The 288,358-nt window shown below is 37.8% G+C and overlaps 2 protein-coding genes across 5 annotated transcripts; one reads left to right on the top strand and one right to left on the bottom strand.

The window, feature by feature from the left end:
• Window positions 1-59,502: 59,502 nt before the first annotated feature.
• METTL15 (methyltransferase 15, mitochondrial 12S rRNA N4-cytidine) lies at window positions 59,503-130,294 on the bottom strand. Of its 4 annotated transcripts, XM_087877905.1 has the most exons (7): window positions 130,142-130,282; window positions 128,005-128,143; window positions 127,823-127,931; window positions 88,608-88,744; window positions 75,620-75,811; window positions 68,433-68,611; window positions 59,503-60,008 (listed from the first exon to the last, which is right to left on the bottom strand). In XM_087877905.1, exons 3-7 carry the CDS (start codon window positions 127,865-127,867, stop codon window positions 59,569-59,571), a joined length of 993 nt encoding a protein of 330 aa, XP_087734031.1. In that variant the 5' UTR covers window positions 127,868-127,931; window positions 128,005-128,143; window positions 130,142-130,282; the 3' UTR covers window positions 59,503-59,568. The 4 variants fall into 4 exon arrangements, with proteins under 4 accessions (XP_087734031.1, XP_034273102.1, XP_087734037.1 ...); XM_034417211.3 differs by having other exon boundaries at window positions 127,823-128,143; window positions 130,142-130,294; XM_087877911.1 differs by lacking the exon at window positions 127,823-127,931 and having other exon boundaries at window positions 130,142-130,274.
• Window positions 130,295-132,183: 1,889 nt separating this feature from the next.
• On the top strand, window positions 132,184-182,902 carry KIF18A (kinesin family member 18A). Its single transcript, XM_034417212.3, has 17 exons — window positions 132,184-132,539; window positions 134,910-135,287; window positions 136,475-136,632; window positions 137,712-137,816; window positions 142,441-142,551; window positions 143,766-143,963; window positions 147,283-147,459; window positions 148,126-148,200; window positions 148,437-148,546; window positions 151,393-151,561; window positions 154,845-155,009; window positions 159,051-159,172; window positions 160,967-161,199; window positions 174,368-174,842; window positions 176,054-176,158; window positions 178,706-178,815; window positions 181,935-182,902. The coding sequence occupies exons 2-17, from the start codon at window positions 134,960-134,962 to the stop codon at window positions 182,045-182,047; spliced, it is 2,754 nt and encodes a 917-aa protein (XP_034273103.2). The 5' UTR covers window positions 132,184-132,539; window positions 134,910-134,959; the 3' UTR covers window positions 182,048-182,902.
• The last annotated feature ends 105,456 nt before the right edge of the window (window positions 182,903-288,358 follow it).

Below are 288,358 nucleotides of genomic sequence, written 5' to 3'. Positions count from 1 at the left end.
CTTATTCACAATATGCTATGTTAATTAGGGGCACAATGAAATTAAACAGAGATCAAGAAAAAGGTTGGCACTGAAAAAGTGGCAATTGTAACCTTTCCAGTCCTTCTATTTTTCCCAAGAAAATCAAGGATTAAGCAGCATCTGTGTTAGCCTGGCTCCTGTTCATCCATAGTTGAGAGAGTTAAACTTGGCACAGTGATATAGAATTTAAAAATAAAGTTCAGCTGAAAAATGTAAACTGGACTGGTCAGTTGTGAGCTCTAAGGACAGAGCTGAATTCCTACTCGTGTTACTGGGACTAGCACAGAACTGTAACATTTGATTAGTACAAGAAAGAGCAAAGACAAGTTTACAATCAGCCATACTGAAGAAGCTGAAAGTGAATGCAAGTCTAAACCATGCCATTCCAAAAATATGTAACAGGCAGAAAGTAATAATGAGGTGGTAACATTCATTGGTTAGCTACTTAGATTTCATTCTATTGCCTTTTTACTCCAGTCCAAAGACACCCCTCTCATCTTTTGAGAACAACATGTTCTCATGGAGCCTCCATCTTATAGTCTGCCTGCTGCTGAGATAGGAGGAAGCCAATTCAAGGCTTGAAAATAGTGTTTTTCCTAGGAAAACAGAAGAAATTGTCCATGTGAACTTTCCATGGCTTTCTAGGAGACGTTTCTACAGATCAGCAACTTGTGGGTTGACATTGGCTTATTTCAGGACCATCCTATTTCATCTTACATTTACTATTATAAGAAAGAATTTTATCAAGGAGTAATAATGACCAGACTGAGATCTAGAGAGAGTTTTGTGCTTGGAGGCAATGACAGGACTGGGTGTTGGGATGCACTAAAGTAGGCTCTGAGGAGAACATTTTCTGTACCAACATGCTTTCTCTCTAACTCAAGATATGAAGGAAGCACACTGCATAGCTCTGTGAATAACTTCTCAGAAAACTCATCACAAAACACAACTTCCACAGAGTTGTCTAAGCCATTGTATATTGTCTGTAACGATCTCCAAAGCAGTTGTACAACAACGCTGAATCTGCAGTGTTTTTAAAAACTATGAGGAAATTTGAAATCATCTAGTTTAATTTGCTGTTTTGAAATTGGTCCTGGCACCCCAATTCAGAAATACTTTTTATGGAATGATTTGACTGAAGCTTTGTAAAATCAAACCACCTTTTCAATGTTTTGTCCAAACCTAGTGTATATACAGTATAGGCATAATGTACTGTATATATAAATAGTCCTTCATTGACAGCAGCAATTGGGACCAGGAACTCCATCAGGAAGGGATATGATCGTAAAGCGTGACATCATATTGGATGTTCACTTCCTTCTATCCAGGACATAGCATATAAGCGATGCTTGAGCAGGGTCTGCAGTATTGTCTGGAAAAGACAATAAAGGTAATCTTATTCTCTTCTCTTCTCTTCTCTTCTCTTCTCTTCTCTTCTCTTCTCTTCTCTTCTCTTCTCTTCTCTTCTCTTCTCTTCTCTTCTCTTCTCCTCTCCTCTCCTCTCCTCTCCTCTCCTCTCCTCTCCTCTCCTCTCCTCTCCTCTCCTCTCACCACACAGAATTACAATGGCAGATCCAGGAATTCAGGTTGCAGACAAATCACACACAGTTGTTAAGCATGATATCATGTGATTACTATTTGCAATCTCATGCCAGCTTTCCATTGATTTTGTTTGTTGGAAGATGGCAGTGACTATTACAAACGGTAACAACAAGATGCTGCAACCATAGTAATTATGAGCCAGTTGCCAAGTGTCCATTGTAAGTTTCCTCATTTAGCATTCATCAAATAGCTAGATGATTGTAGATGATAAATAATTAGATGATAGATGATAGTTAGACAGACAGATACCTAAATTGATCTCCATCCAACCTGGGATCATCCATATGTGTTCATTTACAACGCCTATTATTTCCAGCCACAATAACTGTGTATTCAAGTGTATTTGTAGGCACCTTTGTAAAGGTATCTGGTAATAATGAAGAACAGGTTTATTTCTTTAGCAATGGCCATCAATGCCACTCAAATCCAGAAGAAAGATCACATTGCAACAAACTTTAATTTATAATTTGATCCACTGAGCAAATAAAAATCCATCTCACATATTGATATTAATGATTTTATTGATTCATCAAATCTCAACAGAGGACAGGAGTAATGATGGGAGAAAAAAACTAAACTTAACTTTGATTGTAACTTTAATAATTTATTTTATGTTTCCTAGTTTTCATATGTAGCAGCCAAAATAATGTGTCAGGAAGCAGAAAGTGTCCCCTCCAGCAAAAGGATTTTTTAAACTGAAAATATTACAATTAAGAAACAATTGTTTGTTTCCTGCTATCACTCTTACAAAGCTATGAACATCATAATGGGTGTAATTGCCCATTTGTGCCATTAAATCTCTGACTGTAAATAAGTGCAGAAGTGAGAGAGGAAGAGGGAAAGGGGAAGGAGGTGATACAATAGCAAACTTGTCATTTTGGAGTCTATAGCAGAGCCTTCTTACTCAACAAAAGCAGCCCGGATGTCAAGGTAGCCAAAAATATGTTGTATTACAACACCCAGAACACTCAGTCAGCATTTCCCATGTGTTGTTGTTAATCTATGCAAGAGAGATCAACCTTTCATTTTCTCAATAACCATTTCTGCATGATTGATCCATCAATTTACAGTAATTGATAAAACAGTGCTTGCCCTAAGGAACTAAGAATTTCAAATTCAATACAGGACCAGTCAACAGGAAGAGCTGAGAAATATAAAGCTTCAATTTAGTAAAAGGTGAAGGCCAAGAGGTAATACCCAAAGCTACAAGGGATATCGTAAATATGAGATGATTGTCATAAATATTTTTTTTACAAAACTTTGAGGGAAGGAAGAAAAATGTGTAAATTAGCTGTCCCTCACCTAATGACCAGTTGTTATTGAATCAATTCCCCTACTTCTCAACCAGCATTACTTCCTTCTTCCTACTACTTCTTTCTGTCATCTGTCCTCTCCTGTCCTGCAGCCTAAATAGCCTGTTATTTGTGGGGAGGAGGGTTGAGAATTCGAAAGTAACCCCACATTTTATGGTTGCAATAACTCCCATCAGCTGAAATATAGAAGAAAGAAAGACTATATTAGAATGTTGGACTAGAACCATGAACTCAAGTTCAAGTACTCACTAGAGAGGTGATTTGCTGCCTGTTATAACTGCTCTGTTTCTGGCCTAGCACGAATTTTAAAATGGGTGTATGTGTGTTTTAATTCGCAGGCCAAATTTTATATTCGATTTTAATTGGTTTTAAATTTTATAAATCTATGTGCTTTAATATGGCTGTACACCGCCCTGAATCCTTCGGGAGAAGGGCGGTATAGAAATCTAATAAATTTGAAACTTGAAACTTGAAGTTCTCCACATGACTATTGCAGTGGTGAAATAACTGTATATAATATTATAGTAGAGTCTTGTCTCAATGCAATTTCTAAAGATCCCATTAAGCTGCCAGTAAACTAATCCTTTCTACCTACAGTAAGGTGAATAACTTTTCTGAAATTATATAGCAAGATAGGAATTAGCTGGAGGCCTTCATTCTTTGAATCTCAGAGGAGCAGCAAATGTTATGGGAGAGGAAAGAAAATATAAAGTAATCTGATCTTCCTCCCCAGGTTGAAGAATGAAATCTTCCTGAATGCAGGAACAAATATCCATGCAATCTTCTTGGTGCAATGAGTAACTACAAAGTGGCTATATGGTTTCATTTTAATCTGCATGTGTTCAAAGGAAGCCTGGTGTCCTTCAAAGGCAATTTCTCTGAGACCTAATTGTTATCTTAGATAGGCCTACCTTTGTTACCTTCTTTGTTTCATCTTTTGAAATCTTATTCTTTTGTTTAAACATCAATCATCCATGTCTTTTTCTGTTGTTGTGTGTACTAAATCATCCCTAAAGTAGTATTTTAAAAGTTTTTGGTAGCAATTTGGAGGAGGGAGGAGTTTAAGCAGCCTACGTCTATCAAGATTGGTTCCAAAGATTGGTTGAGATGCTTATATGTTTAACAGTTGAAGGATTTTCTATTTATTTTGGCCTTTCTCCTTTAACACAACAGAGAGGATAACTAGGTTGCAGCCAATCCCAGTTGTAGGCAGTTACTTCAAAGAGATTAGATCACATAGGTGTCATGCCAGATTGTCTTACTTAGGTTGAGCTACTTCAGTGATACAGCACCATTTTGAAGAAAGTGCTATAAGGAAGTAATTAAACATATTGACATACAAGTCATATAAGGAAGCTAGCAAAACTCAATTATATACTGATCCATACCACCTGTAACTTTCCCCAGCTCCTGCCCACCTAGCAATGTAAAAGGAAGTAGATTAATAGGTACCACATCGCTGGGAAAGTAACAGTGTTCTGGGCGCCTTTGGTGTTATAGCTGTGCTAGCCACATGACTATGGAAAATGTCTTCGGGCAAATGCTGGCTCCCTTGGCCAAGAAACAGAGATGAGCACCATGCCCTAAAGTTGGACACGACCAATAGGAAATCTTTACCTTTTACTATGGTCATAAAGTTGTGATTTGAAATGAGATCCCACAATTAAGAATGCCCTGATTATGAAACATCCTACCCAGTTATGGCTATCTGCAGGACCATTTCTTTTTCTTTAGGTCTTTTGTTAATCAGCGCAATAGTATATTATAATTGGCTTTAATTGCTTGAATACTGTTTATAATATGCGTAAAGTCTGCAAACATAACAAGAAAATATACTATCTGTTCCCAAGTATTGCTTGGAATGATATATTGCTAATCTGTAAAAAGATCCTTGAAGTAGATTTGGTCATTAACAACAACAACAACAAAAGTTAAGAAAATTACAGAGATGTATGTATGTATGAAAGGGATGCAGTGGCTCAGTGGCTATGACACTGAACTTGTCAAAAGAAAGGTCGGCAGTTCAGTGGTTCAAATCCCTAGTGCCGCATAACAGGGTGAGCTCCCATTACTTGTCCCAGCCTCTGCCAACCTAGCAGTTCGAAAGCATGTAAAAAATGCAAGTAGAAAAATAGGGACCACCTTTGGTGGGAAGGTAACAGCGTTCTGTTTGGCATTTAGTCATGCCGGCCATATGACCATGGAGACATCTTCAGACAGCGCTGGCTCTTTGGCTTTGAAACAGAGATGAGCACCATCCCCTTGAGTCAGGAATGACTAGCACATATGTGCGAGGAGAACCTTTACCGTTACCTTTATGTATGTATGAAGTCACTTGGAATTAATTCAAATGAGACTTTCAGCATCCTTTGTAATTCCTAATGTATTTGATTGGAGGAGAGCATGTTTATGGAAACTGTGCAGTGTATAGCTAAAAAAAACATAACCTATGCAACTTCACTACAATTGGTCATCTACAAAATCGGTCACCTACAAAAGAGTCTGAACTGATATTGGCAGTGATAAAAGTTTAGCTTGGCTATGTAAAACTAGCATTTTTAAGGCTTCAAATTTAATAACCAAATGACTTCAATTGGAGATCAACCCCTTCAACTTTTGTGAATAGCCTTACTCTGAAGATCCATGGCTAAGACTACATTAGTCAGTAAGGCAATATAGTAACCATTAAAATTAATTAGTCACCCAGATTTAAGCCACACTGATGAAAAGGGAACAGAACGTCTGGATTATTTTGTTTGAACAAGACAGAAAGATTCTTCTTTGAAACAAAAAACTTTCACCTTTATTTATTAGGTGCGTGATTTTCTAGTTATGATCATCCATTCGTCCTTCAAATTTCAGTTTTTTCCATGGCAACAGAACTTCTATGTTGTATTCTATACAACATGTAAGAATAAGATCAACAACAAACTGATGTTAATTTGGGGAAGGGAGGGGGAGAACATAGTTTTTTTTTACATTCATACAATCAAGATCTATCTATTTTATTAGGAACAAAGAAAAGAAACATAAAAGAGTTACAACAAGCGAAACCATAAATTAAGATTTATAAGCCTTTTTTTTATACCATCGTGATAAGAAATTGCTGGAATCTGCCTGAGAAGGCCCATCAAATCACTCTCAATGCTAGAATGTCACTAAGCAACATTTATCTGTTATAGTTTGATTGCTTCTGGCAAGACTGATGACTGTATACAGAAATATTGTCAAAACAAGGGTAATAATACTAAACTGGATAGTGGATTTAGAGAGTGTATAGCCTCTCATATTTCCCTTATTCTTTTTCACGGGAAGCCCTCCAATTATTTTGGATTTCAGTTCCTGGTTCAATTCTCCCCAGACAGAATGGCTTTCCTTCCTTCCTTCCTTCCTTCCTTCCTTCCTTCCTTCCTTCCTTCCTTCCTTCCTTCCTTCCTTCCTTCCTTCCATCCATCCATCCATCCATCCATCCATCCATCTTCTTTCATATATAAGAATCTTCTGTACCTCTTGCCTCCAAGCATTTTGAGCAACAAATCCTATTTTTTTTTCCTGTGACAGACTACACATATCATATGAGCATTTATAAAGTCTGTGGATACATGTCTGAGAGAATGAGACCTGTAGCACAATTAAAGGAGCTGTAGGCAGAAATTGCTGGCAAATTTTATAGCTTCACCTATGGTGCTAAGAAATCTCTTATAATGCTCAGGATGTATTTACTTATCCAAAGTGCCACAGAGCTCGAAGGACAAAATCTTACCTAGTTTTTAATTTACATAAACTGAAGACATTTCCTGTATAGATGACTGATTTTGGAAGTTATAAACAACCCTATTGTCAGAAAGACAAATATAAATTTAGCATTATTACTAATGGATGTAGATAGAGGGAGTTTAATTAACTTTTAGTACAAGATCAAAATCTCTGCCTACCAATAAATCCAAGTGTATGAAGGTCTTTTTCAAGATTGCAACATTTTTTTCTCTTCTCTCATTGATATATCTTCTATGAAGACAGATATTGTAAAAGTGAGACATGGATCTCACCGGCTTACAATGTGTAGTATTGTAAGCCAGTGAGATGTAAAAACAGTAGGGGTGAAGGCATTGTAAAGAGTTTTCTGAAAATGGAAAAACAGTACCAGCTTTTCTACTAAATGTATTTCTATTTATAGAAATACATTAATAGAAATACTATTTATTTATAGTATTTCTATTCCAGATTTAGAGTCCTTGGTCCAGGGGTGGGTTCCACTTACCTTTACTACTGGTTCGCAGCGGGATCGCGAGTGTGCATGTGCAGATCACCAATGATGATGTCGTGCCAGATGGGCGGAGCCTCCCACCGGTTTTACTACCGGTTCTGAAGAACCGGACAGAACCGGGAGCAACCCACCACTGCCTTGGTCCCTCTTGGTGATTTACTGAAACCTCCCAAGACTATTAGAATCAGGTTTTTTTTTTATCACTGAATTTTATTTCCCTTTATTTACATTAATGCTCATAAGTATCACTTAGGTTCAACATCAGCTTTTGGAAATTTAAAACATTAGCTGGAAGACATGCCATTCTTATGCTCTACTCCTTGTGCTTCTAACAATGTACTAAACAAGATAGAACTGAAACGTGCTGGTAGCAGCAACCATAGAGAGCTGTTTTCTTTTTACTGCAACATTTGTCAGTAGTGACAATTCCCCCTGACACTGAAGCAATCATCCAATATTCACAGAAGACATGGAGTTTTAAAGTAACATAATGTTCAATTATGCTAGAAATGTAATCTTGGGAATCCTACAAAATTTTTTATACAGGATTGAGTTAAGAAGGGGAAAAAAAATACTAAAGGCATCAGAAAGAAAAGCTTGAACAGCTAAGTTTAAAAGAACATTATTCAGTATAATGGAACTAACTTCTAAAGGGACTCATTGATTTATAGTTATTTATGTCTTACAATTGTTTACATTCTATTTTTAGGATACAAAAAAACTCAAACCTTCTAGGAATTGTGGAAGTAAAAATGAGGTTTTCAAATTGTCTTACTTTTCCTTTGTTATTTTCAAAGAAAGCATTGTTTACTTTTTATATATATTTGTTGCTTTTTAATATTGTAAATCACTCTGGGAGGAAGAATGGCAAACAAATTAACAAAAACTATCAGTATTGCTTTTAGGGACTTTCTGTGAGTAAATGTTTAATATTGTTGGTATATTTGGGCTGGAAAGAATTTTTTAAGATTTGTTAAGAACTTGCATAATGAAACAATAAATGAATTGTATACACCTAATATTCTTCTCATGAAACATCTTCCTTCAGTGGAACAAGGAGGGAATTTTTCTTTCCCCTTCAGCTTCTGGCATTCTTATTGTCAGCTTTGGAAGCCATATTAGCACCAGAAGCTTCCACGCTGCCACCTTCTTGTGTGTGGAAAGTAGGAGGGGGGAGACAAAATAGCATTCTTCTTTTCGGTCAAGGTCATGACAGTCCTGCATCTGGAGAAGGAGTGGTTGGAGTGATATCTCGAGATGGGACAGATGGTGATTGGACCATGTGATGGACTGATGGGTGTAGGGGATGGATTTGGGGGTTTTGATTCACTGAGAGAAAACCCAGAACTCTCAGATTCAGGTTTTCCCAGATGTGCCAGTATACCTACTCTAATAAATGGAATTTTGAGAAAATGCTTGTCTTGGAGGTTTTAATTGGAGTTGGGTTTTCTGGAATGTTGACACTTATATTTTACATTGGAAGACTATCTGGAAGACTTTATGATTTCAGAAGTGAGGCGATGGAGGTAAAGTCTCCTCACTCCTCAGAAGCGAAGAGATGGAGAAGCAATGTTGTATTTGAACTCTCATTTTGGTAAAGAAGAAATTTCAGAAATAAACTTGAATACATGAATTCTTTCAGTTTTGCATTATAGATCCGATCATCGATGGTCATCTATTACCAAGGATTGACGATATACCCCATCTTTCTGTACAGCAACTTCCATTTTCTGTAATATAATTAATGACATTCAGAATAAATTTTGAAAAAGAGGGGCTGTTGGCACATATATTTTATCTCATCACAATTATCGATTTCTTTGTGGGATAATTTATTTTATATCTTGGTCAGGTTTTGTCAAGAATTGACATAATCCAACATATGACATTAGAATTCTGAATTCAAAGTTTGCACTATAGATGGCAGTAGCACATACAACTAGTTCTTACAGTATAGTTGACAAATGAAAACTCTCATGCCACAGATAATTACAGGGTAGATAGATGTGCACTTTTTTTAAAAAAAAAATCTTCTAGACAGAAACATATTAATAATGTAAGAACTAAGGTAAAAGAGAGCTCTTGCTGGATACCAGAATCTAGGTCTAAATTGGAGAGAACCCATCTACTCCAGGATGCTATTTAATGATATCATGACAAAAATTGTGAAGTTTGATACTTTGACTTGTGATGTTGCATCCCAATTTTTCTATGTATAGCTTTAATTATGTACGTTTACTAATTTAAACAAGGTGCTTACATACAAAATGTATCTACATACATTTTGTATGTATTTTACATACAAAAGCAGGAGAACCTTTTGGCTTAAAAATAAACATGAAAAAGAGCCAGGTTATGTTTAATAAATTCACCAAAGAAAGAAAAAAGTTTATATCTGGAGAAGAACTAGAACTATAGTAGATCACTACATATACCTTGGCCAATGGATCTCAATGGAAGGTAATACAATAAAGGAAATAGAACAGCATGTTAAATGTGGTTGGCAGGCATTCGGCAAGCTAAGCATAATTTTCAAGAACAACCTATCCTATGCCTGAAGAGAAAAGTTTTTGATCAATGTGTGCTATCTGCTCTAACATATGCCAGTGAAACATGGACACTAACCTCACAATCTATACAAAAGCTATGAGTGGCACAAAGAGCCATGGAAAGATGCATGCTTGGCATCACAAGACAAGATAGAAAGACCTGAACATGGATTAGAGAACAAACAAAAGTTTACAATATCATTAAGCGTTGAAATGGAAGTGGGCTGGTCACATAGCAAGAAGAATTGATGGCAGGTGGACCAAAGTAGTTATAGAATGGGTCCCACTTGATAAAAAGTATCCACGAAAAAGACCTAAAACAAGATAGATCTATGACATCAGCAAATATTGCAGGCCGAATTGGCAAAAGAAAGCTCAGGACTATATTGGTTGGAAACATGCAGAAGAAGCCTTCATCCTGCAGTGGATAGACAATTGCTAAGATGAAGAAGAAGAAGAAGAAGAAGAAGAAGAAGAAGAAGAAGAAGAAGAAGAAGAAGAAGAAGAAGAAGAAGAAGAAGAAGAAGAAGAAGAAGAAGAAGAAGAAGAAGAAGAAGAAGAAGAAGAAGAAGAAGAAGAAGAAGAAGAAGAAGAAGAAATAAGGTACTTAGGGTTATTTGAAAACCATGCAATAATACCATAATGAAAAGCTGCATTCAAAAATCTTGAATTTAAAAAAATGTTTCCCAGTTCTTCGACCATGCTAGACATGTTAGCAATCTTCACATTTCAGGAGTGAATGCATGCCAAATCTCAGGTGTGGCAACTGAAAAGATTAGTTATAAGTTATTGTTAGTTATGGGGGCTGCAGTATTCTTGTGCTGACCTTAATAAGCAATGTGATCATGTAGAAAAAGGCAGGTTTTTTTGACTAATCACATTGGAAAATCTAGTAAAAGGTATAAGAGCATTCCAGTCTATGAACCTGATATTTCAAGAGATGGGCAACCATTTCTTGAAGAGACTGAATTTCATATTCAAAACTATACTTTCTACTAATGAATTTAATTTCTGGTTTCTTCATGTTCACCATGATCCACAACATTATTAATTCTAGGAAACCATTAGGATAGTAACAAGAAAGAGCAAAAAAAAATGAAGTTTTATTAATATTTTAGTCCAAAGACTTAAGTAGACTTTTGTGGCAGTTTTATATAAATATTAAATGTAGTTGGCTTTGGGATAATATCACGTGGGAAATCAGAGTCCAGAGATTATCATGTAAACCAAAGCATCTCCTAGAACAGTGATGGCAAACCAAGTGTCGAAAAGGTAATGCGGAAATGTCCTGAGCGCGTGCGCACACACTCGTCAGGGCTGCGCTCCAGAAAAGCCAAACTTCCGGGTACTAGTGCGCATGTGTGCCTAACAATCAGCTGGCTGGTGCGCATGTGTAGGCCAGATTTTGGCACTGCTGCATGCACGAAGGGATCGCTCTCCAGCAAAACTGAACTTCTGGGTTCTGGCACGCATGCGCACCTGACAATCAGCTGGCCAGCATGCATGCGCACACCGGTTTTCTGCACTGATGTGCGCATGCGCACCAGAAATCCAGAAGACAAACAGGCAAGACCGTGCGTGCTGAGTGACATGGCTTTATGTGCCACTTTGGGCACGTGTGCCATAGGTTCGCCATCACGGTCCTAGAACAAGATACAAAAAAATTATAAAAATTCTAGAATTCAATTCAGTGGCTTCAAAACCTACCTCCATCGTCTAGCCCTAAACAATACCATGATCAAGAAACTCCAGGGGAACCTCTACAGCTGCATTTTGCCATCCCAGTTCCTACCCTCAATTGTCCATCAAAGTTACTTAAGCATTGACAGAGGTTCTCAAAGACAATTTAAGAGCCTTTCCAATTGTATCATTCAGTGTTTTCCAAATTGAATAGTAGGTTCAGATCTGCTTTTTATAAAGTGAGCTTTATTTTAAATTAGCATTCAAAAATAAAAACTAATGAAAAGGACAAGCTTCTAAACTGTGATCTGGATTTTATTTATTTATTATTTATTACAAATGTTTGTATAACATCCATTCAGAAATCCTAGACAGCTTACAATATACAGTCTATTACAACCATAAATATTGTCTTACGGTTTGATATTTTCAGACCCAAGCATAAAATAATGTGTTATTAAATTATTCAGGCCATGTTCACCTTCCATGTACTGTATGTCTTGGCAGAAATCCTTCTGAGATATTTCTATAGTTTATAGATATACAGTTCATCCTGTAGTGTAAGGCCGGCCTCTCCCCCTTATTCAAGAAAGTAAAGACTCTCGAAACTTAGCATTTCAAAAGGAACCTTTTATTGAACAGGGATGATAGCAGGGCAAAAAGAAAGCAGGCTCTGAGGGCCCCTCAGGCCATACAGTTAGAATAAAGGAATTAAAAACCCCTCCCAACAATCCAATGTGGATCCAGCCAATCCGCAGGTGAGAAGAGTTTATTGTACCGGCAACTCTGAGAAAATGATAAGGGAACTTTCTCAGGGTCCTCCACCCCGGCTTTTGAGCAATGTAACCCACATGGCCCTCCCTCCCTTTACATTCCCCCAAAGGTACGAAAAATGCCAGGGTGCTTAGGTGCCAGGCTAAAGGCGTTATATGCTAAATTGCAAGATACAGGATACATAGGAAAAAAAGTAATAAATAAAGAAAGTAATTAAAAATCCTCCCTTCCCCTGAAGAATGGCAGATACACGGATCTGACATGTGGTTTCAACATTTGTTGCATCCCTAGTCAGCCAGCCAGTGGTGGGTTGCTACCGGTTCTCCCCGGTTCGGGTGAATTGGTAGCAGTGGCAGCGGGAGGCTCTACCTGCCTACTTGCCCGGACATCATCAAATACATGTGCAGAAGCTTCTGCACATGTGCAGAAGTGGTGCACGCGAGCGACCAAACCGGTAGCAAAGGTAAGAAAAACCCACCACTGTAGCCGGCATTATACATCTGAAAATAAAACTTTATTCTTTCTTTAAAATATAAGAAACCAAAGCAAAACATATTGTACAATAGCTACATTGCACAGCGATGTTGTAACTGCTTCGCCAAAACCCTGCAAAGAACCATAAGCAGTAAAAAAAAAAAACCTGTCTAATCTTCCTCCATGGCAATAAGGGGAAAATTACATGTTATGCCTGAAAGTTGTACTTTAGCACAGTAGGTAACTCTTATGTTGTGACAAGATAATGTGCATGTAAAGCAATCCTATAATTTAGCTGTCACATCCACCCAGCTTCTTGACTCTGTCTGCACTGAGCAATTTAGCTCTAAGTGGGTAAAATACACTCAGCCCTTTTTCAGCTCTTTGCAGTAAAACTGACTCAGCTTCATCGGAGCTATTTCCTCCAGTCATCTCAGTGTCTTCCAGTTGCACAAAGCTGCAGAGACAAGTCGCATTTACAGCTTTGGATTTTAATCTGATGTCCCCATAAATATACAATATCCCTGAGATATATATATATTTAATATTTGGAAGTTCTTTTCAGCCCCAAGAAAACCATGATCTGCTGATTAAATATTGTATAAAGTGTTCTCTGTGTGTGTATGTGTGATATGTTGTGTTTCCTTCACTTTCTCATGAGAAAGTATAGAAGGGATATATTGATCCAGTGCTAATAGGAAAGTATTAAGTTCATAACCTTGTCTCTTACTGTTGTCTGGTACAAGGATGAATGCTGTCAAGACTTCATTCTAGACTTGGCTAGGAAACTCTCTCTCAGCTCCACATTCCCAAGCAGATACAAGAAGGTTAGGTAAATACTTTTACTGCACTGAATTAGGGAACTCAATATACAGAGAGGTGCCGTACAGGTAGTCCTTGACTTACAGCAGTTCATTTAGTGACTGTTCGAAGTTACAATGGCCCTGTAAAAAACGACTTAGGACCATTTTTCATACTTTTTGAAAAGTGTGCAGCATTCCTCACGGTCATATGATTTACATTCAGTTGTCAGCTTGACAACTGACTCACATTTATGACAGTTGTGCAGTATCCCAGACTCGTGTGATCTTCTTTTGCAACCTTCTGACCAGCAAAGTCAATGGGGAAACCAGATTCATTTAACAACCGGGTTACTAATATGAGAACTGTAGTGATTCACTTAACAAATGAGGCAAGAAAAGTCATAAAAGCAGGCAAAACGTGACACTTAACAACATAAATTTTGGCCTCAATTGTGGTTGTAAATTGAAGGCTAGCTGTACATTGCAGCTCATAGGATACCTGTTGTATTATATTTCAATCCCTATGTTTGTTTGTATATTTGTATAATTTGTTATAACTGCTTCAGAGGACTCAAATCATGATTCTTTTCCTCCCCTCTTTTCAAATCAACAAACTTTGGGCAACTTTACTGTCACCCTTGATGCTATCTGTCTTGTATTCTTATCTATAAGAGACTAAGACTCGGAGGCTGTCACTTCACCAGCTTTTATCTTTACTCAACCTCCCTCTCTATGTAATGAGAGATGCTAGGATAGATCCATCTTCTTTTAATCATTAGAAAATGGAATCCTTCCATTTCTATTGTTTCATGACTTAAGCTGACAAAGCCTTCTCCTTTAATCCTTGTAACCCTTCTGTCCTCTTAATCATTGGAAGGATATCCATTTCTCCCTTGGTTAGAGTCAGAGAAGATTTCCTCACCATTTCTTCTCAGGTGCTTCCCCTATGGAAGAATTTTCCACCCTACCCTGCCATTGCCAGCAGAGGAGATCTGCAATGTCTCCCTCTTTATCCACAATCCTCCTTAGAATCACAATAGCTGAGAAGCACCAAATCCAAAACACATCACCAAATGGCTTTGGTTTATGAAGGTACCACAAATGGAACTGCTAAAAATGGTGAGCAGTAAGTATTCTGCGGCTTCCTATATTTCGATGGTTGATAGCCTTTCCGGAGAATTAAATTCATTCCACATTCAGTATTTCCAAATGTATTCCATCTCCAATTATTCCTATTTTCCCATTGAGAAAGGGAGGCAGTATTATAAAGGAGGATTTTCAGTGACTAGGAGAGAATGGTAGAAAATGTGGTGGAGAAAACAGATAGAAAGGCAGCTAGTATAATATAACGGTTAAGGAATTGGGTTGGGATCAGAAAATCCCTAGTTCAAGTCTATCCTAACCCATGCTAGTTTGGGCCAATTCACAGTCAGTCAAATCTTCCACATAGGATTCTTATTGTGGGGGAAAATATGAGGGCATTTTACAGAATACAGAATGACAGAAAGGGAAAGCAAGGTCTTCCAATCCAATCCCTTGCTCAAGCATTTCATACATATATCATTTCAGACAAATGGCTGTCCAAGCTCTTCTTAAAACCTGTGGGAGAACCCACAACTTCTGAAGACAGTTCAGTCATGAAATTTCTCCTTATTTCTAGGCTGGGTCTCTCTTTTATTTAGTTTCCATCAATTGCTTCCTGTTCTGCCTTACTATTATGCCCACAGCATTTTGCTGGTCCACTAATTTAGTCACAGAAAATTCAATTAGATTGTTTGGCATGATCAGTTTCTGACAAACCCATGTTGGCTTCTGGTATGCTTCCGTAAATTCTTGAAGAAAAGGCAGAATATAAATCTAATAAATAATCAGGATGCATTTTCAGTGTGAGGGGAAGCTGCATAGAAGAAAGAACAGAACAGGATGGATTTCTAAATGGTTTAATGTACTTGGGGCATGGTTGTGTGGCAGGAAGAAATTTTACAGAAAGCCAGAAGTGATCTCCAATAGTAATAACTGATTAATACAGTAACAGTAACAGAATTGGAAGGGACCTTGGAGGTCATTTAGTCCAACCCCCTGCTCACACAGGAGACCTGTATTAAGGATTTGAACCGCCAAACAAGATATTAAATACCCCAAAGAAAGTGGCAGTTCTCTCTAATTGGGGAAGACTAAGAAGCTCTTGGTGCTAGGTAGAGTGGCACTGAACATGAGCTGAAATTGTGGCATCTGAGTAATGGATTCATAGAAACATAGCAAACTGATGACAGAAAAAGATCTAGTGGTCAATTGAGTCTGCCCTTTGAGTTTATTTATTTATTGTTTATTTATTATTTATTTAATTCATTCATTTATATTTTATTAATGTTTAATTTTTGTCAAATGATGGGCATGTGTTTACCCCAAGCATGTGTTTAAATTCTGGATTCATGAAATGAAGTATTTGAACATAACAGTTAAGTAAAAACAAAATAGGTTTGTTGATTTGCTAGTACTTAACATAGCAACAAAGGAATTGCTCTAAGATGGCCTTTGTCTGTTGTCAAATAAATGTGGAAAATGAACAGAGGACAGATAGAATTTTACATTTGACCTAAGGAATTTTACATTCCTTAGGTCAAATAGAACTTTCCAAACCAGTGCCATAAATTATGCACTTTTATTTGGTCAAGCCAAGGTTCCAAAAAACTTGTTAAATAGCTGAGTATTTTCAAGAGCAGAGAGTAGGCCAAGACAGGAAATAAATTGAGCTTGATTAGAAAAATGTCAATTACCACTTGGTCCTTGTCATATGGTAAATCATTAATAAAGCACAAGGAGACTGTCTTAAAATGTCAATTCTTCTTGTAGCAACCTTGACCAGAAAATATTAATCCAAAGAAAGAGACACACACAGTGTTTTGACAGAAATAAAGAAAGAAAAAGAAGACAGGGAAGGGGAGGCGGGGGAGTCTACACTTTTCAGTTTAACAGTGAACATCCAAATCTACAAATTATTATTTTAGACTTATCAATGGAGAAGAGACACACACAGTGGCTTTGAACAAATGTTAAATTGCTTTGAATCATTTATTTTAATAAAATCAATCATGTTCTCTTTCATGCCAGTCAAGGGAAATAGATTCTATTTCATTGTCACCCATTATGGAGCTATTAAGATCTTACAGCAGGAATGAAAGAAAAAAAAATCAGTTTTAAATTGAAGAATAAAATAAACTAAATCAGGCTGAGGCAAGATACCAAGTCCTGTTCTTGAGAGGGTGAAACTGGGCAGGTGAATCATGGAGGGGAATGTAAAAAAAATAGCAGAAGGCTTTGAGCGTAGATCAAGATGTCAGAGTGTAAGGATGGTGGGTTGCCAGAAGAATTGAGAAATAAGTTAGGGGAAACCGTAATCTAATAAGAAAAATCTAAAGAGAAAAGCTGAAAATCCTATTCTACTTTGCTTCATATTAAGCAACCCTCTTCTATCTATAGATCATGATGTCTGTAAATATTCCCTCAGTTTCTGGCTGAAGTATTCCACCACTGTTCACACTTGTTTGCTGTTTTTGCCTCACGAGCATGTAGCAGCTAAGCTCCCACCTTCTTGTATTTTAAGTGCTAATGGAAAGCATTTAAAAGAGTTATTTTAGTGATATTTCTAGCATCCTGTATTAAAGAGCTGTCTTGGAAATCTTTCTCAAATTAACTTGGTCGAATGGTTTGAAATAGCAGCATTTAGAGTACATACCCATGAGGTGCACAAAAGAAGAGGTTGCCTGTTTTGTCCAGAGATTTTGCACAGAGTCGCTATCTTATATTTGTATGATATTTGCTTCTGCATTTAGTTGTAGGCTAAATTTTATACAGAAGAAAATGAGCGAGCAAAGCCAGAATGTGAGTAGGCAGCAACTTAAAACAGATTTGTCTTCAAATTACAAAAAAGAATAAAGCTCAAATGCTGTGTCTAATAAGGAGAATGGCTTTCCAAACCACATTCAAGAACCCAAGAGGTAGTAAATAAAGGTTTGAAGTAGCCCATTTAGACAAACATATGGGTCGAAAATATTTTCTTTGTGGTGATGCGGAAGAAACACAATCTTCTTTAGGTGGTGGCATGGAAAATTGGCTAAGCACATGTCTTTTTTGTGGTTACCACAATAATTTGCATTTGTTATTATGTGTGGAGAAATTTCCTTTGAGACCCGATGCCATAAAAAAGACAATAGACCCAAAATGTGGGCTTAAAAAAATTATACATTGAAATGTTACAAGAAGAACATTAGGGGTCAATAAATCCAATTTCCAGAGCCTCCCAAGCAGAGAGTTAAGAACATCTCATTATGTAGCTCCCTGTTGAGAAGCTGTTCTCCATCCACAGTCATTCATATAAGTTTTGAAGGAAGAAGAGTAACAAAATAAGCAGAAGAAAGTGCCTCAGCAACCAAGATTCCCTGAATGTGGCATGAGTTTGCCCCATTACTTCTGAAGCCAGAACAGCTGGTTAGGTTTTTTTTTTTTACTTTCCAAATATGTCTGGAGGCTAAAGAAAGGGATATTTCCATATATACCACTGTGGACTAGATTGCAAACTATGTTTAGTTGCAAACCATTATAATCAGAGAATAATTCCAACTCATTACTATTGTCATTGTCAGCCATTCAATCATGTCTTACCCTTGGCCACTCTATGGATCAGCACTCTCCATGCCGCCTCTGTCTCACACTGCCTCCTTCGGGTCTGTCATGGTCATCCCAGGGTCATCCTTTATAGTGTCCAGCAGCTGGTACTAGGGCAACCCCTTCTTTTTCCACTGATCACTCCCAGCAAGATTGACTTTTTGAATGATTCACTCTCATAATGTGACCAAAGTATGACAGCCTCTGCTTGGTTCTTGGCTTCAAGTCATATTTTTGGTGAGGTTCTGTCTAAGACTTCTGTGTTTGTTATTTTCCCAGTCCATGGGATGTGCAATAGTCACCTCCAACACCATAGTTCAAAGGCATCCACCTTTATCCATTTGCCTTTTTCAGAATTCAAGTTCTGCAAAGTAGCTATTGGAAAAATTATTGAATTAACTAATTTGCATTTGGTTGTGAGGCTGATGTCTTTACTTTTCTAAATGTTATTCATGCCAGACATTACAGATCTTCCAAGAATTTATATGCCTTCTGATCTCATGGCTGCAGGCACCACTTTGGTCATCTTTTAGGAAGATGAATTCCTTTACTGATTCAAGGGTCTCATTGTCGATCTGCACTCTGACATGTGTGTTTTCTACAGTTAACATTATCTTTATTTTCTTAATGTTACGGTGCAATCCATTTTTTTTTTCATTTTCATTTTCATCTTTGACTGACAGGATTAGCCACTCCAGAGCCTCCTTGCTTTCCACAAGCAATGTTGTATCATCTGCATATTGTTGATATTCCTATCATTGATTTTAATCCCAGTGGTAGATCCCTCCAAATGTGCATTTCTCATAACTATTTCTGTGTACATATTGAATAGTATAGGTGACAGGATGCAACCTTGTCAAGTGCCTTTTTCAATTGTGGACCAATTTCTGTCTCCATATTCTGTTCTCACAGTGCCTGCCTGATCAGAGTACAATGACTGAATGAGCTGGATGTGATGTGGTGATAGTCCCAGTTCTTTGAGGCAGTTCCAGAGCTTGTCATGGTCAACACAGTCAAAGGCTTTTCTATAGCCAATGAAGCACATGTAGTGGTCTTTTTGTTATTCCTTTGCTTTTTCCATCATCCAATGTAGATTGGCAATATGATCACACATTCATTTTCCTTTGTGAAATCCTTCTTGTATATCAGGCAGTTCTCTGTTGGTGACATCTGCTACTTAATTATGAAGATACTAAGGAGCACAGTGGCTCACAGGATTAGGACACTGGTTTGACAATTTGCAAACCCATATTTGAAGCCTGATTCCTGCTGTGTGACAGGATGAGTGCCTGTTAGTTGCCCCAGGTCCTGCCAACATAGCAGTTTGAAAGCATGCAAACACAAGTAGATAAATAGGTACCACTTCAGTGGGCTCCTTAATGGAGACATGAAAGGAGTCCCCAACTGGGTGTCCCCTGGGCAATAGTGCTGTCACTGCTTAAGTGCTTTGATGCTTCCAATATGGAAGTATAGTATAGCATGAAGATACTTCATAATTGAAACATGGGAATATAAGAGTATCCAGATCAAGTTTGCAGAAAAATAATGGTAAGATATGCTTCTGGAATGGGACTTCCGAGGCTCTTTGGGCTGTCAGAGAAAAATCCATTTTGTAATATCACCCCTGGATAAGTCCTAAGGGACCATGCAATTTTATTATAAACAAAGTTGAATTTGATTAGCAATTTTGGTCAATTTATGTATGTGTGATGTGCCCAGACATGAAATAAATAACAGTATTTCTGCAAGGTAATTCTTGGGTATTATGCGTCACTTTTTTTTTTTTAAAGAGATCAGGCTAAGAAAAAGCCAGTGTACAAGCATGTATTTTCAAAACCAGCTTCAAGAGCTAATAATCAGAAAAGACGTTCAAAGCATTTTATTTTCCAATACTACAATTGACAAATGACCCCTTTTCTCACAAGAAGACTGAAACACAATATTTATTTTATCTTTTCACAACCAGCTGTCATCAAAGCCTTTAATAAAACATTATAGACAGGATTTGATGGAAACAGAAAATTCAGGATATCCCATTTTTGCTACTTTCCTTATACCACATATCTCCTCAAATTCCCACATTCAAAACTACCTCTGAACATTGAAGACCTCTGCAAATATATCATGATGATAGTAGACAGGAAAATTCAGGGGTGAGGATGGAAATCTGCTAAGTGAAAGCCTAACTGAAATGCAAATGCTGATATTGAATGCTTTTCTTAGGAAGAACCCTGTTTGGGGGATATGATAACAAGTGAACCAAAGACTTGATCCAGTTAGTATCATTATCTATCAACTATCTATCAACTATCTATCTGTATCTATCTATCTGTCTATATCTAGATAGATAGCTATCATCTATCTATCAACTGTATTGCATGAGTAAAATGCAATACAGATGATCCCCCAGAGAGTGAGGCATGGAGTAACTACTTTTCATGACTAATTGAAAATTGCTTGGATTAAACAAATAAATTAAGCCAAAGCCCCATTCAATCCTACATTCTGTTCAGGTGTTTGTAGGAAGTCCATAAACAAGACTTATGTCTGTGCATAAGTCCAGAAATAAGTGCTAAGAGATATCCTTCCCTAATACTGGAAACAACATAGCTGCTATGGAAAATAACCAAGAACTTTATTCTAGTTGGTTTATCTAATATGTATTTAAGCTAAGAAAATTGGTGAGTATCACTACATCATGCAATAATGTGATCCATACTTTCACTAACCATTGTATAAAGCCAAACTTATGCTGCTGATATCCTGGTGGTCTAAAAGAAATAGGGAGTAGTGGAAAATTTATTTCATTGCTTTGGGTTTTGTTGTGGTTTTTATTTCTAAAGCCATGTGAAAATTAGGAAAATCTGCCACGTTATTCTGTATTCAATAATCACTTTAGAAAACAAGCTAGCATTTAACTCTGAATTGTAGCACCTGTTCTTCAGGACAGATCTGAACTTACTTTTTTAAAAATGAAATTTTCAAGAGATGCTCTGTTGCTCCTTTTCTGAAATTCTCCAAAATGTAAACTCAGCAGGTATCTACAGAATTATTCATGCGGCTGCCAGAAATTGAACTAGAGAGAGTTATTTATAGTATTTCAGTTATATAGACTCTATGAATAAACATGGACACTTAGATTAGCCCGGATTTTTGATGGTAAAAATGTAGATAATACAATTTATGCTGTGGATTTAATGGTATTTTTCCAAATTTACTTTAAATTTAAATTTACTGAAGTAATAAAAACCTTTCTTTGACTGAATTGTATCTTGTTCCTTCCATTCAAGCAGCAATCACAAAAAGGTCAAATAATGTGTTTTTCTGCCCATGGTGTCTGGTAAATCTGCTAATATACATATACAAATGCTCTGCAAGAGGATCAGTTTCCAAAATGTAGAAGTGTTGCTTCTACTCTTAGGGATAATGATGCAGCCATGACAGTTCTAGCATTTTTCTTCAGGCAGCACCTATTTACTCAGCTAAATTTTAATTCAGCATTTTTATTCTTGTTTGCATTGGTGCTATAAATGTATAATGACATTCTTTGGCAAACCAAAAACTTACAGAATAGAGTGGGAATATATTAAAAACATAACTGGAGAGAAATATGTTATAAAAAAATGTGCCTATCGGGACATTCCAAACTGACTTTCTGAGTGGTTCCAAGTAGCCATAAAAGTTGACTGCGGATTGCGCGCCAATGACATGCGGAAGCAAGCGGATACCAAGGAGAGAGGACAACCAGACCAGAGACCATCCAGCCAATGGGAGGCCACAGCAGCACAGCCAGCCCCAAGACCAACCCTCTCATGAAGCCCGTTGAAATGCTACAGATGCAGAGGGATGGGCCACATTATATCGGCATGCGTGGCCCCAGCTGATTAAACCTTTGCTTAGATAATATTATTATTTACTAAATTTATTTGCCACCTATCCCGATATGGGTCTATTCTAGGCAGCTTTCAACAATAAAAAAGCAGACATGAAAAGAGTATAAAAAGACCAGAAGTAAAATAATAGAATAAAATAAACCATGAAAGACAATGGGAATACATTGATGTGATAACCAAACAGATGGACAGGTGGAAAGTAGAGAGCAAGCAGAAGGGGAGGGGGAGTCTTCCAGCAATCCAGCAGCCACCTCCGGCATGGAACTCCCCAATTTGGTCCCCAGGGTAACCAGCAGAGACAGGTCTTCAGGCTTTTGTGGAAGGATGGGAGGATGATGGCAGGTCATACCCTAGAAGATAAGATGTTCCAAAGGGCGGATGCTGCTGGGCATAAAGATTAGAACCAGCTGCTAAAAATAGCAAGTACAAATTCAATAGGCATATACTCTGTGTCCTATAGCATAATTAATATGCAGCCTTGGCATAATGATTATGAATAAGCTGAATTTCTCATTCAAGAACTCATTCTTGAATGAGAAGTGAAACATCTTCAAGGAAAAACAAAGTCCAAAAGCACCTTTGGGACAACTATGACCTGGATGACTGAAAATCTCCATAGACATTTAGCCTTGGCATAACCTTACACATCACAACAACATAAATAATAACAATTGAATGCATTTATTATGTAAATAATCAGAAATCATAAGAAGCTCTTATTAGAAATTGGCTATTTCCTGAAAACTTTAATACACTTAGCTACTAACTTATTGTCTTAGTTTAAATTGCTTTACCTCCCCTGATGTGACTGGTCTTAGAAAGATAATATTTTTATCATTTTTATTGTGTTTCTGTGGCTAGCAGGCAAACCAGTTGGATTCTTTTTCTCTCTAAACATTGTCATCTCTTCAAACAGTTTTGATCTGACTCTATTGAGCTCAACCCTGCGTCATTCAGAAAAAAATAATTCATATAGCTATCATCTCAATGTGGCACTGACAAATCTTATTTTTCCTGTCACATAAAGGATGAAAACAGATATTTGATTAGCATAGTATCTAGACAATTTTTAACTATGTATTATGGATGCATTTTTACCTTTAGCATACAGCTTTTGAACATTGCAGTTGGAAATCTTTTTTCTTTCGGATAATATTATGCACTATGCAGTATTTGGGATGATAAATCAATAACAGCAAAAAGAAAATTAGATTTAAAAGAAACACAAACGTAAGTGTACGTTTCAGTTAAAAATATAAGGTTACAAAACTTAAGCATCAATGGTTCAAGTTTAACATATTATTAAATTACTAAATTTCACTTTTAATGCATATTGTTTGAGTAAAGATCTAACCTATCTCAAAATATACAAACAGCTATCAACAACATGAGCTGAACTAATAAAGGCAGGCAAGTATTCCAATGAGCTTCATTTTTTTATTTATAATTAAATGCATAAAACATCTATTAGCAGAAAATAGTAATACTTAAATTACTTATCAACTCTGTTAATATATTTAATATGATATTAAGTTTAGAAAGTCTTTAACTAATGAAAAGTGCTTTATGTTAAATGATCCGCTTTAACAGAAATAAGTGAAGGGGACCAGGGGTGGGTTCTACTTACCTTTACTACTGGTTCACAACGGGAGCATGCGCATATCGTCAATTATGACGTCTGGGCAGGTGGGCGGAGCCTCCCACTGCTTTTACTACTAGTTCTAAAGAACCGGACAGAAACGGGAGCAACCCACCACTGAAGAGGACCCCAAAGACCTTGAAAATATAATTTCTATAATGAGAAATGCAGAACAAATTGTACAAAATTATAATATTAAGGATCTGCAGTTTGGTCTACTTGAAAGTAAACTTCACCTACTCAATAGAATTTATTTCTTGATTAACATGTACAAAGTAGTTCAGGGGATACAGTAACACCACAAATACCATTTAGGGAAGTCAATTTATTTAAAAAAAATATTTTGATAAAAATAACTTTCAAACTATATGCCTTCCATTTTTCCCTGTGTCACTATGTTAGTAGATAAAGAATTAAAAAGAATAACAATTCACAATCCAGATAGGAATTCAAAAGCTGTCTGTTGATATTAATCCAAATCTCCAGGATTCTGTACTGTAGATGGAACAAAAAAATAAGTCAGAAGTAGAAACTATTTGAGGCAGAAAGGATTAATTTTGAAGCAGAAGACATAGAGACTTCCCCCCCCCCCGCCCCACTTGTCCCCAGCAGAGGAAAGATTTTCTTAATTTAGAGCAGAGTTTCTCAATTTCAACAACTTTAAGATGTCTGGATTTCAACTTCCAGAAAGTATGATGGTTTTCAAATTCTGGGATTTGAAGTCCACACATCTCAAAGTTGCTGAGGCTAAGAATTGTGAGATTTCCAAGGGAATTTAAATCTCATGACATTTAATTTCAGATATTGCAGTGGATTTTTAGTTTGCTAATACTTCTTTCTCTAACCAAAATTTCAAAAATGGAAGTTGGTGATTATTTTTTCCCATGCTTTATATGTACCGGATTTTTCAGTCTATAAGATGCACCCCCCCCTCAAGTGGGTGGAAATATCTGTCTTACAGAGTGAATGTTGCCAAAGCCCTGCCCACCCGCTAGCCCCCAACCTTCAGCCTCTGCCTCCCAGCAATTTGCGTCCTTGCAGCAAACAGCAAACAGCTTGATCAGCTTCAGCACAGCCTGATTTAACACGAACAGCTGACTGGCAGTTGGATCGGCCTCCTGGAATACCTTGTTTTCCTCCCCCAAAGCTAGGTGCGTTTTATAGTCCTGAGTGTCTTATAGTGAGAAAAATATGGTATTTCTCATTTTACAAATCTTCCTTATCAAAAGTGGCATCTTAAGAAACACTTTTTAAGTAAAAGGATTTGGTCAACCAGATGGATCCAGAGGAGAAAAGGATGTAGCCCTTAATTTTCTCACAATATAAGTAGTCCTTAAGTTACAAACACTCCTCGCCTGGGACTCTGGCTTTTTTCTGCTTAACAATCTGTGCAGCCCTGGGATTACAAGAGCAACTGGGAGTGCCACTATTACCATTGCTAAGAGATGTGGTCATGTGAAGTTAGTCTTTATAACCACACCACTTAGAGTTGTAAATTTCAGTTCCTATTGCCATTGTAACCCAAGGACTACTTGTAAATACTGGAATCTAATTGTGGATGCTGGTATGTAGAGAAGAAATAACAAGGATTTGCATTCTCTATAATGGGTGACAATGTGCCCAAGGATATCAAACTTGGAGCTCTGATTTAATTATGATGGTTTGACTCTCCTTTATTGACTCTTTGGCTTAACAGGTATTAATAAACTAATATTCAGAAAGTTCAAATAAATGCACAAACACTTTGGTCTATAAAAGCTTGAGCTGCAAAAATTGCAATAATACTCTGATTTAAGAATAACTATAAAAAAGAAACTCTTTGAAAAGTATTATAATAAATCCAGTAAACAAATAGGTTTTCATAGTCAAAGATCTGGTTTTTGCGCACACTGAGGAATTGTTTGGAAATATATCCAGAGTGGAAGGATTGTTTCCGACAAGTTTATTGTGTACTATATTCTTGATACTTTTATCAAGGTGACAATTATGCTAATGAGAGCCTCTAATCTCCCAATAATTCAGGCCAAATAAAAATAGAAACAATGAATCACCTTTCATTGGTAGAAAACTGAATCTACTTTAAAATTGGAGTCACAGCTTCATAGCTTGCTTCATGCAGGCAGCTCATAAAATTGATCAAACTCTTTTCTTCTGTTTGCGATTTCTTGTTTGCCAGGATAAAATTTGGGATCCAGTTAAAATGTCATCAGAATTGAAATGGAAGCGAAGAAGGAGGAAAATCAAAGGAGAATTATGACTAGGGTTAAAAGATTTAGATTTTCATCAATAGAAAGTGAGAGAAATGACATAGAATCATTACCATATAAAGAAACCTAGCAGATGCAGTCATTTTGAACATATCTTTTTCAAACAAACTATGAATCCACAGAGAATCAGACAAATAGTTCATCATGTCTTTTGGACATCTGCAGAAGTGTTTAATGGGAGGGGAAGTGATGACTTCCATGCTTGGCATAACACAAAAATGTTGATTGCCATTATACATATAGGCTAAACATGTCAACTGCCACTGTAGTATATGCAAAAGTAGGTTGGCTGCCATTTTTTGTTACTTACTTTGGGTGGGTAGATTTGCTATCATGCATATGAATCTTCACATTCGTCTTCTAGTTCTTTTCTTTTGGGGAAGAAGTCAGTAAAGTTCTTATCTAGTTTTGTGATTAGTGCTATCTTTGTACTATGAATGGGTAAGCTGCAGTTTCAGGGCCACGTGTGACCCTTGACATTCCTTTCTAATGCCTTTCGTGCACCCACTACATGCCTGCTGAAAACTGATGGCACAGTTTACTGCCATTTTGAGGTAAAAACTCTGGAAAACTCTAGTGTAAAATTTAAAATAGGAACATCACAATAAATAACATTCCCTAAGTCCATAATGGCGAACCTATGGCATACGTGCTACAGGTGGCATGCAGAACCCTGTCTGTGGGCACGTGAGCCATCGCCTCAGCTCAGGTTCACTGCGCATGTGCGCGCACCTCCCACTGGCCTGCTGATTTTTGGGTCTCTGCCGTGCATGTGCAGGAGACGCTTGCTGGAGATACACACACATGGAAGGGGACAAGGGGAGCGTGGGGGGGGTCAAGCGCATGCACAGGGTCCCACAGGGGGGTTGTGCGCACATTGCATTATGAGTTATAAGTGCAGGGAGGCCTACTAGGCCCAAAACGGGGCACAGGAGGAGCACTGGGGGTCACACGTGCATGCGCAGGGGGGTGGGGGGCATTGCATCATGGGTGCGGGTGCGCATGCACACTTTCAGCACGCAACAACAAAAAGGTTAGCCATCACTGCCCTAAGTCCTGCAGATACCCAGTCTCATGCAACACTCAGTCCCACTAAACATGTTCTGCATGTTCATGACCACTAAAAAGTTGGTCGCTCCTGCTTTAAACTTTAAATACTCTGGCCTCTAAACTTTAAAAAATCTGGCCTCTCATGATTTGAAAAACTTCAGCCTCATCTGTATGCTAGGGATGTGGGTTTTATTTCACAGTTCTGCTGCTCAGTTCTTTAAACATTGTAAAAAAGAAGAGCATATGGAAGAGCATTTGCTGCTGTTATATTCTTTTTATAAAACATAATAGGTGTAGTTAATAGATACTCGACTTGAAGCAGAGGTTCTCTGTATGATGGACTCGATTAGCAGAATAGAAATATATTATAATAACTAACTAAATAAATAAATAAATAACTTAAATTGTCATTGTATACCCATACTATTGTATGGGTATACAATGACAATTTAAGTTGTCATTGTATACCCATACAACAAAATTCACTTAACATCCAAAGACCAGGTCCAACACACAGAACAATCCCCAAACACACCCCTACCCACCACAAATTCCCCGCCCCTGAACCACTCAAACATTCACACAACAGACCAAGTAAGCTCACTGATGGTAGCCCTTTAGTTCATTGTTGAGTGCAATTATAGCTCTGGGATAAAAACTATTCAGAAAACGTGTGGTCCGAGTTAATTGTTCTGTATCTTCTGGTAGAAGACAACAATCCAAAAAGATTGTAAGCAGAATGGGAAGAGTCTCTGAGAATGTTATGCAACTTTTTCAAATAGCGAGATTCGAAGATGTTGTCCAGGGCTGGTAGCTGGAGTCCGATGATATTCTGGGCAGTTTTAATGATTCTCTGTAGAGCTTTTTTGTCCGCTACAGAGCTCTCCCATACCATAGTATATCCCATATCCCATATTATAGCGGGAACCCAGCTTGCATATTGCATATTCTCATGGTTCAATTTACAATTTATCTGGATACTGACAAATGCAAAGAGAAGAATACTATAACCTCATCTGGTTAAATTGTTTTAATCAACTGTTGACATGTTATACAAGCAATAGCACAACATTTAGGCACTTTCAGAGATTGTTTGGTTCCGAACAGATAGAAAAATGGATACATGACATTAATCTAACTGCCTGACATCTACATTTTTAAAAAGGCAATAACTGAATAACTCTATAGAGGCAGTGCATCTTACCCTCATCCATTCTGCATGGACAGATAATTCCTGTAAATAGAGTACTGCAGAATTTCCCCTCAAGGAAAGATGATAGCAAAACAATGAACTGTACCAATGTAAATGCCTTCTATTGTGCCTTCTATCAGATTAGAGAGATTGCTTGCAGCTGGAACATTTTCTTAGTTTTTCCTAAGACTAAGATAATTAGGAGCAACATACTAAATAAGCATTTCATTTTACCTCTGTGAAATACGAAAGACACTAAAAATCAAGAGAACAACCATTAAGGCTGAAGTTGGCCAATCTAGGAATGGGTGTAATTAGTACAAAATATAAAGTTGTAGAAAGATCTTCCTGGCCACACGTGCCACCTTTTCATTGACCAAATAGCCATCTCCAATGCATTTCTTTCAAAATAAATGTGAGGTGTTTGTAGTTGATGGCCTCTTCACCAATTTAGTGATGTCATTTTGCACTAACTGTAACCTCTCATCAGTTTTAAGGGCAACCCTCTATAGCGTGCATTGGAATATTCTAACCTTAAACCAGGGTCTAACATACTCTAGTCAAGGTATTCCGGTCAAGGAAAGTTTGCAGTTGGGGAAAAAAAGTCAGACATGAGAAAAGGCAATCCTAGCTACAGAAATCATTTGAACCATCAGTGGACTTGCTCCATCAAAGGGGGTACATCCTATCCCAGAGCAAACTCTCTAATTCCCAAGCAGGGAAAACCATATTGCCGTAGTGCCACCATTTTGTTAGTAGTTTACCACAGTTTATCATTAGTCATCCAGTTCACACTGCATTCAGGCCTGGCTTGCTTGCCTAGCCTCTCCTAGTATATTAAGAGATACAATCTTTACCTTCATTTGGGAACAAAAAATGCATAGTGGGAAAGTCATGTCAGACAAAGAAAATGTGAGATCATTTCACTAATCTTAGCAATACCTTTTCTGATCCTGAAATCAGTCAAGCTCCTAACCTAAAGAACATCCTGGGAGGCAATTAAAAAAAACCCGATTGTATTAGCCAGTGGATGGAGTGACTGCTGTAAAAGAACACCGCAGTTGTGACTCACACAACAGAATTAGTAATTCTTAACTTTGCACAACTATATTTCCTCTGCATTTGTTTCAGTCTGAGGATGATCATCACTCTCATTTCTTTTTCTTATATTATTATTATTATTATTTTAATGGGAATGGAAGTTAAAGAAAGGGGGGAAAGAGTTTTTAATCTCTAAATCACATCCCTGGTTTATATCTTATTGACAACAAATACATAATTGTTTGATTTATGCCCTCATGATCCTGCTATGTTTGCTTACAGAAGTTTACAATATCAAATAGCATGAAAGATAATCATTTAACATTACTAGCAGTATCTTATAAAATAATAGAAATTAAATTGCAGCAAGAAACATACCTAAATATCCAAAAGAGCCATCATATGTAATCCAAAGAGATATAGTTTTATGATTTAAGAAAGAATGTGTCTCTTATATAAAAACAGTTTTTCATCTTTCTCTTAAAGCCAGCCAAGGATTAGGGGTTTGCTTCTGCATCTAGACGAATACAGATTGTCCAAATGATGAAAACAGCATACATCATTGTGCCACAAGCTCTACCTCTTCCATGCATAATGAAATGTCATAATTTATACTAAAAAAGGAGGATGGTCAGGGGTGGTATTCATTTCCCTTCATTACTGTTTTGCAAATGTGAGTGCACGCGCCTCCTCCATGCACGCACAGAGGTCAAAAATGGGATGTGATGACATCTGGGTGGCTGGGCGGAGCGTCCTGCCACCGGGGCTACCGCGATCCGGATAAAGCCGGCTAAATTTCACCACTGGGAATGGTGCTTCTGATGGCATATGCTGCTTTTGATATAAGTTCCCTCTCAAAAGCAAATTCCATGTATTGGTGCTGCCACTGAAAAACCCCTGGTTCTAATTATTTTTCTAGCTGGACTTTCTTTTTTAGTATCACTCATAATAATTCCATAGAGAACAATGGAGCTCCTGTTTCTTTACATAATGGGATATAGGACTCAAGCTGTAAAATAATTTATGTATTAAGCACTATGAATCTGGTTCAAAAAAAACAGTGGGAAGTCAGGACAACCGAGCAGTGAGACATGCCAGACAGAAGCCCAACCACTGCATTCTGAATATAATGCAGTTTCTGGATTTTCTTCAAAGGCACCTAATAATTGGTTTGGATTTGGAAATTAACCAGTATATGGATCATAGATCCAGGTCAATGTTGTCCAGGAAGGGATGAAGCTGGTAAATCAAGTGCAAATGGAAGAAAACACCCCTTGTTACCACACTTAACTTTATCGCTGAAGGACAGCACAGGGTTATAAAGTATTCCAGACTGCAAATCTGTTGTTTCACGGAGAGTTTGACTTCATCCAGTGCTGTTAGAATTACTGCTAACTCCCAATTCCTCAGACTTGTTTCGTGTATGTTTTAGTCCTTTATGTTTCATTTAGATCCAAATTTGATCCAAAGATGGAACTGACATGCTTGAAGAAGAAGGTAGAAACAAACAAACAAAAAAAATAGAATTGGATATCATTCATGTAAAGATGGCATCCAGCCTCATACACCCTAATGATCATTTCTAATGGCTTCATTAAGTAGCTTGATGGTTGAATTTCCATTCCACAATTATTCATAGTTAACTATGGTTTATTCAGTCAATCCAATTTCTGTTTCATGTGGCACACTGATTTGTAAGTAGTCTCACAAGCCCAGGTTTTGGGTAGAAGGAATAGGCTTCCTTCTGATTCAGTAGCTTCTGCAAGCCCAGATGGGCTCCATCACATACTTTTTCACTCTGCACATCTGTATCTGTTGGTCCATACTGTAATATAACCATTCCAGAACTGTAAAATTTTTCCACTATTTTTGAAAAGAGAGGAACTATTATTTATGAGATTATAAAATCCATAGCAAAAGTAATGGGCTGTATTCATTTTTTTCCCCCATCAAATGAAGGACATTGCTATCAGGAGTAGTTCAGCCCATACTAACCTGCTTTGGCTTTGTTAACCAGATAATCCCTACTTATTGGATTGCCATTGATCATAGACATGAATATATATTTAGTTTTTCTTTCATTTTTCTTTCTCTGTAAATCACCCAGAATCATAGAGGAGTCATGTGTTTTCAATATTGGATAAAATTTATTTATTTAAGTAAAAGTTTATATCTCAGCATTTTATAGTATGCATGATGAGAATACAAAGAGACTTTGTGAATCTGTTCCTAGAAAACAATGGCTAAAATATCAGCAGGCAGCAGACTTTTGGGACATCATGAAAATACCATTACCATAAGTGAGCATAACTTCGTCAAGACTATTACACATCCAGAACTGTCATATTCTGGGTATATGGATATCTATAATTAAAAAAATACTAATACTACTAATACTACATTTAAAGAATTTACATGGCCACCTACCTCACATAGTGATCCCAACTGGAAAAACAAGAAAGAAAAATATTTGTAGCTTGTTCTCTGAGCTTGATTGCTTTTTTTGCAGATGTCTTGCAAACATTTGTTTGGGTAATGAAGCATATGCAAGAAAACAACCAAGCTCAGACAGCAAGGACCCCTCAAGACCCCTCAAGGATAAAACAAAACCAGCTTTCCCACCAGGCACTGGACCAGCCAGACTATTATTTATTTATTTATTTATTTATTTATTTATTTATTTATTTATTTATTTATTTATTTATTTAGGTTTTTTATACCATCCTTCTCCAACAGGACTCAGGGCGGTGAACAGCCGAGATAAAACATAACATATAAAATTTTTAAAAAACAGTTTAAAAGACATTAAATAGTTTCGGCCCTCAAGTTAAAACAACCCAGTTAAAACCAATTTCAAATTAAAACTGAAAAGGATGGAATCAAGCCAGCCCGGCTAGATGAAATAGATGTGTTTTCAGGGCCCGACGAAAAGTCCGGAGGTCTGGTATCGTGCGTATCTCTGGGGGGGTAGGTCGTTCCAGAGGGCAGGTGCCGCCACAGAGAAGGCTCTCCCCCTGGGGGTCACCAGCCGACATTGTCTGGCCGACGGCACCCTAATGAGGCCCTCTCTGTGTGAGCGAACTGGCCAGTGGGAGGCTATTGGCGGCAGAAGGTGGTCTCGTATTAGTCTACTGACTCAATATCACATTCCAGTTCAATGCTCTATAACCGTGATGGCGAACCTATGGCACACGTGCCACAGTTGGCATGCATAGCCATATCAGTAGACATACCAGCTTAGCTCTGGTGTGCATGTGGGCACCGGCCAGATGATTTTCGGGCTTCTGGGCCCACCAGAAGTAGGGAAACAGGCTGTTTCCTGCCTTCAGAGGGCCTGGGGGGGTGGGAGGGGGAAGGCCCGTTTTTCTTTCTTACTTGGCTCCAGATCCTCTCTGTGCATCTGGGAAGGGTGAAAACAGCCTTTCCCACTCCCTCAGAGGCCCTCCGGAGGTCTGAAAGGGCACATTTCCCAACTCCCATGGGATAGGAAGGGACGTTTTTGCTGTCCCTAGCCTCCAGAGACTCCAAGAGAGGCCTCTAGAGGCTGGAGACAGCAAAAAAGGTCACTTCCTGTCCCACCGGGAGTTGGGAAATGGGTCATTTCAGGCCTCCTGAGGGCCTCCGAGGGAGTTGGAAAGGCTGTTTTCACCTTTCCCAGATGCATAGAGAGGATCTGGAGCCAGGTAAGAAAGAAAAATGGGCCTACCGTGCCAGGAGTGTGCCAGGAGCGGGGGGAAGGGAGGGGGGTTGCGCGCGCAGGGCAGGGTGCATAGAATTATGGGTGTGGGCATGTGTACGCACAAACCTCCCCTGCCCCCCCAGCACATAACGGCAAAAGGGTTAGCCATCATTGCTCTATAATATTCCAGGTCAAGAAGATCAACAAGATTAATTGGTGAAAAGAAAACTGAAGCCTCATTAATTTCTCAACAACCTTTGTCCACCTCTAAACTCCCATCATCTCCTACTAACCTGTTGGCTGAAGGATCCACTTGTCAAGTGATAGAGCTCTCAGTACAAAAAAACAAAAACAATCATCTATATGTCTGGGATTGCACTGAAAATGTAATGGTTTTTGAGCATAAGAAATTTGAGTAGGAATAAAGCTGTGAGACAGGCATGCAAGTCTGTGGTTTTGCAATGTTCCATAAACACACACAATAATCTTTACCCACAAACATACATCCACAGCATTCCATCTTTGGGAAAGTGCCATGATTTATGATGCATGAGAACACAAGTGCAAAAAGCTTGAATTCCAGCTTTTTCTTTCCATGCTTCATTGTACATTTTATATTTTCAGTTAGGGAACATTTTTGCAGCTGCCTTATTAACACTTAATATTTGTAAACTGAGAAGTCCTTCCAGGAAACAAAGCACTTGTGGCTCAGCAGCAGTGTTCTCAGTAACTGCTTTTGGACACTGCCAGGAATAATGTCCTAAGATGTGGGTATTGATGCTGGCATAGCAATTCACTGCTCACAATAAAACACAACAAAAGGCTTCATTGGATGTATTTTTTGTGGTATTACTAAACCCTCCTGAAAGAAATAAGAGATCCTAAGATCATGCATATAAAACCCCTAAGGGAGATTTTTAAAAAAACTTTTTATTTTTTATTTTTATCCTACCTTTTTATTTTTGTAAATAACTCAAGGCGGTGAACGTGCCTAGTACTCCTTTCTCTTCCTATTTCCCCCACAACAAAGTCTGCTGGGTTGGGCTGAGAGAGTGACTGGCCTAAAGTCACCTAGCCAGCTTTCATGCCTAAGGCAGGACTAGAACTCACAGTCTCCTGGTTTTTAGCCTAGTGCTTTAATAACTAGACCAAACTAGGCCCTCAAATCTTTATTTTATTATATACATTTTTTTCTTTTGACCAAAGATAAATAATAAATAACTTCACTTATACTTGCGTGGCAATTATAAATTCTAATTATCAACAGTAGGTCAAACTGCACAGCTAAACAATGGAACTAAATTGTATTGAAGAATCAGCCATATAGATTGAGATAAGTGTCAATGTAAATCCAATTAGGAAAGGATGCAACCAAAGTTAAAAAACAGACAAACATGAAAACAGGCTTTAAAACATTCTTCTTTGACACATACCTATTGACTAACATCAAGATAAGCAGGAAGCAACACCAGATAAGCAAGACAATTTTTATAAAAAAAACTTTCCTAAAAGCAATCAAAAAGAAATAATATTCCAATCAAGTCCCCAAAGCTCCATTTCTGTTGGCAGAGGGCTATCAAAATAAACTAAAAACAAAACAAAAGGAGAAATGTTTCCCCTTTTGCATTTGAGCATGCAAGAAAGACAGGAAAGGAGAAAGGGAAAGAGGAAAGATAAAGAAAAGGAAGGAAAGATGGGAAGAGAGCAAGGAAGGAAAAATAAGGAAAGAGGGGAAGGAAGAAGAAAGGAGAATGAAGAGGGAAGGAAAAAGAAAAGGAAGGAAGGAAGGAAGGAAGGAAGGAAGGAAGGAAGGAAGGAAGGAAGGAAGGAAGGAAGGAAGGGTCTCAGGGAAGTCCTGCCTTGGCACTTGACTACCAGAGGTGCCCTCGACATGAGTCCAATGTCACGCCCACCATGGCCACACCCCTGGCCACAACCCATGAGCATGCTCTGACGCTCCCCCTCCAAGGTCAAACACAACCCTAATGCGGCCATCAGTGAAATTGAGTTTGACACCCCTGCTATGGAGGATCTGGACAGTAAAGCCTGTGGCAAATCTATTCTGTTTCTACAATTGTGTAGAATTGGTACTAGCCAAGCAAGTGAAGGTGTGAAGGTCTTGTCTTAGTGTTTGAAGGCTGTGAGAATTTAAATGGAAAGGTATAAGCTTTTAGCTCAACCCCACCAAGATTAAATACCTGTGGATTTTGTGGGCCACTACTAGCTTCCAAAACAAGAGAAATCCATTTTTGGAGATCTTAAACCTAGAACACAATTTGGAAATCCTGCCAGATTTAGGGATCTTCCTCAATGAAAAGGTGGCAGCTGTAACCAGGAAGATCTTTCTATAACTTTTATGTTTTGTACTAATTACACCTGTTCCTAGATTGGTAGGCCTTGCTTCCTGTCATTCATGCCATTGACACCTTTTGACTAACACCGCTACTTTGTAAGCAGCAATGGCTCTGAATAAACTCCCGCAGGCAATTCAAAGTGCTTGTTGTCACCTATAAAGCCCTACTTGGCATTATACTGTGCAATATGTGGGACCAGCTGTCTCCAATGACATCTGCCCATCCCACATGCTATAATGGATTAGGCAGGTTTTGGGATCCTTCTTTGGACATGTACATTTTTGTAATAAAGTCTTTCTTTATTTCTCTCTGTGTATATAGGTTGCATGAGGGATGCGGTGGCTCGGTGGCTAAGACACTGAGCTTGTCGATCGAAAGGTCGGCAGTTCAGCGGTCCGAATCCCTAGTGTCACGTAATGGGATGAGCTCCTGTTACTTGTCCCAGTTTCAAACGTAGCAGTTTGAAAGCATGTAAAAAATGCAAATAGAAAAATAGGGACCACCTTTGGTAGGAAGGTAATAGCATTCCGTGCGTCTTTGGCGTTTAGTCATGCCAGCCACATGACCACGGAGACGTCTTCAGACAGTGCTGGCTCTTTGGCTTTGAAATGGAGATGAGCCCCCTAGTCAGGAACAACTAGCACATATGTGCAAGGGGAACCTTTACCTTTTTATATAGGTTGCAAAAATCCACAGAAACATTAGATGGCAGCTAAAGTATTATTTTGCTGTGACCTAGCAATTTTCAAAGTTATTTTCAGCCCAGCTATGATATGACTGTAAAAGATGAAATATTTATATGATCCCTAACCCTGAAGAAGATCAAATCAATAATAAAAGACTGAATCAGGGACATTAATTATCCAAAGAATATCACCAGTGCCTCTGAATTCTATTGCCAAATGTTAGGTATCCTCAAGTACTCTGCTGAAGGGTATTTATACAGTCTAACAATGGGCCATTTTCAGAGTCCGCTTTGGTGTTCTCCTGAAAGCTCTGCTGGTGGGACTATCTCTTGGTACTACTTATTTGCAGAGACTTAGCTCTTTTGGATTCAGGGAGATAAAAACTCTTGCTCATATCTCATATGGTGCCCTTTCTATGAAATCCCAAGTCATGCTCTGATCTTCCCAATGATCATCACGAAATTTTCAGACAGATAAGTAGCTGCTACTGGGTAGGAGAGTGAGCAAAAGGACATGCAGGTGGCCAGGGAGGCACAGAACAAGCATGGTGGAGCTTGAAGTGGCTGCTGCTTGGTGGGGGGATGGGAAGGTAGGATGTACCAGTGTTAGAGAGTGAAGCAAAGGTGTGCGGGTGACTGGCATGATGTTAGTGCAGAACAGCTGGGGGAGGGTGCATGGTTGAGGAAGACCTAACTGAGCAATTTGTGACCTTCCCTGCCTGCTTCCTCATTGTTTTTGCTTATAGGAAGCAGTCACAAACCATGATCATGTGACTGTGGGGATCCAGGGATGGCCAGAATGTCAAGGACCAATCATAACCACCACTTTTTCAGTACCATCCTAACTTTGAACAGTTGCTGAATAAAATGAAATGAAATGTTAAATAAGGACTTACCTGTAGTAAAATATCATGCTAAACATCTGAAGTGTCTGTTCTAGGAAAATATTTTTTTGATAGATATGAAGGCACCTTTTAGTAATTGAAACAATGTCATAAATTGAATCTGTGCACTAAATTGAATAAATAAAATTCCCAAACCTTCCCTTCAGCATAGAACCAAATTAAAAAAACTCTAGTTCTATGTACAGACAAAAGTATGTGATCAAGTATACATAAAAGACTTATGCAAGGAATATGACTTCACTGGGTGATGAAAGTAAAAACTGCCATCAAACATGTGGCTGTTGATTTTGCAGCTTTGCTCCTCCTATGCCCCACTAATCAAACCATAGTATCTATAGTCACCAGTGGTGAGTTTTTAGCAGTTCGCCCCGGTTCAGGCGAACTGGTAGTGGCAGCGGTGGGAGGCTCCGCCCACCCACCTGGATGTCATCACGGACGTTCTGTGCATGTGCAGAAGTGCCGCGTGCGAGCTCACAGTTCTGAACTGATAGCGAAGGTAAGTGGAACCCACTACTGGTAGTCACCATTTCATCCAAACAAGGAAATGATAATTATGAGCTTCAGAAAAAGCCAAGATTTTCCATTTCCAAGTATAGTTGAATAATTTGGATTTCCCTCAAGCTGGTAACCTATATTTCCCTCTTTAAAGATGATTAGACTTCTTAATAAGCTGAGCTCTGATTGTCTGAACATAGCCCAAAGAACCAGATCTAACTCCTTAAAGTGATAGGTAGAAGATCCCCTTTTCTCCTCATAAAGTGTTTCCGTAGAATATGTAGTATGGTTTGCATATCCAATAACTCTCTATTTATACTGTGTGCATTCTTTTACAATAAGAAATTCTGAACTTTAAAAAATGTCTTCCATCTAAGAACATATTAGTTGAACAAAACTGATGTGCTCTTATTGGAGAGTTTCCCAACAGAGTTATTTGTATTGTCAAAGTCTATAAATATGCACCCTTGGGGTCTGTTATTTGTATTGTCAAAGTCTATAAATATGCACCCTTGGGGTCTGGATTAAATTTAATACTGAGTTTTTACTAATACATTCAAAAATTAAATTATAAAACATTTGTGATGGTGTCATCTATCTGAAAGGGAAACTGTTGTCATTGTCTCCACTTTGCAATTCCCTTGGTACTTAGTTCATAACTGAAACATCATCTCATTCACTCACTCTCTCACACACATATACACACTATGGATAGAGCAATTTACATTTTTTCCCTCTGGATGCTTCTCTTGCAAATTTACATCTTTTTTTGTCTCAGTCATTGCTCTGTATTATCAAAACATATTGCCTTACATTGAGGAAAGGAAAAGGCAACCTAGTCATTATATTTTGGCATTATTGGTCAAAACTTTTAAATCCTTGCCAAATAAATGGATGCACTACAGAGGTGGGTTTCAGCAGGTTCTGACCTTTTCTGGAGAACCAGTAGTGGAAATTTTGAGTAGTTCAGAGAACCGGTAGTAAAAATTCTGACTGGCCCCGCCCCCATCTATTCTCTGACTCCCAAATCCCAGCTGATCAGGAGGAAATGGAGATTTTACAGTATCCTTCCCCTGCCACGCCCACCAAGCCACACCCACAGAACCGGTAGTAAAAAAAAATTGAAACCCACCCCTGGTGCACTACCTCTCCAAATACTGATTAAAGTTGATGATTTCACTTTTTTTTTGTTTTTTGTTTTTATTTATATGCCGCCCTTCTTCGGAGACTCAGGATGGCTTACAAGGCGTTAAGCAATGATAATCAATACATCAAGGAAGATATTTTTCTATTTAAATATAAACCAGATTCATCTAATTATCTCTGTGGTGGGGGGAGATGGCCACAAACATCATAATCATTTCTCAAGACATATTCTTGTGGCATCATATAAATATTTCCCTACCTTAAAACAAATGATACTTTGATTTGTCATGGATGAATGCAGCCCACCACGCCCCCCTATTCTACCCCAGATGGGGAATTATGCACAAATGGAGATGCAGTGGTCACATATTTAGGATATGCAACATAACATGAAATATTAAACCAGCCCTAGTAGAAAAGTGTATTATGATGATGTTATCTAGGACTGATGATGTTATCTAGCTGGGTAATGAAATGTCTGCAAGCAAATAACCATGCTCAGAAAACACCTAAAATTCCACTATTAAACCAGCCCCCAAGTTCCAGTCTAAACAATTGAGGGTGACTAATTACAATTTTCAGCTGGAACTCTCTCTCTATAAATCAGATGGGCCGAAATAAACTTAGAGCACAATGCAACCTAGATAGAGGTCCTGCCAAACCACAATTCCCATCATCGATTTCTAGAATTGATATGAGATGCCAGAGGAATTATCGCAGTAGTAATGTCTCTTTGTGTTGTAGTGCGGGAATAATGAGAGGCACAAGCAAGCTTGTGACAACAGCTCTTTAATTCAGGGTGAGACTTCAGCAAAGGAACACAGGCAACAGCCCTCTTTATATACTGTTCAGGGACAGCCGTTAACCAATCACAAGTAACAGAGCATTTGAATTTCCCGCACAAAATAGATACATACATAACACTTTGTCTTCTAAAACATTTGTCTCCATTCTTATTTCACTGCACTGCATTCAGGTAAATAAATGAGAAGATATTTGAGCAGAACTGGTGGGACAGGAACAAGATTTTCCTTCTTACGCCAGACATAGATTCAAGTTTGGAACAAAATCTGGGGAGGGGGTCACCTGTGTCTGAAATAAAGTTTTCAATTCCTTTCTAAGCCAGGATTGGATCAACTTTCATCTCTACTACCGTTTGGGGGGGGGTGTTAAGTAAGTATGTATTAACTTCAACCTTAGGAATCAAGTCCAAATTATTATTTTGATATAGTTTCTACTTCTGGCTTCAGCTATGAACCACATTGTCCAATTATACTTTAAAGATTAACAGTGCTGTTGTGCCATAGACTTTCACAAATTGGATTATCCTCCTGAGGATTTAGTATGTAAATGCACTTATTACATATCATTTATGTGACTTAATCTCATTTAAGATTAATTGTAAATTCTAGAATTAATCCCTTAAGAGGAAAAACATAAAAAAGAGGAGTGCAAATACTAATTGTCCAGAATAACAATCTATTTGGCTACTTATAATAATGCTTTGTTCTAGTTTATTAATGTTATCGGATTTGGGAACAATAGTTCAAAATTGTTAATCTGTGGTTTTACTGATATTGTAGCAAAAGGTATTAATAGTCCTATAACAATCATCTTTAAACCTATTTCAGAAATGAGGATTCATATTTTCTTTCCTGTGGTTGATGGAGATGTGGATGAAAACTCCATTGAATGGTGATGTTTGCATGTCACTCTCTGACAGCTAATAAACATCATATGGAGTAACATTGCAATGTAATGTGGCACTGTTTTCTAAATTCTATCAAAATAAGATGTCAGTCTCATTAGAGCAAATGTCATATATGGAAGAACAGCATTTGCAATGCAATCACACAGCTCAAATCAGTAGATAATGTTAGGGGTGGGGAAGGGTAAAATAACAACTCTGCATTAGCATATGGTTGGGCCCTGAAGTTGTTTTAGTAGCACACACATATAAATATAAATACTAGTAACATATAATTAGCTTAATATGCACCCATCGGGCTGGTCTTTAAATAAGGATTTATTTTCTATGCAAATGTCATAGGGGGAGTATGTTTTCTAATTGCATACCTGATTATTTTTATGAATTGTATAATATATAATATATAATACTGAATCACTTTCAAGATATGGTAATAGGCACTTTGATGAGTCTGAACAATTTGATTATCTTTGGGTTTTGATGATTCAGAACTGGGTTCTTTGATATATTTTTTTATTATTATTTTTGTAATCTCTAAGGTCTTCTGTTCCAAATAAAATAGGAGCTATGTCTTCCACAAGGAAACAGACTTGCTTGCATAATGGGATTTCCTTTTTCTGACTTTCCAAATTTTCTTGGAAGAATTCCCCAACCTCCACAGCAGATTTTGGGCAGCAGAGGGGAAAGAAAATCTATTCTCTTAGTAATCTTGTTTTGACTGGTGGGTAGAAACACTTGGATACAATTCTATTTTCCTTCATTAATGGTTAAAACAGAGGCAAAATCAGTCAAGATGAATGTTCATGAATACAATTATTCTTTAATTTGATTTGGCACTGATGAGTTTCCAAGATAAGGTTACAGTGATTTAAATATCTCTAATCCAGAAGAATCTAGCAACATATCTTTATTAAATGTATGCTTAGTTTTCAAATAAAAATGAGCAGTATAAATTTATCCAGCATTATTAACCTTTAGGGTATTCAGAAACAGAATACATTTTCTTGTGGTTATTTTAAGTAGAAAACATCCAGTGGAATAAAAGTCAATAATAGTTTCCCGAGCCACAGAAAAATCAACAGAAGAAACACAGAATTCTTGCCATATTTCCTCAGCCTTATCCAGTATCGGTTTTAAGTTAAAAATTTTATGACTTGCTATTGTTGAGATTTCATTCAACATCCTGTCTATATGTGTGATCCAGGCTAATTTCATACAGGTTGGCACATATTCGGGTTGCAAAAAAATGACCATTAAGCAAGTCTGCTCACTATGTCCGTCTTTGGATCTGGCTCTACTCTTATATTAATTTGGTTCCAATTTTCCTTCTCTTAAATCTCAAAGTACTCTTCTTCTCTCAAAGTTTTTGGTGCAAAAGTTTTTAATACATAGTTATATTTAATTTGACTTAAGGGAGAAATTGTTAGCTACATGAGTACAGATTAATGAGAAAGATATTTATTATGAATAACTTTAAATGTAATTAAAATAAATTTGAATTTATTTTGATGCTCAACATACCAAATTTAACATTTACTGCAAATCATTCACATTCTCAGTGAGCAACATAGCTTCACTGACATACAAAAGTACATGCATATTCACGTCCCTAACCTATATATGTCTAACATCACCAGAAGCATTTCTTATATATTCCTCATAAATATAGCAATTAGCCCATAAACCATCCCAAATCCAAGCCTTTTACATTTGTCTTAGACTTTATCTAAAATAGCATATGCATCATAAATGTCATTTTTTCCCAAGCTTCAGAAGCAGATTTGATGAGGACAAAAATATTACTGGTGTTTTTTTTAACGTCATTGGCTACAAACCAGTCCATTTACTACCTTGTTTTACAAACAGTATATGAAAAGGCAACATAGAAATCAAAGATTAAAAAAAAAAAATTCCCAGAGGTGTTGAAAATGTATTTTGGAGAAGGAGGGAAGGGAGCCAAACAGAAATTTTGAGAAAAGTTCAAATATATGCAGTCCTTTTTATGTTGAGGGTCAGTTTGGTCTAGTGTTTAAGACATGATGCTAGAAACCAGGAAACCATGAGTTCTAATCTCATTTTAAGCATGAAACATGGGTTGAAAAATTTTGGACCAGTCACTCTCTCTTAGCCAACAGTGCAAGACTTGAGTGACAAGCTGGTTTGCTGATTCCAGTTGCAACCAATGGATCACTCAATTGATCTGAAAAATCAATTGAGGGGCCTAGTGGTTAAGACGCTGGACTTGTTGACCCAAGGTTGGCAGTTGAGACCCAAGTACCATGTGATGGGGTGAGCTCCTGTTTCTGCCCCATCTTCTGTCAACCTAGTAGTCCAAAAGCATGCACATGTAAATAAATAGATGCCACTTCGATGTGGTGGTAACAGCATTCTATGCACTTCAGCATATTGTCATGCTTACAACATGACAAGTATCTTTAGATAACACCAGCTCCCTGTTTTGCCCAGCTCCGAATTCCCAAGGGTTGTGACACACACCAATGATCCTTATCAAAGTTATAACGTACCAAGAATAAACAAAGTCCGGCAAAGGTTGGCAACCAGCCCAGAAAACAACATACGATAAGACACTCACTCTTCAAAAAATGCTCTGAAATAATTACATATTGTTTCCAGCAAGAAATTACTAACTGCGTGCAACTTAAATAGGCTAAGGGAATGGCCAATTATCCTCAAACCTTACTCTCGAGGAGACCTCCTCCTCCTGAGTCGCCACTCCTGCCTTTTGACAGCCCTGTGTGTTCGAGCACTGAGGAGAGGCTCCTCCACTTCACTCTCTCCACTTGAAGAAGCCTCTGGAGGTTCTGAAGGCCCAGGCTCAGTCTCTGCCTCTGGCACCACATCCTCTTCAGCCTCCTCGCTGTTTGACGTGAGCGCTGGCTGCGCAGGCTGCCGGCGCGACCCCACACCAGCCTCCTCATCATCGGGATTAGCCACGATCCGCGCAGGCCACTGGCGGGCCACAACACTCCCTCAGCTATGAAACAGAGATGAGCACACAATGGGACAGGGGAAACCTTTACCTTTGCATTTGCAGAAAAACAGTAGGAAGTGTTCTGATCTAGGTTTCGCCAGCAGCAGAGGTAGGATTGTAGGAAGTTAGCACCCATCCCTTTCCTGGAAGAGTGAAATATTTTGGGAAATATGAAAAAGGCAGAATATTATATTTCCCTGGATGAGAAATATGAGAAGCATATTTTACAGACAAAGCAGCTCCCACCTTCCTGCCCCCCACCCTTTGTCAATGGGCCATTAAGGCCTGGGCCAGTCTATTCTACATAAAAAAAAACTGCCTCCTTCAGGCAGAGCCATAGTAGGAATTGCCAAAGATAGGATTAGCCCTCTACACAATAGCAGCAGAAACTCACCACATGTGACCTGGGAAGCACATGTGACCATCAGCCAGCAAGGCCCCCACCCCCTGGGAGTCTGACAACCAATCAGGAAACTCTTTCTGGGCCCCAAGAAATGCAGAGCCAGAGAGAGCATAAAAACCCGAAGATTTACTGTATAAGCCCTTTTCTGTTCAGGAACTCAAGCCGTGTGATCCTGTCCACCATTAAACCATCTTTCCAAACAGTTTCCATGTTTCCAGTGTCTGTTTCCCCACTTGGAGCAGAACCTAGAAGGATGTTTCTTCCAACAGGATTCAAGTAATTTAATAACCAGTTCTCTGCCCTAATGATTTCTTCCAACAACCAGTTTGCCAAACTGCTCAGAATGTTAACAACTGGTTCTTCTGAAGTGGTGCAAACTGGCTGAATCCCACCACTGCCCAGCAGCACAAAGCCACGTCCTCATCCCGATAAACCCCTTCTATTTAATTTACAGTGAATTCCTGTCCAGGAAAGTCTTTTCTCTCCCACAGTCTTTCAAGATAGTTCACAATTACCGACTTTTATCAGGCTTGGAGAGTGGCCAAGCCAATATCTTTCAGACGCTATAATACTTGGCAAGAATGCAGGAATGAACTAATTGTCTCCTGCAAACACCTCTCCCCTTTCACTCCTCTTTTATTCCCTATGAGAGGGGCCCTTCATCATCCACCTGTGGCCTTACTCCCAAGTTGACCCTTGTTCCTTAGTTGTTCCCTTCATCTGGCAACTCTGCACATGCGCACAATGGGAACAGGCTCCAGCTGTTTGTCTGCCTCATTGATGTCTGACTCCGAAGGCAGCTGATACCTGTCATATGGCCCTGGCTCCCTCTCTGCCTCTGATGCAGAGTACTCGTCAGAGCCTTCCCCAGACTCCAGGACTGGCCCATGTTCCTCCTCAACCTCCTCACTGTCTGAATATACTGCCACTGGCAGGCCACAACAAGAAAGCAAAAAATACCATTCAGTGTATATATTTACAAATATAAATAAACTGATGTTGCTGCCAAAATTTATCATGTAGTGAAACCTGGACAGTGATCGGGTCAAATTCATTAAACTGTAGATAAAAAAAATCAACAATAAAAAGCAAGTCAATGAACAAATAATGAACCTATCCTTTATTAATTTGTCATACTCTGCCTTTCAGGTAAAGAAATGCATCTTTGTTCTTGCACCTGGAAGTTGCATTGTATTGTTTGCTGCTATGCCTATTCTCAGAAGATAATCAGAGACAAGAAACAGCCTTACATAAATTCTTACAAGCTTTTTCATGTTTTTTTTTCATTTCTCCCTGTCCCTTCATATCTCTATGTTAGACATGTCAATCATTACAGCAGCTGCAGTAATACTTCTGTATCTAGGAAGTTTTCTACACTGGAAGAAGCAAGGCAGAACTATATCTCTCAGGTAGAGGATCATCTTGTAGACACACAATAGGTCTAGAAAATATTCTTCATGTATAGGAATTTTCGAGCTGGATAAATATCTCCGCCACAGCTATGTGAATCATAACATAATCGATATATGCCTGCTTTATGTTTTCCAAAAAGAAATTTTCTAGGAGTCACTGACTCAAAATCCAACGTCCCCTCTCTGTTCCACTGAATGAAGAAATTCTATCTGGAAAAACACCCAGTTGGATTTCATACTTTATTTTCCTGGGCAATACTTTTTCTATATTCTATATACGCTGGTAATAAATGGCCCTATAAATGCCATCCAAAGATACACTGCAAAAGGAGGGCAGTGTACCAAAGACTCAGCATAAATCTTGATATACTAAGAGATCATGGAAGGCAGCACCTTGCCAGAGGTGAAAACTGGCTGCCATATATGAAGAATACTGTGGAGCCCTGAAGACATTATATGACTAAGATGCCTGATCATACCTAAATTCAGAAGAGTGGGAGAGAGAGAAACAGTAAGATCTATTTTACAAGATAATCATGGGTTCTAAACCATGCTTATTATTGTTCGTAATAATTTGTGGGTCTCCTGCCATACTGTAGCTAAGCTCCAATAGACTTTTTCAGCAATCAACCTTTAACAATCTGCTCAGTTATAACAGAAGGGAGATTTAGTCCAACTATTGCTAAATCATCACAACGTTTTGATACTTGTATTTACCTCACTAGACTTGTTTTAATCTCATAGCAATTGCATGGTATTTTAAGTTCTTGCTATTTCTCCTTCTCTCTGTCAAATGTAGACAACATAATGATTTACCTTAGATTAAGGATCTCCGAGATAATATCCTTAAACCATCAGTGATACTACAAAGCCTTCCCTGGTGACCACCAGCCCTCCTCTCTCATTCTACCATTTATAAAGTTATAAAGTTACAATTTCTGGGTTTCAAAAATCCAGACCATTAGATGACTGGAAAAAGACACAGAAAACTCAGTTTGCTGCCAATTAATACTTGCAGATTCATAACAGGTGGGCCACCCAACTCCTTCACAACTATGTCTGTATATATTTGCCAGCAAAAAAAGTATAAAAATAAGCTGACGATTAATAGGAGTTTAGCACGGAGGAAGCAAGCTCATTTGTTTTCCTTCAAATTGCCATTTTTCTTAAGTGCCCATACACAGTTTAAAGGCCTGTGCCTTGGATAATGCTGATTTTGAGAACAAAAACCTTACTTTTTCCTTCAGGATATTACAACAACTGAACCATTCATAATTGATGGATGGTGCAATTTCAACAACACATAGCCAATGACAGAATTAATTAGGCATTGATACTATCATATATATTAGTTCAAGATAATTTACATCTTCTAAACACAGTCTTTAAGCTTTACTCAGATAATCTGGTAGTAGCAAAACATGCATTTGTCCTGAGGCAAGACTGCAGAATGAATGAATACATGTCTGAATTTTGTTCTCTGTCAACATGACAGAAAGAACAGTGGCTTGGGTATAAAGACTGGCATAACCAGCCAAATTTCAGAGAAGGAAATTTCTTAGCAGGCAATGAAAGAAAACCATGGTCCGGCTTTAATATTTGAATGAACCACAAAGTTTTTGTTGTACTAAAATGTAAAAAGAACACACACACTACTTCAGAGAGAAGGAAACATGTTTCTAGAAAAGTGCATGCTATATGTGCATATATATGAGTTCACCGCTAACAATAGTATGCTTTTTTCTTTTTCTTTTGTTTTTAAAGTTTGACCACAGGTTGTTTTTTTAAATTGCTGCTCATTTGGCTTCAGTCTCATTCGCTGTGCAGACTTAAAAAGAAAAGGTTCTGCTCCAATTAAAACATGTAACTTGGAAAGTCTTCATTTAAATTGTAACATTCAAGTATTTTCAGTTGTTCAGGAGAGGGTAAATTGCTTATTATGAGATAAACAAATCTATGCCTGTCCAGATGTTTTTGCTTAGTGAGTATTATGCGTCCCCAGTTAATGAATCCACATGAAGGTCACAAAAAAACAACTACCACCTGGGAAGGACCTTTATCTGACCTATTCATATTTACTTGTGTAGCATAACCTGCTTCTTGTCACTCAAGCTTTCAAACTACATTAATAAAAGTTGAATCCCAATTGCCTGCCAGAGTCCTTCATGTCTTTAGCTAAGAGTTTGTGGGGAGAGACTCAGAAAATCATGTACAAAGGAAAGGGAACCTTCTTATGTAGCTGCTTAATAAAAACAAAACAAAACTTAAGGACAAATAAAATTTCTGTCAGCACAATTAGTTTTCAGGCCCTGTGGATGGACCTGGAGAGTTTTCATGCTGAAAAAACAAGAAAGGGAGGATATAAATGGAAATAATTTCCCCCCAAAGTATATAAAAGATTAATTGGGATGGCATGAAATTGCATTACTTGGTTTTATCATAGCTTTGTATATTCCAGTCAAACCGTTTTGTAGGAAGTTAGCACCCACCCATCTCCTAGAAGAATGAAATATTCTAGGAAATATTAAAAAGGCAGAATATTATATTTCCCTGGATGAGAAAAGGAGAAACATGTTTTTAAAGACAAAGCAGCTCCCTGTAGCTCCCTGCCCCCCATTTCAGCTCCAGGGTGATGGGATTAAGACCTTCACCCTCAGGACATGATAGGATTAACTTCATTACCTCATCACCCAGCAAGATTCAACCAAGCCTGGGACTCAAGACAACCTACAAAGCTACCCGTGGGTGACCCCATGGGAGTCTGACAACCCATGGGCAGTTACCTAGAAATTACGATAAGAAACTAGTTAGTAAAGCTAAATTAAATCTTTCAGAGGCAGCTCTATGTCTGAAAAGACTCTTGTAGAAGAAGCTGCCTTCATGGACATTCATTCATCCATTTATCAAATTTTAAAGCCATCCATCTCCCTCAAAGAGATGTGCGTACAGATATGCGTACAGATAAAATCATTGTAAAAAGATAAGGAACGGAGAAACATTACAAAGATATAGACATATGCATTCAACAGTTCATATAAGCATGATCTACATGATATCCAGCTAGTAATAATCCTCGGTATGTAGAAAAGACTTTGGGAAACAGGGTGAAAAGATGTTGCCTAGGGAATGGTCTGATAAGAGAGAGCAGAGCTTGATAATAAGGAATGGTAAGAAGCTCAGAAGGGACCCTCCCTAAAGTCTCAGGCTGTAAAAATGACAGTAGAAAATGTGTACTTTCAGATTTGTAACCTTTTGGGTATCATGGAAGTTTCATGGAAGACAATTTTCCCATGGTAGGTGGAATGGTTTCACATTCTATCTAGATCCTGCATATGCAGGATGAAGCTTTGCTTATTTGTGTGGCCCAGTTCTTAACAAACCGCAGACCGGTACCGGTCCACGGCCTGGGGGTTGGGACTCCTGGCCTAAATAGCTCTTCCCAATGATATGATCTTTACAGTATTGTATGGCATAATTGTGTTGTGTTTAATTGTGTTAAAGAAGAATGAGACTATAATGTGCACCCATGCTTTGATATGTAGCACGATAGAATCCGTGACAATGCAGAGGAATTAGACTGATTTTGGTTGTAAGCCCAGTGCCTGGGCTATGCCTGGGCTATGGATAACAAACCAGTGCCTGGGCTATGGATAAGAAACCAGTTTTATTTTACAGAATAATTGTTGTTACAGGTAATCCTTGTTCATTGACCACAAGCTGCCCTGGCAACTTGATCAGCCGCGGTGGCACAGTGGTTAGAGTGCAGTACTGCAGCCTAATTCTGCTGACTGCCAGCTGTTTGCAGTTCGAATCTCACCAGGCTCAAGGTTGACTCAGCCTTCCAGCCTTCCAGCCTTCCAAGGTGGGTAAAATGAAGACCCAAATTGTTGGGGGCAATATGCTGACTCTGTAAACTGCTTAGAGAGGGCTGTAAAGCACTTTGAAGTGGTATATAAGTCTACTGTAAGTGCTAAGTGCTAATGGTATCATTAACTGAAGCACTTAGACACTGCACTTTTTTACAGGATACTGTAAAATCTCCATCCCTCCCCAATCCAGGGGAAGGTTACTGCAAAATCCCCATTTCCTCCCAATCAGCTGGGACTTGGGAGGCAGAGAATAGAGGGGGGCAGGGCCAGTCAGAATTTTTACTAACGGTTCTCCAAACTACTCAAAATTTCCGCTACCGGTTCTCCAGAACTGGTCAGAACCTACTGAAACCCACCTCTGATCACCACCAATCAAATGAAATAATGCTTTAGATGAACCAAGCCTCTTTTCTTATCAAAGGTACATTTTTCTTCATGTCGCTCCTGTGAATCATTGCTTTGTTAAGTGCCAATAAAAGCATTTCCAACATAAGAAGGTTTAATCACATGTGTGCAGATTTAGCCCTGAATTACCCTAATTACATGAGTTGTTGATAGCAATTGAGCTTAAAAAGGTAATTAATATTTTTCTTTTAGAAAGCTAAACAGGAAAAGTAAACATGCTAATGTTAAAACACGGTTTTTAATATTATGCAATCAAATCTAGATCTAAAATTGATTCCATTCAATTGCTTAGGGACTTTTTAAAAAATGTATCTGATTACCTTAAGATATGGTGACTATGGAATATGGAAGGACATAAAAATGGATTTAAATAGATGGCAAAAATTAGATTTAACCTTAATAGGAAGAATTTCAGTAATTAAAATGAATGTACTACCTAGAATGTTATTTTTATTCAGATTATACCAATATTGATTAGAGATTCCACTTTCAAATAGTGGCAGAAAGATATATCTAAATTTATTTGGTAAAATAAAAAACCAAGAATTAAATACAAGCTGCTACAAGATTCTAAAGATAAGAGGAAGTCTGGGTTTGTGGGATCTTAGATTATATTATGATGCTTGTTGTCTGGTATGGTTAAAAGATTGGATAACTTTAAAAAATTCAAGGCTGTTAGACCTTGAAGGTTTTGATTTGAGATTTGGGTGGCATGCCTATCTGTGATATTACAAAGTAAAAGTTAACCCTGGCTTTAAGATTCATGCTATTAGGCACATGTATGGTGGAAGTATAAAAGAAGATTAGCTGATAAAGTGTCAATTTGGCTATCACCTCGTGAAGCACAGATGATTTCAGAATGTAAATGGATGACAGATCGAGACTTATTGATATTTGGAAAAAGGGGTTTAAGATAAAGACAAGAGAACTAGTAAGTAAAGGATTTGCTTGTGATTGGTTTAATTATTACAAAATTTCTGAAAGATTTAAACTTGATAAAAAAAATTGTTTTCACAGGAACTAAATCTGAATTGGATGTTAATTTATGTTCTGGAGATGACCACTTGATTTCTAAAGTATATAAAATGCTACTCAAGTTAAATCTAGAAGATAAATAAAGAATGTATGGTAAAATTATACCCAAACCTTTTTGGGTATAATATAATGCTAGATAAATGGGACAATGTATGGACGGGGCTAAAATTTACATTAAATTATAGTTTGAAAGAAAACTTTTGTAAAATGATGTATCGTTGGTACTTGACCCCAGATAGACTAGCGAACAGGTATAAAGGGATCTCTAATAAATGCTGGAAATGTAGTCAAAATCCAGGTTCATTTTATCATATGTGGTGGTCTTGCAAATATGTGAAAGTATACCGGATAAACATAACAATGACAATGCAAACAATAGTTAAGATACAAATATTAATGAAACCTGAAGCTTTTCTTTTAGGTATGATGGACAAGTCAATTGAAAAATAATTTGGGGTGTTATATGTTCACTCTGTAAAAAGCACTGTGAAATGGTATATAAATCTAAGTGCTATTGCTATTTGGACTAATAATAACAATAACACAATTATTACTGTTTTTCAGTGGCAGTGGGAGTTTTTCCTGTGGAGATCAAACTGCTTCCCTGCTTGATGACTTTTAAGGAGGCTGTTCTAGAGAAAATTCTAATTAACTAAAGAGCATTAGCGATCTTTTATCTATTTTTAATTATTGTCACTCCTTATTGTTATTTTTATCTTGATTTATTTGGACTTTATATGTTATCTTGTTTTAAATTGTTTACAGTATCTTAAGACTTATTGTGGATGTTTTAATGTTTTTATCTCATAGAAGCTCATAAGATTTCATTGGACTGTGGCAAAATAAAATGGAGTCAATGAATGAATAAATGTTCTTTATTAGAAAATCCCAGATCCTATAAATATTTAAATTAAAATAAAAAAAAAGGTTGGGATAATTTCAAGAAACGTCTTTGCATTTGTTGAATGATGAAAAATGTGACATCTACAGACACATAGATAGCACAATATACAAATGTGCAAGTGATTTTTTACATGGGGAAGCATCATTGGGTTTGCTACTGCTTCCTTTTTAGCAGGGTTATCAAACTCACAGCCCTGTCGGATGTGTCATGCGCTGGCTATGCCCACATGCAGTTTAGCGAAGGGAGAAAAAGTCTCCATACATTACGTGACGCCGCCGTGATGATGCGAGTTTAACATTCCTGCTTTTTAGCATCTAACGCAGAAACTCTGGGGGTGGGGGGTAACAACCATTGCTTTCACTGTACAAATTCAATAGAAAGAGTTATTGGATATAAGTCAAGCCAAGTTCATTCCTTATATTTTACTGCACTTCCTGATTTTTTTCTATATTGAAGAAGTCGTCTAATAATCCTTATTAACATTCTCTGATTTGCATGACCCTGTCTGATATTTGGTAAGAAAGTTATACAAAATTAGAGCTACAATTTCAGCAATATTATTAGTTCTTTCCCAAGTTAGCAAACTTCTTTACATAAATTAAAGCTTTCTTAAAACAAAGCTTTCCTAATGGGAATAGAATAGAAATCCTAAATTAAACAGAACTGAATGGTAGAAATCTTAAATTAAAATGAAAAGAATTCTATTAATGGAAAGGAAACTAGCAGTGAAGAAAAGCTTTTTAATCCAGATGTAGTAGCTCTCTATGAATATCTACAAAGATGTTATTTAACCTGAAGTGGTATTGTCTAAGGAAGGCCTTCTTGTATGCCTTTTTTTTTTCAATAAGACTGAGTCAGCTCTGAATCACATCTCAGACCTAGAATGAAGATATGTAACACCTAGAATATTTTAACATTACTGTCATAGGCGAAATTAATTGAGATGCACTGAATAAGTTTGAGTAAAGATACTATGAATCATATTAGTTCTTGCACTTTGAAAAAATGGATTAGTGGCAGCCAAATTAATACATTTTTAAAGGGTTGTGATATTTAATAACCTCTCTGACAGAAATGTTTCTTATATATTAATAGGGCAAATGTTAACTTACTTAAATGAGAAAATGATAGCCATAACCAAAAGGTCCATCAAAATAAAATATATTATTACTACTTTCTTTAATACTGAATGATTTATTATGCCATGACACTGAATCAATTGCTTATTTCTCTCATAATTCAATAAGGCAAACATTATTTAGTTGGTCTTCTCAAGTTCAATAATAATACAAATGTCATCTTCAACTTAAATTCATGTTAACCATTTGTTATAAAAGTGCCCTTAGTAAAGGGGAATAACTGGCAGCCATGTTTGCTAGTCTTCTCTAACAACCATTAGATGTGATGAACTCAAGCCATTTTGGTCTAGTGCAGTGATGGCTAACCTTTTCTGGACCGAGTGCCCAAAGCGTATGCATGCATGCACCAATGCGCATGCGTGCACCCGGACCCCCAAAATGCAATGCGTGTGCGGCAGTGGTGGGTTTCAAAAATTTTTACTACCGGTTCTGTGGGTGTGGCTTGGTGGCTGTGGCATGGCTTGGTGGGTGTGGCAGGGGAAGGATACTGTAAAAACTCCATTCCCACCCCAATCCAGGGGAAAGATACTGCAAAATCCCCATTTCCTCCCGATCAGCTGGGACTCGGGAGGCAGAGTATAGATGGGGGCGGGGCCAGTCAGAATTTTTACTACCAGTTCTCCAAACTACTCAAAATTTCCACTACTAGTTCTCCAGAACTGGTCAGAACCTGCTGGAACCCACCTTTGGTGTGCAGGCCCCGTACATGCACCCCACACCCTGTACATGTGTGTGCCCTCTGCACATGCCTCCCCCTGCACATGCATGCGTGGTTCCCTACACATGCCCCGCACATGTGCGGCAGAGACCCGAAGACAAGCTGGCCAGTGGGAGGCATGCGCGCATGCACAGCAGAGCTGAACTGGGGCGACGGCTCGTGTGCCATAAAAGAGGGCGCTGTGTGCCACCTCTAGCACATGTGCCATAGGTTCACCATCACATGTCTAGTGTTTAAGGCAACAGGCTATAAAGTAGGAGACAGTGAGTTCTAATCTTGCCTCAGGCATGAAAGCTGGCTGGGTGACTTTGGGCCAGTCACTCATTCTCAGCCCAACTCACCTCACCTTGCTGTGGGAAAAATAGGAGAGAGTCTTAGGTATGTTTTGCAGAGCCTGGATAGCTCTGCAGACAAAGGCACTGTAATTTAACACCAGCTGTCTGCAATTAAAGTAAGTTCGAATCTTGCCAGGCTCAAGGTTGACTCAGCCTTCCATCCTTTCTAAGGTAGGTAAATTGAGGGCCCAGTTTGTGGGGGCAATAAGCTGACTTTGTATAAAATATACAAAAGTATGAAGGCTATTGCTTAATGCACTGTAAGCCGCCCTAAGTCTCCGGAGAAGGACGGCATATAAATCAAAATAAAATAAATAAATAAATAATGTTTTATTCTTAAAAATACTAAAGATGAGATGCAAATAAATAAAATATACAAACTATGATTCTTATCATATGAAATCAGTCTGAAACAGTTGGCTTACAAAAAGCCCCAGACAGACTTTTGGAACCTTAAGATGTATTCATTCGCTGATCTCTTCGTACTGCGAGACTCCCCCCTCTCGCAGGCCTGGCCCTCCATGTTATCGAGGGCCTATCTTGATGACGGGTCTTGGAACCCCGAGAGATGGCATGCAGCGAAGAGGGGGTTGAGGGGTTTTCTACATAAATTTTTAATGAAATTTTTAAGGGGTGGGAATAATGATTTTTTAAGGGGAACCGGGAGGAAGACCAAGGGGTTTGGGGGGACGAACCCACTAGGGTCAGAGCCGAGCACGGCACAGGGGGATGGTTTGGAGGGTGCAGGTCGAGGGATTGGGGAGGGGCTGGAGGACTATCCGGAGGAGGAATTTTCCATCAGCACAGTGAATGGGAGGGGCAGATATGGCGGGAGCAGGGGACCATATCATGTGTCGGGGGCTCGCACTTGCTATCTGAGAGCAATTGCTTGCCCTGGTCCCCAAGGCTCCACTCGGACACTAGGTGACTTAGATACTCAGGATCTGGGCTTTCGGCTGATGCTGTGCAATGCCAGGTCCGTGGTAAATAAGGCCCCCCTCATTCACGACCTTATTCAAGAGGGAGGAGCGGACCTGGCGGGTATTACGGAGACCTGGTTGGGCCCGGAGGGCGGTGTCCCCCTGGTCAAAATGTGCCCACCAGGCTTCAGAGCATTCCATCAGCCGAGGGCCCAGGGGAGGGGCGGGGGGGTGGCGGTTATTATTAACGAAGATCTGGGTCCGAGGGAGACCACTGTGCCTCAGATAGCCGGATGTGAGTCCCTCCTTGTGAGGTGGGGTCATGGGGTTCAGATGGGCTTGTTGCTTACGTACCTGGCTCCCTGCCGTGTGGCAACAGCCCTACCCGAGCTACTCGACGTGATAGCCACGGTGGCAGTAGATACACCCAGGCTTTTAGTCATGGGTGATTTCAACTTGCCATCCGCTGGTGAAACGTCTGAGGTGGCTCGGGAGTTCATGGCTTCCATGATGGCCATGGACCTGACCCAGTTAGTTCATGGCCCTACTCACAGGGGAGGTCACACTCTGGACCTGATTTTTGTCTCTGGCCAGTGGTTGAGTGGTCTTGTTATTGGGGATATAGATATGGAACCCTTGTCATGGACAGACCACTCACTCCTTCGCCTGGATCTTTGAACCGCTGCCCCCCACCACAGGGAGGTGGATCCAATTAGATGGATCCGCCCCAGGCGCCTGATGGATCCTGAGAGGTCATTGGGCCATTTCCTGAGGTTCTAGCACATGACTCGGCCGAGGACCTGGTAGCTGCCTGGGATCGGGCGGCTGGTGGAGCCTTGGACCGAGTCATGCCTTTGCAGCCTCTGACCCAGTGCCGATCCCGTGCGGCTCCTTGGTTCACCGAGGAGCTGAGGGAAATGAAGCGCCGGAAAAGACGCCTGGAGAGCGGTTGGAGGGCCAGTCTCGCTAAGTCTGATCGAACACTGGTAAGGTCGCATATTAAGACCTACCTAGTGGTGATAAAGACGGCCAAGTTTAATTACTTTTCTGCCTCTATTGCGTCATCAGGGAATCGTCCGGCCGCCCTGTTTAGGGTGACCCGCTCCCTGCTCCATCCGGGAGTGCGGGAGGATCCCTTGGAAGGCAGGGCGGAGGATTTTGGACAATACCTGTATGACAAAATCGCTCAGATCCGGCGGGATTTGGACTCTGACTGGGTAGATCGGGGCAGAGTGACGAGGAATAGTCTTGAGAATGTTGTCTGGGAGGAGTTTGACGCTGTGACTCCTGATGATGTGGACAGGATTTTGGGGAGACTTAGTGCAGCCACATGTTTACTGGACGCGTGTCCCTCCTGGTTGGTACTGGCTTCCCGGGAGGTTACACGAGGCTGGCTCCAGGGTGTTATCAACGCTTTGCTGAGTGAGGGCCACTTTCCCGCCGCCTTGAAAGAGGCGGTGGTGAGGCCTCTCCTCAAGAAGCCGTCCCTGGATCCGGCAATATTGGCCAACTATCGTCCTGTCTCCAACCTTCGCTTTATGGCGAAGGTTGTTGAGAGTGTGGTCGCGCAACAGTTCCCACAATTCCTGGAGGAAACATCTTATCTAGATCCGTTCCAGTCAGGTTTCAGGTCTGGGCACAGCACGGAAACGGCATTGGTCGCGTTGGTTGATGATCTCTGGAGGGCTCGGGACAGGGGTTGCTCCTCTGTTCTGGTCCTGTTAGATCTCTCAGCGGCTTTTGATACCATCGACCATGGTATCATGCTGCACCGGCTGGAAGAGTTGGGGGTGGGAGGCACTGTGTTGCGGTGGTTCTCCTTCTCTCCGACCGGTCGCAGTTTGTGTTGGCAGGGGGGCAGAGGTCGACCTCGAGGCCTCTCATCTGTGGAGTGCCGCAGGGATCGGTCCTCTCGCCCCTTCTGTTCAACATTTATGTGAAGCCGCTGGGCGAGATCATCCGTGGCTTTGGGGTGAGATACCACCAGTACGCTGATGACACCCAGCTGTACATCTCCACCCCAGGCCACCCCAATGATGCCCTTGAAGTGATGTCCCAGTGCCTGGAGGCTGTGCGGATCTGGATGGGGAGGAACAGGCTCAAGCTCAACCCTTCCAAGACTGAGTGGCTGTGGCTCCCGGCATCCCGATATAGTCAGTTGACTCCATCACTGGCTATTGGGGGAGAGTCTTTGGCCCCCACAGAAGGGGCTCGCAATCTGGGAGTCCTCCTGGATAGGCAGCTGTCCTTGGAGGAACATCTGACAGCTGTAACCAGGGGGACCTTTTGTCAGGTTCGCCTGATTCGCCAGTTGCGGCCCTTTCTTGATCGGGATTCCCTGTGCACAGTCACTCATGCCCTCATCACCTCTCGCCTTGACTACTGCAACGCTCTCTACATGGGGCTCCCCTTGAAGAGCACCCGGAGGCTCCAACTGGTCCAGAATGCAGCAGCGCGGGTAGTGATGGGAGCAGCATGGCGCTCCCATGTAACACCGCTCCTGCGCGAGCTGCACTGGCTCCCTGTGGTCTTCCGGGTGCGCTTCAAGGTGCTGGTTATCACCTTTAAAGCGCTCCATGGCATCGGGCCTAGCTATCTTCGAGACCGCCTGCTGCTACCAACGACCTCCCATCGTCCCGTGCACTCCCACAGAGAGGGCCTCCTCAGGGTGCCATCAGCCAATCAATGCAGGCTAGTGACCCCCAGGGGGAGGGCCTTCTCTGTGGGGGCACCTACCCTCTGGAATCAGTTGCCCCCAGAGATAAGGAGAATCCAAGACCTTAGCGCCTTCCGCCGTGCCCTTAAAACCCACTTTTTCCAGCAAGCAGGGCTGGCTTAAGAAGAAATTTTAAATGTTTTAATTGGTTTGTATTTTTAATTTTGGGCCAAATTTATATATATTTTAATTGTTTTTAATATTTGTATTCCATGTTTTTTAATTCTGGCTGAACACCGCCCTGAGTCCTCAGGGAGAAGGGCGGTATATAAATTTAAAATAAAAAAAAAAGTGTCCTTATATTCCCAGGTCCATGACAGTCTTGTATACAAATCATCCCCTTTCTCTATTTTATCAGTAGGGAGGTACTTTTGTCAGTGGGTACAGACTTCCCATATTCTTGATATTTATGGAGATTTTCAGTCATCCAGGTCATGGTTGTCATAAAGGTGCTTTTTTTCAGAGATGAAGTAGCTTCTTGGATGATAAGCAAAATTCTTCCAAGAAAAACCAGAAAGTCTAGTTTTCTCTTGAAACAGCACTTTTGGGACATAACCTTGATATTTATGAGTTCACCTGCAGTCTAACTAGGAACAGTGGAGGATATATAAGGGAAAGATGTTACAGAAGATTGAAGCTTCTGCAGTCTTTAATATAAATGGTATGAGTGGCAATGCTAACTAGTAATAAAGGGGCAACCCTGTTATCTCTAGCTTATTAGAAACAACAGAAGCAAAGTGAAGATCCCAAAATCTTTGTAAACCTAGATCCACAATTGATCAGTTATGCCTGATTATGGATACAGCTTTGTGAATAACACACCATTACAAGATAGCACATCTGACTAATATGTACACAGGGGCCCATGATGGATTGTGAAGAAATTATGTAAGGAACAGTATGTTTAGGAGTTAACATATGATATGTTGACACTCTGACTCAATTTAGATCCACAATTGTTTTCACACTTTAGCTTGTGTAATGTAATGTTATGTATGAGGTAAATCATAATTGATTTTAAATTATTTCCAACACGACAGAAAACCAAGGATGTTTTCTTGTATGGGGGAGGAGGGGGGGGTTTAATACTTTAGCATATAGGATCACCCAAATATTTTTCCTGTTGAAGATAAATCAATCTGGCACCTAAAATCTTCTCACCACCTGCACTCTGAAACATCTCTCTGGAGATTTATACAGCTCTCCCTGATTGTTCAACATATTTTTTGGAAACTTGGATTAGCTCCTAGGCCTGGGGTCAGGTTGGTTGTTGAGCCTCTGCTACTGTTTTATATGGATATGTTGGGATGGGTTTTTTTTCTGCATGTGTCCCCCTTCATTTTATAGTTTCTTATTTTGAGATGTAAACTATCCAGGGTCATTTGGGAGCTGAGCAACCTTTAAATCTATTAAAATAAATAATCTTCAATAGCTGTCAAATCTAAATGGCCATAGGGAAAATCACAGTTAAAAAAACCATTTTTTAAAAAATTGTTTGAAATGTAAGACCAAAAAAAAAAAAAAAAAGGAAATAAGGTAGCAAGGATGGGGAATTGCTTCCATACCTCCAATTATGGCAGAATTTCCACAGTGAGTATCATGGCCAATTGACCTTATTGTTTAAATAAGAGCTGAGAGCTTGGTCTGTTGTATGGATGTTTGGGTGGTTTAGGGGTGGATTGTTATGTGTTGGACCTGGTCTTTGGGTGTTAAGTGAATTTTGTTGTATGGGTATACTGTGTATACACATACAATGAAGTTATTTATTTATTTATACTATACTAATACAGGTAGTCTCTGACTTGCCACCATTGAATTACAGTGACTGATTGAAGTTACAATGCCATTGAAAAAAATGTCTTTTGACCATTTTTCATACTTATGAACTTTATAGCATCCTCATAGTCATGTGATTAAAATGTGACCATTTGGCAACTGGCATATATTTATCACAGATGGACTGCCTTGGGGTCATGTGATAACTATTTATAACCTTCCTTCAATGGGGAAACTAGATTTGCTTAATGACTACAAGATTCACTTATATTCAATGATTCCCTTAATAACTCTGGCAAAAAGGTCATAAAATGGGCAAAGCTCACTTAACAACTGCCTTGCTTAACAACAGAAACTTTGGGCTCAATTGTGTTCGTAAGTCGAGGACTCCCTATCTATACTGCTGCCCTTTTGATAGACTGGGAAAGTTATCATTTTACGGACCACTTACACTTTATATATTTAAGACTACTCTTGCAGCCAGATTTGTTCTCTTCAAGAAAACTAAAAATATTTACTTCCTGAATCTGCACAGGTGAACCCTAATTTCTAGTAGTGATATAAAATACATTTAATTGCATCCTTACGTTCATAGGTTTGAGTTGGTTTCTTCATCTTTCCTCTTTCGTTAGAAATAATGTGTGCTATGCAAGAACAACAAACAGCAAAGAAGACATTTTTGTGTTCTCATCTTTAATGTAAAGAATTATTTTTTTCATACATTGTATAAAAGAACATATGATCATAGTTTGATAGCTCCTCTTAGTTTTGCTGAGCGTCCCCTGGGATTGTTTTTAATTTCTGTATCCTGGGGAGTGAGCACTTTCTTTTCTATAAGTTTCCATTTTGAACTACAATTTTCACCGAATGATTCGTCCTCCTCTTCTACTAAATCCATTCTTGCTCTCCTGATCTTCTGCCTTACACTAAGGTTGAACCTTTCTGAAATGTCTACCCCGTGCAGAAATCTTTTGACAATACGATCTTCTAAAGAATGGAAAGTAATTGCTACAAGTCTTCCCCCAGGTTTTAGAAAATGTTCAGCTATCTTCAAACCTTCATAGAGTTCATGTAGCTCATTGTTGACAAATATGCGCAAGGCTTGAAAAGTTTTGGTAGCTATATGTGCTGGTCTTGAAAGTTTGTCTTTTCGAGCATACAAAATGGTTTCTGGAAAAGCACCTATTTAAAAAAAAAGAAAAAATGAAAATGAAAATATTTTGAATATTTCGAACACCTCTGAATAAATTTACAGTCATTTTAACAGTTAACCATAGTAAATATCTGGATATTGATGCCATTTTAATTTTGGCTTTCGAAATTTTTAACAAGCTAGTGATAATGTCTCTGAATCTCTAGGTTATTCAAAACTTAATCTCATTTCTGGTAAGTGTTGACATTATGCTGGTTCAAGTTGGCAAGTCATAAAGAAATATTTTATATTATTTGAATTCATAATCAGCCAACACAACTTGTTTCAATAAACTGTAGCATCCAACTTCATATATTTTAGATACACTTGAAATAAAAATAATCTATTTTTACTTTTCTGGAAGTCTGCAGTCATTTATATTATTCACCTGTTTTATTTGGCACCATGAAATATAATGAACATTAACTGCTGCTGTTTTCCAACAAATGGATTAAAAATGTAGTTATTTTATTTCATTTTGTTTACAATCTTGCTATTTCTCCTATCAATCTGATTCTGACTTGATGCCAGAGTTTCTTACTAAAAGACTTACCAGTGGACAAACATTCCATTCTATTGCTTGAACCGCATTATTAAATAATGGAAATGAGAACCAATTTTGGTTGTCTGTTGAAAGGTTACAGTTGGGGATATGCCTCATTTCCATTTCACAAAATGCAGAATTTACAATGAATGCCTACATTTAGATGGAGAAAATGTTTTGGTGTCCACAGCAAGTCATAGCTTTTAAATATTTTTCATTTCATACTTTATAATTTAAAGTATCATATATATTTCATCTATATATGAAATTTTCCTTTGACTGGAGCTTCTTGGGAGCAATTAAAATCCTTATATAAGATGCATGCAATTCATATTTAGTTAGGCCATATAATGTAATTTCTATAAATTCTATGAATAGATAACAAATTATGAGTAGATGAAAAATGCATTCATCTAAGGAAGCCTAAGTTCATCATGGCATGGATTTATTTGCCTTAACTGGCATTTGCAGAAACTGGGAGCAATTTACAAATCCTTGATAAATTGTTCAGATTATATATTAAAATAATGCATTGTTACCATATAAATACAGATGTTCCAATAGAGCAAATCTTATAAAACATAATTACGTTTTCATTTAATCTATATACCATCAAAACCTAGGGTTAGCTAGAGTTCAGCAACATCTGGAGAATCATACAGTGCCTAGCTCTAACATTAAAAATGGCAGCATTGTACCATTACAACTCTGACTGAAAATGTTACTGCAACTAAAAATGCAGGCCTAAGAACTTGTGTACAATGTAATCAACAATTTTATTTTGACATAGCCATATTTTTTTTTGCAGATGTCTCCAAACTAGAAAATCAAATACAGCAAGACAAATATTCATTTAAAACTAAAGTGCAAAAAGTGAAACCCACAAGTATTTCTCTTGTGGCCCCTACACTATTCCGAAACTTGGTTCAAATTTTGGCTTCCTTCCAAATTTAGTCTTTTCTTGGCACTTTTTTTTTCTGAATTGGGATAAGGGGTAAAAAAACAGCTGCTACCATTTCATGGTTTAACTCCCCCACCACCAACCTCTTTTTTAGAATGGATTCTAGCACTGTCCATTTTTGAAGTACAGACCTTGCAATACAGCTTCCGAGTCTGACAAAGCCCTTCCACTGGTGGGAATTATGTCTCTTGCTTCCAAAAGACTACTGGAAAACTATATCTCGGTTTACTGTAGCAGGAGGGTTTGTAAAATATGTATGTATTTTATGCCTTGAGGACCTCATAGCCTGGGAACTATTTTTCCTGAATTTATAATACATTTTTTTAAAAGAAGTATCTCAATTATTTCCAAAAATATGAAGTATTGAAGGCAATTTCAGATGCTTAGCAAGCCTTCAATTATACCAACCTGAAACTGAAAAAAATAAAAAGAGAGAGATAACTAGCATAATAAATAGGACAATGTTGCATGAGGATATGCTGAGTGTCAGAGAGGAATACCCATTGTATGATTAAATTCATTACCACCCAGGAAGACAGGCATGCCTTTAAGGGGAATTAGAGGTTCTGTGGGCGTGGTTTAATTAGTGGGTGGGGCTTGGTAAAGTGACTGGGTGGGCGTGGCCAAGTCAATGTCACTTCTTTGCCCTTTTTTAACCTACAAAACAAACCCTCCTGCTACAGTAAACCGAGATATAGTTTTCCAGTAGTCTTTTGGAAGCAAGAGACATAATTCCCACCAGCGGAAGGGCTTTGTCAGACTCGGAAGCTGTATTGCAAGGTCTATACTTCAAAAATGGATATGCCATTTTTGAAATTCTGAAGTCCTCCAAATTCATCAATTGTTTTGATGTTAGTTTCTGGTGCTCTTTCATAAAGACCCTATTTGGCAACAATCTGCTTTTCAGATTCCCACCTTCTCAAAAAACCTCAAAGTCTTTTAGTTGGACCTTTCTGCAACTTCCAATTTTATTGACAGTTTTTGGGATATCTGTTAGAGGCTCATTTTGAGGATATAATCCTCATATGCTATGCCTATGAAATGACTGAAGAATTTAGTTTGAGGCAAGATAGGGTTTCTAATTTTAATTTAATTTAATTTAAAGGATTTGCATGACATATGAGTAGATAATGCTCAGTTTTTTTCCCTCTCTTTATGTCAATCTCTAAGCTTCAATTTAACCCTAAAACTCACTGGGGTTCTGAGTAACTGACTGAAAGAAAGTCACTGAATGGCTATGGATCAAGTGAGAAGACCAGCTGTATAGTGGTAAAACAAAGGAACAGAACTGATAATTCATAAATAAATAAGAATTGGATATGTGTTGAACAGATTCTTATTCACTTTAAAAAATGCAGCCTCACAACAGAGAGACCCTTTAATCACAAATATCAGCTGTGAACAGGAACACTTTCACCTTAATTTTCTAAATCAGCTACCTCCATTCCTTGAAAGAGAAGAGCTAGCCATGATAATTAGCTTTGTTACCATTTCAATGTGCAATACTCACTATAAATAAAATATTAATGAATCATACACTAATTACCTAGGTACAGTTATATATTAATTATGTATCTGCAACTTAATATATAAATTAATTATTTTGGCTTACATGCTGCTGTTATTTTGTCTTGTACATTATAAATATAGCTAGTCCTCAACTTATATTAAAGGGTCAGGCTCAAGGTTGACTCAGCCTTCCATCCTTCCGAGGTAGGTAAAATGAGGATCCAAATTGTTGGGGGCAATATGCTGACTCTGTAAACCGCTTAGAGAGGGCTATAAAACACTGTAAAGCGATATGTCTAAGTGCTATTGCTATATGACTATTTGGCGACTGTTTGAAGTTATGAAAAGGCTGAAAAAAGTGACTTATGACTGTTGCAGTGTACCCTGGTCATGTGATCTAAAAATCAGGCATTCAGCAACCATCTAAAATTATCCCAGTTACAGCATCTTATGGTCATGTGAGTGCCATTTACAATCTTCCCAGAGGGCTTCCAACAAGCAAATCAATGGGGGTGGCCAGATTCATTTAATGACTGTGTGGTTTGTTTAATGACCACAGGAAAAAAAGTGCAGTTACAAGGAAGTAAACACCAGAAACCAGCAAAAGCTGCTAAAAACCACAGTCACAAAAACCTGCAACAGTAGTAAATTTGAGCCAATTGTCAAGCACCCAAAATGTGACAATATCTGTGTGTTTTGTGTATGTGTGCCCAGCTGGAAACTTAGGAACTGGGTCATAAGGAGTTCTGGGGAGGTCTATTGTAAATTCAAACAGTCAACAAGCAACTGAACATTAACAAAGACTACCTCTAATAGTAAAAACCCTACAAACATTGCTAAATATATACCAGGGGTAAAATGCTCCTGGTTCGGACCGGCTCGGGTGAGTAGGTAGCGATGGCGGCGGGCAGTTCTGCCTTCCTTGTACCTTCTATTGCAGGGGTCTCCAACCTTGGCAACTTTAAGACTTGTGGACTTCAACTCCCAGAATTCCTCAGCCAGCTTTGCTGGGAGTTGAAGTCCACAAGTCTTAAAGTTGCCAAGGTTGGAGAGCCCTGTTCTATTGGGTAAGTTTTTTTTTCCCTTTGGGAGCTTTAAAAAAATAGTTAATTGGGTTTTTTTTAGTTGTTCTTTTTTTAGACCTAGCCATTTAAAGTTTAGGAAGTTTTAAATTTAGCTGCTTTTATATAAAAAGAAAAATAAAATAAAATAAAATAATATTTGTGCAGCTTTCTGAGATTTAGTGTGTTTCTGTAGTGTTTCACTCTAACTACACAAACACACAAAATCTCACAAAGCTGTATGTGGAATTTTGTGTGTTTAAAGTGTGAAAGTTGGTTTTTTGGGCTTTTTGTGGCTGTGTGAGGTTCCTGCTTGTTGCAGGGGCCATTTTGGGTCTAGCACAGTTGCTTTTACATTGTGGATGAGCAAGTTGTGTTGTGTTGTGTTTTGTAGGTTAAAAAAGGGCAAAGAAGTGACATTGACTTGGCCATGCCCACCCAGTCACTTTACCAAGCCCCGCCCACTAATTAAACCACGCCCACAGAACCGGTAACAAAATTTTTTTAGATTTCACCCCTGATATATACCTTAGTATTTTAGTTATACTATCTATTGCCATAGTTGGCTGTCTTTTAAGAAGCCTCTATGAACTTCAACAGATTAGAGTATGACATCTAGGCTAATAATTGAAAAGATAAATTTGGTCCTGGAGTGAATTGATGTACCCATTTCTAGTTTGTTTCTAAGTAGAGATCAAAGTAATGATGATTTGTGTTTAAGTGTTTTATATTTAGACTAGAATATCTGAAGAACATTGCCTTTTATTTAATGTCGCACTAAGTTTGATAAACAGAAAAATATTTTCATATTTACATAGTGATATTGTTCTTTGCTTTTGACTACTTTTAAAACAAATGAATATGGATACAAAGGTTGCAAAATAAAGAAATAAAAGACCAGGAGGAAGCCAGAGAAAAAGCAAAAGAAATAATTTGGTTATGTTTTCCCTCCTAATCTCAGTTTAAACAGATTGAGTCCAGTCAAGAAAATGAAAATGGATAGACAGAAAAATTTCATTCTTCACCACTGGTGGCTCAGGAAAAAAAAAATCTAATCTAGTTTACACCTTTGCAAAAAAAAAAAAAAAATGCTGGCAGTGGAAGAAAAATCTGCTTGGTAACAAGCTTTACTAGAGATAATAATAGAACAGAATAGATTTCATTCATAAAAATACCATGCTTCTGGAAGATAAATGATTTAAAATCCCAAGGAGAAAGAAAGTATCTGTTGTTTAGTTTTAGTTTGAGGATATTCTGATATTGCATAATGATAAAAAAACCTAATAGATGTGCATGTTAAAATGCACTAAATTGTTAAGTTTCTGAATTAAATTCACAAACACTGTGCTTGCCAGCATGCAAGACCTCTTTATGAGAGAGAGTATTATGACAGACTTTAGAAATTAATTCTTGTTAGAGGAATTTCCTGCTGAATCTGAAACATATTTAATAAGTTTCAATGACGCAGCTTATATCCTTTCATCGAGGAAGTGGTAACAAATTTTAATATCCAACTGAAATGCTATAAATTTTCAAATTATTAATTAAAATAACTGAATTTGGACCAACCTGAATAAAATTTGTTTATTGACTATGACTGTTTAAAGAGATAAATTAGCTTATACGTTTCAATTTCTTGACAAGTTAAATTCTCATAAGTCAATTACTACCTTATTATTAAATCAAATTAAGACAAAGAAAACTAAATTTTATTTTTGTTTTTTGATCAGACAGAAAGAACAAATAGGTATGTTTAGAAGCTGATTTTTTTTTTTGCATCATTACAATGGTTCCTTGATGAAACTATTATTTTAGATTTCATGATTGAACAGAAGAGTTGGATTCAGTGCCAAAAATGGCTCTTTTAACTCTATGATTCTTTCTGTGAATAAACACATTGTGTCATTCTAAGAGTTTAGCATAGATTGTCAAATGTTATATATTATACGAAAATATATTTACTTATATGAGTCATGTGAGACCCAGTTTGGTATAGTGGCTAACGGCACTAGGCTAGAAATGGGAGACTGTGAGTTCTAGCACTGCCTTAGGCATACAACACCAGCTAGGAGATTTTGGGACAGTCACTCTTTCTCAGCCTTAGGAAGAAAGCAAGAGCAAACAACTTCTAAAAAATGTTGCCAAAAACCTGCTTGGAATTCTTCAGGCAGCCATACACACCACCCATCACTGGAAAATCTGCCTTATTGTGGTTTTGGCAATATAAATTTTCCACCTGATCATGAAAAAATAAATTGATTAAAATTCAGTATTGCTATTGCTTATCTAATATTGTAAGGCACCTACCCATCCTATTAATTGAAAAATAAGAAATTATGAAAAATGACTACGTACAAATATTTTCAGTAATCCATAAGGAGAAAAGATGAAATAAAGGGTATTAGGAATATTTCCTTCATATGGAAATCAAGAGCTAAGTTAAATAGGTTTAAATAGTTTAAGGGACAAATATCACCTCTTATCCTGGGATATTTATTTGCCAGTAGATGGCAATGTCCATTCTCCAGTAGTTTTGAATGTCTGAGTACCTACACATGTTCAGCATCCTGAAGCTAGCAAAACATTCTCATTAACTACACAATTCTTGAACAACAATATTAAAAGGATCCATTGTAACAGGAGCACTAGTGGAGAAAGTGGAATCACCAAATAAGAGGAAAAAGAGGCATTTTGGGAGATAATCATAAGCCTTCTAAACATTGTCACATTTTTCAAGTGTTTTGCAAGTTTTGTCCCAAAAGCTGGTAAAAGGCTGAGGAGATATTTTACCAATTTGATTATAACTGTTACTGTATAATTCTTGGAAAGGCTGTGTCACCTGCCTCCTTCCTGACATTAACATAGTACTGAAAGAAAGATATGTCTAAATTCAGAATTATACATATTTTACTGTAGGTGTATGGCCACTGTTTAAATTATGTAAAGATATAGACATTTCCAAATCTTTGAATCTTTACTTAATGAAACAGCCATCATTACTATCTGAGCCTCTGGAACTCTGGAAAGATGTTAAAAGTCAGATTCAACCATGCTAATCTTTATGAATCAATCATCAGTCTCCACAATGGCAGGTTGATATTTGTTTTCTCAAATTTATATGGCCACTCATCTCATGTGAAGTGATTCTGGGCTTGCACAATAACACCTCCTATTAAAGTATACTACAAAACCACTTAAAAACAATTGAAACAGTAAAACAGATAAAAATGCTAGGAAACAAATAACAGAGAGAAAAAGGTGAATTAATTTGAAAAAAAAATTAGTATTTGTAAAAATATAAACTGTGGAAAACTGTCATAATTACAATCACTATACAAAAAGCATACTCCATGTTTTTGCTGAGCAGCTTTAACATCTATTGATTTTTAACAGGAGTTAAATCACACATCTAGAAGTCTTCTAAGACCACAGATGATGGCTTCCTATAGGAAATTGTGAAATGGTGATCCATCAATTATTTAATGATTAAAACCTGCTGTACAGCAAAATCTGCCTCTTTTTTTCAAGTTCTATATACCCATGGTATATAGGTAGATAATATGGGTAGATACTTATCTGAAGTACCCAGAGTAGGTTTTTTAAAAAAACAATAATTGCAACAATAGGATTATACTCAATAAAAACAATTAAAAATTAAGTCTGGGAGGGGGAGTGTATGATCCCTCTCTGCACAAGACAGTTTTCTTTTCAACTAGCTTTTGTAAAGAAAAAAGATCATATTCAATGAATCTCCCTGGGAAGGGACTTCAAAAGGAAAATCTCAGAATTCAAAGGACTCTATATCTGTTCACTAAATTCATTCAAGACTGGACCATTTTATAGGGGTGGGTGGGATTGTCACAAAGTCCTAAGCATTTCTCCAAACATGTAGTCATATGTTTTATTAAGTCCTCTTAATTTTATTAGTGTCAGTGATTGAAATATCTTACTAATCAGCCTGTCTTTACAGCCAATAGATAGCACAATGTATAAATAACCAACCTGCCTTATAACAAAATAAGATTGTGGAAATAAAGACAAATAAATGGTTTCATTCGGATAGGTAAAGGCTTCTTGCCTAACATTCCTTCTGTTCTTATCATCTCAGACTTCACCTTGATAGGCAAAATTATAAATGTCATCATGTAAAATCTATTATTAAACTAATCATCATTCGACAATATAAAAAGGCAGAGCATATGGGGAAAAAAATAGCTGACATCAGAGCAGGATAGACAGGATTAGATCCCGCACGATTTCAAGTACAAATAGATCCCTCTGGGACTTGTGGATTAATATTTTTTCCCTTTCGGACATTGCACAGAATTAATGAGGATACCTGCAATAATGCTGGCAAGCTGCCGCGTTCTGGTGATGGGATAGATGCTGCGTGCCTGAACAATTGTTGAAGCTATTTTTTTGGCATGCTTCTCCTCCCCATATGTTTTCAGGACGGACGCAAGTGCCTGTTGATCTAAAGCATTCACAACATCAGCAGCAGTGGGCGTGTCAGGATACCTACGCACAAGAACAGCCAATTAGTTCACTGACGTCAGCCTCCATTGACAAGGGGTGAAGCTTCACAGCATTAAGTCAAAGTCAAACACACACTTGCTGCATACAAGTACAGAGATTTTACAATAAGAAAACAGAAACTGCTTCTATCTTTAAAGTATCTTCTTAAACATACATATAGAGGTTCATTCCCATAATAACTTCAATATTATAAAGTTGACGAGTATAGCCATAGTTCAAATATAATTCAGAAAGACAAAATATTGCATAAAACTAGAAGGTGAATTCATTTCAGAAGCAGACTTTTTTTCCCCCCCCGAGACATCGCATTGCTTTTTCTGTTCCCTGATCAAAAAAGAGAACCTTAATCTCTCTGACCTTTTTCCTCAAATCTAATATTATGGAAAATAATCTACCATGAAGAAAATGTGATGTATTTAATGATCACTTAAAGGTCTCACCATTCAGAAATGGTATTAAAAGCAAAAGCAAAAAAGAACTGAAATCAATCAAGTTCAGTCATGTTCCTAAAATACCAGGGGGAGGAGGCAGGAAAGCAACATTTATTTTAATTTTCCTTTTAAAACTGAATACATATACATACCGTATATGTACGTACACAGTTTTGATTTAGAATGTTTTATGAAAGATGTTTCATAAAACACTGGGCATATTTGGCTACAATAAATATAAGCAGGGCAACTGAATACAGATGAACGAAGAAGAAAAAATATAGCTATTCCAATTTCTTTGAAAAGTAATTGGTCAGAGAAGCTGGTTTGCATCAATCTACCAATTTCAACAGTGTTCAAAACAATGAAAAAAAATCTTCAATTAGTTCTTCAGTAGGAAATCTTGAAGGAAACAACTCCTTCAAAATTACTTGTACTGCTTTTATTTTCAAGTTACTTCAGTCAATTTCAACTGGATGAAAGTTTTTTTTTTTTAACAGAAAAACAGATTATATTTTTAGAAATGTTATTATCCACAAAGACTGGTCCAGAGCAATCTTCTCAACATAGCCACTAAAAGCTAGGAAATTTTTAATTCTAGATAACAACAGACCAAAAGGACAAAAAGTAAATTAGAGGAATTTAGGCATTTTTCCTTTCTTTCTGAATTTTTCCCCAAATTACAGATTGACGTAGTATGTCACTTCCCATCTTGACTATTGCAACACGCTCTAAATGGGGCTGCCCTTAAAGAGCATCCGGAAATTCCAGTTGGTGCAAAATGCAGTGGCCGCATGGTTTTGTGCAGACCCCGGTGTGCACATGCATTACCTCTCCTGCAGGAGCTGCATTGGTTGCTGATTTGCTTCCAGGTGCAATTCAAGGTGCTGGTTAAAGCCCTTCATGGCTTGGGAACAGGTTTTCTGAGGGACCGTCTCTTGCCGGTCACATCTATCCGACCCATCAGAGCGGGGAGGCAGGGAATGTTGCGGGTCCCATCCCCGAAGGAGATACACCTGATGGGACCCAGAAGAAGGGCTTTCTCCGTGGTGGCTTCCTCTCTCTGGAACATCATTCCCCCAGAGATTAGAACGGCACCCACTCTAATACTCTTCTGGAAGGCACTAAGGACCTGGTTCTGTCAACGAGCCTGGGAAACCCAGAGCGAGATGGAGCCCATTAAATGGCTCATGTGATCTGCTGTCCCCGGGCGGTGGGTGGGTGTATATTGTACTATATTAATTTTATTTCATTCTTTTTATTAGTTTTATTGTTTTAAATGTGGTTTTATATTCTGTAATCTGCCTTGAGTCGCCATGGGTGAATAGGCGACAATATAAATTTAATCAATCAATCAATCAATCAATCAATCAATGTTATATAGTTTGATTGTTTCCACAATTGTCTAAATTTACCTTTAATCACAGCAGATAGCCAAGGGAATTTGGAATTTAGACAACTAAAAGCTGCTTCAAATCTTTCCCGTGTTAACCTTAATCACACTTTCATTTCAGTTATAACTCTCTTCATTCAAGTTGATGTAGAATTGCTACAAGATTCTTATAGTGATCTCTCTTTTGTTTAGTAATTTTATCTCTTCTGTTTAGTAATTTTATCTCTTCTGAAAATGCCTCTGCCAGCCAAAACAGAGCTTGGGAGGGCCGCGGGGAGCCCTTGCAAGCTCCCTTTTTGTAGGCAGAGGGTTGCAGGAGGCTGTCGCAGCTAAAACGGAGCTCAGGTGCCTGTTTCTGCTGGCAGAGCACTCAGGCCACCACAGATGCCCCCCCCCCGACACAAGTGACATCAAGCTGGTCACCCCCTCCCCCCGAAGTCAAACACAACCCTGATGCAGTCCTCGATGAAATTGTGTATGACACCCCTGATCTATCGTATCCTTCCCAAGGATCTGGGACATTGTCACAGGATGTAAGCTGTTCCCCGTAAAGCTGCCTTTTGCAATTAACTGATAGTTATTTTTGTCAATGTCAATGGTGTTCAAGTGGTGGTCCAGATGCTTTGGTATTGTTGATAGGCTCAAGAAGCTGATCACTATTGATACTATCTTTGCTTTCTTCTGCCACAGTTGTTCTACTTCTAATTACTATATTATTATGGTTCATTGCAAAGGCAGCTAAATGTTTAGAGTGTATTTCACTGTTTTATCTACCTATCAAGTCCTTCAAAGACCTTGGATACACAGATGTTGCTTGATAATGTTAAAGTTACCATTGTAGGACATAAGATGTTTCAAGTAAAACTGCCTTTTGAAATTAACTTATAGTGATTTTGTCAATGACAATGATATTTAGGTTGTACACCAGAAGTTTGGGGACGACACCCAAGGTGCTAATCACTTTTGGTACTATATTTGCTTTCTTTTGCTACAGTTGTTCTACTTCTATTTGCAGATCTTTGTATTTTGTGATGTTTTCCAGTTCTTTCTTTTATTTTGCTTTCTCCATATATTGCCTCATCCATTATCCTGACTTCTTTGTCTTTGTTAGTGACAATTGTTAAGTCTAGGGTGTTATGTGCCAGATGTTTGAATGCTTGAATTGAAGTTCCAAAGCATATTAGCTACTTTATTTTATTTTACTTTTCTATTTTATTCTCCAACCAGTTCTTGCTTGCAGGCAAATGGTATTTCTTGCAGCTCTTCCAATGTACCATTGTTGCTACTTTGTCATGCTTTATTATAATCACTCTGTGCAATCTTTTTGTAGTGCCTAATTAGGTAGTAACTGTTTCTCCAGCTTCATTGCAAAGATGACATTTGCTGTCTATTGCTGTCTTCTCAATTCTGGCTTATATGCATTTTTTCTTAAGCCCTGGTCTTGTGCAGGCAGAACTGTCCCTCTTTTCTTTCAACTTTCCTCCTCTTAACCATTGTCAGGTCTTGTTATCTGCTTTCCCTGCTAACTCTCTCCCTCTCTCTGTGTGTGTGTTCGTGTGTGTGTGTATAATGGCCAAGTAGTACTTTGCTTTGCCATGTCTCTTTTCTGTTCTTCATTTGGTCTTTCTTTAGGCAGGTTTGGTTTCTTTCACTCTGAATAAGTTTTCATGAGGTACTAGCTTCAGTGCATCTTCTTCATTATCCTTTAGGTATTCTTCAAATGCCTTTTTTTCTTCTGTTTGCCACAATCCCCACTAACTTATGCCCCTTGATAAATAAGAGTCTGTCAACATCTTTGCATGGATGAAGGGCATGATTCACTGTCATTATTTTTCTCATCTTCCTCTCAAGGACTGCTTGAGTTCAGTCCATTATTCCACCTGGGTATTTAATGACTGGAATCACTGAGGAGTTTACTGCCTTAATGGTAATTCTTCCACTGAGTTTGGACTTCTTCACTCTCATGATGTATTCACTACTAACCTTATCTTAACTACTCTGTACTTGATATTATCAGTTTGAAGGATGCCAAGGTATTATATGTCTTTTAATTTTTGATTGGGATATGTCCACGATTGGATGAAAGATGGACTGCTATATAAATCTATCTATCTATCTATCTATCTATCTATCTATCTATCTATCTATCTATCTATCTATCTATCTATCTATCTATCTATCTATCTTCTATCTATCCATCCATCTTCTTCACAAAGATTCTTGATGTTATTACCTTAGGGCATTTTGATTCATTTAGGGTGATAAGGGTGGCACATTTGTCTAATCCAAACACCATTGCAATGTCATGGTTGTATATATAGACAGGGTTGAGTAGTGATTCTACTTCAGATGTGTTTTTGGGGTTCGATATTCATGGCCTAATGCAGGGCTGTCAACTCGCGGCCCATAGGCCAGATGCGTCACGTGCTGGCCACGCCCGGTTTAGTGAAGGGGAAAAAAGTCCAGATACGTCATGTGATGCGGTCATGATGCCGTGAGTTTGATACCCCTGGCCTAATGTGTTCAGTGTTGTTGGCAGAGGAATTAATGCAATGACAAACAGTAGTGATGACAGTGAGTCTCCTCGAAAGATTCCTCTCCTGATGTTTAACTTCTCCCAGTCTATCACTATTGACCAACAACTGTGTCTTCTACTGTGCAATTGATCTTTCTGATGTTTCTAATGACTCCTGTTATTTCTAGGCCCATCACTGGCAGGGAGTCAAATACCTTGTTGTAATCAATCCAAGCTACATTCTAATTGGTCTTCCTTCTGCAATTTAAAAAAAAAAAAATCATTTTGTCAATTAGGAACTGGTCTATTCCTCTGCTATTTGGGCAGCTTCCTTTCTGCCTGGATGGGAAGAGCTTGTTTTCAACTTCATGTAATCAGCTACAACATTAATTAGCCATCTGAAAGTAGTTGGCAAGCAGGTAATTAGCCTGGAGTTGCTTTGTTTTGTCCCTTTTGTTGGATCTCTGATTATCAGATGCCAGATATTAACTAATCTTCAATTTCACCTCCTTGCAGTATATTGTTAAACTGCTTGGCAAAGAGTGTGTACAGTTTATCTTCACCTGGTGCTGATTTTCCTTCTCTTTCTCTCTCCCACTTTTGCTGTTATTAGAAGTTCTTTCATTTCAGCTTTTTAAAAATTCTTTTTTTTTTTTACAATTATCTAGTTCTTTTTTTTTATTGTTAAGGTTAGTAAATATGCTATATTTAGTTAAAACACTGATGCATAACAAAAAGAAACTGATCTATTGTCCAAACTTAAATGTACTGAAGCAAAGTCAGTAGTTTTGCTTTAATCTGCTATTTAGAACCCCTGTTGAATCAAGATACATAAAATTGCTATAAGGCTGCTGAGGATATTTCAAGAGTTTAACTTCCCACTGTTGATCATTCTGCTTTGATATAAATTACTAAAATACAATCCATATTTGGGCTTTGTAATTTACTGATATTTGTTTTTTCCAGATTCCTTTCTTTATATATATATATTTTTATTATTAAAATATAAACAAAAATACGACAATACAAAACAAACAAAACTCCCACCACCCACAACACCCACACAACATTCTACATATATACTTTTTGTCATCAACAGTATATATAGTATTTTTCTTTACAAATTAATGAGCAGTCCCTCCATTGATGGATTAATAAAAACATTTCTGATTTGACTAAAGCTGGAGGTTCTGCATATAGCGTACAATTCTAGTTTGGTATCTGCTGATTTTCTTGGCTATAGCTGTTATTTCATGCTTTATTATTTCCAGTGCTTTTTAAATCTTCCTTGTTTCTAGGAACATTCCCGGTCAGCTTGTTCACATCAGCTGTCAATTCAAGATCTCGTACATCAAGATCAGGGGTGAAACGCTCCCGGTTTGGACTGGATCGCCCGATCCGGTAGCAATGGCGGCGGATGGTTCGGAGAACCGGTAGCAAAAATCCCTGCCCAGCTGAGCCACATGATCATCTGAGCCTTTTTTTTTACTTTTAAAAGCATTTTTTTTACAACCTCTTCGGCTGAAGAGGTTGTAGAAAAAAATGCTTTTAAAAGCCTCTGACAATCCCAGCTGAGTTGCCTAATCGTCAGAGGCTTTTAAAAGCATTTTTTTCTGCAACCTCTTAAGGTTGTAGAAAAAATACTTTTAAAAGTAAAAAAAAAAAGTTGGCCACGTCCACCCAGTCACATTACCCTCCCAACCAAGCCACGCCCACAGAACCAGTAGTAACAAATTTTACATTTCACCACTGGTCAAGATCTTTCAAGACCCTACAATGTCATAATGTATTGGTGTAGTATATGTGTGAATTGAAGCAGTGTGGCCTTTGTAATTGACAAGTGGAAAAATTGTCAACACCCAGAGTTTCTCCATCTATCCAACATTTTTGGTCTGCTGTAGCCACCAGGACCCCATGGCAAGTTTAATTATTATTTATTTATATTTATATTGTTCGTATAATTTATTGAATCATTGTCTCTAGGACTATTTTTAACAATGCATATCTGTTTATTGTTGCATATACTTGGCAGACTATTCAAATATCATACACATATATGTATGTATAGGATTACATAAATGTAGTTCTCCAGTGAGCTACATAAATCCAAAGAAATTAAAATATTTATCACATTGATACTAATAAACAGCAGTTATTCAGATTAAGCAATTTTAAAGTAGATAATACCATCAATAATTGAACAAACCTAATACAGATTTATTGTGATTCCTGTAAAATAGCCTGGAATAAAATCATCATTGTCTAATTTGACTGGTCAGCAAGATATACACAAGGGAATGGCTTCCCCTATTTAATTCTATTGTATCCATTATAATCATTCAGGACTTGGTCAGGACTTGTTTCAATTTTAAAAGACAGATTTAGAACCAATACCTTTATTAACATTTATAACAATTTAACTGCTGGGGAGAGGGACAGGAGGGGGAAGTAGAAGAGATAAAAAAATCTGGCACTAAATCCTGAAAATACAGCATAGAATATTATTTTGTCAAAGGAAATAAAAACTGATTTATTATATACTGTATTATGCAGAGAGATATAGCAAGGCACTCTGAAAGGGAAATTAAATTCTGCCTGCTGTTGAGAAATTGATTACTTAAAAAAAAAAAAAAACTTTTATCAATAGATACCTGTCACCATCCATCCTCATGTCCAACGGGCCATCCTTTTTTAGGGAAAAACCTCTTTCTGGGGTATCTAACTGGAAAGAAGAGCAACCGGCATCCAAAAGAACACCATCTAAACTCGCTGGCTGTACTCCAGAAGATGTTAATAAGGCTTCTGCTTGACTAAACGATCCTAGAAGAGGCTGTATTTGTTGCCTATAAGAGCACAAAGGAAAAGATAAATATATGCATTTGTTATTAGTAAAGCTACATTTAACAATAATACTCTCCATATTTTATAGGAATATAGGTGTGTTTTATTGTTGTACTGTTTTCTTCTTCTTATGTTTTTAATCCTTGCTAGCTGCTTGGTTGAGTGGAAGGCTATATAAATTGAACAAATAATTAAACAGATAATAATTGACAGGCTGTTTATAAAGCAACATCACTGTGGTGTTTCTAATGTTAAAATTTAAGATTTTTAAGGAACTTGCACAATTTATTTTTTTTCTCAGTACAGCCTTTAATAATTCTATTTTTTGGGGGAAGTAAATATGAAGAAACAGAATAGCCAAAAGTGAGATTGAAGTGTTTTTATACATCTTTCTCATAGCCAGCAAACACAAAATAAATTAAAAAACCAACTCTATTATAATTACAATTTTTCAATGGATGTCTTTCTTAATTATACTACCATAAACTACATTTTTAGGTAGGTAATAACATATTGAATCCTATGAACCTTTACAGGGAAGATTCATTAACAAAATCATTGGGGAAAACGTAGAGGTTGGAAATTATGACAATTTTGGCCAAATTACTTTTATACTATTCAAGACAAGTTCATAACTTATACCAATTAAATGTTTATTTTTCAGCAGAATAAATAAAATGAGGCATAATATTGGCTCTATGCTATAAAAAATAAATATTGTCTAGGGAAGATACGTTTTAAAGTATTCTTGGTAAGTAAAATAAATTTAAAGTGCTATTACGACTTTGAAGTCTTCTCTGTTACTTTATTGAAAACATAGTCTGTACATCTGCCCAGTTATTCTAACATCAAAAGAAATGATGTGTGTCCCAAATGAGTAACAGTTCTTTGAACTAATGCAGACGTTTTGTCAAGATCATTGAGGTAAATAAAATAATCTTCAGAAGCTGACATAGCGTTAACTATCAACAGGCAACTCATGAATGACTAGTCTTGACATTATTGTCAGATCAATTCCTGAATGAGACTACATAGAGACATTTCTCAACTACTTATCTGAGAAGGGCAAGCATGAGAGGGAGGGGAGGCAAGGGAAAGGAAGGTGAGTAATTTAGAAAAAGGTTAGAACTAAGAATGAACAGACAAACAAATAATCTTGCACAGATAATATCTACTAGAAATATCTAATAACTTTCATCCACAATGTGTATCACTTATTATCTGAAGAATTTCCAGAGGTAATTCCAGAATTTTATAGGCCACTTGGTTCTTGTGGAATTCTAGAATAGCAGTTCTACAATCTTCCAGACAAGGGAAAACTGAAGTATTGTGCCAAAGTGTCCAATGCTACTTTTGTTTCAAAAATACATTGCTGTATAAAAGGGAACAAGCATCATAAATAATGCAAGTAAAAATAAAGAACAGAAAAAAATGAGAAAAAACATTAACAACTCTTTCTTTCTCACTTTCCACATTTCCAGTTACCATTTGACAGCTCATTGCAGCAACAGATAATTCCAAAATCAAAACATTCTATCAATGAAATTTAGAGATTAATATTAGCAACTTAGTGCTGCCTGCCAACACTCAAAACTTTCTGCAAATAATGTGCAGAAGATGTTAGGTTACCTGAGAACCTTGTTACCAAATTTCAAAAAGGAAGACAGGTCTAGAGACAATTCAACCCTCTCTCCAAGTGGAAATTTATGTGGACATTCAATTTGAACAAGACTTAAACAACTAATTTATATTAATTACTTCCAGTAATTTAGGATGGGTTCAAACAATGTTAAAACTTAGAATTCAATTTTTGACAGACCAACTGCAATTAGTACTTTGTTCAATAGGATCAAGATCCTGGAAATGTCTTTAATTAAATGGTTACCCTGGAAAAGGCAGACAACATCAGACAAGTTTCCAATTAAGAATGATAGTTTTATCATTTAGAAAGATTGGACTTCTTTTTGAAGGGTGAGGGTATGAACAACATTTATGTTTGCTTTCTAGAGGGAGAAGACATTGACATATATCTTTCTTGCTCCTAATCTTTTTCATCTTAAGAGGAAGTTCTGTAAAAATATCTTTGCAATATTTCCCTCCTTGGTGCTGTTCATTTTTGACTCCATTAACTTATCTTGAAAAGCTAAGAAAACCCAAGGGATAAGTATATCCTCATTGACACCATGCCCCATATATTGTAACTTCATGCACTTGTCCTTTTCCTTGGTAGAGACATAGTTTGTCGTTGCCTGCTTCCAGAATATTTTTAAATTTTCCAGTGTACCCCGTCACCCTGGTATTCCCCAAAGGTCTCCCTTGATACCACTAACCAGGCCTTATCAGCTTCTGAGCCCAGACAAAAGCAGCCAGACACACCAATACTAGGTTGGCACACAAATAATCCATTAATAATGATGATACCAGCCATCACCAAAAGTATATATTAGGCAGGTTTTTCCTTGCTGCAAGTGATAGGAGGAAAGGCAGGATATGGGGAAAAGGTATAAACTTTCCTTACTTTATATTTCTTTTTTTTCAGGCCCATGTTTTGAATTGTATGGAACAAAGGAAAAAGAGCAGGGTTAGGGGTTAGGGACAAAGAGAGAAGCCTTATTTATGCATTACATTTTAAATTTTTATTTTTTTATTGCTTTAAAATTTTTAAAATTGTTTTAACCATTTTAAATTTTTAGAATTTTAAGCTACCCAGTCACTTGGCTCAGCTGTATGGCTATAAACGTTGAATGAATGAATGAATGAATGAGTCCCTTTAAAGCCAGTTAATCATCAAATGCCTTTATTTACTTATACCTCTGCTCATTCCTGGTTCTTCTATTATCAGTAAGTGTAAGACAACTGTATCAATTTGCTGTTAATTACTTGAAAAATAGTGTTAGTAAAAGTGAGATGTTTACTAAGTCATTTTATGTGTCTTATTACTTGCATTAATGTTCAGTAGCATTCATTATTAGAAAATTATGAATGATTAAATGACTCCCACAAAATTTTAAATAAAGCACAAATCTCTGTTCCTTTTATACCATTTTTAGCAGTTGGCAATTGCTCTTTGTTCTGAAAGGAGATTAGACTTTCCTTAAAGCTCCAAGTTAGAATCTATTCAAACAGTTGAACAACTGAAGCATCATATTTTTATTTTCAACATTATTCTCACGTTAGAAGTTGAAATGAAAAAAAGTTTTTTTTTTGTTTGCAGTGAATCAGAATTTTAAAACCCTATAGTGCAGGGCTGTCAAACTCCTGGGCCATGGGCCGGATGCGTCATTTGCTGGCCACGCCCCCGCCCAGTTTAGCAAAGGGGGGGAAAGTCCCAATACGTCACATGACACCGCTGTGACAATATGAATTTGACACCCCTGCTATAATGGGCGCTAGCAAAATGTAGACTTTATGAAGGTCTAGAGGTTTTTTTCCCCTGTTGATTATGAGCACTTATAGCTCTCATATCTAAATAGAAATGGGGATTCCCATTTTTATTTTGTCATACTGCAAACTTCAAAAAAAAATTCTTTGTCCTTATTTTGCAATATACACATGATCAGTATAAATTCAGAAATATGAGTGTGGTCAATAAACTAGTATGAAGAAGAAACAAGCACAGAAGGAATTAAATAAATTTTGTAACAATGGATTTATACCAATTCTATTGCTGAGATGTACCATTTTTGAAACTGTATAGAAACCAGTTTTCCTTCTTTCTATATTGAGCAGGAACTCTAATTGGCCAGAAACAGTCATTAAAATTTAACTGGATTTTTGAAAACACAACTGCCAAGGGGTAATGCATCACTAATAGTTTCTAGTGGAATAAATAGCAGTTCTGACGTCAAAACTTCGTTATACTCCAATAACCTTCTCACCTGGGGTTTCAGGTACAGCAAGTTATATGTCAATTTTAGATAAAGATCTAAAAATAGAATGCATGGCAAATCACACTGTCATTATTCTATCTGACAATATAATTTGTGCTCCATAAATGTTTGGAAGTATAGAAATAACAGTGTTTGCTTCAGGAAGACTCTCTCCTATCCCCCTTTATAGTGCATTTAGAAATTTTAAATTAAACCCCCTTCCTACAAAACACTTCCCATTGCATTTTATATTCTCATGTGAACATAGCAAAACAAAAACAAGAAGCAGATGCTGGAAATATATGCAAATGACGTACCGATTGTGCTTCAACTTCCAGGGCTGAAAATTAATCATGCCTCTACTAACCTTGTTAGTGTGTCAAAAAGAGAAGCCACAATACTTTACACTGCACAAAACTGATAGGCTAATGAGAAAAATGGTTGCACATTCTCTTCTTTAGGAAGAAAGAGTTTAGTGCTGCCAAAATCTCTGTTCCAATATCCAAAAATACTTTAAAAAATGCTCTGGATTTCTCTACATAAATTTTTTAGAGAGTATTGTATTCAGGAGGGCGGGTAGAAGAAGAAAATCTTAGTGTAAGATGAAGCCCATTTGTTCCATGCTTTGTCCTTCAGAACCTTTCTTATATAACGTCAAAACACTTGATCGATTCCACTGAATTCATCAGTGGAAAAAAAATCAATAGTCATGATTACAGAGTCTTTGTAGAATTATTTTCCCCAATATCCAATGCATATATTTACAACTCCAAGTACCTACAGTTTTACTTAAATTTCCTAGTGTCCAAGCTAGACCCTTCAGGACTTCTAGTAATGCACCCATGATTGGGCTGTTCTCTTTCTTTCCACCTTTACTAGCATTATAGACTTCTCTAGAAAGCTAAGTCTTCACATGTGACATGATAATTTAAGTGTGATAATTTGTGCCTCAAATGAAAATTTGGGTTTGATTTGCTTGATTATCCATTTGCTTCTTGGCTATCAATGGTATTCCCAGATGTTTGCACCAAAACCAAAGTTCATTCATTTGGTCTTCATATTTAACCTTAGTCCCTTTTTATTTTTTACAGGTATCTTGTACTATCTGTATTCCTTGACTTTCATTATTAGACTTTGGAGATTATTTGTATCTTCCACTTACAAATTGCAGTTATATTTTCCTAAATACTGATTAAAAAACAGCCACCACCTTGAAGTCATTCTGAAATGCCATATAATTTGATTGTATATGATTATTTCATATTACCATATTTGTTTATATCACTGGGGGTTAATTGTGATTTTACAGACTTCACACTGGGAGTATTTTGTGAACCTAATTTGTTCAGCATTTCAGTGGCCATAATGTACTTCATTATCTAACTATTTTTTAACATTACAAATTATAAATTCATAATAGCATCTGCACTCATGCCAAAGAATTCTACCCAAAGTTAATAATTTTAAGTATTTTGAATACACTTTTTGCAGCTTGATACAAACTACCTGAATTTCTACTCTAACTAATGAAGTGAGCATAAACAGGTTAAAGGCACAAAAATAATGTGGAATTAATCTCAATATTTGAGATATTATAATTATTTTTATAATTATGCTACTTGACTGTTGCTGTAGGAACAAATGCATATTTGAAATTATTAAACTAATAATAAACTTAAACTAAGCCAGAATATTCTATAAATTTCTGAAAGGCACTGGTAGAAATGTCACAATGATGATATTCAAATACACACACACACACACACACACACACACACACACACAAACACACATACATATATATAACCATTCAGCAAATACTGCAACTAGGTAAATAATAAATCTTTTTTTATTTGCTTCTTCTAGGTTCTTCTGATTTTCTAATCATCACTATCAACTGCACCACAGGATCCCTTTGGTTATTTTCCTGATCGATTTCAAGCCCTTAGGTGACTTGTTAGCAAATTATTTGGAAAGGAAAAGTGACGCAAAAGATGTGTAAAAGCCTTATTAATCATTAACTAACTTCTACCTTCAAGCCACCTGCTGTAGCCTTTAAGTTGATTATGGAACAAAAAGACGTCAGAAGCTTGGGAATGTTGTTTTTATACCGGATGTATCATATGCCTTTTACTCCAAGATACTATTCAACTGTTATCCAGGTTTAAAATGTTCACATGATCTGATATTACAACTTAAAATGTGCATGTGGCCTGCAGAAGGATTGGAAAATAAAGGATCATAGTATATATATAGAAAGAGCAGGGAAATACTAAAACAAACAAACAAAAAAAGCAGAATTTTGATTTTTTAAAAAATATCAAATTCTAATCTGCACAAATTTTAAACACATAGAAAAACATTAAAATTACTAATATGTACTTTTTAAAATTTTCCCAATGTAGTTTTTTAGAACAAATGTTTCAATAAATTGTCATACACATGAAACATTTGGAGGTGGGGAGCTAGTGAATTTCCCTAGGACCTCTGAAAAATTAATCTTGCATAATGATATCCACATGCATGCACGAAGCTTAATGGGATATATAGAATAGAATAGAATAGAATAGAATAGAATAGAATAGAATAGAATAGAATAGAATAGAATAGAATAGAATAGAATAGAATAGAATAGAATAGAATTCTTTATTGGCCAAGTGTGATTGGACACACAAGGAATTTGTCTTGCTGCATACGCTCTCGGTGTACATAAAAGAAAAGACACATTCGTCAAGAATCATAAGGTACAACACTTAATGATAGTCATAGGGAACAAATAAGCAATCAAATCATATTAAGAAACAAGTCAATATAAATCTCAAGGATACCAGCAATAAGGTTACAGTCATACAGTCATAAGTGGGAGGAGATGGGTGATAGGAACGATGAGAAGATTAATAGTAATGCAGACTTAGTGATTAGTTTGACAGTGTTGAGAGAACTATCTGTTTAGCAGAGTGATGGCGTTCGGGAAAAAACTATTGTGTCTAGTTGTTCTGGTGTGCAGTGCTCTATAGCGTCGTTTTGAGGGTAGGAATTGAAACAGTTTATGTCCAGGATGTGAAGGGTCCGTAAATATTTTCACAGCCCTCTTTTTGACTCGTGCAGTATACAGGTTCTCAATGGAAGGCAGGTTGGTATTAATTGTTTTTTTTGCAGTTCTAATTATCGTCTGAAGTCTGTGTCTGTCTTGTTGGGTTGCAGAACCAAACCAGACTCAAACCTGACCAGATGACAGACGCAATAATCCCTTTGTATCAGCAGCTCCTTGGGCAGTTTGAGCTTTCTGAGTTGGCACAGAAAGAATATTCTTTGTTGTGCTTTTTTGATGACGTTTTTGATGTTAGGTGTCCATTTTAGGTCTTGAGATACGTAGAACCTAGAAATTTGAAGGTCTCTACTATTGATACTGTGTTGTCTAGTATTGTAAGAGGTGGTAGTATGGGAAGGTTTCTCCAAAAGTCCACCGCCATTTCTACGGTTTTGAGTGTGTTCAGTTCCAGATTGTTCTGGTCGCACCATGAGGCTAGTTGTTCAACCTCCCGTCTGTATGCGGATTCATCATTGTTTCGAATGAGACTGATCACTGTTGTGTCATCTGCAAACTTCAGTAGTTTAACAGATGGATTTCCCGACAGATGGGAGATTTTAGGCTTTCTGTCAATGATCAGAATAAGTTTGGATGTGTGCCCCCATATGTATATGAACTTCTGTAATGGTGGCATTAGACAAACCAAAAATCAAAACTCTAAGAGCACAATTGACTCATGAAATTTTATTTATGAATAGTATATCCAGAGTGCACAGAAGAACAAAAATCTTGTTGAAGAGCAATATAATCTTGTAAGATACCCAGAGTAATAAATAAATAAAAAATAGCAACAAATATGATAAGGGGATCCAAAGGTTAAACTGTATGATGAACAGCTAAGGGAATTAGATATAAGGGATCCTTGGGGATCTCTCTCTATATAAGTAACACAAGAAAAATAGAAAATAAATAATGAGTATGCCTTAGGCTGGCCAATGGTATGTTATCCCTTTATACTTATTTGCTTGATTAAAATTTGAAAATTAAACTGTTTGTACTGAATAGACTATCATTTCTGGGATTCTACACAGTGAGCTATGCTATGCAAACACCTCAAAGCCACAGGACATGATATTGACTTTAAAAAGACCAGAACTATCGCCAAAACTGAACACTTTAACAAGAGAATAATCAGAGAAGCCATCAAGATACGTCCACACAGCATGAATAAACGAGATGATACCTCCCGCCTACCAGCCATTTGGAAATCCGCCCTTATTGACAAACGAGTCCCTAACACAAAGAATGACACCAGACCCACACTCACGAGAGCCACACAGGATTTAACCACCACACATCCACGCAGAAAGCAGACTCAAACCCACACTGATGATGAGGCATGACCACGGACCAGAAGCCAGACCACAGCTGCATCATTAGCCACTTTAAACCCCTCCAATCCATACATGAAGCAGACTGACACCCACCATGAAGAGGTGGCATGGCCACGAACACGAAGCCAAACAACAGCAACACAGCTCACCAGCTCAAATCCCACTGCTACTCAGACTAACTCGAGCACAACCAAGCCCCCACCTAAACAGAACACACACCCATCCAATCAGAGCACAGCCAATCCCCCATCCAATTAGAGCACAGCCAAACCCCCACCCAATCAGAACACACCTCCACCCAATCAGAACACAGCCAAGCTCCCACCCAATCAGTTCACACCCCCACTGGCAGTTAAAAGGAAGAAACAGCTACGATCACACACATTGCTCCTAGAAGCACGAAGCCAAAAATACCAGCCTGAAGATGAAGAATGAGACTTCGTCGAAACATTGCCAAGACACCTCCAATTTTACGCGGGAGAAAACCTGAATAACCAAAAACCTACACACACACACACACACACACACACACACACAGACACATGTATATATAACTTAATTATATTTGTTTTCATATATTATAATATACTATATAATAATACTGTAAATAAATAAAATATTATGATTATGATTAATTAAATTTGTTATAGTTGCCTAAATCTAAAGCACTTTGGGCAGCATATAGAAGGGGGGGGAATCATAAAAACACATACAAAAACTGGGACTACACATAAATACATCTGTCTTTATCTGCAAGAATGGTTTGGCATCCTGTAAGAATTCCACAGGTTTTCTTACAAAGGTCAGTGCTTTGAAACTATGGAGTGATCAAGATCAGCAGGGATTATCAGGAATATCCTGCAGATAGAAAGCTACAGGTACAATAGTACCTGTAAGCATTCCAGTAAACTGTGCTTTGTAAACTGTTACTTATTGATGGGGTTCACTGCATTTATACACATTGCTTTTCATCCATGAGCTCAAGATATAAAAATAAGGAACAATTTTCAACTATTCTAACCCAACTCTGAAATAACTTGGACCAAGAAAAGAATAACTCGCTCAAAAGTATCCAGTAAAAATTAAAGTTGAGTAAGAATTTCAAAGCCATAACTGAATAGTATGTGATTTTGAGTGGAGAATCACCCCCAAGCACCATTTTTCAAGAGAAACCACAACTTCCCAACATTCAAATTAGGCCCACCAGCCCAAAACCTAGAATTGATTTTAGGTAGTTTGTGATCTGGGTATGGTGACCTTATTGTGTTCACAGAGGTGCTATCTACTGAACTGCCACAATATTCCTGTAGAATTTTGTCGGATTCACAAGGTGGTCAAAGTTGGGTTTTCACACTCATTAATGTTTTACTTAAATGTATAGTTATCTTAGAAATTTATACCCCCAGTTTCTAAATAAGAAGCTTTCACAAATTGTCATCTATTTCAGCTAAGCCACTACAAAATTAAGCACAATAAAACTTTATGGACAGACACAGAAACGTGTGCAGAATGAATGAAAACACATTTTTTCCCCTCAGTGAAATTACTAGGAAATCTTTGCAATGTGGGAAGTTAGAAATCTCTCATAACAATCCTAAACAGACAGCTAGCTATTTTCATCAGATTTTCACTGAACAATTTAAGCAGTTGTATACTTCAATTGTAATATTCTTCAACTTACATAAACATCAGCTTCAATGACACAATAAATGTGTGTGTCTCTCCATGTTTGCATGTGTATTTGCATATGTGTGTGGGTATGTATATTACTACATCTGCCCAGACAACATACATAGTAATCAAGACAAGGCAACTGAGAAATGAAAAAGTTGTCTCTTGATGCAGTAAAGTTTAATACCTGATTGTAACTGTTAAAATAATAAAAATTAAAATTGGCACTGGATACCTGAGAAATAAATTTATTTTAAAAATGTACAAATGGTGATAAAAGCTGCAATTAAAATTAATAATAAAATTAAAATTATGGATTTCAATTCCGAAAATTTCCAAACTGACTTTAAATCACAAAGTTGAATAGTGCCAAAGTTGAGAAATACTGTTCCAAAAGGTCATTCCTGATGGAATCAGTCCTACTGTTGGATGCATGATTTTGAGGTGGAGATAGACTGGATTGGAAAGAGGAAGACAGGAAATTGTACAACTGAGAAACTGAAAACCACTTTACCTGAAGTTGAAGAAGAGAATCCTGTACTGGGAGATCAGTTGAAAAAAAAAATAAGGACATGGAAATCTAGTGTCTTCCTAATAGGTTTGTTGTTGGGTGTGAGGAGTAGAAATAGCAGAAATGGAAGTTAGAAATGGATATACGTAATCCTTCAAAGCAAAAGGAAGGAAGAATAGAACATCTAAGGAAACAATAATCTTCAGCTGACAAAATAGAAGGAAAGAGGGAGAAATACAGGCCCTCCTAGTTTTATATGACTAAGAAGAATGAAGACAACTTTGTTGTATCTCCAAACTTTTAAGATAAAGGGAAATTAAAGAGGGAAAGCGATGTTAGTCTTGATGCCATCAAGATTAGAGGTAATACTTTTGAGATCAGACAAGGATATTATCAAAACAAGTCCCCTCAACAACCAATGCTGAGAAACTGATGGAAAATAATCTCATGTAAGGACAAGAAACAGCAATAGGGCTTAAAGTCCAGAATTGGTATATGGTATTAATTTGTGTACAGTTGTAGATTCCAAAGGAGCTGATGATCATAATAAGAGTTTCAATCACATCTGTAAAACAAATAACAACATAAAGGCTTGTCCTTGAATATTCTGCTGTTAGGTTCATGAGTGTACTGCATAGTTGTGTTACTAGAGAAATCTATTGATAGGTCCAGGGTGAAACTCTGACACACTCTGATTTACATTCTTGTTTTGGTTGCCTTTCATTTTCAAGAAGTAAAACAAATGGCCTTGGCTACATAGGAGGCTATGTACCAAAACAAGCACTGTACAGGACAGAACTGGAACCCTGATTGATTCTATATGGTTCCTAAATAAAAGTCACCACTATGATTATCAAACCAAAATAAGGAAAATATAGTGTATGTGTGTGCGCATGTGTATACATCAGATTTTAATAATTTAGATTTAATTTATCTCTGGCCACACCACCAATATACCAGTTATAAAGCATTGATTCTATTTTTTTTTCTATGTTAAAATACATACTACAACCAGATCTCTAAAATCAATAGAATAATATTTTTTTGAAAACCTAACATGGAAAGAGGGAGGAACATCATCTGCTGTGCATCATTCAGAGTTGTCTTTGGTGAGATGGACAGCTATATAAATTTGTTTAATACATACATACATACATACATACATACATACATACATACATACATACATACATTTTATAGTGAATTCCCAAATTTCCACTTCTGAAGGCAATCGATTTCTAATCCTGGAATCAACAAAGGTCATAGCCATGTTTTGTGGAGACCACAGAAATTAGTTTGTTAACTATGCATTTCTGCTGGCTTTATTTTACCAGTGCAACTTTTCAATTAGTCTTTATTTCGCTAGAGCAAATTTTCATATACCATTCATTTTTAAGTGTGAATATGAATACATTTTATCTATTTATTAAATGTAAAATTAATATATTTGTGTGCTTTGAGCATCATTATACCACTAGAAAAGTAAGATAAACTATACATAATTGTAATGTATCAGTGTTGATATATATAAATACTTATCATACATACAACATACAAAAGTAGCTCTTTTGACACTAGTAATAGCCAAAAATGTGAAGGAACTGCAGCCTCTTGTAATAAAATCACGGAGCATAGTGAAAAAATTAGACTAAATTTAAAATTAAAAAGATCAAATTAATGAAAATAGAAACAATAAGCTCCAGCCTTAGAATTGACAGTACAACTACTAAAGTAGTGGATAGCTTCTGCCTTTAGGTTCATCATTGACAGTAAAGGAACAAGAAATAAAAAAAAAATACCATAGATCAGCACTTAGTAGAACCGCTAAGGCCCTGAAAATGTTCAGATGTTATTGAAATAATTTAAGCAGTGGTATTGTGACACTCCATAGAAATGAAAGTTGGACTGAAGAAGGAGGATAGAAAATGCACTAAAACTTCAAAATCTGGTGCTTGGAGAAGACTCCTGAGAACACCATGGACAGCCAAGAAAATAAACAAATATATTATCACGCATGTCATCCCAGAGTTCTCACTCAAGGTACAAACAGGCTTTATTTATCTTACTTTCAACATATTATGAAAAGAGCCAACCCTCTGGAAAAGGATCTAATGACGGGGAAAACTGCAAGGAAAGAGAAAGGAACAACCAGCAATGAGGTGAATGAACTCAATTAAAGTACTGATATGTGTAACATTGCAAGATTTGAAGGATCAAGTGAGGGACAGATCATCATAAAAAAATGTTTCTGTTGGTCACGAGGAGTCAACACAATAATTGTACATAATCCCCCATCAAACAAAAAATAAAAACTATACTCACAGATAAGATTCAGAAAGTTGTTGAGCTAATTCATAAGCTGTGGGGTCTCTGTCGAGTGCGTATATTTTAATACCCTTTGCCTTTTGTAAAATTGCCTTTGTGTGACCGCCTGCTCCAAAGGTCATATCAAGAATATGCTGATAAGGGAAAAAAAGTCTTGTTATTTATGAATAAAAACATATAAATGTTGACATCCACTTCAGTTACTTGTTTATTTATTCTATTTAACAAGCAAAAACTTTTTATCTTTCAGTTGCAGTCAACTTCCACATCGATCCCTATTGACAAACTTCATTACTCAATAAAATTTGCAATTAAATATAGCTTCATATTTTGTATTAACTTCCAAAACCATCTGAAAGACATTTTCTAAGTAATAAAAAGTAGATATATAAAGGAGTTTCAAGTAGCCCCCTAGATGACATCTTCGAAAATTTAAATTTTTACAGCCACATAAATGAAGTCAAAATTTCCTAACAATTATTTATACATTTGGTATAATTAAAAGTGAGCTGATCTGGTGAAACAAGCATGTAATCAAATCATTCAGAAGGCTAGAATGTAGAAGCTCGTGTTACATGTTCCATGATGTATGCTGTATTTTTAAAGCTTTAATAAATAACAGTAATACAACAGGATATTCTGTGATCATTTCATATATTATATATCCGGGCTGGGGCGATGGCACACCAGCTGTTGCGCCAGCCCAGCTTCACTATTTATGCGCGAGTGCTTCCCACCAGCCAGCTGGTCTTCGGGTTTCTGCACAGGGGGTGGGGATCATGTGGGGAACGCACGTGTGCATGCACGGGGTGGGTGGGGTATATGCACAGGAGAGTGCAGGTGGCTTTCTAGGCCAAAACAGGGCATGGGGGGCCTCACACTGTGCCCCCACACCTTGTTTTGGGCCTGGAAAGCTGCCTGCACCAACCTGGTAGCCAAAATGGAGCACGGGGGGCTGGGGCGCATGCGCAGGGGTGGCGGGACACACGCATGGGGAATCCACATGGGGCCGGGGTGCATGCACGGGGAATGTGCTCGCATTGCATTTTGGAGGTTCGGGCATGTGCATGTGCATTTGCATGCGTGCATGCTTTGGGCACTTAGCACCAAAAATGTTAACCATCACTGTTATATATGAACATTTTTTTACTTTACAGGTCTTATGATTTAAAAGGTTTAATAAGTTATAATGGGCAGAAGAAATGAAAAATCTACTAACACTATATTACAAGTGTGGCATTTAGACTACAGGATGCTGCAAGTTAGACTTCATCTCTCTTTTAACACTTAAGAAGACTTCAAAAGTTTACTCATTCACCTGGGGCAAAATGCTATCAGTATAATAATGATACTCATATCAATCTCTACATTCAATAGATAAAAGTGATTGATGCAGGTTGAAGTCTGTCAGTAGCAATGTATGAGGGCCTACAATGAGACTGAATCCTGATAAGATTGGGGTGCTACTGAAGAATAGTTCTTGGATCTATCTGTTGAGAAGACATCCAGGATCGTATTGGGTTGAGCTGATACTATAGCAGTAAGCATTTAAGATGGAGAGTGGGTACATTAGAAACCAGATTTCTCTACCAGTAGAAGTTCAGCAAGCACATATTGTATAATTGTTCTCTTAAAAAAAGATTCTTGGAAAAATTCCTGAATTGATACTGATTCACTAGGCTTTTTACCCCCTGGCATGTTTGCTTTTGACTGCTGTAAACAGCTCAATCATTTTAATTGTTTATTGCTGTATTTTTCATTTTGTTGCAATACAATTTGCCATGTTTAGGTTAGAGTAATATATAAATTAATAAATTTAAATATAGGACTTGTCAAATGATGAAAGTGAAGGAGGGAATTATGCAAGCAGATTATGCAAACATTTTGGGGGGTTTTTTTTCCTCTAAAAAAAGTCAGTCATTAAAAATATTGAAGCAAAACAAAGGTAAAATATTCTTCAAAAACAGGAAGAAACTACAGATCTGTCAGCTTATTATTGATGCTCATCAAGCCCTGCAAGGCTAACAAAATTAGGAAACAAGATCCATTTTTTAGAAGGATCTTTATGAATTGTCAGCCAGTGAAATAGGCTGTCATGTGACATTGCAAGTTGTCTGTGCCAAAATTCCAGGGTTTGGGGCTAAAAGAATTGAATGAAAATTGTCTTGACTCCATAACTTTAGTTTAAATGGGGTTATTTTAATAAATGAAACAGGGGGAAAAAAACCATGACATGGTTAGCTGGGTTTTTTTTCATCACCATTTGCCACACACTTTTCCCAATGATGGACAAGCTTCTTAAAGTCAACGGAAAAGAACACCACATTGTGTCTCTTCAATCAGATCCTGACCTTCCACCTGTTTGATTCAAACAAATGCCCACAAAGTTGTTCTTTCCATTTTGGGAAAATCAGAGGTTGCATGGCTGGACTAATATGTGAATGGGGTAAAGATAGTGATATCTAGTTTAATAACTGCCTTGAAAAGCTCATGAAGGGTGAGCATTGTTGCAGCAAAAAATCTTTCTTGTGCTTCTAAACTTGCTTAATCACTTTTTCAAAGTTTTGAGTGTTGCAATGTAATGCTATGAGTTAATAATGGTGACAGGTTTCAAGGAAATCCAAGCAAAAAATACCACCTACATCCCCCAAAATCCATAACTGGGAAAGCCTAGATTTTGTTTTTATTTGTTTTTTCAGGTGAAAAATAATGGTGCGAGCCCATATTTCATTGACTGTCATCATGTTGTGAAGAAATTCTTTACCTTCATTCTCATAGTATGACAACTGCTAGCAACTATCAGTTCTTGAAGCTTTCATCTCTGTTGTCAGTGTGCAAAGAACCTATCTTGCACAAGCCTTCTGATATTGAAGAACATCAATATGACCCACATGCTCCTGTGAAATAGCAAGCTTGACAGCAATTTCCATTGGAGTGATCTGTCAATAGTCTTTAATGCGTTCATCAACCTTTCTTATGTGAAACTCATCAGTTGCTGTCAGAGGTTGCCTACTCATTCTTGATCACACAAATCAGTGCTTCCCAATTCACCATCTTTATATATATATTTTAGTCCAAAGATGAACATTATTCATGTCAATATACTTATCATCATATGCATATGCAATTCGGTGGTGAATTTTAGCTGAAGAGACTTCTTCAGTAGTCTAATATTCAAACAAAATGTATTGCTTAAATCATGCCAACGTGTAGTCACCGCAGGCTTCTATTTTTTTTACTTTCAAGTCACTTCCACCCACCGCAGGGAGACGGAACCAACCAAATGGTTCCGTCCCAGGCGCCTGATGGACCCCGAAAGGTTCCTGATGGAGCTTGGGCCATTTCCTGAGACTCTGGCTCACAACTCGACTGAGGACCTAGTGGTCGCCTGGGACAGGGCGGCTACTGGGGCCTTGGACCGCGTTGTGCCTTTGCGGCCTCTGACCCGATGCCGATCTCGTCTAGCTCCTTGGTTTTCTGAGGAGCTGAGAGAGATGAAGCATCGGAAAAGACGCCTGGACAGCGATTGGAGGACAAGCCGATCTGAATCTGACCGAACACAGGTGAGATCTTATATTAAGACCTACCTAGTGGCGATAAGAGCGGCGAAGTCTAGCTACTTCTCCGCTCTTATTGCATCTGCAGAGAACCGACTAGCTGCACTGTTTAGGGTGACCCGCTCCCTACTTCAGGTGGGGGTACGGGAAGATCCCTTAAAGGGTCAAGCTGAGGATTTTGTACAATTCCTGCATGATAAAGTCGCTCAGATTCGGGAAGGCCTGGACTCCGATTGGATAGATCCAGGGGAGGAGACGGGGGCAGGTCTTGAGAGCGTTATCTGGGAAGAGTTTGACTCTGTGACTCCTGAGGACGTGGACAGGATTCTGGGCAAGCTTAACGCTGCCACATGTTTATTGGACCCGTGTCCCTCCTGGTTGGTACTGGCCTCCCGGGAGGTTACACGAGGCTGGCTCCAGGGGATTATAAATGCTTCTCTGAGTGAGGGTGTCTTTCCCGCCGCCTTGAAAGAGGCGGTTGTGAAGCCCCTCCTCAAGAAGCCTTTCCTGGACCCGGCTATATTATCAAATTATCGTCCAGTCTCCAATCTTCACTTTGTTGCGAAGGTTGTTGAGAGTGTGGTGGCGCAACAACTACCCCAATACCTGGATGAAGTTGTCTATCTGGATCCGTTCCAGTCGGGCTTCAGGTCACGATACAGCACGGAAACGGCATTGGTCGCATTGGTAGATGATCTCTGGAGGGCTCGGGACAGAGGTTGCTCCTCTATCCTGGTCTTATTAGATCTCTCAGCGGCTTTTGATACCATCGACCATGGTATCTTACTGCACCGGCTGGAGGGGTTAGGAATAGGGGGCACCGTGCTTCGGTGGTTCTCCTCCTTCCTCTCTGACCGTTCGCAGTTTGTGTTGGCAGGGGGGCAGAGGTCGACCTCGAGGCACCTTATTTGTGGGGTGCCGCAAGGGTCAGTCCTCTCACCCCTTCTGTTCAACATTTATGTAAAACCGCTAGGCGAGATCATCCGTGGTTTTGGGGTGAGTGTTCATCAGTATGCTGATGACACACAGCTATACATCTCCACCCCCGACCACCCCAATGATGCCCTTGCTGTGATGTCCCATTGCCTGGAGGCCGTGCGGATCTGGATGGGGAGAAACAAGCTCAGACTCAACCCCTCCAAGACCGAGTGGCTGTGGCTTCCGGCATCCCGGTATAGTCAGCTAGTACCATCACTGACAATAGGGGATGAGATCTTGCTCCCCACAGAGAGGGCCCGCAACTTGGGTGTCCTCCTGGATTCATGGTTATCTTTAGAAGATCATTTGACGGCCGTGGCCAGGGGTGCCTTTTATCAGGTTCGCCTGATCCGCCAGTTGCGTCCCTTTCTGGATCTGGACGCCTTGCGCACGGTCACTCATGCCCTAGTTACCTCCCGTATGGACTACTGTAATGCTCTCTACATGGGGCTCCCCTTGAAAAGCACCCGGAGGCTCCAACTGGTCCAGAACGTAGCCGCGCGGGTGATTATGGGCGCAGCTCGTTACACCCATGTAACACCTCTCCTACGTGAGCTGCACTGGCTCCCGGTGGTCTTCCGGGTGCGATTCAAGGTGTTAGTTATCACCTTTAAAGCGCTCCATGGCTTAGGACCTGGGTACCTACAAGACCATCTTTTGCCACCAATAGCCTCCCACCGACCAGTTCGTTCTCACAGGGAGGGACTACTCAGGGTACCGTCAGTCAAATTATGTCGACTGGCGACTCCCAGGTGGAGGGCCTTCTCTGTGGGGGCTCCAACCCTTTGGAATGAACTGCCCCCAGAGATACGGAATATCCCTGATCTCCGTGCTTTCCGCCGTGCCCTCAAGACCCTGATGTTCCAACAGGCAGGGCTAAACATACGAACATGTGAATGATTTTTTAAATGTTATCTAATTCTGGGTTTTATTTAATTGACCAAACTAAGTAATAATTTTAATTAGCAATTTTATGATGTTTGTGTGTCTATATTTTTCTTGACTGTACACCGCCTTGAGTCCTACGGGAGAAAGGCGATATAGAAATATAATAAATAAATAAATATTTTTTAAACAGTAACGCAAACCTTTTCACACTGCAACCTCCTGTCAATTTAAGTGGAACAGCAGATGCTAAAGAACATATGAAAGGTTCTACTGCATCAGCTCTTGCCTTTCTTTTGGTGGCACTGCAGGTATTACTTTTCATTCAACTTTCATAAATTACCTCTGGGAGCCCTGGCAATTGAACTAATTTATAAAATCAGTTGTTGCACACATTCATTCATTCACCAGGTGTGTAGGAAAAGAGAATGTAGGCTGTGCTTTCATTGATAATACTAGCACGATCAATGAAAGATAAGTTCAGCATAAATGATGTATATATTTAGATGTTTGGGATATATTTAGATGTTTGGGAATTTAAGTCAGGAATAATATACTCAGTTTCCTGGTAGGAAAGAACCACTACATTCAGTTAAAATTAATGGAGTATAGGTAGAACTGTATGTCAAAGTACAGTTTAAGTATTGTAATATGTAGAACTGTATGCCAACATACTAGTTTAAATATTGTAATGTATCTCTGCACAACATACTAATTACAAGTCATATTCAACACAGGAACAAGATATCAATTTTTTATTTCCATTGTACTTAGAATTTATTTTTCCGCCTTTTAAAGCCTGTACAACTAAATGACATTTTATTCCCATGGTCCCATAAATTCTAGAACAGATTATTATATGAACATTTCCTGCAATGAGTCACAGTTCTATAGTTATGATATCCTCTCATCTTCTCAAAGGAATGTTATAATTAGTGTGTGACTGTACATTTTAGTTTCTCATTATGTCTATAGAAAAATAAATAATACTTTGCAATCCCTTATTCCTCTAATTTAGGATAGGCCTATGGATTTTTGTCTTAATTATCCAGCTTCAAGAAAACATAGCTACAGTATTGAAAGTAGATGGTAGCAGTTATCCACTTATATTGGTTTCAAAAAGCTAAGTAGGATTGGACTTGGACTGGATATCACTAGAAAGGTGACAGTCTAGATGAGAAGCTCCCCTTGTTTCCAAAAAAGACAATTGAAAGCCACTCCTATAGTGCATAGGCGATATGGACATCTCCATGAAACTGTCAAATCATTGATTTGAAAGAAACTTTTCATCATGACATGACATAGTACGTCTGAAGACTACTTCATTTTATAGAAATACATTGTATTTAAAAATGTATGATTTTTAAATAACTTCTGCATTTTTAACTATTTTTCCATCTCTGAACAATTTTTGTTTCCCAAAAGTTTTGTTTTATAGTACTTCTAATATAAATTCATACTAGATCATTTTTTTCATTTTTATTTCAAATTTGTAATTCAAAATTGATTTTCATATGTCTTCAAATATACCTGCAACAAGGACTTAGCTACCTTTCATCTGTCAAGCTTTAGGACAAACAGGCTAGCCTTAGGTTCTCTAAAGTGATGATAACAGGTACAATTATGATCTTTGAGACTTTTTCAGTGCTGTTCTCTTTGCTCAACTGGCTTTTTAAAAATTGTATTACATTCTTGCAGCCTCACAATATATGTTTTATCACTTGATATTCCTCCTGCTCCCCAAGATGCTTATGGAAGTATCTTCAAATTCAGGGCTGAAGAATATGATGGCTTGCATATTAATCAGTTTGCTTGCTAGTAAATGTGTATTTCATGAGCAATTCCCCTCATTACCAAGGCAGCTATTTTGTGAGGCAATTTTTTAATTGGTCTAGGTAGCCTATATCTACTGCCTTCCTAGGAATTGGTTTGTCCAGCTAACAAAATGTAAGGTATTTGGCTACAAATTTCTACAAACATATCTGTAACTTACTAAACATAGAGATAACTCAAATAATGTGGACCAAATTGTTTTGGCATTTAATATTCTGCCTATGAGGTTCATGGAACAAGGGCCTGGTAACAAGCTTTTAATGATAGTTTGTATTTTATGCAATACTCTCTCTGTGAGTACGGATGGACCCTCTTATGTAAGTATCATGAAAGCAAGCCAAAGCAACATTGTTTTAGGAGGCATTTGGCCCTTGGAAGGACTGTTGCCTTTGAAATATTGTATTTTTTTTAAATACCTTGGTTTATTCCACCTTGTCCAGAATTATTTGAATTAGGACAAGCTATCAATATTACAAAATAGATAAAGGTTTACCTTTCTAAACCTGAACTCTTCCTAATACACTGTAGTCAGAATTATGTTTTAATTTTAATATCCTATCTTTTGCCTTCAAAAGCAGACCTCATGGCATCATTCCACCCTCAAAATTAAGTACAGTAGTACTTAAAACTTACGTATTTTCCATGGAAATTGAATCTTACTTCACAAGCAGCAGGAATTACATTGGGTTTTTAAATACAATTCCAGGTGGTGGTTACGGCATATAAAATCCTTGAGAGCTCAGGCCCTGGTTAGTTGCAGCATCACATGTGACTGATTACTTTTGGCCATTTGTTAAGATCTGATTGAGTAGATGTATTCTGCATCCGATCATTAAAGTAATGTCATCTTGTGGGACCTAAAAGACATTACTTATTTGTTGTTGCAACTGTACTGTGTAACACTACCCCTCCTCCTCCATCACAACTACAACAGCCACCACCACCACCACCCTGCCCAATATTTGGATGGCACTAACTCTTCCTGTTGTTTGGAAAACTCTAAAGATATGGTTTTCCCTCTTCCCCATTTGAGTATCAGAAGCATAGATGAGCCGAGAAGTCTTATTTATATGACACATTAATATCATACAACATCATATGTAACAAATGTTATCTACTCCAAGATCTTTTGAAACTTTTCTTGAATTTTATCTGGATTGTCCTATTGCTTATTTCCTCTGACTTTATCTTTTACATCTAACAGATCAGAAAATGTCAAGGTCAATAGTAAGATAAGACAATAAAAAATGCAGAACTATCAACATGGTCCATATCCCAGCATACAGGAAAGCAGAATGAACAAGTATTATGCTGCCAGACAATGTTACATAGTTCTCAACAAAGAACTCGTTATATATATATATATACCTACTCCACAGGTTTACGTAATGACAGACACCCTAGGAAGAGAAAGACTATAAATATAAAAGAAATTTAATAAATTCATTGCTAATATTTCATTTTCTCTCCATTTTATAGCATTGGTGTTACAAGAATGAATCATTCTATATCAACTGTGCAAATACTTTGTCTGTTATTGACTTTCACTGTTCAAAAATCTGTCCTTCAGAGTCAAAAATTCCTTTTGCTGGAAAAAAATATCTTATTTTTAAAAACATATACAAAAACTATCAGAAAAAAATAACAAACATAAATACATATAAGTTGGTGTGCAATTTTTACATATGCTGTCAGTATATGTACATCTATATCATTACTGTGTGTGTGTGTGTGTGTGTGTGTGTGTGTGTGTGTGTGTATAAAATGGTGGCTTAACAACCATTTTTATGGTCAGTACTTGGCACCTCAACCAACATTTTCCAATACATTCAACAATCTAATCCCCAGGCTCCAATCCTATTTTTGGGGAGAATTTATGGGGATGCTCCTGTGTAATTTCAGCTTTTCTCAGCTAAGAACCTTATAATACAATAAGCCAGGGGAAATGATTGGAGATATGTATGACTTGGATCTATCAAAATAACATTCCTTAATGATATTTCTTTACCAATGAAAAAGCAGCTCTTACATATTTGGAGTATTTTAGGACTAGAAATAGTGTATCAGACATCTGGCTGCCTAACAGTCCCTGAGCTATGGAAATGATTTTGAGAGTCCCCAAGCTAATGATACTAATATCCAGTTTGGTATTTGCTTGCAAAAAAGGGGTTCAAGAGTTTACGTAATGGGGTAAAAGAATAATCTTGAGGAACTGGAAAAACAGTTGAAATCAAGAAAATGAGCAGATAAAAGAAGTCCGAGTCTAAAGCAGGAATGTAGTTTGAGAAAGCATCTACATTTTATTCTCTTTTGCATAAAGGTAGGGAAGGACAGGCATATTCAGACTTGCAAGGTTATCTTATTATAACCTTATAATAAAAGTAGTCTTAGTTTTCATAACTCTGATTTCTTGGTTTAGACTATCTTAAAGGGTTGATAGTTCATAATACTTATAACAATGATGGACCTCTCCCATGGTTGCAGATCCAATAAATAATGCAGAATATACATTTGATTTGAACCACTATTCTGATCTGGGAGATATAACTGAAATGTTAATATCTGTGAAATATTTTCTAAGTATGAACATCTCTGAACAATGATGGTCAAACTTGATACTATGGATGAATCATATGAAAAGGTGAGTACATTGAAATTTTTAATTTTTCTATATTTGATCTTGATTTCCATACAATTGATAAAAGGAGTATGTAATTTAAATAATACAAATTTTGCATGATGAAAAAGTAATTATACTCCTACATTGATTACCTCAATTATCTAAAATTAGAATCAGATGCACTAGATCAGGTGCAAATGATTAAAATATCAGTAGAGATGAAATGGGACGAATTTTTCTTATTTAAACATTAGATATTTCATTTGATTTCCTTTGTTGTTGAAATATGTGGCACTACATTGCCTAGATTGAAAGAGCTCTATGAGGCCTGTTATACATGCCTATGAGTCTGAGAAGGATTTAGAAAGCTCACCGAACAGTCAGGCATCAATCGATTCACCATCCAGAAGATCATCTACAAACAGATATTTCAAACAACTGCCAATTTGCCCAGGCCAGTTCAGCTTGGGAAGAAAACGTAAGATGCAGAAAGAAGTGATTGAACCCCAAAATTTCATCAAGTGACCTACAGATAGCTCTCGCCACTACTGAGTGCATGAGTCTAACATTAGAAGAAGCCCAAATTACATCTAAATGGGTTGGATAGTAAGTATGTCAAGAACTTTTGCTTTCCATAAAAATCATTAGAGCAAAGTTTGGTCATGAACACTTAGACAAAGACTAGGCGTTCTGGATCTATGTGCTCAGGACAGGCAAAGCAAATATAATTATTTGACAATTGTAATGGAAAACAGGTACAAAAACACTAAGGACACCATTTCATCAGAAGAACCTAATACCAGCTATAAAGCATAATGGTAAAAATGTGATGATTTGTGGCTGCTTTGTTGCATCAGAGCCTAGGCAGTTCACTATTATAAAATCTACTATGAATTCTTCATAACGTCAAAGGATGGTTGTGGATGTGAGAATCTGTCAGAAGATTGAAGCCTGAAGCTGGCTACATGAGAATGACACTAAACATTCCAGTAAATCTACCAAGGAATGGTTGGGAAAAAATAAAATAAAATAAGGGTGCTGGAATGGCCAAGTCAAATTCTGGATCTAATTCCGTCATTGGATCAAAATGCAGTGGGGTTATTTGACATGGGCTCTGCATGGGAAAAAAAACCAGCTCAAAACTTGCACAGCTGTTTGTGTTAAACAAACAGTTGCAAAGCCATGTTTTCATAGTTTTTGTTAGATTACGTCACCTTTATCTTTATATATTATATGAAAGAAAATAAAAGATTGACATGTCCACTTATGTTAAAAAGGAAGAACTTTATGTACAGTGTACTTGTTTTTACATGACTTTAGCTGTTACAAGAAAGTAGAGGGGCTGTCTTATCTCATTTTACAATGTTGCTTTTTATCCATATTGGTTAGAACTTTACCAAAGGAACCCTCAGAAATCCTTTTTAATTAGCTCAGGATATATCTGGATTGCCCATAAAGAGCAAGGAAAAGAAAGTACTGCAACCGTTAATCCATAAAAAGCCTTCCTTTCTAATCCCAAATTCCTTTTAATAGATACAAATCTGTTTCAAAAGTGTCTCCCTTTTTTTAACCTGCAAACCTAGGCTTCAAGACAGCATTTGACAATTAAGATTGTAGATGTCATTTAAAAGTAAATTATAATCACATTTAAAACCATGCCACCATACCAGCTCAGGAATCATTTTGCTCCTCTTTGTGTATCCTGCCAACTGCCAAACATATTCCTCTTCTCCCTCCCCTTATTCTGCTTGAATTGGCTTGTGTAGAAGCAAAATTATATGGTAGAAAGAGCAGAGTAAACAGTAATTCATATCTCTCATGTCTATGAATTCCTGTGTTGTGCTCATTCATAATTGCATGCAGGCTCAGGGGGCTAACAGAAGTGGCAGCTGGTACAAGGATCCTGCAGGTGCTCTTATAAGAACTGACACTCTTATTATCCCCTGAGTGTGTAGCAAGTACAACAGGGAGATGGATAATGGAGAGATGGCATACCCTTGTTCTGATTGTTTTCCCATAAGCTTTTGCTCCGTGGGCATGCTACTGCTAAAATAAAGAAATGAGCATATTTACAAAGTGCTAGCTTAAGCAAAAGATAGATATCAACTCTTCTCTGGTGCTGGCCAAATCTTAAACAAGCTATTTCATTAAAAGGCTTAATCTTCGTTACATCTAAAGTAACTCTATACTGGAAAAGTATGTAAAATGCAAAAAACCAGCAACAATGAGCACTAGCAAAAATATATCCAGATGATACTGAAGACCAACCACTGACAGAACACAAGCTGAGTTAACTAAATTTTACTTTGAAAGTCACAATTACAGAACTTTTTTGACTAGGACTTATGGATACTCAATTAGAAAAGAGTCACAATGCTTGGTTTTTATATATGGCAATTGCAGAAAACTAGTATATGCACAGAGATGGAAAAATACAGAGATATCAACAATGAAGAAGGGGCTTATGAAGATGACAGAACTTGCTGAAATGGCCAAATTGACCTGTCTGATAAGGGAAGAAACAATATCTAGTTTTATAAAAGAGTGGAACCTGTTTATAGACCTTTTGTTGAACATGGACAAAAATGAACTAATGAACTTGGGATTTATTGATTGAAAAGGGTTGTTTTAGAAGAAGGGAGCAATGATACATCATTTGGGATATTGGAATAATTATGTTTCAAATTGCTGTAAAAGAAAATTGGAAGGCACTTTTTTATTAATTTCTCAAATTTCAAATTAATACAAGGTAATTATTTGAAATATGTATAAAGAGTGCAGCAAACAGAATCAAAATATGATTAATTAATAACATTGCCACAACAATCCATTTATTAAAAGACAATATAAACGGGCCTTCTTGATGAAAAGTGCATATAGTCTTATTCTTATTCTACAAATTGTTTCAGTAGATTATTTTCAAACTTTGACAGAGAAGCTTATTTCATCCCAATGTCATTTAACAATTGATAACTGCAATCTATACAAAGCAAATAAATGGAAGCAGTATCATTTTTCATCTGGGACATATATGGAATCTTTTTCCTGTAAACTCAAGTTCAACTCTGGACTCAATTTACAGCTCATCTGAGTTTAACATATATAAAACTATTGTAAGAAAAATCTCACACTCAAACAACATGTCATAGAAGAATTACTGTAGATCATGATTGCAAATAATAATCTGTGTACTGAATGATAAAATTAATTTAAAGAGAACAGGCCAAAGCAAATAATTCTGGGTCGTAAATCTGTTCTTTAGAATAACATCACATCAGTTATATGAATATAATTTCATATTAAAATTTCATTTTTAAAGAAAAGATTTAAATCACAAGTTAGAATAAAATAATAACATACAGCCTCAACTTTTTACTTTTTACATACTTTACATGTACTAGCCGTTTCTATAACAACAAACTTATCTAATCCTGAAATATATTTTTATATGGTCAATGAACACAATTTTTTTAAAGTAGATAAAAGTCTATTCAACATGGTACCTTAACTTCATTGAGTAGAAAGTAAAAGGAAATAGGTACTGTAACCGCATTATCTATATTGGTTGAATAACATATTAATAGCTCTCCACCACAATGAAATAATTAATACATACATGGTTTACTTCTTCTCATAACACCCTCTTATCTGTTCAAAAATCCAAAACTCATTGTCATATCTATTCAAATCTTGGCAAAATAACTATAAAGGACACTTCCAGAATTTTATAAAAATATTTTATTTTAATCCTGATCAAACAAGTCAACTTTATATTCCTTTTTCTTTTTCTTATGACAATCTTAATCTTTCATTTCAAGTTGCTGATGTAGGATTGCATTTCCATTCAAACTATGTCCCATTTTAAGATTTTTTGTATATCCAAAAGTTGGTCCTTACCCATGACCTTTATTTTAATCTCTTCGTTCATTATTTGTATTTTTTTTTGTATGATTTGTATATTTGTATTTCCACACTGTCATCTGTTTTATAATCTTCAATTTCTTTATATTGCAATGTTTTTCAGCTAGGAGAAGGATACAAATCACCTAGGATTTTTATCCTCTCTTAATCCTGTCTATTCATTAATGGTCCCATATTGTTGTCTGTCATTTCTTCTTTATAATCTTTTTCAAAAAATACACTCATATGTACAGAGATTTTTGGTGTCAAATTAGTTCTATGTTTTTATCCCAGTTTTTCAAAAATCCTTTGACATGTCTCAAGCGTAATACCTTTACTGTCATTTTGAAAATTTCACATTTCTTTTTTCTGCCTGGAACTTTATTCCCCTCTAGTGGCTCATTTTTATATTCATGAACTCTTGGGATTCTTTTGTTACTTTGTTTTTAATTTTTAGGCAAGATAAACAATTTGTGTCCCATGGAAATCTTGTTTTGTTTATTTAATTTTTCAGCAATCTTAGCAAAACTCATAATGTTCCAAATTTGTCTGGTCTCATAACCTGTTTATAACTTTCTTAAATTCTTATTTAGCTTTTTGCCATTTATTTTATTTTTTAAGCTGCTAATTAACTTTTATTCTATTTTGAGATGAAGTTTTACTCACCAAGTAATTTTTCAAATTTGTTGTTTGGAAGACCTCTTTTAGCTGTAAAATAATTGTACATCCAAAGGTGAGATGGCTGAACCTTGATGCCTAGAGAGGCTCTGGAGGCTGGGGACAGCAAAAAACGTCACTTCCTGTCCCACCGGGAGTTGGGAAATGGGCCCTTTCAGGCCTCCGGAGGGTCTCCAAGGGAGTGGAAAGGCTGTTTTCACCCTCCACAGATGCATAGAGAGGATCTGGAGCCAGGTAAGAAAGAAAAATGGGCCTCCCCCCCCAGGCCCTCCAAAGGCAGGATACAGCCTGTTTCCCTACTTCTGGTGGGCCCAGAAGGCCCGAAAATCAGCTGGCCGGTGTGCGCATGCGCGCCAGAGCTGAGCTGGCGTGCCCAGTGATATGGCTATGTATGCCACCTGTGGCACACGTTCCATAGGTTCACCATCACGGGTATAGAATATGAATCAGTACTTGGATTAAATGCTTATTCCTTTTTTGAAGTTTAGTGTAGATTTCACCTTCGAAAATATTTAAATATTAGTCTATTTCTATATTGCACTTACATGATCTCATAAATTCAAACAGTCTGCTAATAAAGCAAAAAGAATCAGAGTTCAGAATACTGAAATTATTCCTTGATTTTTTCACAGCATGATACAAATGACACTCCTACTTTGAGCTCAGAAAAAATTTGGTCCAGTGCATAAAAACTGAATCTTCCATACATAGGACCCAGCACAGTTTTATAGGCCTTTTTCATAGTTTCAATTTTATTTTATTGTATGTGCAAATCAATCAATAAATATTGCAATTTAGACTATGTATGCAGAAGAAGGTAAACTGTTTTGTTACTGCTCTTGAGGAACAATTTAGGAGTCAGAAATCCTTGCTTGCTCAAAATCTACTGGCGTATTCAGATTTATTTGCTCATCTTGCTTTTTAATAAGCAGCACTATGACACTATAGAGCTGTGATGGCTAACCTTTTTGCCATCGCATGCCAAAAGCATGGGAGTGTGTGGGGGGGTCACACGTGCATGTGCCCACACCCATAAATGCACCACCCCCCACTTTTGGCACGTGAAGACATGATGAGTCCAGTAGGCCCGTTTTTTGCTGTCCCCAGGCTCCAGAGGCTTTCTAGGAGCCTGGGGAGGGTGAAAACGGCCTTCCCCCACCCCGGAGGCCCTCTAGAGGCCGGAAACAGCCTGTTTCCTGACCTCCGGTGGGCCCAGAAGGCCTGAAAACCAGCTGGCCAGAGCACACATGTGCGCTGTAGCTGAGGTAGGGCAACACTCGTGTGCCCACCAATATGGCTCCGTGTGCCACCTGTGGCACGTGTGCCTTAGGTTCACCATCACGGCTATAGAGGAAATCAGCAGAATTGTGGACGGAACCAGTTACAATGGCAATGGGTGCACCTTTGGAAGACCTCAAGGATCAGAGAGAAAATCCACGTGGTTGCTAAGAGTTGATATTGACTTGATAGCACATAATCAATCAACAAAATAAGTTTCTATTCTAATTAATATGTGAAAAGATGACATGAGGGGACACAAAGGTAACCTCCAACATTAAGAAAATGCTTTGAAAATTTGATATAAGTAGTATGATTTGTAACCAAGACAATGTTGTAAGATCAGGCATGTAAACTAATCTTTCAAAAGATCTGCTTCTCAGAATTAATATATCAGTTCAAAAGCAGGTAGGCTAAACATATGTATATGTATTGATATAAAGAAATGACAATCTGTTTTCAAAGCTAAAATGGAAGGGGAAAGGAGAACAATAATTTTTAGTTGAATAGGCAGCACTTTGTTAAGGTCAATACTATAGTCAATTATTGAAGGACTGTAATGGTCAAGATAACACTCTGGCAAAGATAAACTAATATTTTTCAAGGACACCCTTCAATGGTGTAGGAGTATAAAAATATTTCAGGGGGAAAACAAGCAGACTACAGGATTCAGGTGACCCTGAAGGCACAGATATACCTCTAAGTGGCCTCATCAATTCTCAGAAAAGCCACATGACTGCAAGGAATATAAATCCTTCCATTTTCCACCATTCAGTATAGTGGAAAATGCCTTTTGAAAGAAAGCATCTTTGGGACAACCATGACCTGGAAGACTGAGAATCTCCACAGACATTTAACATTCTCAAATAACACTATTCACAAAGTAATCTGTATAAATCTTTTTAAAATACACGTCAGTTACTAAAATACAGACCACAAATTCATTAAAAAGAGAATCAATTGCACAGAGATCATTTTCATAAGTGTACACATGACTATAAAGATGCATTTTATGAGGAAAAGAATTATTTTTACTTTTAAGACCTAGCTGGAGAAGTTCCAGAAAATTAATAGTTTTGAGAATCCTTCATATAGAATATACAGTCCATTTTACTTTCAAGTCTAAAGGTTTGAATAATCAAACCAGTCAATAAAACAGCAATGTGAAAAACACAACTGACGGATTAAGGTGATATTACCATTCAATTCTGTTTAAGCATGAGCACATAAGAGGGAGACAGGATGATGGAAAACAATAGGAAGATCAGATAAGTTCTTAAGTATAATGAAGAATGTGTTCATAAGTATCGCACATTTGATAGAAAACCATAAATGAGTTTAAAATAGCAAGATGTCACTATTCATTCATTCATTGATTCATTCATTCTCATTCCCACTTGTTTTCCAAGGTATTAGAAAAGTAGCTACACATTTAAAAATAAGCAATCATGGCAGTAGAGCAAATAAAGCTCCAAAAAAACTGAACAGTACATGTATAGTACATTTTTTTCAGTTGTTAGAAATATAATGCTTCCAAACACCAAGAAAAGAAGATTTAATGATCTCCGGTACACTGTAATTCAAGATGCTCATATTCTCATCTTGAATGCAGATACAATACACTGATACATAATTAAAGAGCAGAACTTATTGTGATTTATATTTATGTAAGGACATTTGTACAAAAAGAACAGTATTCCAAACTTCTAAGAAAAAATAAGATTTTAAATTTTTTGCCACAGATTATTGTATATCTGTGGAAGTTAAACTTCCTTTATCAATATATGGTAACTTAATAATAAGAAGGAATCTAACGAAAATACTGAAATCCCAAAGGACAATGAAAAATGAGGCAATGCAGTTTTTACAATACAGTAGGCAAAAAAAAAAAAAAAAAAATAGAGGTCCTATGCTATAAAGTATACATATTTTCAAATCCATAAATTGGATTTAAAAAAAAAAACATTCCCAAATGAACAGAGGTTTCTAAGCAGACAAAAAGAATACACCACATAATTCTTTTGGTGACAGCTATTACAGAAACTCTTAAAAGACATATTAAGGAATCAGCTTTGCTTTGAAGCTAACTGCCTTAGTTTTATCATCAAAATGCAACTATATTTCTTTTTAACAAAGCAGCTTTATTTCAATCATAGCTGCCTGTGTAAATAGCAACAATTGGACATTAAATTTCCTTTATGAAAAAAAAATGTTTCTAAAGTGTATATAATAATATTTTTATGTGGTATAAAGATGCTGTCCTATCTTAAAAACCAGAAAACAGGAGGGAACCTACCTAGTCTTTCAATTTTATGAGGTAAGTTCTACTTCCAATATCTTATTTCACACAGCTGAGATCATTTTACGTTTCTTTGTTAGGACTTGCTGGTTTGGATTAAAGGCTACAATATCTAAGGTTGGTTTAATTAAGCAAATTAAATATTCAACTGCTACACAGTAATCATTATTCAGTGTTTAGCCCACATATACAGTATTCTACTATTTATATATTAATATATTCTTCTCAATGATAAACATAAACTCAACTGCTTCAATGCATTATAAAATACACAATTGAGAATTTCTGAAAAGTTTAGTTGCAAACATTTGAATAGAATGTTCTCTAGCTCAAAGAAAATAAACATACAGAGCATTAAAAATGTCATATATGTTTCAAAGTCTAAATTAAAAGTGAGGATAGTCATAAAATTTATCAACATGATGTATACCAGAAAGATGCAGCCATACAATCACTAGTTTTCTAGCATTATTTCTAATTTATTCCATGCAGACTTTTTCACACATTATGTTGGGGCAAAACCAAATAAAATTCAGTATATCATGACTACTGCTAATTAACAGTCTTGCTACTTTTCAACAAGTTATTGCTACAGCTTACTTGCATTTAGATCTAACCCATACATTTTAAATGTAAGGTATGCAATCCTTTGTATTTTGTATATGCGGGACAAAAAAAGTTGCAGTCTTAAGTCATAGAACCATAAAAAATTCTTGCAAAAACATCACTGCAAACAACTTCTGTAAAAATAATAGAAACTTATGGTTTTGATTTTAAATATTATTTTTATCAAGCTCCTTATTTATGTGATTATATAAAAATTTAGAAATGAACAGTTTCACTCACTACCACCATAGAAAAATCATATTGCACTATTATACTGCTGATTCGATTAGAAATACTTTAAATGTGAAACACTATGTTAAATATTTAAACTTTTAAAAGTATTTCCCAAAATGAAATGCAAATTTCTACAATACTGCTATTATAAATAGGATTTAGATATAAATTCATCTCATACTAAGATTGCTTATTAATTGCTGCTTATGCCAGTAAATAGTTATCTAATAAACTATTTGTATATAACAAGCTTATTTTCCCTTAGATATTATTTAATTGTAATTTGCATTAAAATGATTTTACATATTAATACCTTTATGACAAAGATTAGTGCCAATGAAAGAAATACACTTATTATTCTGTTTTGTTCAACATTAAAATAAAACTTAAGTTATAGAAATAGTGCTACACTGTTCAAACACTCTTATTACCTTCTACTTAGTTCTGTATGGCAAGTTAGTTCCGTCTTAATCTACACATAAAAAGTAGGATTACAAAGATAGATTTGATTTAGTCATATCAAATGGAAACTTTATTTTATATCATTTGGAATTCAAATTACATTCAAAGGAAACAAGCTCAATTTGCACTGAGTTAAGTGAAAATCATGGGTTGTTAAGCGAGGACCTCATATGATTGCAACTTGCAACTTCCTGCTGGCTTCCCAAAAGTCAATGGGGCTGGCTGGAAGTTGCAAATCCAGGACTGTATATTACAAACCTAACACATTTTGGTCAAAAGTCCCCTAACTCTTAGATTATATAATAGCACACTATCATCTTATACAGAAAAAAGAAACAACCATTGTGATAGACCTGCAGAAAATGTGCAGTCATAGCTATAACTTCTCACAGCATTAACTAAATTAATTGTATAAATGATAAAAATGAGAGGCCGCATTCATAGAGCTGTGCTAATCCTCTGAAAGACATATTCGAGAATGAAAATAGTTCATATTTATCTCAGCCAAGCAAAGCTTGGATACATACACAAAGACTAGTCAAAAGTCATGGCTGCTTTAACAATACAAAAAGAGGTGCTTTATACAAATGCTAGCATATAAAGGACATATTTTGCAGGATTTACATTACAGTTTTTCACTATTTTAAAATCAATTTAAACATTGTAACATAAAATTGATATATCCTCTGAGGAAAATTTCCTGCATTCTTGATACATCTAAACAGACTGATTTTATCTTTTTATCTTTTTAATAAGCCATCTAAAGTATTTCCAGTTTTCTTCCTAAATAAAATTATATTTCTATTTTTGTGTTACTTCACTGAATTGACCCATCATTCCTAAGTCTAGAGAAAGGTAGGAAGACTATCTTAACTAAACCAAAGATAAGCTATTGACGCTTGCCAAGACAAGAAGTACCTCGAGAATCTGTGAATGGAAAATTGCTTAATTCTGAAATCTTTTGGTGTCCAAGACCACAATGAGAATTTAAAGAGGCAAGAAAAAAGTAAATAGCATACAAATATTATTTAACTCTGTGACCTTAAGGAGGTAATTATTGTAGTTCTGGTAGGGTTTTGGTTTTTTTGTTTTGGACAATTGTTGCTTGATCTGTATTGATATTGTAATATAAACCAATAAAATTATATTTTGAGACAAAGATATGAGATGAGATAAGATAATCTTTATTGTCACTTTTTTACTGTGAATACACTGGCACACATTCTGTTGCCTGTTCTCAAAAGTAAGTATATATTTACCCATAAACATACATAACACATACATAAGGGGACTTCCGGGTGCGCTTCAAGGTGTTGGTGACCACCTTTAAAGCGCTCCATGGCTTAGGGCCGGGGTACTTACGGGACCGCCTTCTGCCACCAATTGCCTCCCACCGGCCAGTTCGCTCCCACAGAGAGGGCCTCCTCAGGGTGCCGTCGGCTAGACAATGCCGGCTGGCGACCCCCAGGAGGAGAGCCTTCTCTGTGGTGGCACCTACCCTTTGGAACAATCTACCCCCAGAGATACGAGTGATCTCCGACCTCCGGACCTTTCGTCGGGCCCTAAAAACTCATCTCTTTCAGTTAGCTGGTCTCTCTTGATTTTATGATTTTATGGTTGGTTTTAAATTTTGATATGGATTTTAAATTGATAAATTTTAAACTATGGGCCAAATTTAATTATTTTAAATCTATTTTTAATCGTATTTATGTATAAATGTTTTTATTTTGGCTGTTCACCGCCCTGAGTCCGAAAGGAGAAGGGCGGTATAGAAATTCGAATAATAAATAATAATAAATAAATAAATAAGATATAACATAGAGCAGAGGTTTTTTATTACGAATGAAACCAGACAAAATAACTAAGGAAAAATGGTACTTGATCCTCCACATCACTACTGCAGCTAGGATACTATACGTGCAAGAATGGAAAAACGAATTAATACCCACAGAAAATAAATTGATTTGGAAAATTACAGAATGCGCAGAGGCAGACCGGTTAACAAAATTACTTAGGAACCAAAAAGATTCTGATTATTACAAAGGACGTTGGTCTTACCGTGATACATTCCTTCTCGTAGTGTAAAATGGGAGGTGCCAGGCTGGGATATTCTATGCTCTAGCTCTATGTCCTGAGTTGAAAACTTCTGAAGATCCGCCTCCCTGGTGACGTCTCTTCAGTTTTGCCAACGAAGCCAAGCGAATAGTACACAGGCTGAAAGACAGAAAACAGATACGCCCCACCAACTGGAGCCAGTCCAGGTAGACACAGACAGGGAGGGCTGGCACCTCCCATTTTACACTACGAGAAGGAACGTATCATGGTAAGACCAACATCCCTTCTCCAGAGTGTAGAAATGGGAGGTGCCAGGCTGGGATATACCAAAGACTGGCCAGCCCTACGGGTGGGAACTGTCCTGGGCCGACGACCCCGGATCTTCATGAACCCTTTGCAACACTCTTCTCCCAAAAGCCGCCTCCGCCGAAGCGTGGGAATCGAGTCTATAGTGGCGGATGAAGGGAGAGGGAGAAGTCCATGTGGCCGCCCTACAGATGTCTTCGATTGATGCCTGAGTAGCCCAGGCCGCAGTTGTGGCAGCACTGCGGGTGGAATGAGCCGTTATCCCTGAGGCACCAGGAGAGCCTGAAGCTCATAAGCAGACGAGATACAAGTCCGAAGTCACCGTCCCACTGTGGAAGAGGTCACCTTGTGGCCAAGAGTTGACGGCTGGAAGGAGACAGAGAGTGCCTCCGTCTTTTGGAAAGAAGAGGTCCGAGATATGTAAATACAGAGGGCCCTCCTCACATCCAAAGTATGTCAGGTCTGCTCCAAGGCGTGCTGGGGCCTAGGGCAGAAGTCTGGCAGGACCAACTCCTGTGCTCGGTGAAACAAGGAGTTGACCTTAGGAAGGAAGGTAGGGTCCAGCCATAGGACCACCCTGTTAGAGTGAAAAATACACAGGTTTTTCCGCACCGATAAGGCCACCAACTCCGAGATCCGTCAGGCAGACGTGATGGCCACAAGGAAAGCAACCTTACATGAGAGGAGACGCAAACTAGCCTTCCTCAAGGGTTCAAAAGCTGCCTTAGTCAAAGCCTGTAAAACCTAGAAAGGTCCCATGTGGGATAACAATGAAGCGGAGGGGGTGTTAAATTAGCCGCTCCACGCAGTCTTAACCCTAGGATGATTAGCGAGAGAACCCCACTCCCCAAAGGTCAAGACAGATCCCAGCGCAGCCACCTGTCGCCGTAAAGTGTTGGTGGAAAGTCCCATGTCCATTCCCTCCTGTAAAAATTCCAGCACCTCCACCACTGATGCTGAAGTTGGACTCAAATGTCTGGAGGCACACCATACCGCAAACCTGTTCCATATGGCCTCGTATATGCGCATGGAGGGCCGCCTAGCCGCCTGCATAGTCCGGATGACCCTGGCCGGAAAGATCTCCCTCAAGAGCCCCTGCTCAACCTCCAAACGGCTAACTGCAGTCTCTGTGGGTCCGGGTGCTGCATCGGCCCCTGACTGAGGGAGACTCTGTCCAGGGGGATCCGCCAGGGCCTGGAGACAGACAGGTTGACCAGGTCGGCGAACCACAGCCGTCTGGGCCAGTGAGGGGCCACAAACACTATCTCCGCCCCCTCCAACAAGACCTTCCGGATGACAGCTGGGATAAGGGGTAGGGGAGGGAAGGCGTATAAGAGGCCCCTGGGCCACGGGGTCCGCAGAGTGTCCACCCCCGCCGCTCCCGGGCAGGGAAATGGGAGAGGAAATGGGAAGTTGGGTGTTTGTTGGAGAGGCAAAGAGGTCCATCACCGGGTGACTGAACCGGTTGACTATGTCCGCAAACAGGCTGGGATGGAGCCTCCATTCCGATGGGTCCACAGTGGCCCGACTCAGCCAGTCGGCCTCGATGTTGTCCATCCCGGCGATGTGGTCCGCTGTCAGGGACAAAAGGTGAATCTCTGCCCAGTGGCAAAGAGTCTCCGCCTCTCGCATTACAGGCCGGGAACGAGTCCCCCCTTGCCTGTTTATATGGGCCTTCATTGTTGTGTTGTCTGTGAGAAGGAGCACATGCTGCCCTCTCACCTGTGGGAGAAAGGCCTGTAGAGACAGACGGGCTGCTCGCAGATCCAACCAGTTGATCTGCTGGGATAGTTCTAGATGGAACCAGTGTCCCTGGGCCACCTGAGACCCGCCTCCCCAGCCTGACAAACTGGCATCCAATGTTACTACCACCCTGTGGGGTTCCCTGAAGTAACACCCCTTCTGGATGGCCTCTGATGTCCACCAAGCCAGGGAGCGCAACACCGATGGCGGTACCCGAACCCTGATCTTGGAAGACCTCGTGCCCGCCCGCTGAAACGGGAGCAAGAACCACTGTAGTGGCCTCACATGGTACCTGGCCCAGGGAACTACCTTCAGACAAGAAATTATTTTCCCCAACAGTTGGGACAACTGGTCTACTTGCACCGTCTCATTCCCTAGGAGCCACTAAATCAGTGCCTTTATATTGTCTTGCCTGTCCTGGTACAAGACCTGCCCGGCCTGAGTGTCTATCAGAGCCCCCAACTGAACTAGCCTCGTTGACAGCAGAAGTTGACACTTTGCCAGATTCACTGAGAAACCATTGTCCCTCAGTGCCCGAATTGTCGTGGCCAAGTCCTGTTCCGCTCGCCGCTGAGAAGACGCCTGTAGGAGCAGATCATCGAGATAGCCCTGGATCCTGATGGGGAAAGATCTGAGGTATGCCGCCAAGTCCGAGAGAATCTTGGTAAACGTCCGGGGGGTGGAAGCCAGTCCAAACGGCAGGGCAAGAAATTGGTAGTGGTGACCCAAATAACAAAACCTCAGATACTGACGATGCTCTAGTCGAATAGGGACGTGGAGGTATGCTTCGGTCAAATCTATGGAGGTTAAGAAATCTCCCTCCCTGATCCCAGCTAAGATCGAATGCAGGGAGTGCATTTTGAATCTCCTGTACACGATGTATTGGTTTAGTCCCTTTAAATTTAGAATTGCCCTCCCCCCTCCAAGGCTTTTGGGATGACAATAGGACAGAGTAGAATCCGTGTCCCCTTTGCCCCGGTGGAACCGGCTGAATGGCCGAATATCCAGCAAATGCTGGATAGCCGACTCCATGAGCCCCCACCTGGACGGGTCTCCAGAAATGTGGCAACGGAGGGAACGCCCCAGAGGAGGTGAAAAGAATTCGAGGGAGAGCCCTGTTCTTACTGTCTCCCTCACCCAATTGTCTGATGTCAGGTCGTCCCAGCGGTCCGTGAACAGGCCCCCAATAGGAGCCTGAGACAGACAGTCACTTCGATCTCCTAGCCCCTCTGCCGCCAGAGCCCCTGAAGGACTTGTTGGGCGGCTGCTGACGACCACGGGAGAAGGTCGGTCTATCGGCTTGAAAGCTAGGCCTAGAGTACTGGAAGGGCCGCTGCTGACGGGGAAAGCTTGGCCCAGCTCCCCCGACGGAAGGAGGGCCGCCTGTAATAAGGGGAAGGACGGAAGTCAGTCCATCTGCCCTGGGACAGGAGAACCTTTCTCTTATCCCTAGTCTCTATAAGTAAAGGATCTAGGGCCCGCCCAAACAGATAACCTCCCTCAGATGGGGCTGAAGCTAGCTTCCACTTGTTCTTTCCATCCATGCGCCAAAGATTCAGCCAAAGCATACGTCTAGCAGTCACGGAGGAGACTATGGCCCTGGCAGAGAACCTGGCGGCCGCCAAGGTAGCATCCACCGTATACTCAGCCGCAGCTAGAATCTTAGAGAGGTGTTGATGGGCACGAACATCATCCAGTGCCAAATGGCTCTGCAGCTGGCGAAGCCATTGAACTGACGCTCTGGTGAGGAAGGATGCTGATGAAGAAGCTCTGATAGCCCACGCATCCGCCAGGTGTGCTCGACGAAGCGCCGTCTCCTTTTGTCGATCCTCCGCCTTCAAGGCGTCCTCCGCGTCAGGTGGTAAAACCGAAGATGAGATGAGCGCCGCCACCGGAGCGTCTACTTTGGGAACCTCCAACAGGTTAAGCATGTCCGAATCAACAGTGAACAATTGATTGTCCATACCCGAAGCCCAGGGAGCTACAGCTGGGGCAGCCCACTGTCTATGTATCATATCCAAAAACATTCCCAGAATGGGAATTGTGTCTGCCTCCACCGCCTGTTCTGTGAACAGGAAATCATCCTGTTCTCCACACCCACCTTGGCATCTGAGAGCGATGGGTCTGGACCCAAACGCGCTGTAGCTCTAGCCTTAATCAGCAGTGGCTTCAAAAGGGCCGGATTAAACAACCCTTTAAATGAGGGCCTAGGGATCAGGTCCTGATCCACATCAGAGAAATCTCCCTCCCCGTGAAAATCCTCAGTATAATCTGCCAATTCAGATGGAGAAGGGGAATCCTGGTCCCGGTATTCCTCAGGAGCCTCTATATATGTCTGAGGCTGTATCTCTGGACGGAAGGCATACAGCTGGGCAAACACCTGTGACTGTAACTGCACACCCTCTGCAATGCCCCGTCTAATTGCCTTCTCCACCCAGGATTTCATAAAGTTGGGGACATCCTGCTCCCCCCCCTCACCCTGGCGGAGACCCGATGCCGTGGGGGTAAAGGTGGCCTCTGGCAGTCCACTCGGTGCCCCAGCAGGACCTGGGAGAGGTTGAGAGTCTGCACAAACATCTGGAGACCACGGCCTAGAAGACCCTGCCACGGCAGGCGCGGGCAAATTCTGTGGAACCGCTACTTCCGCACTCTGTGCAGGCAGATGGTGGGTAGATACAGGAACCGGAGGGGGTTCTTGAGCCAGATTAGTGGCAGAGGCTTTTGCAAATTCTCTGTCCAAGGCCCGTTGTCTGACTTGAGCGGTCTTCTCCTCAGCCTTGGAAAGGCCAGTACGAGCCTTAGCCCTGGCCTTAATCTTATTGGCTGCCGCAATGCTAGCAGCTCGTTGCCTGGAAGGAGCCCTGCCTCTGTCATGCTGAGACGACCAAGATCCCTCAGCTGAAAAGGATGCCTGCCTGTCAGCATCCCCCATGTCTCCAATCAAGCCCCCCAGGCAAATTTAAACCACAAGTTCCCTGAAAGGGGCAGAAAGGTCCCAAGAGAAAGCTGTGAATATAAGAAAGTCAGATATACTGGCCTGAAATGCAGACAAAATGGCCACTGTGATCTTCAAAATGGCCTCTCGTAACTGTCACAGTTTAAATAAAGGTACAAGCTGAGGACCCCAAGAAGGTCAGGTCAGGCCACCAAGCAAGCCCACAGACACTGGTAATGCTGGCCAGTAGTCCAGGCTCCCATCCGCTCCAGCGGAGCGCCTACCAGCCCATACCACAGAAAATGCTGGGGGAATCTAAGCCGCCCGGACTTAATGACCGCCCAAAATTGCGAGGGAACAATGGCCGCCGTGACTAACGAAAACAACCAAGGGCCCGCACTGCAAAAAATAGTCCTTTTGGCGTGACCCTGGCAGCTGGCACAGCTCTCTTCGGACCCCACAGGCTCCTCTGTCAACTTTAGCAGAAACAGCCAGCGCCCAGGCTGCTCAAGGCTGGCGCGGCTGCTGCAGTCACAAAAGCAGCAAAAAAACCCGCTCCGCCGAACAGCTGATATTCGGGGATCAAAGGGACACCGCGGCAAGGTGAATTACAGCCTGCGTGGCTCCCGCGGCTGCCACGAAGCTCCTCACACCTTCCTGCTGAAATTTGGGGAAACCGGGGCGAAAGCCTGCCAGCTAATACCCCGCAGCCGCTGAGAAAACTGGGGAGGTTGGGGGAAGTGTTCCAACCAGCCCCCCCCCCAGCTCAATCTGCGAACGGAGAGCCCTCCCCAGCCAGTACCTGCAAGCAATCAGCCAGATAAACGCAGAAAAGGAAAGGAAAAATTAAAAGCAAAGAGAAATTCTAAAAATAAAATAAAATAAAGAGAAAAAATTCCAGGGGAATATCACTAAGCTCAATTCACAGCTCAGGAGCTACAAGGATTGCAACCATGAGCTAGGCTGAGTTGAAAAAAAACTGAAGAGACGTCACCAGGGAGGCGGATCTTCAGAAGTTTTCAACTCAGGACATAGAGCTAGAGCATAGAATATCCCAGCCTGGCACCTCCCATTTCTACACTATGGAGAATGTTGGAATTCATGGTATAATTGGGTGAAAGAAAAGAGAGAAAAATGAAAGGGATTGTATTAGTGGTGTAGGCGCATATTTGTGTACGTTAGTTGCAATAACCTTGTATGTATATATGTAAAGTATTGTATTTTTAAAAATGAAAATAAACTTTGTAAATAAAAAAAAACATACATAACACATATATACCTACACCCATACATATTTATACATACATACATATTAATCACTGTCAATTTTGAATACACAGAGGACAGAGGAATCTTGAGAGTTCGTAAGATTGCTACTATATGGAATAAAATTGACTGAATCTAGATGTTCTGCTTCAGATACCATGAAGCTTCCTCTCAAAAGGTAACAAGGAAAAGTAGGTCGTGAACAGGATGTGTAGTGCCCCAGACAATTCTGTGGACCCTGTTTAAGCATTGCTTATATGCTATGTCCTGCATAGAAGGAAGTGAACTATCAATAATCTTTTCTGCCATACTCACCAGTGATGGGTTTCAACCGGTGTTACCACCGGTTCGCTTTGCGCACACGCTTTGCATGCTCTGTTGGGCCACCTGGATCATGTTATAATTCCAGGTGAGGTCTTCGCTGAAATGGACTCCCAGGAATTTAAAGGAGGAAACTCTCTCTACACAGCCCCCCTCGATGTAAAGTGGGGCAGGTTCCACTCTATTCCTCCGGAAGTCCAACATCATCTCCTTGGTCTTGCTGATGTTCAGGTGCAAGTTGTTTTTTAAGCACCACGTGGATAGTTTTTGAACCTCCACCCTGTATACTGTACATAAGTTCAATGGGCTTGCTTTGCTCTTTTTATGGCACTTTTCAAATTAGCTCTAGCTGTCCTAAGTGCCAGGATATCACTGGATTTAAGTCACATTCTATGCTTTCAACATCTTGCGAACCTCATGTCATCCATGCTTTTTCATTATCCCTCACAACAATGTTTTTAAGGACACAGACATCCTCAGAGTCATTTTTATTCATTTGTTTACAATGTTTGTTGCAGTCATGAAACTCTGGGTGGTATACAATAAAGAGGTAACAAAAATAATGTAATATGAAATATAAAAGCTAGGTTTAGATAACTGAAAATATTTCCAAAGTACATACAATTCATGAGCTACTAAGTTTCATTTTGAACAAGTTCAAGTATCAGCTATAAGCAAAATTCTTTATAAAAATTATTGTTAAAGTGAAGTATTTACTTTTTAGTAACAACAAAGTCATGTTTCTGCAATTATTCTGACAAAAAAAATGTGTGAATTAAGTGGGGGAGAGAAAGTCATTGCACATTTCTGATAATTGAAATTTAGTGGAAAGGTCTGAGAAAGCAGGTCAGTGAACCTGCTTTTCTTTTGATCTTTTATCCTTGTGGGTGCCTGGATATTTCTTTGGTAAGAAAAGTTTTGTTGGGTGACTCAGCACACTGAGTCATAGGCAGTTTGAAGCCTGTAGTGCTATAGACTAATTGGTAACAGTCTCAAATTTAATTAAAATACAGTTGTCAGTTCAGATTACTGATTGACAATCCCATGGAAGTATTTCTTTAGATATTTTGTTTTAATTGTTCTGTTATATTAATGGTGTTATTGTTTTCAGATCCAAACCTTGTTAAATAAGAAAAATGCTGCCATACTTTTCCTTTTTCATGCATTTCAGTACTTCCAATTTATTTCCTAACATTTTCCAGTGCTACAAGAACCACAATCCTTTTACCCATGGTTGGTTTTGTAATATTGTCTTATGGTTTCTTAACTTTTTGTTTGACCAACATTTCTCTTTGCCTTTGCTTCAACATGATTACTGAATTTTTATGGCTTCAGGGATAAAAGAATATGGCCTTATACATTCTAGACAATACTATGTTGATGTTTTATCATATATTATCTCTTTTTTTTAAAAAAAAACAAAATATAGGGTCAAACATTATGTTTAAAGAATTAGAGTTAAGTTAGTGCGATGGGCATTGATAAGCAAAATAGGAAAATAGACTGAAAATGTTAATCCCATACATTTCAGAGAAGGGAGAATTTGAAGCCTCTTCAAACATTTTAAGGTGCAAACAAATGTAAGCATGTTTGTATGTAAAGTATTTGTGTATGTATGCATTACAAAGAAAAAAACTGTGAAAATATACAGAACATGTATTTTCCACCATAGCCATGGTGGGAGGAGACAACATAAAAGCAAAATGGTCATACTGATCTTTCCCCCAGAACCTAGCATTCAAATATCATAATAATACTGAGTCTGGAAATTACATATAATCAAAATAATCAATAGTCTTTGCTGGACATATTTTGCTTGAATTTGCCTACTTCTGTTCAATCCCATCATAAAATAGTCATGCTGAGTACCCAATGTATGAATTGGTTATTCAAGAATAGAAGGGGAAAAAATACATCTGGACCCAATAGAACTAGGCACTATCAGGACCTTGGAGAGTTCACCACATGCTATTTACAGGATGGGTTAATTTGCAGCAAAAGAATTACTGACATATAATCCCTGTTTAGTCAATTAAATCTTTAAAAGGGATGGGAAAAGACAAACAATCCTTTCATTCTCTTACCATGACCCCTCCCATCTCCACACTACCGCCTTAAAACAGCCAATAAAGGAGAAAACAGCCCTTAGCTTTTCCAGATGCCTCACATTTCTGCTTAACTGAGAATCTGAAAAGATGATATAATAGACTATATCCGGAGGTTGGATGGCACAGAAGATTTAATGCAGGAGTGAGATTTCTTGGTTCATCCCACCCAAAATCCTTTTCTGAATCTGCTGAATTCAGGTCTATATGGTATGCTGAGCCACTATCACATTCTTGATAGAAAAAAATCTGCCATGAATATCTAACTCATTTCATTCCCAAGTTCTATTTTGTTACCAAAAATAGCCACTGAGGCTCAAAAAAACCCCACCCTCCTGCATCTTTATCATATGAGACTAGAATACATGAAGAATTTTGAAAAATGTGTATTTGTGTGTGTGTGTACATATAAATGTACACACCAGGGGTGAAATCTAATTTTTTTTGCTACCGGTTCTGTGGGCGTGTCTTAATTAGTGGGGGTGGCTTGGTGGTAAGGTGACTGGGTGTGCGTGGCCAAGTCAATGTCACTTCTTTGCCCTTTTTTAACCTACAAAACACAACACAACACAACTGGCTCACTCACAATGTAAAAGCAACTGTGCTAGACCCAAAATGGCCCCGCAACAAGCAGGAACCTCACACAGCCACAAAAAGCCCAAAAAAACAACTTTCTCACTTAACACACATACAACACAACACAACTGGCTCACCCACAGTGTAAAAGCAGCTGTGCTAGACCCAAAATGGCCCCTGCAACAAGCAGGAACCTCACAAGCCACAAAAAGCCTAAATAACCAACTTTCACACTTTACACACACAAAATTCCACATACAGCTTCATGAGATTTTGTGTTTGTGTAGTTAGAGTGAAACCCTACAGAAACACACTAAATCTCAGAAAGCTGCACAAATATTATTTTATTTTTATTTATTTTTATTTTTATATAAAAACAGCTAAATTTAAAACTTCCTAAACTTTAAATGGCTAGGTCTAAAAAAAGAACTACTAAAAAAAAACCTCAATTAACTATTTTTTTTTAAAGCTCCCAAAGGAGAAAAAAACTTACCCAATAGAACAGGGATCTCCAATCTTGGCAACTTTAAGACTTGTGGACTTCAACTCCCAGAATTCCTCAGCCAGCTTTGCTGGGAGTTGAAGTCCACAAGTCTTAAAGTTGCAGATAGAGCTGCTCACTGATGATTGCAGTCAGGGAGATTCAGTTGCTTGCTGATGCAATAGATGGTAGGTATTACAGCAAGCGTGTTGCGACCAGCAGCTAAGGTAAGCAAGCTGGAGGCTTGATGGGCGGGGGGGGGGGAATAAACTTTTTTTCTTTTACATGGCTCTGGCGATCCAAGCTGAGTTGCCTGATTAGCAAGCAACTCAGCTGGGATCGTCAGAGCTTGGCTGGTCAGAGCCATTTAAAAGAAAAAAAAAGGCTCTGATGATCGCACGGCTCAGCTGGGCATGGGGGGTGGGGCAGGGATTTTTGCTACCGGTTCTCCGAACTGCCCACCACCATCACTACCTATTCACCCGAGCCGGTCCGAACTGGGAGCATTTCACCCCTGGTACACACATATATACACACACAGAGCTCTATGCAAACTGGGCTAATGACTGCAGCAAAGATTAAGGAACTAATGGGTAGGCTGGTTCCTTAGAACCAGTCCATATAAGAACAGCTATTCCTTGCAAGAATGAAAGACAATTGTTTTCCATGGGTTTGAGAACTGGGAGACTACAGGATCACCCATCTTGCTTGCAACTGCGGCAGAGACTTTTAAAGAATATTAAGTTTGCAAACTTCACTTCAGAAATGGCTTTAACTTTGTTAAAAGTATTAGAGACTTTGGACCAACAGGTTTGAAAGTCTTTATCATGCGAGTTTATTTTCAATTCTGAGCAATAGAAAAATTAATTATATAAACATCAAAAAGCTTTAAAGTCTGATCTAAGAAAGTTATAGAAAGATCAAAGGTCCGTTTCTGCATATTCTAGCATGCAAAAATGGACAAATTAACGATGGAATTAAGGGACAGAGAGGAAACAGTGTATTATGAGATGTGGAACAGGTGATATAACTGGCTTGAAAAGAAGTCTAAAATTAATGTATAGTGAATGTACAAAAAAGATAAATAAATGGATAAAATGTATATTTTAGAGTAGTAGACAAGTAAATATTGTATATAGTATAAAAATAAGTAACTATGAAATAAGAATGTATATGTATGAAACAATAGGCCTATAGATAAGTTGAAATTAAGAAAAAAATCCGATAACCGAAAGCTGTAACAGTGTAATTGTGATTTTAAAGGTTAAAAATGTTGAATAAAAATATTTTTTTAAAAAAAAGAGATCAAAGGTCCAAATTGATCAATTGACTTTTAATATAAGATTTTGGAATTAACTACCATATAAAAATAAGTAACTTCTTGTGGGAAATGTGGCTATGGTCAGTCATAACAAGGAACACTTACTTTATGATTTAGAACCGGGATTAAAGATACTAAGCAAAGAAAAATAAAAAATGCAAACCTGACCTTGATGTCAGGATTTACAAAATGATACATAATAAGACTGTAAACATTACAGGAGATTTTTAAAGAATGGAATTAGAAATTAGTTATTAAAATATCAACAATGATATAATGATGTTTAATTCCATGGATAGAGTACATCTAAAATATGTTTATCAAGGAATGGCAGATGTGGAACAAATTTTATTTGACAATATAGAGAAAGAATAAAAAATTGAATTACAAATGACAGGCTAAAAAGTAATTTGAGAAAGGATACTTCATTGTGTATACAAAAGAAACTCAATGAAGTTTTAAGAATTAAAAGGAAAATACAAATGATAAACCAAGAGAGTGACTTGGAAAATTGTTTTCTTATTGGATCTAAAAATGAGGCTTCTTATGTGTTGAAGAAGTCTGTGTGATGGGATAAATAAAATTGAAATCAAATCCCACGACAATATCTGATTGAAGCAGATCAAGATTAAAATAAGATTTTTATTTGCTTTTTTTGCAAAGATTGTTCCGTCAATCTTTATGGACTTCTCCTGAAACCAGGATTGAAAAATTAATGTTTGTAGCATTTGTTCACACCACTATATTTTGAAGAATTATTGAATGAAGTGAGGACTACAAAAGCTCAAAGCACTGATGATGAATTGTGCTATTTAATACTGAAGCTGAATAGCTGCATTAACCTCTAATGCTGAGAGTGATGTTGTAGGATCCTGTAATATTGCTACAAAAATAATAATGGGAAAACAGAATAGATTTCTGGGTCTGTTTCAAAAAGATGTGTATATGTGAAAGTGTATTGTTATTGTTTCAACAAATGTTTTAGGTCCATGATGACAAAACTATGGCATGCGTGCCAGAGGTATCATGCAGCGCCCTCTCTGTGGGCACGTGAGCTATCGCCCCAGTTCAGCTCTGCCGTGCATGCATGCCGGCCAGCTGGTCTTCGGGTCTCTGGTGTGCATGCGTGGGGGCAGGGTGCATGTGGAGGTGGGGCGCACATGGGGGGCCCACACATGCATGTGCAGAGGCGGGGCGTACACGGGGGGTCCACACACATGTGCGGACGGTGAAGCATGTGCAGGGACACACATGCATGTATGGGGCAAAGCGCACACACACATGTGCACCGCGCATGCACAGGGCCACACACGCATTGAATTTTGGGGATTTGAACATGCACACACTCAGTCCCGAAAAGGTTAGCCATCACTGTTTTAAGTGGACTAGATGTTTATAAGTGGCTTCAGGCTTGTAAAACTACTTGTAAAAGTTAGTTATATGTAATATTGTTGGTGATATATGCTTTTATTCATAAGTGATAAATTGTTTACAGCTTTCTTTTCTACATCTTTCTTATATTCCTAGTTACCAATTTGGCCTTTATTGATCAATAAAGTTTATAAAACTTTATAGTTTATAAAACTACAAACCATAAAATTATAAACTTAAAATTAAAACTAAAATATCCAGCACTCCTATGCATCTCCTAAATTTGCCCAACAACCATCTATAGGTTCCCTTCACTCTATCCTGGAGCTAAAAGATAAGGGCCTGCTACACTGGGCGGGGTGGGTGGGTGAGTACTCCACATAATAGGGGCACTCACCGAAAGGACACATTATATCCCATTTTTCTCTGGAAGCCCAGGTCTATATGCACTACTACCATCTTCAATTTATCCCATAACTATAAGTCTGAGCAGTAGATTGAGCTAAAAGACAGGGATTGACTCAAGAGTTTAGTTGATAGTAGACCTGAATTGAGATCTCCTGGTCTTAGTTTAATATCTCAGCCACTACACCATTTGGCAAGGGAACACAACCTTCACATTGTTGTTGAGAAAACGTCATGGACTGGAATTTAAGATGGACTGAACTCAAGCTAGATTTCATCCTAATAATGTTTTCAGTCAAGTCAATTAAGAAAAAAATATTGACAACTTTACAGCATTAAATTACCAAGTTTCAAAGAAACAGAAGACAATTGGGATACAAAAATTGATCAGGTTGTCTCCAGAGTTGGTCTTCCATGAATTTAAACATTCTTTTCTGTGATAAGGGGAAGTTTGAGATGACAAATAGTGCTTTTTAACTGATTCCTCTTTTATTATTTGTCAAATGTTCATTTACTCATTGTTCCATAAAAATGTCAAACTACCAAGATTTTCAGCAATGCAGATAAAAGTGTAAAGAAGAGTAATCTATAAAAATGTGTTCACCTTCTTAAATTTGCAATCATTCAATTCTCAAGTTGTACTCCACACAATTCAGGATCCAATCCTATCAGTTTGTTGTGGATTAAGGCCTTTCCATAATTTGAAAAGTTGAATTTTCTTTATTTGGTTTCCCACTGCAGGCTACTAAGTTTAAGAAACATGTTACATCATACTTATGTTATGATCACACAAATAACTTTGTATGTTGTATGAATGTATCAGTGGTGGGTTGCTACTGGTTCACCCCGGGTTGGGCGAACTAGTAGCGGTGGCAGCGGGAGGTTCTGCCCACCCATCCAGACGTCTCTGTGCATGCGCAGAAGCATTGCATGTGCACACCCACGAGCGAACCGGTAGTGATGGGATTTGAATCCCACTAGTAGAATGTGTGTATAATTAATATGTCCTTTCAATTCAGGATTAGCCTTCAGCATAGTGCAATATGTAGGCCCGGGATATTTGGCGAACCATCTGCAGCCAGCAACAGCTTCCCATCGCCCTGTGCGTTCCCACAGGGAGGGCCTACTCAGGGTGCCGTCGGCCAGTGTCGGCTGTTTAACCCCAGGGAGAGAGCCTTCTCTGTGGGCGCACCCACCCTTTGGAATCAACTCCCTCTGGCCCCCACCCTTCGCTCTTTCCGCCGTGGCCTGAAAATGTGGCTATTTCACCTGGCTGCCCTGGACTGATGAGGGTTTTAATAGAATTTTAACTGGGTTTTATTGAATTTTTGTTAATTTTAACTTGGATTTTTGTTTTAATGGTTTGTTTGCTTTGTTTTAATTGTTGTGAGCCACCCTGAGTCCATTAGAGATAGGGCGGCATACAAGTTCCATTAATAAATATGTTCAATTGGTTATATTTTCCTACTCTTGAATTAATTCTGCTATTGTTTCACATAAACTACTAAACTAAAGTGGCATATATCTCAGTTACTTTTATTCAACTGATTTTGTTCTACTTGGTGTAGCAGGAAATTGAAAATCTGAATCACACTGTATAACCCAATATTCAAATATTTATAAAGTTGGTCAATACCAGGAAGAGTATATAACTATTTATATCTATCACTACTTCTGGGATCAGTGTTTCATTCAAATGTGTTAGATTATTTTCTTGTGACTACTTTTGCCCAAAAAAAATTGCAAAGACTAATGCTTTACCACAAAAAGAAAGTGTACACAAAGTCATTTACAAGCTGAGTCACCCTAAAGCACTGCATATTAAAATATAGGATTATAAACAAGCTCTTGAAATACTATAATTTGTTATGTGATACAATGTAATACCAGCAAACTAACTTAGTATCATTAAAAAGAGAGTCCTGGTCCTTAGATTAGATGCTTTACAATACTCCTCTTGATAAAAGCTGCACACCTTCCTTAAGTAAAAATGTACAACCTAAGCTGTGGGACATAAAAGAAATTGGGAAGTGAGAAAGATGCCATGAAGAAGAATGTCTGCTGAAATTAAGCTACAGAAATCACTACAAATCACAACATTTTAGAATAGGAATGTAGTTGTCCAAAGATTTTATACATTGATTCTTTTCACTCAGTGCTGCAGAAGGAAACAACACAGAGATTCAACATTTTTACTTTCCTCCCACTTTTCCTCTAATCTTCCAAAAACTGGATATTTTGTCAGTCTGGAGTTTCTAATGTTCACAAAAATATTAAAATCAATTTTTAGTTTGGTACCAGATAAACTAAATATTCGATTATCATCAATATTGAAACTGAAATAAAGGTTATATGATTTCAATACAAGTATCTCCCTTAACAGGCTCTATGTGTTAAGATCAGCGTTGCCAGTCTTTTTTCAGTACCAGCATGTCTACACATCATCATTTCCTGCATTTACTTGTTTCTCCCATCAAGAAAGAAGAAATCTTCTTCCATCAAGAAAGTAGAAGACATTTCCCTCCATCCCCATGACTTCGTATGAGGGAGAGATATAATTATAGGTACGGTATAGACACAAAACATTAACACAACTACAGCACCTTATATTGACAAAGTTTATAGATACACTAGAACAGAACTCTTGAATGAACTAAGAAACCTTAAAATGCTTTTTAAAAAAAGAATCCTTAGATAATATGGCATAGTTGTGCTGTTTTCAGAAATTAAATTTCTTCAAATTTATTGCAGCAGGAACTTCACTGAAAATAAAAACAATCAATGTGACTCATTCTTACAACACACTTCAAAGAATACTACACAAAAGGAAATGGAAAGTGGAAAATATTCTAAAGTAATGGAAAAATACATAAGAGCTAACTGGAAATTCATGTTTGCTAATACAGTTTTCCTACACATAAAATCAAGAAGAATTGGATATGATTCAAAATATTTCATAGGCAGATGCTCTTTCATCATTCAAGCAATCCAATAAGCTTTCTGGTTATTTTTTGAAAAACAAACAATAAATCTATTGTCAAATCCATTAACAATTATTCAAAAGTTATTCTGAAATTATTTTAAGAATTATATGGTAGCTAAAATTCCTGCCATTCTCTTCTTCATTTTTATCCTGGTGTTGAACTTTCAGGTTCAAATGTCTGAACATCATCAAGAATTTATATAAACTTTTCCTGAAAGGCTCTATCATCTCCATCAATGCACACAAAGCTTCACCAAAGGTTGATTTATTAAAAATTCCATAGCATTTACAAAATTACTACAGCCATCAGTGGCTTTGAAATGCATGCCTATGTGGCTTTCTACAATACTACTTGCTATTTCATCCTGTGTATGCTAATGCTATATGAATATTGCTGAAGATACCATTTCATCACTACTTCAAATCAAATTATGTTTCCTATTTTCCTTTGTTTCCTTGCTATATAATACTGGTACATTACCATACTTCTTTATACTTCTTCATTTTCATTTATGGCTGGAACATCTGATGTAGTTTACTTCAAACCATGTTCAAACCATGTTCTTGACATATTTCTAATACTATGTTCTTGACAAACATATGCAATGGACATTTTAATTTTTCAAACAAATCTAAGGTTTTATGCTCAAATTTACACTTTTTGTACTTACCTTTAAATACATAGAACTATAAATTAAGGTACAAAAATGCTATTCAACATTTTGAAGCAGCAATGTCCCTAATCAAAAGACTGAACACATATTAAAAATAATTAATTTTTTTCATAAAGGAAATTTTAACTTAAACCGATGGTTGTTTATCCTGGAATTCTAATTTAAAAGATTATTTCCCATTTCTTTTCAGACAGAAACATTACCTGAACATACATTTGCATTTGCTTTGGGTGGACACTAACTTTTTAATCTGATAAGAAGCTTGAAGTCATGGACTGGAATACCAGTTCAGTAAATTCAATGAAATAGTTAAGTGATTACTTAATTAAAATAATGCAAATACAAAAGTTTATATACAGTACAGTACAGTATACAACTTTCCAAATCCACCATAAAAATGCAAACAATTATCAGTCTAAGGGTAAGTGAATCAGATAAAACAAAAGCCAACTCACTAAAGGTAGAAACATGATCATAAGGAAAAATAATGGTAAAAATAGTAAAAAAGCTTGGAAAAACTATTTGTAATCCCATTAGGTAGCAGTGGTAGTAGAATCAAAAACAATAGACAAAATATATGAATCAAAATAGTTTTCTGAATAAGGTTAATTTGAATTTCACTCTAAAAGGTCATGGAAATGATTCCTTCAAACAAAATGTTATGAGATACATTCTGTAAGATTTAAATACTTACCTTTGTTAAAAATGTTGCTTTTGCTGAAAAGGCAGATCTTAGCAGAAACTATCCTAGATAATCAGTATTTCTCTTCTGGTAGGATATGCTCATTGATATGTTCATTTACTTTTTCATTATCATTAGACAACAAAGGGCTAGGCCAGTTTTAGAACTATAATTTATTTTCTCTTTGGGAAGAAGGCTATGCAGTGTGTTACAACCAAATAACTTCTTAAAGATTAGATGCAAATTTTCCTATGATTCTTAAACTTCCTTCCAACTTGGACACAGGACAAAGGTTACTTTGACAGATTTGATTCAACTGTTTTGAGGTTCCCTACAAAGATGATCTTGCTGGGCATTTTGACAGGTCTTCATATCCTAACCATACCTAACTTTGTAGGTAAACTTTACATTTCTTATCAGCTAATAGATACTGCTCAAAATTCAGAATACGATTGCCTTCTCTCAAGATTGTTTCAATAAAAAATGGCATACATACAACTATGCATTTCACTTATGGCAAAAAGTTACACAAATAGTATAAAAAACAATCCAGTACAAAAATCTAAAATGTCAGGTTACAAATAGAATGTCTTTATTATAATTTGTCATTTATATTTTCAAAAATGTTTCTCTGCTTTGAAAATAAACTCCAACTTACCTGTTCTTTTTGAGGTGCTAAAAATTCAATAACTTCTTCCACCATAACTGATTTATGTAACTGTTGACTATCTTCGCTGTGTATTTCATCCTGTAAGTTTTCACTAATACTGAAATGCAATGATTTCTTTTCAGTTTCACATGTACTTGTTAATGAAGAATGTATGCATTTTACTGACATACCTAAGCAATTTGGAATGAAAGTATGCAAAGTAAATTGATTGCAGATTTTTTGTAAACAAGGAAGCCAATGCATGTTGGAGACAAAGTTGCTTGAAGGACAGGATGCAAATACTAATAACAAATTAGTACATTTATCTATCTGAAAAAAAAACATCAGAAATCAAAATTAGTTTATACAATAGTCAATAAAAAAGAACCATCATTAAGTTACCATTGAGAGCTTTTAGTGCTAGCATTACATGTGGGTACTTACTACTACTGCTAATCCTTATTTAAGTTTACATTCATTAAAAAAGAACATATTGAAATAATTTATTAGAATCAAATAATTACAGACACAATTTTAAAGATAGATAAGAACACTGAAATATAGTACATCATTTAATTATGGACACTTTATTTATAGAAACTCTGCAGCTGTAGCATTCTCTCCTTGGAGAGTTCTACATCTCATACATTTTTGAAAACCTCTTTATTCCACAAGATATTCTATTAGCAATATTTGTGTTCTTATATATGCACTGATATTCTTCTCTCGACTTGGTGGGTTTTTTTAGATTTATCACTCTTTTTACATGTATTTTATTTATTATCATTTATAATCCAATTCCTATCCATAAAACACTCAAAATGGTTAAGAAGTTTCATAAAAGCAGTCAAAATCATTATTAAAATGCTTCCTCTCCCCAATCCTGAGTTCTTGCTTAAAATGGGGGGGGGGGGGCATGAGTGCTGAGTACAACTTGCCTTTTTAAAAAAATGCTATTACAAGCTATGAGTGAAAGGATATTAGGAGGTCCATATATTACATTATTGATTAAGCAGCAGTATAGTCATGACCACTTATTAGTAGATGAAGAGGACCAACAATTATCTAGTCCATATATGATATTAAGCAGCTTTATAATCCTGGCCAAATAGGATAAGATCATAATGGCAGCCTCCACCCAATTACTTTGCAACTTATAATCATAAGAATTATTAATAGTGAGGTAAATATTTATTAATGCAATAGTCACCAATAAAAAATGAAGGAAAAAGTAAATTCCCTTGAAAATAATTAAAATTAATGGTTACTTCTATCACTTTCTGATAAAAAAATCCATACTTTATATCGTATTTTTTAAATCTACCTGGCATCTTCCTCTAACAAGCTTCAATGGATGAGCTAAGAATATACTTATTTTCCTAAACTATATATAATTTAATCAATCATTTTCAAGCTTCCTCTCACTTTGCCTTAAATGCACAATAGATGGTTTGTAATATCCCTGTCAACGAAGTTGATTTTATTTATTCTCAAGGAAAAGAAAGAGCATGCAAAAATTACAAGAGTAAACATTGTCAAGGCCCTTTATAATAAAGCAAATTCCAGCTTCCATGGAAATTTTAAACAGTATTTGCAATTGAGCAAATACTCACAATTTGTCTCATCTAAACATTCATGAAAAGAACAGGAATAATGAAACAGACTTGTAAGAGACCAATAACTAGTCCTCTAGCTTTTCACCAATTTATTTTAAATGTCATCCTGTTATGTGGTCATGAAATGCATTCCAAGTGAAAGGATGCCGAAAAGATATTTGGAAAGAGTCACTTGTTGACAGAGGCAGAAGAGAGGGAAAAAAGCTGCTATTTGACTGAATTAAGTCATTTGAAGACGAGTTTAATATCTGTTACAACTGTTGTGTCAACTGCTTTTAACCCATAAAACACACAAGTCTCATCATCATTCAAGTTCCAGAGTGACTGCCAAATTGCCTCGTTTGGCCCATAATTAAGAAATATGTTTGACACTTTTATGAGCGCGGAGAAGGTAAATCCTTTGTTTGGGCTTAAGACCATTTGGGGACTTATCATTTATTCATCTATACCTCCATTATTTTTGCAAGGAGCTTTTAATTTGGCAGGTGCTTTTAGAGAGCTCAACAAAAACAACGCTTTCTCGTAAATGCAAAAGAAAAAGAGAGAGAGAGAGAGAGAGCTGACGTTATTCACTATGGAGACCAGGGAAGGAAGGGGTGGGAGAATACCGTTATCTGACCATCATCGCCATTTCCTTTGCAATCAGGAGTCCTAAGGGAAGGACACTTTATTGTAGGAATGGAAATGTATGCATCTGAAGAACACCACGAACCTTTTCTCCCCAAGCGATTGCCTGTCTCACCCGTCCTAGGTTTTAGGAAGACATCATTCTAAGGCGGTCTTCGAGGCGTTAGACGAGGCTTCCGCCTCTTTAGGTTCTTCGTTGCAACTGGCGGAGGCAGGTGGGCTGCCAAAAGGCTTCCCCCCTGCAACAAAGCCTCGCCCGCTTTCAGTTCCGCTTTCCCAAAGGGCAACGAACTAAATCGAACGTCGTGCACTTGCTTGATTCAGTGGAAGGAACCCATAATATATGGGGCGAGGCATTATTCGTTTCTGGCCCCCCTCTCCACACGTTTGAAAAGTGTTAGATCCAGGCAAAAAATATAAACGCACCTGCTTGAGTTTTGTACCGGTTGTAAATTACAATTAGCGACGCGCTTTTTCTATTGAGAAAAAAAACTCCCATCAATTCGGCAGGACTGGCGTCCGAAATAAGTATACAGTGGTGTGTGCACATGTTCAGCGTCTGCTAGAATGTTCTGCTCTCTTTCTTCATGGCATTAACTCCTTTATTTAATTTTTATTTTTTTGCGTAAGCGTCCCTTTTTATCTTAGATGTTTCCGTATTGGCCGTCCCAAATCAATATGTGAAAGAATTATGACCAGCAGATAGTACATTCTATTAGCCTTTAACATCCCTGAAATAGTATACTAATTTATTCTATGATGTGTATGCTGGGCGAAGGGGCTGATGAAGAAAATTATTCGATATTCATGACTGCTTGTAAATACGTTTTTTTTCCCCCAAGGATAAAAATAAAAGGCACCAAACCTCCCCTTCTCTCTCTCTTTAAATTGCCTGACCATTCAAAAACTGCAACAATGTCCTGTTAGGGACCCTCGCCGACACCGTCATGGACAAGAACAGTTCTAATGGGGCACTCATTAAATGTCAACCTATAGATAACGCTCATCAAGCCTCAATTTCACGAATTTACAATCAAATGCTATCCAAGCCTCGTATGCCCCAATACTTCTGGAGACTGCCAGCTAAAGAATTGTCTTTAATGATGGACTGTGTTTAATTTTTAGTATACAAAACTCATTGCAAACCCACTCAACAAATGTCTCGACCCCTCCCCCAGTTATTTACATACAAATAGCTATTATCTCCTATCGCGCTACTGTACTACACATAATCATATTCTCTCCCACTTCCTATTAACTGCTTCAGGGCGACAATCGTAATTCGAGCAATCGGAAGTGTGGTATATATTTAAATATGTATGTATGCATATGTGTGTGTGTTTGTGTGTGTGCTAGGCGAATTACCCCGCCCATAGTAAACTAAATGCGGGGAAAGGCATTAGTTAGGGGCTGAAAAACAGTGAGTAAAGAGTTAAATGCACACAGCGCAGTCACAGGGCTCCTCTGTTGCTTTCCTTCCTTTCTTTTGGTAATAAATGTACCCTTCAGATTGAGCACGTGTCTGTCACACAACACATACTCTGAATTCCGGTGCTCTTGCAGAAGCCTTAGACTCATAACTTCAAGGGTATCGGCTTTCAAATGAAAACGCACGTAATCCATCGGCAAGCCTATACGTGCTTCCATTTAGAAAGTGGTAGTAGAGGAAACGCCCCGCCTTTCAGCACACTAGCTGGCAAACCAATTCAAGTCCGCAGAGAAACCGCTTAAAGTCATCTACGCTTAAAGAGACATGCAGAATAAAAAGAATTCAGTGAGACGGTTGGGCCAGAACTGCATTAGGAAGAATTCCCACGAAAGGCAGGCAGTACTGTTGAGTCACTATAATTAGGATACTGGGGTCAACTATACCGCTTGAACACATTAAACAAAATTGGTCTTTGCTTCTTATACACTCAACTCCATGTTCTATGTGATCTGGCCATCGAATGAAAAACACAGATTGATTACATTGAAATGACAGCAACCCAAACTTGTTTCATTCAACTTTTTCATTTGGTCTGCCCCCCTTCCCCCCCTCCAAAAGATCCGCCTTCTTCAGCACCTTCTTCTTTATTAATCCTTCTAAAAGTGATCTTTGTCCTCCCCGATTCCTTGAACAAAAACGGGGAAAAAACAAAAACTAAAGCGACCCATCCCCGGTTTTGAAAGCACATCTCTTTCCTCTTCTTCCTTCCAGCTTCCCATCCATCGAGACAAGAAGCCTAGTTTTTCCCTTTCGTCGAAAGACGGCTCGAGCCTGTTTTGTGTGCTGAGAAAAGACGGGTCCTTGTTTAGACCAAAATTCATACCCCGTCCTATCAGCAGCGCGACTATGACGTTTCTCGGTCCTAAACCAATCAGAAGCGACCGATCTGCAAGCCGCTTGTATTTGAATTTGGTGACTTGCTGAACAAAAGAAGCGGGGCGGCGGCGACGCCTTAGCAAGCTGGCGGTCGATAAAAAGGGCATTCGAGGTTCGGGTGAGTAATATATATTTGCGAGAAAATGAAGTCCGATGAACCTAAACGAGCCCTAAATGCTACTTTCTCAGTAAATATAACGGATCAGCTAAGGTGGCTGAAACATAAGCTGTTGCTAAAGTAGGGAGGGGTATGTTGAGCTCCCTGCAATCACCGGATGGGCCATGTTTTTTAAACCTTCGGAGCAAGATGGCAAGTGCATGGCAGGAATTCCTAGTAAAATGGGGGAAAGTTGCCTACTTACGAGGATTATTAACTCTGAAGCCTACCCATGCTTAACCTGGGAGTTAGGACTGTTCGTCTTTTAAATACGCAGGCATGAAATTGTACCTCTCGAATGTAGTGAGCCGTTTGTCTTTAGTGTACACGCATAGGCTAGAGGAGAAATAGCAAAATGTTTTGGTATCTTCAAGTGAGCGGCAAGAAAGCCTGCCTTACTTTCGAGATTTAAAACGTATAAAACTGCGGGGACTTTGCAGGCTGCCGCCTGGAGTCAACTTGAAGACTCCCTTCACTTTGATGCTTTAAAATATTATGCTGTTTCCGCAGTTCCTGCAAATTGCTGCTTTGTTCTGTAAATAAATTTGACTAGCAAACTAGAATCTGAAAAGTGTCCTCAAAAATTGTTCCATTAAAATTTTATTCCCTTGATTGCTAGTGTGAGTGAAACCACACTATAATATATATAGCCTGACCTGTGTAATCTCTTGCTAAGATTAACTTAAAGCCATATCTAGCATTTAAGATGATTTTTAGGACCACAAGAACTACACCATAACTTGTTGAATGCCGCCCACTTCCTTAATACTTATGGTACTTTACAAAAAATACAATAAAACAATTATAAAACACAAATTAAGGAATAGTTATTTTCTAAGCAGTGTTTTGTTAAACTATTAAAGCTGTGTGCATATAAAGATATTACAGAAATAATGGTGTGTTAAGTATATTTGTTGAATTATTTTAAAGTCCAGGCTCCCTCCCCATAATAATAATAAGTACAATTCCAATGTCTGATTAAAATGTTAATAATGTTTAAACATCTATTTATTTTGTTTGTTTTAAAGACTAAGTGAGATACACTGGATAGATGTAATTATGTTATTACCTTAGATTGTCACATTGGTGTCAAGAATACCTATTTTTGAGAGATATATAGAGGACCGGATTTTATTTAGAAAAGGCTGCTTACTAATTTTAAAAAATAATTGCATTGGTTACTGTTGGCTTCCAATTTAAAATACTGTATGTCCATTAACCTTCAAAGTCCAGTCCAGAGCAGCCCCAGAATATTTAAGAGTATCTTGTAAGAATAGAAAACATTGAAACAGAAAACTGACAGCAGACAAAAACCCAGTGGTCCATCGAGTCTGCCTTTTAAGTTTATTTGTTTTTGTTTCTTTAATTTCTTTTAATGTTTATTGGCATACATTCCTTCATTCATTTTTTAACTTTTATCAGATGTTAGACCTGTTTATCCCAAGTATGTTTAAATTCAGTTATTGATCTTTGACCTACCTCTGCTGGAAGTTTGTTCCAAGCTTCCACTATTCTTTCTGGGATGTAATGCTTTCTAACATTACTTTTTAACTTCCCTCCTGTCAGTTTGAATCCATATGTCCTGTCATACAAAATGGAACTATAGAATCTCCTCACTTTAACAATAATAATCAGTTATTTAACTTGTATGCAGAACAAGAGGCCTTTTTTTGTGATAACCCCACTGGAACTTTCTCCTTGCCGAAAGAATTTGTGGTTCCAACCTCCTTATTTTTGCCAAACAAATTAAATTGGTGCATCCATACCTTTAGTTCAGGTTGACTATTGGCACTATCATAGGAAATGGATACAGAGCTATATTAGTTTGTGTGCATTTCATTTGCCCATCACTATTTTGTTATGAACTACCAGTGTATGAAACACTTACCCTTGGTATTCTCTCCAGCCATTGAACCAAGTCCTAGTATTTTAAACAATTCATAGAACAACAATGATCAGAAGACATGGAGTAGGGAAAAAGGAAAAATAAGTATAAGTTGTTATAATATCTGACTTAGAAAATGAAAAAGGGTTTGGTGCACAATTTGTCATAGATGTTTGTTGCTCCTTAATATGAGATTGGTCAATTTAAAAGGCATAATATTAAGTAGAACCATACAAAACATTTCTGCCACAGTAACACCAGTGTCAAAATTGCATTGAAGGTTGTGTATGTAACAAAATACATGCATTTTGAAAGTTTTGTTCCAAGCATGAAAGTTTTGTTCCAAGCATTTTCTATTTTCTAAAAATCCATACAATCCAATCAAATTTAAACTCTGTTAATATTTGATACTCTGTTGATAAAACTTTTTTTTTTCTTATTAACAGAAGAAGAATTTACTTGGTATACACCTGAGGCAACATAGCTGTATTTTATAATGTCTGCTACAGATGAAGAAAATGTCTGCAATCATATTAAAGTAGTAATCCGTGTTCGTCCTGAAAATCCAAAAGAGAGAGATGGCAACTTTCAAAAAGTGGTTCAGGTTGTTGATAAACATATACTGGTGTTTGATCCCAAAGTGGAAGAAGTCAGTTTCTTTCATGGAAAAAAATTACCAAACCGCGATATCACTAAAAGGCAAAATAAGGATCTAAAATTTGTATTTGATGCCATATTTGATGAACATTCTACACAGCTGGAAATCTTTGAAGATACCACCAAAATATTTCTAGATGGTTTTTTAAATGGCTATAATTGCACAGGTAACTTTCCTAGGTAGTCATTTGTTATCAGTATGCATAATAATCCCACATGAATAACCCTAGTACATTTAAAGAAAAAGTAGCCTTTTTTGTTTTCTACACTGACATTTGCAGAAATCTCTTAACAAAATTTATATCTTCCACATTTTCATTTTTGCTGCTTTTCAGGATTTTGGGGAATAAGGCAAACTGGAAGTATTTTGTTGTATGATTTTTTTTTAATACTACCTCATCTTAAAAATTAAGTTGGGAACTTTTGGTATCTCATTTCTAAATGCCTAAATACTAGCAAAAGTACCGTATTTTTTTGCACTAGACGGAGTATAAGACGCACCAAGATTTTGAAGAGGTAAACAAGGAAAAAAAATTTTTTTTGCCCTCCCCGGTCCCCAGGAGTACTCTGCAGGCCTCCCAAACCCTCTGCACGTCCCTGTTTTCACAAAACTGGGATGTGCAGAGGGTTTGGAAGGCCTGCAGAGTGCTCCTGGGGACCGGGGAGGTCAAAAACGCGATGCGTGGGGGGTTTGGGAGGTGAAAAATGGGTCAGTTTTTCACAAAAACAGGGTGGGCAGACGGTTTGGGAAGACTGCAGCCTGCTCCTGGGGGCTGGGGAGGGCAAAATCAGGGCGCACAGAGGGTTTGGGAGGCCTGCAGAGTGCTCCTGGGGGCTGGGGGTTTGGGAGGGCAAAAACGCCCCTGTTTTTCACCTCCCAAACCCCCACACATTGTGTTTTTGCCTTCCCAGCCCCCAAGAGCACTCTGTAGGCCTCCCAATCTGCGCACCCTGTTTGTGCAAAAAACGGGCCTGTTTTTTGGCTAAAATGAGGTGTGTGGGGCGGGGTTTCGGGAGGCAAAAATGGTTGTATTTGGTGTATAAGACGCTCCAAAATTTCCACCCTCTTTTAGGGGGGAAAATACAGTAATTAAGAGCAATAAACTTTTGTTGTGGTTCTTTCTTGACTGTTCTGAAAAGAGAAGCCATTATAAAGTTCTGCTCAAAATACCTGTTTCATTAAAGAGATGTGCTAGTCTATTTTTTGCATAAAATAATGGTTGGCTGCCATATTTTCTCAACCACATTTTTGTAAATGGGCAAAATATCCATGGGTTGCTTATATTTTGCTTCAAACATCAGGGTAATGAGTCACAGTCAATTCAAAATTTCCCTGTCCTTTTTCACAATTTAGTACTTGCTTATGGTGCAACTGGAGCTGGGAAGACTCATACAATGCTGGGTTCCCCTGAAGACCCTGGAGTAATGTACCTGACTATGATGGAGCTTTACAATTCAATTGATCGAATGAAAGAAGAGAAGCATTGCAGTATTGCAGTTTCATATCTTGAGGTAAGAAGTTAAGAAATTCTGCACAATAATTTTTTTCAATAAAATAGAATCTTCCAGAAAAAGCATCTCTCTTTTAGTCATTTAATCTTCATGCTGTATTCATTTAAGCCTTACTATTTTTGACTGATTTCCTCACTTATCTATGAGCTGATCCTGACTTATTTAAGATTAGTTTTCTAGAATTCACTTCCAGTCCAGTTTAATGAATTAGCCCCTGTCCAGGAATCTTGTCAATATGCTACGTACAGCATTGCTATTTTTAATTCCTTTTATGCTATTTACTCTGTCCGTAGTAGTGTTGCCTTCACAGTGGTGTCTCTGAGGATATCCTTCTACTCTCTTGCGAATTATGTGACATATCTCTGTAATATTAGCTAAAAGTCAAATGCTAACTACAAGTAGTATGACGTAAAGTAGATGGAATTTATAGCATGGGATTTTGAGTAGCATGCAGAATATGCATGTACAAGACTGCATGTGAGATGTATTGAATTGACTCATTTGTCATCCAGGACAGATGTAGCTTGGTATCTTAATTGTTAAACTGATCAAGCATATAAAGCATATAAATTCTTATAATAGGTTGCAATTTCTAAAGATTACCTTTTATTACACTGTACTACATTAAATTGTTATTTCACTAGGCAGAGGATTCTTCCGTACTGCAAATGATTCTTCTGTACTACAAGTGTATTTAAATGTATTATTTAGATACAATTTCTCACATTTTCCAATATTGCTTGCAGGCAAGGATGGAAGGATTAACTCAAATAATGGAACTGATGAACCAGTTCAGTATTACACAATGACCTGCATATTATCAGAGCTTAAGAATAACTTGATTTGTGAGCATTCAATTCTTGACAACTGAAAACAGCCTAAAGCAATGGTTTCCAATTATGGTTGTGAGGTTACTCTAGTTAGTTCCTGATATGAAAGGTGAAATAAAAGTCCCCTCCCACCTCATGAGATCATTAACTTTGCAAGTGTGCTATACAATGTTTATGCATTTCCCAAATTTTAAAATGCAAATGTAGTGGTAGAGCTATCCAAACCAAATTAAAGACATTTTTCCCTAGGTCTACAATGAGCAGATACGTGACCTATTAGTAAATTCAGGACCATTGGCTGTTCGAGAAGATCCTCAAAAAGGAGTTTTGGTTCATGGGCTAACCTTGCATCAGGTATGGATATTTCTATGTATGTGCCATTATTATCTTTTTTGTTGTTATTTAATTTTTTTCTCTTAAGCATTCGAGTCAGCTAACAATGATTTAAAAAAAAACATGAATACAACCAACATTTGAAGTGCAATGATGGATGGATGGATAGATTTAAAAAAAATCAGTTGAACAGAAGGATTAAAACTAGTTAGACAGTAAACCAAATTAATTCAGAAAAACTAGCCTTCATCTTAAATTAAGGTTAAATAACATTTGGTTGGAATGCGGATTCCACAAAATGGGAACAGACATTAAAGGTCATACTTTAGATCAGTGCTTCTTAAAACTTTTTGCTCTCAGGACCCCTTCTCACAATAATAGAGCTTTTGTTTGTAAGGATTATATTTATCAATACTGTATTAAAAACTAAAGCGGATGCATTTGTAGAATATTTATGAGCGATGGTGGCACAGTGGTTAAAATGCATTACTGCAAACCAGGGTGGATTTGATTTAAATCGAGTTGATTTAAATCACGATTTAAATCATGATTTAAATCACTAGTAAAAAGGCTTGATTTAAATCAACTGGATTTAAATCATAATTTCTAAAGAGCAACTGTCATCTCTGCTACTCCTTTGACCCACTGTTGACTCACCGATAGTCCCAGTGTTGCAGAATATACAGTCTCATGCTACATAACTAAGCTCCATTTCATGCTGAATAAACTAAATTATTTATGTATCTTAAATAGAAAACTATCTTACAATAGATTTTTACCCCAAAAGTTTTTTATTAAAATAAATTCGATAAAAATAAAAAAAAATCTTTTTTTTTTTTTTTAAATCATTGATTTTTATCCACCCTGCTGCAAAGTACTTCTTCTGACTGTAGTTTGGCAGTTCGATTCTTACCTGCTCAAGGTTGACTCAGCCTTCCATCCTTCTGAGATTGGTAAAATGAGGACCCAGATTGTTGTGGGCAATATGCTGACTCTGTAAACAGCTTAAGAAAGGGCTGTAAAGCATTGTGAAGTGGTATATAAGACTAAGTGCCATTGTTATGATATAAAAATAATATTAAGCCCATTAAATATTGGCATAAGCAAAATCATTTTCAAGAAAACCTTATATGTTTTAAAAAAAGTAATAAGAAGAGTGACTTCATTTTAAATCTTTACAAATATCTTCAATATTTGGTAAATAATTTTGATTTTGAAACTTCAGAGATTTTGGGGACATCTCCACAAGTCCTTGGACCATACCTTAAAAAAACCCTGCTTTAGATTCACCCATAATATTTCTGGAATTAATGTATTGTGTAACATATGTAGATTGTGAACCACACTGTATTGTTTAGTTTTTGTATGATGGGAACATTGTAGCTTTTTCAACAAACAATGTCTAAATAAGCCACTGCTTAATGGATCATGAAATGTATATTTGATATAAAACTCATTTTGTGGAGGTGGGTAAGGATCGAAAAAGGGGATGTTTATTGATTTACTTTTGTAATGTTTCATTTTCATAACTCTTGCATAAAATGAATATTTGGTTTATTTGTGGATATGGGCAATGAATGTCTTAAGGGCTCAGGGTTGATTAAACACAATAATGAAATTTGGGGATCAAATTATCCCTGACTATGCCTGAACTCCCCCCCCCCCCAAAAAGCAGATCTCGGCTCTATTAGTACTTCCTGGAAATACTATGTTTTTAGTCTACATAGGGAATTTGAAAAAGCTTCCTATAAGAATAGTGTGACAAGCTACTTTTATCTTGCAATCTAATAAAATTACATGTATGTTCCCATAAAATCAGCAAGAAACACATTCAGCTTGAAGAAGACTTCACATTTAAGTATGTCCTGAGTCAAATTGTACATGTGTGTAATTTGTTTCAAAAATCACAAGTTAACTTAAATAGTAATCAATGCATTTGGAGGAAGGAAATAAACAATTACCACAATACCTTCTAACAACGCTTGAAAGACTAATGGACTTTTAAGTGGCCTGTTAACAAAATGGTTGCTATAAGGCAATTTAGAGCTGACAAAAGAAAACTGAAGAGTTTGGCTTTTATAATCAAATCATTAATTGCAAAACTTCGTTGTTAAACTTTTTAAGTAATCAAGAACAGCTTTAAATTGTACTGCTATTCTTATATTTCTGTTTATACTTGTTATCTGCCCTCATTTCTTTTCCACTCTTGCGCCGCTGTTCCTTCTGTTTCTGTTGCTTTCTGCTACTGTCACCCTATTGTGCCTCTTAATTTCTACAATTAGGGCTCTGGAGAAAATTGGCAATGGATTCACAACAGAGAAATATGTCTTCCGAATATTTTTGTCTACTGCTGAGGCAATTGCATATCAATCAAATTCCCAAAGGTCTACCTTTAATAGGTCTACCACTTTATTGATAATTTTAATGGCAACAACGCTCAAGTGATGAATTGATATTGTAGAAAGTTAGCACCCACCCCTCTCCTAGAAGAATGAAATATTCTAGGAAGTATTAAAAAGGCAGAATATTACACCTCCCTAGATAAGAAAAGGAGAAACATGATCTTGGAAAGCAGCCCCCACTTTTGCTAATAGCCCCAGAAAGACTGATGCCAACCTATCTATAAGACAAAAGGGTAGGCCAGTTTATCTACAACACAAAAGACCTTCACCCTCAGGAAATAATAGGATTAGCCCTCTACCCATCTCACCACATGGCACCTGGGAAGATTACATCACCCAGCAAGATTCAACCAAGCCTGGGACTCAAGACAACCCACAAAATTACCCCTGCATGACCTCATGGGAGTCTGATAACCAATCAGAATACATTTCTTACACAGGAACAGGAAGCAAGTTCAAATCCCAAGAGAGGGTATAAATATATCTCACCCTCCACTCCATGTGGTCAGCTACCCAGGACTTCAAACCATGTTTCCAGTGTCTTTCTCCTTACTTGGAACTGAACCCAGATGGACATTTCTTCCAACAATTTGATATGCAAAAAATTGAGGATGGGTTATAAAATTCTAATGTTTAACCATCTTGAGTTCTTAAAAGTATACCAGGTGTACAGCTGTTGATTTTAATGGACTATAGTGTAGAAATAAGCTATTTTTGCCTTCATGCAATGTAGGGAAGATTTGGAAAATACCTAGATTCAAAGGTATGTCCCGTTCCAAACATTTACACTTATTTCTATCCCTTCATAAAAGCAAAAAGACCATACTAGATTTTTCAGAAACCTGACAATTACAGTTGCTAATTTATGCTAGAATTGGAGAAGCCAGGTTTTGGTGGTGTGGTAACTGGTCAATCCATCAAAGTCCCTTCAGGATATTGCCAGGCCATACGATGCCCACTTCCATGTACCTCCAAAACTTTTGCATACTATTTGATGTAGGCAGAAAGCCTATAATGCACAGGCTAGAGACTGGTAGACTGAGTTCTAGCTTTCTTTTGGCATAAACCAGTTGAGTGTCAATTAAGCCAGTTGTTCCTTATCAATCCTAGGAAGGAAACAATGGCAAACCACTTCCGAAAATGTTACCAAGAAAACTGCAAGGACTTATCCATGTAGCTGTTAGAAATCAAGCTGACAAGACCTCTCCTCCCCCCACCCCCCAAAAAAACACCATTATTGACAATAAATTTGGTGGTCATTTTGTGTGTAGGTCCTAGAAGACAAAAAAGATACTTGAAAATAGTTCAGGAATAAAAAATGGTGCCTTCTTCAGAAAGTTGATCTTCTAGTGGCAGAAATTTTATATGGAACAGAAAGCAACAATATGAATATGTATAGCAGAGCTAAAATGGGCAGATTTTTTTGAAGAAAATATTTTTTGGGGAGAAAGTTGGAAACCAGACTGAAGACTTGGTTGCATAAGTGATATTACTTCAACAAAAATGAGAAGGTTGGGTTTATTCCAAAACACCTTTTCTCCAATGAAATGAGTTAGACTTTTCTTCCTTGGCCTCCATTAGTGAATGCATGCTGATCGTGTCAAATTTTGCTTCTGCTTTTTAGGGAGTGGATATGATAGATTTTTCTGAAAATAGAACACTAAATCAATACTGTAAATTTGAGACACTAGAACGAGAAACTTACCTTTTGCTGTTATCCTTGCTATGAATTGACATAATTATTTTTTATGATTTATTTTGTATCTTTTTGTTCCCTGTAAATGTTTAATTCTGGAGTTCCGAATGTTCTTATTATTCATCTGCTTTAAGATGAATTATAGGCAGCCATTGATCTGATGTAAACACCTAGCTAATCAGAATGATTTACTGGTTTTAAACAGTCAATACAGGACTGGAGCTGTATTAGTCTGTGATAGCCAAAAGTCTGATATTGGAGGAAACTATGATTTTTTTTCCTGTCTGTTCCCTTCAAATATTATGCAAATTATTTTTGCACATCATCTTTGGGCAGATATTGATGTTTATTGTACACTAAGAAAAGCTAGTTTGATAAGAGATATCATTTTACTTCCTTTGTATTATTCATCCCCTAAAATGGCAGCTGGAGTTTAAAATTATAAAGTTTAAAATTATTATTGGAAACTTTGGATAATAAAACCCCGGGATTTCAATCATATAAAGATTTACTAATTTCACTGGGTCTTTTCCTCAATCCTTGGTAGCCCAAATCTGCAGATGAGATCTTGCAAATGTTGGATTATGGAAACAAAAACAGAACACAACATCCTACTGATGTGAATGCCTCCTCATCTCGGTCCCATGCTGTCTTTCAGGTAAGATGAAACGGTAGATAAGATGTCTGAGGATCTTAGATAACCTTTGATGCTTTGTGTAAAAGATAGAAAGAACTCTCAGATTATGGCATGCCGTTCATAATAGCTTTGTATTGGGAAGAAAGTTCCAGCTTGCAGACATACAGTGCCTGCTTTAAATCCTTTGTGCTAAATAGCCTTCAAGAGAAGAACTCTCTAGTCTATTGAAGTGTTGGAGCGGCTTGTAAAAATAAATGTCTCATGTACTGATATTAGAGCAACATGATTTTGCAAACTGATTTTTCCCCTTTCCATTACTTTTAATAAGTATGGTTTGAGTTAAAAGCAGCTGGGTCCTATGCACGTTTATTCCTGTAAAATTCCCATTGATTTCAGTCGCTCTCATTGCTTGGGAATCCTAGTCCACAAAATTGGAGCCAAAAGGCTTTCCAAGAAAATGTCACAATAAAAAAAGCAAGCTTTCCAAATGTGCTGTCCAACTTTAACTCGTGATTTTATAGTACAGCATGTTGCATTTAATTGTAATGGGTAGTCATGAGTGGCACATGAGACAAAAACGCAAGAAAATTTAATAAAGTTCATTTTCCAAAAAACAATTTAATCTCAGGAATATCATCTAACATGAATCTTAATTCTTTTAAACACATACATCTCTCAATCTTTGAATTATTATATAACACCAGACCTCCAACTCTTGGATCAAGAAAAGCTTAAGTGTGTGTGCAGTAATCCGTAATTTCTGCCTTCTAAATTGATGTATATGTTATTACAGGTAGTCCTCTACTTACAACTACAATAGAAGCCCAAAATTACTGTTGCTAAGTGAGACAATTGTTAAGTGAGTTTTGCCTCAGTTCGCAATCTTTTTTGCCATAGTTGTTAAGTGTACCACTGCAGTTGTGAAGTTACTAGCATGGTTGTTAAGAGAATCTGGATTCCCCATTGATTTTGCTTCTCAGAAGGTCGCCACAAGACATAAATATGAGTCAGTTGCAAAGCTTCTGAATTTTGATCATTTAACCATGGGGACCCTGCAACAGTCACAAGTATGAAAAATAGTCATAAGTCACCTTTTTCAGTGTTGTTGTAACTTTGAACGGTCACTAAATGAACCATTGTAAGTCAAGGACTGCCTATATTTGGAACCTTGCTAAATTGCTTTTTCTCCTGGGTTTGTTTGTTTGCTTGTTTGTTTGTTTGTTTGTTTGTTTTAGATTTATTTAAGGCAACAAGATAAAACTGCAAGTATCAGCCAAAATGTCCGTATTGCCAAAATGTGTCTCATTGACCTGGCAGGATCCGAACGTGCCAGTGCCACAAAGGCCAAAGGAGCTGTCTTAAGAGAAGGAGCAAATATAAATCGGTCACTGCTTGCTCTTGGCAATGTTATTAATGCCCTCGCAGACCCAAAGGTCAGTAATAACTTCCTTCCAATCCCCAGCAATGTTTCTATTAGATTTCACATTGGTCAGTTATGTGGTGAGCTGCACAATCCTATGTGTCTTTATTCATTGAGGTTATAGTTGTTTGCATGCTGCATAGTTGAGAGGGTCTAGGCACGAGTCCTACTTTCGACAGTGGAGTTTCCTTATGCCTATTCAAAGAGAGAATTAATGACATATCTATCATTATTGTATCTGGAAATGTGCTCTCATTTTTTAGTTAGTTGAGAAGGCTGAACTGAAAAAATAACTAGCATAGGATGACAACTAAAAGGACATTCTCCCACGTCCTGGAAGGAACTCCCCAAATTAGTTCCAAACCACACACAATTTTTACCAGACATACATCCTGATTGTCACATATTTGCAAAGAGAAAGAAGGTTGATTCTATGCTTGCATTGGGAATCTGGGCCAGAGGTTTTCTTTATGCCAACATATGTGGACACAAGACGCCCCTAACAGCACAATCTAGCATACAAAGATTCACTCACATTGCCTCTCTCACAGTGAATCTTGTTGCAATTTTATTTATAATGCTAATTTTTCTATTACTGGTAATTCACATTTTTGAGGCAAGGCAAACCTGGGTATATCCTTTTTGCAAGCAATGTTTTGGAACAAGCAGGAAAGGGGCGGGAGAAACATCTTTTTGAACTTATTAAACTTGTTAAAGCAACCCCCTCTTTTCTCAGGTACACACCTAAATTGTTCCTGACTGTTCGTGCCCTTTGCTGAGAAAAATACAAAATAAAGTAATAGGCAGCATTATAATAATGTGGCTGTTTTAATGATGAAATTCTTTAAAAATAAAATAAAAATGATAAAAGCAGTCTCTGGAGAGAGATCTAAAATGATGTAAATATTGTACTAAGGCACAGCTAATTAAGAATGTGTCTAAACAAGTCTGGAAATTTTTTTAGGATAAGTTTTATGTCAATTTTTCAAATGAATTACTAGGAGGTGTAGGCAGGCAGATCTTAACACCAGCATAAACAGGCCGCCCAAAAGAAATCTATAGAAAAGTAGCAAATTTATCAAGTCAGGTCAAATTGGTCAGGAGACAGAGAAGGTAACCAGAAATCAAAGTCCAAGTTAATCAAGTAAGTCAGAATGGCAAGACAGGTAGGTAGGTACATAATTTCTAATAATTTGATCAGAACATTTTATATATACACATGCACACACTTTGGAGGGCCAAGTTCCTTTAAGCTTTACCTGCGCCCATTACTTCAGAGAAGTTGGGCCAGATAGCCCTGCATTTCAAGGCTGTTTATCTTGCTGGGCTTCCACATGATGGCACTGTCTCTCTCTAAAATTTATGTCTTGCAGTTCTGGTTGGCACACTGCCTAGGTTGTTGGAAAGGGATCTGGTTTAGGTTGTATACCAAGATTTAGGTCTCTACCTCTGGGCACTAAACTTCCACATTTTCCCCTGAATCTGAGCTGGACATCCATGATTTCAGTTTCCAACATCCAGGCCTGGCTGATGAGAGATATAGTCCAACACAGATGGAGTACCATATGTCTAAAATATTTGTTAACAATAAAAATGTTTATTAATGAAGGCATGCTATTGAAGCAATTAAGAGAAAAAGTGCTATAGTTAGAAATTATGACCAAAAATAAAAGCTAATATACTGCAGGCTGTCAGATATCTCTCTACCTATCCCCGCCACCTGGAACAGGCTGAAAATGGAGTGCGCGGAGGCCAAAAACGGGACACGCGGAAGCAGCGATAGGTGGCGGTGGCAATCCCTGCAGCCTGGAATAGCTGATAGGCGATATTCCGGGAGGCCAATCCAACTGCCAGTCAGCCGCTTGTGCTAAATCAGGCAGTGCTGAAGCTGACCAGACTGTTTGCTGCAAGGAGGCAAATTGCTGGGAGGCAGAGGCAGATTTTTTCTTGTTTTCCTCCCCAAAAGTTAGGTGCATTTTATAGTCCGAAAAATACGGTAATTTTCCTTAATTTACAGGATTATTATAAGACAATTTATTGTCATTTGACAAACTTTAAATTAAGATACTTTATGGGAAATATAGTTGTTCATGTTGGAGTGCCTGAAACCTGTTAATTACCTACATTATGACAAAAATTCTAAATATTGTGGAGATAAAGGCTGAGAAGTTTAATGTTTAATCACAAAAATATGCCATTAAAACTTATTTTAATGAATCTAGTGACAGATTCACAAAACATACATTAGTGCTGTTATGACTGTTCTTTTCATATACAGAATGAATTAACAAAATTGAAGAAGTAGAACTATTAACAATTAGGGAAATAAAAAAATTGCCAACAGTAGAATAAAATCCCTGATTTAATAGAAATTATTAACAAAAATGCACAATTATAATAGAAAAATCTAATGTATGTCATGATTTAAATAAATAATTTTGCTATCAATTATTATTATTGTATTTGAAGAAGCTTTGGGCACCCCACATCATGTGATGGAATTACTGATGTGAAGTGCAGTTTAGTTATCTGCAGTACAGGACTTTTGTTTGCACACATATTTCCATGGAAACTAGAAACTAGAATTTGTTTTTAAAATGTATACAGTCATTCATCTTTCAACCAACTTTGGGTGATTTCCAAAGAATGCTGATAGTGTGAGGTTGCTGTTCACATGGAAGTGTTTATGTGTAAACCGCATCAGTTGCCCTGCACCCATGGACATCTAGCAGTTAGTGACATTCAGCTGCCCTGCACCCATGAACATCTAGCAGGTTAGTGACATCACAGCTACAGGGTGTTCACCATTCTTCACATATTCAGGTCTACTTGGAAATATATCAGGACTACTGTGAAAACTGGAATTATGACTTTGTAGCTGATGTGCCCAGCAGTTGTTACAAAAGTGTTGTAGACCCATTTTAGTCCTCCACTCATTACAGATTGCTGCTATAATTTTCCTGTATAATTAACAATAAGGAAAGAAATAGAGAAGTAGCTGTTGTTGACTTTTACTATAGAAAGACCCAGGAAGAGAAGACTGCTGGAAGAGTAGATGGACTTACTGGTTCCATCCTAACATTTTTCATTTCAAGAATTTAGGAATATAACTTACTAACTTTTGATTTAATTAGAAGGAAAAAAAAATCTAGTACAGAATGGTGAGGATCAGCCAGGTGTTGTAAACAAGCAATTTTTTAAAAAGATTTTATCACCTATTGCAAAATGTGCAATATGGAACAGCTGTTCGACGTAGGTCTTGGTCTAAAGCCAAAGTAATCTTAGCAAGCTATTAAACACTTCATGTCTTGTGCTGGTTTGTTTTTTCCCAGAGAAAGAATCAGCATATTCCCTATCGGAATAGTAAGCTTACTCGTTTACTGAAAGACTCTCTTGGAGGAAATTGTCGCACTATCATTATAGCTGCTATTAGTCCTTCCTCTTTGTTCTTTGATGACACATACAACACTCTTAAATATGCCAACCGAGCCAAAGACATCAAATCCTCAGTAAGTAAACACTGTTTCAAAATTCTTTATTTATAATAGCAACTTATGTACATTTTTATGCACATGGATGAGTATATCTTTTTTGCTTCTTACTTTAAAATAGCACAGTGGTCAACCTGTAATGTTTATTTGCTAGAGTTTATATGTCACTATTCCCAAAAGATTTACAGATATGAGAAGGTTCAAAGCAAATAAAATAATAATGTCTAATTAAATTAGTTAAATAGCCCTGGTAATCAGGGAAAAATTGGGAGAGAGGGCTTCTTAACAGGAAGAGTTCACTCCTTATAACAATTTGTCCAGTGAGTCTCTAGAAAAGCTACTTTTAATAGTTGTTCTTCCGTTCCTGGTTGTCCATTCTTTCCTTCCACCATAACATCCAAATAGTTCCTTGACATTCAAGATTCCACTTGATTTCTTCTCCACCACCCACTCAGTGTAATTCTCTGCCTTTCCAAAGAATTTATTCAATCCTGTGGGCAACTGGATTTGGCCACTTGTATTTTGTGCTTTTTTTTTCACTTTGTTTCTAACGGTTAGCTGGTTTTAAGATAAGTTTTACCAAGAATTCCTTAAGAAGCACTGATAGAAAAGGTGAATATACCAACTACATCACAATTAATATAGAAGAAGGTGATACTAACTTTTTTATCCATCCCTCCATAGATAAAGAGCAATGTTGTAAGTCTGGATAGCCATATAAGCCAATATGTTAAGATCTGTGAACAACAAAAGAAAGAGGTATGCCTGCTGTTATTGTTGTTAATTATTAGTATTTTAAAAAAATGTAGAATAAAGAATTAAGTATTGATAGTAATTATTATGCATTAAAATAACTATTGTACCTCAACATTGAAGAAAAACGGGTTTCAGAAATATAATAATAAAAGCTTTAAAAATTGTTTTACAAATATAAAATTAAAAAAGATAATGTGTGCCAAGTTCCTCCTTTTTTATATAACTACTTACTGTTTCAGATTTTAATGCTGAAAGAGAAACTGAAAGCATACGAAATGGGGAAAATATCTGTTCCCAGTAATAAAGATACAGCAATAAGTACAAATCAGCAGCAAGTTGAAATATCAAGGTAGTATTTATGATTATTTCTTTTTTATATGTACAGTTTTTATACAACTCATACTTACATGTTTTCCTGGGATAATGAAGCATATAAATGCTTCTTTTGTTTCTATCTTTGTCCCTGAACAGCACAGTAATGTGCCTCGCTATTCTATATAACAGAAGCCTCATCTTATACCAGGATATGTGGTGCTGGCTATCAGATTGGCTGGCTTCAAAAATGGGTGAGATCAGTTCATAGAAGTTGTGGGGATCAATGGCTATTAGCCTTGATGGGTGTGTGACTTGTTTCCGAAGGCCATATACTAGGAGCCAGCTGGGCAGTTTGTGATAACAGATTGCTGGACTTGCTTGGACAGGTGTCCAATCCATTAGATCACTGTTTACGTTCTTATATTAACCCATATTCCTGTAGTACTAATTGGTGATCCCATCATTACCCAAAACTTCATTTCCCAAGTTTGCAGGAAGCTGCTACTCATTAAATATGATAAACCAACCTAAACTCTAGATTCACACCACATAAAGAAACTGCAGTGTAGTTGCCTATTGTGGCTTTATCATAATGTGCAAATTACAACCATTACCACTGTTTTTCTTGATTGTATTAATAACATAAAGTTCATTATTTCCAATGTTCACTCAGTGGTACAGATTGAATCTCTGTCCCAGAGACTAACAGTTTGGCAATTTCAGTGATTTGAACCAATATGACTCCTTATTTAAACAGTTATATTGGTTTCTGATTTATTTCCAGGATTAATTCAAAGCCATATTTTTAAAGTTGTTTACCCCTGGGAGTAGATGGGGCACCATCTTCTCCTATAGGTCCTTCACATGTGTTGCCCTTTTCTATTTTTGGGGTTTAGGACTCCCTTTCAAGGAATTTTTATCTTTTTTCCTTTTTATCAATTTCAATCACATTGTAAATACCTTTCTTTATAAGAAGGCTATTGCACTTAATTCAGGTGAAAATAATTTTAATGGTTTACTTGATTAATATACTAGTATTCTTTTCTTTTATTTGTATATGGATTATAATGTTTCAATATTTAATATGCTTTAATTGCTGCAGCCTGTTCTGAGGAAAAATGTAACTGAAATGTGTTTTTAAAAGATGGTCCTTTGAATTTCTAGAAATCTAATGGAAAAAATAGTAGCAGAAATGCACAAGGAAAATAAGCTAGTAAATTCAGGGCCAGGCATTTTGAGGGATTAAAAATGCGACTTCTTCAGATTTTTTTTTTCGTCAGTCAGAATTCAAAATTCTTCTTTTAGCCAGGCATAGAAACATAATTTTGTCTTAGCAGCAACATTTTGTGTCTATTTTTTTCAATTTTTTAAAAAATAGTTATTTCAAAGTGGGAGTTTTTAAAATGCCATAATAGAGATTGTGCGTGGGTGATTTTACTATTTAAAGAAATAATCAAAGACTTCTTTAAAAAGGATAAAAATACATTAGAAAATTATGTGGGGTAAAAATGTATATAATGAGGCAACTTTTGTCACTTTTTTTTTTTTTTTGAATAATAAACACATTAGTAATTTTACTTGTTATATTTCTGAGATGTTTTAACTAGAGCTGTGGTAACTCCATATATAGAAATAATCCCAAAGGGAGGATCATAGGAACTAATTATTATGTGTGAAACATCTCAGTTTTTACAATAAAACCTCCCCATGGTAACCAGCATTTTAATACTCCACTTACAGGGTCTAATCTTTCTGTTAAAAACAGTTAATAAAGACAGAACTGTTAAAACGTAATAAATCAAAGTTCTTAAATGTTTGGGGTTTTTTTCCTCAATCGAGGCTTTGAGTTCTTAGAACTTTTACACCCAGTTCTCTGCTTTCTTACAAATGGTACTGTGCAGTAATCCCATCTTTAAATCCATGGTTTATCTTTAGGGGAGTTTTATGGCCCTGGGATAATATTCCAAGGATCAGTGCACTGGTTGGATTTCCGCCTCAGAAAGGAAAATTCAGGCTTAAATTATCCCTTTAGATTCCCTCCCAAACTTTAAGGCTGGAGTTTACCAACGTCAGAAACCTTAATTTTGGAAAAAACCCTCAAATGAGGTATGAGAGAGCAGGCTGGCAAGCCTGAAGGTACATTATGTAAATTATTTTTTTCCATTACATCCTACATGACCTGGCCAAATGTATTTCATTATATGCAATGAGGAGATACTCCCACTCGTCAATAAAAGAAGAGACTTCCATTACTTGCATCCAGCAGGATTGCTGCAGGAACAACTTTAGTGTACACTGGAGTAGAAAATTAGATTGCTCTTTCATATATATTTTTTTAAAATTGTATAAATATTATCCATTTTTTTCACCTTCAAGAAGGTAACTTCTTAGAAGGAAAAGTGCGATATATAGCACATTCACCTTCAGTTAGGTTATCTGGCCCCGAAGAGAATCTTAAAATGATAATCCTCAATAACATCATTACTTGAGGATTTTCATTTCCAATTTCATACCTTACATAATTTCTAACTTTAAAAAGTTGAATGGTCTTCATAGGCTGGGTGGGACATTATTTAAAAAAGTGTCAACAGCTGACAATAGGTTCTTAATATTAAGTTAGGTTATGAAAGAAATGGCTTGTTAGCCTTGAATAGATGTCAAAAGTGGTAATTAATACTTGATCTTCATTGTATGCCTCCTGAGAAAACAAGTGTCTGCCTGAAACTTGGAAACTTTATTATATATCACAATGATATTAGCCAATGATGTTTAAACCAAAACTTTTTTTTAGAAACAGCAGAAGGTGTAATGCAATTTCTTTGTTTCCCCAAATATGTGCTTTTTTTTAACTGGTTTCATTGATATAAATGTTTGGGACAGGTTAAAAGAAATTTTGAAGTGTGTGTTTGCAAATCGAGAGGAAATCAGGAAAGAGTTCCTCAAGCTTGACTTACAACTAAAAGAAAATGGCCTTAAAACACATTATCAGAAACATTGCCACGAACAAGTTGAAATAGTATGTTCCTGCTCACCAGAGAGACTGGAAAAGGTAAGCAATTTATACAACAGATCTGCTATCTTTCTATGTTTTTGAAATGTTAGTATATTTAATATTGGAAAGTTTGGTGTAGTGGTTAAGGCATCAGGCTGGAAACTGGGATATGGTGAGTTCTAGTTCCACCTTAGGCACAAAGCCAACCGGGTGACGTTGGGCCTGTTGCACTCTTTCAGCAATAGCATTTAGACTTCACAGTGCTTTACAGCTCTCTCTAAGCGGATTACAGAGTCAGCATATTGTCCCCAACAATCTGGATCCTCATTTTACTGATCTTGGAAGGATGGAATACTGAGTCAACCTTGAGCTGGTGAGAATTGAACTGCCAAACTGCTGGCAGTCAGCAATCAACAGAAGTAGCCTGCAGTACTGCATTCTAACTACTGAGCCATCACGGTTTTTAGGAAGCAGGCAATGGGACGCCAGTTCCAAAACATTCTTGCCAAGAAAACTACAGGAAGTTGTCCAGATAGTTGCCAGGAGTCAACACTGCTTCAAACGGATCCACCTCCAAAAAAACAAAAATAAAAAAATATCCCTCAGAACGTGTGGCTATCCCAAATCCCCAAAATAGATTCCGCAGGAGCGCCTCCATAACAGACAAAGAAGAGAACAATAAACGAAGCAATGTTGTCGTTCCATATGTTGCAGGATTATCGGAAAAGTTCAGGAGGATCTTCAGCCAACGCAATATACATGCACACTTCAAACCCAAAAATACACTAAGGCAGAAGCTTATCCACCCAAGGGTAAAATATCCAAACAAACTAAGCAACATGGTATATACAGTACAATCCAGTGAGCCATATGCAGATCTGTACATTGGGGAAACAAAACAACCACTTCATAAATGCATGGCACAACGTAGGAGAACAAACCCATCAGGACAAAATTCAGCAGTCCATCTGCATTTAGAAGACAAAAGCCACTCTTTCGAAGACAGCAAAGTCCACATTTTGGACAGAGAGGACTGCTAGTTTGAAAGAAGTCAAAGAGGCCACCTATGTCAAAATTGAACAGCACTCTCTCAACTGAGGGGGAGGGATACAACGTCATCTATCTCCGGTCTACAACACAGTCCTTTCAACAGTTCCAAGAAGGCTCCACACCCATTTGCACTACTCAGGTGACCCTGACAACACAGATAAATCTCCAGGTGGCCTCAACGACTCTAAAAGAATGCAAATGACCAGCTGTCTGCAAGGAGTATAAATTCCTCCATTCCCCATCATCCAGTCAGAGCTGAAGAAGCTTCTTGGACGAGAAGCAAAATGTCTTAAAAGAAAAACCAGAAAAGTCCAGTTGCCTCTTGACAAAGCACCTTTGGGACAACTGACCTGGATGACTGAGGATCTCCACAGACACCCCACTCTAAAGTATATTCTGAGTCGGGGGCTCTGCTTGCTGTACCCATATAACATTTTTCTTTCTTATCACATTTTTCTTTTTTATTTATTAGATAAAGGAGGTCATTCATATAAATATCCACACAGATAGTTTGTGTAAAAAGCAAACTGTAAAATAATTACAAAATTAATGTTTCAAAAGTAGGAAAAAACACCCTTGGATTTTACAATTATTTGGAAGGTTGATGCTTTAAACAGACAAATCAATGTTTGGGCAATTCTGTTGTTGCACAGAATTTATGAAATGTTATTTTCTTTTTGTGGACGTTTGGTCATTTTCTTTTGAAGTACTCTGGACTTTTAACTTTTAAATTGGAATTTAAAGCAAAATTTCAGATATCTTGCTAATTATGCAAGATTATGGCTACTGTTACCCAATGCTTCCTTGCATTCAACATGTAGTCCGCTTGGGTTGTCTTTCTTGCCAGTCCATGTAAAATCAAAGTTGATGAGATTCTGATCCTAGCTTTGTTTCTTACTGGTCATGGAGCTTAAATTCTGAAAACTTGTCTCATGAGAAGCATCACTAACACCATTGCGATCTACTTTCCTTTTTCTGTTCCAATTTCTATTGGCAGTGCTACTTGTCCTAGATTTTAGACAATGAATCACATGGGGAAAATATTAGGTCTAATCAAAAAAATAAAAAGTAATATTCATCTATCAGAATGAGTATTGATGGCATGGATTTTTCCCATTGTCAGTGCCTAGGTGTGAAACTACTTCTTCTTGCCTACTTCAGGTATGTTTACACCAAAGGGATTTGAAGCTGTGGTCAAGCAGTGCAATTGTAATTTTTTAAAAAATTCATCCCCTCACAGTTCGGTACAATTTACTCTTATAAGTAAGTGCTGCGTTGTTAAGCAGACTTCTTGCAGAACTGTCCACAGTGTGGAAATAATCACTGTGATCATTCTTACAGTTAGGAATGTTTGCCAGAGATTATTAGGACAGGCAGTGAGGGAGTCAAGTTTTGTTTCTGTGCATGTGATGAAAGCAAGGCAACGAGCAGCCTCCCAAGCGGAACCCTTGCAAATGTTGGTGACAATATAGAGACAGCCCTCATTTACTGTAACAAACATAATTGGGGCAGGCAACTTGGCTGTTAAGCAAATCGGTTACTAAGTAGAACCGTTACTTTGTTTACACATTTACTTCAGCTTTCCTCTTGTTTACAAACCTGCAAAGGTTGTAAATCGGAGGACTGGTCACAAAAGTTTCTTTCTCATCCTCAATGGAACGGTGAACTGTCACTAAATGAGGACTAGCTGTCACCACTGAGAAGAGAAGAGCAGCATCAAGACAGGAATTGGGGGGGGGGAGGTTGAGTGTATTTGACTACTTTTTCCCCCTTTTAACCTGCTGTCCTCACAAAACCCATTTAAGTCTGCAGAACCCAGCCTGAAAAAAACTCTCTCTCTCTCTCTCTCTCTCTCTCTCTCTCTCTCTCTCTCTCTCTCTCTCTCTCTCTCTCTCCTTTGTCTCTCATTTAAACTCTCAGTATTCTTCTCTGTCTGTGGGTCTTTCGAAAGGTATCCCCCAAGTCAAACTGCATTTTTACTCTCTGCTATTCTGCAATTCAATCCTCTTAGCAATTTGCTGCTCTTATTAATTTCATTTAATAGCAAGTCTTCAATAACTGCAAAGAAAAAAAGGGAGGGGCTTATGGTCAAGCTGCTTGTTTTTATTGGGTATACATGCAAAGATTTTTGTCTCCTTGTTTTTTAAAACTATATTAATATTTTTATTTTGATCAGATAAAATGTATTCTCTGAAAAAACAATAAGGATCAAGCAGTTTATATGCAGATTGCAATTTGCTATTCCTCTGTTTGTTTACAGTGGTAACCCGTTACATTTCTTATATTATAGGCAACTGGCAGACTTGATCACCGGCTTGCTTTACTTAAAAGTCGCCGTTTGCATCTAGAAAAGAAAAAAGAAGAGGAAGCTAAAAGTTTTGAGGACAACACAAATTGGTTGCATAGGTTGGAGAATGAAATGCGCCTGTTGGGTCAAGATGGTCATATTCCTCCAGTAAGCTGCTTCATTCTTTTGATTTATTGTGTCTCAGCAGTAAGTTATTTATAGAATGTATATGCTGCCAACTTCATACATACTCCATATTCCATACATAGTGATTTATTAAATATATAATAATCAAACATGCATAATAAATCTGGAAAAACTATCAGCATCACCAAAATGTTCCTGTCAAGAACAACATCATAGCATCAATATAAACAACATTCCTGTACCTATCAGAAATAACAGTATAAAATAACTATTATTAAGAGCAGGTGTAATATTAACCAAACTTAGCTGATCTTTATCCTGCACTGCATATATTTTTCAAGGGAAGAAAATCAACCTCTTACAACCACAGAAAGCAAGCATTTTTCCACTTATAAATTGGATGTAAACCATTAGTTATAAACAATCATAGGCTTCCATGACTGACTCTAATCACAGCTGTATTTACTTATCCTGAGGATTCTTGCAATGCTGAGTTAGACAAGTTTACTGTCAGAATTTGATGTTACTTTTTGGTTATAGTACAGAGTAACCCTCTGCTTATAATACATATGGGTTTCAATAGTAATTCTGTAATAACATCCTGCAAAGGAGCGGGTGGACATCTTCCAACTGTATACTGTATTTTTTTTATTCTAAGTGATTTTATTTTATTTTTTTAAGTTTAAAAGTGTCTATTATTATATGAATCACTAATTAGTGAGGGACAAGAAAAGTCAGAGCATTGGAACAAATCCCATTGATCAGCAGATTGAAGTAATGCTGGTGTTTTGGATAAGGCATTCTTGAACATGGATACTTGGCTGTAGATTATGAGCATTTATTATATTTGACATAATGAAATAAGCTTCCAATGGGGTCAAATTAATGAAATAAAATTGCAATCCATCCTGTATTAACCAATGTTTAGTCATTGTGACTTTTTATTTATCATGTTAGACCAAACCTTCCCGTCTGTGCCTATATCATATATACAATGCCAGCAGGCAAAGCTACGCCACTGATTCATGTATTGAGCTTATCCTTATTTTTGTAACGTGAATAGAATTTGAATGTTTCCTCTTGAAATAGCCATCAAAGTAAAGAACTCCTGGTTTCATGATTGGAAAGCAATGCACTTTGAATGTAGGAATTCTCTCTGCATTCTTTTCTACATGCCAATAACTCTTTTCCATGAAAGTCCAATGCATTTGACTTCTAACGGTGTCTGTTTAGAAATAACAAAATATGCAAACTTGGGGTGGGTGTGTGGGCAGCACACTGAAATTTACTGCTTAATTGAAGATAAAATGGTGTTTCTTATATACTGGTCTATAATTCAAGAGTTGGTTTTGAAAATAAATCTGAAAGAAAACAAACAGAGGAATATAAATTATTGAAAATAAGACAAGATCTTTTGAGTCAGTTACTAGAATCTGGTTTTCAATATTCAATATTCAATCTGAATATTTCACCGATTATTCAAAACAGTAGCTGTTTTAGTTAACTATGACTTATACTTTTGCAGATACTCAGTTTTGTGTGTATGTGTGTGCTTGTGATGCAGTAAAAACAAAATGCTGTGTTATCAATATTATGAACATTCAGTAAAATACTGTTTTGTTTAGCTATTTGAAAAGATTGCATTAGGATAGTTTTGAACTTGATTGAATAACAGTTGACTATGGGCTGATTTGCACTAAAACAAAATGTAACCACTCTAATGATGACTGGCTTTTGGGACTGAAATATTTTTTATTTTAGGTCTTAGCAGTTTCACAAAGGTGAAAATGGCAATAATAAACTTTGCAAAAATTATGGGCTTCTGTTGCTTCTTTAATTTGCCTCTCCCACCCTTGTCCAAAAGTACTAACTTTTATAGTGAAGAAAGGGGGCCTTTCCTGTTGAATTTTAGCACAGAAGTGGTTGGGCAGACTGCAAGTTAGGGTACTGGACAGAAGGAATAACCTTGAGGAACAAGGGGAAAGCTGTAATTAAGAGAACTGTTAGATAAAAGAAATTTGATTCAGCAGCAGAAATGTAATTTGAAAAAGCATCTCACACTTGTCTCTCCCTAGTCTTCACAAAGTTAACAGAAGTTAACAGGAGGGGAGATTTGCAAGACTGATGTCAGTTCTTCAAGGTAGACCAGAGTAGGAAACCAATGTCATGAATGCTAATTCTCTTTTTATTTTAAGATTAAGTAATAGAATCTTACAAATATGAATGTGCCTCTCCCCACCCTACCTTTTATCTTTGTGAGAACTAGGGAGAATCAAGTCTTGGTTGAAGTTTTTCCTGTTCTTCAAGGTTAGTTAACTTATTACAATTAGAAGCCAGATGTGGCCCACAAGTCATAGGTTTGCCTACTTGTGCCTACTGTAGCAGAAGGTCTTAATGGAAACTTGGGAATGTTATTCATCAACCAAAGGAAAGAAATGAAAGCATGGGATAGCTGCTCTCCTTGAGTGGTTCTCAATTGGCTTCATGTATCATGTAAACCAGGCATATAGTGGACTCAAATGCTAACATTTGCTATTCATGGAAAGGTAAAAGATGCGTGCAATCGGAAGAAAAGCCGAAACATAAAATATAAGAAAAAAAGAAGCAAGTTGCATTCTTGAAACAGTATTTTCCATATAATAGTCTTTAATTAAGGTTATGCATTTTGTCACTCTTTAACTGGTCAGCGGGTTTCAGCGTCTAGAAACATGCTAATAAATAGAAAGCACAATAGTTATGATTTTTTTTAAATGCTAAAAATTCTAAAGTATAGTCTTATTGTATGCATGATTGTCCTGCCCTCAGGAACAGGCATCTTCCCCTCTCCCAAATCTGAGGAGCCCTATCCCCACTTTCCAAAAAAAAAAAAAAAGAGTTTTTAAGCAGACCTGGGTTAGGGTGAATATCAGAACGTGCATTACTAAAGGAATATTTTGATTCTGTAGTTCTGTTCTTTTTGTTTTTTATGGGTTTATTTTTTTGGTTCTTAGGATGTAGTTTTTTTTAAATATATGCCATTTTGATATTCCTCACAATTAGGGGGCTTATAAATTAATATGTGGTAATAATGCAGGATCCCATCTGGATTGGTCACCAGGGAACTTCTTTCTACTGAGAATTTCTCTCTTCATTCTGGTAGAGAAAAGTTCCCTGAGGATGAGCTCCAGCACGAGTCTGAAAGCTCTGAAGACTAAACCTCTGGTCCTGATGACCAACCCAGATTGGATCCTGCAACATTATCCTCGGACATGTACATTTGCTTTCATTCATGTGGTAATGATGTTTATTTTAACCAAAAAAGATCTCATACCAAAGGGTGTTCTCCAATATTTTTTCATAATTTTCTACCATCAGAGCCAGTACTTCCTCTTGCCTTTGTCTGGATGGTTTCTAGGCATTAGCTCATGGACAGTGTTTTCATTTTTGTCTACTCTCTTGGCCTTCCTTGCTTTCATCAGTTTACACTCATTTTCTTGATAATAATCCAAGATTTAAGATGGTCTTCATCCCAAGAGAAGACTTCTTTTTTGCATTTTTATCTTTAAACATGTTAATTCAATTGTCCTCATAGTTCTTAGCTTTAACCAAATTTAGGCAACTAATATCCACCATTGTTTCTTTGCCATTGACCAGTTTGGCTGAAAATGATGTGAATTGTCAAAAAAAAAAAAAAAATCAAGATATTATCTGGCTTTTGCCTCATATAGGGCTTGCCTGATTTCTCCTAAATTAAGACGTTCTACTATTTGTATAACATTGCACAACTTTCCTTATTATATAATAAGGTTCTGAATTATGTAGAGATGTCTCCTATGGAATGGTCATGAAAGTCCAGTTGGCAGCCACAACTGTATGGTTGATCCTGTGCTTGTTTTTTATGTGTCACAGAGCTTCAACCACAAGGTGTCAGCTGCTTTCTGGACTTTTGATCACGCTCTGTATAACCTTGGAGTCATACCCTTTGTTGAAATAAATGATTTGCATTGTTCTTACAAAAATTGTATTTTGATACTTTTCAGTTGTATAGTGCATAATTTTGATTTCAATTTTAAATTTTTGAAGGATCTACATAGAGATCTGGAGTGTTGTCACTTGAAATTGGAAATTCAGGATTTGAAAACGCAAATTGAATACATGAAAACAATAGCATCCCAACAAGAACACCATTATAAGCAGACAGAAAAGTAAGTCTGTAGTAAAAATGCCTCATTTAATTATATTTTCTATTTAAAAATTATTTTTTATGCCCATATAATCAGTAATTATATTAACTTTCTATTTAAAATGGCAATGGATCATTTAGATAGTTTGCTGCAAAAGTTACAAATGGAGTCAGTCTTATTTTCCTTTTAGAAAATTAACAGCATCCCATACAGAATATTTTTTGCTCCACCTAAATACGCATGAGGCCAAATTCTTTTGCATGTAGTCTAAAAATCATGCCCAACATATTAAACTATGCTATGTGACTATGTATTATAGTCACATGAGACTTACTGTGACTTGGAACTTGTACTTTCAATTATTGTACAGTCATACTTCAGTACTTGACTGCTTCAAAACTCATTCAATTTGGTACTTGACATGTTTTGAAACAGAAATCTTATCCCAGTACTCATCTTTCTGCCGATATTTGATGCGCAAGGTAGAACTTGCTGGCATTGATTGCCACGTGACTCACTAATTCTTCCGGCCTAAATAAAGGCTCACATGGTTAAGTCACATGGTTTGCTCAGTACTTGTCCCTTTTAGTGGAACAAGTTAGCAACGAGTAACAAAGTACCACTGTATTGAGAAAGATGATGTAAATATCCAAGCAGGAAAATAATCATTGTCTTAAATTGGAGTAAACTTCTATGTTTTCCTTTAGATATGCTTCTTAGATGGGATTTATACTGTATGTGTAATGAAAAAAAAGTAATGGAAAGAGGAATTTAAGATAATAAAATGTAATTAGTTGCAGTTAATTTAGTGTTCAAATAATTTTTAAAAATACCCATCAAAATCTTATAATCTCTAATAATTTGAAAATCATTTGAAAATAATAATTTATTTTCCAGAAAACAAGTAAAAATAGTTAATATCCCACCTACTTTTTAATCACAAACTTTAAAATGCCATAAATAACCAAAAGTAGCCTTTTGCAAGAAAGTAGTATACGTGATCTATACTATGATACACGTTTTCCAGCATACATTAATATGAAGAAAGTCAAAGCTTCTGGACTTTTCTATTTCTTTTAACAATTCTGGAACTAATTCCAAAGAAGGCATAACTTTAGCCCTTTCCTGGAATTACTTCAGAAAAAAAATAAAATGGGTTTTGCAGGTGACCCGTGCAATAGCTTAAACCTGATTTTGTTTGGCTCCAAAGTTTTTTCTTAGATAGGATGATCAAAGAACATATATTCTGGCCAACGAGAGAGTCCCACAGAAAGATATGTCCCATGAACAAGAAGCAGCTGCAGGTGATTAACCTATGAAACATTGTATAAGAGTTGATTCTGAAATTGATAGCGATTCAAGAGACAATGTGCAAGTGACCAGCTGCAAACAGTTAGTGAAGAAGCCAACCTCCTTGCCACTTCATCAAAGAGCTGTTAGAGTAACAGAAAACAACTACACTAATGTACACAGCAGTCTATTGGTTCTAAATTGAAAACAGTTTGGCTGCTGACATTTTTGTAACCTCATTCCATCCAACTCAATAAATCTTGCTAAAGAGAACTCTATGAGAATTTTTGCTGGAAAATAATTACTATTGATTTAGGCAGCTGCCAAGGAGGGAGGGAGGAAGAGGAAGGAAGGAGATCTCATCAAATTACCTAACACTTGACATCATTTGTATCTTTTCCTCCTGAATATTTGTATTTCATTTTAATTGTATGTGTGCATGTTTTTATTATTATTAAATAAAATTAATGTGCTGTCACCTAAGATGTTTTCAAGATATTTACAATTTTCTTCTTCTTGTTACAGAATCCTGAATTTTTCGCTTCCAATTTTAATAAAACAGTATATTGCTTTAAAAGGGATGAAGTTAGCCAATGGTGTCATTGAGGACGATTTCAGAGAGTTAAAACAGCTCATTCGCAGAGAGAAAGCTGTAATTTGGGCTGATCAGATTGTTGAAGAAGAATCAGTTGATCAGCCCATGATGTCTGCTGTCATGTCATTTCCACAGCTTGTGAGCTATCGGAATACTCCCTGTAGTAAGTAGCTATATTTTGTATATAAAATGTTGACTTATATTCACAGAAAATGACCTTATCTCAAAAGGTAGATTTACAGTAAAGCCTAACATAACCTAATGGGTATTTTCCTAGAATTTACTGTGGTGTAATCAATTAAATGCAAGGGAGAGAAAATAGGTTTCCAACCTCTCTAGAATCTTTCACAAAATGAATCTTTCCCAATGTTTTCACATTGGCCGAAGCCAGCAGAAGCAGTAGTGTGATAATTGGATAATTAAGTTAGACATCACCGTTCAGCTACATCAGTGTCATGGAGAATACTATTTCTAGTACTGCTATTTCTAGTAATAGTAATATTACTAGTAATTTTTTAATAAATAGTAAATTTCTAGTAATACTAGTAAATTAGTACTATATAAATTAGTAAATTAGTACTATATACTATAAATTAGTACTATATATATAATTAATACTATAAATTAGTAATACTAGTAAATTTCTAGTAATACTATATAGTAATACTATACTATACTATTTCTAGTAATAAAATTTATTTATTAAATTTATTTGCTGCCCATCTCATAATGAAATGACTCTAGGTGGCTACTATTGCTACGACTACTCTGATCTTTATATGCATAGGCACATCACAGCATCCAAATAACTTTTCTGAGGTCTTCATGACTCGTCTACTCTAGTCTCTGACCAATGGTTCATCATTTGTCCAAGAATAATTTGCAGGATGGATATTGAGTTTATCCTTTACCTGAAAATACAGTTATGTGGCAGTATGCCCACACTGCTAAAAATATCAGAATGGTTATTTCCAATTCGGTAATCTAATGGAAATTTCAGGGTATTCTCTTAAAATGTTATTTTCATTTATGAGGTTACTAATCAATTGGGGAAAACAAGTTTTGAATTCCTATACTGTTTTGAATTTGACCCCCAATTGTACCTGATCATTGATGATTTTGGACCAAGCTAAAAGAGGCTCTTTTCCAAACCTTGTGGTATTCTGTTTCTTTTCTCAACACTTAAAATGGCATGAATTAACAAAAACTGTTTTTTTCAAAAAATACATTCTTGAGATGGTCAACATTTGGTGGCTGCGAAAACCCGGCTTATATCTTTAATAAGAAAATGTTTGGGTGGAGATTAATGCAGATCCTCGTTGTAGCTTTTTGGTGTTGGGTTTTTGTTTTGTTTTTTTATAGTTTATAATCTTTTCAAGATGTTGAACAGGAAATAGGCTTTGTGCACAGAGGCTTAAAAAAAATCACCACCTGTTACACAGTGATCATTATTTTTTACTTTTAAATCCGTATTTCACATGCAGCATTATTTAATTGTCAAAGTAACAGAAATATTTCCATTTTTGGGCACCAGACTTTTAATTCATTTAAAACATCGGATGCAAAGTAGAGAACATTGGCTACTGGATCAGGAATTCCCTGCACTCATTCAGTGTGCTCAACATGGACTACTGCAATGTGCTCTACATGGAGCTTCCCTTGAAGAGCATTCAGAAGCTTCAACTGGTACAGAGTGCATTGGTGGTGAGAGTCTTTTGCACTGACTAGTGGTCTGCTTCCAAATGCAATTCCAACAACCAATAGGTATTGGTTATTACTTATATAGCCCTGCATGGCATAGGTTCAGGTTATTCGAAGAACCGTCTCATCCCTAGGGGACAGGCCTACCCCACCCATGTCAGCAGAGGTGGCATGCTGCAGATCTTGTCAGTCAAGGAATTCCCGTTGGCAAGGTCCAAGAGAAGAGCCTTCTCTGTCATGGCCGCCGGGATCTTTGGAACTTCTTGCCCCCCTTGAGGTCAGATTGGTTCCGTCCCTCCTAACCTTCTGCAAGAGCCTGAAGATCTGGCTTTGTCTGTTGGCCTGGGGCCTAATGGGGGAATATCATGCTGGAAGTGCTTATTGGACTAATAGTTGATTCAGATCCCCACTCCGCCTATGTGTCTTGCTTCCTCCCCTGCCATCTTTTAATTACAATTTTGTATTGTTTTAACTACAGTTTTGTATTCTGATTATTATGGTTTTATCCTTTTTAATATTATATGCTGTCCAGAGTTGCTCTGAGCTGAGATGGGTCGGAAATAAATAAATGGTACCATTTCTGGATTGGTCACATCTTGGTCATTTCTCATTGAGATTCAAGATGCTGGTTATTACCTGGCACAGGGCCAGATTATTTGTAGGACTGCCTCTCCCTGATGATATCTGACCATTCCACCAGATTGTGTAAGCCTACTCCAGATTCCTTTCGTTAAATGTTACCATCTAGTCGGGCCTAGAAAGTGTGTCTTTTCTGTAGCAGACCGTATCCTGTGGAATACCCTCCCCCTTGGAGTCTGGCAGGCCCACACTTTTAGCTTTCCAGAAAACAGACTTGCTTTTCCCCCTGGCACTGATAGAGTAAGGTTGGAGCCCCAGAATGTATAGACTTGGTGTATGGAAATGAGAAGTCAGGCGACTGGTTTTCTGGCTTATTGTTTGTGGTTTTATTATTTATGTGAGCCATCCAGAGTTTTGTAAGATATGGGTAGCCATATGATTCTTTTAAATAAATAAAATATCAGTTTGATCATATAATATTCGGATTAAAAGAGGAAAGATATGAGTGTAGCTTGCTCCTAAATATAGTTTGATGATAATAGTGATAGTATTTAGACTTGCATACTGCTCCATACTGCTTTACAACATTCTCTCAGCTATTTACAAATGTCAACATATTGCCCCCAATAATCCTGGTCCTCATTTTATCAACCTCAGAAGGATGGAAGGCTGAGTCAACTTTGAACTCTGTCAGGATCGAACTCCAGGGTGTGGGCAGAGTTAGCCTGTAATACTGCATTCTAACCACTGGTCCACCATGGTTCCTCTGGTTCTTTTGATAATATCCATGTTAACTAAATGATGGTGACTTGAGGACTAGTGCTGGAAAAGGCTTGTAAATTTGCAGTCTATGAAAACAGACACCCTAGAAGTTTATTTTCAGAAGGTAGAAAATAACAGGAGAATCACTGCTAAGACTTAATGAAATAATGGTTTAGAAAGAAAAGAAAAGAAATAATACCAAGTAAATTATTATTTTAGCAGAGGATTTTACTGAGTGTGGCATAAATTAGTATTCAAGTCAAGCAGATCACAAGCTTTAAAAGGATCTGGCATTTAAGGCTCACGTGTCCAGTTCAGACTGATAATGTGATCCATGTCCTCTGTGTGTGTAAGCTGTACACAAGAACTCCACTTCCAACCAGGCGTTTACTTGCTAGTATTTCTGTCAGGATGAAGGTTCTTGGCATGGTTTCAGGTATTCCATTTCTTTTCATCCTTACTGTGCATTAGTAGAGGGATAAATCCAGTCTTAAAGTCAAAGTAAAGTGTTCATTGCTTCCTTTATAATCAGGAACAAAGCCAATTATTTTACTGAAGGGAGCTAATTGCTGTGAATTCTGGTGAAAAGCAAAATCCTGACTTAGAACATGGGATCATCTGTTGCTCACTCTTGCTTGTATGATTCATCACATGCCCAGAAAAATCCTTCCATTTCACTTTCTGCCTTCATTTTTAATAATAATGAAATAGTAGGAACCTGCCATTCTTTTCAATGCAAGCTGTTTTCTCACTTCTTCATGTTGCATTTGATGCTTTTAAAATATTACATTGGACACTGTCTCCTGGTCCTCTCCATTGGGAAATATTTGCACCTCAAAATTCCATGAGTCAACACTGTTAAGAGAATCAGAATGTATGATTAGTAAATTAATTGGGTCAATCATCTTCACCAAAATGTCTATACTAATATTTTATTCTAATCGTCCCAAAGGTGCTTTTTCAAGAGGCAACTGGACTTTCTTGTTTTTCTTTGAAGATGTTTCACTTCTCCAGCTCTGACTGGATGGTTGGGAATGGAAGAATTTATATTCCTTGCAGACAGCTGGTAATTTGCATTCTTTTAGAGAGTCATTGAAGCTACCTGGAGGTTTATCTGTGTCATCAGTGTTACCTGAGTAGTTCAAATGGATGTGGAGCCTTCTTGGAACTGTTGAAAGGACTGTGTTGTAGACTGGAGATAGATGATGTCATATCCCTCCCCCTCAGTTGCCTTGTCATGGTTCCGAGTAATGCTCCCAATCAATTCAAGACTCTGAGGCTGTGGCTGTGGGTGCATCATATTGGCACGTTCAAATGTGAAACCAACTCTGAATAATTCCTGCGCTTTGATATAATTAAAGAATAGATATTGTCCACCCCCCTTGTGTCACAGTTCTCGTTAACCAACAAGAACTTCTCATCACTCCCCCCTGCCATTGCTAGGGGCACATTCAGCTGACCTTGGTTCTCATGAGCCGTATTGCTGTTATGTCTGGCACTGTAGACGAAAACACTCTACGTTCCTCACATCACCCTCACCCTCCCCATATGCATGGCAACTTAGAAATGAAACAAAGTAAAGTATGGCTTCAGCTAAGGTCGTTTCAAGAGTTGACGTGCCTCTTTAAAAGCACCTTTGGGACAAGCATGACCTAGATGCCTGAGAATCTCCATAGACTTTATTCTAATATGTCCAGGTCACATAGCAGGCTTGATTTAGCACAGATTCTAAAAATAACTTGTCAGGCATGTGTTAACGTAAGTTCTTAATTCTTTTTTTTTCCCCCTTAAAAACAATCTATACGGTTATTTTGTCCTAAATCCAATCAGAAGTCTCGTTCATCTTTCTCTTTGACATAAATACTACGCTTATGGTATATGAGTCATATTTTTAAATATTATTTTCACACTTTCCCCGTTAGTTGATGTCATGCTTACTCTTGCATTAGTTCCTTATCAATAGAGATTTCTGGAGTCCTAATATGACATGACTTAAGTGTATCTAAAACTTTTTTTTACGACTGTGTGTGTATTAATTGGAATACTTTGTGTTCAGATTAATTCTGCATGCCAGCCTGAAACTATATCTTGTGCATGTTAAACCACACCTGTTTTCTGAAATAATATACTGTATGATTATTTATATTATATATATGCGTTACTAAGAAAGAATTTAAAAAAAACTGCAGCATAATTTGAACAGAACTGTTTGCTTTTTTGGGCGTAAAGGAAAGCAAATTAGTATTTTTTTTTTATTTTTTAAAAATATCATCATCCTTATCTTTAAATGATAAGGTTGGTACAACAAATGGCACTTTCTTCTGGCTCTCTTGGCAGGGGTGAAATGCTACCGGTTCGCACCAGTTTGGGCGAACCAGTAGTATAAAAAAAGCTACCAATTCGTCCAAACCAGTATTTCCAACAATCAGCTGTGCCATGCAATTTATATTCGCTAGAAAGCAGGAAATCCTGCTTTCTAGCAAACCAGTGCATGCGTGTGCAGCGAACCAGTGGCAACCCACGGAGGATTTCACCACTGTCTCTTGGTATAGTATGATGTGAAGTAGGAAGCAAGAAAACAAATGTATATTTGTTTTTCCTTTCAAGTAGGTGGCTCGACACCCTTTGATGTTTTTAATTTGCAATGTGTTGCCCAGCTTGATATTAGCTGGCATTCTGGATCAGCTGACTTAGGCTGTATCTGTATCTCCTCAAATGTGCCTTCTTCAGCTAAATAACTCAGGCTCATATTGGTCAAGTTTAACAATTCAGTTTAATGATTCAAACTGATCCTTAATGCGTAGCGACAAAGGTTTGTGCACAGTTTATTTTTACCACAACATCAGTCCACATGGAACTTTTTGCACAGACCCATTAAATATGAAATACTTTCTGGCATAAAGAAAAAGATTTTCCCCTGTCTTCACTTTAGGAAAGATGACTATTAAATAAAAATGAAAACTGTTCAATATTTTCTGATCAGATGTATATAAAGGATTTATTTCAGTCTGAAATTTTATACCCAATTAATAGAACACTCTGACATCTGTCTTTGATTACTTAGTTTCTTTTATTTTCCCATTTGTTTTTTATCCTGCTGGGTTCAGCTAAATAAGAGACTACAAATCCAACCTCATTCAGCAAGCTATAGAGCCTAGTAGAATATACTTCTAGATAACCGTATCTAATATTCCACTGTCAATGAAGAACAGGTGTTCTTAAGGCATGTTTTCTTCTTGTTATTCAATTCAATTATAATACACAAAGTCAATTCCAAAAGGCTGCTTAATTATGGGGACAAGTTGCTCTATCGCCAATATTTTGACCAGATTTGATTGCAGGATAATTTAGGATATTCCATTTTGTGGATTTGCTGTGGATTTGATTTATATGATACCAAGTAGCCATTTTTAAAGTTCTGGGATTTTCTTTTTCTTACTAGTTTCCATTTGTGCTACAGCAAACCCTTGCAATCTGTTTTTTATTAATGTATTTTAGTACTGTTTGAAATATGGCTCATTGCAATGAGGTTCAGCACATTGTTGGCAATATTTTCTGCTTCTCTGCTTATCTGGTTTATAGTTTGAACACTTACATTTACTGTTAATTTTAAAATGGTTTCCGTACTTTGTGTTGGCAAAGCTTCTAAAACTTGGCACTCACCAAAATGTTTTTCTTTCTCACAGATTTCCTTCCCAGTTGCTCTTAGGGCATTTTGCAGAATGCCCATGCCTTACAGTAAACAAACTTATTTTTTTAATGAAAGTAGAGCCTTCATTGTTATAATGCGTAAACACAGCCCAATGAGCTGCCAACCACCACTTCTTCCTGAAACACCCATTTATGACACGCCATAAATTAATATTTTAAAATCTCTCAAATATTGAAAGATAGCTCTTTGACAGATTTAATTGAATTACACGGGCAAACATCTTCCTTGACCATCAGAAAAGCATCTATTCAAGACAGAGGATTGCTTTTTTTTAATTCTAGGGTTTTTTTTTTTAATATAGATTTCAGGAAGTGAATAGAAGGCAGATTTTGCTGATTAGTAGTTTATAAACTGGGAAATAGTTCCACTGTTTCTGGATATACATTAATCTGAATTATTAACTTGGGGTGAGGGATAGTGGTACCTCCAGTAAATTGAACTTTTTATAGATGAGGAAAGTAGCCAGAGTGCTGTTGCACAGTCATAATGACCATTGGGTTCATCCAAACTGCTATACAGAACCCAGATATTCCCACCTTGCTGTAAGGGCAATGCCCTGCTTAATACCCTGCTGGTTGTCAAAATTTAAGACATTGTTGCTTCTTGGCCTTAAAACTAAAACCAAGTGTATTATCTTAATTACTAGAAAATTTATTGAATTTCTCTGAAGCACTGACTACTGCATATTCATTGTAGATCATGTGTAAAGTTAGAGTTGTTTCTCTTAGACTTAGTTGCCACAATTTTATTCTTTTTTTTTTAACTATTCTGTCTCCTCTACAATGGGGTGTCTTGTTATTTATGTTAAACTCAACATTTCAGATTTTGTACATGTAACTGTATTCTGTCCATATATTTCAATGGCTTATCTGGCTGTGCAAAGTGCATTTATTTAAGCAGTATAATTTTTGAAAAATATTTTAAGAAGGCTATGCATTACCTACCATGTTTCCTCTAAAATAAGACATCCCCTGATAATAAGCCCAATCGGGCTTTTGAGCACATGCGCTAAAATAACCCACCCACCCTCGAAAATAAGCCCTATCCAAAAATATTTAACCACATGCGCAGCCGGGTCCTGCCATTTCCTCTGGTTAGGGTTAGGGAGACAGAGCTAGAAATCAGGTAAGATGGCAAGAGGAGCCCCGTCTTGCTCCACGCGTCCCAAAATAATAAGACCTCCCCGAAAATAAGGCCTAGCACTTATTTCGGGGTTCAAAAAAATATAAGACAGGATCTTATTTTGGGGAAAACATGGTGGTAGATAAGAAAAAGAACACTGGCAGGTTGGGCAGGTTATGGGTCCCGTCAGCCAAGGAACGTTACCTGGCAGGGATTAGGAGACATGCCTCTCTTCTAAAGCCCCTGTCCTCTGGAACATTCTCTCTTCAGAGTTGAGGATGATCCCTACCCTGTTGGCCTTTAGTAAGGCCCTGAAGACTTAGCTTTGTACCTGAGCCTGGGAGTGTTGAAGAGCCTAATTTACTGGCTATATTTACATCTAGTATGGCTTTTTTATTTCTTGGCTGCCATATATATTTAATTTTGTACTGTGTTGTAACTATTTTTAATTGTTTTATGATTGCTTGCTGCCCAGAGTCACTTGCTTGAAATGGGGTCGCTATAGAAATCGAATAAATAGATTAAATAAATAAAAAACAGAATACAGTGTTTTGTAGAGTCCTTGGTACTGAGCTTGGTTCTTTGCTTGCAGATGTTTCATAGCCAATTAAATAGCATTATCAGTTCTAGTGACTGTGTTTTATCCCTGTTTATATACAGTATTGTTCCCTTGCAGTGTTAGTGAGGGTGTAGCTTTCTTATTTTCTCCTTGATTGTTTGGTGTTAATCCTTTTATCTAGCTGTTGTCTATTTGTTGGAGGGAATGTGTTTTTGGTCTTTTTTGTTTTGTTCATAGCTTTTTTGTTGTCTGAATGGCATGTAAATATAGTTTGTTTCTGTGTGCCCATTGATGACTGATTTATCCAAACGCCAAGCTTCCAGGAACTCCCTAGTTCCAGCCTACTTTGGATTGGTCTGGCATGCTTCTAGTTTCCTAATTGAAACTATGATTGAGTATGTCCATGTGTTGTGATATTAAGGAGTTTCATTGTGTCTTCTGTCTGCTACATGGTGTTGATGGATATGTTCTGCTAGTTTTCTGTCTGTCCTATATAGTAGTTGTTATACATTTTACACTGTACGTTGTAGATGATTCTTGTTTTTTCTTCTTGGGCTACAGGGCCTTTTAGTTTACTTAATAGGGTTTGGGGAGCTTTAGTTGGTTTCTTTACCACCATAATGCTGTGTGGTTGTAATAATCTATCTGTTGTTTCTGATATGGTTTTGATGTATGGTAATGTTACCCTTTTTCATAGCTTGTGTTGGTTGTGCTTATTTAAACAAGCAAATATGCTTGGCCACTTTATCTCAATTACAGATATAAATCCCTTCTAAAATAAGCCTACATTTTCCCCCATGCTGAAGGTATGAAAGAAGCCTTGAAGTAACTTGCTCAAAGACAGCAAGGAAGCCATAAGTGAATTGAAATTGTGAGTTAAGGACTATGAATGTGCAAATCAACTTAAAGCTTATCTTTGTCATTTGTTTTGCACATTTGTTAATACAACTTTTCCCAACATAGCTAGGGTACCCCAAGGTTATATCTTAAGCCCAATACTCTTCAACATCTCCATAAATGATGTAGATGAAGAGATAGAAGGGGAACACATCAAATTCACAAATGACAACAAGCTGAGGGGAACTTTAGGAGATAGACTCAAGATCTAGAATGATCTTGACAGACTTGAGCACTGGGGCTTAACCAACAAAATGCAAAGCAGTGGTGAGGAAAGTAATATTTTACACTTAGGCAAGAAAAACCAACTGCACAGGTATAGAATAGATGATACGTGGTTCAACAACAGTAACTGAGAGGAATCTAGGAATCCTAGTATGTCTAGGAATCACTTTAAATATGAGTCTGCAATGTGTTACATCTACCAAAAAGGCAAATGCAGTCCTAGGCTGCATCAGCAGAGGGATTGTACCAAGATTGCATGAAATGCTAGTATTGTTTCATATTTGCACTTGATCTTACCTGGAAACCTGCATCCAGTTTTGCTCACCATGGTATAAAAAAAGATGTTGAGACTCTAGAAGGAGAAGAACAACAAAGATTATGAGGGAATTGGGGGATCCAACATGATGAACAGTTGTAAGAACTGGGTATGTCCAGTCTAACTAAGAGAAGGACTAGGGTGACTTCATAGCAGTCTTCCAATATTTGAAGGGCTGCCACAGAAAGAAGGGGCTGACCTCTTCTCCAAAGTACCTGAAGGTAGGACAAGAATTAATAATTGTAAATTTATGAAAGAGAAATCCAACCTAGATCGAAGGAGAAATATCCTAGCAGTGAAACCAATTAGGAGTCAGGGCAGATGAATGGAGCTGAGAGTTTACTGGCCAGATGCCCTTCCTGATGCCTACGCAGGGCTAGCAGCAAATATTTTCTCTTTGTGCCCAGAGAGAGAAATACCTACTGCTACTTCAGATTGAACTCACAGCTTCCTGATTGTGAGGTGAGAGCTCCATTTGTAGGCTCCCATGCCACTCACCCTATGCCCTCTCTATTTTAGTAAAAGAATTGATTGTCTGATGTCATGATAGGTGGCAGAAATCAATATTTTGGTCTCATTTAGTAACCATCATATGGAACATCATAATTAGTACTATAGAAAAAAGATGAATGGATGGACCAACCAAACAAGAAATACTTCGTGTCTATTAAAGTAATAGGAGAAAGATCTGTATGACGATGACAATATTATTGTATAGAGTTAAGGAATATACATGCAGAATTAACTATGAATGAAACATCTAAAATATATCCACATGGGGAAAAAAGACTTTTACTAGAATATCTATGTTGTTGTTGGCATGTATTAAAGTGAGGAATAGGTGATAGTTCCATGTTAAATTCAAGAGAATATTGATAACAGCCGAAATTTGTTTTAGGAAATGAATAAATGATTAAGTCTGGGGGGAAATGATTCTGCTAGGTGAGATGAATAGATAGGTGATAATGAGATAACAGTGCAGAAAAAATGACCGGGCCATTCAGAGACTTAAACATGAATCACAATAATGAATGATGAGCTTTGAAAAAAAATTGTTTTGAAATTGGTGGTTTAAAGATTAAAAAATAGTTTAAAAGTATGCTTGTTTTGATTGCTTAAGTTGAAAGAATGAGAGAATTAGTGTGGAATACAATGAGAATTTCTGAACACAGAAGAGATCAAAAGCATGTCTTAGAAAAAAAACTAGATATGGATGAAGAGTAAAGTAAAAGAAATGAGAAAAAGTGAAATGACTGCACGTAAAGAATGTGTGGGTTGTGCATGAGCAAGTATTAGAATATATAGAATCTCCCAAGAGAATTAATAGAAAGTCGGCATTTAAAAAGGTGTGGACATAAACAATTTGCCTCAAATAAATGCTACAGTGGCTGGAGAATTATCATTGTGAAATATGGTCTAGGTAAATTAAAATAACATTTAAATTGTTATGTATTTTAATGATAACAATTATAGTATTTACTGAGATTCTAAACTTCACTTAGTTATGTTAATAACTTTTACTTGTTTTCCTTATAAAATATCGGTGAAGAATGTTAAGCAATTATTGAAATCCTATATGAAATAACTACACCCAAGGCCAGTTCTACTATTCTGCCTTTTTTTGTAATGGCAAGGATATTTTGGGAAAATATTGAATTATGGGGGGGAAGAGGATGAGTTTCTTAAATCTGCACTGATTCCTCTCAATATTAGGCAAATTCTTTTTCAGACTCAAATTCCGGATAAAGAAAGATGCAGTATAACAGAGTTGGAAGGGTCCTTGGAGGTGTTGTTTTCCAAGCCTCTGTTCAAGCAGGATATCCCACACCCGTGGTGGCGAAACTGTGGCACATGTGCCAGAGGTGGCATGCAGAGCCCTCTCTGGGCACGAGCGCCATTGCCCCAGCCCAGCTCCATTGCATTTCTCTGTCACGTTTCCCGCCAATGTTTGCAGGGAAACAAAAGTTTGTGAGACTAAAAGAAAATTCACTCACTCAATTCCAACTTTTCACGAAAGAAAAGATCTTGCGAAGTTGGAATTGATTGAGTTAACTTTTTCACTCATGTACTTCACAATGGGGGCGATGGGGTTTTCTTCTGAATCCCATTACGACGGGGAGCCACAATGGGCCCTGCGTTGGCTTAGCAAAAAACAGCTGACATCTGGTCAGTTGCTTTTCCTGCAGAGCTGCCTGCTCTCTCCCCGGGGGGGGGGGGAGAGAGAAACGGAGGCAGAGAGAGAGGGTAGAGGGAAAGAGAGAGAAAAACAGAGAGAGGGAGGGAAAGAGACAGAAAGAAATAGAGAGAGGGGGAGAGAAAAAGAGAAACAGGCAGAGAGAGAGAGGTGGGAGGAAAAGAGAGAGGGAGAGAAAAAGGGAGGGAAAGAGAAATGATATTACAAAAGTTTTTCTTTTTCAATGTTGCTAAACGTAATATTTCAAAAGCAGGGGGGGAAATGAAGGGGCATAAAAGTGCATTATCGCGTTTTTCATAGAACAATTAGTTGAACTCCGCCTTCTTTATCATTATTTTAGGTAGTAAAACCTCAGCATTCAGGTTAAATTGCCGTGTTGGTACCTTTTTTTTATTATTATTTTTTTATTCAATTTATATACCGCCCTACTCCCGAAGGACTCAGGGCGGTGAACAGCCACAAGATAAAAATACATCATACAAAAGTTAAAACCAATTAAAAGTACATTAAATAATTTTGGCCCAAAAAACGAATTTAAAAACACCCAATTTGTATAAAACTTAAAAGCAAATTAAAAGGGAGAGTCAAGCCAGTCCAGCCTGCTGGAATAAAAATGTTTTGAGGGCGTGGCGGAAAGTGCGTAAATCTGGGATCCTCCGTATCTCCAGGGGAGCTCATTCCAGATGGCAGGTGCCCCCACAGAGAAGGCTCTCCCCCTGGGGGCCGCCAGTCGACACTGTTTGGTCGACGGCACCCTGAGGAGCCCCTCTCTATGAGAGCGTACTGGTCGGTGAGAGGCTACTGGTGGCAATAAAGAAGTGGGTTTTGGGTTGTAGTTTGGGCACTCGGTCTCTAAAAGGTTTGCCATCACTGTCCTACACCATTCCAGACAAATGGCTGTCCAATCTCTTTTTAAAGCCTCCAATGATGGAGCACCCACAACTTCTAGAGGAAAACCGTTCCACGGATAAATTGTTCTCTCTGTCAGGACATTTCTCCTTAGTTCTAGGTTAGATTTCTCTTTGAATAGGTTTACAACTGTTCCTTTGTGTCTGCTGTCAGCACTATCATAACTCTGAATGGTCGCTAAATGCATGTAAATTGGGGATTACCTGTATTTGCTAAGCAATCAATGCATATCTGTTATAGGTTCAAACAAGAGGGAGTGTTCTATCACATCTGCTTTTACTGCTCAGCAGCTATTAAGTTTTAATTGGGAATATCTAGGGAAATATTTCAGCGATTTTGCTTGTCCTGAACTTAGATACGCCTCGTAATCTTACGGTGGAGAAAGTCAAGACATCTGCTCGACGTGAGGCAGAGTATGGAATGCCACTGCAGAAAAGAGCAAGGCGAAAACTGATGGCGTCTCCTCTGACAACTCAAAATCTTCAAGATTCCAGCCAGTCATGTCCTAACCCTATGGTGGAATCCCTCAGCGAAGCCTTCTGCCCAATTGCATATACACCTGAGGTCTGCAAGAAGCCGGCGGAGGCTCTCTGTACAGGAACCGTGATTAAAAAAGTACTGCATACGGCAACTCTTGAAGAAATGAGTCGCATGGCACAAATTCAGGAGCCATTAAAGCAGAGCAGCACCAAAGATGTTACATATAATGTCACCCCAGAGTGCCACAGGAACTCAACTATGCTTTGTAAAAATAACACAGACACTATGGACTCTCCTGATGCAGCCAGAAGCAAGTCAGAAGCAGCCAACAGCACAAGTGTTTTACAAAGGTACTTTATGTAGAAGATGAAATATAAAATGTATTTTTTCCCATCTTAGTCCCGTTTTCTTTTTTCTTTTTAACATGCGACTATAAATTCCTTCCTTTAGTTTTACGCTAGATTTGCCTTAATTAGAATTCTTGATGTATGAATAGTACATTCAGGTAAGAGAGCTAAAATATCTGAAACTCCTATCTTATTAAAAAAAAGGCTAAATTTCAAAATTTATAGTACTGCAGGTCCTACTTTACTGTTTTTAGTAGAGTCTATTCATGCTTGCATTTCCTTTTGGCATATCCTGCCTGCTACCTAAAGAGAGCAAAGTAAATGAAATAGGTTGCATATTCCTTGCTCCTTTCATTGAGCATGCAACTAGCAATAGCCCATAGACGTAAATACCACTTCATAGTGCTTTACAGCCTCCTCTAAGCAGTTTACAGCAGTTTAAACTGCTTATTTCCCCAAACAATCTGGGTCCTCATTTTACCAACCTTAGAAGGATGGAAAGCTAATCAGGATCGAACTGCTGGCAGTCGGCAGCATTAACCTGTAATACTGCATTCTAACCACTGTGTCACCATAGCTCTTTTCCTTTAACTGCAGGAAAGATGAGCAACAGCAAAAGCAACTGATTTCAAATTAGTAATGACTGGACTTTATCAGTTGTTCAACAATACCAAATTCTAACATGAACCATGTGCACATTTTTATCTGATTGTGTAAAAGCTTTTTTTTTGGGGGGGGGGGCACTTCTGTTGTTGCCCTAATGTTAAAAGTAGCTATTTCAAAGGCAGATCTAAGAAGGCAAATCTGTGATGGAAGCATCCAGATAAACAAAACTTGATAGAGTGAATTTTATTTCTGCCCTGAATGTAGCAAATGAATTCCATCGATTCAAAGACATTTGTACTCCATTTGTAGCCTTTGGAAGACATATTTACAATGTTATCTGAGAAATTCTTGGCCCATGTTTGAAAAAGTCTATTCTTTGCATCCCTAGGTTAAGTTAAGGCTTACCCAGAGAACATATTGTGATATCCTCTGATTAAAAATAAAATTATCAGAGCTAGCAACAAAACTAACAAAGTTTTGAAATTTAAAGCCAATAGTGTACATTCCATTTCTGTGTCCTACTTTATTTTGGAAAACAAAAGACCTTTGAATGCAGGGTTTTTTAAAATAAGATTTTTGATGACAACTATTATTGTTCTTAATTTCAGGCTTGGCCTTCCTTCGTTGTTAAACAGACAACCAGGTGCCGTGTGTGCAAAGCCATCTTACATGGCAATGACATCTGCTGCTACAAGAAAAAGGGCGTTATTAAGGTATGTAATGTTTCAAGTCAATTTGCTAAATTAGTACTGAAATTGGTATTTATTGTGTCTAATATCTTCCACTGGATCACAAATTAGGATTGACTGGAAAGATTATTGCTGAGCCAATGGAAGTTTTCTCTGGCACAGTGTTGGTCATTCAGTGACTAGACTTAATTTACAGAATGACCAAAATTGTGCCAGAGAATGAAATTTCACTGGATAACTTTGGATCAATCATTGTTTCTTGGCGAACATGCTTTTGTGGGAAAAATAGGATGAAGTGCAATATACACTGTCTTAGTATGTTTTTAGTTTCTGTTGTTTAACATCAAAAAAAACCTGCCTTTCTCCAAGTCTTCAGGGATTCTAGATATATACAACAAGCTTTATATGGTTAATATTGAGTTAGTATTTATACTGAACTCTTCTGTATGAATTCCAAGGCACTTGTCTTTTGTTAGAAGTGCCACCCTGCCTTTACCTGAACCCATCGTTTTGCAGTAATTTTTGAAAACGTCCAATAAATTGGTGCTGTCTAAAACAACTTTGACAGGTTAATTAGTATTGATTTGGCTAGTGTGTAGAATAAAATTTAATGCAACTAAGCCCACGTTCCTGTACACATTTATTTTGGAGCAAATGGTATGGAAATGGGTGATAATTATTCCTTGGCAAACATATGTAGCAAAGAGATGTAATTAACAGTTTCTAAAGTGTTCATATGCATGCTTTGGTTTTTGTCCATAACTTATTATCTGCAAAATTTTGCTGTGACAGTTTTTTTGTTGTTATTAATGCTTTACCAGATTGGCCACAGGTTTTTGTGTGCCTACTAGAATGAATGTTTAGAAAAGGAAAACAAATTTCCCCAAATTAAATTAAATTAAATTATACTTATTTTGCTGTTTCTAAGAGAAGAAGACAAAATAAGCATAGTCTGTAACTGTCCTTTGCAGTAAATGCAACAGTATTTGGCTTTTTATTTTCAGGAATTCAAAACAGTTTCCTGCAGTTTCCAATTCCATCACTAAAAAACCTGGTTCTTAAGCAGAACATCATGTGATCACAATGAGTTTATGGCCTCACTTCCATGGTCATTAAGCATGACACCCTCTGTTGTTGAGACATCATGTATCAATGTTTTGCAATTTTATTGTCACTGACTGCTTATTTGAAGCTGGCTGTCAGGTGTGCAAATAGCAATTATATGACCCACAAGATGTTGCATTGGCCCTAAAAGCCCTTTGATTGGGAAACACGCAAATCCCAATCCCAGGGACATTGCAACCCTAGTAAGTATGAGGACCTGTCGTGTAGTTACTTTTTCAGCACCATCATAATTTCAGATGGATGCTAACACAGGCCATTTGTTAAGCAAGGTTTACTTGTAATACACAGTTTCTTGCTGGCTTTTAGATGAAGACAAAAAGAAACACTTCTGATAGGTTTGACATGCTTAGAAAAAAAATTAAAAGCCTCCCTCAATCCTCTCCCAAATGGAGAGAAATATATGTATGTTTATCTGAAAGAAAGACAACCTTGGATTTAAGATAATCCTTTCCTCCCCCAGGAATGGTAGGTGAATGGATACATGGACTCTGTAAATAAATAATCCTGCGCAATCCCAAAGGTGCTTGTTCAAGAGACAACTGGACTTTCTGGTTTTTCTTTAAGACGTTTCGCTTCTCATCCAAGAAGCTTCTTCAGCTCTGACTGGATGGTGGGGAATGGAAGGATTTGTACTCCTTGCAGACAGCTGGTCATTTTCATTATTTTAGAGAATTGTTGAGGCCATCTGGAGGTTTATCTGTGTTGAAGGGTCACCTGAGTAGTGCAAATGGATGTGGAGCCTTCTTGGAACTATAGAAAGGACTGTGTAGACTGGAGATAGAGGATGTTGTATCCCTCCCCCTCTGTTGAGAGAGGGCTGTTCAGTTTTTATATAGATGGCCTCTTTGATCCCTCTTTCAAACCAGCGGTTCTCTGTCCAAAATGTGGACTTTGCTGTCTTCAAAAGCGTGTCCTTTGTTTTTTAAATGCAGATGGACTGCTGAATCTTGTCCTGATGAGTTTGTTCTCCTATGTTGTATAAATCCTTCCATTCCCCACCATCCAGTTAGCTGAAGAAACTTCTTGGATGAGAAGTGAAATGATTTCAAAGAAAAAAACAGAAAGTCCAGTTGCCTCTTGAAAAATCACCTTTGGGACAATCATGATCTGGGTGATTGAGAATCTCCATAGACAAAATCCTGTGGAATAGCCAGTTTCCCCAATCTAGTCAATCTAAAGTTGTTAATACTAGTTTAACCAATCCTGCATGCAATCTTCCCCACATGCCCAGTGTATGTGTGTATACGATCCATTTGAATATATCATAGCACTGTATTGCAGTGCTATGATAATCCAGAGTACATTCACATACCCATAGCTTTCATCAGGATTTGTTGAATGTTCCAGCAACAAAGAAACTATAGGAACTCTAAAGAACCAAAGCAGAATTCTGACTCAACAATATTGTGCTTAAAAACAAATGGTTTTAAACATGTTATTCTTCAGTTCTGCATCCAGCAGTGGATTAACAAACCAGCACGATCAGGTGACTGCCAAACGCCTAAGACGAGATGTTGGCTCAAGTAATAAAGCACTAAGAGTACCTATAACCTCTGGTAAGTGTAAAATTTATAATGTGTAATAATTATGTCAAAATGTAAGCAATATACAGCTATATAGGAAGCTCAAAATTATAGATTGACATATTCAGTTGATCATTTTTGCAGTCCTTTACTATGATAATGTAGTCACACATTTTTTGATAGTTTAGTCTCTTAAAAAAACACACACACATGAGCCACAGTGGCACAGTGGTTAGAATGCAGTATTGCAGGCTAGTTCTGCCGGCTGCGGCTGCCTGCAATTTGGCAGGCTCAAGGTTGACTCAGCCTTCCATCCTTCTGAGATGGGTCAAATGAGGACCTCAATTGTTGGGTCAATTGTTGGGTTTACAGTGTCAATATGCTGACACTGTAAACTGCTTAGAGGGGGCTGTAAAGCGGTATATAAGTCTAAGTACTAGTGCTATAAGTTATTCACTGAAAGGCCCTCAGTAAGGAGACCGATATTAAAACAAAAAGAAGCGTATGTTGAACTACTTTTAGATTTATCATTTGTTTGATTTATTTAAATCTTGGTGGTCCATGGCCACAAAAAGTATTTAAAGGGGGTCCCTGGTGAAGAAAAAGTTAAGAAACACTGCCTTAAGATACCGTAATAAAAGCCTCAACAGGATACATAGTTGATCTTAAGGGAAGAAGAAATCTCAACAAACACATTAAGAAAGAGGTTGAAATAAAATTGTAGCTTTGTTAAACTTTGCCCAAATATATATTGGGAATGGTTGCAACTTACTTATTTGTTCATGTCATGCAAGGGGAAATTAAAGGCATACAGTATATGAAGAGTTACGTATAAATAGTAAAGATAGGTGGAATTACTTCTTCACATACAATTCAGATATGGGATATCCTTTCAAAAGAAGATAGTGTTGGCCTTTATATTCACCTAAAAATGGGATTTCACAATCCCTAGGAATTATCAATGACTACTAATCATGTAGATATATGTCTCTATATAGCATTTGCTAAGAAGCAACAGGGACATCTGGTGTGCTTGTGGAATTCCAAGGTGCATCTGGTTGGCCATTATGTGAAGAAAAATGAAGTCCTTTCCTAGCTTTCTTCTGTTACTTTTAGAATCCTTGCACTTCTAAAAATATTAATCACATCTGGGGGTGGCGGAGTACATATAAATAAAAGTAATGGAGATCTGGTCCTATTAACTGCCATTCTTCCAGGCAGAATTACTGCTCTCCCTGTGGAATTCATTTGAAAAAGTGTTGCATGTAATCCTTCCCAAGCTCAAAGAAGCTTAATACAGAAGCGTTATCAGAGCCCCACACAATGCTATCTTCAAGTTGCTAATTATTTGTACTAAATATTAGATAACAAAGGACACCAGTAGCGGTCCCTGTAATTGTATTGTTCAAGAGTCATGCAATTGAATGATTAATGTAGAAGTTGCAGCACACCAGACATGCTTTGAATTGTAAGAAGCGTCAATATTTTGGGATGTGTATTTGTGCCTCTCCTCTGAAAGAGGCAGTAATGATGTACCACAGGAAATAATCCTTCTGCACAAGTTGCTATTTGTATTTTGTTATTGTATATCATTTATATTCAATACACTTGTCATTCCTTTCAGCAAAATATTTCATTTGCATTACCTCTGTGTAAAAGGATAAGTACAGAAAAAGGAAGCCATCAAAAAATAAGAAGTCCATTTTTGGAATGTACCATGAGCAGAGTATAATATGAATGAAACTTTGCAGCATAGGCTATTTTTGAATAGAGATGAGCCTTACCCAGAGACATTTGGCATGCTCAGTTGTCAAAATGTTTTAATTCAGAATCTAAACCATTTTTGTTTTGATTTTTATTCCATCTTTCTTTAATTTTATTTTATTATTATGCAACTGTACTGATACAGGAATCAATTTATTCAATAGCAATAGCACATATATACCGCTTCACAGTGCTTTTTGCAGCTCACTCTAGGCGGTTTACAAATGTCAGCATATTGCCCCCAACAATCGGGGTTCTCATTTTACCCACCTCAGAAGAATGGAAGGCTGAGTCAACCTTAAGCCTGGTGAGATTCGATCTGCCAAATTACAGGCAGCAATTAGCAGTCAGCAAAAGTAGCCTGCAGTACTGCATTCTAACCACTGCGCCAGCACGGCTCTTTAAATAGTTTTAAAAAGCTTTCACTGATGACAAGCTCATCTAAATGGTGGGATTCCTAATTATAAAGTAAAATTTTGAAATATAATAAACAGAAGTACAACTGAAAAGGCATCCTCTAGGCATCACCCATCTCAGGTCCAATGTGTAGAAGATCAAAGAGTTACAACGATACTTAAAAAGAAGTGACTTATGACTGTTTTTTACCCTTACATATATTGCAGCATTCCTATAATCAAAATTTGGGCACTTGGCAACTGTCATGTATTTGTGACAGTGGCAGAATCCTCCAGTCACCTTTTGCAACTTCCTGACAAAGCAAAGTCAGTGAAGAAGCCAGATTCACTTTAGTAACCATGTTACTAACTTAACAACTGCAGTGATTTCCCTGAACAACTTGGCCTGGAAGGCCATAAAGTGGAGGGAAACTCATTTAACAACTGTCTTGATTTGCAACAGAAATCTTGTGCTCAGTTGTGGTTGTAAGCCAAGGACTACCTGTACATAATTTGTAATTTTTTATATCACTCTGGACACTGTTCATACATTTTTTGCATTTTAAATACACTGAATAAGAATTTTATTTTTTTTTATTGCATGCATTTTATGCGTATTTTATTGCATGCATTTTATGCGTATATAACTTTCAATTTGTATTTAATAACTTGTCAGCTCTTCTGGACATCTCTTTCCCATTATTACTTTGTGTTTGCCGTGCTTGTCCTATTTTATAGCTTAAAAGTTATAGCTTTCAGTAATCTAATGCCCTCCATATGTATTAAATTAAAATTGCATCATCTCCAGCCAACCAGTTAGTTGTCCTTCAGCACAGCTGGAGAGCATCAGGCTATATAAAGATGTTTTAACATTCAGGAAATTAATAAAATTGAGTTTTTGTTTTATTAATATGGCTTCTGGTGTTTTGTTTTGTTTTGTTTTGTTTTGTTTTCTTCCCTCTCTTTAACATGATTTATTCTTTTGTTCCCTAGGAATCAGAACAAGAACCTGGAAACGTAATGATGGGCTAAGAAAACTTCTGAAAAATAATTTGAAGGAAAATGCATTAGTAAGCACAAAAGTAGGCCGATCAAAAGAAGCATGAACAGTAATTCTGAAGTGAAACTAAACCTTTGTACAATTTTGATTTCTTAGCAAAAAGAGTGAAACTAACAAATATGTGGTGACTTTGGAAATTAAATTTGCAAATGCTTTTAATGCCCACATCTGGCCTCTAGTTTATCATGTAATTGGAACCCTCATCAGACTTAAGGATTGCTTTGTGCAATACTGTTCAATATCTTTGGTTGTCTGAATGGAATTTTGTATCATTTTCTCTCAACATGCTGTGTAAATTACAGAATGTGTTTTCTTTTACATTCCATACCATGAAAGTTTCCCAAACTAGAAAGTTTCCATATGTACTGGACTATCATTCCCTACATTCAATTTTGTCTTAGATCATGGGAGTTTTAGTCCAAAACGTCTAGAGATAAAATCGTTGGACAAAAGTGTTAGAGAAATCTCCTTGTATGTAAAACTATAAGTTGTCTTCAGAATTGATTGTGACAATTGATTCTCATGTCTTTAGGTACTTTTAACTAACTCTTCTAGACTTATTGAATATATTTTCCAAAAAAAAGACTATCCAATATCTATTTTAATTGTAACATTAACAGCTCGATGCCTACAGAAGTCATGAGTCTTTTGTTCTCCATTTTTTTTAACATTCTGCCTATTTGGGGAATACATTCCAGGAAGTATTTATTTAAAAGGAAGGTATTAGCTAATGTTTAGTTTTACATTTTTCACTTAACTTTCTGAACAAGTGAAATGTTAAAATATGTCTGTATAGTTACAGTAGATTTCGTACAATATCTAGTGTGTTTTGTGTGTGTGTGTGTGTGTGTGTGTGTGTGTGTTGTAGGCTAATTACTGTGAATAAAATTTTCAGTCAAAATTGTATCTGTATCTTTTTACATTTTTCTGCTCGTAAAATCAATGTCTTTTTAATCTTTATTCAATATAAACATTAAAATTATCCCCATGGATTATATTCTCCCTCTAATAGACAAAAGTATTAAATTTCCATTAACTGAACTTGGCCAAAGCCAACTTCCTCCTTGACCACCTTGAAGCAGCATCCAAGCTTAATCCAGATGCTTTTGTCTCCCTAGCAATTAATCACTGTGATACACAGTTCAACAATATGCCATTATAGTAATAAACATTTAAAATGTTGGGTAGAATGAAAGTAAAAGGAAGGACAATAAAAGGAAATTATAAAACTAGAGTGGGGGGGATTGAATAACAAGTAATTTAGATATATGTAATTTAGATACTGTATATATAGAGATAAATATAATTTAAAATATGACAGTCATGTTAGGATTGTTTTTTTAAGCACCATGTGTTTTGGGGAATAATGCTAAATTGGAAAGTCCGGATTTTATTTCAGGATAGCTCATATTGAAAGAGAAGTGTTTCAATTACACAACTTGAACTAATTATGTGAATTTTCATTGACTGATTTAGTTTGTTAAAACTATTTTTGTAAGTAACATAGAAAAGAAGATAGCTGCACGGTTTTCTTCCAGGAGTAGCAATTGATGCCCTCAATATTCTTGGTCATGTCTATCATTTGGCTCCTCACATGGCTGGTAAACTATGAGAGAGTACTTATGTCTTGCTTTCAAAATATTAAATGTACCTACTGGCCCTGAAATGTTGTCTTCCCTGGCTTTTTCAGTGTCCCAGATTTCATCAGTCATTGCCTTATGAACCTTGTCCAGCGCAATAGCACAGAATGTACATAACTGAGTATTTTGACCAAATTCATCAAATATGGTTTAATAATCGTTGGAAAATCCATAGACAAAGCATAGATTAAGTCTGATACCTTTGAGGGAAAATATGCTTCTAAGTTGTCACAAAAGCCTCAGTAGCTGGAAGAGCATCAGCTATCAAACATGTTTCTGATAATTCTGCATGATAAAATTAATATTAAGGTTTAAAAGAAATAACAAGTTGTATTGATTTTTGTGAAGACTGCATATTTTTATTGATGTATTTCACTGATTATTCACAAGCACTTTGCTTTACAAGACATTCCAGATATGTGCTGGTGTGGAAACATGTTTTTAATAAGACATTGTTTATTTCAATATCAACAGCTACTGTTTCAAAGAAAGAAGGTTCTCATCAGACATCTGCAAAGAAAGAAGAGGAATTGGGGTAAATTGGCTAGCTTTTCTTCTATTGCTGTTGTTGCTATTCTTCGTGTGACTTACAACCCTGAATTTTCAGCTCCAAAATCTCCCCCGAAGCGTGTACAGATTGAAGAATAGTGATTGCAGGCAGGGAATACGTATAAATGGAAGATGACCAAAGTAGTAAAGACAAGGGTTGTAGAACAGGAAAACTTGTCCCTGCTCTAATATGCTTTTGTTTAAAAACCTGCTTTCCAGATTTGACAATATAGAACATAATGCCTTCGATGAGCTATAAAATAAAATATATTTAGGAACCGCCTAACTTCACCTATTCACAGGCCATGAACAGTATAAAACTGCAATAATGAAATGTCAAGTGCAGTGGTGGGTTTCTACTGATTCACCCCAGTTCAGGCGAACTGGTGGCGGAGGGAGGCTCCGCTCACCCACTCAAATGTTATTATGGGCACATACGCAGAAGCGCCGCAAGCAAGGTGAGTGTGCTCACAGTTCCAAACCGGTAGCGAAGATAAGTGAGAACAACTACTGGTCAAGTGGCAACGAGTATTTTATGTTCTTAACTTGTAATAAAATTGGTGTGTGCTTTTCTCAGAAGGTTTCCAGAGAAGAATGTCACAATAGAAAAGGGCCTCTTTCCTAGTTAATACTAAATATTTGTAAATGATTGCATAATCAGAAGAGCATCTGACTCAATTGATGAAGGCAGATTTGTATCAAACAGGGCTTTTTCACACATTGACTGTGATTGTTTTGGGCTCTTCCGAGATCGGTAAAATGAAGACCCAGATTGTTGGGGGCAATATGCTGACTATAAACCGCTTAGGGTTGTAAAGCACTGAAATGGTATATAAGTCCAAGTGCTATTGTTATTGTAAGTTAAGAGTCACTAAAAAATAAAATGAAGCTCTTACTTTGTGGATACATGGATATATAATACATAAGCAAGAGCTTTGGAGAAGACTGAATCTTGGAAAATGGAAGGCAATAAAAAAGACTAATAACGGATAACATAGTTAAGTAACTTAACTTGTCATATGTTATCACAAGCATGATCTTACAAGTATTCAAAGAAGCAGTTACAAGCCGATAATTCTGCAATCTGTTGTCCATTAAGTCATTAAGTAAAATATCTTCGAGTTAGTTTCCAGATTATTATCCTAATTCTATGTTTCTTAATCTTGACAACTAAGATGTATGAACTTCAAATCATAGAATTCTCCAGTCAGCAAGGGAATCCTGGAAACTGAAGTCCACACATCTTAAAATTGCTCAGTTTGAGAAACACTGCCTCAACCGATCTCTGGTTAAACCACGGGTATCAAACTTGATTGCGTCATGTGACGTATCGTGACGTTTTTGCCTTTGCAGAGCCAGGGTGGGTGTGATGCATCTGGCGCGCGGGCCACCAGTTTGACACCCCTGGGTTAAACTATCCCTGCCTAAGAATTATGTTTTCACATGTTATTTAAAAGGCAAAGAATACTGGAAGCTGAAATCTTCATAAAGATGATGTAACTAAAGAGGCTTAACGTGGGCTGTTTATATGTTCATTTGAATGGGAGATTGCAGTGCAGAATATGGAATCCAGCAATGACTTCTATAAAAATATTCTCTTAAAAATAGTGTTTCTAGGTCAATAAGTGGCAGACCAATATTACTGAGAGTGGCTTTTGCAGAAAGAAACAAAAGGAGTCGGACTAACAACAACTTTTCAGCATGATGTAAATTGCTCCTTTTCTGCATGCAATGCAATGCCATATATATGTCCAAAAGGATCAGGGTAGCTATAGACCCTATTGGTTACAAGAACATTCAGCACCCTGCTATTCTGCAGATACAGATATATGGAAATATGTGTGTATGTGTGTATTTCATGACATTGCACTTATATCCTTGCTTTTCAATTTGTATGTCCCCTAGATAGTGTCTCCCCTCATGCTGCCTTCATAGCAGCAACCTTTGTGAGAGAGAACTGAATCTGCATCTTCATCATCCCAATCCAACATTCTAACCCTCCCACTGGACTGATATTTGCTAGAAATTATACACAATAATCAGTTCTTTAAATGCAACTATTGCCAACCAAATCCTCTAAATACAGGTAATAGTAAATAACAGTATCTGAACATGAAAATCAGTTTAGTCTACAGAGGGAAGCAACAAAACAATCTTTGGCCATTGCCAACAAGCTTTCAAAAACAAGATTTATCATACTATCTTTAACAACTAGTTGATATCCCCATTGTACTTTCCGTTTAATATATCTGAGGTTCCATGGAATTTTTAAGCTTACAGTTAAGGTTTTTAGTGTCCCCACCAACTCATTTGCTCACAGCCCCCAGTGCATGAGAATCATCTGTCCAGTTGTAATTATATATGACAAAGTTATGCAGTCAATCTGATCCCCATCTGGCTGATTAGAATATGATAAACATACAGGAATGATGACAAAAAATGTACTGTTTGTGCAGCTACATATTTCACATGTAAATCACAGTACACAGAGTTTGCAATCAGGTGAGATCAAGAGGTGAGGCTGAATAGCATGCTCTCAGCCCATATGTACAATAAAATAATTCCTTATTTCCTAGTTCTTATTTTTCCCAGGTATTTCTGCCATTATCAGTCACAATCCATTAGCATTTCCCTTCTATTAAAGTATTCATCTCAAAATGCTTTTTTTAATTTTGAATTTTATAAACATATTATGGAATGAAGTTTTAAGAGCAGATAATTGATTTATTTAGATGTCAAGTACAAGTTACCTCTTCCATGTGCTGGGACAGATAGGCATTTAACCATAGCTGACGTGATCTAATAGAAAGGGAACCATATGAAAATTATTGCGATCCTTTTTAATACCAATTTTTAGATCCTTCGTTGGGATAAATCTCTATGCTGTCTTGTTCATAATGTCTTAGATACCTAAAGGTTCATGGGTATTTGGTGACTCATTTTCCTGGCTATGAAGAAGTACAGCACTGTGTTCTTATGTGTGGGTTGTTTGGTGTGCTAGCAAGTCTGATCTTTGTATATTTGGCATTTGCATTTGACGCACATTTTTTGACTATTGAAACTTCAACTTGAGTCCTAAATCAGAACTTCCTGGAATGGTAGAGAGGAATTTACTTGTCATCTTTAACATGGAGTGCTGGTAAGCTCTCAGAAACCTTGTAGGAGCTGAAGGTTCAATATATATATGGAGATCAGAACAGTATTCATCAAAAGTACATACATAATGAAAAAAAAAGGCTATTAAAAGGTTATGCAAATATCTGGAAACTAATTTTAATGTTTTAAAAATTATATTTTCAACCACAGGCTCTGACACATATGCTTGTTCAGTTTCACCCTAACATGCACACACATTCGTACATACAGTAACCCTTACTTTGAGTATTTTCTTTAATGCTTGCTCATAGGTCATAATAAAGTAGACATACAAGAGGCTAACAAATTAAAAAGTACAAGTGTACACATTAGGACAGGCTTCCGGGTTTTTTCAAATAACTCAGTCATTTGATGCCTGCAACAGACTGTGCTAGAAAACTTCCGATTTTTTTTCCAAACGTAAATTCTGCAACTGAAATTATGCAAATCGGTGCACCTGCTTATTTGATTTAAGCAGCTTAGATAATTACAAATAAAGCCCAAGTTGCTATGAACAGAAGCCATGGAGAGAACCATCAGTTCTGTTGTTGCTCCTCCTGATCAGGGACAATTATCTATTCTTTCCTTAGGAAAAAAAGAAAGAGGTTATCATATCCATCAAACCACTGTTCTTTTTCAAAAGTGGTCAGACAGATGGGTTAGGGCAGTGATAGCTAACCTTTTTGCCGTCACGTGCCAAAAGCAGGGGGAGCATGGGGGGGTCGCGCGCACCCGTGTCCATACCCATAATTCAATATGCCCCACTTCCCCACACATGTGCGCACGACCCCCTTACGCTCCCCACACTTTTGGTATGTGATGGCATGGTGGGCCCGGTAGGCCTCTTTTTCCCCTCCCCAGGCTCCAGAGGCTTTCTAGAGCCTGGGGAGGGTGAAAACGGCCTTCCCCAACCCCCCAGAGGCCCTCCGAAGGCTGGAAATGGCCTATTTGCCAATTTCCAGAAGGCCCGAAAATCAGCTGGCCGGCGCATGCATGCGCACTGTAGCTGACCTAGAGCAACGTTCACCTGCCTACCAATATTGCTCTGCGTGCCACCTGTGGCACGCGTGCCATAGGTTCGCCATCACGGGGTTAGGGAAATACTTTCTTAAGCATGATAGTTTAACGTGTAGCAGTCTGGTCTTATTGATATATTCAGTTTGTTTCCCCTGCGAAATATGTCTTGCAATGCCGCAGGTTGGAAAATGAACAAATATCTGTGATGAACAAGAGAAATTACAGCTGTTATTTTCTTCAAGTCTCGAGCAAACTCAATAGGCGGAATTGAGATTACAGAAAGGTTATAACAGGAAAGTAAAAGACCTTTAATTGTTACTGTGGTGCAGTGAATAATCCAGATTTTTGCAGACCAAATACAGGATTATATTATGGAGATTCTCAATCATCCAAGTTATGGTTGTTCCAAATGTGTTTTTCAAAAGGCAACTGGACCTTCTTAGGTTTTTTTTCCTTGAAAACATTTAGAAGAACTGAATAAGCTTCTTGGATGAGAAGTGAAACATTTTCAAGGAGGGGAAAAAACCAAGAAACTCCAGTTGCCTTTTGGAAAGCATCTTTGGGACAAGTTTCAATCATGACTTTTTTTTCTCTGATTAATATCTCTATCTGAGATTTAGTAATGGCATCAGAAATACTGTGACTATGGAGTCACCATCATAGAAGGGACTGCTTAAATTAAAAGCCACAAAGTGTCTGGCAATTTCAATTTACCAAGAGTACAAAGCAGATTGGATCCTACAAGCTTTCCTACTACATATCCCACTAGACTATTTAACAGGAAATGTATGTGGTAGTAATGGTAAATGAACCATTTTATTTCACAGCAGTCTGGTGTTTCATGAGAAAATGCCCATTAAGGCCGTTGCGTCAACTGTAATTTCCCTACAATTATGAAGACTTTAAAGTTAATGTAGCATGAATATTGTCTATTTAAGTTAAACTGGCTGCCTATTATTTATCATGGTGACATTAGTAAGCTTTATTGGAACTGACACACAGTGGCTATCTTTTTATGCATGGATCTTTATAACATTTTACATTCCTACCTGTAGTAGCAGAAGAAGCATAAGACAAGCCTAAGCACAATGTCAGTCCTTGCCTGAGTGCACTTTATATAAATTATTAAAATAATTGCATGATACAAAGACTATCTAGAGACAGTTAAAGGGCTTTGGTGGCAGACTTAGATGTTTAGATGACTGAATTAAAATAATAGAAGATTAGCAACGGATGTTTTAACTAAACCTTGGGAATCATCTCTGCAATATAGGCATACCCCTTACTCTTCTAGTGAATCTAATTACAATTCTAGATTCACTTATGTATTAGTTAAGATTCTCCCTCCCTCCCTCCCTCCCTCTCTCCCTCCCTCCCTCCCTCTCTCTCTTTCTCTTTTTTTTCTTCTCCCTCCCCTCTTTGAAATATATTCCCCATCTTCTAATACATTCCTCAGAACTCTGGACAAGAATTCCAAAGACCATGAATCAGAAGGAGATGTTCATGCAGGTAAGAAGCCTACCACCAATCATGTCAAAAACCAGAATTCAGTGATCTGCCTTCAAAGTACACCCATGGCTTTAAAATTTTAAACTCTGCTTACACCGCATATCAAAGAATTTCTTCACAGATGTGCCCATAAATAAACTGAAGTATATACATACACTCCTAACCTCTCCACCACTATAATCAAACAACTTGCTCAGAAAAAGAAAATATGGGGGGGGGAGGTAATTTGTAGTCCCTCCCCCACCCCCTAGCTATCTTTTGGATCTTGTAGTAGAGACTTCAAAGCAGGAGGACCAAAAAGGTCAAATGATTGCAACAATGATTAAAGACCCAATGCAGGCAGAAAGAAGTGGCACTTCATTTATGTGATCGTGGACACCATCTTGTCCCCCCCCCCCATACCAAATTCATAAAAAGTGCTGATATAATACTCAATGTTTTCCATCAATTTGACTGGTAAACCAGTAAAAAAGTTGCACAATCCTGCAACAGACTTAGGGACATGCAAAAAAAAAAAAAAACATAAAATGATCACAATTTCAAATTTTACACTCTTGTGAAAATTCCTGCCCACTTACATGAGGTAAAATCCCTATTCATTGCCACCTAATGTCACCAAAAAGTAATACATGTGTAGCCTAAGATTATCCCCGAAAAGTTTCCCATCTTTCGTTAGTAGTTAGTAGTACTTTAAGGGAAAATTCGAGTCATCAATAAATAAAATATATGTAAAATGAAAGCTCCTACATTGATTTTTCCAAGAAACTTTTCTTCCTTGGTGGACTATGTTATCTAACAAGGGTGAATAATATTTGTGAAATCTATTTATTTGGCTTTTTACTCTTGGCAAATAAAGTAAAATGAGGAAAATTTGTGATAAGGAAAATGTAGAATATATTACTTGTTCATTTTCCCACAGCTTTATTTAAATTTTGAACCATCCTTTTGCCAAGGATGAAATTTGCTCCTTTTATCAGCATTGTTGGCCACTGATATGAACACTGTTAAAAGACAATTAAACAATGAATGAAGACACAGCTATCACCAGCTATTATAGATGAATATATATCAGCCTTCTCAATCTGTCATTGTCCAGATGTATGGATTTTGATTCCCAGGCTCTCTTTCTTAGCTAGCTCTGACAGGTGGTACTTCCTTGGGAACTGCACCCAAAGCGTGTCTCCTACCAGATCTCACTGGACAGATAGACATCTCTGTGGAGACACAGTTGTATAGGCAATCCAGCTTTAAGCCACGAAAGGCTTTAAATTAATTACCAGGATCTGGAATTGCACCCAGAGCATACTGGTAGCTAACACAGCTTGCAGAGCAGAGGTGGCATAAGTGCTGAGCAACCAGCACAACTGCCCACACCAATATATTTTCCATCAACTAAAGTTTCTGAATTGTCTTCAAAGGCTGACCCATATGGAGCACATTGCAGTAATCCAAGCAGGAAGTTACTAAAGTGTGAGTGACCATCAGCAGAGCTTCCCGATGTCAGCCCTGAAGCCATCTTTGATGACATTTCTAATAAATTCTTGCTTTGAGGAAGATGATTCCCTCAGAGTTTTGATTCTGTTGTGGGTGTTACTTGGAACCCTGACACCTGATCCAGTAATGGGTACAAGCAACCGGTGCACAATGCAAAGATGTATAAAGACCCTCCTGGCTTCAGGAGCTGGAGACATGAGTTCAGGAGGATTTCTAAACTATGCACAGGGTCTTTGAAAAAGAGATGGATCATAAAACCCAATCTACTGGGCCTTGCTAAGGTTCATCCAAATTCCATTGAAACAAGACTTTCACTATGAGACAATCCTATTATAGCCATATCTTGTTTGAGGGCACCTTGGAGATTCTGTGTATCACCTCCCTGTATTTCACATTTCTAATATTTATTTACAGAAGTGTGTGTTTGAAAAGCAGTAGTTTAATTTCTCCAAGAATTTAAAATGGATATTTCAATGTGAGAAAGTTATTTGAGCTTTTTAAATATATATATATGTCTAAATGAATTCATGTTGACTGTTAGAAAAATGTCTGATTCATCACTAAATATCCAGTACAAATAAACCTGTAGAAAGTCAGCATGCACTCCCAGAAGAATGAAATATTTTGGGAAATATTAAAAAGGCAGAATATTATATTTCCCTAATGGAGAAACATGTTTTTTGGAACTGAACCACAAACCTATTTTCTCATACCAGTTTAAAATCTTATACTATGATCCCTATCATAGTGTAGCCTTGCATGTAATGTGAGAATGAATAATATGGAAGTAAATAGCATACTGCTTAATAAGAATGTTTAAATATCTTGAATTTTGTTTAAGATTAAAAAAAAAACTTTAAAGGTAATGACTCATGTTACATTCTCACATTCTATTGACTCCATTTATAAAAGCCCTATGTAATCTGACCAGTTATGCAGTTAACTTTCTATAAATTTTATTTGCAGTAGCTTAGGTGTGAAAAATTTACTTATATATTTCTATTCAAAATGAACATACTGTATAATGAGATGGAGGGGGTTTGTATTGGTTGCTTATGGTTTCCTTTTTTATTTTTTGTATACCATTGCAAGTCACATGTTCTGGATTGGGTGGCTATATAAATGCTAAAATAAATAAATAAAATGCAACAGTATTTAAGAGCAACTCTAACCACAAAGCAAATGTCAAGATTAGCATTATATACCAAGCTATTAGTCAATAAAAGGAAGTGTTCCTCTCTGGACTTTGTATACAAACTGAATTTAGTTCAGAATTTTGATTAAAAAAATAAAGTACAATGAGAGCTGGAATATATCATTTAATTTGCTATTACTCCTTATCATTTATTATAATTCTTAATTAAATTATTTGAATTTATTTCAGTGGCAGGCCAGCGTAAAACAAATAGCATAAAAATCAATGCAAAACAGAAGTAGGAGTAAAATGTTGTATAAATGAAAATTAAGAATGAATTAAATATACATAACCAGGGAATAAGTCCAAATGCTACAAGTAGTTCATCCAGATAACTAGTCCTGATAGGTAGTCCTCAATTTATGACCACAATTAAGCTCAACATTTCTGTTGTTAAGTGAGACATTTGATATGTGCGTTTTGCCCCATTTTACAATCTTTCTTGCCTCAGTTGTTAAATCAATCACTACAGTTGATAAGTTAGTTACCCAGTTGTTAAGTGAAACTGGCTTCCCCATTGACTTTGCTTGTGAGAAAGTCACAAAAGGAGATCACATGACCCTGGGACACAGCAATGGTCATAAATATGAACCGGTTGCCAAGCATATGAATTGTGATCACATGATCATGGGGATGCTGAAAAGATCGTAACTATGAAAAATGGTCATAAATCAGGGAGAGAGAGAGAGAGGGAGAGAAAAGAGAGAGGGGGAGGGGGAAACAGAGAGAGAAAGAGAAAAGAGACAGGGGAGGGAGATGGGGAGGGGGAGGGGTGAGAGAGACAGCAAGAGAGAGAGAGAGAGAGAGAGAGAGAATAACCTAGCAGGACTCAACATCACCTCACCTGGAGAAGTTGTTTGCATTTGATCACAGCTTGGATACAGAATTGAATTACACTGTCTATAATCCCCCCCACTCCCGCTTTTTCTGGTCAACTACAAAAAGCTAAGATCATCAGCTTTTGTCTTGTCTGTATATTGTCAGGGCTGGCTCCAGGCTATAAGTGAGTAGGCGCCAAATTTCAAGAGGTGTCAAAATTGAAAAGACTAAAAAACACAGTAAAAAAAATTGAAAAAGGAATAATGGTGCACTCGTGAGCCCACTTGAGGATTAAATATAATTTTGCAGAATTGTTGCCATATGACAACAATGGGTGATGATGTAACTAAAATTACTTACTTGTATAAGGAGGGTGAAAATGACTGAGGAAAAAAAATATTGTCTGGGCTAAAAATCATAAGTGTAAAAGCTCAAAAACCCAAAGGGGGGAAAAAACACGAGGCCATTTTTAAAAAAAAATTTCTTACCAAAATCAGAAAATAAGCCAAACCATAGGGAACTCCAGAATGCGACTTTGCCTAGGTTGTAAAAGGGCCACACTAAAATCTCTGTAATCAGCCCTGCGTATGGGTAGCCCTCATTTAGCAACCACAATTAGGACTGGCAAATGAAGCGGTCACTAAATGAAACTGTGACTGTGCTTATGATCTTACTTCAGCTTTACTTTGCTTTTCAGACCCCACAAAAGTCATAAATGCAAGGATTAGTCACAACATTATTTTTCATCACAGTCATAACTACGAACAGAACTAAAATGAGGCAGTCACTAAAATGGACTACATGTATTGTGTTATGAATAGGAATATATATATGTTCTAGAGGTCTCTAAAAAAGGGGGTGTAGCAACACGTAACTCAACATTTTGGTTTTCCCCAATTCTTAATTATATTTTCATTATATAGTTACTGAATTGTAATTTTGTTAAAATCCAAATTAAAACCATAAATGTTAAAAACAATGAAAATAATAATAAAAATGATTCTAATCAATATTTAATATACTGTATTTTTTGGTCTATAAGATATACTCCCCCCCCAAAAAAAAATGGGTGGAAATATCTGTGCATCTTATAGAACAAATGTTGCTGAAGCCCCACCCATCTGCCGGCCCCCACCCTTTGGCCTCTGCCTCCCAGCAATTTGCCTCCTTGCAGCAAACAGCAAACAGCCTGGTCAGCTTCAGCACAGCCTGATTTATCACGAGCAGCTGATTGGATCGGAATACTGCCAATCAGCTGTTCCAGGCTGTGGAGATCGCTGCTGCCCATCGCCACTGCCACCTATCGCCACCTCCGTGTGCCCCATTTTTGGCCTCCGCACGCCCCATTTTTGGCCTCTGCACATCCTGTTTTCGGCCTCCACGTGCCCCAATCTTGGCCTCCGTGTGCCCCATTTTTGGCCCATTCCAGGCAGCGGTGATTGGTGCCGATAGGTGATGGCGGTGGTGGCGATCCCTGCGGCCTGGAACGAGCCAAAAGCAGGACATGGGAAGGTCAAAAATGGGGTGCGCAGAGGCCGAAAATGGGACACACGGAAGTCAAAAATGGGGCACATGGAAGCCAAAAATGGGGTGCACGGAAGCAGCAATAGGCAGTGGCGATGGCTGACAATGGCAGAGATGGGTGGCGGTGATCCCCGCAGCCTGCAACAGCTGTTTGGTGGTATTCCGGGAGGCCAATTCAACCACCAATCAGCTGCTCATGATAAATCAGGCTGTGCTAAAGTTCACCAGGCTATTTGCTCTTTGCTGCAAGGAGATAAATTGCTGGGAGGCAGAGGCAGATTTTTTTTTATTCTTTTCCTCCCCAAAAGCTAGGTGCATCTTATGGTCCGGAGCATCTTATAGTGCAAAAAATACGATAAGTTTAACAGCAGGATATGTTGTATCTTTTTAAAAATCTAGCAAAGGGTTTAGCAAGAAATACATTCTAATGAACCACAAAGGCTAATAAGAAAGTTTAACCTCTGAGTTACCACAAGATGAACCTGCTCCCTCATTATTTTTGTGGTATAACCTTCCTAATGATCTTTATCTTTATTGGATTCTCACAACATGCCTATTTAAATTTTTACTACTCTGGGATAGGCTATCTGCAAATAATTGTCATAGCTCCCTTTTGCTGTTTAGTCTGCACGCCTGAATCCAAACTGAGATGGTCTGTCATCTATCCTGGTAACGTCAGGAGATCTGTCCCTCTAGGCCCGACTTCCTCTTCAAAGAGCTCAGCCCCAATTATTTTCTTTTCCATGGACAATCATCCCTCCCACTGTCCCCAGGAAAAAAAAAGGAAAATATTCTGCTGAAGCAATATTTGCTGATACAACTGCCTGCCTTCTTTCCATGAAGGAGGGATGAATTTTAAGGAAAACTAAAACTTATAGGGGTAGTTGTCAACTTCCGACCACAATTGAGCCCAACATTCCTGTTGCTAAAAGAGACAATTGTTAAGGAAGTTTTGCCTCATTTTCCAAAATTTTTAAGTGAATCACTGCAGTTGTTAAATTAGTAACATCGTTGTTGGACGAATCTAGCTTCTCCATTAACTTAGCTTGTCAGAAGGTCACAAAAGGTGTCTAAGGAGATTCTCAGCCATCCAGATCATAGTTGTCCCAAAGGTGCTTTTTTCAAAAGGCAACTGGATTTGATGCCATCTATCTCCTGTTTACAACACAGTCCTTTCAGCAGTTCCAAGAAGGTTCCACACCCATTTGCACTATTCAGGTGACCCTGAGGGCATAGATAAATCTCCAAGTGGCCTCACTGACTCTCAGAAAGAGTGTTAATGACCAGATGACTGCAAAGCAGTGGTGGGTTTCAAATTTTTTTACTACCGGTTCTGTGGGTGTGGCTTGGCTTGGCTTGGCTTGGCATGGCTTGGGCATGGCAAGGGAAAGATACTGTAAAATCTCCAATTCCTCCCAATCAGCTGGGATTTGGGAGGCAGAGAATAGATGGGGGCAGGGCCAGTCAGAATTTTTACTACCGGTTCTCCAAACTACTCAAAATTTCTGCTACCAGTTCTCCAGAACTGGTCAGAACCTGCTGAAATTCTGCAAGGAATATAAATCCATCCATCCGCCACCATTTAGTCAGAACTGAAGACGCTTCTTGGCTGAGAAACAAAACGTCTTCAAGGAAAAACAAAGTCCAGTTGTCTTTTGAAAAAAACACCTTTGGGTCACAAAAGGTGATTGCATAACCCCGGGACACTGCAACCGTCATAAATATGAGTCAGTTGCCAAGTGTCGGAATTCTGATTATGTGACCATGAGGATAGTGCAATGGTTCAAAACTGTGAAAAACGGCCATAAGTCACTTTTTTCAGTGCTGTTGTAACTGCAAACAGTCACTGAACGAACTGTTATAAGTTGAGGACTACCTGTATATGGACCAGTAGTGTAATGCTTCCTACAGCTTTAGGAAGAATACAGAATAATGATTTTTTTTCTCTGATAAAGTTTCTTTTTACTGGACCTTTTCAATTTAAGGTATGGGTTTTTTTTTTCCTTCCTACAGTTTAATGAAAACGAACATTCTTAATGTGTGTGCATCCTCAGAAATTGTTTTTCCTAAGGAACAAAGCATTTGAAACAACTTTCCCCAGAGTTTGTAGGTGGGCAAAGGCACACTGGCATTTTGATTCATGTGCTACAGAAATCAGCAGTACCTGCTTTATCCTGTCCAGAAGTTATGTAATGAGCTGTGTGGGAGCCCCTTGTGGGTGGCAGAATCAAAAGCTGCAAAGACAAATAGTTGTAAGAAAAAGTCTTCCTACTAATTGTGTGACAATCAATAAGTAAGCCATTGTTTGTTTTGGATGCCTGGCATCTTCTTTAGTGTTTTTCATCTATAACTTTGGCATTTATCAAGTAAAATATAGTGTGAATTAATTTACCCAAACTGATGTTACTTCAGCTCTTACTTCTTTTTCTTGTGGTTTCTTTCTTTTTCTAGGGAGAGATTTAAAAAAAAATACAGAGTTAAGAAATAGAAAAGAAATAGAAAAGACTTCCCTCTCTTTCTCTATCATTTCTCCCCTTCCACTATCACAGGGTGGCCCAAGGGCCAGATGTATCACGCACAGGCCACACCCACACCAGCTCCAAAGGCAAAACAGTTACGATATGTCATGTGACATTATAGAGTTTGGCACCCGTGCACTATTGTATTAATAGTGCACGGGTGCCAAAAATCACAATGAGTCCTAAAACTGCTTCTCACCATTAAAAAACCACATTCATAGGCAGGTTATACTGAGAAACAGTTATTATCCTGAATTAATAATAAAATCATTGTCACCATTATCATCATCATCATCTTGAAAATGGATTGAAGGACAAAATAGTGATTCTTCAGTGCCAACATCCCCTACAGAAGCTTATTGGACTGCCTTCCATGTAACTTCAACTCTAGTGAGTTGTCAGTATCTTCTACTGGATCTATGCAGGATAGAACTCTTGTTGAATCATTAACATTCAGCCTTCTTCACCATTCTTCTGGGGATTGTGGTTCAATGCACTACATTTACCACCATAGTAAATTATAAAGTTTGATACTTTCCTGACTTCTGAATAATTTCTCCAATAATATCACTATGGCTCCATACAAGATGCTATTGTTCATGAACCTGAAACCTTCACGTAGAAACCAGCAAAGTAGTTGTGTGTGTAGTATGAACAGTGCATCCTAATTTAATTTTTGATTGATCTAGGAGTCCCTCCAACTGAAATTCACTACCAAATGAAATGTAGTGGGCATAGAAAATGGTCTTGAAGTTCAGTCAGAAGCTTCATTACCAAAGCAATGATCTGACAAGTGCAATTTAGGCCATCTCAAGAAACAAACTTGAGAAAACACCTCAGACAGATCCCTCCCTAACTCAAATGAACATAAAGCAAGGGATGAGGGAAGCACATTCAGATGTGCAAGAGTCTAGCTATTCTAATAAAAATAGTTTTAGACTTATATGACATTAGTTTCTTAGTCTAGTCTACCTGCAGGCTGACTTGTAGGTAGCTTATGGTGATGATGATGTTAGTGTAAAAATTGTGCATTGCTAGGCCAAAAAATGTAAAGCCAGTAAAGCAAGATGAACTGAATTGTGTGATCAAGAATGAGATACACAACCTGTGACAGCCTCTAATGTCTTTCACATGAGAAAGGCTGATGAACTGATTAAGGACAATCAGCAAATTACTCCAAGAAAAATTGCTGTCAAGCTTGGCATTTTACAGGAACGTATGGGTCATATTATTGGTGTCCTTCAATATTGGAAGTGTTCCTCTCATACTGACAGCAGAGATGAAAGCCTTAAGAGTTGATATTTGCCAGCAATTACTGTCACACACAATTGTTGACAATGAGAGTGAGAAAGTTCTTTGCAGCACCGTGACAGCAGACAAAACATGGATTCATCATTATGATCGAGAAAGTAAGGGTCAGTCTATAGAATATTGTCACAAATCTTTAGTTGTGGTAAAAATAAATAAATCCAGGCTTTGGTAAGAAAAGTCATGGTTACAGTTTTTGATGATATTTTGGTGATGGCATTATTCACACGAATTTCCTTAAACCTGGCATTGCTATCAGCTCAGACCACTATATTACAACGATTAAGCAGAATTTAGAAACTTTTTTTTTTTTTTGCAACATGACAGTGTTAGGCTTCATACCTTATGAACAATCCAAAAAGTACCCGTGAACTTGGAACTCACCATGCAAGTCCATCTGCCAAGAATACATACGTGATGTCATGGGACTTCAACCTTTTCCCAAAATTGAAAAAATACATTGGTGGGCATCTGTTCAGCTCAGATGAAATGGAAAGGACTGTCAGAACCTGGCTGAAGAGACAAAGTGTAGAGCAGGGGTCCCCAAAGTTGACAGTTTTAAGACTTATATACTTCAACTCCCAGAATCTCCAGCCAGCTTAGCTGGCTGGAGAATTCTGGGAGTTGAAGTTCACAAGTCTTAAAGCTGCCAAGTTTGAAGACCTCTGGTGTAGAGTATTTATGTAACAACTTTAAGAAGTTTATCCATTGTGACAGAAGTCTGTACAGTGAATGGTTGGGATTATGTAAAGAATAAAGTAGAGGTAATGAAAGAACTGTTTTTAGGTATTATTTTGTTTCTTTTCTTAAAACATCTATTTTTTAAAATAAAGTTATGGAGGTGGTAGCATTATTTGCCATTCAACTCTTGATTTTTAGCTTATATGCTTATTTTTAACAATAACAAATGGGAACCAAATATATAGCCAAAGGCATAGTTAATTTCCAAAGATATGCCAATAGGAAAAATTATCGCACATCAATTCCATGACCATGGATGGATTTCAAAAGGCTCACCAACTTGGATGGGAAAAGAACATTACAGCTTTATTTTCACTTAACTTACATTTAGCTTGTCTTGTTATTGATATAGTGAATTGCATATATATCACTACATTACATATTTGTTATTTTTTAAATATTTTGATAAGTGTATTTCAGCTTATTTCCTTTGTCATACAATTTATATCTAGGTATTTGATTTCATTCCTTTAAATAGAGAACCAGTTTGGTCTAGTGGTTAAGACACCAGACTAGAGAGCAGGAGACAATGAGTTCTAATACCATTTTAGCCATGAGAGCCAACTTGGGTAACTTTGAGCCAGTTGCTCTCTCTCAGCCTACCTCACAGCATAGTAGTTGGGGGGGGGAGGGGAAAAGGATGAGGAAGATGTGTTGGATATATTACCACCTTGAGTTATTGATTTATTTGTAAAAATTAGAAATAAAATGAAATATTTATGAGAAGGAGTCTAAAGGTTTCCCCAGACTATCAAAGGAGTCCATGGAACAAAATAATTAAGAACCCTGATCTAGCAGAAAAGATTGTGAAAGGCCTTGGGCAATGCTTTGTGCTACAACACATGTTAAAATATCTGTGCAAGCAAGCAAGGTACACATACACATAGCAGCAGCTCTCTATTGTATTGACCATGTAAGGATCTTGTTTTAGGAAAAGTCCTCCTGCTGACTTCCATTGGTAAACAGGCTTCTCTGCATTTAATCCACTGATTGATCTGAACAATAATCATATGTGACAAGAATGCACAAGAGTGGCACCTATTGCTCTCAAAACTGAAATGCATATGATACTTTTCTACCAGCTTGCTGTTGATGTGTGCATATTACTTTGTGCCTTGTCATCTTATTCTTATTCTTCAGAAAAATCACTTCTCCCAAGGCCAAAATTTCAAGCTCTTTTCTCCCGGGTTTCATTTAGAATGACAATGCCTAGCAAAGCAATGTCAGAGGAGCTCCATTTTCCTTTCAGATTGGTTAGTGATTATGCAAGCAGCAAAAATGCTATATTTTAACCAAAATGGGTGAAGTCAGAATGGATGTTTATCAACATGTCACAGTTTTGTTGCTGTCAAAAGCATATAGCTTTTTATCTGTTTTTTTTTCCCATCACTCCAGTGGAACACAGGCTTTTAGTGTGTTCATTTTGTTTTAAAATGCAGGCTAATCCTTTGGGCCCCTCTTAACTCTTCTTTCTCCTTAGGGCAAACCAGCTTGAGATCTGTTTCCTACATCATTCCTCTCACTATTTTCTCTGACTCATTGTTTTCCAAGCAGCAACCTTCTCCAGAGTGATCAAAGGGAGCTTAAAAAAATGCGGTGGTGTATATAATTGAAATATGATCCTTCATTTTGTTTACTTACCAAGTAAAATGTCTGCCCCCCCCTTCTAGTTATTAGTCTATCCATTTCCCCTCCCCTTCATGCAAATAAACAAACAAAAGTATTGCAATTGTGGTCTACTGCAGCTAGTGGCAAAGCTATCAGTAGACCTCAGAATCTGATATACAGCCTGGTTCTGTGACTGTGACTAGAAATTTAAGGATATGATTCAAAGAAACTAATTCATGAGGGTAGAATTGTTTCCTCAACCTCTCCCTGCCAAATAGGAACCCTTCCAAGCTGCAGTGCAAACCATGGAAAGTTTAAGAGGCGTTTCAATTGCATTTGGAAACTAGATGAGAATCAGTACCTTGTCTGAATCTATAAACTGTTTATTCTGGAAACCAATTATCAAAGAATAATGTTTAAAGAAAAAGATGTCAATATTAGGAAGAAAACTGAAGGATTTTTCTCCTTCTGGAAAGCAAAACCTAGTGATGTTTATTATGCTGCTAACACAACATGCTTTGGGGCTATTTGTTACATATTGTAGGAAGTTAGCACCCACCCCTTTCCTGGAAGAGTGAAATATTTTGGGAATTATTAAAAAGGCAGAATTATATTTCCCTGGATGAGAAATGGAGAAGCATATTTTACAGACAAAGCAGCTCCCACCTTCCTGCCCCCCACCCTTTGTCAATGGGCCATTAAGGCCTGGGCCAGTCTATTCTACATAACAAAGATCTACCTCCTTCAGGCAGAGCCATAGTAGGAATTGCCAAAGATCCAACAAAGATAGGATTAGCCCTCTACACAATAGCAGCAGAAACTCACCACATGTGACCTGGGAAGCACATGTGACCATCAGCCAGCAAGCTAGCTAAGACCCCCACCCCCTGGGAGTCTGACAACCAATCAGGATACTCTTTCGGGGGCCCAGGAAATGCAGAGCCAGAGAGAGCATAAAAACCTGAGGATTTACTGTATCTGCCCCTTTTTTCTGTTCAGGAACTCAAGCCATGTGATCCTGTCCACCATTAAACCATCTTTCCAAGCAGTCTCCATGTTTCCAGTGTCTTTTTCCCCACTTGGAGCAGAACCTAGAAGGAGATTTCTTCCAACAATATCCATCAACATATTTTTATTTATTTTACATATATAAAAATATCTTCATTAATTGCAGTTCTCAGATCCCCAGAGACAATTATTTCAAATATCTAATCTCATTTTTGATTTTTTAAAAATAATTTTATTTTAGGAGATACTTTAAAACATCGAAGAAACAAAGAAGAAACAATGACAAGAAAAGAAAAAAACAGAGTTTTAAAACATAATATTGAATAGTTTTCAAATTATGCCAGATGTTGCACAATAAATATCGTATTTCAATTTAGAACATTCAGAACATTACTTCAGAATATTATTACAATCAAGTCAATATGAACTAATTAACTGCACTAGCCAGTATACTGTAACTCATAAGTCAAAAAGAAGGAATGCAGATTTCTGTCGGCAAATCCATTTTTCTGTTTATAAAATGGTGACTTGTAATGGTGTGGAAATCACCCAATAACTATTTAGAACCTTCAAATAAGCTTGAAGAGTGAATTAGATTCAAATTTTTAAACTAAGTTGTCAACTCAGATAAAGTTGGTTGATTTAGAATGAAGTACATTCAAATAGACACGAATGGGTATCAAATTGTCAGATCACTTTGAAGGAACCTATCACCTTTGATCTGAAGATCTATTCTGAAGGAGCGGTTCAAATAAACTGTTTCAAATCACTGTTATTCAACCCTAGTGATTTGGATATCCCAGATTGCTAAGAAACCCGAGGAGTTATTGGAAACATGGAATGAAATTCAGTGCATATTGAACAATATTTATTTATTTTTATTTTTTTATTTATTAAATTTATATTTCTGCCTATTCGCCCATGGCCACTCAAGATGGCTTATGGAATATAAAAACCACATTTAAAAACAGTAAAACTAATTAAAAAAATAAAATAAATTAATGTAATAAAATCACCCCCACCTCCCGCCCCAGTGACACGTGCATTTAATGGGCTCCATCCCATTATGGGTTCCCCAGGCCTGCTGGCAGAACCAGGTCTTCAGTGCCTTCTGGAAGAGAATTAGAGTGGGGGCTGTTCTAATCTCTGGGAGAATGATGTTCCAGAGAGAGAGAGCCACCACGGAGAAGGCCCTTCTTCTGGTCCCAGGTGTATCTTCTTACGGATGGGACCCGCAGCATTCCCTGCCTCCCCCTTCTAATATGTCAGGTAGATGTGACTGCAAGAGACAGTCCCTCAGATAACTTGGTCCCAAGCTATGAAGTGCTTTAAAGGTGACAACCAGCACCTTGAATTGCACCTGGAAGCAAATCGGCAACTAATGCAGCTCCCACAGGAGAGGTGATATATGTGCACACTGGGGTCTGCACAAAAACATGCAGGCAGCTGCATTTTGCATGAAGTAGAGCTTCCAGATGCTCTTCAAGGGCAGCCCCATGTAGAGCGCTCAACATATCAGTCAATATCAGTCAACAAGACCAGCTAAGACATAATTCCTATTCCATATTCTCTCTATCATTCAAGCATGCATTAAAATATTCAGGGACTGGAGATTTGACGGAATGGACAACCCGCCACAGCCAACTTGCTGTGGCCAACTTGCTGCAGGGTAGCTCACCACAGGACAACTTGCAGCAGGACAATTTAACAATTCAAATTTAATTATTTAAAATAAATAAATAAGAAATTACATTTTTTTTCATTCACATTTCATTCTGTCCCTCCTTTTGCACCCTTTCTTTAATGATTCCATCATTTCTTTGATATTAGTGTAACTCTTGTCCGGCAGCAATTTGTCCCACAACAAGTTGGCCCTGGCAAGTTGGCCCATGGTGAGTTGGCCACAACAAGTTGGTTGTGGTGAGTTGGCCATGGCAAGTTAGCAGCGGCGAATTGTTTCAGTAGAAAGAAACAAAAAACCTACTTTTCAAGAAGAACATATTTTGCACGCTGTTGGATTCTACTTAGCTTCTTTTAAACTGCAGTAAAGAGAGGGAAGACTTCTCAGTATTGACTCTAAGTAATATGACATGTTTACAAAGCACAGGACAACCTAATTAATAATTGGCAGAAAAAATAACCTGCAATTTTTTCTCTCATTTTCCAAGACCAGTTTGAAGTTTGATGTTAATTAAGGCGCCAGGCTAGAAACTTTGTGAATTCCATTTCTGTCTTAGGCACAAAGTCAGCTGGGTGACGTTCAGCCAGTCATTCTCTCTCAGCTTTAGGAAAGAATTTAGCAATTATTTAGTTTTTAGCTGACCAAGGCATGCAGCTTCTCTGGTTTGCTTTACTTCAATCCCAAGAGACAAACAGTCAAACAATGTAGCTCTGAGCGGTCAATTGCTTGAAAGGCAATTAAGAATCTTGGTTTCTTGGTTTGAGTCTTCCTGGTTTGAGTCTTCCTCAATTTCTGTATTGGGCCATATTCTAAGAAAGATTAAGAGAAACCAAAACAAGACTTGAAAACAGTAGCAAGAGTGATCAGAGGACAGGAAATTAAGACCCACAAGAAACTGAGGTGACTGTGTACTGTATTTAGTCCTGAAAAAAGGCAACTGAATGCCAGAAAAAGTTGTCACATAGTAGAAGATCAGAAACTGTTCTCAGTCTTCGAAGAGTATAGGATATGGAACAATGCAGGGGTGAATCTACTTACCTTCCTTACTGGTTTGGAAGCGCACGCCTCACTCGCTTGCGCGTGCGCATCACAGGCACACGTGGACCTTCTGCGCATGTGCAGAAGGTAAAAAACAGGTTAAAACCAGGAAGTAATGACACCTGGCCAGATGGGTGGAACTATGCTCTGCCGTAACTACTGGATTGCCGAACCACCGGCCAAGATCGCTACCAGATCGGGCGATCTGGTCCTATATGGGAGCATTTCACCCCTGGAACAATGGTCTTAAGTTACAAAAAGGCAGATTATAGTTGTATATTATGGAACTGTCTTCCTTCCCAAACAATTTGACACTAGCACTAATTATCCTGAGAATTGGTGAGCTCCTTTCCACCAGATGTATTTTAACAGCAACAAGACAGCCATCTGGATGGCTGTAAATTGTCACCATGTAATGTTATTTTATGCTGGGCAATTAACAAAATAAAAATTGATGATATCGTAACAGAAAGTGAGAAGTCCAACTGAATTAAACTCTTAAACTGAAGGTTTTGATTTTCCTGCCTAAAACATATGAGATGGAACATGTAATGAGACCTTGGTTGATGAAAACAATTTCTGGGCTATTTCTTGAGAAAAAGAGACACCTCCTAGGGGCATGATTCTTTCACTACATTATAAATATGGATATATTGTGTGTCAGGAAATCGGTGTAACAATTTTATTAAAATAAAGTTTATCTGACAAAGCAATTCAAAGAAAGAGAAGACAATCTCTTTTCCCTAACCTTTCTGTTTCAATAAGTTACTAGTATTAGTGTAGCAGTATGTCACATACCGGTATACACATACAGTATATTATCCCAAATCCATCCTTGTCAAGAAAATAGTTATCAAATATCAGTGAGTTTGTTTGTTTGTTTGTTTATCAACAAGTACAAGGAAACAAGTAACAGTATAGACATAGACATGGACACATGAAAAAAATGGCACAAATAAAGGATATAAATAGGCAAAACATAGCCATAAACACATTGAATAATTACATATAAATGGGGACAGTAGGACAGGGACAGTAGGCACGCTGGCGCGCTTATGCACGTCCCCTTAGGGACCTCTTAAGAAACATGAAAGGTCCATAGTAGACAGTTTAAGGTAAAAGGTATGGGGATTAGCAAAACTAACAACAGGATCAGGTAGAGTGTTCCAGACATTACTACTCTATTGCAGAAGTCATATTTCCTACAATCAAGGTTAGAGCGAATTACATTGAGTTTGACTCTATTGATAGCCCTTGTGTTATTACGGTTGAAATTAAAGTACTCATTTACAGGTAGGACGTTTTGATCTTATGAACTAAGCATAGGTTGGAATGTAGATGGCATAGTTCGAGGCTATCCAGACCTGAAATTTCAAGCCTGGTAGTATAGAGTTGTGTAGCTGATTGGTGGGAACAGAACTATAGCTAGGAAAAGTAAAGTTAAAGAAGAAAAGCCATCTCAGATATTTAGGACCATCTCAAATTGTTTGATAGTTAATGTCTCAGTAGGAAATCAAATTGTTTGCTAGAGAACTAGAAGGCAAATGTCTCCAAGGAGGCGGATGGGAAGCAAAGGAAACCTAGCTCTTTGTATAAAAAGGAATATCTAGAAGTGCTGTGATTCTAACAAGGCAGGGGTTTTGTGACTTGTGAGAATGCTGTGCTAATTTTTTTTTTTAAATTTGATTTATATGCCGCCCTTTTCCGGAGACTCAGGGCAGCTTACAATGCGTTAAGCAATAACCTTCATACTTCTGTATATTTATACAAAGTCAGCTTATTGCCCCCATAATCTGGGTCCTGAATTTACCTACCTTAGAAAGGATGGAAGGCTGAGTCAACCTTGAGCCTGGTGAGATTTGAACTTGCAGTAATTGCAGGCAGCAGATGTAAGTGGATGTTAATTAGTCTGCTGAGCCACCAGAGCTCCTAATTGATTCCAAGTATATTCAACTTATTTGAAAATAGAAGCAGGGCTTAGAAATACTTGGAATTCAAACTGGACTGTGAAGTCCTTGGTGCTTTCTCAGCTTGGTTGTTTGCTTGCTCATGTTTTTATTGCTCAACTAGGTAATATCATCAGCACGAGTGAGAGTAGGATTTGCTCCCTGTTTGTATTCAATAGTTTGCTTCACCAGTGTGGAGGCAAGTTTTCTCCTTTGTAGTTCCTTGGTTAGAGTATTGTTTTCTGTTTGGTTGTTTGCCTGGTGTTGATCTCTGCTTATCTGGGTGTTAGTTGCTGGAGAAGATGTGTTCTGGTCCTTTTGTTTCCTTTTAATTATCTCTTTTGAATGGTGTGTAAATGTGGTTTATTAAAGGACTCTACAATACTCTAGGACTTCAGCTCAACCTTCCTCAAAGGAAATTCAGATCTGGAACATTTAATATCTTGTGATACTGTGCATCATGTAATAATATATTTCCTATTATAAAAATAATAATAAATTATTATTATAAATAATAAATAATAAATAATAGTTTTAATTTAACCAACTAATCATAAATTAATTGGTCCAGGTGACTTCACAGCCTTGTTTTATAAGGAACTGAGAGATATAGTATCTTAATTCTTAAAATTAACTACTCTTTTTAGCTCTATAGTAAGAAAGAGTTTAATTTCAAATCATGGACAAAGTCTAGAGTAATCCTGCCTCTTAAACCAAATAAAGTTTGGTTTGTAGAATCCTTTGGTTCCATAGCTTTGCTCAATCAAGATTTAAAGTTTTTTTACAGCTTGTTTGTCAAGAAGGTTAAATTCTTTCAGAGACTACTTTATAAACGCTAATCAAACAGAATTTATTAAAGGCACAAAGATTGCAGATCTAATTTGCCACATTCTGAATTGCACGCATTGCAGTAGACATACAAAAATTCCCTTAGGTATTCTTATCTTAGATATTTTTAAACCCTTTGATCAACTGCAATAGCTGCAGTTGATTATATTGGTGGAAAATCTTCAAATAGAAATTGGATTAATTAATATTCTTAAACAAATACATGCTGAATCGTTTGCAACAATTCAAATAAGTTTCTGGAATACAGAATCATTTGCCATTCCTAGGAGCACAAAGCAGACATGACTACAATTTCTTTTATTATTTACTTTTGTAATTGAAGCTTTAGCTCAAGCTATTATATATAACTAGTTTATCAGACACCTCTTAATCAACAAAACTAAACATAAGTTCAATCTTTCTGCAGATGAGTAATATTACCTGCAACTGATAAGAATTATATGTTTTAGAGTTGAGCCAAAATGTCAGCACAAACTTTTAAAATTTCTTGATATTCCAAAAATTGCTTTAAAATATAAATAAACATAGTATTTAGGAGTCCAAAAAACTCTACTTCAGTTTTGTGAATTAAACTTTGTTCCTTCTTTGCTTCCTAAACTTTGTTTTTTAAAATGAGAAATAGGAAATGGGAAAGCATAAAGTTATGACTCAGAAAAGTTGTGGTAATTAAAATAATTTTATTCCCTAAATTACATTTATTTCAAGTTCTATTATTCCAATTCATTTATCTGTATTAACTCTTAGACAATGTCAACAAAATATTTATTCAATTTATACTTGCTGGGAAAAGTTGAGGCTTTCTAAAAAAAGCAAAAGTGTTATATTTTAAAATATCCCAGGATGATATCCTAGGTTATCCCAGGAATTTCAAAATTATATTTTTATTAAGTGAATTTCCACTTACAAAATATTATATGATTATTAGCAGAGATAGAAATCAAAATCTGGGTTTAAAATAGGTGCTGGGATACAAAAAACTCCTAATTCCTACCAGATTCTGTTAAAAGGTTTAAGCTTATAGGTTTGTTTGTTTTTTTTTTTTTTTTTTTTTTTTGTAGTACTAATTTTAAAATCTGGGTGAAATCTGGAAAAATGGTTAAAGACTTTAGCTCTTCCTTGTTCTCCTCTTATTTCTATTTTTAACCATCCTAAATTCCCTTTATCTGTTACTACATTTTATAAACCGAAGATCAATCAGAAATTATACAGACTGAAGCAATTTCACCATTCTGGTAATCCTATTAATTTAGAGTTGATAATTAATGAATTAACTTCTTCAAAATGTCCTTGGCTATTTCAGTTGCAATTTAGATCCTCCAGAAATAAAAGCTCAAGCACACCCTTGATAAACTTTGAAGTAGGAGTATTGAATCATTCAGATTCATCTAAAGGACATATCTCTATATTATATAATATTATCACAGAACAAACATGCCAGCTTCTAATTGGTTTGAAAATGTCTCGGGGAAAATATTTCTGACAAAAAAAATAAGAATCAAAAAGTGAAACAAAATATGAATGGAAGCCTCATCCTCATCCCAAATTAAAGAAAATATTCTTAAACTATTCCATAGATGTTATATGGCTCCTTATAAACTAGCAGGCATGAATTTTAAAAAAAATTCCACCTCTTTTTGTTGGATTGGCAGTGAAGAAAAGGAAACTTATTTCCACTTGTAATGATCATGTCCCCATATCTTTTCTATCTGTTCTGAGGTGTTTCTGGAGATTGGAAAAGTTATAAATAATAAAAAAAAAATAATGCGTCCACAATTGTTTTGCTGAATGTCTCACACAAATATTTTCTCTAAAGAATTAGAAGTATTTTTGTTGACTGCAGCTAGAATGCACAGAGCTAAACACAGGAAAGATAATTGTTGCTATGATATATCACCATTGCTGCGAAATTGACCTGCATTCTTCTCCTGTGTTCTAGTCAAGGTAAAGTTAAAACTTTCTCAGATACATGATCTGATTTTATCTTATGCTAACCAGGATAACCATATTTGTTTTATGCCAGATTAAGCCATGCTGGCACAGTGGTTAGAATGCAGTGCTGCAGACTACTTCTACTGACTGCCAGTTGCAGTTCGGCAGTTTGATTCTCACCGGCTCAGGGTTGATTCAGCCTTCCATCCTTCCAAGTTCAGTAAAATGAGAACCCAGGCTGTTGGGAGCAATATGTTGACTCTTTAAACGGCTGAAAAGCACTGTGAAGCGGTATATAAGTCTAACTGCTATTGCTATATTAAGCAATTATTAATAGGTGGTTTTATTGTTTTTCATTATCTTCCTTTTTAATCCTTGTATGTATGCATCCAATTTTCTTGCACTGCTTATAGTTACTGTATTTTTTAGAAATAAAAAATCGAAAAATCTTTCATAAACAATTACATTATTCAATCTTAGTTTTTGTTTAATTGATCAACAAATTCATTCATCTTGCTTTTCAGACAACTATTGATTTCTGAAGAAGCAGTTATGAAAATCAGATGCAGGACTTATTCTTGAATATTAAAAGGAAAAAGGTGAAGGCCTTTCCCTGTTGCAAGGGAAATACTTGAAGACTGAGAGATAGAGAAAAACTCACAAACATAAATGTACGGGGGGGGGGGAAGAGAGATGGGAATGACTCTTCACATATACAGGTAGTCCTTGAGTTACGACCATAATCGAACTGAAAAATTCTGTTGCTAAGTGAGATACCTGTTAAGTGAATTTTCCCCATTTTATGACCTTTCTTGCCACCGTTGTTAAATGAATCACTGCAGTTGTTAGTATCACAGTTGTGAAGTGAATCTGGCTTGACTTTGACTTTGCTTGTCAGAATGTCATCAAAGGTAAGAGCCTTGGTACTACAGTGGTTTAAAGCACCCTGTTATTAACACAGCTGCCTGCAATTTACTGCTGGTTCGAATCTCTCCAAGGCTCAAGGTTGACTCAGCCTTCCATCCTTTCTAAGGTAGGTTAAATGAGGACCCAGTTTGTGGGGGCAATAAGCTGCCTTTATAAATATACAAAAGTATGAAGGCTATTGCTTAACGCACTGTAAGCCGCCCTGAGTCTCCGGAGAAGGGCGGCATATAAATCAAATTAAAAAAAAAAAAGGTGACCACATGACCCCAGTTCTCTACAACCATCATAAATATGAATCGGTTGACAAGCATCTCAATTTTGATCACATCATGGGGATGCTTTATGGTTGTAAGTGTGAAATAGAATAGAATAAAATAGACTAGACTAGACTAGACTAGACTAGACTAGACTAGACTAGACTAGACTAGACTAGACTAGACTAGGAATAGGAATAGGAATAGGAATAGGAATAGGAATAGGAATAGGAATAGGAATAGGAATAGGAATAGGAATAGGAATAGGAATAGACTAGACTAGACTAGACTAGACTAGACTAGACTAGACTAGATTAGAATAAATAGAATAGGACTAGACTAGACTAGACTAGATTAGAATAAATAGAATAGGACTAGACTAGACTAGACTACAATATAATAGAATAAAATAGAATAAAATAGGAATAGACTAGACTAGACTAGACTAGACTAAAATAAAATAAAATAGGAATAGACTAGACTAGACTAGAGTAGACTAGACTAGGAATAGACTAGACTAGGAATAGACTAGACTAGACTAGACTAGACTAGACTAGAATAGACTACAATAGAATAGAATAGAATAGAATAGAATAGAATAGAATAGAATAGAATAGAATAGAATAGAATAGAATTTTTTATCGGCCAAGTGTGATTGGACACACAAGGAATTTATCTTGGTGCATACTCTCTCAGTGTACATAAAAGAAAATATATGTTCTTTTCTTTTATGTAAAAAATGGTCAGAGGTCATGGCATTACCGTTGTAACTTTGAATGGTCACTAAATGCAAGTCGATGACTACCTATGCAAGGAGACAAAAAGATTCAAACTTTCAGAGGAAGGTTGAATCAGCTTTGAGAGACCAAACAGGACAAAATGGCCAAATGAGCTAATTCTACTTTATTGTAAGGTTAAATTAACAGCATCTTGCAAGTATGAAAGTGTATATTTCCATCCCATCCCCTTTACACCCCAAATAACTAGGAAGTTTCTGAGAATCTGAGCTTCCCTGCTGCAGGCTAGGTTGCCTTTTGTTTGACCATTCCCTTGACTACATCTCTTGACTTTGTCTCCCAAGGTCATTCCCCCTTACCATGGGTCTGCAACCTTAAACACTCAAAGAGCCATTTGGACCTGTTTCCCACAGAAAAGAAAACACCGGGAGCCACAAAACCTGGGTGGGCATGGCCAACTTGACATCGCTCACTTCCACCAGTCACATGACCCCCCCTAGCCACGCCTACCCAACCGGTCATTAAGGCAGAGAACCGGTCGTTAAAAAACACCGGGAACCACAAAACCCTTTTGACATCTCTCTCCCTACCTACCCCCCCTCTCCCTCTCTTCCCCCCCCTCTCTGTATCTTTCAATGTCTCTCTCTCTCCCCCATTCTCTGTATCTCTCTTTCTCTGCCCCAGACACTTCTCCATCACCTACCGTCGCCCTTACCTTCTCAGGCCAGGCGAGGAGTGACTGGGAGGGGAGGGCGAGGGGCGGGGCCAGCCAGTGGTCTACAGGGATCTACAGCAGAGGGCCCAAAGAGCTGCATGTGGCTCCAGAGCCACAGGTTGCTGACACCTACCCCATACCATCACCATTTGGTTGTGACTCATTCCTAGAACTGTGTGGAATACAACTGTGCCACTGGGGAAACCATGCAATCTGGTTGGTGGGAATGCTTAGAGAGATGTATGCATATCTTACACTCTTGACAAATGGTATTCTCAAGCATATGCCTTTAGTCATCTCTTGTACCATGCCTCTCATAAAGAGCAATGTTGGCTGCTGCAGCCTTCTGGCAGAATTGTTTTTCTTAAATACAGATAATCTTTTCTCTCATTGCCATTATCATTAAGAGATACTTAATGATGAAAGCATTCCTCTGAACTAATTGATTTATCCTCATCTTTTACTACAAGTCTCTGTTGTCTGCTATTATTACCAGAGGCGATGATGCCAAATATTTCTCTCTTGTTTAACAGACGTTTTTTCTCTCTTATTTAGCAGACTTTTTTTTTTTTTGCCTTCAGCACAGATATTTGTTGAATACAGCTGTCTTACATTGGTTGGGTTCATGGTGTCTTAGTTAATAGCTTAAAATAACAATTTACCATAACATGTGAGGTCAGCTTTTTAGTTGGACCATTAACTCAATACTATCAACAGTCTGAAGTAGGACATTTGTTGGTTTATTTTCCAACTCTACTGAAGATATCAGGGGCTGCATGTGAGACCTTATGTATGCTAAGCATATGCTCTACTCCTGGCATCTCTGGAGCTCAGACAGTGTGAGTTGACAAGAAATGATTCACAAATACATGTAATAACTGACTAAGATGTATAATCTCTTCTTCATAACAGCTTCTATGAAACAGTGCTGTAACTGTTTTCAGTTTTTCTTAAGTGTGTCTTAAATCTCATACATGTGAGTGAGCTGATTATAGCAATAGCGCTTAGACTTATACACCACTTTACAGTGCTTTTACAGCCCTGTCTAAGCAGTTTACAGAGTCAGCATATTGCCCCTAACAATCTGGGTCCTCATTTTATTCACCTTGGAAGGACGGAAGGCTGAGTCAATCTTAAGGCTGGTTGTTCTGACCTAGGCTCTCTTAACAAGCAGGAAGCAGGTGGTCCCGGCAAAACCTCTTTTATTTACATGACTATAAATTACATTCATTCACAGTCAGCAAGGTTTGTCCAAACAGTTTTTCAAAGGAATATTTCTCAACACACCTTATCTTGTTTGGCAAGCTGCCACTTGTTTCCAACCGCAGTACGAGGCAAAACTTGGCACAGAGTCTCTCAGAGTCATGGAATGAATGAATTGTTTCTTGCAAAAGCCTACTCCTCTTTTATTTCCTATGGGAGGGTCCAATCACCTCCAAGGTGTGGCTTTACTCCCAAGTCAACCCTGCTTTCTGACTTGTTCTTGTCTTCTGGCAGTTCTGCACATGCACACACTGGAAACGGGCTCCAGCTGTTTCTCTGCCTCGCTGGTATCCAACTCCCTTTCTGCCTCCAACATAGAACCCTCGTCCAAGCTTTCCCCAGCCCCCAGAACTGGCCCAAGTTCCTCCCCAACCTCCTCACTGTCTGACTCTGCTGCCAGGTCCGCTGGCCACTGGCGGGCCACAACACTGGTGAGATTCGATCTGCCAAATTGCAGGCAGCCGGCAGTCAGCAGAAGTAGCCTGTAGTACTGCATTCTAACCACTGCGCCTCTGCGGCATTATAGATGTGTGTAGGAGCTCTTTGGACAGTCCATCCATCCTTCACATTAGTGTTCTCCAAGCCTGAGAATGCATTCTCCTCTCCTATTTAAATAGCAAATCACTTAAGGAAATTTCCCACACATTTAATATAGCTTTCATCAGCCAAATGCTTCAACCTCCAATTGCCCACTTAAGTGCCCATGTGCATTTGAATTGCAACAGCAGAAGATTTGACAAACATCTGGCAGACCACCCACCATCCATGAATAAAAGGCTGCATTCAACTTGCCACAAATTTTATGACCACAAATTTTATGGGCCTGCTGAGCTAAGTTCCTTTCATCTGTTTCCCTGTTTGGTTGTTTATTTGCTTGTTTTAGCTAGAATGAGCCGCATATATGGAAATTTGCCCAGTCCTTTTGCTAGTTACGTTTTGAGAGACAATACATCCATACAGATGTGACAATAGAAAGATAATCATAACCTGAGGGAAAAAAATCCAGACAATTGTTTCTATAAAAGTTTTCAAGAATGTTTGTAGGAGCAAAGCTTACCGGAAAACATGACTGTAATTCCTGGAGAATACACAGAATGAGTGTTAAAAGGAAGTATGTGACTGATGTTCCTACTTTGCTCTATTGCTCCTGCTTTTCTTTTCTTTTTTTTAAAAAAATCAATCTTTGGGGTGAGGGATTAATTAATAGAATATTTATTGAAAGATATTTGACCAAAGTGTATTGGACCAAAATAAAAAGTGTTTGTTGTGACTTTTGTTGCGTGTATTTATCTGTTTGAAATTATGCTTGAAATAATGGGAAATATATTACGAGTTTTTATTTTCCTGGGCTCCAAGATCGCCGCAGATGGGGACTGCAGCGAAGAAATTAAAAGATGCTTGCTCCTGGGGAGGAAAGCTATGGCAAATCTACATAGCATACAATAAAGCAGAGACATCACCCTGCCAACAAAAGTGCTTATAGTCAAGGCTATGGTTTTCCTAGTTGCAATGTATGGCTGTGAAAGTTGGACCATAAGAAAGGCTGAGCGCCAAAGAATTGAGGCCTTTGAACTATAATGCTGGAGAAGACTCCTGCGAGTCCCTTGGACTGCAAGGCGATCAAACCGGTCAGTCCTAGAGGAGATCAACCCTGACTGCTCTTTAGAAGGCCAGATCCTGAAGATGAAACTCAAATACTTTGGCCACCTAATGAGAACGAAGGACTCACTGGAGAAGAGCCTAATGCTGGATAAGATTGAAGGAAAAAGAAGAAGCGGACGACAGATAATGAGGTGGCTGGATGGTGTCACTGAAGCAGTCAGTGTGAGCTTAAATGGACTCCAGAGGATGGTAGAGGACTGGAAGGCCTGGAGGAATATTATCCATGGGGTCGCGATGGGTCGGACACGACTTTGCAACTAACAACAACATTACGAGTTTCTTCCATTCTTATTGATATTACTTCCTCTCTTCATTTCTTTCTCCCTTCTCTTCTTACATGCACATACACACCCAGTGTAAGTAGAATATATGTATATATCCATTCAGATAGTCTTCAACTTAAAATAATTTCTTTAGTGACTGATAAGAGTTACAATGGCACTGTAGGAAGTGTTTTATGACCAGATCTCATAACTGCAACTGTTGAAGTGTCCCCATGGTGACATGATCAAACTTTGAGCACTTGGTAGCATGAATTTATGATAGTTGCAGCATCTGGGATCATATGATCACCATTTGCGATCTCCTCAGCCATCTTCCAACAAACAAAGTCAATGGAAGAAGTCAGATTTTCTTAACAACCAAGTGATTTTGTGTAGTGATTAACTGGACACTATGGCAAAAAAGGTCATAAATTTGGACATGACTCACTGAAGTGCCTTGCTTAGCAACAGAAATTCTGGTCCCAATTGTGATCATAAGTCAAGGACCATCTGTATGTACACATAATCACACACAGACATTTACACATTTGTAAAGTTTATCTGTGGTCTCTACAATTTTCCTTTCTTTTGTCAGGTATTTGTTGGACTGTGAGTAATGCTTTGTCCTATTCTCCAGTGTCTAGAAAGATATTTATAATGAAATACTTTCTGCATAATGTGCAAAACTTCCACAACCCTGAGGGAATCATTTTTCAAAGGCCAAGAAAAGAATTATTTCCACCACTGCATCCATGAAGACTACTTTGAAATATGATGAAAGTGGTTCAAAAGAATTGTTTCTCAACTTATTATCGTAAGAAGAATGTGTAGACTGGCCTTGATCAATGCTTCAGAGAAATGGTGGAATGGGTTATCGTTTAAAAGAACAAGCATTTACAGAGAGATAGAATGGGCCCAGATATATGAATTTGTCCTAAGGTTGAACATATTTTGTAATATCTGTTGCACAGAAATGAAGATATTTGTGCTGATCCCTCAAGCAAATGGACTACTGGAGTAATTTATAAGAGCCTGTCGCCTTATCTGGTACTCTTTTCACAAATCCTAGTAAATATATAATCTAGGGTTTATGGCAACTGAAGTCCAATACATTTGGAGAGCATCAACTGGAGATGATTGAAGTGAAAAATCTGTTCCATTAACACTGGTAGTGAACTGGAGTACATGAAATGGAAGGGAGACAGGGAAGCCTGCTTGATGAAGGAATTTTCATTGATGCCACACAGTTTCTGATTCCCACCAACTTTCTTCTAAACCCCTTTTAGTGTTCTGAAGCCTGAATAATGTTATTTTAAATAGTCTTAGGTCCAGATCAGGAGTGGGTTCTAAAATTTTTTACTACCGGTTCTGTGGGCATGGCTTATTTTGTGGGCATGGCTTGATGGCCATGTGACAATTATTTAGGATTTAGCAGAGGTACTGGTCTACCAGGCTTTTAACTGCTTGCACAGCTGTACTGATCTACTCATGTATTTTTGCAGGCATTAGTCTACCCATTTATTTTTGCAGGCACTGATCTACTCATGAATTTTTGCAGGCACTGGTCTACCCATTTATTTTTGCAGGCACTGATCTACCCATTTATTTTTTGCAGGCACCGATCTACTCATTTGTTTTCTTTTAACACTGATCAGCTGTAGGGCGGCCTTTGAAACCCCACGGCAAGAGTTTAAACAGTTTTTTTCCCTCTAGCCATCAGCTGGGACTCAGGAGGCAGCAATAGATTGGGGGTGGGGCCAAATAAAAGGTAAGAATAACATGGGGGGTGGGGCGGAGGGACAGAACTGGTTCGGTGACATCATATCGTCACCACTACTGGCTCGGCAGAACCGGGAGGAACTGGGAGGAACCCCCCACTGGTCCAGATGAACCTATTTTGGGGTTAGGAATGTTGCAAAAGGGAGAAATCAGAAAATGCATTGCAAATGTTGAATTTTACAGTACTTTTAGTTATCTACTTATTGGTCATCTTGCCATGTATTAGGATTTAAATGAGCGCTCTCTTTGGAAGGTGACGACATATCTGGCCTCAATGGCGAAATTCACATATCAGATCGAAGCAATGGGATTTCTGGACTTCCCCTTCTTGTAGTTTTGAATTCTTAATTGGTGGATTCTACTTATTCTACTTTAGTATTCCTGATAACAGTGACAGTCTATGTGTCAGCTTTGGAAGCCATATTAGGCCGAAAGCTTCAATGCTGCCACCTTCTCATGAGTGGGAAAGTAAGAGGGGGGATTAAGGAGAGGGGTTGTTAGTAGACATAATAGCATTCTTCCTGTCAGTCAAGATCAGGGCGATCCAGCATCTGGAGAAGGAGTGTTCAGGGGCTTGGATCAAGATGGAATGGACGTTGATTGGAGCATGTGATCGACTGGGGAGAAAGGGGATGGTTTTAGAGGTTTTGACTTACTGAGGGAAAACCCGGGCTTTTCAGATTTGGGTTTTTCCAGATGTGCCAGTTTGCCTATTCTAGTATTTATTTATTTATTTATTTATTTATTTATTTATTTATTTATTTATTTATTTATTTATTTATTTATTCATTCATTCATTCATTCATTCATTCATTCATTCATTCATTCATTCATTTATGTAATTTATATGCCGCCCTTCTCCCATAGGACTCAGGGTGGCTTACAAAAACAAAACAAAGAATTACATAAACAATTAAAATCAGTTTAAAATTAAATTAAAATCAATTAAAAATGTTAAAATTATTTGAAGTCACCCCTACGGATTCAGCCCATTTGGTGAAAAAGCCACGTCTTTAATTCGCGGCGGAAGGAGAGGAGGTCCGGGGCTGTCCTGAGGCCGGTAGGCAGCCCATTCCAGAGGGTCGGCACTCCCACAGAGAACGCTCTCCCCCTGGGGGCCGCCAGCCAACATTGTCTGGCTGACAGCACCCTGAGGAGGTCCGCTCTGTGTGAGCTCACTGGGTGGTGGGAGGAAGGCAGGAGATGATCCTGCAGATACCCTGGGCCTAAGCCATGTAGGGCTTTATAGGTGAGCACCAGCACCTGAAACGAACCCGGAGAGCCACCGGCAGCCAGTGCAGCTCGCGCAGAATAGGTGTCATGCGGGAGTACTGAGAAGCCCCCGTAACAACCCGCGTGGCCGCATTCTGGACTAACTGTAGTCTCCGGGTGCATCCCCATGTAGAGGGCGTTACAGTAGTCCAACTGAGACGTAACAAGGACATGAGTGACCATGGCAAGGGCATCCCGATCTAGGAAAGGGCGCAACTGGCACACAAGGCGTACCTTTGCGAAGACCCCCCTGGTCACGGCCATCAAATGATCTTCTAGGGATAGCCGTGAATCCAGGAGGACCCCCAGATTGTGGACCCTTTCTGAGAGAGTAAGGATCTCCCTTCCCATGACTAGTGATGGGGCCACTAGATCAAGAGATGCCAGTATCCATAGCCACTCAGTCTCGGATGGGTTGAGTCTGAGTCTGTTTCTTCCCATCCAGGCCCGAACTGCTTCCAGGCAGTGGGACATCACAGAAAGGGCATCCCCAGGGCGATCCGGGGTGGAGATGTAAAGCTGAGTGTCATCAGCATATTGATGGTACCTCACCCCGAAACCACAAATGATCTCACCCAGCGGCTTCATGTAGATGTTAAAGAGCAGAGGGGAGAGAACCGACCCCTGAGGCACCCCACAAGTGAGGGGCCTCGGGGTGGATCTCTCTCCCCCTGTCCACACAAACTGTGAGCGGCCCAAGAGGTAGGAGGAGAACCACTGTAAAAGGGTGCCTGCCACCCCCAACCCCCCAAGTTGCTGCAATAAGATACCATGGTCGATGGTATTGAAAGCCGCTGAGAGGTCAAGAAGGACAAGGATGGAGGAGCAACCCCCATCCCTGGCCCACCAGAGATCATTTACTAGGCCGACCAATGCCGTTTCCGTGCTGTAACTGTGCCTGAAACCCGATTGGTATGGGTCTAGGTAGTCAGTTTCCTTCAGGAACTGTGGGAGCTGCTGTGCCACCACAGACTCAACAACCTTCACTATAAAGTGAAGGTTGGAGACTGGACGATAGTTATTAAGGGAATCTGGATCCAGGGTGGGCTTCTTGAGGAGGGGACGAACCACCGCCTCTTGGAGTGTGGCGGGGAAGACCCCTTCCCTCAAAGAAGCATTGACAACTGCTTGAATCCAGCTTCCAGTCACCTCCCTGGCTGCAGAAACGAGCCAGGAGGGACAAGTGTCCAAAAAACATGTGGAGGCACCCAGTTGACCCATGATCCTGTCCACTTCATCCATCGAAACATGCTCAAAGTCAACCCAGATGTTACCATCAGGACAGGCCCCTGTCGATCTCCAACCGCCCTCCAGGGGTCTTCTCCGACGCTACCCTGGAGTCGCGGCTGGTGCAGCACACAGAAGCTGTCCTAGTACAGATATAACACCAGCATCCAGAAAAACATGGCATGATTCAAACGTGTTCTGCTGGATAAAAACTCTGCTTTTCATTAACGTACATACAATGAAAAACATAATTCTTTTGCAAACAAGAGCTGTCTCTTCTTTTCAAAGTCATGGTTTGATGGAAATGAACACCTCATTTCCATAGGCCATAGGAAATAACCTCCAGCTTCCTTCAAAGTCAAACTTTCAACTCTGGTAAAAAGCAAAGGAGTGTTTTCCTCTGTTTCTTCAGAAGAGCAGTAAGTAAATGTTACAGACTGTCGTCACGGGTTTAAACAAGAGAATTCTTCCTTCTTACATGTGCCATGAGATGCGCTTGATTTGCTTCCAATTAACGGTGTTTTCATAACATTTGTTTAATTGTGACCTGAGGGTGAGCTGAAGTTTCATGCTGCTTCACAATAGCTCATTAGGCCTTAGTCACAGCTTCTTGAACAACTGAAGAAATATGTTAGGAAGATTCTTTCTCTTTTTCTTTTTTTAATTAGCAGGGAACTGGGGTAAGGAGAACCAAATATAACTCCCAAACATATTAAATGATTCACTTCCTTTACTATCCCACCAGCTTCACTGGGTTTTTGGAGTATTTATCTCTTCTCCCTTGCAATGGCATTAGAGCAATAGATACGTTCCCTTTATATATTTTCAAAGTGACTCATTTCGACATCACATTATAAATATCAAATAATTTCACAGAAGATGACATTACTGTTAATTAATGGGAAGGAAAATGGGCTAAATTTCAAGGTTAAAATAAGTAGCCACTTCAGGATTTAGGTTTTTTTTTAAAAAAAATGTTTTTGTTTTTTTTTTAGATTTACATCCTGCCTATTCTCTGGGGGATCAAACAAAGTATAATACATATTTCTCCTTTTTCCAATTTTTCATCAGCTATGAGTAAGTTGGTCAGAGAACAAATAGTTGGTCATAAGGGTAGGACAAGAAGCAATGGGTGGAAACTAATCAAGGAGAGAAGCAACTTAGAACTAAGGAGAAATTTCCTGACAGTTAGAACAATTAATCAGTGGAACAACTTGCCTCCAGAAGTTATGAATGCTCCAACACTGGAAGTTGTTAAGAAGATGTTGGATAACCATTTGTCTGAAGTGGTGTAGGGTTTCCTGCCTGGGCAGGGGGTTGGACTAGAAGACCTCCAAGGTCCCTTCCACCTCTGTTATTCTATTCTATTCTATTCTATTCTATTCTATTCTATTCTATTCTATTCTATTCTATTCTATTCTATTCTATGAATTTCCATAGGTCAGGGTAGAGTTAAACCTAAATTTCCCTAGTTGGTGCCACATTTTAATCAATATGCCCACACTGACTTTTTCTTTTCTTCTTGTAAAGAGGTAAACATATAACTAAAATGATTACTATATTTTCCTTTTAATTAGAATACAAAGCACAAAAGTATGGAGGAGGTTATTTTTCTGTGGGGTTTTTTCTATTTTTTCCCTCTTTCATTTTTATGATCTCTTTTGATGTTTTGTACAATCACTTCTGACATTATGCAGAATTAACATGTGCCAAATAGTAATTATGAATAAATAATAAATAATAGGGAAAATGTTATTTTGTATAGCATGGAACAGAATATTTAAACATGACATTAAAAAATAGTGACATATTGTTCATGAGGAAGAAAAAGCCTTATGTCCACTGATGAAAAATATCTTTATTAGGAGGGAATCTCCTACTATCTTTATTAGGAGAAATCAAAATGTCACCAAAGAGGTCTTGCCACCACTTTTAATTACTTGATCCATTAGGGCAGTTCCTTTCTAAAATCTCTTTCTCTGACCATTACCCCACTAGGGTCCTTCTCTCTTGTGTGATTGTTTGCTAGGTAACATCTCTTCCCCACTTTCCTCAAGGTCATTCACATATTCCATTACTGATGTGTGCCTTTATAGATAAATTAATACATAATACACAGCAATAACTACTGAACTCAGTGGGCTGGAAACCTGGTATCCAGAAGTTAGTCCAGCATAACCTTTACTCATTATAATAGTTTCCTTAAAGAGGTGATGCATTTTTAATCACATAGTATATGCCCAACCTTTTTGACTATACAAAATGCAATCCAACTCTTTCCTGGCCATAACTGCTTTGCATGAATGAACGAACAAACAAACAAACAAACAAACAAACAAACAAACAAAACAAACAAACGAACCAAAAGGCATGAATTCTCATAGATTGCCACTTTGCTGACCCCTGATCCAAATCCAAGTCAGCTACTTAAAGACTCTTCAGCTTTGCCAGTCTACAGTCTTATGGCTGTTATTCACTTGGCACTGCTCATTGGTTCTGCTCAACCTTTCTTAAAAATAGCAGCCTCCATGAATAATCTGCAGGATGGTGGTTGTAGTATTGTAATCAAAACACATTCTCTTTTATATGTGGGTGAAAGTGCAGCAATGTACCAATTCACTGTTTGGGACTTTGACCATAATGCCAAACTCATCAACTTGGAGATTTTGATCTCCACCCATGGAAATCCATGCCATGAGCATGTGGAGGAGGGTATCAAAAATTGTCAAGATGGTGGATCCCATTATTTGATTAAAGCCTGCACATCTTTAAATAATAATGACTATCCTCACTATGTTGTCATCACCTACAGTATCTGTTTATCTATGAAATGTTGGGAAATGTGCTATAATAAAAGTACTTGATATTTTATTTAAAATCTAAACTCCTTCCAGAAGACATGAAGCACATAATCCTCTAGTCCAATATCAAATCCTAAGCACTGTTTGTGGTGCTGTGTGTGAAATTCAGAGTCTCAAATGTCATGAAACTAAATATCTATAATACACATTTTTTACATGATTCTATTCAGCCAATGGAAGCTGCTGGAGACTCCATGCACTGAAGCCTCTTTGATACCATTTTCTGTTTTGTGGAATTCTTTCCTACTTGAGGCTGTTAGTCCTCAGACGTTGGTTTTAGTTATTTAATAGTTGAGTTGAATGCTTTTCTCATTGGATCTCATTTTACTGGATTTCTATTTTCAATGTTGTACATAACATATTTTAAATATCATACTGTATTACTGAGAATCTTCCTTTGTTTTCAATTATTTTTGTTATTTACTTCAAATGCTTTTTAAAATAAAAAACACATGGTAAAATATTTTTAATTAATAATTTCAAACCCTTCTGAAAACTGAGGTGGCCCAGGCAAAACTCAGAAGTGCAAAAAGATTTACATCATGGATGTAGGTAAAGTTACAATCTCTTCCTTTCCTTTCTCTCTTTTCTTGAAGGTATGTAACATTTCTGATCTGTTTTTCTTTTGTATTAAAGGGAGTGGTCTTTAAAAATATATCTTCAGTCTTCAGTCACTGATATGATGATAATTAAATTTCCCTCTTTGTTACCAATTTTTTCCTTATGCAAAATGCAACTGCATAAATAATATGTAAACTAATCAGCATGTATGCTGTGCTTTTGATTAATGACTTCTTAATGCTGTTGAAGTGCCGGGTTGTTCAGTTTAATTAAATATTAGAGCACCAAAAATGTCTGTAGTCAGTTATATTATTTATTTAAATATCAATTGTCACACCATTTATACATGGAATGTTTTGCCCATTTTTGCATAGCAAAGCTATTAAACTTGTTAGAAAGAAAAATAGAACAACACAGTCCCTAATTTTTAAGGAATATGCATGATTTTTATTAAACTCAAATAAATCATATCAGGATTATTATCATTGTTATAAAAATATAAAAACAAGTTGTTTATTCAGTGATACTTCTTTTTTGCATAATGTTCTGTAAACATTGTTTCCTAAATAAATATAATTTCCCCTTTGAATTAGTTTATTACCTAATTGTTCATATTTGTGAAGAAGACTATGAAGGAGAAAAAACAAGAAAATACCTGACTTGTCTTCTTTTTGATGAATGTCATATAGAAGCCATGCCTCTTATCTCACCTTAAAATCATCCATATTGTGATGACCCAGGGCAAGTCAGCGGATAGTTCAAACTCCCCTTTATTGCTCCAACTGTCCCCCAAATGCTCCATGTTTATGACAAGTCTTGGAGCAAAGCACCCACACACATCTACAGCAGCCTCTGGCTGTGAGTAGTCCAGCAAAATGCTGTTAGCACCACGGCTTCAAGGCAAGAAGTCCAACGAAGCAAAGGAACTAGGCAATGAGTCCACAAAGCAAAGGAATAAGACAATGATAACGCAAGAAGTCCAGTCATCAGCAACGGCACACAAAGCTCCATGAATTCAGCACTTGTTCCTGACAAGTGCCCCTCCCCACAGGATCTCCTTATAACCCAATCCCCAGGTGTGCCTTGTGAATAGGGGTGGGGTGCTGTCCTCCCAACTCATTGGGTCGGGCTGCACTGTTTCTGCTTCCTCTCCATTCTCCCTGCTCAGGGATCAGGAGCAGGTGGTCCTTGCTCATCGCCTGAGCTCCATCGCTCCCCATCTCCACCGCCTGCTCTCTCTTCCCCCCTCTCTTGGTCATCTTGCCCTCATTCCTCCCTGCTGGCAAGCTGTCCCAAGCCTGTGGGATCTGGGGCTGCCTCCTCAACCTCTGTCAGCTCCAGCTCTGGCTTGTCCTCCTCTGTGGACTCAGGCTCTGATGGGGCCATGACACATATACAATCACAAACTTTCATAGAGTGTATTCTGGTTCATTTAATCAGATGTAGCTAGATCAGGCATTGAGCTACACTGATTCTTCAACATCTCATAAAGTAGACTCAAGTTCATAAAAATTTATACTGCAACATTCACTGGGTTGGATCAAAACTTGGCCATACTTAGAGCGGACCAATAAGATTAAGTCCCACTATTTTAGGAAATCTCCTCTAAATATGGCTAAGTGTTGAGCTAATTCTTCATATAGTTTCTTACTCATAATTACCTTGCTCTGTCCTTTAATGCTAGATTCCATCATAACCTTTTATAAATCAATACTTCCTATGGAGGCATAACTATTTCACTAAGCATGACTGCATGGAGTCTATGAACACATTAGGCATACCTTCCCGGTTACTGAGGGTTGGGTTTGCTTTTTCTACAATGGATAGATTCTTGTAAATCTGAAGGATTTTCTAATTCTTAAAACAGATGTTCTAGGATTCTATTTTACAACCTTTGGGACCAGCTGTGCAATTGCTAACTTCCAAACATGTAAATATCCTACTTAGGTATGACACAAGAGCCTAGACTAGTTGCCAGCAAGCAGAAACCCATGGGGAGCATGCAAAAACTATTCTCATAAAAAAAAATTTTAAGTGGCTTGTTTTCTCAAAATCTGATGCCCTATTTAACCTGGTACTCTAAACAACTTCTTAGTTCACCTGTCTGGACAAGCTACTTCTGCATAAACAGAAAACTCATAACATACAATTATAATTATTTAGTGTATGCTGTTGGTATATGTAATCCAGGAGTCTACAGACTCTGTTATTACAGAGTAGTAGTTTGGCTGCCTAGGTTTGCTAGTCCATTCAATTCATGCTCATGCGCTATCCTGGTTACACCACAGGAGGTGAACTAGATCTGCACAGAGACCAGCTAATGGCATTCTGTGGGAATATCAGCATCATCTGGGGCATTTTTCCCACTGGCTTTTATCTCAATCTGGGCTGGTCCAGCACCAGCTGATTTCTTGCTTCCATTGTTAGTCTCACTGGAGTGATACCTATTTATCTAATTGCATTTGCATGCTTTTGAACTGCTAGGTTGGCAGAAGCTGAGATGACTGATGGGTGCTCACTCCATCATGTAGTGTTAGGACTTAAACTGCTGGACTGCAGAGCGCCAACCCTTCTCCAGCTGTTTTTAATCCAGAGTTTTTAATAATTAAATAACCAGGTTCTAGGACAACTTGGCATGGCCAACTCAGTGTGGCCAACTTATTATGATCAACTTGCCATAGCCAACTTGCTGTGGCCAACTTGCTTTAGGACAACTTACCTCAGCCAATTTGCCATATGACAACTAGCTGTGGAACAAGAATTACAATAATATCAAAGATATAATGGAATAGAATCATTAAAGAAAGGATGCAAAAGGAGGGACAAAATGAAATGTGAACAATGAAATTTTTTTTAAAAAAAATATTGTAAATACTTAAATTGAATTGTTGAATTATCCCATAGCGAATTGTCCTGCAGTGAGTTGGCCATGGCGAGTTGGCCATGGTGAATTGGCTGTGGCAAGTTCGCTGCACCAATTTGTCCCATTCCAGCTGAGCCACTGTACCACTATAAAATACAATTAATTTTATATTATGTTTGAGTGGAAACAGGAAAAATATGCCACCATTCCTGGTAAGTTAATATGAAATTGAAGGTACAACCCAGGTAGTGTAAACAAACAATAATATTAAATCACATTAGTAATGCAATGTGACATTTGCTAACTAGTGTGACACTTCTTCCTATAATTCCTTATTCAACAAATACAGGTATTAATCATGGAAGATACGTTTCATATTAATAGCAACTGATTTAGTGCTATCACCCAGTACTCAGGACACATTCCGATTTCTTTATCATGGTGAATATTAGTTTACTGACTTTAAGACTTTTTCCTCAAAACTTGTAACCCTACCGTAGATGATTTTCATAGGTCTGCCAATATAAACTTCATTCTATTTTTGCTTATTAAAGAGAGTTTGACTTTCAACTAAAATGAATCTGTGAAAAAATTTGTTCCATAACTTTGATCGCAACCTGATTTGGTCATGATCCAAACCTAATTTTGGAAATTTGGTGCTAAAAAAATGGTGCAGAAGGGAAAATCAGCTGCGAAAAAAAATGTGATTTTTTTTGGTTTTTTGGAACCCAATTTGGTCATGGTCAGAAGCGTTCGTGACCAGGGGTTCTACTGTATTTAATAATCTGTGTATTGTTATAAAGTTGTACTGTACTATGCATACAAGAATCTCAGTAACTCTTACAACAGCAGTGTAAAGAAGCCCAATTTCATACAGTATTGCTAATGCCGGTAGATTTAATTTAATTTAATTTAATTAATTCAATTTATATGATGTCCCTCTTCGAAGACTCAGGGCGGCTTTAGAGAACATTAGGGAATAATAACTTGCATAATACTAGCATTATGTGTAGTCATGAAAAGGTGTAAAGATTATTTTTTAGAATATTTGAGAAAGAAGGCAAGAAAGATTAAAATTATCCACAATGAAGAATTAGATCCAAATTTAGTTAAAAATTTAAAGGAGATCAATCATGGTAAATTGATGTTTGTCTGTGTTCGAAGAGGACCTTGACATCTAACAGATTGTGGGCTGTCCATGGTGTGTCCACAGGTGGCTGGTAAGGCATATATTTGCAAGAAATGTTCTGCCACATGTTGGGCAGACATGTATGGGGACCATTGTTGCAGCATTTGCAGCTCTGGCTTTGCGGAGTGCTCGCTTCTCTTGTCCTGTGGTTGTTCTTCTGTCTTCAAATGTCTGGCAGCCTTGGTGGATCCACATGCGCCATTTCAATCGATCTGTCCCATGGTTTCCCAGGAGGTGGTGTCAATATCCAGGAACTTGAAGGAGGCTTTCAACATGTCTTTGTATCATTTCCTTTGTCCCCAGTGCGATCGCTTTCCTTGAGACAGCCCACCATAGAGGAGTTGTTTAGGGATGCAGTGATCTGGCATCCTTGCAACATGGCCTGCCCAGCATGTCTGGGCTTTCATCAGCAGGGTGTGAACTGATGGCAGGCTTGCTCTGAAGAGGACTTCTGGAGAGGCACCTTGTCTTTCCACTGGATCCTCAGGAGTCTGCGGAGGCAGGTCATGTGGAAGTAGTTCAATTGCCTAGTGTGCCTCCTGTATACAGTCCAAGTCTCACTGGCATACATCAGGATAGTTACTGCTCGGTAGACTTTGAGCTTTGTAGCAAAGCTACAAAGTAGTCTGCCAAATGCAGAGCTTGCCTTGGCGATTCTGCAGTTGACCTCGATGTCAATTGTCACTGTGCGGGAGAGGGTGCTGCCAAGGTATGTAAATTGGTCCGCTGCTTGTAGCTTTTGTCCCTTCACTGTGATGGTGGGCTCTTGGTGTTGGGCTTTTGGAGCTGGCTGATGCATCACTTTGGTCTTCTTTGTGTTGCTGAGCAAGCTAAAGTTGTCTCATGCTGTTGCAAATTTGCCCACACTGGCTTGCATTTCGTGCTCTGATCGAGCATTCAGGGCACACAGTCATCAGCAGAAAGGAGGTCTTTTTGCTCAAGAAGTAATATTGCAATTGTAAAACAGTAAGAAACAAAAATTAGTAAAACATATTAATTGGAAAGATAGGAAACAAAAGATGTTATTTGGAAGGGTCTCTACATTTCAGAGGAGAGAGCATGAACGTGCCACCACAGTGAAGATCCTACTATGAATAACCATCAGATGGCATTCAGCAGTTCTCAGTAGCTATGATGACCAGAACTAACAGGAAAGCAATGTGAAAGGTGAATCTGATTTCATTTCAACAGATGAAAAGGAAGGAAGGAAGGAAGGAAGGAAGGAAGGAAGGAAGGAAGGAAGGAAGGAAGGAAGGAAGGAAGGAAGTTAGTTGCATAGCAGCTGTTCAAAATGTGTAAAGCCAGTTCAAGGCAGTAAACAGAAAATATTTTAATTTATTCTAATTAGAATTTTGAAAATTGTTCTAATTCTTACCAATTTTTACAATTTGAATCAAATTAGTGAAACTGATAGTTTTGGCCTGCTGGTACTAGAATAGGTGCTTTAGGTTTTTAAAGGATAGACTGTTGGGCATTCTAATAAAAGAATACTTGAAATCTGATTGACCTTAAACCATGAAAGCAGATTTAGACATTTCAGAAGTCATTTTAATATCCTTAGTAATGTCCACTTTTTCACAGAAAATTTTGTTCAGGCTTTTTCTATATTTGTGCTAATTGAACGGATAATCAAGTTACACATATTTGTATTTCTGCATCCTTCTCTCTTATTTTATCCATCGACAAATGCTAATTCCTATGCAAGCTCTGATCTATTGACAAAGCCCTTTGCCCTTTCTTGGCAGTTGAAAAAGTATTGCCTTGAAACATCACCAAGCTTTTGTCATCCTGATTCCTATCACATAGGAGTCTGCATCCATTACTTATAATTTTGCAATGTCTTCATTTATTTCCAAGCTGCCTTACCCAAACTCATTAAGCATGTCATTTTTTTTACTGATTAGTAATTGTACTTAAGCATTATTTTTTAAAAAAACAACAACCCTAAACTATGTTGAAAAAAGTTCATCAGATTCAGACTGCAGATACAATTACATACTCATCAGATTACAGGTATTGATTGCCAGTTACTACACCTTACCATTTGATACTGCCCAGATAACTAAATAGACACTATCCCATTTCTTTTGCAGTTAGCACTCTCAAGCGCATTTTATCTTCTTACACATTGCAAACAGTTCAGTGAGTTTAACTCTTTGGTTACGTTCAGTAAAATTACAACCCTTGGCTTGTGAGAACTTTTGGCTGTGAAAATTCAGGATAAACATGGGAGTAAGAAATATCAGCTTTCATTCTGAATATTTTCCATAGCTTCAAATACTGTAGAAACAAATCTTGCTTATTTATTTAACTATTTTTTAAAAAAAAATTGCACCCACTTACTCCAGCAAAGCCAGCCCATGTAGACTGCAACTTTGATCAATCATAACTAAAACAATGAGCCTATTAATAAACAACAATAAAACCAAAACTGTCATAATTATAAAGCAGCCATTGGTACAAACATAAATGAACCTCAAAAAAGAATGCCAATTTACATAAACAACTTCTTATATTACTTTTCAATTATTTCATATTCAAAGACAATGAAAACTGTAAACTGATGGAGAGGCAGTTCATGGGGCCACTAAAGAGAAGGTCCTGCCCTAGGTGATACCAGATGAGTTGCCTGTCTTGGTGACAACATCAAAGCATCTGATGCTACTCTGTTTTTTTCTTGATACTGTATTCTAATAAAACATTAAAAGGAGGAGAAGAAGAGGAAATGAAAAGGAAGAAAGAGAAGAAGAAAGTAGAATACAGAGTTAGTCTTGGCATTCAGTCTACTGTTTTGTTTCACTGGAGATAAAAATGTATTTCTTTGCCCACGTTGCATTCTTAACTTCCCTCTTAATATTTTAATCATCTGTTCTAATTATTTACAAATTAACTTTTGGATTATTTATTTCTTTATGTTGTCCAATCACTTCCTCTTACTTATTCACAGCACTGTGCTTTTTTTTTTCTCCAATTAATAAATTCTTCCAAAATTATTTTATTTCTTTGTGTTGGTTTGGCCATTTTCCTATATTCTACTTTATCGTATTTACTTTTTTTTTTCCTGCACCATTTTGGAAGAATTTATTAATTGAAAAAAAAAAAAGCACAGTACTGTGAATAAGTAAAGAGGAAGTGATTGGACAAGTCTAATGTCTGCCCAATCTTTGCTTAGTATGTATCATTTGCTCTAGGCATATGTAATGACATCTTGTCCTTACTAAACTTTTCTGAAAATGCACATGGCGTATCAAATCCATCCCATTAAAATGAATACCACTGGTATTTCACTTGTGCTATACTATCCTCATTTGATCTCTTCAACTGTGTGTACTTCTGGCACACGATGAAAGATATAATTCGGGATTGCTGAAAAAAAGAAGAAGATAGAAACCTCAACCGAGTACCTGCCAGAAGTGTTGATGGACAGAGGTGTTGATTTCTCATTTGGAACGCACACAGGAAACCGTGCCAGCCAGTTATTGTTTTTGTTGTTGTTGTTGTTGTTGTTGTTATTGTTGATATGAAATAAATTGCAGTATTTTACCACTTTCCAAACAAGGGTTTCAAAAAATTACTGAACAAAGCCATACATACCTGGGATACACTTGCTTGTAAAAATTTCAATCTTTGCCAGGAAGATAGTAAGCATCTCAATTTTGCCTAACATCACACTAGCTTTGCATATTCACCACCACTCCAGTTGTTTCCTTAATGTCTTTTCTTCCTTTTTTGAAACATTTGCTTGATTGTAATTTGGGGGCTTTTATTGTCGGGCACATTGGTTTCTGAAATATCATCTATATCTCATTTTACCTCATTGCTTCTCAGTGTGTATTGTATCATGTCATATTATTCAAAGCATTTCAGGTTCCTGATTTTTAACACCCAGCTTTGAGCCCTCCTATAGTTCCACTGGCATAATGGAATAATGCCAAGGGATCTGGTTTCTTTTCTGTTTCTCTGATTCTAAAACCACATTGTTTTCCACAGCTGTGTGTCCAACATGATCTCAGAACCACTGAACTATATCTTTCAAAGATCTTGGAGCACCAGGGAACTGCCAGAGGACTGGAAAAGAGATGATGTAGTTCCCACATTCAAAAAAGAGGAAAAAAATAGATCGAGGAAACTACAGACCCATCAGCCTGACCTCAATACCAGGGAAGATTCTGGAAAAGATAATCAAGCAACGAATCAGTGAACACCTAGAAGCAAACAAAGTAATAACCAAAAGCCAACATGGCTTTGTCAAAAACAGATCATGTCAGACTAATCTTATTGCATTCTTTTACAAAGTGACAAAACTAGTGGACCAGAAGAATGGTGTCGATATAATTTACTTGGACTTCAGTAAGGCATTTGACAAAGTATTCCATAACCTACTACTTGATAAAATAGAAAAATGTGGGTTAGACAGCATCACCACCAGATGGATTCGAGCTGGCTGACCAACCTCTCTCAACATGTAGCCCTCAATGGAACTGCATCTACATGGAAGGAGGTATGCAGTGCGGTATCCCAGGGCTCTGTTTTAGGTCCAGTACTCTTCAACATAGTCATCAATGATTTAAATGAGGGGATAGATGGGGAACTCATCAAATTTGCAGATGACATCAAGCTAGCAGGAATAGCCAACACTCTGGAAGATAGGCTTAAGATACAGAGGGATCTTGATAGACTTGAACATTGGGCACTCTCTAACAAAATTCAATGGTGAAAAAAGTAAGGTTCTACATTTAGGCAAGAAAAACAAAATGCACTAGTACAGTATATGTGGTACCTTACTCAACAGTGGTGACTGTGAGACAATCACCTAAATATGAGCCAGCAGTGTGCTGCAGCTGCCAAAAAAGCCAACACAGTTCTAGACTCCATAAACAGAGGAATAGAATCAAGATCACATGAAGTGTTAATACCACTTTATAATGCCTTGGTAAGGCCATACTTGGAATACTGCACTCAATTTTGGTTGCCATGATGTAAAAAAGATGTTGAGACTCTAGAAAGAGTGCAGAGAAGAGCAACAAAGATGATTAGGGGACTCGAGGATACAACATACAAAAAACGGTTGCTGGAACTGGATATGTCTAGTCTTATGAAAAGAAGGACTAGGGATGACATGACAGCAGTGTTCCGATATCTCAGGGGTTGCCACAAAGAAGAGGGAGTCAAACTATTCTCCAAGGCACCTGAAGACAGGACAAGAAGCAATGGATGCAAACTAATCAAGGAGAGAAGCAACTTAGAACTAAGGAGAAATTTCCTGACAGTTAGAACAATTAATCAGTGGAACAACTTGCCTCCAAAAGTTGTAAATGCTCCAAAACTGTGAGTTTTTAAAAAGAGATTAGATAACCATTTGTCTGAAGTGGTGTAGGGTTTTCTGCCTAAGCAGGGGGTTGGATTAGATGACTTCCAAGGTCCCTTTCAACTCTGCTACTCTATTCTATTCAAGATTGTTAATGTCATGTGTAGTAATGTTTTGAATTATAACACACACACACACTGCTCCAAAGTACGTAAAACCTAAATATCGGTTTTATGAATGGTTAAATACCGGTCACTGTAAATCAGAAGTCACATCATTGGTATTCAGCCAAAGTTATTCTTATAGTCCCCACTCCCAAAAATATATCGGAAATGCAATGCATGGAATATCCAAGACTGTGCATGGGATATCCAAAGGTACTTTTTGAAAGACAACTGGACTTCCTTGTTTTTTTTCCTTGAAAACATTTCTCATTATTCAGTTCCTGAAGAACCTTCTTGGATGAGAAATGAAACATTTTCAAGGAAACACCAAGAAACTCCAGTTGCCTTTTGACCTTTGAGACAGCCATAACCTGGATGATTGAGAATTTCCATAGACACATCCAAGAGATTGATCAACAAAGAAGGCAATCAAGTCTCGTTTTCCTCTTTAGGATGACTTAGGGTTGTACATGCAAGCCACAAAATTCTGACAATTACTTTCATATTTCTGTTCTGCCCCAGCTACGGACCCCAAAGAATGCAGCACACACAAAGTCTGTACAAACCTTAGTTTACTAAATTAAATTAAATTAAATTGTCTGACTCGAGTGTCAGCTGCACAGGCTGCTGGCGCAGCACCACACCAGCCTCCTCGCTGTTAGAATCAGCTACTGATGGCACAGGCCACTGAAGGGCCACAACACTTTCCCACATAAAGAGAAGGAAATGGCCTATAGTCAGCCCTTCTGAATAGCTAGCTAAATATCTTCCAGGCTAAGGCAAAAAGACTCCCCAAAACAGTGACAGACAAAGAGAAACTGGCAGTCATTGAGGAAAGGAAAAGAAGAAATGGATTGGAGCAGTGGTGGGTTGCCCCCGGTTCGTAAAACCAGCGGGAGGCTCCGCCCACTGATCCTGATGTCATCAAAATGCTTCTGCGCATGCGCAGAAGACACGTGCGTGGCCCCGCTGCAAACCGGTAGTAAAGGTAAGTAGAACTCACCCCTGGATTGGAGCTTTCTTCAGTTCCGTGGGACTATATAGGCTCTTTACAAAACTGGTTGCCCAAGGTTAATAAAACATATGCTTGGCCTGAAAAGGAAAGTTATGGCCAATAATCATAGATATCTTCCAGAGTTAAGACATAAACCCTGACTCCTTGACCTCTGGAAGATGCTTGCTATGATTTCTTCCTGCTTTCAGAGTTTCAGGCTCCAATTATTAAACATTCAGCAATGTGGAACACGATGGGTCCTGTGATATAACCTGCTCTTAAGTTCATTCGATACAATCTCCAGTGTCACTTTCTTCTCTCTATTCTATATTATGTTTCCTTCTGGCTGTTTGTATTCTGAATGTTAACTCTTCCTTGCACACAAAAAAAGTCATGTAAAATTCCGTCCTCAACTCTTACTTGGACAGGTGCAACAATTTCTTCTCTAGTTTGCCAGAATAGTTGCCTGGAGAAGATTACAGTTGTAACCATCACAATACAACGCAAGCCTACACAAGTTTATTCCAAAGGCAGCTCCACAAAACTTGATAGGTGTAGGAATTGCAATTTTGTTGCATAAAATGCTTTATACCATGGTCAGCCAATCATCTGGTTAAAAAGTTTGAGAAACTCATATTCTTGAATCCATAGACACTTAATATATTGAGTTTAAAGCTGATACAGATAATTGAGCTGCTAAATGCATGGATTACAAGTAAGAAGTATCTCCAAATTATGCTGTATATACTGAGAATGAAGTATTCCCATCCCAACAGAAGGGATAAATAAATAAAATGGAATTCTCTCATATGTGATGCTACTATTGCATCAAGAATTAGCTATGCTTAAAATTGCATCAGACATCATCAGTGCTGATTTTTGTAAAAGAAAACAATATCAAGAACAGGGAATTTTCAGTTACAGTTACATGGGAAGTTAACTTTTTCCCCAACTTCAGTTTATTTACACTGAGTCACTCATACATACACACACAAACACAAATACACAATACCCTATACATAGTTTGTGACTCTATTTTTCACTTAAAAAGGTACATCTTAACCAGCTAGAATCTCATGGATAGAGAAGATATTATTTGGACTAGAACAACTGCACACTGTGTAAAATGTAGACTTGTTCTTTTTCTATGAAATCTATAATCAGCACTTCTCTTTTAATAAATAAAAGGAAAATGATTTTTCTTCAAACAGAATTTCGTTTGGGTATATATGCAAATAATGGGGCATTTTCCTTCCAAATGAAAACAGAGATGGGAACTTCTTCTAAAATTTGGAAAATACTTTATGCCAAATGATTTCTTTTAAGGACTCAGTATCTTTAAGTAAAAATACATGGTACAGGTTTTGAATTAAACAAGGCTCATCATCGCTAACTTAAAAATGAAAGAAAAAAAAGAGGAGGAGGAGAAGAAGGGGAAGATGTATTTGCATTTCTTCTTGCTGCCTCCATATGCATGCCTTAAACTGGCACCAAATTAGGCTGATGACATCTTTGAAATTTTCCATGCTATTGTTTTGGCTCGCCAGTGACCTACATGGATTGTTGCTGATCCCGACAAGGAGGAGGCTGGTGTGGTGTCGCACCAGCAGCCTGTGCAGCCAGTGCTCGAGTCGGACAGCGAGGAGGCTGAAGAAGATGTGATGCCAGAGGCAGGGATTCGCCAGGACCTTCAGAACCTCCAGAGGCTCCTTTAAATGCAGAGGATGAAGTGGAGGAGCCTCTTCTCAATGCACGGGCACGCAGAGCTGCCAAAAGACAGGAGTGGTTACTCAGGAGGAGGTCTCCTCAAGAGTAAGGCTTGGGGCTAATTGGCCACTCCCTTAGCCTATTTAAGTTTGCATGCAGTTTGTAAAAAGCTGCAAGAAACAACGTTTGTTCATTCGCTGATCATTGAGTTTGGATTTTCTTTGCAAACCTTGCTTCTGGGTTTTCTGCCAACTCTAGTAAGACTCTATCTTATCTGTGGAATTTCTGGCAGGTTGTTAAGAGCGTATTAACGGCCTGCATTTGCAAAAGACTGTGTTTTGAAGTAAATGGAGTTTGTTCGAAGTTTGTGTGTGTGGCATTCTTTGGGATCCGTAGCTGGGGCAGAACAGCTATACAGCAGCGGTTCCCAATCCCCGGTCTGTGGACTAGCATGGGCATGCTAGCAACTGGGCCACACAAACAAGCAAAGCCCCATCCACGGGATGCAGACAGCATGCAAAACCATGCCCCTTCTGGTCCACAGAAAAACCTTCATCCATGGAACTGGTCCCTGGTGCCCAGAATTTTTTTTGGGAGGGGGGGCACTGCTATACAGTTTAAAATATTTTGAGTGAATGTATAAAAACACTGGGTTCCTGAGCCTCATGAATTTTGCATAATGGTCATTTCTGCCCCTTGCTGAAAGAAAGTAGATTCCCTTCTCCACCCCAAATCCCTTTCCAATCCACTTAGAAGAAATCTAAGGGGAAATCAGGCCGGCCTCTTGCAGCATTGCAGGTTTTCATCACCTGATTCTAAGAGAAGATAAACTGCATGTTACCTGAAGCCTCTGCTGGAGAGATGTCTTGGAAGGAGTGGAAATTAATTCACCTCTAACCCTGGTGCCAATTTGTAACCCTGATGCCAACTGTCAAAGGATAAGTGCTTAGCTGTATTATGCACAGAAGCAGTCAAACTCTTCCACTGATCTAGTTCATAACTGGCTACTCCAGATACTAAACTCTCCACTTCTACTTGATTCCTTTCCTGATAACAACTTATAAAGTTTACTGTAGTTGCCCATCAGTCTGATTCATTGAGCTATTGACAAAGACTCCAGTGACCAAGTTTAGGGTGGTCCTTTTTCTGGTAAATCAGGGATTTTGCCTCATAAATTGTAAAGCTTCATGAAAATATCTTGACATTTAGGAAACCCAGACATTGCATACTTCTCTACTTCATCTTTCTTGTCTTTTCTTGCGGGCTTAGATAGATTTAAAAACCTTACCATAGGTACCTTACCATTATTGTATCTGGAGAATGTGAAGTATTATGTGCTGAGCTATTTCAGGTAGAATATTCTTGTTCTGATGCTGCTGCTATAGCTGTGGGCTAAAGGAATGATTTTATATACTACTCTGTTTCCCCAAAAATAAGACCCAACTGGAAAACAAGTCCTAGCATGATTTTTCAGGATGCTCGTAATATAAGCCCTACCCCCAAAATAAGCCCCAGTTCAGATTGTCAGCCAGATTTGTCAGTAAGACCTTTTGGAGCAAAAATTAATATAAGACCCAGGGAAACATGGTAGATTGAAGGGGAGGTTGCAGCAAATGGAAAGAAGAAACAGAGTTGATCAAGGTGGTAACCTTTTTTTGGTACAGTATTCTCCAAGATGCTTTAATTTAGGCAAGCAGATTTGGGATGGCTCTGTTGTTCTTAGCATGAAATTTATTTTGAGTGGAAATAAAGAGGAAATGAGAACGAATCTGAGTTTGTTTGTTTGATTGATTGATTTAGCATATGGCATATTATACATGGACTATCTGTGTGTGTGTGTGTGTGTGTGTGTGTGTGTGTGTGTGTGTGTGTGTAATTGTACATGTATAATCACATAGATTAAAAAAACCACAATAAAATATTAATGTAAAATCCTCTGTGTTCAAATACCAAGTTCTAGACCAGGGGTGTCAAATTTAAGGCCTGGGGTCTGGATCCGGCCCCAAGGTGCTTAGATCTTGCCTGCGGGGCTGCCCTGGAAACAGATAAGGACCAGCCTGCAGTGCCTCTGCCAGCAAAAATGGAGCTCCATTTTTGCTGGTAGAGGATTGCAGGAGGCCATTGCAGCCAAAAATGGAGCTCCCAAGGGCCACTGAGGGCACTCCCAAACTCCATTTTCACTGGTAGAGGGTTGCAGGAGGCCATCACAGCTGAAAATGGAGATTGGGAGCCCGTTTTTGCTGACAGAGCCCTTGGGCCACCACAGGTGCCCTGACACAGGTGCCCTGACATTGAGCTGGCCACATCCACCCTGGCCATGCCCCCCCCCAAGGTCAAACACAACCTTGATGTGGCCTTCAATGAAATCCATTTGACATCCCTATTCTAGACCATCTAACCATTGAAGTACAGCATCATTTATATGAAAAAAAATCAGATACTGTGCCAGTATATGCCCTCAGCTTACAGCCTGTCAAAATGTGATCTACAGTTTGAAGTGGGACTGTGCAGTCAACTGAAGGGAAGGTACTATGCCCTATTTATACAGAGTCCCAGCAGACACTGTGTGAGGTGCGAATCCTATTCAGGATTGCCAATTGCTGACATAGTAATTCAAAACCTGGCAGTTTTTTTGTGGGGTCATTTACATGTCTTCCTATGTTTGGGCATTCAGTGACCCACTTGGTTTTCCATTGGGAATAGTTGTTAAAGTAGTTGGGCAGGTGTTGTGCCAGTGCCAGTGAGGGATTCCTGGATTTGAATCTTCTGGCTGATAAATGAGGAAGGTCAGCGTGCCCCGATAGGAGTGAGTTAATAATTTTTCTGTGTTCTTTCACTAGTGCATCTTGCCTTCATAAAGCTGGCAGTGTATATGGCTCAGAACAGGTAACCAGCAAGTCGGAATGTTTTAATACATCCATTTATAATCCTCATGATGTCATTGAGACTGGCATCTTACTAGTATGGCAGCTGTTAAGCCATATAGGGGCACAGTATGAACCTGAACTTGATGCTGAGAGTGGAATCAGTTTATTATTTATTACAAATGCTTCATGTTTTCATGCTGCTTCAATTGTGCCAAACTAAATGATTACTTAATATAATTGTAAAATAAATGGGAATTACTATGTGTGGGTAATCTTCAATGAGGTTCGCAATCTAAGGACCTAAGAAGTATTAAAGTATCATCTAAGAATATAGGGAGTTCCAGTACAGGCACCTGTTCAATATAGCCTTAGCATTGCTAGAGCACACAGGCCCCTCCATCACAACAAGGTACTGTTCCTTTGGAGATGTGAAATTATAATTATTATTTTAATTATCATCACTTATAAACTTTCATGATTGAAGTCTATTGATATATCCCCATATGGACAAGAACAGAATTTGAAACCGCATGGTCTCTCAAATCAATGCTCTTGGAAATGAGAAATCACCTTTTACAGAAAAGTCCAGTTGGGTTCTTGCTTTGGCCCATCTTCAGCCCATGATCATTGCAAATTTCAGTACTATTTTGAGAAAAATGACAGGATCTGCTCGGTCACAACCCAAGTTCAGAAACCAGATGACTTCTACAACAGCTTTTGGACTGTTAACTGCTTTTGACGTAAAACAAATTTTGTGAAAGGCTACCTGTAAAGATCAGTAATTTGAGATTAAGAAACAATATTTTGCATGTAATTTAAATTTGTGTGATACTTAGAAACAAGAATTTTAAGGGGGAGAATTTAGACGTCTCTGTGACTGAACTGAATGCAACCACAGCCACAGCTGATCTTTTACCGTTTCAGCTAAAAGGAAGGAGTCAAACCACTCTAGGAACCGGTGCTTAAAAGGGGGTTGGCAGGCCTATGAAATGCCTATGTGTTTCATTAGGTCTAATGAGTTGCCTCGTCTAATTTACAGTGTTTCAATCCAACCCTCCAGCTTGACTTAATTTGCTCATTTATATATTTTTGCTGTTTATATTGTGTTCTATAAAGACTCAGACTGGAATTTTCTACATTTCTGAACAAGTTTTGCAAAATAATTTGTAAGAGACTGAATCTGATTATCCAATATTAATAGGTAATGGAAAAATCGTGATGTGTCATTTTTTCCTAAGGAATAAATGTGTGATAACAGGAAGCAATACAGGACATGAAGAAAAGTGTCATGCCCAAATCATTGAAGGGGTGGTTCTTGAAGAGTTTTACTCTATTTTCTTCCCTCTGATTATTTTTACTTGTTTACATTAGCCAAATATCCCGGAATTACTGTATTTCTTAATTCTTAATTACATTAGCCAAATATCCCGGAATTACTATATTTCATTATTCAACAAATTACACATTCATTTTAGTTGATCTCTCAATACTGCTGCAAGGTGTTTAAGTTCACTGCTGTTTTATAATTAGGTAAGTAAGTTCCAAGGTCATATATATTACAGCCACACTGTGAATTCATAATACAAATACTAGTTTAGTTAAAGCAGACAGAATATATTGGCAAGAATACTAGGGGTGCAACTATTTCCATGTACTTACCAATACTAACCAGTAATAGATAGTGGTGGTTTTTTTTTTTCAAAATTAGTCCCAGAGGATATGGACTAAAAATTCTTCTATTAAGAAAAGAAAATAGCAACAGCAATAGTCTTCTGTTTAATACCAGACCTGTGCAGAAAAAGGAATGACAGAACCATAAAACTGTAAAGGGGCATTTAAGCCATTAAGTGCAACTTCCTCCAGCACAAATCTAAATTAAAACATCCCTGACAGATGGCTATTTGGCATCTGCATGAATACACAGCAAAGGGGAGCCTAATACTTCTCTGACCAATTAGATCCACTCTAATTTTAATTCATTATTTATTGTCCTGAACTTTGAACTGATGGAGAAAAGGTCTTGAGTTTCTTTTGTGTGAAATTCTTTCAGATATTTGAGGAGTACTATCATATTCCCTTCCCACCCACTCCACCTTTCTCCATGCATTCTCTCTTCTTGAAACTAAACTTTCTTAATTTCTTTCAAATTCTCCTCACTAGACTTTGCTTTTAGGTTGCTGGTTATCCTCACTGCATTTCTTATAACTTATTCCAATTTGTGTGATGCTCAAATCCAGAAAAAAAAGTCTTTGGGACTGAGGGTCTGATCAACACAGAATAAAGTACAGCTATACATCCCAATTATTTCAAAACCATTCATATGTCGATGCAGCCTAATATTGCATTTGCCTTTTTTCAATTGCAGATTCCTATATAGTTTGTAATGAACTATTATTTGCAAAATCTTCTTCACAAGCACTATTATCAAGCCAGGTGCTCCTTTCCTATAACTATGCATTCAATGACGGTTTTCTAACTGAAAAAATATATATATTTATACTTGTATAAATTATATTTTTGTATTTTATTACAATATTTTGTATTGTAATAATTTTGTATTAATTGTATAAATTAATACTTGTCCCAGCTTCTGCCAACCTAGCAGTTCGAAAGCATGTAAAAAATGCAAGTAGAAAAATAGGGACCACCTTTGGTGGGAAGGTTACAGCGTTCTGTGCACCTTTGCCACATGACCACAGAGACATCTTTGGACAGCGCTGGCTCTTCTGCTTTGAAATGGAGATGAGTACTGCCTCCTAGAGCCGGAAACAACTAGCACATATGTGCAAGGGAACCTTTTACCTTTTTAACTGAAAAAAATTTGCACTTAAGGAATTGACCCAATTTTATATCACCTGAAATATTTGATATGCATTCCCTCCATCTCCTCATCCAAATTATTAATAAAATTTACAGTTAAATAGTATAGAAATGTATTTTTTTGTATCCAACACAGCGTCTCACTTCAATATGATGAGGAACCAGTTATGAGTACCTCTGACTTTCATTTCTAAATCAGCTATGTTTTTATCATGCCATCCAGCCTTCCAAAATATCTTTGCTAATAAGATACATTATACCATAATGATATAAGTTATAATGCCATACATAATGTAAATTATGTAAATGAGGTATCTTCTCAAGTGTTTTTCTAGAGCAAAAAGAAAAGAAAATTTGATTATAGCATTCCAACAACTGAAGTTAAAAATGAAAAAAAAAAGTTTGTTACACAAGTTTTTTCCCCCTAGACAAATCCATGCTGATGTCTGGTGATTACTGCATTGTTTCCAAGGTGCTTATAGATGGATTTTTTATGGCCCATGCTAGAATATTACACTGCTTTTCCCTCTTTTATGAAAGTATGTAGTTTTCTGGCACTTCCCCCTTGAAAAACAATTAATAAAGTTTTGGATCAGATTATCAGCACATTTCTTCGATGCTCTACTTCAATGCAATTCATTGAACTCTGAAGATTTAAATTGTATCATAGTAAATATATATACTGCTGAAAAAAATAAAGGGAACACAAGCAGAAGACATCCGAGATCTGAATAAATGAAATAGCCTTATTAAATACTTTGTTCGTTACATACAGTAGTTCATACACTGCTCAAACAACTAAAGGGAAGACAAAACTACTGTATGTAACGAACAAAGTATTTAATAAGGCTATTTCATTCATTCAGATCTTGGATGTCTTCTGCTTGTGTTCCCTTTATTTTTTTGAGCAGTGTATTTCTGATCATTTTTCTATTAATCTCAGGCTTCAATACACCTCCTCATAGTTGCCTGCTGGAACGTATATGCTCTTGTTGAAGAGAACAGAACCAAAAATAAGTTTACTGGGTCTGTGTTTTCTTTGCTATCTATTAATGTTTTGTTGCTTCATTCAACAGTTGCATACTGGTTCATTTTTTTTCCCTTTTATTTTGAATATTTTTAAAAAATTCCTTTTCATTGTTATTATTAACATCCTTTGCCAATTTCAACTCATTCTGAATTTCAGCATTACTGACCTTGCTCTTTGCTTTTAATGTAAGCAATTAATTTTCCAGTGAAATAACAGTGAACTTCGCCTACCAGTATATACTTGAAGCCCACTAACATTTTTACATTTTAAAATATCAGAACCAGTTAGATAAGCTTTTTTCATGGGACTCACCCATGTATCACCTTTATTTTATTTATTTATTTATTTATTTATTAAATTTTTATACCGCCCCCTCTCCCGAAGGACCCGGGGCGGTGAACAGCCAGAATTAAAAACACACAATACAAATATTAAAATACATTAAAACGAAATTAAATTATCTTTGGCTTCTCCAATTTAAAACCCCTTACCCATAAAATTCCCCAATTAAAAGATTTTTAACCCAGCCTGGCTTGCTGAAATAAAAAAGTCTTCAGGGCCCGGCGGAAGGTCCGGAGGTCCGGGATTAGTTGTATCCCTGGGGGTAGCTCATTCCAGAGGGCGGGTGCCCCCACAGAGAAGGCTCTTCCCCGGGGGGTCGCCAGCCAACATTGCCTGACAGACGGCACCCTGAGGAGGCCCTCTCTGTGGGAGCGTGTTGGCCAGTGAGAGGTTATCGGAGGCAGAAGGTGGTCTCGTAAGTAACCGGGTCCTAAGTCATGGAGTGCTTTGAAGATGAGAACCAACACCTTGAAGCGCACTCGGAAGACCACCGGAAGCCAATGCAGCTCGCGCAGGAGAGGTGTCACGTGGGAGCGCCATGTCGCCCCCATAAGTACCTGCGCGGCCGCATTCTGCACCAGTTGGAGCCTCCGAGTGCTCCTCAAGGGGAGCCCCATGTAGAGAGCATTGCAGTAGTCGAGGCGGGAAGTGACGAGGGCATGAGTGACCGTGCATAGGGAGTCCCGATCCAGAAAGGGGCGCAACTGGTGTATCAGGCAAACCTGATAGAAAGCCCCCCTGGCCACGGCCGTCATATGCTCTTCTAAAGACAGCCGTGCATCCAGGAGGACACCCAAGTTATGCGCCCTCTCCGTGGGGGCCAATGTCTTGCCCCCAATAGTCAGCGATGGCACCAGCTGACTATATTGGGACGCCGGCAGCCACAGCCACTCAGTCTTGGAGGGATTGAGTCGGAGCCTGTTCCTCCCCATCCAGACCCATATGGCCTCCAGGCACCGGGACATCACTTCAAGGGCATCGTTGGGGTGGTCTGGGGTGGAGATGTACAGCTGGGTGTCATCAGCGTACAGATGGCACTGCACCCCAAAACCACGGATGATCTCGCCCAGCGGCTTCACATAAATATTGAACAGGAGAGGCGAGAGGACCGACCCTTGTGGCACCCCACAAACCAAGTGCCTTGAGGTCGACCTCTGCCCTCCAGCCAACACAGACTGCGACCGGTCGGAGAGATAGGAGGAAAACCACTGTAACACAGTGCCTCCCACTCCCAACCCTTCCAACCGGCACAGCATGATACCATGGTCGATGGTATCAAAAGCCGCTGAGAGGTCTAATAGGACCAGAACAGAGGAGCAACCTCTGTCCCGAGCCCTCCAGAGATCATCAACCAACGCGACCAGTGCCGTTTCCGTGCTGTACCCGGGCCTGAAGCCAGACTGGAATGGATCTAGATAGACGGTTTCATCCAGGTACTGCGGGAGCTGTCGTGCAACCACACTCTCAACAACCTTCGCCAAAAAGCGAAGGTTGGAAACTGGACGATAGTTTGCTAAAACAGTTGGGTCCAGAGAAGGCTTCTTGAGGAGGGGCCTCACCACCGCCTCTTTCAAGGCGGGAGGCAAGAACCCCTCACTCAAGGAAGCATTTATAATCCTCTGGAGCCAGCCTCGTGTAACCTCCCGGGTAGCCAGCACCAACCAGGAGGGACACGGGTCCAATAAACATGTGGTTGCATTCAACCTCCCCAGCATCCTGTCCACGTCCTCGGGAGTCACAGGGTCAAACTCATCCCAGATAACCGTCTCAAGACACACCTCGGACAACCCGCCTGTACCTACCCAGTCAGAGTCCAAGCCTTCCCGAATTTGAGCAACTTTATCAGGCAGATAATGCGCAAAATCCTCAGCACGACCTTGCGACCTTTAAACATATTACTAGAGAATATTTATTACATTTTATTAAATATATTATAAATTAGAGCATGATTATTACATATACAACAATGTCATTATTGCTATATAATATTCATTATAGCACTAGCACTTAGACTTATATACTGCTTCACAGTGCTTTACAGCCCTCTCTAAGCGGTTTACAGAGTCAGCATATTTCCCCCAACTATCTGGGTCCTCATTGTACCGACCTTGGAAGGATGGAAGCCTGAGTCAACCTTGAGCCTGGTGAGATTCAAACCGCCAAACTGCTGGCTGCCGGTGATCAGCAGAAGTAGCCTGCAGTATTGCATTCTAACCACTGTGCCACCGCAGCTCGGTGGTACCTATATTGTTATTATTATATTATACTATCACCTGTTGGGTCATCATTTCAGATTCTTTAATGCCTTCAACAATGGCAAAGTTACTTATGCACTTGAAAGGAGATTTTCAGAGGTGTATCTGCCTTGAAAGTAGCCCAAGTTGAACTACATAGAAAATCAAACATTAGGAGCTGACCACAGGAAACATTATATGACATTTTGTATTATACTATAAAATGCTGTTTGATTTGTTCAAATGACACCTGTTTAGTTCTAAGTGGCCAGTCCTGCCTGCAATTAGGACTTACCTTAGTCAAAATATTTTAGTATCATATAATGTAACCACGAAAAGAAACCTTAAAAATAATCAAGTCCAACCATTTGCCTGCTAGAAGAACCCACTATAATAGCATCTTGGACAAATGGCTTCTAAGCCTCTTTTTAAACCTCAATAGCAAAGGAGACTCCGACATTAAGTGAAAAAGCTTGTTCCATTGTTGAACAAATTTTACTGTTAGGATTTTTTTTTTCCCCAGATCAAAATTCTTGCCATTTAATCTCATTGTCATGATAGCATCTGATGACATGCACAGGCACTAAACATGGCTTTCCACAATAGACAGTACTCTTTTCATAGATTATGATGACTGTTTCTCTTGACCTTGCTACCTACTCATTCGTATTCTGCGTGATAAGGATATAAACTTTTATATTTGCTGATAGGCATCTTCATTCTGTAGGAAAGGTGAATGCTTCCATTGAATATAAACTGTGCTTTGCTTTCACAAAGGGCAGATCCTGATATTTAATGGACTCAATTTTCCCCTTCTGCCTTTGTTTGTTTGTTTGTTTGTTTGTTTGTTTCATCCCAAAGACAAGATTTCAGCAGTGTTTACAATTATCTTGGCTTCTTTAGAATATCTTGAGTCTTAATCCGAGAGATCATTTTATCTTATCTAATAGATTCATACCTGTTTCTATTCCTTTCTTTATTACACTCATTTGATTCTGTTCCTCTGAGATCCCATTGTTGACTATGAATAGACTCCTTCCTAGAGCTAATAACCCAGTTGGCTTTGTGCACAAAGTGGAACTAGACCTCATGGTTTCCTGGTTCTAGCCTGATGCCTTAAACACTATACCAAATGGTAACTATTGCAAGTTTATTAGAGGCACAAAAATGGAGGAGAAAGACCTTTGAAATACCCACAATGAAGGAACGGCTGATGAAAATTACAATAGACATGGCAAAAATGACTTCTTTGATTAAAGAAAAGACAATAATCACATTTATTAGTGAGTGGAAAATGTTATGGGGAAAAATAAACTTGTGGCATATAGGCTTGATGATTAGAAATGGTAGAGTATGGGAAGAAAATTATATTGTAACCTTAAAAGATTGAAAGTAAAATATAAATGTAACCACTTTGCTGTTCAGAGGATCAGAAGTTGCTTCTTTAAAACATTTCTTCTCTTTCCTTGATTTTTCTTTTCTCTTTCTTGTCACCTTTTGTTTCACATATTTTTCTTTAGTTTCTTTACTTTTTTCTTTCAAAATTTGTATTGCTTTTATTTAAAATTCTTATCTACTATCTATCTATCTATCTATCTATCTATCTATCTATCTATCTATCTATCTATCTATCATCATCATCTATCATCTCTATCACCTATCATCTAGTTATAATTGAAACCTAGAATATGTTTATCAAATTCAGCAAGACCCTTCATATATTCTTCTGACTGATGTAACATTTGAAGAAATGAAAAAAGGAATGCCTTAAACTTAATGTAATAACTACCATGTGTCTGGACATTTTAATTGAAGAAGGCCTTAGGACAAAGGAATGAAAGAATTAAGAACGTGGGTGGGATAAATTTGCGGTCATCTCATTATGAATTACTTTTCACATTTTTAGAGTGTACCTAGATGTATTAATAGGAACGAAACAGGAAACCTAGAGGGCTTGGTTTCTGATCTAATTGCCTTATATTGGTTTAATTATCACAATTACCCTCAAAAGATTTTAGAGGTTATCATTAGTGAAAGGATGTGAATTGTCTGTGAGAGATTCTGAGTCCTGTGCTTTTACAACTAGTTCTTAAAAAGTCCTTTAAATACATGATGTTAATATCTGCTTAACTTTTCTCCCTGTAAATTAAAACCCTATTATTGTGAGGATGTGCAGATCAATGCCAATCTGATACTAATCAACATTTTACAAGTATTTCTTAAACTGCTCTTAATTATCGTAAATATTGCTTTAATAATCTATTGTGTGATTCCTCTTGGAGTTGTTTATATTTCGAGAAACATTGAAATATTCTTAATAATAACTGATACAAATTTCAGTCCACATCACAGTGGCAGCACATTGTTTGTATCAACAAAGGGGAACCTGTCCCTCCACATGTTGTCAAACCACAATGCCCAACTATTCTGGAAGTGTGGTTAATGGTGGAAAGCTCATTGCTGTACAGCAGTAAGGTCTTATAAGGCATTCTATAACCAGGTATCCAAATGTATTATATTCAATTGAATGCCCTTATGGCATTTTTTGGAGACCACCAGTTTAGTGTATGAAGAATTATCGAGAAACTGTTTGAGATGTTAGAGATGAAGTTCCTCTGCTTGACTATATTTCAATTTTCAGGAGGAGAGGGAGGGAGAGGTAGAAAGTTATCATATATCCAAAATATCCCATTTGCTGAAAAGCTTAGACCGAGATTTAACGTCAGACATAGACTGATTGGAAGATCATTATTCCAGATCTGCTGCTTAAGAAGACTTCTGACACCTTCAAAATCTAATAGGCAAGGGCTCTCCAGTGAGAGTCCTAGGGAACCAAGTTGACTTAAATTTGTTTTTCAAGAACCATGGGGAAAATATTAAACAAAATTTAGGAAAATAGTACCAATCTCTAGCATCCCTAGATATCAAGACTATCTCAAATGTAGAGTGGTGATTTCAATACATCTTGGAACTGCAAGAATAGCCTTAATAAATTTGAGCTTGAATTGTTTCAAGGATGTCAAGCTTTCTAAACTTACTGACCTAGACATTCGGAGACACTGAGAGACACCTATGCTTCTAAGATCTTGTAAATTTCATGGATGAAGTGAGTTCCCTTCAAACAGAAAACTTCAGGAGACCTGAAAAGCTGAACTCAGCAACACCTGACAAATATAAAAAAATATTGTCTCCAAGATAAAGAAAGGTCTGAAACAGCATTCCAAGTCTCCTGAAATTTTGTTGGGGGGCGGAGGGGGAGGAAGCAGTTGTTTATTTAATTGCTATCTTGCATTTGTTTTCATACAGCTTATGTTTCTGAAACCATCCTTTTCAAAGGAAATTTTTATTTCTTTATTTCTCATTCTTTTCAAGGAAGTTATCCGGACAACTAGATGTTTAAGGGACGCAGTGACTCAGTGGCTAACACTGAGCTTGTCGATAGAAAGGTCGGCAGTTCATTGGTTCGAATCCCTAGTACCACGTAATGGGGTGAGCTCCCGTTACTTGTCCCAGCTTCTGCCAACCTAGCAGTTCGAAAGCACATAAAAAATGCAAGTAGAAAAATAGGGACCACCTTTGGTGGGAAGGTAACAGTGTTCTGTGCACCTTTGGCATTTAGTCATGCCAGCCACATGACCACAGAGACATCTTCGGACAGCGCTGGCTCTTCAGCTTTGAAACGGAGATGAGCACCAACCCCTAGAGTCAGGAAAGACTAGCACATATATGCGAGGGGAACCTTTACTTTTACCTTTACCTTTACCTTTACCTTTACTTGTGTTTACTTGAGTGATTTTTCAGCATGCTGAATTTTCAGTGACCTTGTAGCTTCCCTTACTGGTGGCATTATCAGTGAATCCAGTAAATGTTGTGCTAAAAAGGTAGCAACTAAATATCAAAATGATAGTGGTGTGATGATGATGATGATATCAAAAGATGTTAATCCATGTTAATCCACCTAGAGGAGTGAGTTAGCTTTTTCCTCTCTTTTCTATAATTCCAATTGAAATTATCCTATCCCTAAAATTTATTTTAAAAAATACCAATGTTATTTCTAATGATGCATTCAGTGGCATGCTAGCTTGGCCTTGAGCTTCTCTTATTGTAGTTTTAAATAACCACAAGAGACACTTTTAAGAACATAGTGGTCACACCTTAAACATTCCATTCTCGGAAGCGTCTCCTGTTAAGAAAGTGCCAGACACAAATGTCAGAGTTGGCATAGAGGAGTGTTCTAAGGAACAACCTTTTTAGTTAAAATATACTAAAAGTTTCTCTTGAGTGAGCATTACTTTTACTGAGTAAGGAATGCAATCTGGTACGGTGATTCATAGGAACACAATAATAACCATCTATCAAGTAACCTGAATTGAATACTAATTGTTGAGCTTAATATTAATTTCTAGTCATTTAAATTATGTTTATCTTTTGATGTTCCTTCTTGGTAGGATCATGTTTACAAACTCAAATCCCTTATTAGAGCACCACATTGTAAAGCCTAAAATTGCTCTTCCACTTCACTAATGTCCAAGGCAGAAAAAAAGAACCAATCAATTTATCCAAAATAATGATATACAGTATATAACACTGAAATGCACTGTTTTAATCCTATAAGAATCACTGATTCCAACAGAAGCACTCTAATGATAAAAGAAATGAAAGCCACTGACAGCATTGAAGCTTCAGTGTCTTTATTGGGAGTCGGGGGTTTTCTGGAACGCTGACAGCCACCTTGTTACAATTCATTCATAATTTAAATGCTTTGAGGACTAAGTGCTACATTAGACATTTTGAATATGTGTTGTCTCTTTTGTAGGAGAAATTACAACATTGAAATAAAGATTTTTCAATCTCAGAAAAGATCCACTGAAAAGCAGTATGCATGCATAAATGTATATTTATTTCTAATTCTCTCAACAGCTGGACTCAATTAAGTAATCCCTACTTTGCTTTGATTTCAGTGGCTTTGTTGTAAGACCATAATGTAAACTGTATGCATGATTAAGGAATGAATAAAGAATTAAAATTTAATCCATGCATGCTAGAGACTCAGTTGTATTCTAGTTTCTTTCTGACAGAAAAGAATATTTGTAGTTCAGGGTTGAATTGTGGGGTCCTTGGTGCTTTCTGAGCATGGTTGTTTTTTTGAAGACATTTTGTTACCAAACTAGGTAACATCATCAGTTTTTTGATAAATTGTGTGTGCCAGTAATGTATACAGCTAAACTGTAATCAGGATATATATGAGAATTCAAACAACCATTCTGGATTTGCCAGATTGGATGGGAAATAATAATAAGAACAGCACAAGTGTAAAGTAGACTTTGGCTACTTTCTCTCACAAGCTGAAGAACAATTAATAATTCCTTTATCCATATTAAAACCAGTGTGTTTCAGCCATCTTTGCATAATAGGATCTGGAATAGAAATGTGCACAGGTCTGCTCTCAGCCATGGATACTATGAGGGATTTTGGATCTGCCACTCTTTCTCTCTCTGAGCCCAACCTATGTCATGGGCCTGTTGTTATGGGCATATAATTAGAGAAAGGCATACTACATGTACATTGCTCAAAGTTTTGATTAAATTACATTATTATGCCTAGCTTGGTCTAGGTTAGGGGTCAGCAACCTGAGGCTCTGGAGCCACATGTGGCTCTTTCACCCCTCTGCTGTGGCTCCCTGTCACTCAAAATATGCTTCAGAACCGCCAATGTACAACACCCTCCGGCACACAATTTATTGAGCTTTTCAACCCCCGGAAGGCCAACCATGGATAAATCCAAGAAAAGAAAAGTTTCAGAAGAAAAAAAGAACATTTAATTCTACTACATATGCTAGTTTTGTGGCTGCTCAAGAAATAGTCAGGCACGGGAAGCATTTTGTGGCTCCTGGTGTTTGTTTGTTTTTTCCCTGTGGGAAACAGGTCCAAATGGCTCTTTGAGTGTTTAAGGTTGCAGACCCCTGGTCTCAGTAAAGTTAAATATGTATGCTGAATGATTCAGAGTACATTTTTGGCTATTATAATATCCACTTTCCAGGAATGTATAGGTCTGAAAAGATTTTCATTCTAACCTTCAGTTTTGGTCAATATTTTCTTTGTTAGAGGAGGTGTTTGGTTTAAACGACTTGCTTTCTAGAAGCTGCTCTGCCAGAGCTCTTCAGACTTGCCAGATCTAGGATTCCTATATAAACCAGTTGAAAAATGCACTATTACCATAACCATATTGGAGGTTCAAATTTACAGACTTTATAGACATTGATCTTCAAGAGTTCTCAATATGACCCTTTGTTCCAAACTATTCTTCTCTGGTTGGAATTGTCACTGCATCTACTATCAACCCACTCAGTTGCATCTTCATCTCCCTTCACTTGTAGGCTAGTGGGGGAAAAAAATCTACTAAGAGCCTCACTTGCTCCTGCCCAGAGGGACAAGCTACGGGGCATTACTTTTTCACAGAAGTTGATGTGGAAAGGAAAGCAATAAATGGTAGAGATGATCGTGATGTCTGTAAGAACTGCCTTTGAAGATTTCTAGACAATCAGAAGCATTTGCTTCTTTTCAGCAAATGCTGCCAGAGGAAGGTCATCTGATTCATATCCATCAAATGTTCAAGAGATGACTCATAATGAAACAAGTCACACTTTAAAACTTGTCTTTGCACATACGCCGGAAGAAAAAGCACTCTCTTCATTTTAAAAGGCTTTTCATTGTCTCTCCTAAGCTCCAGGATTACACAATAGCTTGCTTCCCTCAAACATTACAGCCTTTTCTTTAATTATAAGTTTATAACTTTACATAAAAATAATACATAATGTTCTGTTAAGTCCTATAGCATCTCATTCTCTTCACCTTAAATCCAGGAGGTCATTCTGAGATAATGATTCTTCAACCAAACCAAGTTAGTTTAACATGTCTACCAGAACTGTCCCAGCTAGTGACAACACCTAGATAACCTTGGCTGATCTCAGAAAGGTAACCATGATCAGACCTAGTTAGTACTTGATTAGTACCACAATGGAACAGCAAAGCTAAGGGATCAATTGATCAATCCTAGAGGCAACAATAGCTAATTACTTCCTTAATATTCCTAAGAAAACTATAGGACCTGTCCATAAGTTCATCAAGAGTAGAACTCAGCTTGAAGAAACCTTTCTCTTTGCTTTACCTGACATATGCATAAAGTTAAACCATAGTTGCTTAGCTATGCTTTGATGAAAAAAACCCAGCATTAGTTGGGTTTGCACAACACACTAAACCATAAAACATACTTTACAAAACCCAGGGACTAGGTCCACATTGCACACCAAACCACAAATGCATATCCATAAGGATGGATCCATAAACAATGATATCTTAATTCAATTCTGGTACCCGAATTGTCACAGGAAAATAGTCCACAGAATTCCATCATGGTACATTGTAAATTTAGACTTACAGTATATATCCAGGATAGGTTTTTTTTTTAATGGATTTTGGAATTTTGCTTATGAATAAAATGACTCCCTTTGCTTTATTTATTACCTGTAATAGGAAATTATGCAGCCCAGCAAGAGATATATCACACTGAGCTTTGGCTTGTCTGTTTTAGCTCTGAGTCACAGGTTCCTAATTGTGGGGGTGGAATTGGAAACAAGACTTTGGATATAAAACCAGGGGAAACAGATCAGGATGTGTGGGAGAAGACCCTTAATTCCTAGCAGTGGGTTAAGACTGAACCTCAGTTCCAATCAACCATTGTCAAATTCTACTTGCCTTCTGCAACATTGTGTCATAGTTGCTTCAGCTGAGTTCCTACCTCATCCTTGTTTATCACCTTAAAAGGTAGGCTTGATAAATATATTAATACAAGCCACCCAGGTTATTGAATGAATGTGACCAACAAATATATGCTAATTCCAGTAAATAAAAAGAGACCAGTTTCTTTATATAGGAAAAATGGTCGAATTAGTTTAATATTATTGGTATGTCTTTGATCACATTGCAGATATGTCACATAGTGAAATGATGAATTTGAAATATCTAAGGAGATTCATTTTCTTAATATAGGATGGTGATAAAACCAGAGCCATGGTGGCACAGTGGTTAGAATGCAGTATTGCAGGCTAACTCTGCCCACTGCCAAGAGTTTGATCCTGACTGGCTCAAGGTTGACTCAGCCTTCTGAAGTTGGTAAAATGAGGACCCAGTTTGTTGGGGGAAATATGCTGACTCTGTAAATTGCTTAGAAAGGGTTGTAAAGCACTGAGAAGCAGTATATAAATCTAAATGTTATCGCTATTGCTATAAATCTAAATGTTATTGCTATTGCTATACCATGAGGGTAGAACAAGAAGCAACGGGTGGAAACTAATCAAGGAGAGAAGCAACTTAGAACTAAGGAGAAATTTCCTGACAGTTAGAACAATTAATAAGTGGAACAACTTGCCTGGAGAAGTTGTGAATGCTCCAACGTTGGAAATTTTTACGAAGATGTTGGATAACCATTTGTCTGAAGTGTCTGAAGTTTCCTGCCTGGGCAGGGGGTTGGACTAGAAGACCTCCAAGGTCCTTTCCAACTCTGTTATTCTATTCTATTCTATTCTATTCTATTCTATTCTATTCTATTCTATTCTATTCTATTCTATTCTATTCTATTCTACAGTCTGATGCTCTGACATATGATAATTAGGCCCTTATGTTAGATTGTGGTTAATGCTTTCTGATTCTTTGAATATTTTTTTAGTCTTCATATTAAACATATTTTTATAAATGCATGTAAAATATAATAGGACAAAATATCATACAAATAAATAAGAAGTAATACAAAAACTATTAAATTTATCAATATTGTCATCACAGAAATATAGTTAACATGCACATGAGTGCACTGATTGATACATCTATCCAGTTAATCTTTTCTCACAATTGCTTTCATTTTTTCTCTCCTATCTTCATTATTTCCCTAATATCAGAACTCCGTTTATAACATGCTGGAGTAAAAAAAAAAAGGGGGGGGAGGGGGAATGCTTATTTATATAGGATGTAAATTGCTGCAATTTTTAAAGCATAAAACTGTGGTTGTAGGGATATCCCAATCTTTCCTCAAACTCAGCCCTGAAACTAATCTGAATCCTAATTGTGCATGAAAGACGTATTCAGTATATACCATGTGGAGATCTTTGGAGGAGAGGTAATAGATAAATGCAGCAAATAAAATAAGCAATATTGTTAATGATGTTTCCTTGAGTTAATCCTTTAATCTTGTCATGCTTTAACCAGTTTAGCAATGTTTGTATTGAAGGGTGGTATAGAAATGTGATAAATAAGTCGTTCTGCGAAGTTGGATATCCAGTCACTCTCATTATGATTAACTACCATGAGGCAGCGATGCAGTAAAAGCAACAAGAATAACAATCTTGCTTCTGGATGGTTCATTTAATAAAAGGAAGTGAACCTAACACAATGAATCAATACTCATTACTCGGAAAGGATTTCTAAAATAAATGGTTGAACATGGAGAAATTGGTGTTCAAAATGGGATGACTGCTTCTTTCTCTTTTATTTCTTTCTTTTTTCTTTTTTTCTTTTCTGTTTTTTCCTCCTTTTTCTTTTCCACATTATACCAAATATTATGTCAGTTAATGTGCAGCCATTACAGTGCTATGATTTCTCTAAAACATGGCTCCATTTTTGCGGTTGTGTCTTAATGAAATGGAATTATAACTAAATGTTATTACAATATATTGCACCCTTCCAGAGATTTATGATGGACATGATAAATCACAGATGTCAAACTCAATTGTGTCAAGTGACGTACTGTGACGTATAACAATGTTTTTTGCCTTTGCGGAACTGGGGTGGGTGTGGCCTGCGTGTGATGCATCTGGTCCATGGGCCGCCAGTTTGAAGGACCTGTGATAAATATATAAATGCCTAAAAGTGAACATTGAGTTGGGGGAAAGGTAAAAAGGTGAAGGAAGAATCTGCTCATTTGAAATTTGATTCATTTTTTAATACATTGAAGGTATAAATATATATGCCTATATATGGTATGCTGTAAATGCAGTGAAATAAGTGGAGCATTTGCTTTTATTTATTTATTTGTTTATTTTATTTTATTTGTTTGTCAAACATGAACAAGGTAGCAAGTATAAGTATGAATATAAACATGAACAAAGTAAATATAGATAAATGGGGACAGTAAGACAGGGACAGAAGGCACAGTGGTGTACTTATGCATGTCCCCTTTACGGACCTCTTAGGAATGGGGTGAGGTCCACGTAGACAGTTTAAGGCTGAAGTTGTGAGGGTTAGAGGATGTAACAACGGAGTCAGGTAGGGCATTCCAGGTGTTGAATTGATGGAGTTGTTTGTCCTGCATCCTAAAATCTTTATTGAGTGGCCATCTGCCTATCCACCGAAAAATGATGAAAATAAGAATTGGGTGAAAGAGCACATCTTTTCTTAACAAAAGCCAGGAAGATCCTGTAATAAGCTATAACATGTGAGACAAGATTAGTTTGACCATACAATCTGGACAAATAGGAGCATCTCTTAAGTCACTCACCCAGGATCTAATTCATTATATAGTTGAATTGTCCCTGTTCAAAACTTACTTGCCCTAAAAGTAAGTGAGAATCCCTGTTCCACATTTCTTTAGACCTCATTATTGGGAAATGATCTATGACAGGTGTGTACAATCCGTGGTTCATGGGCTGCATGCAGACCTGGACAACTAGTAAAGTGGACCCACAAGATATTAAAAAAATAATAAAGGAAATTTGATATTTATACACATTAACTTTGTTATATATTTTATATGCAGCTCAAGACAATTCCTTTTCACTCAATTTAGCTCAGGCAAGCCAAAAAGTTGGACACCTTAGACCTGTGGTGTGAAAATGTAAGAGACAGCTTTTTCTGCTGTGAACTTTCCCCTATCTTTCCTTGAAGCCCAGGTGATATCCACATTAGCTTTTCAGTGGCAAGGGAAACTCTTAACTATTCTCCACATTTTGTGGTTTAAAAGTAATTGCATTTTGTTTGGGCCACTCTTTGTCTATTTTTCATTTGTTACAATCCTATTCTGAAATCTAGGGATATATGATCTAAAAATAAGATCTGTAAACAAATAAGTGTGTTAGACGTATGATAATAAATAAGCAAACTAACAGAACGAAGGGCTTAAAATAATGCTGTTGAACTGATTGCCTACAAGCTGAGACTGCATACAGTTTAAACCCTACTGGCTAGAAAAAAGAAGTATCTGTAATAAATATTACTTTTAAAGGGAAGTACATAAATAAGTAAAGCATGTACATATATTTAGATAAACATAAGAAGCATCTGCAAAGGAAACAAACCAACAGAAGCAAAGGCTTAGGATAAGTTATAATATACTATACTACTGATGCCGTTGGGCGAAAGCTGAAATTGCAGAAAGCTGAAAACAATATTAGCTAGAAAAAGAAGTATCTCTAATAAATATTGCTTTACATTTCTTGGTAAGATCTCAAGCTGTTCATATTGTTATACAGGCACCTGGCCTGAACAGAGTATTGGAGGTCAAGCATGTACTGGCTTGACCTCCAATATTCCTGACGTCCCTCTGTTGAGTCTGAAATCTGTAGGGACTTTTTATTTATCTTCACTTGAATGTGACTGGAATATTTTTGCTCAGTTGAGAACCCTGACAGGATTCTTTGTCAGGTGCCCTTGTTCAACATTGGGGGAGCACATAGGGATCCCTATCTTTTACTTAGTTTTTCTACCCTATTCGGGATAGGACTTTTTGTCAAGAACAGAGCTTTATTAAAATAATTAAGACAAGAAAGATCCGTGATTCTCCAGTGGGATAAGTTTGTATAAACAAAATTCCCCAAACATTTGAAAAACATAACACGGTTGACTGTTCAGAGAATTAGAGCAATTTTGATCTATTTGTTCATCTGATCCATCTCATTCAGCTCCTGTGTATTTTATTTACACATGGATGACTGTACACTCTATTTTTGCAAAGGTTTTCTTCTTTCCCTTTTCTTATGTTATTCTATACTGTATGCAAATTTAATGAAGAAGATACTAAGATTGTCTGCCAGTCAAAATACAAGTGGTTCTAATTACAGAAGGTGCTGTTCTTAAATTATGAAATGCAATATTTTATTAAGAAATATATTCACTTAGTCAACCTACTTTTATAACCATTATCTCCTGACTACTAAGATATTTTTCTTTTAAAAAAAGATCAGTAAAAATAAGCACTAAATGTTTTGATATGTTCTTTTCCAAAGACTTTGACTCATAATACATTTGAAAGACTATTTTAATCTAAAGAAATTCACAACATTTTCCATAACAACCAACTTGTTTAAGAAGGCTTAAGCACTGGTATTGTCATACTGTTCTTAATCCATTTGTATTTTCTTAGATTGATTATTTTCCAAAACAATTCAGTTAAAAATAAATGAATGAGCATGATGACAAAGCTGTAGAAAGATGGAATTCCAAAGAATAAATGCTGCAATCATTGATTCTGTTAGGATGTTAAATGACAGTGGAACCATGCAACTAAAATACTTAGTTTCTGCTTAATACAGTACTCAATAAAGCAACCCTACTACATACATATTTTTTTTTCATTTTTGTTTTCTTTAGTACAGGAAACATCATCACTCATTCCCTTCTTTAACAAATTAAGATGGTCCAACAGATCGGTTCAGATCGGTATTCAGTAGAAATGTAAATGAGTTAAACCATCTGACTTGCAGTTTAATCCTAAAGTCATTTGTGCTGACATTCTGTGCTTTGCTTTCCCACTGATCTTTTCCTGCTGTCTATGCTATTTTCCTTCTTTCTGAGTTCATGTTGAATGCGCTACTTTCAACACTGCTCTATATAATGAAATTTAGGAGCTTTCTTTCTTTTCTTTTCTTTTTTTTTTTTTGTTCCTGGCTTTATTTTATTTATTATTATCTGTTAGTTAAGCCAACAACAGAGAAGCATAAAACAAAAAATATATACATACATGAAGTAAAAATTACACTAAAACATAGTTGAAATGGAAATACAAGAATTGGGACCTTTCTTTTGCCTTTCCCTTTATATCACACATCTTTTATTACCTACAAGGCTTGTGTAAACCTTCAAAAGGACAATTTGCTTCCATGAAGGAATCGTTCCAAAGTAATTTTGTGAAGCACAGTGACACCCCTTTTCTAAAAGAGGAAGAGAAGAGTGACTTTCCCACTTGCTTCACCAGATAAAAGTAGCTTCTGTACATGCAAAAGTAGCCTTATTGAATCAAGGCAATTGATCAAATCAGATTGGTTTGATACAATGCCCTCATTTTGGTAAGCCAAAGTTCTTGTGAAAAATGGACTGAGTGAGATTCGTCCTATCCCAATACAGCTGCTGGAGACCACAGATTGGAAACTAGATGCAAACCTTGAAAAAGACTATTGTCTCCTTAGTATTATTTATACAGATGGAAGATTTTCAGGCATGTGTCTGTTTCTATCATCATGTGCAGAATGACAGACAAGATAGAAGTTGCCACAGACAGCATTTGCCTTTCTCAAAATTACACAAGATTTTATTGTATTTGTTGGTTTCTTTAGAGCAGGGGTCTCCAACCTCGGCAACTTTAATACTTGTGGACTTCAACTTCCAGAATTTAAAGTTGCCAAGGTTGGAGACCGCTGGTTTATAGGACTTATTTGCTTGCTAACTTATGTAGTCATGAGATGTAATGTCCTGTTTATAACCCAGATCTCTTATTTGAAAAATTCCTTAGCTGGTTACAGACATTGAGTAGTTGATTAAGAAGCCAATTAGAGCCAATATTTGATAAGAAATACTAATTTAAATAATTAGTTTTAATAAATTAAGTGTTATTAGGCACCTGCTCTCAGTATTTCAATGTTTATGCTAAGTTCACAACTATCCATCAAAACAAAAATATCCCTCTCTCCAAGTGCCAGACCTAACCTCATCCCAGTTCAAACCCCAATACTGGTGGAAACAGCCAAGACAAATTGAACTGAGCCTCCAACTGAGTATTGTTTGAAAATATTAATATTAAGTGAAATGCTATAAACAATTTATTTGTTTATTTATGTGGCACTTACTTCTTTCAAAGCTATTGAAGTTGCATTTTTTTATGTTTCAGACCAGCAAAGTAAGGACTGAGACAACATTTGGAATACTGTGACCGGTTCTGGGCACCACAATACAATAAAGATGTTGAGAATCTGGAAAATGTATAGAGAAGAGCAACAAAGATAATAATAAGGCTTTGAAGGCTAAATTATGTGATAAACAGTTGAAGGACTTAGGTATGTCTAGACTATAGAAGGGAAGGATTAGGGGAGACATGATAGCTATCTTCCAGTACTTGAGGGACTGTCACACTTGTGTCACAAAGAAGGCAGGTTAAGAAATAATGGGTAGAAGCTTGCCAAAGGCAGAAACAACCTAGAAACAAGGAGAACTTTTCTTACAGTGAGAGCAATTGATCAATGGCTTCTGGAATCATGGTTGCTTCATTACTGGAGGTTTTCAAAAATAGACTGGACACTCATTTGACCAGGATGGTATAAGGTCTCTTGCCTTGAGAAGGGGTTGGACTAGAAAATCTCCAAAGTCCCTTCCAGCCCTATGATTCTATGACTCTGATGACAGGCCCAGATCTGTTATTTGAAGAATCCCTGAACTGGTAACTGACATTGACTGTTTGAATAATAAGCCAATTGAAGCCAATATTTGATTAAAAAAAACTACTAGTTTAGTAATTTAAGTTTTATTAAGCACTTGCTCTCAGTCTTTTAATGTTTATCCAGATCGAGTAGCTAGTTTGGTGCTTGTCATATGGAACACCACATTTTCTATCAATATTGGTTATTTCAAATCAAATAGATCTATCATTTTGTGAGGAAATCCATAGCAGCATTCTTTCTCCTTAGATGCACTCACACCAGCTAAATTGTAATGGAATCCATTACAATTCTCGAGTCTCAAAAATAAAAGCTGTTATAAATGCATTATCTGGATATCGTTCAACTTCTCTCATTCTTGTCTAATATTAGAGTTATTTTGCAAATTTACTATTCTCTGGCAGTTTAGAAATCCATTTACAGTGGGTAATTGCTCCTTTATGAGGCATTTTCCTTAACATACAGTGCAATGAGCAAAATTCAGGAAATGCTGTTATTTGCAATTGTCATAGGAAAGAGATTTCTAAGGTGATAACCTACAATAAGGCTAGTTATATATTTATTACTAGGGCCTGAATAAAATGTTTGCCTGATTCCAGAAGTGAAGTCATAAGATCTTCAATTATATAAAAATGACTGATTTGTCATGTACTTCCTTGTGCCACTGGAACTGTAATCATGGTAACAGGACTCCCAAAGAGTATCAATATTGCTATTCAGATATGAATCATGTATGGTGATACAGGTCATCTCTATTCCCATGGTAACAATACTGTTAATACATTCGTAGGTAGTGGGTATATTGTACTCTAATAAGGCAAATAATACAGTGAAATCCAGCAAATGCACCAATTTAGTCCTAGGATTTGACTTTTTAAAAAGGGAATACAGAATGTATGAATGAATAAGACAATGGCACTATCCTGATTAGCTTCTTATAAAAACTGGAATGGAAAGAAAGAACGAAAGAAAGAAAGAAAGAAAGAAGGAAGGAAGGAAGGAAGGAAGGAAGGAAGGAAGGAAGGAAGGAAGGAAGGGAGGGAATGAAATACAGAAAGGGAAAAGAGGGGAGGTGAACTATAGGACACTAATATTGTTGTGAGTGATAAAGTAATACTGAAATTATAAATTACTGTAACCGGTACTGTTTCAAATAGTTTATCATTTAGTAAACATTTGCTCTCAATATTTCAATGTTTACCTGAATAAGGTAGCAAAGTTGGTGCTATTTATCATGCTGGTAGACCTTGCTTAACAACTAGTCCCTTAGTTACCATTCAAAGTTACAACAGACTCCCCGAAAGCTACTCTTGACCTGCTTCAAGAGTTCTGATGGATGTGCATCCCTCCCCCGTAGTTACACAACTGCATTTCAGGGGCATGGTAACAGCTCACTTTTATGGCCAGTTACAGCATCCATAGTCATGTGACCATAATTTACAGCATTTCTTTGTGGGTGTCTGGCCTTTTGGGACCATTTCTGGCAAAAACACCCATAGAAATACATTGATTCATTTAAAGATCACTGAAAAATAGTAATAAAATTGGGTGCAGTTACATGGGAGCCTCAACTTAGGAGCATCATGACTTACAACAAAAATTACAGTCCTAAATCAAAACAGAAAATTCTTGATTTAAATTCAGGATTCAAATTCCCACCCTGATTCAAAGGATTTCAAAGAATAATATAATATTTGAGGCAGACATTTTTCTTTTGGGATTCATGGACAAACAATTGGAAAAGAGTCATTGAACTTTGGTTTTGTACATGATAACTGCAGCAAGATTGTACTTACCCAAAGATGGAGAGATTTGGCATTGATTTGGCACCTGTCCAGATAGTCATTAGGAGTGAACGCTGACTGGATTAAAACTAAAACAAATAAAAAAATAACACCCTCTCTAAAATTCATAACTGCAAATACTTTTTGCAATATTACTTTTAAACCTTTGGAAACAAAATTATGCAGTCAATACCTTCATTATTTTTATAGAAGTTTAAATCTTTTCTTTATTTTAATTTTTCTCCAAATACGTGGTGCCCTACTTAACTTGGCACCCTAGGTAAACCACCTAATTTACTGATATGGAAAATCCAGTTCTGTTTTTACTAGCAAAATGGCTATTCATTCCGGGTTCTGAAGAAAAAAAAATCCACCAACTGAGTTGTTATTATGAACATTATTAAAAGTTTAAAAGTAATGATTTCTTACCATTGACCCCTGAATATTTTTCATGATTTGGTACTGAATATATTTTAAGATGTGAGAAATTTCAGCAAACTGTAACTCCTATACCACTGAGATACAGCATTTTAAAGATAGTTCAGGCATTGGAACTATTTATTGTAGCCTTACAAAAGTGAACTAACTGGACCCAGTTTGAGATAACTGAATTAAGGTATAGTTAATATATCATATTTTTTGGACTATAAGACGTACCAGAGTATAAGATACACCAAGATTTCAAAAAGGAAAACAAGAAAAAAATAGTTTTTAGCCTCCATACATCCAGTTTTTGCCCTCCCTGGCCTCCAGGAGCACTCTGCAGGCCTCCCAAACCCTTTGCGCATCCTGTTTTTGCGAAATTGCAAAAACAGGATGCACAGAGGGTTTGGGAGGTCTGCAGAGTGCTCCTGGGGGCTGGGGAGGGCAAAAACACGATGCATGGGGGATTTGGGAGGCTGAAAACGGCTGTATTTGGTGTATAAGACACACCAACATTTCCACCCTCTTTTTTGGGGGGGGGAGTGCATTTTATACTCCGAAAAGTACAGTACTATGATTTAAACCCATTGGAAGGGCAATATTGTTAGACTGCTTTGTGTTCCCTGAGTTAACTTGCTGAATCCAAAGTTAATGGAGGAAACTAGCCTGTTCACAGTGTAAGATTCAACTGCCATTTCACTCAGCTTCTGTTTACCAGTACAGTAATAGGGGAAGCATCATATTTTCTTTTGTTTTTGCCAGCAAAATATCTTGGATTTGTTCTATAGAAGTGAGCAAGTTGATGTCTGCAAATTCTGCCCTTGTCTTGTACAACTTCCCAAATTGTTGAATCCTTTGCAGCAGATTACAGAGTCTTATTATTATTTTTTATTTTAAATACAAATAATACAAACATAGTACATATACATCTAAATACAAAAGAAAAAAAATACAAATATTACAGTGCAACCCCCCTGAGACCTTTTTTTAAAATATATATTTCTTCTTCTATAACAACTAAAAGATATATAATATATTCCAGTTGTGCCTTTATCCCCTCCAAAATAACATATATTCTTGAGTAGGTTTATTCCCTTTGCCTTCCACCAACACTGTTTTTATAAAATCCCCCCATATTTTATTATAATTGTCTTTTTTTAATCATCAATTTTTAAATTTAATTTCTTTTTTTTTTATTAAAAACTTTTTTAAAATTTTACACATATTTTCCCTTCCCTCCTCCCCCCTCCTGCCCCAACCCCCCCCCCCCCGGACTTCCTAGAGCAAATACAGGATATAACATTTAACAAACACACACACATATATATATACATATATATATGTATATAAACATATATATATATATACCATAAGCTAACTATCTATAGGTTTATCTCCCTTTTGCACTTTAACTCCCCTTGTTCATATCTGAATATAACTATTTAAACCAATTATTGCTTGAAAATAATCAATTCAACTTCGTTCTTGTCCGTTCTTCAATAATAAGCAAGTCTTCTTTCTTCCAGCATTGCACAATCAGAGCCCAATTACAATTAACCATCACATCTCCAACCCTTACATATATTAACACATTAACAAAATATTTTAACCAATCTCAAATAAATTATATTATAAAAACCTTACTTTTACTTTTTACCCCATAAACTTATATTGATTCTTCCTGAAAACATTCCTTACTTAATAACTTTGCCTAAACTTATTCATCTTATTCTCTACACTTTAGTGTTAATATACTTCAAAACAAAAATGAAAATTTGGTCAGTAGCCCATAACAATTCAAACATAACATTACTTAATATAACTTTTCAAGACAAATCATGTCCTTATGTATAAGTAAATCATTCATTTTCACTATAACATAACTTTTCAAAACAAATCATATCCCTAGATACAGGTATAGTCATTCATTTTCACTACTACTATCCTCCCCAGACAAAAAGATTGTAATTTTTCCATCTCCATTTTTTCCTAACTTTTTTGCGAACCTTCTTCAGTCTTATTCCTCCGCCTTCTTTTATTTTTATAAGTTCTTGAATTTCAAATTTACAATCAATTCCTTTTTTGTTTCATTTATATCCGTTTTTTCCACCAGCAACAGTAATGCAATCCTCGGTGACATATCTAAATTTACATTCAAAAGTGCTCTAATTTCTCTAAACGCCATGTCCCATATTTTTTGTGCACTATCACAATCCCACCACATATGTTTATATGTTCCAACCTCTTTCTTACACGTCCAACAAATATTTGTATATTTACCATCTATTTGATTTCATTTACGTGGTGTTAGGTACCACCTCCATATCACTTTATATCCATTTTCCTTAACTCTAAGTGACATATTCTTATATACTCTTCTATTCCAAATATTTTTCCAATCATTATCATTTATTTCTCCTAAATCTGATTCCCAAATTAATTTTAAACCTTTTGCCTGCTCTTCTAATTCAGTTAATATTCTATATATTTTCCCAATTCTTCCTTTACCTATATATTCTTCATTCACCTCACATTCTTTTATAATCATTTCAATTTTTGTTAACTGTCTACATTTCTCCTCGAATTTTTCTTCCACTTTTATCCATTTCTCTAATTGTATTAAATTCAACCAATTTAATTTAATATCTGCTAGGACATTCTTTAGTTGTGTTATATTCTTTATCATCTCCTTCCAGTCTTCCCAGTTATATATCTGATTTTCTTTCAGTTTACTAATCCATTCTTTCAGTTCAATGTTAAGGAATTTCTCCATTTCTACCACCGGTGTTAAAGGAGAAATTCCTGGCATTAACCGGTAGCTCCATTTATTCCATAATTTTATCAATTTTTTTAAAAAAAAGGGATTTTGAATCCTCCTAGCAATTTTTTAAATATCCTTTTTAAACCACTGTGTTTCTATAGGATCACCTATTTCCCTTAATTCTTTCAACTCTATATCCCTCCATATTAAATCTCTAGTTACTGCTATAATATCTGGGACCACCTTTATTGATTAGCTACCCAATGATTTCTAACATTTGGAAGACCCAGACCCAGATTACAGAGTTTTAGAGGGGAAAGAGAAAGACAAAGACAGAGAAAAAGACAAAAAGAGTAACTAAAACTAACCAATCAGAACCAGTACAAATCAAAGACAAATCAGAAATTAGCTGTAGGAGAAGAGCAGGCAAAGCTGAGGGGCAGAGTTAAGAGAGTCATTACCCTAGTCAATTCATTCCCATAAATTGTCTCAGTCTAACCCCTCTAATCCATCTGATGCCAATTTAGGACTGTACATTAGTTGACAAGATTCTTATGTATATGTTTAAGTAATATATCTTCTGCACTGGAACTTATGTGTTGATCCTGATCCTCCACGCCTGATATTAGCATTCCGAAAATGTCCTAGCGGAAGCTGGCTTAAACAAAACATCAATCAGGAAACTGATCTGTCCCCGTCCACGCACACACACAAACACAGCCAGCCGAGGGTTAAGGAAACACTTTGGCACACACCCAGGTCTTATCTCCAACTTGGCAGCGATTTACACACCGTCTGCCAAGTGCGTTTATTTCCACAAAACAGAAAGATAAGATACTTAGCGTACAAAAAGTCCAAGCAGAATAATATTTCTCTCAGCAGTTCCGGACGAGGCTTTAGTGACTATCCAAGGTTTACTTTTGTTCGTCACAAGGATCACTGACCACCACTCTCTATTATATAGTCTCTGGGGTGTGGTCCAGTGATTCAGTTCTAATCCCTAGCACGCCTCCTGAGCTGCTGCAATCGTTTATCACACCTTCGGAGGCGTGCGTCCAGGAATGATGTTTCTCCATCACTCTGATCCGAGCCACCTGTCTCCCTGCTAATCTCCTCTCCCTCGGCCGGCACCTGAGACAATGCCAGAGGGGAGGGGCCTGGAGAGGGAGGTCTGGCTGACTCCTCTTCCTCATGCTCGGAGCTTTCTTCCTCCGATGGGACAGGCTCAGAGGGCGGGGCCACAACAGAAACAACAACTTCAAAATTACTGTTCATAAAAAAAAAGAACCAAAGAACCAATCGGAGACCAGCCTTCAGCAACTTGCACCAATTTGAAATTAGCTCAGCTAAAAAGTCCAGACATTTGGCTTTAAAGACAGAAGTCCATTAAATCCTGCTAATTTCCTATTGTGTCTATAGCAGGTCACTTTGCTTTTGAAAATGCCAGCCACAGTTGCCAATGAAATCTCAAGAAATCTAGTCCATTGTTAGTAAGCCCTGAAACTCAACACTGCCCAACAGGTACTAGTTATGAAAGTGCGTGCGCGCGCACACACACACACCAGTGGTGGGTTCCACTTACCTTCGCTACCGGTTCGCAACTGGGAGCGCACACTTGCTTTACTCGTGCTCAGTGCGTCTGCGCATGCGCAGAGCGTCCATGATGACATCCAGGCAGGTGGGTGGAGCCTCCCGCCACTGCTACTACCTGTTCGCCCGATCCGGCGCAAACCGGTAGAAACCCACCACTGACACACACGTATATATGTGTGTATACACACATATATATATACACACACAAAAATTGAAAATCAACTGTTTTCAATGTACAAATGTCTTTGCTGGATTAAAGTGGCTATAAATTATATTTAACTATTTAATAAACTATATTTTCATATTTTCTTCACATCTCCTATTTTAAAGTCAAGTACAATTTTCTTTCCTTCCACATTATTTCATTTAAAATAAGCTTTTGCAATAGGCAAAAAGGAAATTCCTTGCATTTATTTCTAGGAAAGCAGCAAAATAACCTGGGATTTAGTTGCAAAGGCTGCAAAATCTGCTAGAGGTGCAGGATTTTCTCAGTATCACTATGAATAAATGATAAGAATTATTTGTCTCTTGATACTGGCAGATGAAACCCAGAGAAAATGTTTCGTGTTCATTGGAAATGGGACATTTACAGTGAGCACTTTGCTAAGAAGATTTATTTAAAGGTTACCTGACTTGACGTCAGTTTGGTCTGCTTATAGGTAGAGAATTGACCTTATTAACTTAATAAAAGGACAGAGCCAAAATATGAAGTTAATCTTAATGAGATCGATTTGGGCATATTTGATTCTTTCCTTTTCGATATCCTAGATAATGTATGGATAAGAAACAGGTACAGTAGTTGTTTATTTAAAGTCAGTGGGTTAAAAACTAGCAGATCAAAGGGAAACAACTGCTCTAAAATTAAAATATATCTTCTTAAAAGAGACAATAGGGTCATAAGTATGTAGTTTTCATACTACATTGGACATTTTAATTTAAGGAATTAAAACATAGGAATAGCTCTGGTGGATCAGGTCAGAGCCTTTCTGAATCCAGTTTTTTTCCCCACAGTGGCAACTGGATGTCTCCAAGTTTTTTTTTTAACCATAGTTCTCCCTGTGCAGCTGGTACCTGGAAGCATATTTGTCCCCCAACCCAAGAAGTAAAATTGAGTTGTCAAGATGAATAATTCTTCAACAACTTGGCCCCCCGGAATTTTTTTTCAGTTTGCTTTTAAAGCCATACAAATTAGCAGATATCACCACATTTTGCAATACTGAATTCTATGGTTTAATTGCTTATAGATTAATTGCCCCAAATCATACATGTCGTTGAGGAAAAAATGGCAAATGATCCAGGGAGCCATTTTTTATGGAAATGAGCATTCCTTTTTTGAATGGTTAGAGCACAGGTGTCAAATTCAAATGCATCACATGATGTATCATGATGGGTCATGATGTTTTTTGCCTTTGTGGAGCCAGGGTGGGCATGGCCTGTTGCGCATGATGCATTTGGCCGGTGGCCCACCAGTTTCACAGGCCTGAGGGTCTGAGGATATTGTGGTAGATGGGAAATGGTAGAGGGAGAAACTAATTGCACATATTTCCTGGGGTTTGTGGGCAGGTGAAAGAAGGGAGAGTGGGAAAAAGAGAATTCAGAGCTAGCAATGAGAAGAAACCTATTTAGTTTGTGAATATGGTTACTTAACTATTTGGTACTACCTCCACACGGTAACGCCCAAATTCTTGCTTTCCTGGTCTTGTCATGCAGTTTGCAATTCATGAACAGACATGTCTTGAGAAAGTGCACAAGAGAGCAGATTGCACTATCAGAAATTGCTGTGAAAATATGTAGAATAGAAGCCATGTTCAATTAATATATATAAATTTTAATTCTTTTTAATTGTCAGACAAAAGAGGCAAATGAATAGGAAAATCTGAGACTGGAGTCATTGAATGAAACCCAGATTGACAATTTTGCTTTATCTCTTCCAAAAGTACAAAGGAAAAGGAAAGAAAACATCAGGGATTATGTGATCTCTTTGCTTAAAACAAGAAAGAAGATCAAAGCTACACAGGAGGTAGTATTAGATCAAGACCTAGAATTGAGTGGGGAAGGTTAATATGGTGAGATTTGGGACAGAACATACCAAATTGCTGAAAACTAGTCTTCCTATCATATCAAATTGAACTTTCCAGGTTACATTTCATAACAATTGTTAACTTTTACTGGAGACAGTCAATAGCATATTTTTAAAAAATAAAGATGAAATGAAAGAGATACTCTTCCCTATATTATTGCTACTGTCTTACTTACAGCATCAAATCAGGCTTCAAATCTAAATAATTTTAAGAAAAATTGTATTAGAATACAATATATGAAGATCTCTGCCACCTCAATGATGCCATGATCACAGTAGTTTTGATTCAATAAATGTCAGACTTTTTGTCTTCACTATTTTTGCAATAGATATCACCAACTTGACATTGCTATTCCTTGTGATGGATAGATAGCCTTGCAAGGAGGCCATAGAATTAAAGTCAACCCCCCACTTACCCCCCCACCCCCACCCCACAAAGATTCCATTAACTGTTTTGTCTTGAAGTATATCTGTATATCTTGAAACAATTTTCTTATTGTTATACAGCACCTTCCATGGGCAATGCTCTATTTTTTAATTCATTCTATTTTTACTATTTGGTACAGTTTACAGTTGTGGTAATAAAACGAGTAAATGAGAGAAAAAGAGAGAGAGAGATGGATACCTGCACAGAAATACAAAAATCATATAAAATATGAGCTTATGGAATATATTTGATTTCAGACACAAAATAAGGGTCACAAGGTTATCTGACTAAGCAAACTGATGAATAATTGTCTAGTCTGGCTAAGCAGCTTACCCAAAACAATGGAAAAATAAATTACATACCACATAAAATATAAACGTAATCGATATTCTAAAGTGATACAAAACTCATTCCATAAGTAAAGGTGAACAATCCAGACGATGCCAATAATGTAAAAAACATGATAGAACTGTCTAACTAGTACCAAACATTCATACACTGATAGTCCTCAACTTATTTTTATTCTTTTAAAGATCATTTGAAGTTATGGCAGCATTGGAAAAAGTGACTCCTCGCACTTGTGACCATATTGCAGCATCCTGCAGTCACCTAATTAAAATTCAGGAATTTGGCAACCAACCATATTTCGGGTGATTGCAGCTTCTCAGAACCATGTGATTGCCATTTGTGACCTTCCGAGTGGGATTTTGACAAGTAGATTCATTTAATTACCATGTAATTAATTTAACTACCATGGTAAAAAAGACTGTAAAACTGGGGGATGAATCACTTAATGACTGCATTGCTTAATGATGGATATTCTAGTCCCAGCTGTGGTCATAAGTGGACCCTGCAATGGCTTTGAACAGACTTCTCTGAGTAAGTTTAATGAAAGAGGGGAAGAGATACTGTCTAGGAAACAATTGGAGAAAAGAGGAAGGAACCCCCAGTGGCTGAATGGTTAGAGAACAAATTTAGGAAGGGCCCTCCCTACTGGATTAAGCAGATAAAAATGGCAGTAGAAAGTTGCAAGATTCTGTTAATGTAGTCTTATGTCTTAAAGTAGAATTAGTTCATCTAGTCTGTTTCCTGTCTATATTACCTGGGAGGGCTGACTATTATCTTGCAAGTCCTTAAATGAATAATAATAAATAAGTCTTCAAAAGATAATAGCAAAATGACAGCAGTAAAAAACAACACTTCCCTAACTTTCTAGAAGAAAGTTGATTTTATGAATGAATGATCTGAATAGGAAAGGAAGTGTTTTTGAGAAGAACGGGAAAGCATTTCACAAGTAAAAATTGATTAGAGGAATATGAATTTGAAGAGAGGCATAGATTACAAACTGCTTGCTCTCATTGAAGCATTTTTCCCCTCAGATTGAAAAAATGAACTATTTTAGACCAAGTCAATTTAACCCCGCCATAACTATATTCCTAAAGCTCAACATCCCATCTGAAACTAGATAGCCCTACTGAATACAAAACAGACTTGTCAGTCTCTCTATGTCCCTCCCTCTGTCATTTCTATTCCTGGGTTAGAATTATCTAACTGCAGAAGAGAAAAGGGGAAAATTGATAATATATCCGCAAAATTTTGAAGCACTAAAGTTTCATGAAGGCCCAAGTTACTTTGGAAGAAAAAAACATGTGCATTTTTTTTTAAAGGTATCTTGCATTTTTTAAAAAGAAAAGGCACTATTTATAAACTATAAATATATAAAGGGTATATAATTTATCCTTAACTAAAAAGGATTATGGTTTTCCTCTTCACTGCAGGGTGTAGAGACACTACACAGAAAAGTGTCAAGATTTTGTAGCTATATAGATACAAAACAGTTTTGCCATGATTTTTGTTGGCAGCTAATTTGGGTTTTCCATATTCATCATAGTGGTATAAACCTGAGCATGAAATGACAAATATACAAACACACATACGCATACACAGATTTTTGAAGCTTACATGCAAAGAGTGGCAGTTAATATTAGAAAAAGTAATTTATAGTAAGGAAATTTGCAGTTTGCAAGCCTGTATCAGAGAAATCATGAAAAAGAAAAGAAAAGCAGGATGATTTTCATTAAAGATATTTATTTTGACTGTTTTGCAAATTAGGGGAAAGTTCATATTTGAGAATGCAAATACAAATTGTTCGTACTTTTTCTACATTCGTTTTTCATCAGTAGGAAAAACATTGCAAAGGAACACTGCCCTTTTAATACAAAGTGTAAATCAGAAAATATTTTTAGCAATTTTCATATCCCAACTTGTAGATCTTTAGTGAGTTATCTAGCATATTTTTAAAATGTTAAGAAATGAAGCAGTTTCTTTCATATTTTATTTCCAGTTATGTGGGCTACTTCTTCAATAAACATATTGCTAATCCCATTACCATATTTTGATTTTAAAAAATTACTATATAAACTCATTCTCAACTTACAACTATTCATTTAATGACTGTTCAAAGTTACCACGATGCTGAAAAAAGTAACATATGTCTGTCCTTGCACTAACAGCCATGACAGTGGCCCAAGAGTTACATGATCAGATCCTGGGCACTTGGTAATCAGCTTATACTTGCAACAGTTGTAACATCTTGCAGTCATGTGACTTTTCCAGCTAGCTACAAGTGAAGGAGGTCCCAAATTGTAGTCATGTGATGTCTGGTTAATAACCACAGGTGATTTGCATAAAAATTATGGCAAAAAAGATAGTAAAGTTAGATTTTATTTTTATTTACTTCAAATTTATATACCGCCCTTCTCCCTGGGGACTCAGGGCGGTGTACAGCCAGATAAAAACACATAATACAAACATTAAGAACAGATTAAAAGGAAATATCTCAATTTGGCCCAAAATTTAAAAGACATACGAATTTAAAATCATTTAAAAGGATTTGTTAGGCCAGCCTGGCTTGTTGGAAAAGGAAAGTTTTAAGGGCACGGCGGAAGGCACGGAGGTCTTGGATTCTCCTTATCTCTGGGGGCAGCTGATTCCAGAGGGTGGGTGCCCTCACAGAGAAGGCCCTCCCCCTGGGGGTCACCAGCCTGCATTGCTTGGCTGATGGCACCCCGAGGAGGCCCTCTCTGTGGGAGTGCACGGGTCGATGGGAGGTCATCAGTGGCAGAAGGCAGAGATGTCTCACTTAATGGCCACACACCACCTAATGATGAATTTTTTGGTCTCTATGGTAGTAGTAAGTTGAGGACTATTTGTAATGTCTAATTTTACTTTACTGGCTACTTCAATTTTACAGTATGATAAAGGTAACAAAATCTGTGAGAAATTGTATTATCTTTTAAAAAAGAATCTTTTAAGGTGAATCTATAATAATAATAATACAGTTCTATAAAAGGCTAACCCTACCTGTACTACTAGATGCTGGAAGAAAAAAAAACCCTATTGATGATAATTTCATTTGCATTACATAGTTTTTCACATGGTTTAGGTAAATGGTTGACTTTAAAAATAACATTTAAAATAATTTAAAATGTTGAATTTAAAAATAAAATAAAGCTTACTAAGTACTCTTTTTGTTTGGTAAAACCCTTTTTTCTTTTCACTTTTAATTCTACAAATATGCAGAAAAGATACAAAGGAGAAATCATGTCTATCTGATCATTATTAAATTCTGAAACTTCAACTTTTTTATTTCTGCCACCTATTGGTAACTTTAGGTGCTGAAATTGCATATTGGTTTAATATATGCAACTCTCAGTATAATCCACCTTTCAATTGGTTTGTTAGAACATTTATTTGTTGCGCTTCTGGTCACTGAACTGATTAAATTAAATGGATTAAATTAAATCGCAAGTGAGAGGGACCCACCAAACTTTAAACAACACAATATATTTTCTGTTTGATCAAATGACAAAATACATAGGGAGATTTTAGACTGCAATTTCTTCCCTTCGGCATTCTGAATCCATATTTTTTGCTTCTGAATGTAATACAAAGTTTATGGGAAAAGGATGAAGTGATTGTATATGTTGTAGTCTTATGAAGAAAACACATTAATTTAGAAAAACCAAGTGCATAAAGTCACTGAAACTTTAGATGATTTTAAAAAAAAATCAATTGAAACTGGATGAACTTGATTTGAATTTGGAATACATTTCAAGTACAAGTTCCTTAATCACTCTGCAAATATGAACAAGGAAGGAGTTATTTTTAAATAAATAAATAAATCATTGTTTGCTGAACTTTTCCAGATAGAAACAGCACTATTTTCTGATAGAAAAAAAAATTGCCCCTACATATAGAGCCTAATATATTTATTAACTCATAAATATATACTGATCAAATTTTTCCACAGTCCCCAAGATATGTTTGATTCAACTTCAAAGGACTCATTACAATGGATGAATGCCTCCATAGATGGGGAAAAAAATCAGGAATAGAGAATTTAATAGCATGTCTTACTTAAGGGAAGAGGGTTATTTATTTACTTATTTATTATTTATTAATCACATTTATATAGCCTTTGAAGATTTTTTTTTTTTTTGGCCAAAGATTACCTTTTTTAGATTCAAAGGATTATTATCTCTTTGAAGATTAACTATGGGTATGAGACCTGAATTTGGTAAATAGTACTTACTCCATCTTTTAGATGTTCATGAACATCATGTGACAGACGAGTGAGTGTATAAGTATATGCCAATAAAGCACATTTTATGTTTTAGGATTATCCATCACAGATTAGTTTGTATTCTTAAACTTATCAACCTTTCCAGCTAATAACTGGTGAGCCCAAATGGCTATTTAAGAACAAGACTAAAGATGGGGTTTATTTTTGAATAGGTTTTTCTCCCATCAGTTAGAATCAACAAGAAAGCTTCCTTATGTGTTCACTGATGCATTTCTTGGACTGCTGGAAGGTAATATTGATTGGGAGCAGGGCAAGATGCCCTAACCCTTGTGATTCTTCTTCTCTATATTGCTTTTTATCAAATCAAGGAACCGATATACCTCTGACACCGATTGAAAACATCAGGAATGTGACCCGTTTTTTCAAAAATTATAATAAGAAAAAATGAACAACAGGGAGAGGAATGTATAATGAATGCTGCAACAATATATCACAAATAAATTCCAATAAGCTAAACAGAGAGACCAACTCAATAGCATGGCCATCATCTCAGGAAACATTATCACAGTTAAAAGGTTTTTGAGTAAAATTAGTTTTCATTTAATCACCAAGCAATGCAAATACAAGGCTTTCGTTAGTCTAAATACCTCCTCCTCCTCCTCCCTCTTTCAGTCTATACAACTATTGGGTGTCAATACTAATAGTGAAATGGTACAATTATTTCAAATTTGGCCAGAAGTAAATTCTTCTGTTGTCACAGAGATTTCCATAGAAGTTTTCCATGTAACCATGCAAACTATTTTCATTTAAGGCAACAAATTGACTCAAGAAAGATTGATCACCAGGAGATAATACAGGACTAGTTTCATCCTTATCAATCCTTATCCGATTTATGTAGCCAGTTCTAATTCTATGAGTTCCAAAACCACTACCTGGAATGGTGTTTTAGATAACAATCCCAAAGGTAGTTTTTCAAAAGGCAAGTGGACTTTGTTTTTCCTTGAACATGTTTTGCTTCTCATCCAAAAGCTTCCTGCGTTTGGATGAACTGAAGAAGCTTCTTGGATGAGAAGCAAAATGTCTTCCAATAGTTCAATTGCCTTAAAAAAAAACACATCTGGGGCAACCATGACTTGAATGACTGAGAATCTCCATAGACATTTAGATAACAATATACAGTGCATTAAACTGAAGAGCTATCCTGGGTCTGAAGTGCAATGGTGTTGAAGATCTGCCAGAATGATTTTATACAGTTCATCTTCCCTCAAATTCTCAAAGAAAAAACTATACAGATGTTACATTATATTATGTGCCCATATAGAATATTTTATATTATTTCCACCATCACCACATCCCACTTCATAGGTGAAACCGGGGTGAAATGCTCCCGGTTCAGACTGGATCACCTGATTGGGTGGATGGAGGCAGGTGGTTCGGAGAACCGGTAGCAAAAATCCCTGCCCCCCCACATGCCCAGCTGAGCCGCGTGATCATCAGAGGCTTTTTTTAAAACAAATTTAAAACATTTTTTCTACAACCTCTTTGGCTAAAAAAATGCTTTTAAAAGTAAAAGAAAAAGCCTCTGATGATCACGCAGCTCAGCTGGGATCGTCAGAGGCTTTTAAAAGCATTTTTTCTACAACCTCATCAGCCAAAGAGGTTGTAGAAAAAATGCTTTTAAAAGGCTTTGACGATCCCAGCTGAGTTGCCTGATCGGCAGAGGCTTTTTTTCTTTTAAAAGCCTCTGCCAATCAGGCAACTCAGCTGGGATCGTCAGAGGCTCTTAAAGGCATTTTTTCTACAACCTCATCGGCCAAAGAGGTTGTAGAAAAAATGGTTTTAAAAGTTAAAAAAAAAGTTGGCCACACCCACCCAGTCACATTAACCCCGACCCCCTACCAAGCCACGCTCACAGAACTGGTAGTAACAAATTTTAGATTTTACCACTGGGTGAAATCAATATGTACTGCTTCCAAGCGATTAATATAATGGAAAGCATCACACAGGATATACTATTGTGTATTCTAGAAAGAGCTTTGAACCAGGGGTGAAATGCTACCAGTTCGTACTGGTTCTCCCGAACTGGTAGTAAAAAATGCTACCGGTTCTGGCGAACCATTATTTCTGACAATCAGCTGGGCGATGATCAGCTGTGACGTGCAATTTATATTAGCTAGAATCATCTGATTTCCTGCTTTCTAGCTTGTCTAAATCGTGTGGCACAATGGATTCTTCCCCCTTTGCTGTTATTTATTTATTTAGCATATGGTTGGTCACACACAGTATTAAAATACTTCATTTTTACAGGTTAAAAACAATTAAAACAATAAAAAAGCAGTAAGAAAACCTAAAAGGAAAACAGAAATAACATTTCAAAGTTTAATGTCGGGTTTGGAGATCCAGTCAGTAGCTGCCGTTGTTATGCAGAGGAAGTCCCTAGAATCTCCTGGATACCTTCTGTTAGGGCATTCCCTCACTATACGCTGGATAGTCTGTCGAGGGGCCCCGCAATCACATTGTGCTGAAGGTGTCTTTCCCCATTTATACAGGAAGTCAGCACACACCCCATGAGTTGTTCTAATTCTATTATATGTCACCCATATGTGTCGGGGTAGGCTAAATCCTAGAGGTATACTACTAGGACTGATATGCTCGGAGACATCTTGGGGGAAACAGCCATTCCACGCCTCCATCCACTTTTGTGTGGTGTTCTGATGATCGGCCATCAACTTACGCGCTGTCAAGATTGGTGGATTTCTTGACTTTAATCGGCATCTTAAGAGATCAGGAATGTATCCATGTATGGGTAGAGAGGAATTTAACAGGATCTTACTATACTCCCGAATGAGAGCTTCTTGTCATCGTAAGTGCGGGGGGAGTATGTGACTAAGAACTGGTAACCAGTAACTAGGTGTAGATTTTATGCACCCAGTAATTAGTCTCATTGTATGGTTAAGTTGAACATCAATGTCCTGTATGTGAGCTGTTTATCCATACAGGTGGACAGTATTCCGCTGCAAAGTAGCAAAGCCCGAGGGCTGCACATCAGAGAGTTGGGGCTGAAGCTCCCCAAGTTCCGCATAGCTTTTGTAGGATGTTATTTTTGCTGTTAACCTTGGCAGCCATATTCTGGATATGTTTCTTAAAGGACAGGGTCCTGTCTAAGGTGACCCCCAGGTATTTTGGTGTTGCCTCGTATGGGAGCAGTTTGTTGTTTAGGTATACATTGAGTTCTCTTTTTGCCAATTTGTTGTTGAGGTGAAAACATGATGTAACTGTTTTACTTACACTTGGGATTAACCTCCATTGATGGAAGTATGTGCTCAAAGTTGTAAGGTCGGCTGTAAGTATGCCTTCTGTAGCTTCAATGTCCTTGTGACTATATGCTAATGCCAGGTCATCAGCGTAAGAGAACTTTTTTGATATCGTGGGTGGTATATCAGAAATGTATAGATTAAATAGAGATGGAGCCAGCACGGAGCCCTGAGGGAGTCCGTTATTTAGGTGTCTTTGCTTACTGATTTTGTCACCCATGATGACTTGAAAGGTCCTTGCTGAAAGCATGTTATTTATTAGGCGGCCCATAGTCCTTTGCAGACTCGGAAGGCTTCAAAATGTTCCTTTTTTAGTGCTGCATGGGTGCACCTTAGGCATGCATGTGCACAACGCGCGCAAAGCGTGCACTCGTTAACAGACTTACCGAACCGGTAGCAGACTTCAGAGGATTTCACTGCTGGTTTGAATTCCAACAAATAAGACATAGCTACTTACCCTTGATGATTCCCAGGAAAGATGAAAATAGTTACACACTGCCCACTGGTGGTCAAAATAATTGAAAACACTACATGGATAAACAGAAAAATCTATCTCCTTCTAAGAAGGGGGAGTAGACTTTATATAAAACCTCATATATGGGGAAATTATTGCAGAATAGTTTTCACTTCAGAGTAAAAACCTTTTGCACATATGCTGAAATCATTTTAAGAAGCAATGATCAACAATTATTCCATTGGCTAGAAGTGGGGTAGTCAGAAATGATTTGCAAATGACCTTCAATCTTTCATCAGCATCTCTTTGAACAACTGCACTGTAAATCATGAATTTCCATGTCAAATTCCTCCCCTTCTATTGTTGTAATGTTCAAAATGAATAGCACTGAAAGCCATACATTTCTTATAAGGCTGGTCTTTTTCCCCAGATTCTGCTTTGCACCAGTTGCAATGGTGCATTAGGGCCCCATCAGGGGTGAAGGGCTGAAAGGGATGTAAATGATATAAAGTGAATGGTATTAATATCCTAGAACAGTGTTTTTCAGCCTTGGTAATTTTAAAACGCACCTTAAAGCTGCTAAAGATGAGAAACACTGGCCTAGAAGATACAAATGCAATTCAAAATGGCCCGGTTTGATAGTAAAAGGATGAAATTAATACAGATAACTATAGAGATTTTCAATTAGTAAACAAAAATGAAATGCACAAGTATAGGATGGGGGATATTTGGCTTGGTAATAGTTGCTATGAAAAAGATGTTATTATTGGAATAATAAAAAGGTAAAGGTTCCCCTCGCACATATGTGCTAGGCATTCCTGACTCTAGAAACTGGTGCTCATCTCCGTTTCAAAGCCGAAGAGCCAGCACTGTCCGAAGACGTCTCCGTGGTCATGTGGTCAGCATGACTAAATCCAAAGGCACACAAAACGCTGTTACCTTCCCACCAAAGGTGGTCCCTATTTTTCTACTTGCATTTTTTACATGCTTTCGAACTGCTAGGTTGGCAGAAGCTGGGACAAATAACGGGAGCTCACCCCATTATGCGGTACTAGGGATTCAAACCGCTGAACTGTTGATCTTTTGATCGACAAGCTCAGCGTCTTAGTGCAAACTGAACATGAGCCTGGAACATGATATAGTTGCAACAAGAGCAACTGCAGTTTTGCATTGCATCATGAGAAGTTGTTCAGCATTGGCCAGATTTCTATTCCAAATAATAAAGTATGGGCAACCTAGTTTAACATCTTTGCAATGAACAAAGAGTTGAGCTCAGTAGGCTAAACTGTCTTTTCCAACTCTAATTCTAGATCAAATTTTTATATATTCTCCCCAAAAGCTAAGGAATGCACAACTGGAGAATTGTTGTTCCTAGACGACTTCCTGCTTTAATCTGATATAATTTTTAAAAAAGCTCCCAGTAAATTCAGACTGATTTACTACCTATCTTATTTTAGGGGTTCCATAGTAAATGTTGGTACTCTCACCCAGAACTCTATTCAGTTCAATATGAATCCTGCAATTAGTATTATCTGCATAGGAAACATTATTGATAATAGCCTCCAAACTGACTGTTGCTAGCTAGTTTATCAATTCACCAATCATTACTACATAGCAATTTGCCCCTCAACCCATAGCTATATTTTGAAACATTTGGTACTTTATTTGACTAGGCTGCCAGATAAATAAATATAACTTATTTCCTCTTTGGCTGATCCATGTGCTTTTTTCAAACCTGGAATTTGTTTGCAAGGATTGGTGGAAAACTTGGAATTCAAGAATTCCAAGCTTGTTATTTCCAAACCATTTTCCCCTCCTAGCCATCCCTACTTGGTACATCCCAGCCTGAGCAGCATTTTAATTTAACTTTTTTGGATCATGAATGCTGGGAGCTAGTGGCCCAATCTAAGAATACTAATTGAACATTGAGCTTTAAAAAAAGATGACCCTGAAAAGGTTGTGGCCACACCTTTATATTCAGCAGTTCAAAACCAACCAGAAGGTGAAATGAGTTCTTTGGCCTTAACTCTCTTACCCATGAAAGGCTCTTGTTCAGGATCTTCAGGGTAAATAAACCTTTTCTTTCACCAGGATGACTACAACTTTGCTCAGCTGTAGTTCAATGTTGTTTATTTCTGTATTTCTCACTTCTGTTTCCCATGTCATCATTCCAGAGGTGGTATTCAGCAGGTTCTGACCAGTTCTGGAGAACCGGTAGCAGAAATTTTGAGTAGTTCAGAGAACCGGTAAATACTACCTCTGAATGGCCCTGCCCCCATCTATTCTCTGCCTCCCAAGTCCCAGTTGATTGGGAGGAAATGGGGAATTTGCAGTATCCTTCCCCTGGAGTGGGGAGGGAATGGAGATTTTACAATATCCTTCCCCTGCCATACCCACTAAGCCATACCACGCCCACCAAGCCACGCCCACAGAACTTTCAGATATGATTCAAGCCTAATTGCAACTAACAAGTGGAAGTCAGGGCTCTATACATCAGACTCTAAAATTAAACAAAACATGAAGTTGATGTTCTTGATATTTGCTAACCTAAGAAGATGGCAGAAAACAAATGCGAGTTATGGCCACTTTGTCCATTGCAAGAGGAAACATTTTTATTAACATTAATACAATCACCCATACATCCCTGGGACACTTCACCCTGGTCATTATAGGACTTAACATACACATAACAGTGCAATTAATCCAAGTCCACACTTAATTAAAAAGCATTGCATATAAAAAGCATATATTTTCCCCAAGGGGAGTAAAAGCTACCTTATATCTGTAGACCCATTCCAATCAGTTTTGTTGAAGAAGAAAGAGCTAAGGATGTTTGTGTTTCACTACAACTACTTATGCCCCCTGGACAGAAGCAGTAGACTTTGAAGTATGCAAGGCTGCATTTGCTACTGAACTGAAAATATCGCTTTGGGATTATGCTTACTACTTGTTTAGAACATTACTTTTTCTTAAGAACTGAAGTTTGACTTCTTTCCTGGTTATTCATTTCAGACGATCACAAGTGCTATGTTCTCTGAAAAGAACTTGGGACCTGCTTCTACTAGGACTGTAATTTGGATTAGATTATACAAAAAACCAAACTTTTATTTAGCTAAAAAATTGCTCTTACTTTTACTTTTAGTTAGCTAAAAATTGCTCTTACTTACAGCTGACTAAAGACATTTTAATAGAAATGTCCACCTTCACAAACATTTAGATTCTTCTAGGATTGTGTTTGTTGTGTTATATACACAAGAACTAAAACAGATGAAGTAAACTTCTTAAATGTAATCAAATGTAATCAATAGGTTAAACAACTAATATGTAATTGACTGACAGACAAAATGCCTTTAAATAGGAAAGCCTTTCTTCTATTTTTGTCCATAAAAAGAAATGAACATCATCCTGCTTTGGTGTTTCTAGATTAGCAGATGAGAGAATAGCAGACCATGTTACTATAGAGTTCATACGGCAGCAGTTGTAAGTATATCTAGGAATTGGGAGTGTTTATAGCTCTTGAAGGATAGTTGCAGAATAGTTTATTTCGTGATATTTATGACACCATCAGATCCCATTCAGCTTCCTAATCTAGAGTTCTAAAACATTAACATTCATTCTTGATTGTTCTGAAGGTTTTGCATCATAACTAAAATATAAAGAGAAAATCCAGGAAGAAGGCTTTCACCCTCCCCACCCCTAATTCTGTTAGTAGGACAACAAAATGTGGCCATGAAGCAAGAGGAAATTCTCTTTATATTGTATACCTACTATGAGAGTTAAGGCTAGTATCTGTGGTAGCAGATCCTAAGATTAATTGTGATCTTGTGTGTTTGTCTTTGCAGGATCTGGATCAGTGGTGGGTTGCTCCTGGTTCGGTCCGGTTCTATAGAACTGGTAGTAAAACTGGCGGGAGACTCCGTCCACCTGCCACAATGTCATCATGGGTGATCTGTGCATCTGCAGAAGCTTCTGCGCATGCGCAGAAGAGTGTGTGCGTGTGTGAGAGAGAAGCAAGCTCACACGCGCAGTCCCGTTGCGAACTGGTAGTAAAGGTAAGTGGAACCCACTCCTGATCTGGATCATGGGGTCCAGCCTTCTGGCTTGCCTGGGTTGCATTGAGTGAAGAATTGTCTTAGGCCACAGGTGTCAAATGTATGGCCCATGGGCTGGATAAGTCATGTGCTGGCTCCACCCCCGCCCAGTTTAGCGAAGGGAGAAAAAGTCCCAATATGTCACATAACATCACCATGACGATGCGAGTTTGACACCCCTGTCTTAGGCCATATATAAAATATATATAGTTAATGTATATAAATCACATAATAATGTTAAAAGTTTACAATCTTGTGGGTTGCATTACTAGCTATCCTGCTATTAGTGGTTCTTACTGGCTTGTGATCAGCAGCTTGGGCATGTCTGATGTAGATTATACATTTTTCACTTATTATGGTTAATGACATATTCCTGAAAGATTATTGTATCTTATTTATTGAATTTAACCACCCAAACTTCCTTTTACCAGAAGCAGTTCTTCATACTCAGCATACTTCCTGGATTTATTAAAAAAAACATGCAACAGGTGAACTGTATTTAAGGAGAACATAAAAATAGTTCCACAAAATGATGCTTGCTGAAACAGAGCACTTCTTGAATAATTCACTTTGAAATTAACACTTATAATACCATTTGCCTTTTAAATCCAACTCAGTCGACCTAGAAGAAGAGTTCTCCAGAGAGAGAATTAATGGGAAACATTGGTCTTTCTGACTTGCTTCGTTTTAATAAAAATGATCAAATGATTACCTATAATGAAAAATGATTTACCGTAACCTCAATCAAATGGTTTAAGTTCAGTGCTTCTCAGTTTTTATTGTTGTTGCGTTGTAATATTTACAGTTAAGATCTGATGAAAGCTGCAGGTACAGAACACAGCATTTAAATATTAAGTCACATTTAAATCAGACTATAGCAGTATACTGCGAACTTGGCCCCTAGGCTAGAATCTTTCTCATTCATAGCTGGATGGTGTATGGCCATGAAATAAAATGAAAAGATATCTTGCATGCACTCCAGATCCCTGTACTTTTTCTGTATTTGGTAGGTTGTGGAAGAGGGTTTTATTGGGAATTATGTGGAGGTCAGGGCTGTGATTTTATTAAATGGCTCTCATTTGCACAAGGCCATCCAATTATATACACTGAATCAATGAAAAGACAAGGAGGCATAAGTGCCACACCTAACCTTTTCATATTCAACATCTCAAGTGATAAAATAAATGCGGTTAGTTTGTTGAACAATTTTACATGGCCACCCATCTCACAACAGTGACTCTAGAGTCTTAGACCTTTCACATGTGTGATTTTTTTCCTGGTTGTTATATATTATGTTATTCTGGTTTGTATTAATTATGCAATTTTGTTGGGGGGGAAAGTTAAATTAAAACCTATCTTGCCCCCAATAAAATAGCACAATTAATACAAAATAACAACCAGAAAAAAATCACTATAACACACATGTCAAAGATGTAAGATTATTCCAGTTAACTATCAGTAAGGAACAATCAGACAAATCAACCAATAGGGTTCACCTAACACCCTGTCCATGCGGTCTACGACAGTGGTGGGTTCCTCCCGGTTCAGTCCGGTTCGGCCGAGCCAGTAGCAGTGACGATATGACGTCACCGAACCGGTTCTCCCCCCCCCACCCCCACCCAACCACCCACGTTATTCTTACCTTTTATTTGGTCCCACCCCCAATCTATTGCTGCCTCCTGAGTTCCAGCTGATGACTAGAGGGAAAAAAACTGTTTAAACTCTTGCCGCGGGGCTTCAAAGGACTGTCCTACAGCTGATCAGTGTTAAAAGCAAACAAATGAGTCAGGTTGTAAGTGCAAGGACTGGTCGTAAGTGAGAGGACCTTCCAGAAATGACTCTGACCAGCTAGCCACGCCTACCCAGTCACATGACTTTTAAGCCACACCCACAAAATAAGCCACGCCCATAGAACCGGTAGTAAAAAAATTTAGAACCCACCCCTGGTCTACGACAAGTTGCCATAGCTAACTTGCCATGGCTTACTCACCACGGTCAATTCACCACGACTAACTTGCACAAGCCAACTTGCCATGGCCAATTTACCATGGGACAATTCACTGTGGGATAATTCAGCAATTCAATTTAATCATTTAAACTAATTTTAAAAATATTTTAATTTTTGACATTGACATTTAATTTTGTCCCTCCTTTGACATCCTTTCTTTAATGATTCTATTCCAATATTTCTTTGATATTAGTATAACTTGTCCTGCAGTAAGTTGTCCCATGGTCCCATTGGTTGCAACAACTTGGCTGCGGTAGGTTGGCCATGGCAAGTTGGCCACAGTGAGTTCACTGTGGCAAGTTGTCTCATTCTGCTGTCCATATGCTTGAGGTCGTAAGGAGTTCTTTAACAACTTACTGAGGGTCATCAGGGTCTCTGGTAGGATGCTGTTCTACAGCGCAGGCAAAACATCTGGGACCTACAAAATATCACTACTTAATAGAACATGCCCACCCACTCAGTTTTGGTGGGCAAGCAGAAATAATTGAAGACACACATTGCTGCAGATAATGTGCCATGTAGGTTTTTATAGATTATAACCAGCACCTTTAATTGCACCTAGGAGTTCACTGATATCAGTGAATAGGACAGCACAGCTTATGGAACAATAATGTTGTATGGGTCTACTGCAAAACTCACCCAAACCATTGCGTTTTGGACAAGTTACCACACACAAGTTGATCCAAATGGAAGATCACTATGTTATGAGTTACTTGTGAATTGTCAGAAATAAATGCAGCTGGTATATAAGCCTGACTAGGTGGCTCACTGGCTAAGACACTGAGCTTGTTGGTCAGAAAGTTCCGCAGTTCGGCGGTTCGAATCCCTAGTACAGGGATTCAGTCCTGCATGAGCAGGAGGTTGGACTAGATGACCTCCAAGGTCCCTTTCAACTGTTACTGAACCTATCCAAAGGCCCTTGTAGCCATGGCTACTATCTAATCTTTGAACAGGAACCATAAATCCAAGAGGACACACACACATATGCCAACTTCTAACCATTCTCTTCATTAAAGAATCCCTGATTGTGCTGCTCCCCAGTCACAAGCCAGGCTGTAACCATATTCATTGGCAGACCACCTGCAGCCAGCAACAACATCCCATCGCCCGGTTCGCGCCCATAGGGCCTGCTCAGGGTGCCATCGGCGAAACAATGTCGGCTGGCGGCCCCCAGGGGTAGAGCCTTCTCTGTGGGTGCTTCCACCCTCTGGAATCAACTCCCCTTGGGGCTTCGGCTGGCCCCTGACCTTTGCACCTTTCACCGCGAGTTAAAAACTTGGTTATTAGAGTCCCCCGGCCTGGACTGATGGTGTTTTTTACGGGTTTTTAATAGTATTTGATTTAATTAGGCATTTTAACTTTGCATGATGGATTATTGTGGTTTTATTGTTGTGAGCCGCCCTGAGTCCATTGGAGATAGGGCGGCATATAAGCTTAATAAAATAAATAAATAAATATTCAGCGTAAATGTAGTTTCAATGTCCTTTCAAAACTTTCTGTGATATTTCTTTAGAGATTCAAGAAGTAATGTTGGGCAAAGTGCAATATTTAAATTTTGTAGTGTCTTTCCAGGTACTGCATGGACATGGTTTAGTAACACTGGGCAGCAATCACATTTTCATAGTGGAAAAACGCTTCTTTATAACGTGCTCACTGAAGTGCACATACAGAGAGCCTCTCGATGCAATTCCATATTCATATTACTTTTTTCCAGTGACAACTGTATTTTCGGCTGTCTTAATCTCAGAAGATTAAGATTATTTTTAACCAGATTAACCACTGTCTGATTTTTCATTGGAGATTAGAAAATGCATTAAAGGGGGATATCATCTCAGATTTGATGAGATTGTGTCCAATTTTTTTTTTTGTGGAGGGGGCTTCCTAAATTCAAGTCATCTACCTTCTAATATATACAAACCTTTTAAATATGTTTGTTCTTTCCTGAGAAAAGCAAAATATTTCACTTCTTTTTATATCAAAAAGTAATCCACATAAAACAAGCAAGAGTAATACTTTTTCAAAAGAAGAAAGATAACATATCAGTAACAGGTAATTTCAAAGAATGGTCACAAGAAAACTGAATAGAGTTAAGAATAAAGTAAGGAAAGATGTTAAGAATCACATGTAGGAAGGTAACTCTAATTATCAAAACTGCTATAGGGCTTCAATTACCTGGTTGTATTTCTTGTTTTGATGACTGTCCCCCCAAAAATGCCCTGAATAAGCCAGCTTGGCTGTCTCAGGAATTCTGGGAGTTGAAGTCCACAGGTTGTAAAAGGGCCACAGTTGCCCACCCCTGGCCTAGGTGAATGTGAGCATCTGATCTTTCATTCCAGGATCAAAGTAGCAAGATCTACCACTTACAACAATAAAGTAAACTCACAAATATCATGTAAAAACAAGAAAGGAGGGGAGGAGGGGAGGGAGGGAGGGAGGGAGGGAGGGAGAAAGAGAAAGAAAGAACATGAATTTCTTTCATAGGAAGAGGAAAATTCTGAAAGACTGGAAAACAAATTTTGCCAATGCATTCAGTTCAACACAAATCTACAGGGCCTCAGAAACAGGAGAAATTGATCTATTTAATGCTGTTGAGAAAGGCTGAGAATTTTCAAATGGTGATAAGAATGACAAAAAGTGTAGAGAACACATTAATTTTTATTATATTTTTTTGCTTTAATTTATATGCTGCCCTTCTCCGGAGACTCAGGGCAGCTTACAATGCGTTAAGCAATAGCCTTCATACTTTTGTATATTTATACAAAGTCAGCTTATTGCCCCCACAATCTGGGTCCTCATTTTACCTACCTTTGAAAGGATGGAAGGCTGAGTCAACCTTGAGCCTGGTGAGATTTGAACTTGCAGTAATTGCAAGCAGCAGATGTTAATAACAGTGCTTTAGTCCACTGTACTACAGGCTCTTAATGTATCCACTGAGAACAAGAGAACTTATGGCTGGGAGGCAAACATGCTTTGTGTGGAGATCAAGAGTAAAATTCATGGCTGCACACCTCTCTTCTTCAAATCTTCCCATTCCTTATCTTCTTTTTAAAAATATTTGGAAAACACTTCTGTCAGCCTTTTGGTTATAATAAGCAAAATGTATGCCCAGACTTACTGAAGAAGTTTTATGATTGAATTGAAGATTACAATATCTTAGTTGAAGAACAGGATGGTGTTAGACCAGGAAGATCAACTATTGACCAAGTGATATTACAACACCTTGTGGAAAAATATGCCTATGGATCAGGAGTGAAATGCTACCGATTCGGTCTGGTTTGGGAGAACCGGTAGCGGATATTGGGGCTGGTTCGCCGAACTCGTAGCAATCGCTGGCTGGCCATGCCCCCGAACCGGTCCACAGCCCGCAGTGTTGCCATGCTTCCCTGCCTTCCAGTGACCTTTCTGGTGTCCCAGTGGCCAGCTTGTGAAGGCAGGCAAGTGAAAGGCCATGTGGAAGGCAGGCAAGCATGGCAGGGCTGCAGGAAAGGGAGCTAGCAGCCTACTCCCTTCTCTGCAGCCCTGCCATGCTTGCCTGCCTTCTACGCTGCCTTCCCGGCATTCTGGTGGCCAACTTGCGAAAGCAGGCAAGTGGAAGGCCATGTGGAAGGCAGGCAAACATGGCAGGGCTGTGGGGAAGGGAGCTAGCAACCTACTCCCTTCCCCGCAGCCCTGCCATGCTTGCCTGCCTTCCACACTGCTTTCCTGGTGGTCCCCCACACCCGCTTGCCTTCTGAGGTTGGCGTCCAGCCTGGCTGGCCAGTGGGTGGGTGGGTGGCACTTGGTGGAGGCGCCACTGCTGCATTGCCCTGGGTCATGTGCAGCAGCCCCTCCACCACGGTGCTGCCACCCCCTCAGCCCTGGAGCAGCAGCTGCATCTCCACCAAGGGCTGCCCACCATCAGCCTTACCAACGCGCTGGCTCTGTTGGGCATGCTGAATATGCCAGCGGAGGATTGGAAGGTAAGTCCAACATTGGCCTTTATGCACATTTTGTAGATCTCAAATCTGCTTTTACCCCAAGTGAACCATTGTGGAAGAAGATGCCATTCACCCACATAGATAAACAATTATTTTTAATAATATATAAACTTTATAGCAATAGCAACTTGAGTGTAAAATGTAATCCCCAAGGGCAACTAACCAACATAGGTATAATAGCACAAGGCATAAAGCAAACTTGGAGCAGTCAGAAGAGGATTAAATAAGGCCTCCCACTCCCATACTGATGAGTAGAAAGGGGATGATAGCACAGACATTTTATAGATTTCTTGCCAAGCAAAAGAATTAATCTCTTGATTAGTGACAGCTGGCTGCAGTCTGCTTTAAGAGGTAACCCTTACAGTACCCATGTTCCTTTTGCTGGAAGCAACCATCTGGTATTTAATTCTTACATATCAGTGGTGGGTTGCTCCCGGTTCGGGCTGGTTCGGGCGAACCGGTAATGGTGATGATGTGACGTCACCGAACCGGTTCTCTTTGACTGGGAGCTGGGCCCTCCTGCCCGCCCCCGCTTTAAACTTTCCTTTATTTCTCATTTTTTAGCCCAGCTGATAGGCGCGGCAGAATGGATGGCTGCACCTCAGCTGGGCAGAAACCTAATACACTTGCGCGGAGTGCCCCTTTGGCACACATGCGAGCGAAGCAATCATGCGCGTGGCAATCATGCGCAAAGTGCGTACGTGAAGAGAACTGGTGGTAACACTAGTTGGAACCTACCACTGTTACATACTGTTCTTGCAAATCTTGTTTCTGTAAGAAATCTTGAATTTCTGATCTCTGGGCTGGCTGACAACCCTGATCCAGCTCATGGAACCTTGGACTGATTTTGGACTATTTTTATGCACATTCCTATTTAAAAACAAATCATTCAAGTAAGCAACTATTGGACTGTTTGATTTGCATGGTTTGACTGTTTATTTCCTGACCTTAAGTAAACTGTGAATTACCACAGCAACTGTGTGTGAATCTCTGGTCAAAACCAGATGCAGGACAGCCAGGATCTGGAGAGTTATCTTTAATTACTGGCTAATGCTATTTAACAATATTTAACACATTTTATTCACACATTTTATTCCAATCTATATGGAAGATATAAGAAACACTGGCAGCCTATGGCTTCTTTAATGAAGCAAAATAAAGGACCGAAGACATCATTTTGATACAGGATGGCAATACAGCACCAATATTTAGACCCGTGATGGCGAACCTATGGCATGTGTGCCAGAGATGGCGTGCAGAATCCTCTCTGCGGGCACGCGGACCAGCACCAGCTGCTCTTCCGGGTTCCGGCGCACACATGCACACCGGCCAGCTGCTCTCTTCCCAGTTCTGGCACACACGTTGGTCTTTGTGCGAAGACCAGCTAGCCGGCATGCACGCGGGCAACAGAACCTGGCCGCCATGTGCATGCACACCAACTAGCTGCTCTGTTCCGGGTTCTGCTGCTCCTGCGCTGCGGTGCTCCGGTTCTCGGATGTGCACATCTGTGCTCCAGTTTTGACACTGGGTGTCGAAAAGGTTAACCATCACTGATTTAGGCTATATAAATAGACTGTCTTTAACAGACTGTCTCTACATGGGGCTCCCCTTGAAGAGCAC

Source organism: Pantherophis guttatus, chromosome 1 (assembly GCF_059756535.1).
Source record: "Pantherophis guttatus breed Tessera chromosome 1, ASM5975653v1, whole genome shotgun sequence".
Lineage (NCBI taxonomy): Eukaryota > Metazoa > Chordata > Lepidosauria > Squamata > Colubridae > Pantherophis > Pantherophis guttatus.
This window is presented reverse-complemented; position numbering and strand designations above follow the sequence as displayed.

Bases quoted from the DNA above. Each gene is read 5' to 3' on its own strand.
- METTL15 (XM_034417211.3), bottom strand. From the start codon at position 128,077: ATGCATTGGCTTCCTTGTTTACAAAAAATCTGCAATCAATTTACTTTG. The intron at 88,745-127,822 runs GTAAGTTGGAGT...TTCCCTTATCAG, and splicing joins TAGCACCTCAAAAAGAACAG to CATATTCTTGATATGACCTT. The intron at 68,612-75,619 runs GTATCTATTGAT...TCTTGTGCGTAG, and splicing joins ATGAGGATGGATGGTGACAG to GTATCCTGACACGCCCACTG.
- KIF18A (XM_034417212.3), top strand. From the start codon at position 134,960: ATGTCTGCTACAGATGAAGAAAATGTCTGCAATCATATTAAAGTAGTA. The intron at 142,552-143,765 runs GTAAGATGAAAC...TGTTTGTTTTAG, and splicing joins GGTCCCATGCTGTCTTTCAG to ATTTATTTAAGGCAACAAGA. The intron at 176,159-178,705 runs GTATGTAATGTT...GTTATTCTTCAG, and splicing joins AGAAAAAGGGCGTTATTAAG to TTCTGCATCCAGCAGTGGAT.